Below are 284,907 nucleotides of genomic sequence, written 5' to 3' on the forward strand. Positions count from 1 at the left end.
ACATAAATGTTTATGGGGAAAGCAGTTACACTGAGTCAAGTGGTTAAATACTTAGGGAAAAAAGGTACTAATTCTTATAATAGGTATCAAACAAATTATATATGGATTAGGAGCTTATCATCATTTTAACATATCAAGAAATAAGAAATCACTAGAAACCAGTGATGATATAATTGAATATATCTCCGGTAAGGCATAAATATATGGCATGGAAGAAATGACAATTTCCAGGCAGGAATACAAACTCAAGCAAGTTTCTGACAGAATTGGGCAAAATGTCTTGGGATCCTAGAAAAAAAAAAGTACACTAACTTTTTTTTTTTTTTGGTCTTTTTGCTATTTCTTGGGCCGCTCCCTCGGCATATGGAGGTTCCCAGGCTAGGGGTCCAATCGGAGCTATAGCCACCGGCCTACGCCAGAGCCATAGCAACGCGGGATCCGAGCCGCGTCTGCAACCTACACCACAGCTCACGGCAACTCCGGATCATTAACCCACTGAGCAAGGGCAGGGACCGAACCTACAACCTCATGGTTCCCAGTCGGATTCGTTACCCACTGCACCACGACGGGAACTCCTACACTGACTCTTTGATTTGGTAATTCCAGTCTCTAAAACGTCTAAGGAAATAATTGTTAACAAAAACAAATGTTTATTTACAAACATGTTCATTGCTTTTTTTTTACAAAAAATAATAGCTAAAAACTGGATAATGCTTGATATTATCTTAAGTAAAAAAAAAAGCATTAGGATAGAGTTCCCTGGAGTCTCAGTGGGTTAAGGATCTGTCTTTTATTACTGCTGTGGCTTGGGTTTGATCCCTGGCCTGGGAATTTCCATATGCCTTGAGTGTGGGGGGAAAAAGAAGGCATTAGGAAGTTATATTTACATTTTAAGTTCAGCTATATAGAAAAATAATTTAGGAAAAAAAGTATGCCAAAATGTTAACCAATATTTGTAACTGTTAAAAGAGAAAGCCATATTAATAAAGTCAAAAACTGATATGTAATTTCAAGAAGGTAAGCCTGAGGCTGACAGTGGCTTGAAAAATACTGAATATAGGATTTCCTGTTGTGGCTCAGTGGTTAACAAACCTGACTAGTATCCATGAGTACAGGGTTTCGATCCTGGCCTCGCTCAGTGGGTTAAGCATCTGGCATTGCCATGAGCTGTGGTGTAGGTTGCATATGCGGCTCAGATCCCAAGGTGCTGTGGCTGTGGTGTAGGCTGGCAGCTGCAGCTCTGATTTGACCTCTAGTCTATAAACTTCCATAGGCTGTGGGTGTGGCCTTAAAAAGACAAAAACAAACAGGAAAAAAAAAATTGAATGTGGAATATATGGCAACATGCTTTTGAAATTACTCCTTATCAAAGTTTAATCTTGGTCTCCCTAATAGTCATGACATCTAGCCTTTGGCTGAATGCTGGTGGTTGCTTTACTCATGTATTTCAACATACTTAACTAAAAGGTTCTAACAATATCCAGGGCTAAAATAATTATTTTAATTACAAGACTTCTCAGATTTGGCATACAACTGACTATGCTAATCACCAAGTAATGTCCAAAATAAAGAGTGGAGGAGTTCCCTGGTGGCCTAGCGGTTAAGGATCCAGTCACTGCTGTGGTGTGGGTTTGATTCCTATTCCGGAAACTTCTGGATGCTGCAAATGTGGCCACCGTGGCCCCCCCCCCCCTCGCCCCCCGGCCAAAAAAAAACCCAAAAAACCCCCAAAGCAAACAAACCCAACCAAAGAGAAAATAAAGAGTGGATCCTAACATATAGTTATAAGTAGCCACAAGTTGCTTGTGGTACACTTTAACACTGAAACAGAGCCAAACTGGGCATTTTACCATTGAAATAGATTACCAGGTAAAATACTTTAATCAAGTCTAGCATATTTGGACTTTTAAGATAAAATGGGAATAACAATTTTGGTCTTGATCATAAATGAAACCTCCAAGTATATGTTGTTTTTGGACTATACAGTCGCTCCTGGCTTGTGAAATAAGAACCCTGGAGAAAGTGAACTTATTTTATTTGTATATGAATTCTTAGTACTTAGCACATACAGATACATATTAAATGAATGAGAAGAAAATCTGTAATTTTCAGCATTATGTAAACTTCTGAAAAGTAAAGAAGAATTGACCTGCAAAGGAATTTAATCAAAATATGTAAATGAGAATGATTATCATTAATATGAAGGAATTCAAACTTTTACAGTTAATGAAAATATTTATTCAAACCTAACTATAGTATAGTATCAAGCTGAGTTAAATAAACATTAACTGTGTGATATTTAGTTCCTTAGGAAGAGACCACTTGCCACATCATAAAAATTTATTACAACATATATTTCTGCTGTAAGGTTCAGCAATTAAGATGTGATGTCTACATTGAGAAATGTTGTTAGAGTAGGATGAATTTAGTTTTTTAAAGGCCTAGTAGAAAAAAATGGTTGAGGAAAATGACTGAAATACACTGAAGTATAGGAAAGACCCTTAATATATTGATATTCAACAAAACAGCACTTAAGAGAACATACTTTAATATCTAGGCACAACTGGTCAAGTATGAATTATAATTTCTATTCTTAAAGGTTTAAACCATTTCTTCAACTTGACTGATTTGTGTGAGTCTAATACAGAGAAGGCACCTCTTTCATTCTCAAGGACTTTTTGAGAGTAACTATAATATATAAGGGGCACAGAGACAACACACTATATCTGAGTACAGATATATTTAACATAGCCCACTTTAGGAGAAGCTAAATAAAAACAGAAAATTATGATTTCTCTTTTTACATCTTATGATGGACATGGCTTTCTAAAAGGACAACAGAAGATAATCCTCCTCACAAGCTTAACATAGAACACAAGAATTAAATTAAATGTGCATTGGTCACTACTATTATAAAACATTCTATTAATTAGTGCAATTCTTTAAATCCCCAGTATTTAGGGGAAAAGTATATACATACCAAGAAGTCTCAACTACCACATAACCAAACTTTTTATGGCTCAACAGTCTAAATGCTTTAAGTTCTGTAAAAGATCTTAAAAGTTATAGACAAAAGAATGGAACACTCAAATGGTTTACAAAATTCTCTCTTTAAAACAGAGACCAGAAGAAACAGTTAAAGTGTAAAAGTTTTGGAATATAATCTTCACTGCAATTATAAGAAAGGGTGGTTAAGTATTCACTCTAGAAAAAAACCCAAATTGTTAACTTCTGGTTACTTTATTACCATTTGAGTTCTGGATACTTTATTACTTTTGTACTAATTAGTTGTTATGTCTTTAAATGTCTTGTTGGACAGTTACTAAAGGCAATTTATAAGGAAAAGCATAATTTTCCCACACAAAGTGAGAAACTATTCCAGAAGAATAAGCATCAGAATTAGAGATCCTTAAGTAAAAAAACACAGTGTAAGAACATTAGATTGATTTAACCTCTATTTCAACAAATTTACACAGTATTTACAATATGCAATTGTCAAAGCTATACAGTTTTGCAGACTGGGTTTACTTACATTTCTGCAAATTTTTTTTCCAAAATAAAAATATACCAGGTAATCTATTTACAAACTAGGAAGCTGCTTCAGAAACAGCACAATTTAGAAATAAAGTGAAATTTTAGTACAATGAAACAAAGTGCAGGTCATGCTTTCAGATTCTATCAATATCTCATTCCCTACACTCATAATAGTTTAAGGAATAGAAGTTATAAATAGCTACTGTTCTCATATTTCAGAATATTTACTCATCATAATGCAATGACAACAAAAATTTGTCCACATCCATTCCAGCTGGAAATGAACTGGGTAGCTTCTTTTTCTGTCAAAACAAAAACAAAAATCAAAAGAAAAAAAGAGAAAAAAGAAAAATAAACCTAAGTTAACATATTGAACTCAAACAAGGTCAAAAAGCTCACTTTCTTATTAAGTCATGTATAACCGTACATTGGTTACTTTCATATATACTAAAATTTTTATCAAAACTTTTTTAGTTCATTAGAATCTTAGTTATACAGAGAAGTAGAGACAACTTTTTATAAATCCAAGGTTAATAAAATACACTTCAATGGTACTTCATCATTATTTTGGAGCATAAGACATTATAAAATTTAGAGTGTATGAATGCTGAATGACACAAGTCAGAACATGCTTTTTATAAGGTAGTCACTACTGCTGAACCATAAACCCTAGACAGCTTTACTAAGATTTTAAGAGTAACAGTTACTTTTCAAGTTCCAAACATTTAATATATACTAGGCACTTTACAAACATGACATTTAGCTCTCATGGCCATTGGTAAGATGTGTGGTAACCTCATATGAAATGATGCAGCTGAGATTCAGGTTATGGACTTAAAAATGGTCACAGAACCAATAAAGAGGAGATGCAGGGTTCAACCCAAGCTTCTATGGCAGCAAAGGCAAGATTCTTTCCCTGATACCATACTTCCTCCAATGACATGTTTTTTTTTTTTTTGGTCAAGTCTGCAGCATGTGGAAATTCCAGGCCAGGAAATCGAACCTGCGCCACGGCTATAACCAGAGCCACAGCAGTGGCAATGCTGGATCTTTAACCTGCTGAGCCACAAGGGAACTCCCTCTCTATGACATTTTAAACCTTTCATTCAACCCACTTACTAAGTGGCTAAACAAACTTATGGAAATGGCTTTAATTTGTCAATGATAATCCTATATTTCCTTCCTATAGATAACTATAGTTAAAGAAAAGACAGGTAAATTTAGTTTTTACACTGCTCCAACACATTAACATGTATTAAGAGTCTATGCAAGAGATGGCAGGACATATGAAAAAAACGCCAAGATGGAAGAGTTGCAAAGTAGTTTTCACGTAATAATTCCACATACAACAGTGGCTTCCCAATTTCTCATGTGTTATATATGTCACTCTCCCTGCTAAAACTTGGGTTCCTACCATGACAGAAACAAATCTCCTTTTCCCAAGGAAGATTTTTATAAATAAATGCCTTAGCAGTTTTGAAAATGCTATGTTTCACCTGGACAACTTCTGAGTAATACACTGGTTGAGAGACACTGCTACAGAGTGTATTTTATCAAAACTCAAAGCTGTCTTGACCATAATGTTCAGTTAGGTAGCAATGGCAAACAATGATGAGATCTCTACTCTGAGCACTGAAGGAAGGGAAAGGTGTGGTTCTGAAATTAAGACTTTCAAACTTGCCTTAATTTTCTTCTTTTTCATTGGTATCGAAGAATTTGCAAGACTTCTATTAGAAGTACGGAGTTTCGCTCGCGCTCATCTAATTCCTCAATTTTCCGCTTCTTTGTGGTGCTCCTTGAAGATGCCCTAAACTGCTGTGTGTTGTCTTTTAGAGGAGTCGTCGAAGTAGTCCTGGAGATGGCTGCTCTGGACAGAATCATTAATGTATGTGCAGCCATGCTTACACTGTTCTCACTCCCCGTTTCACTGGCAGGGCTGCAGGCGGGCACGTCTGGGGTGACAGGAGGGACCATTACTTTGGGTGTGCTACTGTCTTCACCAAAACGCCGACTACAAGGGACTTTGATACCATCCGTAGGTTCTTCCTTATGTTTCTCCCCTGCACCGGAGCCAGGTGTCCGGGGTACAGGTAAATCAGTACCGTCGGTGAGTCTATTTCCTGGGCTATGCCACTGAATATCTTGTAACATTTCTGTGCTATGCTTGGTGAGTGGGTTAATCAAAGAACTGGCAGACCTGGTTTGTTCTTGTTTTAAATCCTTCACAGGTACACCTATTGAAGTGACGTTTTTATTGTTTGAGGGTGTGCCTTGTTTTCTGCTTAGCTCTTGCAGTGAAACTACTGTTTTCTCATTCCGTACACCCCCGTTTTGCTGCCCATTAGACAATTTTGAAGTCTCTGGATTTTTCTGCCTTTCCATATCACTGCATAACTCATTCTCCTTATTAGCTGTTGCTTTATGCAAAGATTCAAGTACAATTTCTGTTGGTGAAATTTTCTTTTCTGACTGCGTTTCTTTTATGGTGGTATGTCGGCTAATGGCAGTTTCTGATTTAGATAAAATCTTAGGCACTGGAGGTTTTTCTCTCTCTCTTTTGAGAGCATTATTGGAAGGGGGTTTTAAGGTGGAGGACACAATCGGTGAGTCAAGATTAGAAAATGAAATGTCATCCTTTTCTTTGTTTTGGGACACCATCTTATGGTTTGTCCCCTGATTATTTTCCACAGTAGAAGTAGTGGTATCAAAACAGAGCACACGTCTGTGGCTTTCAAATGGTTTGCTTGTTGGAACTATACTTTCTACTGAGAAGGGAACTGTGATTTCTTCCAATTTTTTTCCAAGATCTGTGGCCATATTCGTGTCAGAAACTTCAGTTCTATAAGAAAACAAATTTTTTTAGTAACAGAAAGAAATTCTTAATGTTTTTTTACTTGAGCATTCAAATAATGAAATAAACTACTTTCATGCTCACCTTTGTGCGTGACATGCAACTAAATGACTTGATGAATCCACCGAATTATTTACCTGTTTTCCTGGAATTATAAATAAGCTAATTAGAAAAGAAAAAGATTCCTGAAAGTATATTTCTCTAAAAGAAAATGCAACAGACCACAATATCAGACATCATGAGACAAAATTTAAGCCATAGTTAGTGTACAGATGAAATACTTTCACACACTGGGTTTAAAAAGCAGTTTTGTAATATATACAAGATGGTCATACATCCATTTTACTAAGGAAATACAAACATGGAGCGAATGACTTGCTTCAACTGCAGACAAATATGAATCCAGTCTTTGGATCTACAGATTATAATGATCAATGCAGCAATTAAGGCTACTACTTAGATCCAAAAAGTTACTTAAGAAAGCAATATGGGAATTCCCACAGTGGCTCTCAGCAGGTTAAGAACCCGACAGCGTATGTGAGGATGTGGGTTCAATCCCTGGCCTCACTCAGTGGGTTACAGATTTGGTGTTGCCACAAGCTGTGGTGCAGGTCGCATATGCTGCTTGAATCCAGTGTTGCTGTGGCTCGCAGCTGCAGCTCGAATCTGACCCCTAGTCCAGGAATTTTCATATAATGCAGGTGTCACCATAAAAAGCAAAAAAAGAAAAAAGAAAGCAATACATTATGTCTATTTAAAAATCCTGCCCATTTATCTGTTTTTTTGTTGTTGCTGGTTTTTTTTTTTTTTTGCTTTTCAGAGCCACAGGTGTGGAATATGGAAGTTCTCAGGCTAGGGGTGGAATCGGAGCTACAGCTGCCAGCCTACACCGCGGCTATAGCAACGCAGGATCTGAGCTGCATCTGTGACCTTGGCCACAACTCACAGCAATGCCAGATCCTTTAATTCACTGAGCAAGGCCTGGGATTGAACTCACATCCTCATGGATCCTAGTTGGGTCTGTTACCCCAGAGCCACGATGGGAACTCCCCATTTAACTGTTATAGGTGCAAATCTATGTCACTCAGAGCCCGTGGCCTGGAGTTTTAATAGCTGTTTTTTCATTTTTATGGAGTTATGTGTTTATGTGGAAAGGCAGCAAGATAAGAAGCTAGAAAGGAAAGCAAAAATGAGATCACAAAGGACCTTGTGTATTATGCAAATGGTTTTATAAAGAATCCTTTTTTTTAAATAAGGAAAATGCGTGAATAAATTTTTTTTTTTTAGAAAGTCACTAAGCAATGTAGAAGATGAACTAGACAAGAAAACTGGACAAAGGAACTCTAGTGAGATAATATATAAATATTCCAGATGAGAGATGATGAAGGTCTTAAGAGACAGTATGGGCATGTGCATAAATATGAAGAGTAAATCAGGAATAAATGGTAATATTAACAAGAGGGGAAAAGTAGACCAAGGAGGTTTTTGAGGAAGAAGAGGTGACATTTAGATATAAAGAGTATGAAAATCTTGGAGTTCGCGTTGTGGCTCAGTGGTTAATGAATCCGACTAGTAACCATGACATTGCAGGTTCTATCCCTGGTCTTGCTCAGTGGGTTGAGGATCCAGCGTTGCTGTGAGCTATGGTGTAGGTCGCAGACATGGCGTGGATCCTGTGTTGCTATGGCTGTGGTGTAGGCCAGCAGCTGTAGCTCTGATTAGACCTCTAGCCTGGGAACCTCCATATGCCGTGGAAGCGGCCCTAGAAAAGACAAAAGGACAAAAAAAAAAAAAAGAGTATGAAAATCGTAAGTTATATAATATTAGGAGAGAAGCTTGGTTAGTGGTGGCTTGAGAAGCCACCAATAGTGTCAACTGTTAAGAGGGCAGTAAAGTAAGCTAAGGATGGAAAGCGTTCAAAGCATATGACAGTATTAGGAGGCCACCATGACTTTTAAGAGGTTCAGTGGACACATAAGGAAGGACAATAATATGAATGAAGGAGCAACAGAAGATAAGAGGGACTAGGGATAGAGGGCTGGCAGGTGGGACAAACCTAAAGGAATGGTAGGAATAGTCTCTGTGTCTGTAGTTGGACAGGTAGAAGGAAGGAGCCAAAAAAGAAAACTTGAGGAGTTCCTGTTGTGGCTCAACGGTTAATGAACCCGAGCAGTATCCATGAGGACTGGGTTAGATCCCTGGCCTCGATCAGTGGGTTAAGGATCCCTCGTTGCTTTGGCTGTGGTGTAGGCCAGCAGCTACAGCTCTGATTTGACCCCTAGCCTGGGAACCTCCATACGCTGCGGGTTTGGCCCTAAAAAGAAAAAAAAAAAAGAAAAGTTGAAGATACACAGGAGACAGAATCTAGAGCACAGGTAGGCTGTATTAACCTTGGAAAGACTGAGATAACTATTCCTCTAAGAAATAAGAGAAAAGGGAAGGATGGTTTTAGTTAGATGAACAGGTACATACTAAATGGGAGTGATGTAAGAAAAGAGGGTTTACTACTGATAAGCTGGGAGACAAAACCATTAGCCTAGAATGAGGAAGGTGGTGACTGGTGAGATCTGAGAAGAGCTGTGAAAATTTGAAATAACATGAAAGAGGAATGGTTCTCCCAAAGGAGATAGACAATTTTTTTTTTCATTTTTAGGGCCGCACCCACAGCATATGGAGGTTCCCAGGCTAGGGGTCCAATTGGAGCTGTAGCCACCAGCCTACACCACAGTCACAGCAATGACGGATCCTTAACCCACTGAGTGAGGCCAGGGATCGATCCTGCAACCTCATGGTTCCTGGTTGGGTTTGCTGATTGCTGAGTGCAGTGGGAACTCTGAGATAAGTAGATAATTTAAATGACTGCTATGTGGCAGTGAGGGTAAGAAAACTTTGTGTTATGAAATGGTACTAATTCTAAAGTAATGCTAAGAAGCCCAGGTGTAAAGGCAGAGAACTGGTTGGTTGGACAAATACAGGCAGGGCTGGAGAGTATTAAGTGGCTATGGGAGAAGAATGTGAATATGAATATTGAGAAAAGTGGCTGATGTGGTGGACTGTGGGGTCAAGGCTGGATTGGCAAGGAAGTGAATCTAGAAAGGAAGAGAAAGTGCAGGTGCAGATAAGTAATATGAGCTCACACTGGCTGAAGACAGATTCAAGAGATACATGGAAATGAGCGAGTATTTTGAGGGACGTTATTGGCCTTTAAAAATTGTATAGGTCTAGTAACAAGTAGTGAAAAACTGGAGGTGAAGCTATGGGAGAGATTGCCTGAAGTAAAGATAAAGACTTAGAATTGAAAGAGGTCAAAAATTCTGAGGGTTAAGGGTGTTGTTAGGTTAACAACATGGGAATTTTGCCCCCATGGAGATGGAAAAGTCTGAGGTAGAGAAGTTTGAGAACTTGGTTCAACGATCATCAAGGCCCTGAATGAAAAATTTTGTACTGCTTTGTATAAGTTACCTTTTGTTGAACTAAAATCTTTAATTTTTTTTTTCTTATTGGTTTTTTCAGGGCTGCACCCACAGCACATGGAGGTTCCCAGGCTAGGGGTCAAATCGGAGCTGTAACTGCCGGCCTCCACCACAGCCACAGCAGCACCAAATCCGAGCCACGTCTGGGACCTACACCACAGCTCACAGCACCGCCAGATCCTTAACCCACTGAGTGAGGCCAGGGACCGAATCCGAATCCGTGTCCTAATGGATGCTAGTTGGGTTTGTTAACTGCTGAACCACAACGGGAACCCCATAAAATCTTAATTTTGGAGTAGTTAGCATTATCAAATTTTCCCCTTTATCAATTAGCTTTCCTCCTAAAAGCAATCCTTTAAAGACTTTCCTTGTAGTGCAGAGGGCTAAGAATCCAGCTTTGTCACCACAATAGCTCAGGTAGCTACTGTGGCATAGGTTCTATCCCTGGCTCTGGAATTTCCATATGCTGTAGGTATGGCCACACACACACACACACACACCAGTCCTTTTATCTCATGTTATTAGGATATTCTCTTACATTTTCTTTTATTGTTTCATTATTTTGCTTTTCACCTTTTCCCCTCTGTAATACATACACTAACCAATAAAATTTCATTTATTAAACAGTCCACCCTGTCCCTTCTGGTTTGTGATGTTGCCTTTCCTCCTACAAATACATGGCCTCTTTCTAAATTCTAATTTGATCCATTTATATTTTTTAAAAAAACTACTGCAAAAAACTTTAAGCAAAGCTTGGACAATCACACTTGTGGTATTACTGCAAACAAATGAGTACACAGACATAAAGCTGACATGAATGTACTTGGAAATGTACCTGTACAAGGCTTGTTTCTTAGTCCCTGAGTCTTCTGAGATTTTGGAGGGATGGGGAACTGCGGGATACTTCTGTTGCATACAGGTGCTGCCAAAGGCATATGAAGGACCTAGAAGAGAAGAAGCCATTAGTTATACTATATTTGAAAAGTGGCAAGGAGACATTTCCGGATCCTAGATGTTACCTGCCGAGGAGGAGCTGAAAATGTATTTCCATTCTGTCCAACCACAGATACAGGGATCATTCCCACTATTCCTTGAAGTACAGGTTGGACTGGAGAAGCAATTATAATGGCAGACCCTAAAAAAAAAAAAAATATATATATATATATATATTCTCAATAATAATTTCTCGTAAATACAAGATACCAAAATAATTATTAATTTATAATAAATTCTGTAAAATTAGTCTTTTTTATACAATCTACTCTCCTTTAAAAAAATTAACTTAGGGACAATAGCAAGGCTAACAAACTAAGAAAAAGTCAATCTGAATACTAAAGTAGTCTTACGGCATTGTTAAGGTACATATCATGATTAAGGAGTTCCCGTTGTGGCTCTTCAGAAATGAATCTGACTAGCATCCATGAGGATTCAGGGTTGATTGCTGGCCTTGCCTAGTGGGTTAAAGATCTAGTGTTGCCATGAGCTATGGTGTAGGTTGCAGACACGGCTTGGATCCTGTGTTGCTGTGGCTGTGGTGTAGGCCAGTGGCTACAGCTAATTTGACCCCTAGCCTGGGAATCTCCATGTGCTTCAGGTACAGCTCTAAAAAGACAAAAAAAAAAAAAAAAAAAACATGATTAAGCATAAGACCTTACAGCCAGGGGATCATATTACAGTTGTACCTTGATTCCTCTAGAAAGAACAGTGAAGTGAAATTGATTAAAAAATTGGTAGTACAAGTTTTGAGTCTGAATCTTTTACCAGAAAATTAGGGTCTTAACTGAATACTGACAGTCCAAGACCTGCTCAATGGTATTTGTCAAGCAGGGCCCAGATAAATGAGCAACCAGTCAAAACTATGAAGGAAAAAACAGTGTTTAAATGGAGAAGTCAATAACATAGTCTATGGCTATCATAATTTAACCCTGCCCTATAAATGAATCTTTTCTTCATAAATTCATTAACTGCTCCTGTCTTTCATAAACACATACCTCAGTCTCTCAAATACTTACCTACACTTGTGCTGCTTAAGAGTCCCTTCCTTTTACTCCAAATACTACCTTATTTCTCTAAGCTTTAGCTCAAGTCCCACATTTTCTGCCAATTCTGACTCTTCCTTTATTTTTAATTCAATGAATTTTATTACACTTATAGTTGTACGACCATCATAACTTATGACTCTTCCTTTAATTGATGATATTTAATTTGATTTTACTGTATGCCTAAATTAAAAAAAAAAGAGAGGGGGGAAAGGAGCTTGGGAATCAAATATATGAGGAAGTGTAGATGAATGTACCATAAACTCTATCTTTGAGGGACATATAAGAACAGCTACTATGACAGGCATGTCAATCACTACCTACCTATAAAACAGTATGTAATAAACGCCACTAGTGCTCCTATAAAGAAAGAATTCTAAAGACAGGGATCAATTCTCAAAGGTGAAGACAGTGAGAAATTCAAATTGTGTCGTAAAATACTCTCTGAATAGGTAATAAATTCCTTGAGAAGTAAGCTATTTAAAAGCTATTTAAGAAAATTTAATAGTTATTCAGTAAAATGAAAAAATAGCTATTTAAGAAAATCCTGGGAGTTCCCTGGTAGACTAGTAGTTAGGACTTAGTGCTTTCACCACTGTGGCTCAGGTTCAATCCCTGGTCTGGTAACTGTGATCCCACACCAAGCAACTGCACACTGTGGCCAAAAACACAAACACATGGAGTTTCCATTGTGGCTCAGCAGAAAGGATTCTGACTAGTATCTATGAGGATGCAGGTTTGATTCCTGGCCTTGATCACTGGGTTAAGGATCTGGCGTTGCCGTTAGCTGTGGTATAGGTCGAAGAGGCAGCTTGGATCTGGTGTTGCTGTGGCTATGGTGTAGGCCAGCAGCTATAGCTCCTATTCAACCCCCAGCCTGGGAACCTCCATATGCTGCGGGTGTGGGCCTAAAAAGATGAAAAAAAGAAAAGAAAAAAAAAACACCCACATAACACAACTCCCACAACACTGGTTTTAGTAGTTAGATGGTTATTTGATGAATCGGTCTCCCCCCACCCCCCACTTTTTTGTAGCTTAGTCATGGATTGAAAACTACAGAAAGAAAAAAAAAATGTCTGAACTTTTTCTTAGACTGTTTATCCATGATTTATTATCTTCAAGCCAGGAACTGCACACACAAGAGAAATTAGATCCCATTCCAGAGAAACAATCTTCAATATGTTCTTAAAATTACCTTGTGAAAAGCTGGGTGATACAGCCTGGTTGACAGCAAATACACTATTTGACCTTGGTGGTGTCTGTAACTGAGGTGGAGGAGGTTGAGCAGTGACAGGTGCAGAAGTTCCAGGCAATACCACAACATTTGACTGGCTGACAGTTGTTCCTAAGGCTGTTGGATCAGTTACACAGGTAGCTATCAGAATGTTATTTGAATTGCCAAAAGTTGTGCTTGTAGCTGGCATCAACTGTATGAATCCTCCATCCTTGGAAACACAGGGTGTAACACTGGCTGAAAGAGCAATACTGTCTTCATTCTGAGTTTTGTTTACTGTAGAGTCTTCAGGTTTGAGTGCTAAAAGGCTCTGTTCCACTGAGGCCGAATCCCCAATTCCTTCAGCAGATGAGACAGCACCTGTGGTTTCTTCTGAGGACAGGCATTTAACTAATTCTGCATTTCTGGAAGGTGATTTTGCAGGAGAAGATAAGATTATAGTTGGCAAGTTTTCTCCACTGATACTGGAAACAGCACTGTTAAGTTCATTATCTGAGGAAACAAATGGATCATCACTGATGATGATTTTGAGAGAGACAATATTTGATGCATCTATCTCTGCTGAGTTGTCGCTAGCAGATTTATCAGTAGTATTTTGGGACTCAGGGTGAGAATCTCTCATTGAAGAACACACAGATTCTGAAGGAAGAGAATGTCTATCTTCTACAGGATTATCTTCTGGAGCTATCAATGTAACGTCCTCACAGTTACTTTCACCTAAAGAGATAAAATACTATCTCCATCTTCTTTTACAGAAGATGAAGGCTTCTGTGAATCCAAAGCAACTTTCTCAGACTTGGAAGGCTGAGTTTCATGTTCTGTATGATTTAACTCAACAGATGATGGATCATTAGATGGTAGTTTAACTGAAGATACTGAATCTCCAAGTTGAATTTCTTTTGTTCAGATACAGTTAAACCTGAACTTTCAACAGACACAGGCAATATTTTACTTGGAAGTGAAGAATTATCCTGGCAATCTGAAAGCTGCTGTGATGCAACTGCTAACACATTATTAACTTCAGTTTTACTCGGGTGAATTTCTCGAGAATCTGGTGACTTGGAGGCATGGAAAGTAGTTGTAAGTCTTCTTGTATCATCAGACCTTTCACAAAATTGACTTTTTTTAGATGGCTTTCCAGTTAATGGAATATTTTGGGGTAAAAGTTGAGAAGTTTTCCCAGAAAGAACCAAATTTTCATTGTTAGTTTCACCACCAAGGGAAACAAATGAAGTCATCGGTGTATCAGACTGATCAGGCTGTAATCGAGATTCATTCTGCACATTTGGAGGCAAAGAATTCTTTTCAACTTCCAGAGTCATTTCAGTTTCAGTGGACATCTGACTGGTATATAATTCAGCACAATGCTGATTACATTCAGCATTGGAATTTATTCTTTGGTTAAAATCATTCAAATTAGGCACAGACTCAAAGGTCATATCAAGGTTACATTTCTGTTCAGTAGGTACAACTATTTTAACGGCCTTTTTCTGGATGCTAGAGTCTATCTGGGAAAAATGTTCCTGGTCTTCCTGTCTAAGCTCATCATGATTGCTGCCATTCTTCAAAGTATTTGATGTGTCTTCATTTTGATAGGATGTACAAAAGGGGGGCTGCCCAGACTGATCATCTGCAAAATATTATAATGGTAGAGAGATATGGTGAGTATGTGACAGCTTCTGAGGTAGTTTTTTTACTGCAAAACCTATTTTCTTTCTTTCTTTTTTTTGTTTACAACCACAGCATATGGAAGTTCCCCAGGATACAGGTCAAATTGGAGCTGCAGCTGTAGGCCTACACCACAGCCACAGCAACATCAATCTGAACCACATCTATGGGATGCAGCAGCTCTGATTCTACCCCTAGCTTGGGAACTTCCACGTGCCATGGGTGCAGCCATAAAAAAGAAAAAAAAAAAAGAAAGAAAAGAAAAGAAAGGAAAATAATACTGGGAAAACTGTAGAAAAATGTATATCAACTAGCATATAATTCTCTTAATGTGACACTGGTGAAATATGGGATATAGAGCACATGTGAAATTCTTATTGTGGAGAAATTAGTGAAAATTATATCCAGGCCACATAAATTCAGAGGTAGTCCTTTTCCACAAAGTAGGAAGACTTTCTGAGAAAATGAGATTTCAAATCTCACTTTGTGCAGGGTGGAGCTTATCTGAAGCACAAACTTCTACATAAAACATATATGAGAAAGACACATCTTACTACAATTCAGCCTAGGAAGAAATGGAGGATTGGGCTCGGATACAGGCAAAAGATTCAAAGTGGGAATGTAGTCTAAGATATTCCAAAACTAGCTTTCTGAAGACGTGACATGAAGCTTGGAAGCCATTATGTGAAACAAGCCACTGAAGGAGTTGGAAGGGGTAATGGCATTTAAGAATCAATAAGCAGAAAAGATTATTTTGACATTATTTTGTGGCATACAGAAAATAGATACAGGTGGTACTAAATATGCATAAAGTTTAGCAAGTTTGAGATGCTAGGACTATTTTTGACTTGAGAGATGCTATGTGGGTATTTGATTATAATTCAATGACTTTACATTTTTATAGTGTACTCTTGTACTTGTTATATTTCACAAAAATGAAATTTTAAAAAACTTGGCAAATATTTAAAAGATCTAAGATGACCATATACTGCCTTCCAACATTCACTGCCTTCTCTCATTCACGAGTCATTATTGTGGGACAATTATGTACCATACCAGTACTCCATGAGAAGCAGAAATGTTATGAACTGACTTAGTAGACCCATAGAAATAAGAGCTAAAATCTTATAAAATCCATAATTCAAGGCTATAATCAGAGTATATAATTTCCTCTAAATTAGTGAGATATAGATACTGAGCAGTCAGCTAAACTTGGCTTTTTTTTTTTGTCTTTCTAGGGCCGAACCTGTGGCATAAGGAGGTTCCCAGGCTAGGGGTAGAAGTGGAGCTGCAGCTGCTGGCCTATACCACAGCCAAAGCAGCACAGGATATGAGCAACATCTGAGACCTACACCACAGCTCACAGCAGCACCAGATCCTTAACCCACTTAGTGGGGTCAAGGATTGAACTTTCGTCCTTATGGGAAGCTAGTCAGATTTGTTTCTGCTGAGCCACGATGGGAACTCCTAAACTTGCTTAATTACTAGGCCGGATGATTAATACCACAAACCAACCCTACATATTCATATCGAGGAATTGAATATGTGCCTCAAAAATTATATTAAATGTTACAGACCTCAATTGAATTGGTCAACACTATTAACACCAAATTGTGCATGTCAAGAGTCTATTGCATCATGAAAGAATGAGTATAAAGATTCACTTTTTAATCAAAGTACCGAAGGTGTAGGAGTAATTTTTTTTTTTTTATGAAGAGAGAAAATTTAGAAAATCTAAAGTGACCTATGGAGTAGTTCGAACAACTTTTTTTTTTTTTGTCTTTTTGCTATTTCTTGGGCCGCTCCTGCGGCATATGGAGGTCCCCAGGCTAGGGGTTGAATCGGAGCTGTAGCCACCGGCCTACGCCAGAGCTACAGCAACGTGGGACCCGAGCCGCATCTGCAACCTACACCACAGCTCACGGCAACGCCAGATCCTTAACCCACTGAGCAAGGCCAGGGACCGAACCTGCAACCTCATGGTTCCTAGTCGGATTCGTTAACCACTGCACCACGACGGAAACTCCTGAACAACTTTTAAATTAAACAATATTTTATGCCTTTAAGATTTTGAGGTTAATGTCAGGATTTAGATCGATATTAACAAAATCAAATTCTTACCAGATCCTTCTGTTTCAAAAGAACCTTTAACTGCTAGATTAGTTTCACCTGCTAAGATGATATTGGGATTGGTTTCCACATGCTGACTTGAAATGCTTTGTGATATATTTTTATTATTCTTTGTTCTACCTGTTAAAAATAGAACAGGGAAGCAATTACTTAAATGACCAAAGTAAATTAAGCATCAATAATACAGCTGACAGTGGTCAAGCAAATATTTGGTTTTAATTATAGTCCTTTGCAGATTTTTAACATGCTGTCTTGTATATCATTGACAAGTGTGTTATCCACTAGACCAGGAGTTCTTAAACCTTTAGCCTATATCAGAATCATCTGGAGGGGCCAAGAATTTGCAATTTTAATATATTCTCAGATAATGCTGATTTGCTGGTTTGGAAACTATACTTTGAGAACCACTGCACTAGGCCATAAGACTGAGGGCAATGTCCAAATATATATATTTTTTTAATCATCAAACAGTGTTTAGTAAAACATATGCATAGTAATAGACCTCAACACAGTTTTTTCGACTGTCAACCGACAGTGTTCCTCTCCTCCGCCAGAAAAACTGTTCTCTATTTTTATGGCTAAAGTTTCTTTAAGAAAAAAATTGAAACAAAGACAACCAAAAACTCTTTCACGTCTATCAAACGTTTGCTTTAATGAAAATAGGAATTTTTTTCAGGTGCTCTGGGAAATGTTGTTTCACTCTGTTTAAATCACCAAAGAAATAACAGAAACATTTTTCTCTGAACTGCCTTGAAAGAAATGGTCTCCTTACCATAGTCAAATAGATCAAAGAGTGCTTGAAATGCTGGATCTGATTCTGTCTGTTCCAATATATCCTGTATAACTTCTTCAGACATGTGGATTTCATTCTGAAAAAAAAAAAAAAATTAGAAAGTGATCCTGATTGAATTACTAGGGTTTAATATAAGCAAATAATTAAAGAACATGTGATTTCTTTTTCGTCTTTTTGGCTGCACCTGAGGCACCTGCAAGTTCCAGAGCCTGGATCAAACCTGAGCCATAGCAGTGACAACACTGAGTCCTTAACTGCTAGGCTACCAGGGAACCCCTCTGATTTTTTTTTCTCTTTTGTCTTTTTAGGGCCACACCCTCGGCATATGAGGTCCCCAGGGTAGGGGTCTAATTGGAGCTACAGGTGCTGGCCTACGCCAGAGCCATAGCAACACCAGATCTGAGCCGCATCTGCAACCTATACCACAGCTCATGACAACGCCAGATCCTTAACCCACTGAGCAAGGACAGGGATCCAACTGGCAACCTCATGGTTCCTAGTCGGATTAATTTCTGCTGCGCCATGACGGGAACTCCTGATTTTTTTTTTTCTACCTTATGTAGTATTCCCTTCTAAGAAAACTTCTAACCCTATGTTCATTTAAAACAAATTAGAACAAGGAGACTAGAAAACAGAAAGTGAATGCTTCCTAATTCCACTTATTAGAATTAATCATTTTGGTGGATTATTTCCAAATGTTAAAATGAACATAGGAACTATACCTGTATATAAATACAAAATAAAACCATGCAATAATGTTTTTCATTACTTGACATACAGCATTAAGTTTAAGGTGTACAGCACAATAACTTGAGGTATACGTATTATGAAATGATTACCAAAATAAGTTTAGTTAATATCCATCATCTCACAGATTTTTAAAAAATGAGAAAAAGGAAACTTTTTTTTCCTATGAGACCTCTTAGATGTACTCTCTTAACTTTCAAATACAGTTGACCCTTGACCAACACAAGTTTGAACTTTGCAGGTTCACTTACATGCAGAATTTTTTCAATAAAGACATACTTTAGTACTATAAGATCTGAGGTTGGTTGAATCTGCACTTGTGGAACTGGGTATGGAGGGCTGACTCTAAAGTTACAAGTGGATCTTTGACTTCAAATGGGGTCAGCACCCCTAACTGAATTATTCAAATGTCATTATTAAAATGTATACCATAGAGTGGTATTAACTATATTCATGTCATACTTTGCATCCCTTGTTTACCTTATAACTGGAAGTCTGTACCTTTTGACCACCTTCGTCCAACTTCTCCACCTTTGATCTCTTTTTCTATGAGTTTGATTTTATAATATTCTTTAAACCTGATTTCTTTACATTAGTTTGTCTTACACAGCTTTCTAGGTCTTCTAATATAAATGTCTCACTCCTCTCATCTGTCTGTTTTGGTCTGTTCATTGTTTTTTAAAAAAATTCTGGTCACATCCACGGCATATGGAAGTTCCCAGGTGGGGATCAAATCTGAGCTGCAGTTGTGACCTACATCATAGCTGTGGTAATGCTGAATCCTTAACCCACTGCGCCAGGCCGGGGATTGAACTCGTGCTGCCACAGAGACAACATAGGATCCTTAACCCGCTGCACCACAGCAGGAATTCCTGGTCTCTTCATTATAAATACTTTCTTTAGGCCTAGTGGTGGTTTAGTGCCTGGTGGACATGGCATTGTCCCTGCTGGGGCTCAGGTTCGATCCCTAGCCTGGGAACATCTGCATGTCACAAGTGTGGCCAAAAAAATTGATAAATTAAAAAAATACTGTCTTTAAAAATAAAGTAAAATAAATTCCTTATACTTTTTTTTTCCCCCCTTTTTATGGCCACACCTGAGGTATATAGAAGTTCCCAGGCTAGGGGGTGAATCAGAGCTGCAGCTTGAGGCCTATGCCACAGCAACACTGGATATAAGTTGCTTCTTCCACCTATGCTGCAGCTTGTGGCAACTCTGAATCCTTAACTTATTGAGCACGGCCAGGGATCAAACCTGCATCCTCAGAGAGACAGTGTCGGGTTCTTAACCTGCTAAGCCACAACAGGTACTCCCCTATACTTTTTTTTTATAGATATAAAACTAAATGTTTAACCTACTATCCTTTTTAAAGCAAAGGAATCCTTTTGTTTATATAACTATGCCACATTTAGCCAACTCCCATTTTGTTCACTTGCTTTTTTCCTAATTTTCGGTCATGGTAAATAATATAGTGAAAAATCTTCATCCAGGCATCTGTTCATTCCTCGGGATAAATTCTTATCAGTGGAATTACTAGGTCAAACAATATATACAGTCAAAATTTTGGGAAGAAGGCTTCCTGAAAAGTTGTTCTGTGGCACATAACAATGTACATGGTCTTATCAGTCCTGGGCAATATCGATTTTTAAGCATTATATTCTAATACATAAAAGTAGGCTGTTGTCTTAATTTGTATTTCTTTATTACTGAATTAATAAATTTCCATGGATATGAACATCTAAGCTTTTCTGGAGGTCAGTATGATTTAAATGGGATGACAAGCTTTTCAAATGTGTTATAGTGAATCTCAAAGGAAAAGTGATAGAATAATTTTGGCTAGAACATTGGATTTTAAAGAAGTTTCAGTACATTCTGGCTAGGGGTATTCATTTATTCTACTTTTAATAGTTGAATATTTAAAAATTCTCAATTTCAGTTATCTGTAAATACTTCTGCAATGCTATTTGGGGAAGCATACATTTGGATCCCAAGGGATAGGAAATTCATGTGTTGCAAGAGTAAAGTGGAAGAGGTCCTACTGTGGCTCAGTGGTAACGAACCCGACTAGTCTCTATGAAGGTTTGATCCCTGGCCTTGCTCAATGGGTCAAACATGCGGTGTTGCTGTGAGCTGTTGTAGTCCAGCAGCTACAGCTCTGATTCAGTCCCTAGCCTGGAAACTTCCATATGCTGCGGGTGTGGCTCTTAAAAAAAAAAAGACAGAAAGAAAGAAAGAAAAAAAAGGAGGTAAAACGGAAGTCTTATGAAGTGAGAAAAACTTGGATTTTTAAAGAAAACCTTGAAGTTAAAGAACCAGTTAACTTTGACTATGAAGATGTACAGAGAACATCATTAATTCTTAAAGAAATGTGATTTAGGAGAAGGCCATGAATTTGCACAAATATTTCTATATCCATGAAGCTGAAAATTTACAGTAATACAAATAATATCGAGTCAACAAATGTTAAACGATGAGGTAGCGCATAACCTCTATAAAGGTTATTATTGAAGAAACATGTTTTTCTAGTAAATTTCTCATTTCATGCTGAACTTTAAAGATTAGAATTGAGGAGTTCCTGTTGTGGCACAGTGGAAACGAATACAACTAGGAACCACGAGGTTGCGGGTTTGATCCCTGGCCTCGTTCAGTGGGTTAAGGATCCAGCATTGCTGTGAGCTGTGGTGTAGGTTGCAGATGCAGCTCAGATCTGGCATTGTGGCTCAGCAACAACAGCTCTGAATGGATCCCTAGCCAGGGAACCTCCATATGCTATGGGTACAGCCCTAAAAAGACAAAAAAAAAAAAATTAGAATTGAAAGAATCCTGAAATACCTCTTCCAAAGTTACTTGGTGGTCTGCCTTTTAACTGTCTATAATAATGCTTTTAATAAGCAGATATTTTGAATTTTAAGGAAGCCTTTTAAAAACTGTTACAGTTAATGATTTGTATAGCTCAAGAAATCTTGTCTACCCCCAAGATTACAAAGACTTGTAAATTTTTTTTTTTTTGGTCTTTTTGTCTTTTAGGGCCATATCCTTGGCATAAGGAGGGTCCCAGGCTGGAGGTCCAATTGGAACTGTAGCTGCCAGCCTACACCACAGCCACAGCAACGCCAGGTCCAAGCTGCTACTGTGACTTATACCACAGCTCACAGCAACGCTGGATCCTTAACCCAATGAGCAAGGTATCATAGATGCTAGCTGGGTTTGCTAACCCCTGAGCCATGACGGGAACTCCAGATTGTAAATATTTTTAAAATTCCCATTTTAGCTATTTGTACAACTGACTGTTTACTTCTCAGTGAAGCTGACGTATTTATTACTATTCCACTGGGTATTATGCCTTGCTGTTCTTTTGAAGTTATTGAAATCTGAATTTAACTTTTCCCAAATATACAATACCATGAACAAACATGAACAAAGGGTAGTGTCTTCACTTTCTTAGAATCTCTCAGTGTCTAACAGAGTTCCCTGTTTATGTTAAGCACCTGCTGTATTTGTGGAGAAAATATAAGGAGTTGAAGCTTATAAAAATTTAGAACATGGGATATGTCGAACATTAAAATAGGAAAAGCTTTTTAAAGAAGACTGCTAAATAACTTACAGGCTTTCAAAAACTTGTCATATTTTGTAAAATAAACTGAACACTATGGGAAAATGTATCAAATGTTTTTTTTTTGTTTGTTTTTAAAAAAGTACTCTGAAAGAATAAAAAGAAAAAAAAAAACAAAAAACCTCAGTGGTCATACACAGAATTCATCATCTGAAAGAAAACTGCTACCATGAATCAATTACAACAAATTCACTTTGTGGACATGGCAACAAAAATAATTACATCGTTTGAGTCCAAGTAAAAGGACATGCAAAAGCCACAATCTCAGCTGCCCTTCAAAAAGGATACTTGGGTGTTCCCGTCATGGCACAGTGGTTAACAAATCTGACTAGGAACCATGAGGTTGCGGGTTTGATCCCTGCCCTTGCTCAGTGGGTTAAAGATCCGGCATTGCCATGAGCTGTGGTGTAGATTGCAGACATGGCTCGGATCCTGTGTTGCTGTGGCTCTGGTGTAGGCTGGCAGCTACAGCTCTGATTAGACCCCTAGCCTGGGAACCTCCATATGCCACGGGAGCGGCCCGAGAAATGGCAAAAAGACCAAAAAAAACAAAAACAAAAAAAAGGCCAAAAAAGGATACTTGTATATGGGCAAACCCTAAAGCCTCTATCTTCCTCTCTGAGCAGTAAATCTCACAATTATTCATTTAGTTAGTAACCTTTGTTTTTTGTTTTTTTTTCTCGTCTTTTTGTCTTTTTTTTTGTTGTTGTTGTTGTTGTTGCTATTTCTTGGGCCGCTCCTGCGGCATATGGAGGTTCCCAGGCTAGGGAGTGAATTGGAGCTGTAGCCACCGGCCTACGCCAGAGCCACAGCAATGCAGGATCCGAGCCGCGTCTGCAACCTACACCACAGCTCACGGCGACGCCGCATCATTAACCCACTGAGCAAGGGCAGGGACCGAACCCGCAACCTCATGGTTCCTAGTCGGATTCGTTAACCACTGCACCACGACGGGAACTCCAGTAATCTTTGTTTTTAAAAGTGAATGTTCATTTTATTTTGTTAAATATTACTTGGATTCATCATATATCTTTAGCATTTCATTGGTTTTTCACACTTTTATACAGTTTGTAGCAGCACAGAAGAAATGTAATTTATTTTATATACACTGTACACTATTGTTGTTTAACTGAACAAGAAGATACCCACTAATGAATCTTTAATTATTAAACACTAAGAAACCCATGACTGATTGTTGAATGGATATAGGAAAAGTGTTTACTGTTATCTGGAAGAATTAGTTACTAGATGGGTTAGGGATGTCTTATTAATTTACCATTTAAATAATGCCATTTTAATATATGTAAATCAAACTATCATACCATATGCCTTAAACTTAATACAGTCGCGTATATCAATTATTTTCCAATTAAACTGGAAAAATAATGCAATTTTGACTGATAACTTGAAAATTCAAAAACTCGGAGTTTCTGTCTTGGCTCAGTGGTTAAGGAATCCAACTAGGAACCATGAGGTTTCGGGTTTGATCCCTGGCCTTGCTCAATGGGTTAAGGATCCGGCATTGCCGTGAGCTGTGGTGTAGGTTGCAGACGCGGCTCGGATCCCACATTGCTGTGGCTGTAGTGTAGGCTGGTGGCTACAGCTCCGACTTCGACCCCTAGCCTGGGAACCTCCATATGCCTCAGGAGTGGCCCAAGAAATAGCAGAAAGACCAAAAAAAAAAGGAAAAAAAAGAAAAATTCAGTAATGCATTTTCGGGAATAGATTACATTTGGATAATGAAGAAAATCTGTATCTTATATTATTTAAAATAATTTTATTTAAAAACTTTATTTTTTCTTTTTAGGGCTGCACCTGTACAATATGGACATTCCAGGATAGGGGTCAAATTGGAGCTACAGCTGCCAGCCTATGCCATAGCAACAGCAAGCAACATGAGATCCGAGCCATGTCTGCAACCTACACCACAGCTCAAGCCAATGCTGGTTCTTTAACCCACTGAGCAAGGCCAGGGATCTAACCTATGTCCTCATGGATACTAGTTGGGTTCATAACCTGCTGAGCCACAACAGGAACTCCCTAAAACCATTTATACATCAATCTGCTAGTAATGGTTTTGAAATGAAACCAGAATACCATCAGTTTTAACTGTATATATACATACATAACACACACACCCCCCCTTACCCACCTGAGTAAATATAATACCCCCCTTACCCACCTGAAGTCCTAGGAGTTCATCAATTGAAGTTTCTGGTTCAGTAGGGTTGCTATCTGTTTGCTTAGGTACTTGAGCAATACCACTGTCACTGTAATAACAGAAAAGAAAATTTTTAGCATAGTTCTCAATTAGGCAAAAACAATTAGGCATTTTAAGCACAAATAACTTACCTAGTCAAAAATTTATTAATGTTTTCTGCAAGCTTTTCTTGAAGAGATTTGTTGCTTAATATCTTTTCTCGTGCATTTTCAATAACCATTTGCTGGAAAAGAAAGTCAATATTAGCAAAAGGATAGGACAGAGTATTATTTATTTAAAAAGACTCAATGGAAGCTGGATAGTTTTAATAAATCTAGGCAGAAATTCAAACATAGTGGTTCCCTCCATATAAACACCTGACTACAACAAGTAAATCATTTATAAGTATTTTCATAGATCCGTCACTAACTCTTCCTTCACTCATTGCAGAAGACAGTTAGAAACTGTTTAGTTTTTTTGGGGGGCGGGGAGGGGGCACACCCGAGGCATATGGAAGTTCCCAGGCTATGGGTGAAATCAGAGCTGTAGCCGCTGGCCTATGCCACGGCCATAGCCATGCCAGATCCGAGTGTGTCTGTGACACACCACAGCTCACAGCAATGCCAGATCCTTAACCTACTAAGCAAGGCAAAGGACTGAACCCCTAGTCCTCATGGATACTAGTCAGGTTCTGCTGAACCACAACAGAAATCCCAAAGTCTTTAGTTTTTCATACAAGTTTTTTTTTTTAAAATAAAATTTGACTCGAGTAAAAATGTGTTATTTCACTGGATAATCTAGCAACAACGTATTTACAGTTTCCTAAACATATGGTTGTTTCTTCCCTTCTTTCCCTTCCTCCTTCCCTCTTTCTTTTTTGCTTTTTAGGGCTGCACCTGTGGCATGTGAGGTTCCCAGGCTAGGGGTCGAATCAGAGCTATAGCTGCTAGCCTATGCCACAGCCACAGCAATGTGGGATCTAAGCCATGTCTGCGATCTACACAACAGCTCACGGCAACACTGGATCCTTAACCCACTGAGGGAGGCCAGGGATAGAATGTGAATCCTCATGGATCCTAGTCAGGTTCCTTAACGCTGAGCCATGAAGGGAACTCCCATATTGCTGTTTCTTACTTGGTGCATTTGCATAGTCTATCAATTCTGAATGAAGCCTCTCCTACTGTTAAATTTCACTACCGTCTATCTCAAGGTAATTCTACTGTAGTCTTATACAAAATATACATATTTGGGTAAATATCAGTAGTTACAGATTCAAGAATATCTTAATTTGCAAAGTTTGGTAAGTCACTTACTTTCTCTACCGCAAATGCATTTGGATCCTGGAAATTCCGTATTGTTGAATGAGGTCCAGACAAAGTAATACTTTTCCTTTGAGATTCACTGAAACACATTTTAAAAGCTTGTCTTTTAAGTAGTATGAAAACAAATTCAATGATATTTACATATAAAGACAAATCTTAAGATCATGGTGGAACAGATGTTTTCTCTATTTGTGGTAGAAACAAAGGGCATTATTGTTGAAAAGCATTAAGAGACTTGAATTAAGTAATGAATTTGAGGTCTGGTTTATTACTTATTAGCTACACAGTCTGTAGCAAGGTACCCCTGACTCACTTTATAGGATGATAAAACCAACTGCATTATTGGGTTTATGAAATAATTCAATGAAAATAAAGTATATATAAAGACTTTATAAAAAAGGTCAAGATGCCTATCAATATTAGCTATTATTATAGTAGTTTTTATTATTTTATGTGGTTGAGTGACAAATTTTACCATGTAGGAGTCTGAGGTCAGCCTTGAATCAAAGACAACCAAAAGTAAAAATTCCAACAAAAATACCCAAGGCATGGGAATTGAGAAATCAGAAAAAACATTTTAAACTACTATCTCTCCCAGAAATATCCTTCAAACAGAGACAGAGGTTAAAGAAGACAGAAAGAACTTCTCTCAAAAAATATCCCTGAAAAGATTTTTACCAATCAATTCAGGACTTTAAATATGTGTTTGTAGGCCTTAAAACATGTTGATATTACTTATATTTGTTTAAAAAATGCTCATGTAAAAAAATGAGTTAACATCAATTTTAAGATATATTATTTTATATCACTACAGAGAAAAACATATATCCAATGAAACAGTGATTTCATTGATTATAGAAGACATCCTGATTTCAGGGAGGTTAGACTCTGAGAAAAAAAAAATGTTTTTTGAAATGGATATAACAGCAAATAGTCCAAAGAACTTAATCCAATCTTGTAATTATATTCACAATGTAAACATCCTGGTATAGTTTCTTTTAAGGCTGTTGAAAACCTGTCCTTTTAAAAAGCATTTACCTGGCAATTCTTCTAAAAGATGACTAAATTGCAGATACAGAGACTATTAAAAGCTCTAAGAGGAGTTCCCGTTGTGGTTCAGTGGTAATGAACCTGATTAGGGTCCACGAGGATTTGGGTAGGATTCGGGTTCGATCAGTGTTGGTTAAGGATTTAGCATTGCTGTGAGCTGTGGTTTCGGTCTCAGATGCAGCTTGGATCCCACACTGCTGTGGCTGTGGCGTAGGCTGGAAGCTGCATCTCCAATTTGACCCCTAGTCTGGGAACTTCCATATGCCACAAGTGCGGATCTAAAAAGACAAAAAAACAAAACACAACAAAAAAAAACAAAAAAAAATTTACCTTTTGCGTCTACCAGGAGACATTAAACTGGCATGAGTTTTCCTTTCCTGAGTACCAGGAATGATATTTAAAGCCTCTCCAGCTGTATTTCAAGAAAACAAGCAGTAAAGTCAAGGAAACTGAATAGTTTTCTAAACATGAATTAATGGAATAAGTAGCACTACAGAGTGATTATTATTTTATATTAAATTCAGTATACACTGAGAGCCAACTATATGCAAGGCATTATAGAAGATATTAAGATGAACAAAATATAGTTCTCATGACCTCATGGCTTAAGGATTTATGATAAAATACAAAGTACACTATATAGAATATTATCTCAAAAAAAAAAAAAATAACAACATGGCAGAACATTGCCATGAATTCTAAGAAGAGTTGTAAGAAGTATAAATTAAATGTACTGGGTAAGTGTTTTTTACCCAGAGGTGCTGAAGAGGTTGGAGAAAGATGGAAATGAGGGAGAACGTAATGACTGGCAGTATCTTTTACTTCCAAAGAAGAGAAAAAAAAAGACTAAGAACCAAGATAGGTGACCCCTCAACTCTAATCCCAACTCTGTTGTTAAATAGCCTTTTGTCCTTTAGTAGCATATGTTTGTAATAATTTCAAGTATCCAAGAAGCAAGAAATACCAATGATATTTGAGTTTCTCCCTAGCTGTAAGATTCAGCCAGAATATGTAAATTTTAAACATATAGAGATGAAGCTTAACTGGAGAAAACATTCTTCATTCCAGCAGGACAGACTAACATGAGCAAAGATAAGGTGGTACAGTATAACATGCATTCCATTTAAAATCAAATAACAAGGTCTTTTCTTAATGTAGAATTAGAAGAATGAGAAGAGAATTAGAAGAGTTCAAGGTTGGACTTCAGTTAGAACAGATATAAGAAGAATCCTATATTAAAATGTCTCATAGATTTAATGATATGCAAATATATATATATTTGGCCACACCTCCTACATGCAGAAGTCTCTGGGTCAGGGACTGAACCTGTGCCACAGCAGTGACCTGAAGCCACAGCAGTGACAATGCTAGATTGTTAACCAGCTGAGCTACCAGGAAACTCCAATAATATGCTTATTTAATGGCAAATTTATCTAAAGTCTGTTCTACTACTAGCCTCTTACTACTTTTTCCTATCATCTTATACCATGAATATAAAGACATTAGCATACCATCTCATTTATATAATTTGATTAAAAACAGAATTTAAGAGAGCAAAATTTAAACTTACTGGTCATAGTGTCTTGTGACTGTGAATGGTTGACCACTACAAAATTTGACCTCAAAGGAGTTGAAACTTGGCCAGCTGGCCGAGTAACTTGTGTGGCTGTTAAAGGAGAAGTAGTAAATTGTCCTGAAAGATACGGTAAAGTCAGCATCTCTGAACTGACAGGACCAGCTTGAGATGCAAGCCTTCTCTGCCGTTTGATTTCTGCAATTCCATTTCTTGTTCGGGCTGAAACACATGAGCATTTAAAAAATTAACTTGGAGTTCCCATTGTGGCTCAGCAGTAATGAACCCAACTAGTATCCATGAGAATGAGGGTTTGATCCCTGCCCCACAATATGGGTTAAGGATCCGGCGTTGCCCTGAGCTGCGTGTAGGTCACAGACTTGGCTCAGATCCCGCATTGCTATCGCTGTGGCTGGCAGCTGCAGCTCCAATTCAACCCCTAGCCTGGGAACTTCCATATGCCGCAGGTGCAGCCTTAAAGAAAAAAAAAAAAAATCAACTCAATTGTCAGAATAGTTTGGACATTTTAGGAAGTCTACTTCATATATGTCTTACTATATATTTAACATATTGGATCTACAGATTGAAAAATAGTGCTTAAAAATATCAACTAAGTTTATGAGGTAATTTCATAACAGAAAACTAAAATGAGGACATCTGACCTTTAGAAATCAAAGAATATATTTCTTCTGAAATAATTCAACTGATGGCACCTCCACAGATTAGGAAACAAAATTATGGAATGAAAATTCAAAAATGTGGATTCATGAAAGCCAATGAGAAAAATAGGGCGTATTTAAAATGCATATTTTCCAATAAATGAAAATACTGTATTCTAATATATTAACAGTACTTGGAAAGCAGTAGTTTAAACAAAATATATACTTAGCACACATGTATCATTGATTAAAATGTTCATCTGACAGAAAGTTTGAGTTTAAAGTAATTCTGAACATTATTTACAGTTTAAAGTTGAATACCAACCTCTCTGACTGGCAGCAAACCCTGGGGAACTTTGCATGCTCCTAATAAACAAAAGTAGTTAGACATTAAAACATTTCTGTTGCCAAGATACATTCTATTTAGTTACAGTCAGACCAGAAATAAATTATGACTTAGAAGGCAAGAAATCTCTGTAAGACAAAAAAGATAACCACTTTTCCTGGGTAACCAAATCTTAACCACTTAAGGAGAAAAATAGCAGTATGTAACATGGACATAATCTTAATAATCAAGTTTTGATCCAATGCAATAGACATTAGAGAGCCTTGACATCCCATTAAATATACTATTTGAGGAGTTCCTGTTGTGGCTCAGCGGAAAAGAATCTGACAAGCATCCATGAGAACGCAGGTTTGATAGGTTTGATCCCTAGCCTCGCTCAGTAGGTTAAGGATCTGGTGTTGCTGTGAGCTGTGATATAGGTCACAGACTTGGCTCCGATCCTACATTGCTGTGGTTGTGGCGTAGGCTGACAGAGACAGCTCAGATTTGACCTCTAGCCTGGGAACTTTCATTTGCCACAGGTTCGGCCCTTAAAAAAAAAAAAAAAAAGCCAAAAAACAAATACAAAAACCAATTTGACCTGAAGTTAGGATCTCAACATATTTCAGAAAGCTATATGTAAAATTTTACAGTTATCAATTATCTTTTATAACTATAGAGATGCTTTCCCAGAGAAATTTTGATTTTACATATGACTCTGTACATAAATACTTCAGAATTTAAGTTGATTGCAAAGGAGATCCTGTTTTATCAAATTAATGGCAATGAAATAATTTCATCCAACTTCTAAAGAAGGAACAAAGCAAACATATGAAATTCACAATACCTGATTCTCACTTTACTATGGCCTGAAGTTACCCATGTTATTTTGTAAACAGACACTGTGTCATTCATTGTTCTTGGAAATCTGTCAAGTGTCTCTATCAATAAGAGCCACAAAACTTAATGAACACATTCCAGTCTTGGAGAATACCTGGCTAAGAGCCTTTTAAAATGTAATGCCTTGTCATTAAAATACTCCAGTAACTTAAAAATATTCATAGCTATTAATTAAATTGTGAATGCCTTTGAATATTGTTTGCAAGGGAAGGGAGGATAAGGATCAGTAAAGGAGGAATAAGATGTGGTGCAAAGCATCCGGAGCCATTTTAGTAGTTTAAACTGAGGAAGGAAATACCCTGCTAAATTTAAGTAGGGTATTCACTTGCAGCTCTGGGAAAAAGGGTAAGAAACTACAGTTTTCATACTAAGGTATGTTATTAAAATTCATAACTATTCTAAAGAGGCTGAAATTGGAATTCCAAAGCCATTGCATAGGTGGAAGGTGGATATTATTAGTCCCTCATGAAAATTCTAAAAGTGGAAGATTCCACAAGTATTACTGTTCAAGCTTATTTTTTTACAAAGGCAGGACCATGGGGGCATGGATTCCACATTATCAATTTTCTGCATGTGTAATGAAGATGCAGCGGTAATAAGGGAGCTCACATGGGATAGGGATTAGGAGATTTATATTCATATGAGATTGGGACTAGATCTGAATTCAGCCAGATATCTGCCCCTAAATTGTTACGGGTGAGGTCCCACTGTGGCCCAATAGGACTGGCAGCATCTTGGTAGTACTGGGATGCAGGTTCCATTCCCAGCCCAACAGTGTTGCTGCAGCTGCAGTATAGGTTGGATCTAATCCCTGGCCTAGGAACTCCATGTCATGGAGGGTCAAAAAAAAAAAAAGAAAAAAAAAAGAAAGGGAGTTCCCACTGTGGTGCAACAGGATCGGTGGCATCTTGGAAGTGCTGGGACTCAGGTGTGATTTCTCACCTAGCACAGTAGGTAAAGGATCCAGTGTTGCCACAGTTGCAGCATAGGTAGCAGCTGTGGCTTGCTTCTGGTCCCTGGTCCCAGGAATTCCATATGCCACAGAGTGGCCAAAAAAGGAAAAAAAAAAATTGTTATGGGAACCTGAGAGTGCTATCAAACGTCTCTAAGTCTCACTTCTAAATATTTTATTAAAGATACAATTATTTCAAATTATTTCGATCAAAGACAAAAATTACTTCTGGAGTAATTGCAAAACTAGACCAGTGTTATATAAACACACAGTGTGGGTGATCAGATTTAAACATGGATTCTTACATGTATTTGCAGTGCAAAATTATTATGCACATTCTGTTAAGTTTATTATATAAGTTTTTTATTACCTGATCTGAGAAAGTGTATGGTCTAACTTCTTCCACAGAGATGACATAATTGCTGGGACATCATTTGATGTTTCTAAATCATAAGAGGAAAAGTTTCAAAATAAACCCAGTTGGAGAAAATTCATCATTTAATTTGGACACAGAAAATCAATAAGGAAAACTTTTTTCTCAGCTGTTGACATTATGTTGGGAACTGAGAAATAGGCCTATTTTGTAAAAGACCTGAAAAGCTATAATGAGGCAGCTTTCTTTGCTCAAGCCATTGAGAATCAGATGCACCAAGAGTGAAAATGGACACTTGTGAACTCTATGAAGCTTTTTTAGATCAATAATTTTATATTTTCTCTGAATTATAAAAGGAAGTATTTTAAATCTGTTCTATTTGACATCATGTGATGAATTAAAATAATTTGACTTATAATAATCATAAAAATTATAAACTCTTGTGAATGTGGAAATTAGTTTTCTTCATCCAATGTTTTTCATATCCAAATCACTATAATTACACAGGAAGGAAGCCCTTAAAAAAAAAAACTCACTGGAGCTCCAGTTATGGCTCCGGGGTTAAGAACTTGACATAGTGTCCTTGAGGACGTGGGTTTGATCCCTGGCCTCACTCAGTAGGTTAAGGATCTGGCATTGCTGTGAGCTGTGGTGTAGGCCAGCAGTTGCAGCTCTCATTTGACCCCTAGCCCGGGGAACTTTCATATGCCATAGGTGCAGCCAGTAAGGGGAAAAAAAAGTCTCACCACTTCACGTAGAATTATAGGTATATTTCCTGAGGACCTATCAGTCTTTTTCAGGATGTGCTCTTAAAGCCACAATGATAGGAAACTCATAAATTATTTAAAATCTTTACTTTATACTTGAAAGCTACCTAATATAAAAGTGGGATATAACCCTTGTATTGCAATAACGTACTATTTCTGATGCCATTCATACTCCATTCCTGTAAAATAGTTAAGACAGCTGGGAAAAGAAAACCTTGGCAAAAAGATCAAGTAACCTACTGAAGAGTTAGAAATGAAATTCAGCCCTGAGCTTCCAGACATATTACTTTTTACTGTTTCTAGTTTTTGTGATTTTGGAAAAGTTACCTGGCTTCTCTAATTCTCAATTTTCTGATACTTAGGAATGGATCTAGGAGTTCCTGTTGTGGCGCAGAGGAAAGGAATCCGACTAGTATCCACGAGGATGCGGGTTGGATCCCTGGCCTTGATCAGTGAGTTAAGGATCTGGCGCTGCCGTGAGCTGTGGTGTAGCTTGCAGACATGGCTCAGTCTGGTGTTGCTGCTGCATAGGCCAGCAGCTGCAGCTCTGATTCGATTCCTAGCCCAGGAACTTCCATATGCTGCAGGTGTAGCCCTAGAAAACAAAAACCAACCAACCAAACAAAAAAAGAATTGGTCTAAACAATCAACACTTCTGAGATAAAACATGAAAGCACTTAGCACAATGTTGTATATAGACAGTACTCAATAAATGTTAAGCTTATTTTTTAATGTTATCACATGCTAATTCTTTACTGCTGAGTCTTAACAGATTGTAAGCTATGGAAATAACCAATGTGAAAGAATAAATCTAGCTTTTCCCCTAAAGCATTAATTTAAGAAAGTGTTATTTTATAATTCTACATAAAACACAAAATATTTAATTAGATATTTACCAGTAAAATTTATCTCATCACCACAGTCAAGTTTTCTTATGGCTTTTAAGAGCTATTAATACCATTTACAAATTATTTCTAATTAAACAATTAGATAAATGTTAGGCAAATCTGACAAAAAAAAAAAAATCCCTGAGCCTGAATTCTTACCTTTTGCTTTCATAGCTACATATTCATTCAAAATTGTTGTCAAATTTTTTCCAAATAAAGACTGAAAAGAAAAAGATCAAGCATTACCGAAACCATATAATACAACCAATAATTTCCCATCATTAAACAGTTCATTATAAAAGTTAATAAATGATCTGGATTACAGAGCAGCTAATGAAGAAATGGTAAAGAGTAATTCAACAAAAATGAAAATAGTCACTCAAGTCAGGAGGTGCATCATATCTCCTAAGGGTAAATAACCCTGTCTCTTTGAGTAAGATACTGTCGCTATGTTTCTTTGGCTAAGATAGTACAACGGGAGAAAAAGTAGTTTTCAGCTTGGGGGGTAGGGATTTAGTTACAAAAATAAGGACCCACTCCTAAACTCCCCTTTCTATACTGAAAGGCTTGTGAACCTGCCAAAGATCAAAGCAAAAAAACTGAGTTTAAGAGATATCTTTCTCAAGGATTAGTACCTTTCTTTTCTTTGTTTGGCTGCCCTGGGGCATATGGAGTTCCTGGGCCAGGAATCAGGACCCAGCCTCAGCTGCAACCTTCTCTGCAGCTATAGCAGTGCTGGATCCTTTAATTCACTGTGCTGGCCAGGGATCGAACCTGTGTCCTAGTGCTGTGGAGATGCTGCAGATTCCATTGTACCACAGTGATAACTCTCTAAGTGCCTTTCTATTTTCACTTCTATCATCTCATAAAGTCATTTCCTTCTCTATTCCTATGAGTACTAAAGGGCAGGCTTTTATGAGCCCAAGTTTGAGGTCACATGATAGAATGGGAAGAGCAAGAACTTTTTAGAGCAGTTCTGATTTTAAGTTCAAAACTTACTATGTGACAAATTACCCAGATTTTCTAAGGCTTACTTTCACAGATAAAAGCAGACATATGAGGGAGTTCCTGCTGTGGTGCAGTGGTTAACAAATCTGACTAGGAACCATGAGTTTGCAGGTTCGGTCCCTGCCCTTGCTCAGTGGGTTAACGATCTGGCGTTGCCGTGAGCTGTGGTGTAGGTTGCAGACGCGGCTCGGATCCCGCGTTGCTGTGGCTCTGGCGTAGGCTGGTGGCTGCAACTCCGATTCAACCCCTAGCCTGGGAACCTCCATATGCCGTGGGAGCGGCCCCAAGAAATAGCAAAAAAAGACAAAAAAAAAGAAATGGCAAAAAGACCAAACGAAACCAAACCAAACCAAACAAAAAACCAACTTGTCAATCTTTTTGTCAAAGCAGTTGTATGACTTTGTATTTTCATCAGCAATGAATAAGAGTATTTGTTGCTCTGCATCCTTGCCACCAAGCATCTGACAATTTTAAAATTGTTTTTTATAGCAGTCATTCTTTTTTTTCCCGTCTTTTTGCCATTTCAGGAACTTCTACAATAGTCATTCTAAAATGTGTTGGGGTATTCATTTTCATTTTCCTAATGAAATGTTAAGTTTTTTTCCCACATTTATTACCATTCATGTATTTTTTTGTGGGTCTTCAAATCTTGCCATTCAAGAAAAATTTCAAATTTCCAAGAGTTTCTGGAGTTTCTGTTGTGGTTCAAGGGGTTGGGAACCCAACCAGTATCCATGAGGATAAGGGTTAAGGATCTGTGTTGCTATAGCTGGGCTGCAGCTCTGATTCCACCCCTAGCCTGGGAACTTTCCTAGTTGTAGATGTGGCCCTAAAAAAGAACCCCCCCCCAAAAAAAATTTTTTTTTAAATAATTTGAGATACAGATTTCCTTCATTATCTAAATGTAATTTATTCCTGAAAATATTTTTACATATTCTGGGCACAAATCCTTTATCAATATGTGAGCTGAAATATTTTTTCCTAGCCTAGGGCTTGTAAATTGTTTCAACAACATTTCTTGGAGTTCCTGTCATGGCTCAGTGGTTAACGAATCTGACTAGGAACCATGTGAAGTAACATTCCATAATGGAGGCTTAAGAAAGAAAGGAACAGAAAACCTATTTTAAAAAGCAATGGCTGAAAACTTCCTTAACTGGGCAAAGGAGAAGGTATCCAAATATAAGAAGCATAGAGTCCCAAACAAAATGGATGGAAAAAGAACTACACGACACATCATAATGAACTGTCAAAGTTAAACAGAGAATCTAAAAGCAGAAAGAGAAAACAACTAGTTATATGCAAGGGAACAGAAACTTCACATGGCATGATATATTCAAAGCTCTGAAAAAAACCAAAAAAACCACAAACAAAAACCAAGGATAGTCTACCTGGCAAGATTATCACTGAGAAATGACTGAGAGTTTCCCAGATAAAAAAAGCCAAAGGAGTTTATCACCACTAAGCTGGTCTTACAAGTAATGTTTAAAGGGACTTCTTTAAGTGGAACAGAAAAGATGATAATTAGAAACAAGAAAATTATGAAAGAAAAATCTCATTGTTAAAGACAAACACATAGCAAAGGTAATGGATCACCCACTCTAAAGCTATTATGAAGACTATATGGTATTTATAAGGGACTCGGTCCAGATCTAGAGATAGACACAGAGAGAAAGTGAAAAGATGGAAAAAGATATTCCATGCAAAAGGAATGAAAAGAAAGCCTGGGGAGCAATACTAATATCAGAGAAAACAGACTGAAAAAAAAGACTAGGACTGAGGGCAGGAATGAGGGCCGTGAAATGCTGGTGCACTGAGTGGTGAGTGGTTTTGCTAGGATGTTTTAGGAGAGGAGATAAAATGGGGGAGTAGAATAACTTGTGCACGCTTCCTCTCACGAAAATACTGATAATCACAACTAATCACTGAACAACCATCAAGAGTTGGTAACCTACCATAAAGATATTCTACATCTAAAAACAAAGATGCAGCCACAATAAAATGGTAGAAGAAGGCGCAATCATGATATAACCAAATCCCATACCTGCTGGATGGGTGACCCACAAACTGGAAAATAGTTCTATTGCACAAGTTCTCTCTTCTTCCCCAAAGGAGTGAGAATTCTGAGGCCCACATAAGGCTCCCTAACCTAGGGGCCTGGAATCTGGAGGAGGAGCCCCAAGAGCATTTGGCTTTGAAGGTCAGCATGGACTGAATGCAAGAGCTCCATAGGCCTGGGGGAAAACAGAGACTCCATTCCTGGAGGACACACACAAGGTTTTCATGTGCACTGGGACCCACAGCAAAGCAGTGACTCCGTAGGAGCCTGGGCAAGATCCACCTGCGTGTCTTCAAAGATCTCCTGAGAAAGTGGGGGGTCCACTGTGGATGACTGTGGGGGTATGGCCACTGGTGGCAGAGGCCCCAGGAGATACTCATTGGTGTGAGCTCTCTTGGAGGGTGCCATTTTGGTACCAAGACCTGGTGCTACTGAACAGGTGGCAGATTCCAGTGCTAGGACACCTCAGGCAAACAACCGAAAGGGTAGGAACACAGCCCAACCTATCAGTAGACAGGCTGCCTAAAGTCGTCTCAAGCCCACAGCTATTTCTAAACACACCTCTTGACACAGTCCTGCCCGTCAGAGAGACCCAGTTCTACCCACCAGTGTGCAGGCATCAGTCCCTCCTATCAGGAAGCCTGCATGAGTCCCTGGATCAACCTCGTCTACCAGGGGCAGACACCAGAAGCAAGAAGGATTACAATCCTGAAGCCTGTGGGGCAGAGATGACAAACACAAAGTTAGTCAAAATGAGATGGCAGAGAAATACCCAGATGAAGGAACAAGATAAAATCTCAGAAGAATAACTAGGTAAAATGGAGACAGGCAATCTGTCTGAGTAGTGAGAATAAAGATGATCTAAGATCTCAGCAAAAAATTGAGGCACAGAGTGAAAATGTAAAAGAAATGTTTAACAAAGAGCTGGAGGATTTAAAGAACAAATAGAGATAACAATACAATAACTGAAATGAAAAAATACCCTAGAAGGAATCAAGAGCAGGAAAAATGAGGCAGAAAAATGAATAAATGAGCTGGAAGACAGATTGGAGGAAATCACTGGTGCAGAAAATAAAGAAAAAAGAATGAAAGTCTAACAGACTATTGGAACAACAGTAAAAACACCAATATTTGCAACATAAGGGCCCCAGAGAACAGATAGGTCTGAGAAAATATTTGAAGAGATGAGAGTTGAAAACTTCCCTATCATAGGATACACTCAAGTCCACAAAGCACAGAGTATCTCATACAGGATAAACCCAAGGAGGAACATGCTGAGACACCTAGTAATCAAATGGACAAGAAGAAAATGTTAAAAGCAACAAAAGTAAGGCAACAAATAATATTACAAGGGAAAACCCAAAAGATTATCAACTCATTTTTTGGCAGAAACCCTATGGGCCAAGGAGAGTAGCATAATAGATTTAAAGAAAGGAAAGGGAAAAACCTACAACCACAAATACTCTACTCAGCAAGTCCCGCATTCAGACTCAATGGAGCAGACAAGCAAAAGCTAAGAGAATTCAGCACCACTAGGCCAGCTCTACAACAAATACTAAATGAACTTCACTAGGCAGAAAAGCAAAGGCTACAACTGGAAACAAGAAAATTATAAATGGGAAAGCTCACCGGTAAAGGGAAACATAAAGGAAAGGTCAGAAATCATCCACACATAAATATATCAAAACCAGCAATCATGAGGAGAGTACAAATGCAAGATATAGTAAATGCACTTGAAATTGAGACCAGCAACTTAAATCTTGTGTATATACATAGACGGCGTATCCAAACCTGAAGATAATGGCAAACCAAAAATTTACGATACTTATACACACGTAAAAAGAAAAAGCCACCTGAATACAACACTAATATAGTCATCAAATCACAAGAGAAAGAGGAAGGGAAGAAAAAAACAAATAGAGATAACAATACAATAACTGAAATGAAAAATACCCTAGAAGGAATCAAGAGCAGGAAAAATGAGGCAGAAAAATGAAAACAAATCCAGAAACAACAAAATGGCAATAAGATCATAAATATCAATAATCACCTAAATGTAAATGGATTACAGGCTCCAACCAAAAGACATAGATTGGCTGAATGTGTACAAAAACAAGACACACATATATGCTGTCTACAAGAGACCCACTTGAGATCTAGGGAAAACATAACTGCATGAAAGTGAGGGGATGGAAAAAGGTATCCCACCTCAATGGAAATCAAAAGAAGGCTACAGTAGAAATACTCATATCAGACAAAATAGACTTTAAAGACTATTACAAGGGACAAAGACAGACACTATGAGATGATAAAGGATCAATCCAAAAAGAAGGTACAATGATTGTAAACATACATGCACTGAACATAGGAGCATCTCAATATATAAGGCAAATTAAAAAAGCAATAAAAGGAAAATCAAGAGTAACACAACAATGGGGTCTTTAACAACCCACTTACATCAATGGACAGAATATCCAGAGAGAAAGTCAATAAGGAAGTGGAGGCCTTAAATGACATATTAGACCAGATGGACTTAATTGATAGAAAATTCCATCTGAAAGCAGCAGGATACACATTCTTCTGCATGGATCACATGCTGGGCCACAAAACAAGCCTTGGTAAATTTTAGAAAAATTGAAATCATATCAAGCATCTTTTCTGAATATAACGTTGAGATTATAAATCAACTACAAGGAAAAAACACATCATGTAGAGATTAAAAAAAATCTTACTAAACAGGAATTCTCACTGTGGCACAGCAGAAATGAACCTGACTAATACCCAGGAGGATGCAGGTTTGATCCTTGGTCTTGCTCAGTGGAGTAAGGATCTGTCATTGCTGTGAGCTGTGGTGCACATCACAGACGTAGCTTGGATCCTGTGTTGCTGTGGCTGTGGTGTAGGCTGGCAGCTGTGGCTCCGATTCAACCTCCAGCCTGGGAACTTCCATACTTTCATATGCTGCAAGTGTGGCCCTAAAAAGCAAAACAAACAAGCAACAACAAACAAACAACAAAAAACTTAATAAACAACCAATGGAATGGGTCACTGAAGAAATCAAACAGGAAATAAAATAATACCCGGAGACAAATGAAAATAAAACATGATGATCCAAAACCTATGGGACACAGCAAAAATAGTTCTATGTGGGCAGTTTATAGTAATAAAAGCATGCCTCAAGAAGTAAAAATCTCAAACAACCTAACTTTATACCTAAAACAACTAGAGATAGGAACAAACAAAACCCAAAGTAAGGAGAAGGAAGAATCGAAGATCAGAGAGAAATAACTGAAATAGAAATAAAAAACATTAGAAAAGCACGTGAAACTAAAATCTTGGTTTTTTTGTTTGTTTTTTGTCTTTTTAGGGCTACACATGCAGCATATGGAGGTTTCCAGGCTAGGGGTCAAGTCAGAGCTGTAGCTGCTGGCCAATGCCGCAGACACAGTAATGTAGGATCTGAGCCACGTCCACGACTTATACCATAGCTCTCGGCAATGCCAGATCCCTAACCCACTGAGTGAGGTCAGGGATCGAACCTGCATAATCATGGATACCAGTCAAGTTTGTCAACCACTGAGCCACAACGGGAACTCCTAAAATCTTATTCTTCTAAAAGATAAGCAAAATTGATAGTTAGAATCACTACAAAAAAACAGGAGAGGACCCAAATTAATAAAATTATAAACAAAAAAGGAGAAATTAAAACCAACACCACAAAAATATATAGGACTGTAAGAAACTACTATGAACAACTATATGCTAATAAAATAGACAATCTAGAAGAAAATGGACAAATTCTTCGAAAGGTACAACTTCCCAAGACTGAATCAGGAAGAAATAGAAAATATAAACCAGATCAATTACCAGTACTGAAACTGAATCAACATTTTATTTTTAAAATAATTTTTTATTTTTATTCTTTTTTTTTTTTGGTTTTTAGGGCTGCACCTGCAGCATATGGAGGTTCCCATGCTAGGGTCTAGCCACATCTGCGACCTACACCACAGCTCACAGCAACACCAGATCCTTAACCCACTGAGTAAGGCCAGGGATCAAACCCACAACCTCATGGTTCCTAGTCAGATTCATTTCTGTTGTGCCACAATGGGAACTTCTGAATCAATATTTTAAAAACTCTCATTAAGTCAAAGACCAGATGGCTTCACAGGGGAATGCCACCAAGCATTTAGTGAGGAGTGAACATCTATCCTTCTCAAACTCTTTCTTTTGTAGATGACATGATGTTATACACAGAAAATCTTAAGGATGCTACCAGAAAGCTACCAGAGCTCATCAATGAATTTGGTAAAGTTGCAGGATAAAAAATGAATACACAGAAATCTCTTGCATTTCTATACACTAACAATGAAATATCAAAAAGAGAAATTAAGGAAACAATCCCATTTTCCATCACATCAAAAAGAAAAAAAATCATCTAGGAATAAAACTACCTAAAGAGGCAAAAGACCTGTACTCTGAAAAACTGTTAAATTGTTGATGAAAGAAATCAGTGACACAAACAGATGGAAAGATGAATCATGTTCTTGGACTGGAAAAATCAATATTGTCAAAACGACTAGATTGGAGTTCCCACTGTGGCTTAGCAGAAAGGAATCTGACTAGCATCCATTAGGACGCAGGTTTGATTCCTGGCCTTGGTCAGTGGGTTAAGGATCTGGCATTGCCGTGAGCTGCAGTGTGGGTTGCAGATGCACCTTGGATCTGGCATTGCTGTGGCTGTGGTATAGGCCAGCATGTACATTTCTTATTTGACCTCTAGCCTGGGAACCTCCATATTTGGTGGGTGCTACCCTAAAAAGACAAAAATACTACCCTACTCAAGGCAAGATTCAATGCAATTCCCATCAAATTACCAACAGCATTTTTCACAGAACTGGTACAAAAAATTTCAAAATTTATATGAACACAAAATACCCTGTATAGCCAAAGCAATCCTGAGAAAGAAAAATGGAGCTGGAGGAACCAGGCTCCTGATGTCAGAGTATACTACAAAGCTACAATAATCAAAACAGCATGATACTGGCACAAAACATAATTACAGATCAATGGAAGAGTATTAAAGCCTAGAAATAAACCCACAACCTACAGTCAATTAACCTATGACAAAGGAGGCAAAAATATTAAATGGAGAAAAGACAGTATCTTCAGTAAGTGGTGCTGGGAAAATTGGACAGCTACATGTAAAAGAATGAAGTTAGAACACTCTTTAACACCATATATGCAAATAAACTAAAAATAGATTAAAGACATAAATATAAGGCCAGAAACTATAAAACTCTTAGAGGAAAACATTTTGACCTAACTCACAGGAATGTCTTTTTGGATTCACCTCCTACAGCAAGGAACATAAAAGCAAAATGAATGGGATCCAGTTAAATTTAAAAGTTTTTGCACAGTAAAGATAATCATAAACAAAATAAAAAGATGAGCCACAGAATGAAGAAAATATTTTCAAACGAAGCAATTGACAAGGGATTAATCTCCAAAATGTAAAAACAGTTCATGCAGCACAATAAAAAAAAATTCAATTAAAAAATGGGCAGAAGATCTAAATAGACATTTCTCCAAAGACAGATGGCAAAAAAAAAAAAAAAAACCACAGCAGCAGCAACAACAACAAAAAACCCCCAAAACACCTGAAAAGATATTCAACATCACTAATTATTAGAGAAATCCAAATCAAAACTACAATGACGTATCACCTCACATTAACCAGAATGGCCACCATCAAAAAGTCTACAGACAATAAATGGTGGAGAGAGTGTGGATAAAAGGGAACCCTTGTACACTGTTGGTGGAAATGTAAATTGGCACAACCACACGGAGAACAGTGTCTGTTACTCAAAGAACTAAAAACAGAACTACCATATGACCAAACAATTCCACTCCCGGACATTTATCTGGAGAAAACTGTAATTTGAAAAGACACATGTAGGAGTTCCCGTCGTGGTGCAGTGGTTAACGAATCCGACTAGGAACCATGAGGTGGCGGGTTCGATCCCTGCCCTTGCTCAGTGGGTTAAGGATCCGGCATTGCCGTGAGCTGTGGTGTAGGTTGCAGACGTGGCTCGGATCCCGCGTTGCTGTGGCTCTGGCATAGGCCGGTGGCTACAGCTCCGATTCAACCCCTAGCCTGGGAACCTCCATATGCCACGGGAGCGGCCCAAGAAATAGCAACAACAACAACAACAAAAGACAAAAGACAAAGAAAAGACACATGTACATCAATGTTCACTGCAGCACTATTTACAGTAGCCAAGACATAAAAGCAATCTAAAAGTCCATCAACAGAGTAATAGATAAAGAAGATGTGGTACATACATACAGTATTACTCAGCCATAAAAAAGAATGAAATAATGCCATTTGCAGCATCGTGTACTGTCCTAGAGATTACCATACCAAATGAAGGAGAAAGAAGAAAATTATATAATACTGTTTATACGTGGAACCCAAAATATGATATAAATGAACTAATTTACAACACAGAAAAAGACTCAACAGGCTTCAAAAACAAATTTATGCTTACCAAAAGGGAAAGGTGGAGGATAGGGATAAATAAGGAGTTTCAAATTAACATATACACATTACTATTTATAAAATCATCATCAAAGACCTACTCTATAGCACAGGAAACTCTACTCAATATTCTATAACAACCTATATGGGAAAAGAATCTGAAAAAGAACAGATACATACATGTATATGTATAACTGAATCACCTAGCTGTACACCTGAAATTAAAACGACTCCATAAAACCATACTCCAATATAAAATAAAAATTAAATTAGAAAAATAAAAGAATACATTTTAGAGTATGCAAATTATCTCAATAAAGCTGTTACAAAAACAAAATGAAGCAAAGAGTAACAAGTGACAAACAGGCAGTACATAATGATAAAGAGATTAATCATCCTTTACAAGGGTATCATTTAAAGAAAAAAAACAAAAAAACAAAAAAAACAGGAGTTCCAATCATGGCTCAGTGGTTAACAAATCCAACTAGGAACCATGAGGTTGCAGTTTCGATCCCTGGCCTCACTCAGTGGGTTAAGGATCTAGCATTGCTGTGAGCTGTGGTGTAGGTCGAAGACGTGGCTCGGATCTGGCGCTGCTGTGGCATAGGCCGGTGGCTCCAGCTCTGATTAGACCCCTAGCCTGGGAACCTCCATATGCTGTGGGTGTGGCCCCCGAAAAGACACCCCCCCCCTCCCCTGCCAGCTATTGCCAAGAAACAATTTCAGCACAAGCCAATCTCGTATTAGACTACAAGTTCACGTTAAGAATGTTAATAGGACTTCTTGGAGTTCCCCTCATGACTCAGTGGTTAACGAATCTGACTAGAAACCATGAATGCAGGTTCGATCCCTGGCTTCACTCAGAGGGTTAAGGATCCGGCGTTGCCATGAGCTGTGGTGTAGACTGCAGATACAGTTCGGATTCCACGCTGCTGTGGCTGTAGCATAAGCTGGCAGCTGTAGTTCCGATCTGACCCCTAGCCTGGGACCCTCCACACGCCACAGGCACGGTCCTATAAAGCAAAAAAAAAAAAAAAAGATTAAAAAATATTTCACAGACAGGGTAAATTACATCTGGTTTACAACTTATTTTATGATATTTTGAATTCTAGAAATCTGATATAAAGTTTATTGAGTATTTTTCTCTGAATATGCTCATTCTTTAAAACTTCTGTCATTAAATAAATGAAGAGCTTGAGAGTTCCAAATCATTTGCAGTGAGTGACGTTCCAAAATCTGTTAACTGTGGAGTTGTGTTATTTACTCAACTTTTTAAAAGCAGTTTAATGTTCACAAGAAAATAGAGAGGAAGGTATAGATTTTCCATAAACTCCTGCTCCAAAGGTGCCTGAGGCATTCAGAAGTTACTGGGCTAGGGACTCAATCTGTACCACAGCAGTGTTCCAAGCCACAGCAGTAACACCAAGTCCTTAACCGCTAAGCCTCAAGAGAACTCCTCAAAGTTGGATTTTTTAAAAAGAGGTATAAATATCGATTCATATTAGGTCCTGCTATTAAGAGTTGTGAATCTGTACCATTCTCATTAAATGTTATCATCAATTTGCTGATGTTGAGTGTGCTCTTGGTAGATATTGAGTAAATTAGGAGAATCACTTCCTAACTGGTATCAAAGTGAAAGCAAATCATTTCCCTTAGGCACAGGACTTTCCGCATCATATCATCAGCCACTTCCCCTTAAGTGAATGAATTAGATATCATTTGTTAATTCTTTTTTTTCCCCCTCATTTTTAAAAGTTTTTCTGTGAGTTCCCTGGTGGCCTGGTGGTTAAGGATTCAGTGTTGTCACTAATGTGGCTGGGTTTTAATCCCTGCTTAGGAACTTATGCATGGGAAAAGTATGGCAGGAAAAAAAAAAGAAAGAAAAAGTTTTACTGAGGTATAGTTGATTTACAATGCTGTGATAATATCTGCTATACAACAAAATGATTCAGTTATACATACACATATATCCACTCCTTTTCAGATTCTTTTCCCATACAGGTTATCACAGAATACTGACTACAGTTTCCCATGCTATATACACTGTAGGAAAACCCACAAGTTTAATTAACTACCTAATTAATTTTGGCTGTGCCTTGGCAGTGACAATGCTGGATCCTTAACTACTAAGCCACCAGGGAACACCAGTTTATTTCTTTTTATTTATCTTGTTTGTTTCTTGCATTTATTTTGAGGGGAGTTTTTCTCAAAAAAACTGTGTGAACAACAAAAAGGATATAAATGGTACCTTGCATATCAGACATATTCAATAAATGGCTATTTAAAAAAAAATTTAACAGAGAAACAAACTTGTTGAGATTTTGACTGTAATGAATCTATATATCACATCTGGAAGAACTGACATTCCATGAAAACAGTATACCTTTTTACTCAAGTCTTCAATTTCTTTCATGTTGATTTTAGGATACAGATTCTATGCATATTTTATTAAGATTTACTACCTAAGTATTTTATTTTGTTACTGTGTGTTGATGAAAAAATTACCTAAGTATTTTATTTTGTTTATTGTGTGTTGATGAAAATGTTTACCGTGTGTTTTAAAAAATTAATTACCAATGGTGTTGATTTTAGATAGAGAGAAATATGATGGATTTTTCTACATCTTGTATTTTGTGACCTTAGGTTTCCCTCCACAGATAATGTTGTTTGAGATAGTCAAAATGAATCTATAGACCCATGTTTAAAACAAAATGACAAATACCATTTGAAGTAATGTAGTTTTAGCATATATCCATTATAGACTAAGCAATGCGCTCTGGATACAGAGATACTTAAAAGAAGTGCAAACAAGATACAAAGTATCTGTTTTATATTTGTCTGAAGAAGGCAACTTCAACAACCTAATCTAAATCTAATTACTTTAGAAAGGCCTTCTATATACCATCATGCTGAGGGGTGGAGTTTCAATATATGAATTTTGGAGGGATACAAATATTTAGTCTGTAATAGGTAGTAAAAAAGTAAGTCTCAACACAAACAATAGTGAAACTAATCAGAAATGAGGGTATCATTTTGAAACTGATTCTCAAAGGCAAAGTTAATTCACTTCCCAGCTTTAACACAAATGTGTGAAGAGTTGGCCTTCATTGGGTCTTTTCGCTCAAGTATGAATGCAAACTATCAAATTTCTGCCCATTTTGATTTTGCTAGTGTGCTGATTTTGTTTATAGCATCTTATATTGGTCAATGATGAAATATTTCCTTAAGGAATAAATCACTCACCAGTAAGCAGGCTGGGATAAAACCTTCATCTGTACAGTGTTCTGCATATTCTTTTAAATTTGAACTTTCCAAAATAAAAGTCTGGCAGGTAGAAGTGAGGTTCTCCTGTTGTAAGTAACCTAAATGAAAAAATGTAATTCAGTAAATTCTGAACTTTTGATAAAACTGCTGTTGAAAATACTAAAGCAGTTTCATATCATAAATACAACTTCAAGTGAACACGATGAGATTCTGCAGCCTTGCCTGAAACATGATTTTGTGCTGCAGTACAAAGTAGAATTCGTAAAATAGAGAGCTGTTTGGTAAGAAAAACCCTAGCTAATATGCTATAAAGCCATAGTAATCAAAACAGTATGGTACTGGCATAAAAACAGACAAATAAATCAATGCAACAGAACTGAAAGCCTAGAAATAATCCCCAGTATATATGGTCAACTAAATCTGGCAAGGGAGCCGAGAGTACTGTGAGGAAAATAGCAAAATATTTCTTCAATAAATGGTGCTAGGAAAATCAGATAGTCACATGTAAAGGAGTGAAACTAGACCTTTATCTTACACCACTGACAAAAATTATCTTGATGGAGCTCCCACTATGACTCAGTGCATAACGAACCTGACTAGTATCCATGAGGATGTGAGTTCAATCCCTGGCCTCGTTCAGTGGGGTTAAGGATCTGGTGTTGCTGTGAGCTGTGGTTTAAGTTGCAGACACAGCTCAGATCCTGTGTTGTTGAGGCTATGGCACAGGCGGGCAGCTGCAGCTCTGGTTAGACCCCTAATCTGGGAACTTTCATATGCCACAAGAGCGGCCTTAAAAAGCAAAAACCAAACCAAACCAAACTTGAAATGGACTAAAGACTTAAACATAAGACCTAAAAGCATGAAACATCTAGAAGAAAATAAGAAAAAAGCTCCTTGACATGGGTCTTCATAATAATTTTTTTGGATTTGACACAATGCACAAGCAACAAAATAAAAAAGCAAGAATACATCAAATTAAAAAGCTTCTGCACAGCAAAAGAATCCACCAACAAAATGAAAAGAAAACTGATAAGGGGATAATAACCAAGATAGAGAACTCATACAATTCAATAGCAAAAACCCAAATAATCCAATTAAAAAGTGGGCAAAAAGACCCCAACTGTCATGTCGCCAAAGAAGATACACGAAAGGCCAACAGGCACATGAAACAAAGCTCAACATCACTAGCCACTATGAAATGCAATCAAAATCAGAATGAGGGAGTTCCCTGGTGGCCTAGAGGTTAAAGATTTGGCACTGTACTGCTGTGGCTTGTTGCTATGTTGTGTTCTGGGTTTGATCCCTGGTCCAGGAAATTCTGCCTGCTGCAGACAAGGCAATAAAACCCCCAAAACAAAATAAAACAATAATAAAATCACAATATCATTGTATGTCTAATAGAATGGCCATCATCCAAAAGAAGAGAGGTAACAAATGCCAGTGGGGACATGGAAAAAGGGAACCCCTGTGTACTGCTGGTGCAACTGAGGACTGGTACAATAACTACAGAAAACAGTATGCAGGATCCTCAAAAAAATAAAAATGCAACTACCACATGATCCAGGAATGTATCTAAAGGAAAAAAAATCATTAATGTGAAAAGATATCTGCACCCCCATGTTCACAGCAGCATTATTTGTAACAGCCAAGACATGGAAACAAAGTGTCCATTGATGAATCAGTGGATAAATAAGTTACGGCACACACACATGAATATTACTTAGACATAAAAAAGGAATGAAATTGTGGCCTTTGGGACAACATGGATAGAACCTGAAGGCATTATGTTAAATGAAATAACCCACGTAGAGAAAGAAATAGTGTATGATCTCACTTATATGTGGAATCTCAAAAACAAAAACCCCTGAAAACTCAACCAAACTCATAGAAAAAATAGACCAGATTCAAGGTTATCAGAGGGAGGGGACGGAAGGAAGGGAAATTAGATAAAGGTGGTCAAAGGTACAAATTTCCATAGTTCCAGTTGTGGCTCAGCAGTAACGAACTGAACTAGTACCCATGAGGACGCGGGTTTGATCCCTGGCCTTGCTCAGTGGGTTAAGGATCTGGCACTGCTGTGAGCTGCGGTGTAGGCCACAGATGTGGCTTGGATCTGGCGTTGCTGTGGCTGTGGCTGTGGTGTAGGCTGGAAGATTCTACCCCTAGCCTGGGAACTTTCATATGCCACAGGTGTGGTCCTAAAAAGCAAAACAAAACAAAGCAAAAAAACAAAACGTAGAAATACCCAGTTCCAAGATAAACAAAGTTAACCACTGGAAAATTCTGGGGCTAAGGGCACTGACCTTCCACACAACTGAAAATCTACATAAAACTATAGTTTCCTTCCCCAAATCTGCAGATTCAACCAACTATGGATTTTGTAGAACTATGGTATGTATACTTACTGAAAAAAAAACCCATGTATAAGTGGACCCACACAGTTCAAACCCATGTTGTTCAAGGGTCAACTATAAATACTAGGAATAGTAAATACATTCTAATATAGTAAATTATTATAGTTAACATGGATGTAAGATTATAAGAAACTTAAAAAAGAGCTAATCCCAAGAGTTGTATCACAAGGAAAAGAAATTTTTTTTGCTTTGTCTTTTTATTGTATCCATGTGAGATGATAGATGCTAACTGAATTTATTGCAGTAACCATTTCACAATATATATTAAACCATCATACTGCACAACCTAAACTTATACAGTGGTGTATATAATTACATCTTAATAAAATTGGGGGAAAAAAAGCATCCTGCAAACTCTAGTTAATGTAGTAAAAATAAGGTGTTTGATAAAGTGCAATTACTGCACAATAACGCTTATAGGAGAAACAAAGTTACAATAAACAGAAGAACCACTAAAAAATGGTAAATGCTCTACTCTGAAACCTCCATATTAACTAGGTGAGTAGATGGTATAAATTAACTTAGTAGATTTTCAAAAAAACTACTTTCTCCAACATTGCTACTTACTTGTACACTTCATTTATTTGCCTAGTAGTTTAAGGAAAAAATAGGGAGAAGACCTAAAGACATTCCTGGAAGTTCCCGTTGTGGCGAAGTGGTTAACGAATCCGACCAGGAACCATGAAGTTGCAGGTTCAATCCCTGGCCTTGCTCAGTGGGTTAAGGATCCGGCGTTGCCCTGAGCTGTGGTGTAGGTTGCAGACGCAACTTGGATCCTGCATTGCTGTGGCTCTGCTCCGATGGTGGCTACAGCTCCGATCAGACCCCTAGCCTGGGGACCTCCATATGACGCCAGAACGGCCCAAGAAATGGGAAAAAGACAAAAAAAAAAGGCATTCCTTTGGTTTTTAATTTTTGCCTTTTGAGAATCAAAGAATTAGTTATTTCAACAAGAATTTTAACATTCACATCTAACTGACATTTATAAAACAATACCATGTACTAGTGATTTGTACTTTTATAAATGTAAACACTTTGTCTTGACTAACGGCCTATCATTGTTTTTTCTTTTCTTTTTTTTTGTCTTTTTAGGGCCACACCCACGGCATATGGAGGTTCCCAGGCTAGGGGTCCAATTGGAGCAGTAGCCACCAGCTTATGCCAGAGCTACAGCCACAGTGGGATCCAAGGCATGTCTGCAACCTACACCACAGCTTACAGCAACGCCGGATCCTTAACCCACTGAGTGAGGCCAGGTATCGAACCTGCATCCTCATGTATACTAATCTGATTCGTTCCCACAGTGGGAACTCCCTGACTCCAAACATTTAAGGAAATCATTGTCCAATCACAGAATGTAAACTCAAAGAATATATACTTTATATAATTAATTCAGGAAATTAATTGCTAAAATAACAATAAAGAGCGATAATACACATGGAGAAGAGACCCTGATTATGAGTTGTCACGGCCATTATTATTTAAAATGTTCAGTTTTCAGAATGCAGAGAAAAAAGAAAGTATGGCTAATAAGCTAGGGAAAAAAATGCAGTCACTAGAAACTGTCATTGAGGAAGCCAAGGCATTAGACTTAAGACTTTAAAGTCAGCTATTTTAAATAAGGTCAGAGAACTGAAGAAAACCATGCCGAAACATCTAAACAAAATTATGAGAACGTCTCATCAAAAAGAAATAAAAAAGAATGAGAAAAAACCAAGTAGAAATTCTGGAGTTTCAAAAATGTAATAACTGAAGTACAAAATTTGCAAATAAACAGCAGATTTGAGGAAACAGGTCAAAGAAACAGTGCACTTGAATATAGCTCTAATGATATTATCCAGCCTGAGGAACAGAAATAACAACAAAATGATGAAAGTGAACTGAATCTCAGAGACCTGTGAAACATCATCAAATGTACCAATGTAAGCATATATTCTCAGAAACCTGTGAAACATCATCAAATGTACCAATGTAAGCATATATTCTGGGAACCCTGGAAGGAAGTGAGACACAGAAAAGGGTAGAAAGAACATCTGAAGAAATGTCTGAGAACATCTACAATTTTTGGAAACTAAAATTAATCTAGTTATTCAGGAAACTCAAAAAATTCCAAGTAGGATAAACTTAAAGAGAACCAGAGCTAGGCCCATCATAATCAAACTGTTAAAAGACAATGTAAGACTCCTGACAATGGAAAATGGCTCATCACAGACAACAGATGATCTGTAAGTTTTACAGGTGAGTTCTCATTAGAAGTCATGAAGGCCAGAGGCAGTGAGGTGACATACTGAAAGTGCTGATTAAAAAAAAGTTGACCAGAGTTCCCATCATGGCGCAGGGGAAACGAATCTGACTAGGAACTGTGAGGTTGCGTGTCTGATCCCTGGTCTCGCTCAGTGGGTTAAGGATCTGGTGTTGTCGTGAGCTGTGGTGTAGGCTGGCAGCTGCAGCTCCAATTCGACTCCTAGCCTGGGAACCTCCATATGCCACAAGTGTGGCCCCAAAAGGCAAAAATAAAATAATAAAAAATAATAAAACAAAACTTCCACCAAAAAAAAAAGTTAACCAAGAATTCTACATCTAGCAAAACTTCAAAATGAAGAAACCAAGATACTCCCAGAATAAAAAAACTGACATGTTGCTAATACATTTGCCTTATATGAAATATTAAAGGGAGTCCTTCAGGCTAAAATGAAAGCACACTAGACGTTAAGTCAAATCCACCCTAAGAAAATTACGGGTGCTGGTAAAGACTAAAACAGGTAAGACTAAAACAGAATAAATGATTTTTTTTGTTTTTAAATCTTTTTTTTCCCCTCTTCTCTGCTTTAAAATACAACTGCGTACAGTAATAACTATAAATCTGCATTGATGGGCATACAATGTATGAGGATATAATTTATATGATCTTATAAGCAAAAAGAGAAAGGGGATGGGATTGAGATGATGGAATAGAAGGACTGGAGCTCAACTTCTCTCCTAAAAACAACAAAATTTACAACCAAGTACCGAGCAATCTTCAACCAAAAGGACCAGTAACTTTCAAAAAGATATCCTACTCCAGAAGACAAAGAGGCGGCCACATCAAGAGACAGGAGGGGCAGATACCTCCTGGGTGGCAAACCCCAAAGACTGGAAAGTAACTGTATCACAGAGCTAACCTACAGCAGTGAGAGTTCTGAGCCCCACATCAAACCCCTACTTGTGGAGACCTGGCACTAGGAGAAAGAGCCCCTGGAGCATCTGGCATTGAAGGCTAGTGGGGCTTGTGCACAGGAGCTCCACGGGATTGGGGGAAACAGAAACCCTGATCTTAAAAGGCGCACACAGACTTCCACATGCACTGGGTCCCAGGGCAAAACAAAGTCTCCATAGGAATCTGGGTCAAACCTGACTGCAGTTCTTGGAGGACCTCCTGGGAAAACAGGGGTGAATATGGCTTGTTGTAGGGGAAGGACATTGGAAGCAAAGCTCTTGGGAATATTCAGCAGCCCATGCCTTTCTCTGGAGGTGGCCATTTTGGGAAAGTCTGGCTCTACCCATCAGCAATGAGAAGCCCCAGGGCAAACAACAATCCAGGTGGGAGCAAAGCCCTGCCCATCAGTAAACAGGCTGGCTAAAGACCCCTCGGGCACACAGTTGCCTCTAATCCCATCCAGAGACAAAGCCCCACCCACCAGAGGGACAGGAATCAGCTCCACCTACCAGTGCACAGGCATCAGTCCCTCCCATCAGGAAGCCTACAGCAAGCCCCCACACCAACTTCAGCCACAAGGGGGGCAGACACCAGAAGTAAGAGAGGCTACAATTCTATTGTCTGCAAAAAAGACACCACACCAAAAACCTATAAAAATGAAAAGACAGAGAACTATAACTCAGATGAGGGAGAAAGAAAAAAACCCCAGAAAAATAGCTAAGTGATCAGGAGATTCTCAGCCTCCAGGAAAAAGACGTTAGACTGTTTGTTAATGCTGAAGATGATGCAAGACATTGGAAAGAAACTGGAGGCAAAGATGGATAACTTACAGGAAACACTGAGCAAAGAGATACAAGATATAAAACTTAAGCAAGAAGAGATGCAAAATACAATAACAAACAAAAAATTCATTAGAAGCAGCCAACAGCAGAGTACAGGAAGCAGAAGAACAAATAAGCGAGGTGGAGGACAGATTAGTGGAAGTTATGGATGCAGAAAAGAAAAGAGAAAAAAGATTGAAAACAAATGAAGAGAGTCTCAGAGAACTCTGGGACAAGGTTAAGGTACCAAATTCTGTATTATAGGGATGCCAGAAGGAGAAAGAGAGAAAAGGAGACAGAAAAGATATTCAAAGAGGTAATAACCGAAAACTTCCCCAACATGGGAAAAGAACCCCTCACTCAAATCCAGGAAGTGCAATAAGTACCAATATAAAATAAACCCAAGGAGGAATACACCGAGACATATATTAATCAACCTGACCAAAATTAAAGACAAAGAGAAAATATTGAAAGCAGCTAGGGAAAAGAAACAAATAACATACAAGGGAACCCCAATAAGGTTATTGGCAGATTTTTCAGCAGAAACTTTGCAGGCCCAGAAGGGAATGGCATGATATACTTCACGTGATGAAAGGAAAAAACCTCCAACCAAGATTACTTTGCCCAGCGAGGCTCTCATTCAGATTTGAAGGAGAAATCCAAACCTACACAGGAGTTCCCATCGGGCCCAGTGGTTAACGAATCTGACTAGGAACCATGAGGTTGCAGGTTTGGTCCCTGCCTTTCTCAGTGGGTTAACGATCCGGCATTGCCACGAGCTGTGCTGTAGGTTGCAGACGCGGCTCGGATCCCATGTTGCTGTGGCTCTGGTGTAGGCTGGTGGCTACAGCTCCGACTGGACCCCTAGCCTGGGAACCTCCATATGCCGTGGGAGTGGCCCAAGAAATAGCTAAAAAGACAAAAAAAAAAAAACCTACACAGATAAGCAAAAGCTAAGAGAATTCAGCAACACTAAACCAGCTTTACAACAAATACTAAAGGAACTTCTCTAGGCAGAAAAGAAAAGGCCGCAACCAGAAAGAGAAATACCACAAATGACAAGGCTTGCCAGTAAAAGTATACATAAAGATACAAAATCATCTATGTGCAATTATGCCACCAAAATCAGAAATAGTGAGAAAAAGTGGGTACAAATGCAGGACACTGGAGATGAACTTGCAATTAAGAGAACAATAACTTAAAACAATCTCTTATATACATAGACTCATATCAAAACTTCAGAATGAATGCAAACCAAAAATCTACAATTAATACACAAATAAGAAAAATCAACTCCAATACAACACTAAACATAGTCATCAAACCACAAGAGGAGAGAACAAGAGAATAAGGGAAGAAAAAAGAGCAACAAAAACAAATCCAAAACAATTAATAAAATGGCAATAAGAACATACATATCAATAATTACCTTAAATGTTAATGGAATAAACACCCCAACCAAAAGACACAGATTGGCTGAATGGATACAAAAACAAGACCCATATATATGCTGTCTTCAAGAGACCCACTTCACTTCTAGGGACACATACAAATGGAAAGTGAGAGGATGGAAGAAAATATTCCATGCAAATGGGAATCAAAAGAAAGCTGGAGTAGCAATACTCATATCAGACAAAACAGACTTTAAAATGAAGAATATTTTAAGCTACAAGGAAGGTCACTACCTAATGATCAAAGGATCAATCTGAGAAGAAGATATAACAATTTTAAATATCTATGCACCCAACATAGGTTCACCACAACATACAAGGCAGCTGCTAACAAGCTTAAAAGGAGGAATCAACAATAACATAATCATAGTGGGAAACTTTAACACCCCACTTAGAGCAATGTAAAAATCATCCAGACAGAATATCAATAAGGAAACAAAGGCCCTGAATGAAGCATCAGACCAGATGGACTTAATAGATATTTATAGGACATTCCATCCAAAAGCAGCAGAATACACATTCTTCTCAAGTGCACATGGAACACTGTCTAAGATTGATCTCACCCTGGGCTACAAATCAAACCTCGGTAACTTTAAGAAAATTGAAATCATATCAAACATCTTTTCCGACCACAATGCTATACGACTAGAAATCAACAAGAAAAAAACTGCAGAAAGAGAAAGAAAATGGAGTTATAAAGGTACAGCATTTTTAACATACTAAGAAATTAAGTTGATATTAATCTAAACAGAATTGTTTCAACTATAATCACTAAGAAAATAACTCAAACATAAAAAAATAAAGGAAACAGTAATGAAATTAGAATGTTAAATTGGACCTATTCAACACAAAAAAGGCAATATAAAAGAAATAGAACAAAGAAAATATAATATAGAGACTACAAATAATTAAATGGCAGACAAAATCCATACCTTTTCAGTATTTACATTTAATGGTAATGGAATAAAGCACTTAATTAAAAGGCAGAGACTCACAGGATGACTAAAAATGACCCAACTACTTGCTCTTAACAACAGACACATTTTAAGTTAAACACAAGTTAGTTGAAAATAAAAGGATGTAAAAAGATGACAGCTGGAGAGGTTGTATTAATATTAGACAAGTGGACATTTAGACAAACATTGTTACTAGAGGCAAAGACAATGGCAAAAAAATAGCAATTATAAGCAGAAGGCACCCAACAAGAGTTCCACAAAACATGATGTAGAAATAGGAGTTCCCGTCCCACCACATCAGAAACAAATCCTACTAGAAACCATGAGGTTGTGGGTTTGATTCCCGGCCTCGCTCAGTGGGTTAAGGACCTGGTGTTGCCGTGAGCTGTGGTGTAGCTTATAGACGTGGCTGGCAGCTGCAGTTCTGATTAGACCCTAGGCTGCGAACTTCCATATGCCACATGCCATGGGAGTGGCCCTAAAAAGCAAAAAAAAAAGATGCAGAAATTAACAGTAGAGGCAGAAACGTGACAATTCAACAGTAAGAATTATAGTCTTCAATATCCCATTTTTAACAATAAACCAATAGAAGATCAACAAGGAAATATAAGACATGAAGACTATAAACCTACTAGACTTAACAGACAGTCATACAGTACACTCCACCTGACAAGAGCAGAATTTACATTTTTCTCAAGTGCGCATGAACATTCTTCAGGATAAACTATATATTAGGACATAAAACAAGTCTTAATAATGAAAAAAGAGACTGACACATACAGTATGCTGTCTGACAAACTAGAATGAAACGAGAAATCAGAAACAATAGGAAATGTAGAAAATTCAAAACTCTCCTAAATAATCAAAAGGTCAAAGAATTAATAAGTAGAAAATTTTAAGACAAATTAAAAATACAATATTCCAAAACTTATGTGATGCAGCTAAAGCAGTACATATTTGTCTATTTACAGGTATATTAAAAAGATTACAAATCAATAACCTATCCCTGTACTTTTAAGAAACCAGAAATTAAACACTGAGCAAACTAAACCTGAAGGAAATAATAAATATTAGAGTAGAAACAAATAAGAGAATTAAAAAACAGAAAAATCAATGAAACCAAAAGTTGGTTCTCTGAAAAGATCCAACAAAATTGATAAATATTCTGCGAGAGTGTTCAAGAAAAAAAATAGAAAGAAGACTCAAATTGCTAAAATCAGGAAATACAGGGACATTACCATCTACTTTCCAGAAATAACAGGAGTATAAAGGAATACTATGAAGAGTTATACGCTAACAATTTAGAAAGGCAATGTAAAATGGCTAATTCCTCGAAATACATAAACTTATTAATTAAACTGACTCAAGAAGAAATAGAAAATGTGAATAGATCGAAAACAAGAGATTGAATTGTAATAAAGAAACTTTCCACAAAGAGAAGCCTAGGAACAAGTGGCTTTCCTAACTGGTAAATCCTACTAAAAACTGAAAGAAGAATTAACGTCAATTTTTCACAAGCTCTTTTAACAAAAAATGTGGACTCCTCATTTCATTGTCTGAGGTTAATAACTTGATACTAAATCCAGACACATTCATAAGAAAACTAGACATCAATATCCCTTATGAAAATGTAGACACAATAATTCTCAACAAAATACTAGCAAACTAAATCCAGTGACATTTAAAAATGATTATACACCATGACCAGATGACTGTGCCAGAAATCTAAGGTTCATTCAATAAAACAAAAGTAAATCAATGTAATGTATTATATTAATAGAATAAAGGGCAAAAATCACATTACCATTTCAACAGATTCAGAAAAACATGTGACAAAATCTAATACACTTTTATGATAAAAGCATAAGAAATAGAGAGTAATTTCTTAAATCTGATAGAGGCACTTATGAAAATTCCACAGCAAATACCATATTCAATGGTAAAAAAAAACCCAAAAACCTCCCCACAAGATCAGGGACAAGACAAAGATGTCTGCTCTTACCACTTCTATTCAACATTGTACTAAAAGTTCTAGCCTGGGCAATTAGGAAAGAAACTGAAATAAAAAGCATCCAGATTGGAAAGGAAAGAGTCAAATATCTCTAACATGAAGATGAGACGATGTCCCATATAGAAAATTTTAAGGAATCCACGCACACTTACAAAAAACTACTAAAGCCAATAAATGACTTTAGTAAGGCTGCAAGGTACAAGTTGAACACACAGAAATCAACTGTATATCAATACGGGGCAACTGAGCAATCCAAAAATGAAATTAAGAAAGCAGTTATATTTACAATAGCATTAAAAAGAATATTTAGAAATAAGTTTGACAAAATAACTCTAAGATTATACTAAAAACTAGAAAACACTGAAAGATATTGAAGACTAAATGGAAGGATATCTTGGGTACATGGACCAGTAGAGTTAATACTTTTAAGGCAGCAATACTCCCAAAGCTGACCTACATAAACACAATCCTATCAAATCCCACTGTCTTTTTTTTGCAGAAATTAATAAACTGATCCCCAAATCTGTAAGGAAATACAAGGGACCCAGAATAGCCAAACAATCTTGAAAACCAAGAGTTCCTGTTGTGGCTCAGTGGGTTAAGGACCTTGCATTGCTGTGAACAGGTCATAGTCGCAACTTGGATCAGGTGTGGCTGTGGCTGTGGCAGGCAGTTTCAGCTCTGATTCGACCTCTAGCCTAGGAACTTCCATATACTGCAGGTGGGGCCCTAAAATGCAAAAATAAAATCTTGAAAATGAAAAAGCTGGAGGACTCATACCCATTTTAAAATATTACAAAGCTACAAGGTAATGTGTACTGGCATAAGAAAAGACATGTAGGTCAATGGAACAAAATTAACAATCTAGGCGTTTATGGTCCACTAATCTTTTAAAAAAGTGCCACATCAGTTTGACGGGGAAAAGAAGTCTTTTCCCAACTGGTGCTGGGACAACTGGATATCCACATACAAAAGAATGAAGCTGGACCCTTTCTTCATGTTAATAGAAAAGTAACTCAAATCAAAGACCTAACTATGAGACCAAAAATGGTAACTTTTAGGAAAAAACACAGGTGTAAATCTTTGATTTTTGACCTTTGATTAGGCAATGGTTTCACCGAAATGACATTGAAAGAACAAGCAACCAAAGGAAAAAATAGTTAAATTGAACTTAATTAAAATTAAAGCTTCTAAAGATACTATCAAGAAAGTGAAAAGGGGGGGTTCCCACTGTGGCACAATGGGATTGGTGGTGTTTTGGGAATGCTGGAATGCAGGTTCAATCCCTGGCCTGGCACAGTGGGTTAAGATCAGGCATTTGGAAGAAAATATTGGTGAATGATATATCTGATAAGGGACTAGAATTCAGAAGGAACTCTTACAACACGATAATAACAAGACAAATAACCTAAATTTAAAACATGGAAAAAAAACCTGAACAGACCTTTACCCAATGATAACAAACTGCTAATAGGCACATGAAAAGAGACTCAACATCACTGGTCATTAGGAAAATGAAAATCAAAACACAATAAGACACTAATTCATACCCACTAGGATACCTGCAATTAAAAGATAGACAATAGGATGACTGGCAAAAATGTGGAGAAACTGAAAACCTCATATATTGCTAGTGGGAACATAAAATGGTACAACCACTTTGGAAAACCATTTATCAAGTTCTCAAAAACAGTAAACACAGAATTACCATACAATCAAGCAATTTCACTCCTAGGAATATATCTAAAAGAACTGAAATCACACGGCCAAACAAAACTTGTACATGAACGTTCACAGCAGCATCTTTAATAACAGCCAAAAGGTGAAAATAATCTACATGTCCATGAATGAATGGACAAACAAAATGCAGTATAATCATAAAATGGAAAGTTATTCAGCCATAAGTACTATCTATACTTGTTAAAACATGGATGAATCTTGAAAAGATTAAATTTGAGAAGCCAGACAGAAGGACTACGTATTATATACTCACATTTATATGAAATGTCCAGACCATGTGAATCTATAGACAAAAAGTAGATTAGTGGTTGCCAGCAGATGGGAAAAGGAAGAAATTGGGAGTGATTGCAAATGGTTTCTTTCTGGGATGATGAAAATGTTCTGGAATTAAGATAATGGTGATGGAAGCACAACATGTACTAAAAACTACTGAATTTTAAACTTTGTAGTATATGAATTGTATCTCAATAAAAACTTATAATCCTAAATCCTTAATATGCTATATAAAGCTCTACTTGTTTTATATCCTAATAACCTGTTTAGTTTTATGTCTTGTCACTCCATCTCTCCTAGCCAAACTAGTCTTTCAATGCCACGAATTGCTATTATTTCAAGGCCACTATATATACTCTGTTGCCTTTGCTTGGGCAGCTTATCTTTTCTTAGGGTAGCTAATTGCCACTCATTCTTCAGGTCTAGTATAATTATCAATTCTTCAGAGAATTTTTTTTGAGTCCTCACACTATGTACCATATTCCTACTATCAGATACTATATTCCCTTTGCAGTATAATTACCTCAGTGTTAGTATAATAGTCAATAAATATTTAACTACTAAACAACTATTAATAAGACATTTTCCAACCTTATAAAGTTCTACCCTCTTCACCTGGAATGATATCTTTAACTAGCCAGGCCCTGTAAGTCAAAAAACTGAGAGGGCCTAGAAAATTATTATGTATGAAGGTTATAAAAAGAAAAGAGCAGAGTTCCAGTTGTGGCTCCGTGGTTAACGAACCCAACTCAGGTTCGATCCCTGGCCTCACTCAGTGGGTTAAGGATCCAGTGTTGCCGTGAGCTGTAGTGTAGGTTGTAGACATAGCTCATATCCCGTGTTGCTGTGGCTGTGGCGTAGGTCAGTGGCTATAGCTCCGATTTGACCCCTAACCTGGGAACCTCCATATATCATGAGTTTGGCCCTAAAAAGACAAAAGAGCAAAAAAAAGAAAAAGGGCAAGGAAATTATCATCCTGTTTTAGAGAATGCCTTAGCTGGGATTAGGGAACCAATTCACCAGTTTGTACTCATAGTTGATAAATCAGTTTTCCAACCTCTTGCTAAGGGAAAAACAAAAGCAGGATTAAAAACACAAAAACAAAAAAAAACCAAAAAAAAACCCACCACCACCACCACTAACAAAAAAAAAACGAAGACAGTGTCCTTGGAGTGTGAAAAAGAATTTAGAAACCAGAAGAAACCTTTTATTTCAGATTCTACTACTTCAACATCCCCATCATTGAAAATATGAAATCACTTCAGATGCAAAATTAGGTAGATCACAAATGGACTGCTATTTTCCTTCTTTTTCATAAATAAACAACTCAATATAAGCCCCTATACGATTATAGCCAGCTGAAAAGAAATCGTTTTTTATGATGATTAGCTTTCTGACAGTTCCATTGAAAGCCAGCTGCCACAAGGATTTCATGAATTTAGAATTTTAAATGTGTATAAACCACTAGCGGGAATCAGGGAAGTTGAAACGCTTTCTTTCTTTCTTCTTTTTTTTGTCTTTTTGCCTTTTCTGGGGCTGCTCCCGGGGCATATGGAGGTTCCCAGGCAAGGGGGTCTAATCAGAGCTGTAGCCACAGGCCTACTCCACGGCCACGGGATCGGAGCCGTGTCTGCGACCTACACCACAGCTCATGGCAACGCCGGATCCTTAACCCACTGAGCAAGGTCAGGGATCGAACCTGCAACCTCATGGTTCCTAGTCGGATTCATTAACCACTGAGCAACGACGGAAACGCCAAAGCTTTTTCTTTATATGCTTCAAGATTTAAATTGAAGACACAAACTAGTTTCTTTTCATAGCAGCAAGTTTTAAAAGTACAAATCACCCCAGATGTATTATTAATAACCACTGGGACTTCTAATAGGTGATGGTATGAAATCTAATTTCTTAAAGTAGACTGCTTTCCTCTAGACAAAGTATTCTGAGAAAGAATGACATGGCCCTAAGGGGGTGAAAAACTGGTACTGGGGAAGGAGGAGAATGTATACATAAAATATATAAATGGTAATATTTGCAACATTAAAGTTTCATGTACCGGAGGCAATTAGGAAAAAAGTCTAAAAATACTTCCTAAGGGTATAGAAAAAAAAAAGTTTGAGAAACAATGCGAGAAACAGTGATATACAGTTAAACTTTCTCAGAAAAATACGGTCATCTGTGCCAGCATACCCTGAGAAAGAATATCTAAGATTAGATAGTTTATAGCTTCTCCTAAGACATTATACTTTTGTATGGTATACACTTGAGAAAAGGCTTTGTTAAAAGGACAGACTGCTTCTATGAAAGGTGTTTAAAAGTTATGACACATCTTTAAGTAGCAATATCTGAGATATGTCTCCTTTGCTCTTTAACTTTGGGCTATCCAGAATTCACATCTTAGCTTAGACTTAATGTATTTGCTTTACTTTTTGTCCAAGTGGTTCCAAAATAATGTGGTAAAGCAACAGTTGCCTGCTTTCATGTTTATTTCTTACATATACAGTTAACCAACTATTTGCCTAAAAAAGCTTATTTATCCATTGCTGTGGCTCTGGTGTAGGCCGGCAGCTATAGCTGCGATTGGACCCCTAGCCTGGGAATCTCTATATGCCTCACCTGCGGTCCTAAAAAAGCTTATTTATCATCATTAAGTACCTGATTGCAAGCAATTCTCAATCAGAATAATAAGGGAAACTTCAGGCACAAATGATTCTAAATCCAAAATGTTACAATGAAAATACAGTATCTTTTTTTTTTGTCTTTTTGTTGTTGTTGTTGTTGTTGCTATTTCTTGGGCCGCTCCCGCGGCATATGAAGGTTCCCAGGCTAGGGGTTGAATCGGAGCTGTAGCCACCGGCCTACGCCAGAGCCACAGCAACGCAGGACCCAAGCCGCATCTGCAACCTACACCACAGCTCACGGCAACGCCAGATCGTTACCCCACTGAGCAAGGGCAGGGACTGAACCTGCAACCTCATGGTTCCTAGTCGGATTCGTTAACCACTGCGCCACGACGGGAACTCCTTTTCTTTTTCTTTTTTTTTTTTTGAAAATACAGTATCTTTTATTATAATAATAATACACAAATAGTTACTCTTAAATAAAAATTAGTTTTATCTCCTTTTTGTTCCTAAAAAAAACCCCTTTAGAATAAAATAACTATCTTTTGTGTAAACTTAATGAAGTGTTCAAATAGATAAGAAAGTATGTCTGAATTTCCTTTTTTCTTTATATAATACTGTCTTCAGCCTGCTTTTCAGTGGAGGTAGTAATGAGCAACAAAATAGACTGAAAGGGAAACATAATTGAAAAAGGAAAGACAAAATCCTGACTTTATCTAGGGTTTCTGAATTTCAGGAATTGGGATGCCTAGAGTCTGTCCTCTCTTCCTACCATTTATAGAGAGGAAAAGAGAGGTGCCTGATGAAGAAAGCAAGAGAGCAAATCCTGTTACCTGAAAATATTTCCTTCACATACTTTAATAATTTCCTAGAAATATCAGTAGTTTAATGATTCTTTAAAAATGTACATAATTCTCAGGAAGACTTGAATTTTCAGTGCCCTATATTACTAGATCCACAAATAACAAAGACAAAATCTCTCTATAAACAAGCTATGATCTACAAGGACACAGAAGATATACATGCAATTAATTGCAATACAAAGCAAAGGTGGAAGGACAACTGGACTTACTTCATAGGGGCTAGAAAAAGTATATTAGACTTGGAGAATATTATGCATGTTTCAAGGAAGAAATGAGTCTTGAAGGATAGCTGGGGAATCCCAGAAGAGCTAATGGAAGGCATATATAGAGCATGTTTGAAGAACATGCCTGGTTTCAATGAAGCAAGGGTGTGTGATGGAGAACAGTTGGAGATATAACTGAAAAGAGAGAATGGTTAAGGATCATAAAATACTATAAATGTCAGCAATGACATTATGAGTGATAGAATCTGAATAAATGACAGACATTATTCCGTAGACAAAAAGGAATGTCATGATCACAAGCTACACTTTCGTAAATACTTATTAAAGATTTATGTCTTAATGATATGTGAATAGAAGCAGTGGCTCTTCAACTTTCATGGGTATGCCTGTCCTGGCTGTTTCCTTCAAATCTACTCTTCCTCTTTCTCCTGCTCTGCACTGTAGGACTCTGCACTGTAGGACAGGAAACCTGTTCCCATGCAGGCAATTTCCTAGGCTCCATCCACATCAGCTAGTTTCTGGCTGGATTCAATCACTGGGAAGCACCAGTGGGAGACTAGAGGGCAGTCATAACGAGACGTGTTTCTCCCATTCCCTCTTTACCCTGGTAGAATCTTCTCTACTACTGCTGCTCCCTCATCAGACAGGTCTACTCTCCAGCTTTCACACAGTGAGACCAATCTCTGGGTTGTTTCATCTCTCTCTGTCCTCTGGATTATCACAGTGGCTTCCTGCTGTTGCTACCCTCTGAGTTGGCTCACGTAAGCTGCTTGTCTTAGCTTTTCTATCACCAGTGTAACCAATTCCCTCATTAAATCCCTCCATGTTAAATACTCAGATTAGTTTGTTTTTCCTACATGGATGCTGACTCACTCAGAACGGAACAAATCTATTTAGTAATTCTAAAGAAGATTCTGGACACTTTACCCATAAAAAAAATGCCCTACCTGCACATAATCTTTGTAGGTAGTTTGGGAGCTCCCACAATTATTCTTTTTTTTTGGCTGTGTCCGAAGCATGTGGAAATTCCCAGGCCAGAGACTGAATCCAAGCCACAGCATCAACCCAAGCCACTGCAGTGATAATGTTAGATCCTTAACCTGCTGCACCACAAGAGAATTTCAACAGAACAGAAGCCTGTTCATTAATCTCAGATACTGAACAGGACAAAAAAGTGAATAAGTTTCAGTTTGGGAAAATGAAGATGTTCCACAGGTGAATGTCGGTGATGGTTACAAAACAACGTGATTGTACTTAATGCCAAAGAACTGTAAAAATGGCTAAAATGATTAATTTTATTATGTTTTATTAAAAAACAAGTAAACACACAGTGCCCATAAAACATGGTAAAGGAATGATAGAAGTATTCTACAATGCCATGGGAGCAATGGGAGAAAGAACTAACTGTACCTGCTGGATGAAGTTTCAGAGATTACATTTGACCTGAAACTTGAATACAAACTTACTAGGATGACAGGAAGAAAAACACGGTGGGAAGAGGGAATAGACTACTTGAGTATTTGGAGAAACTGCAAATAGTTTGGTATGCCTGGATCATGGGGCAGATGTGGAGAAGTTGAGATCAAGGAGATGCTGCTACGATCAGTTCCACTGAGCACCTTGTGTGATACACTGATAAAATGAAACTGGTAGCCCAGAGGCAAAAAACACTTTGATGTATTTTGGCCTGTGCAATATTTAAAGAAATTCCAGTAAGTCAACAGTTGGTTATAGCTGAGTAGCAAAGGCTGTTTAAGTGGAAGTGGTGGGTGAGGTACAAAAGTCAGTGCAGTATGTGAGGAAATAGAGCAACCAAGTGGAGCTTATTGCTCTTTGAAAAAATTTGTCTTGTGAAAGGGTAACACAGAGCATGTGAGGTGGGGTCTAGGAAAGTGTTTGGTGTGGGTGGGTAAGGGTACAAAACCTAAGTATGTAAATTCTAAGGGCAATCCGGGGTTGACAGACGACGCAAACTATTGCATTTGGAATAGATAATCAATGAGATCCTGTTGTACAGCACTGGGAACTTTACCTAATCACTTGGGATGGAGCGTGATGGAGAATGATGTGAGAAAAAAATGTATATATGTGTGTGACTGGGTCACTTTGCTGTACAGTAGAAAATTGACAGAACACTGTAAACCAACTATAATGGAAAAAATAAAAATCATTTAAAAAAATTTAAAGTAAAACTCTAAGGGTAAAACTCTATTTCTAGAATTTGGCACAGTGCCCAAAACACACTAAGTACCCAAAGATTTGCTGAAAGAACATGAAGAAAAGAGGGCAATAATGAGAGGCGCTAAAGATGGGGAGGGAGTACTGACAGAATCATGAGCAAATAACTAAACTGTTAATATTTTAAGCCACTAAGTTTTGCGATCACAGATCTTTGTGCTGATATGATAATGCTAAAAGAAACAATAAGAAGGGTGAGCATGAGATTACTTTTTTCACATTACATATTCCTTCGCATAACCTGAAATTGTTGGTAAGTGCACAACCCTTTCAACTTTCAGAATAGAAGTGTAGTGCGGATGTTTTATGCAGACTTTTCTAACAGTAGGTAAGATGAATTCCACAACTACATGAGAAGCCATGACAACAGTCCAAAAGAGAAGTAAATGGGAGACATATTGTGAGGCCTATCTCACATATTCATGAAATGTGAATGACAACTAAGAATTTAGGGCTAAGAAACGATGACTGTGGTTTTTAATCCATTAAAAGAAGGAGGAAGTCTAGGAAAGCAGCTAGTTTGTGGAGAATAAATACTAACAAGTTTGGTATAAATTATTCCAGTTAGAAAATCATACAGCTTTCTTGGACTTCCCATGTGGCTCACAACATAACTACTCAGCGTTGCTTCTACAGAAAATCATACAGCTTTCTTTTTTTTTGTCTTTTTAGGGTCACATCCGTGGCATATGGAAATTTCTAGGTTAGGGGTTGAATGGGAGCTGTAGCTGCTGGCATATGCTGCAGCCACAGCAACACCAGATCTGAGCCACGTCTGGGGCCTATACCACAGCTCACTGCAATGCCGGATCCTTAACCCACTGAGCAAGGGCAGGGATGGAACCTGCGTCCTAATGGATACTAGTCAGATTTGTTTCTGCTGAGCCATGACAGGAACTCCCAAACTACTTTCTTAGGTTCAGTGATTCTTCCCCTCCAGGGAGCATAAGTGGCAATATCTGGACACTAATTTTGTTGCCACGAGTGGGTGGAGACGGGGACTGGGGTCCCACTGGCATCTAATGGATCGAAGCCAAGGATGCGGCTAAACATTCCACAATGTACAGGATAGCTCCCCATAATAAATAATTATTTGGCCTTAAATGTCAATAGTGCTAAGGGTGAAAAACCCTAAAGGCTATAGTTACTGAAACTCAACTGGATTACCAAACCCCCAAAACTCAAAAAATCCTTAAGCAAACAATTTGTATAGAGTGAAAAATAAAGTATGTCAATGTTATTATGAATTTGTGCAAGTCTACTTTGGATCTGTTTGCACATAATTACAAAAGAAATGGCTTTTTCTCTAAGATATAGAAGTTAACTGTTGATATTTGGTTCTGATAAACTGGGCAAAGTATTAATCAAACATTAACAAAATACTAGTATAAGTCACTATTTTCTCCAAAAACAGATTACCCTCTAATGCTTTCTGTAAAATGTACTTATCAGAAACCTGTGCACGAAAGGAGGGGAGGGGCAGGGCTGAGTTCTTTAAAAAGTAGTAAGAAATGGGATTTTGTGACAGTAAAGTAATGGCTGTAGATTCCATGGGAAGTTTCATTACAGATGTTTACCATTTACATACGATGCCTGTAAATCACTGGCTCGAGTTTTAAGCTTTATGTGGCTTTCATTCCTAGCAGTACAATCCTCTTTATTCTTTCAGAGGACAAATAACAAAACCCGTTTCCCATACAATGTACCCTGACAACTGGCCGTGGAACTAAACTGTTTTCAAAATGAGGAAAAACTAACTAGGACTAGAAATGTTCAAATGGAAGGCATTTCCCCTGTGAAAATTCTTGTTAATTAAAAGAACCCGAGCTGTTGCCGTCGGAAAGTATGCAATTAGCGTTTCAAACCTCTACACTGGACGACTTCTTGCGGAGGGACGGGATAAGGAAGAAAGATCACCCATTCGTCTCCAAATCGCAATTCTAAGGGCGAGTTACGAGGAGGGCGTCAGGAATGTCTTTCTACAAAGCTGGGGCGGGGGGGGCTGGGGGAAGTCCCTCTCTTTCCTACTTTGGTCCCAGCTCTGACAAAGCGCAGTGTGCCAAGGTGAAGCCATCGGTGCACCACGTAGCAGCTTCCCGGCAGGGTCCTAATTAAGTATAGGCCTGACTTTCCCTCCAATCCCGGCCTCAGGTGTTCCACTCCGAGCTTCCTGCAGCCTCTCCTCATCACGCAACCTCGAAGGAGAGGAGCGTCCACATACAAAGCCCGAACCGCCCGAGCCCCCGGCTGAAGAACCACCGCCAGCCTGAACTCGGAGACGGGGAGGCAAAGCCCCAGAGCTTCCCTCCCTGGGGAAACCTTTGGCCCCGAGGGTCCTTCCGTCCAGCTCAGCCCGGTCCGGTCTCCCTCTCTACCGCGTCAACGCTTACCCAATACCAGCCGGGCTACGTCCGAGGGCAGCAGCATGATCCAAGCCGCAGGAGTACCCGCAGTGAGAGACGAGACTCAGGTAAAAGCCAACAGCGACGGCTCCTGCGCCGCATCTCCCGGTCCCGGTGGCGGCACTGAACCCCGCTGCAATTTGTCCCGCCTCTTTTGCTCCACGCCAGCCAATCGCTTCCGCGGGAGAAAGAAAGGCGCCGAAATGAAACCCGCCTCCGTTCTCCCTGGCCTGACGTCATTTCCGTCCTCACGTTTGGCGGGTGGGGTCAAGGGGGCGAGGAGGCGGGGCGCGAGCGTTGGAGACCAAGCCGCAGGGAGAGCGTGACTGCAGGGTCGCATGCCATTGGCGGGCAGTGCGCAGGCGCGTTCCCTTCCGAGCCGGGTGTTTTGGGAGAGTTTGGTGTCCGGCGCGCGTGGGCGGACCGTACCTGAACGCCCCGCACCTCTACCGCTTCCGCCCGGGACGCACGCTGCGTGGCCACGCTGAGTTTGGTTGGAAGCGGGATCAGTGCGTGGACAGCTGGCTCGGGCTGCTGCGGGGAGTGGAGCAGGGGTTTGGTCTGCGGCTATGCCGCCTCCAGGGATTCCACTTGGTTGTCCTGTCCAGCGGTCTTGGTGCGTAAGCCGCGTAGTGGCGTCTGCGTTGGGGAATTAAGTTGCCTCCGGGCCGCTCTGTCCCAGCCCCCATATGCGCCCCTTTACTCCTCTCCCCACCTCATCTTGACCGGACTCTGGTACCCATCGCTTTCTCCAGCTCTCTTTTCGTGCCTCTGGTGGACTTAGCCTTGAACCTTCCTGTGCGTCCCCTGCCTCTGTGCCCAGAAATTAACTAGATGGCTTGACTAATCATCTTTTTCTCCCCTGTCATAATTAGTAGTTTAAGTCAACGAGTGATTCGTTGAGGCTTAAACTGAAGTTTCGTGGTTAAGAGCTTGGGCTCTGGAATCACACTCCCGGAGTTGGGATTCTGTCAGCTGGCTGTGTGATCTCGCTGTACCATCTATCTCGTCATCATCCTATCCTGTGTGACCACTCAAGAGTGTTTGCTGTTTTTTATCAGGTACAGAGAAGTAAAAAGACTGTTACAATTCGGAGTGATAATGTGATAGAAGAACATTGTGATGGAAGAGGAGTGAATGAAGTTCTGTGGAAACAGCCTGGGAGAATCAGTTTCAGTTTGCAGTGAGATTTCAGTGTTGAACTGCCCTGGAGGGAGGTGGGAGCCTTACAGACAGAAGGGTAAATGCGTATGAAGGCACAACATGTGGAAGGTTCCTGAAGCTCTAGAGAGAGCCTCACAGAGAACATTACCCAATATTCTGTGGTAACCTATGTAGGAAAGGAAATGGAAAGAGAATGGATGTGTGTACATGTATAACTGAATCACTTTGCAGTACAGCAGAAGTTACCGCAACATGTGAATCAACTATCCTTCCATAAAACTTTAAAAAATGGAAAAAAAGGAGAAGAGAGAGGTCCTGCATGTAATGAAGTAGACTTGGGCATTTTCAACGTGTTGAAGATATGCTCTTACTGGGATATGGTTTTACTGGGGGAAAATTGAGAAGCAAGGAGACAAGGATATTCGTTCAGGTGTGGGTGGAAAAAGAACCATTAAAAGAGACGCGAAACAGAAAAGAAGGGAATAATGATAATTGCTGGTATTTATTGAGCATTTGCTATGTCCCAGGCAGTGTGTTAAACATGTACATGAATCCTTAAAGTAACTTTGAAGTTCTAGTTCAATTCTAGTGTGGTTTTTCATTTTATCATTGAGAAAACTGAGGTTTAGAGAGATTAGCTAATTGGATTTCCTGTCATGGCACAGTGGAAATGAATCAGGCTAGGAACCATGGAGTTGTGGATTTGATCCCTGGCCTTGCTCAGTGGGTTAAGGATCCACCATTGCTGTGGGCTGTGGTGTAGGTTGCAGATGCAGCTTGGATCCTGCGTTGCTGTGGCTCTGGCCTAGGCTGGCAGCAATAGCTCCAATTAGACCCCTAGCCTGGGAACCTCCATATGCCGTGGATGTGGCCCTAAAAAGACCAAAAAAAAAAAAAAAAGAGAGAGAGAGATTAGCTAACTGCCCAAGTTACATAGTTTGTAAGTGCAAAACCAGGGTATGAACTAGTGCAGTCTGAATACAAAGCCCACACTCTTAGCATTAGAAAAAAATGGCATGGAGTTCTCTTGTGCTGCAGCGGGTTAAGGATCTGGCATTGTCACTGCAGTGGCTGTATTGCCACTGTGGCTCAGGTTTGATCTCTGGCCTGGGAACTTCCACATGCCACAGGCACGGCTCCCCAAAAAAAGATGGCATGCTAAGGGCAGAATTAGATCCAGAAAGATATGGTATAAGCATCATTGTCAAATTCTGCAAAGGGATCATTTTGGTTGGGATCTGAAAAGGAACAATGGATTTGCCAATTCAGAGGGTGTTACTTAGGAAATATGTGTTATACCACTTGCATCTTGGAAGTGGAGCCTAGATGTATTAATTGGATTAATGTATTAATTGAATTCAGTTTTACCTGATGATACTCTTACTCTAGCTAACTACTGTCTTGTTCCTTTAGTTGTCTTTCATTTCCTCCAACATTGCAGTTTTCCATTTTAGGACTCGCTGGCTGTGTTTCTCCTCTAAGATGTTGGTTCTCTCGCTCTTTCTGTGCCTGGCACCAGTTTATTCAGATCTTTTAACCCCCTCTAATATGTGTTCCTTAATAGGTTATAAAAAATGATCCTCTACATTGTTATTTTATTTCATTTGTCTTTTCAGGGCCTCATCTGTGGCATATGGAAGTTCCCAGACTAGGGGTTGAATCAGAGCTGCAGCTGCTGGCCTACACCACAGCCACAGCAATGGGGCATCCAAGTCGTGTCTGTGACCCACTCCACAGTTCATGGCAATGCTGAATTATTAACCCACTGAACAATGCCAGGGATCGAACCCACATCCTCATGGATACTGGTTGGGTTCATTACCACTAAGTCACAGTGGAAACTTCGCTATCCATTGATATTATATATTTGCTTCCTATGAGACATATATCACAATTTGGCATTAGGCATTGATTTATAAGTGCACTTTTTATTGTCACTCTCTCCCACCAGTTATAACTCCAGGAGGGTAGGGTTTGTGTCTATTTAGTTCATTATATGTCTAGCTACCTCTAACATAGTACTTGGAACACCGTAGTTTCCCAGTAAAAGTCGTTGTGTGTATCAGTTAATGAACATCTCTTGTTTATATAGATAATACTCAGCTCTTCTGTTTTCTTGAATGTAATCAATCTGAGATGTGAATGGGGGGAAAGTTCAGAGACTCCACAGCTTAAAGAAAAAAGTTTAGGGCTACCACTTCTTGGAATTGCAACATGTTTCAAAAACATGCATTATTTTCACATTACAATTAGCATATTTAGGAGTAAAAGTGCTTGCATTTATCATTCTTTGGCTATTGCTAAGATATTTTCATTGGTTAGAATCCTAACTTTATTTTCCTTTTCCCTCAAGACGGCATTAAACAAAGATTGAGCAAGAAGGGACAAGAGTCCTAGATAAAACTGTAAGGAATGGAAAAATAAAAATAACAGCCCTTGCCTTCAAGAGGTATATAATCAAATGAAAGAGGCTGTCAAGTAAATAACAGCCTGTATTCTACAGCACAGTAAAGGAGGTTAAAATAAGGATAAAGGCATCGGAATAACTTATGAACATAAATGGAGCAGAGGATTAGAGCTGTCTGCCAATAAAATAGGTAGTCTTATTAGTTTGTTCTGAGAGTGTTTAAAGAAAGGGCAATAGTCTGTAAGAGAAATTTCTTCCTTTGTAGGAAAGATTGGACATAGTCTCTTAGTTCCTCTCAATTTTAAGATTCCTGAGATTAAGCAGGAGCATAGAAACATACTTGATCTTGAAAGATTATGTAGAATTTATGTGTATGGATGGGAAAAGGAATTTGCCCACCCCTTTCCTCTTGAGATAATTATGTGATGTAGACATAATAGACATGAATATGTACATTTTTCTTTGTAAATACTCATAGTAACAAAAATAAAGCTTTTTTGTCAAAAGACTCAAATACTCCAGCAAAATGTTTTCCTTGAAAGTTTAGGTTATCAAACGAAGATTTGATTATATCAAAAAACTTACAACGAGGAGAGCTACTGCAGTGGCATTAAGGCAGAGTAAAATAGAGTTGACCTTTGCCATTTGTAAGGGGAATCAATATGGCTTATAAATTTCCTTCATTTCCTTTTGTAAGAGTTATATCATTTTGCTTCTATTTTTATGTATTAAATAAGAATCATAAGGCCAGTTGAGTTTTAAGTGATAGGCAGGTCTTACTGGTTTTTTTTTCTTTCTTTTTTTTTTTTTTTTGTCTTTTTAGGCTGCACACAAGGCATATGGAGATTCCCAGGCTAAGGATCAAATCAGAGCTGTAGCTGCTGGCCTACACCACAGCCACAGCAATGTAGGATCTGAGCTGAGTCTACGACCTACACCACAGCTCACGGCAACACCGGATCCTTAACCCACTGAATGAGGCCTGGGATCGAACCTGCGTTTTCATGGATGCTAGTCACATTTGCTTCTGTTAAGCTACAATGGGAACTCCCAAGGCTTACTAGTGCTGATAACCTACATATTAATTCCAAAGTATAAGCTGTATATTAAGCTTTTGGCTCAGCAAAATGACTAGTCACTACATGTAAGAAAGGGTGCTTTTAAATAGTTCATTCAGGCAATGTTAAATCCTTAAATCCTCTTTTCCTTATTTTTTGCCTGTCTGTCCTCTATTCATCCTTTATATTTCATTTTAAATGTGATGTTCTTTAGAAGAGGTCTCAGAACAATGAAGTAAATTAGAAATTTCTTATTTGTATGCTGCTACACAGTCAATGCACATTTGTGTGTTAAAGCTTTGTTTTGTTATATTCTAAGAAAATCTCATTTAAATCAGGGCATAGTAAGAAAAATCATTGTGTATTACAGTATGTCTTTTAATTATACAGTTAGGTCTAACTATATATTATTACCATAGCCTGAAATAATTTACTTTTTTTTTTATAGACAACAATGCATTTTCTGAACTTCTGAACCATGAGTCTAGCACTTAATGATCTCCTTATTTGCTGCCGTCAACTAGAACATGATAGAGCTACAGAACGAAGGGTACTAAATTACTTAAACTTAATCGTTCTTTGAAATAAGTGTGTGATTGGTAACCCATTATTTTGTTCTTTTTTCATTTTCAGAAGGCAGTTGAGAACTTTAGGCACCTGATTCAAGATCCTGAAACTGTTCAGCATTTAGATCAGCATTCAGATTCTAAACAGGGGAAGTATTTGAATTGGGATGCTGCTTTTAGGTATTCCATTTTAATTTGTTATTGTCCTTATTTTTTCTTTCATTTTTTAATTTTTATTATAATATGTTTTGTGTCTGTAGGTCTAATTTATCTTTGTTCCATGTATATTATTGTCCTTTGCACATGAAATTGATATTTAATATTTATCTGAAACAATGATATATATATATATTTTTTTTTTTGCTTTTTTTTTTAGGGTCGCAACTGTGGCATATGGAAGTTCCCAGGCTTGGGGTCCAGTCGGAGCTGCAGTTGCTGGTATACACCACAGCCACTGCAACGTAGGATCTAAGCCTCATCTGTGATCTATACCACAGCTCACAGCAACACTGGATCCTTAACCCATTGAGCAAGGCCAGGGATCAAACCTGAATTGTCACAGATACTAGTCAAGTTCATAATCTGCTGAGCTACAATGGAAGCTCCAAATTTTTTTTTTTTTGCTGTACCTGTGGCATGCAGACGTTCCTGTGCCATGGTCAGATTGGAGTTGTAGCTGTCGGCCTACACCACAGCCACAGCAACACTGGATCCAAGCCGCATCTGCAGTCTTTGCTGCAGCTTGTGGGAACACTGTTATCCTTAACCCACTGAGTGAGGCCAGGAATGGAGCCCACATCTTCATGGACACCATGTTGGGTTCTTAACCCACTGAGCCACAACAGGAACTCCTGAAACATAATTTTTAAAGGAATTTTATATAAAAAAGTTATAATTTGTGAATCATTTGTTTAATAAACTATCTTAGAACTCATTTAAGATTAGAGAGTGTTTCTTTTGTATCAGTTTATTCATAAGACTTAAAATTAGAGAAGTTGTAGTAAGTCTTTTATTTTTACTTTGACATCTTTAAATATTGCTCTTGGTAACTGCCCTATGTTAAGCTATAATAAAAAAGTAAAAAGGAATTTTATGATAATTCTTTATGAATGCAGTTAAAAGCACAAAACTCAGGCACTGGAAAGACACAACTCATTGCAGGTCTGAAATGGCAAACAATTGATACTTTTTACATTAAGATGTAATTTTCAACTATAGAATCCATTTATAACTAGAAGTAGGTCGTAAGACTTAGGAGAGATGCATAAAATATTCTAATATAGAATACTGAGAAACTTGAAAGAATATTTTCAATCAAGGGGAAATACGAGTATTTAACTTGTTTTGAGTGTTCAGAACAGATAATCTGTTTTATTTGTTAGCTCTTATTTGGTACTGGGTAGACTGTTGCATGTTGCGTATTTGTGAGCTCTTATTTGGTACTGGGTAGAAGTTGCATGCAACTTCTCCAGTTGCTTAGTTTATTTCAGATAGCACAAATACAGTTAGTATCTAAAGATGAATACTCTTTTGCATAAGTTGATCAAGTAGGCCAAATATATACCTGGCACCCTCAACTAATGAATATCTTCTAGATTCATTTAAAGGCTAGAACATTACCAGCTGCCTAGGAAAGAGGTAAGACCTTATATAGAATACCAGAAAGAGGTGAGAAAGAATTGAGAGCCAGTAATTGCATGGCAGGCTTTTAATGATAAAATGAGAAAGCAAGCACTAAAACAATAGAAAACCGTGGTGGTTACGGATTAAGAGCTTTGTAGACCAGACTCTAAATTGGTTTGAGAGGTTAGGGCTTAAAAGAGAAATGTAATTGCATTGCTTATCTGGTACATTCATTGAAGCAGTGTGGTTTAAAAGATGCTCTTTATGATGGCATGAAGCACTTTTTGTTATTATAATCATATAATTTTATAAATCATGATAATTTAAGCATATAATGAGTTTTGGAAATTCCATGTCATGTTCTTGAAGATTTTTACAGAAATATATTCAGAAAGAAACGGAATGTCTAAGAACAGCAAAACAAAATGTATCAGCCTCAACACAAGCCACCAGGCAGAAAAAGATGCAAGAAATCAGTAGCTTGGTCAAATACTTCATCAAATGCGCAAATAAAAGTAAGTGGTGTTTACTTGGTTTATTAGGTTATTGTTACATGAGATTGGCCTGAATATGGGAGATAAAACTTGAGTGCTAACTCTGATTTCTAGTAGAAATAATGATTTTTAATACTGTAGATTCAAATATTTGAGTAATGTATTCAAGCATGGAATTATAGAATCTCAGTGTTGAAAGGATTAAAAAATATTATTTCAGGTACACCTGTTCTTCTTAGATCCTACCTATATGTCCCTGGCACTCAGGCAGCCTTAATGATTAAAGGTACCTTTTGAGAGTTTCTTTTCTACCGTTGAGTAGTTTTTTTTTGTTTTTTTTTTAATGGCCCCACCTGCGACATGTGAAAGTTCCCTGTTTCAGGGATTAAATCTAAGCTGTAGCTGTGACCTGAGCCACATTTGTGGCAAGACTGGAGGCTTTAACCCACCGTCTTGGGCCAGGGATCGAACAGGCACCTCCCCAGTGACCTGAGCCACTGCAGTCATTTCCTTAACCCATTGTGTCATAGTGGGGACTCCTTTGAGTCGTTTTCTTTCTTTTCTTTCTTTCTTTTTTTTTTTTAAAGTTATTTCCCCAATAATTTTTTTTTTTGGGGGGGTCTTTTGCCTTTTCTTGAGCCATTCCCACGGCATATGGAGATTCCCAGGCTAGGGGTCGAATCTGAGCTGTAGCCACCGGCCTACACCAAGCCACAGCAACGTGGGATCCGAGCCCCGTCTACAACCTACACCATAGTTCACAGCAACGCCGGATCCTTAACTCACTGAGCAAGGCCAGGGAGCGAAGCCTCAACCTCATGGTTCCTAGTCGGATTCGTTAACCACTGAGCCACGAGCGGAACTCCACAATTTTTTTTTTCTACTGTATAGCATGGTGACCCAGTTACACATAAATGTAAACATTCTATTTTCTCACATTATCATGCTCCATCATAAGTGACTAGACGTAGTTCCCAGTGCTACACAGCAGGATCTCATTGCTAATCCATTCCAAATGCAATAGTTTGTATCTATTAACCCCAAGCTCCTCAACCACCCCACTCCTTCCCCCTCCTCCTCGGCAACCACAAGTCTATTCTCCAAGTCCATGATTTTCTTTTCTGTGGAAAGGTTCATTTGTGCCTTATATTAGATTCCAGATATGTGATATCATATGGTATTTGTCTTTCTCTTTCTGACTGACTGCAAAGTATGAGAGTTTCTAGTTCCATCCATGTTGCTGCAAATGGCATTGTCTTGTTCTTTTTTATGGCTGAATAGTATTCCATTGTGTATGTATACCACATCTTCCTAATCCAGTCATCTATCAGTGGATATTTGGGTTGCTTCCATGTCTTGGCTATTGTGAATAGAGCTGCAATGAACATGCAGGTGCATGTGTATTTTTTAAGGAAAATTTTGTCCAGATATATGCCCACGACTGGGATTGCTGGGTCATATGGTAGTTCTCTGGGTAGATTTCCGAGGTATCTCCATACCGATCTCCATAGTGGTTGTACCGACTTACATTCCCACCAATAGTGCAGGAGGGTTCCCTCTTCTCCACACCCCCTCTAGCATTTGTTATTGTGGACTTATTAATGCTGGCCATTCTGACTGGTGTGAGGTGGTATCTCATGGTAGTTTTGGTTTTTTTTTTGTCTTTTTGTCCCCTTTTAGGGGCGCACTCATGGCATATGGAGGTTCCCAGGCTACGGATACAATTGGAGCTACAGCTGCTGGCCTACAATTCATAGCTTACAACAAAAAATTTATATGCAATTTTAAGGTTGTTAATATTGAAGAATGATAAATCTCATCTGTGATTTATTGCAACAGTTAATTTTTAAATGTACCTTGTTACCTTCGAGAATGTGATCATTAATGCTGAATTTTCAGGACCTCTAATAAAGGAATAAAAGTAAAAATTACAGACTTAGATACTTATATGCTATAAGTGCTGTTATAGAACTTAAAAATAATTTTGCTTTTCAAAGTAAATGGTATTCTCCTTATGATCCTATTTCTAATAAATTCAGTTTTTTATTAAAAAATACATAGAAAATTTGGGTTATTTTAGGTCTAATGCCAGAAATTGTGAATTATTAAGTATGTAATGAATGATTGTTTTTGCTATAGAATTCTATGGGATTGACACACTTTTTGGGGAGGGACCAAATAGTGAATTTTTGTTGTTGTTGTTTTTTGGATAGTAAATATTTTTAACTTTGCAGGCTATGTAGTACCTGTCTCAACTACTCAACTTTGTCATTTTACCATGAAAGTGCCGTATGCAATATTTAAATAAATAAAGTTTTATTGGTCTATGCTCCAGTGAAACTTCACTTCCAAAAACAGGTGGTTGGCTGAATTTTGTTCCTGGCCATAGTTTCCTAATGCTTGTTCTATAAGAACGAGATTAGTTAATAGTAATTTCCCAAATGGAATTATTTATATAATTGCCATTCCTAGTGTCCTTAGCATATTTTTCTTAAGGTTTATATCTTTTTGTTTGTTTTATGTTTAAATAGGAGCACCTAGGCTAAAATGTCAAGAACTCTTGAATTATATCATGAATACAGTGAGAGATTCATCTAACAATCCCATTTATGGAGCTGATTATAGCAATATATTGCTGAAGGACATTCTTTCAGTGAGGAAATACTGGTGTGAAATATCTCAGCAACAGTGGCGAGGTATGTTTTGGATTTTGTTGTTTTTGACTTTTCCCTTGTGAAATGAAATTTTACCAAAAGAGCTGTCAGAGTCTATTTATAGCCGCCAAATGACCTCACAGTTTAACAGTACCTTAGTAAAATTAAATGATTATAGAATCTGATGCTTAGTTTTCATGTACTTTGTACCTCCTAAATTATTATAACTAATAATGTATTAGGTGCCAGCTATCAGAACTGAAATTACAGAATTGGAAGATACCATCTCTGTCCTCAGAGACTTGACAGCTCAATGACAGAAAAAAACAAGGAATCAAACATTAGAATGCCATGGATTTATTTGAGTGCATTGACCATGACCTAATTAGTGTTCTGCATAATGTTCTGCTGTTCCCGTATGAATAAAGGCCTTCTTGCCTCTTGGATTGGTTTCGTTTCTGGAGCCTTTGCTGTTGCTCTGAACAGAAAGGAGACTGGGTCCCAAACATGACCCTCAGTAAGCCTTGTGTCAGCCTTTGGAGAATAGGGTGGTGATATCTAGGATACATTGGCACATCTGTCACCAAAAATGGTCCTAGCTAGGGCTATTAGGCAAGAAAGGAAATAATAGGCAAACAGATTGGAAAGGAAGAAATACAAGTGTTCATATTTGCAGATGACATGATTGTCTGTAAAATACCAAGTGTAAAATCTACGTTTAATGACGTTGTTGCCAGAATTTGGCCTCTGTCTGCCGGTGCCGATTCAAAATGCAGAGACAGAGTTTTGGGTGAAGTAGAAAAAATGTAGCTTTATTGCTTTGCCAGGTAAAGGAGGGTCAGAGCAGGCTGAAGCCTTAAAGACTGCCCCCCTGCCTTGGGAAGGATTGCGGGAAGTTTTATAGTTAAAAGGAGAAAAACAGGTTTCTGGCTAAGAATCAGGGTTGAAGGTGAATATATGGTCTTCTTTCTTTGGGGAAATCTTAATCATCAAACCTGGAGTCAGGAGATCATGGTATGATCATGCTGGTGGTCTTCTGGTTTATTGCCTAGAATAGTAGTACTTGTGAAAAGGGCATATTGACCAGAGATTAGAATAAACTAGGAAAGTTCCTGAAGAACATCATGTGCTAATAATATTTAACCCTCAGGCAATGGTGCTTAGAATGCTTAATCTTTAGCTTTCAGGTGATTGTGTTTAGGGTGCAGTTAAGCCAGGAAGGAAGGACTCTAAGCTGTCCTTGACTCTTCCTCCCTTGTCTTTGCGTCCCTTCTTTTCCCTGATCTGCAACTGTCTGAGCCTGTCCCTAGGAACTCACGGAAGGTCATAGAAGCTGAATGAGGCCCATTTCCTAAGAACAAGAAATAGGGGATACAGAAAGGCTCTTGCACCCTGGAGCCGCACAGGGCTGTGTCTTGTTTCTGTGTCATTTGCGGTTTTATTTTAACTCCAGAAGCTCTTTTTTAGTATCATGTTATTTTGCCATCTGCTCTGGCCTTTTATTGTTGAATTGATTGAGGAAATTAATTCATCTGGAGGCATGCACTGAAGCTTTTTTTTTAAGAAGTTAGGACTCTACTCCTCTGAAACTTTTTTTTTTGTCTTTTGTCCTAATAGGGCTGCACCCACGGCCAGTGGAGGTTCCCAGGCTAGGGGTCTGATCGGAGCTGTAGCTGCAGGCCTACACCACAGCCACAGCAACACGGGATCCGAGCGGCCTCTTCGACCTACACCACAGCTCAAGGCAACGTTGGATCCTTAACCCACTGAGGAAAGCCAGGGATCAAACCAGCAACCTCATGGTTCCTAGTCGGATTTGTTTCCTCTACGCCTCGATGAGAACTCCCCTCTTCTGAAACTTTTGTTGAATGTCTTATATCAGTTTTTTTTTTAACCATTTAGGGGAATAAGTTGGACTCTCTGAATTCTGTGGGAATTGGAATTATTTCCCCCACTAACATTAAAAGCTCCGAAACTTGATATTTAATTAGAGACAGTTGCATTGTTGGCTTTCCCTATTTCCACACTTTGCCCTTGCCAAGTAATAAGAGGGAAATGATAACGATAACTATCCCTGTTTTCTGATCTCCAAATTGATGTATATTAAATCACATTTTTACTATTATTTAGCTATTACATGTAGTAAAAACCTTAGGAAGCACTTGTGTAATGTTTGGTAAACTAAAGTCAGATGTGATAGGAATCATTTGAAAAATCATTTTTCTTACCATTTAATGTTTGAGTTTTTTACATTGCCCTTATTCTTTTGTATTTAACATTACTGATTTTTAAGCTATTTTGGCAGAATTATGTGACATGTACACTTGAAAAGGAGGCTATCCGTAGGTGTTACTCTTAAGTCACTTTGCTAACAGAGGACTTCCTAATTATGTCTTTATGGGAAGCAAATCTTGCCTTAGCAACTTTACTTTTCATTGTTTTGGAGGTAATTCTAAATGCATTTATCTTTCTGCATGTCATATAAGCAGAGACACTGATAGCTTTTTTTCAGACTCTTTTTTTTTTTTGGCTTTTTGCCTTTTCTAGGGCCGCTCCCGCGGCATATGGAGGTTCCCAGGCTAGGGGTCTAATCGGAGCTACAGTTGCTGGCCTACACCACAGCCACAGCAATGCCATATCTGAGCTGCGTCTGCAACCTACACCACAGTTCACAGCAACACTGGATCCTTAACCCACTGAGCAAGGCCAGGGATCAAACCCGCAACCCCATGGTTCCTGGTCGGATTTGTTTCCCCTTCGCCACAACAGGAAATCCGAAACTTGCATTCTAATTTATACTTTTGGCATTCTAAGGTACAAGTATTCTCCCTTTTTTTTTTTTTTTTTTTTTTTGCTCTTTTTAAGGCTGCAAGTGCAGTATATGAAAGTTCACAGGCTAGGGGTCAGATTGGAGCTGCAGTGGCTGGACTACGCCACACCCATAGCCACACCAGATCCGAGCTGCATCTGTGACCTACACCACAGCTCACAGCAATGCCAGATCCTTAAGCCACCAAACGGGGCTAGGGATTGAACCCTCATCCTCATGGATACTAGTCAGGTTTGTTGCCACTGAGCCAGAATGGGAACTCCTGTTTGGTAACAAGTAAAGTCTCAGACCTGTTCACAGTTCTTGATACACTTTACATACATTAATCAAATAGCATTAGGGCAAAACAAAACTGTGGAAAATGTACCTTGGAGAGGGCTTTGCTGGCCTGAAGGAATATAGGATTAGGGATGTTAAATAGTTTACCCAAGGTCTGGCTCTTAAATTGATGTTACATAGTACTCTCCTGCCTATAGTTACTGTCTTGAAGGCAGCTTAATATTTAAAATTAAATGTTAGAGTTCCTGTTGTGGCTCAGTGGAAACAAACCTGACTAGTATCAATGAGATTGGGTTCAATCCCTGGCCCCACTCAGTGGGTTAAAGATGTGGTGTTGCCATCAGCTGTGGTGTAGGTCACAGACATGGATAGGATCCCGAATTGCTGTGGCTGTGGCATAGGCCAATGGCCGTAGCTCCAGTTTGAACCCTCGCCTGGGAACTTCCAGGTGTGGCCCTAAAATGAAAAAAAAAAAAAAAATTTAATGGAGTGCTTTTACTGTATTAAATATGAAGTAGTAAAATTTTAATGTTTTGTCTGTGGGATTATTGAAATTTTAGTTTGGATTTATTGAAACAATTTGAATTGGGACAATAAGTTAAATGTTTTGATAGTTTTCTTTTAAAACATGATTTTTTTTTTTTTAAAGAATTGTTCCTTATATACTTCACGCTGTATCTTAAACCTTCACAAGATATTAATAGACTTTTGGTGGCTAGAATAATTCAAGCTGTGACCAAAGGATGCTGTTCACAGACTGATGGATTGAATTCCGAATTTTTGGATTTTTTTACCAAGGCTATTCAAAATGCAAGGTAATCTAATCAGTTTTGTTTTGTAATGGGAATCCATTTAGATCTTTTTTCAAGATTGTGTTTTAGATTCAGTAACTGAAAATATTACCAATTTTAAAGAAGCATTGGCCAACAATATTAGAACTGGTGGATTTTCCCAGAAAGTGTTAGGTCCGACACTACCTGAATATCCCACATGCTGAACATGAAATGATGTTCCTGAGTAAGAAGATGTGGCTTGTTTTTTTAATAATGAGGAAAGCTATATTGCCTCTAGTTATTTTCATTTTCTCCATTTTTTGAAGATAGATGTAATGTACTAAAAATAAAATGAAATAGGAATATATTTTGGAAATTTAATAGCTTATATTTGTGACATTACCCAATTTACAATTTTAAACATTTTACAAATGGTAGGTATTACAAATTAATATTGTGTAATTTTTGACAATGTTTTAGCAGCAGGGAGAGTTAATAGGAGTGATCTTTTAGTGCCAAATAAGAGCCATTTTTTGTTGTTGCTATGTAGTGTTGCTATAATTTTTTTTTCTGAATAATTCTGAAACTAAGTCTACTTTTATTTGAAAATTTGACTTTTTTCTTTCAGTGTGCAACTTCATATAAATGTCTTCAGTTTGTGCCTTTTCTGCCCATTACATAAAGTTCCATCTGTTTATTTTCTCTTACAGACAAGAAAAGAGCTCTCCCGGTCTGAATCATATCTTAGCAGCATATGTTATCTTCCTCAAGACTTTGGCTGCTAACTTTCGAATTCGAGTGTGTGAATTAGGAGATAAAATTCTTCCTACCTTACTTTATATTTGGACTCAACATAGACTTAATGATTCCTTAAAAGAAGTAATTGTTGAATTATTTCAACTACAAGTTTATGTGCATCATCCAAAGGGAGCCAAAACTCAAGAAAAAGGTATAAGGAAAGTTTTTGCTATTTCAAATTTGCTTCTTCATGAAATACAGAGACTTAAGTTTTGAAATCTTTATGTTATAGGAGGTTATGATCTTCTTTTGGATTACTGTGCTTGGTAATAGTCATGAAGATATTTTTCACCTTTTTTTTTTTTTTTTAAAGAATTTGAAGCTTTGGTAGCCTTACCATTTGTTAGGTACAATGCTGGGTTTTATGAGGAAGACAAACAAATATGAGACACTGTTCCCTCTAGGAGCTGATTATGCAGCAATAACTCATTGCCAAGCAGTGTGACACAGTCTGTAAGAGTACAAGAATTTAGAGAAGTCAGGATCTTATTTATCTTGTTTATTGCTTTTATTAGAAACTAAAATAAGAGAAATATGGATTGAACCAGCCAGATTAGTCAGTTGCTATGGAAGATAAATACATCTTGCCTTAAACCTCACAGTCACTCCAGGCTGCCATTTGCTAGGAAACCAGAGATGAGTGACTTATCCTCCCTTCCTTCTTTTACATTTGTCTTTCACCAGGAAGGTGTTCCTCAGATGGTGTAGATCCAGTCAGTAGATAGGAACTTTACAGGGTGGAACTGGAATTAATGAGTTCCTTCACACTTAGGCCACATTTGAGACTTTGGCTTGTATTAGCCTTTGGACCAATTCATCATGGCTAGTATAATGACTTTATCATGGAATCATTCTTCAATGAGTAATAGCTAAAACGGAGGAAAATTGTTGTAGCCGCTTTTCATCCAAAGCAACTGTGTAGGCTTACAGACATAGAGAAGAGACTTGTGGTTGCCATAGGGAATGGGGGTGGGGGAGGGAAGGGATGGATTGGGAGTTTGGGGTTAACAAATGTGAACTGTTGTATGTAGAATGGACAGACCACAAGGTCCATCTGTATAGCATAGGAAACTACATTCAATATTCTGTGATAAACCACAATGGAAAAGAATATGAAAAAGAATGTATATATATGTGTAAAACTGAGTCACTTTGCTATATAGCAGAACTAATATAATATTGTAAATCAACTGTACTCAAATTAAAAAAAAAAAAAGCAGCTGTCTATGTTTATGTACTCTTCCAGTAGGTATAGTTAGATGTATTTGTAGTCCGTGAAACCACTGTAGGTCCAAGAATGGTGGCTTGTCTTACTTTTTCGTCTTTCATATAGCTCTCATCAGAATGAAAATCAGGCTTATTAGGAGATGGCGAGACATGTTTAAGGTTTTAGATAACTACATATTTAGGATGAATTAAAAACTGGCAGATGATGAGGCTGTTAGAAACACTAGTATAGTTTTAGGATACATTAATGGATTTTATGGTCCTTTGTTTGTGGGAAGCAATAGCCCCATTGTTCCCCATACTCATTAGGTCACAGTTGGGAGTGTTATGCTCACCAAATTTTGTAGAATCAACCTTTTAAGACAGACGTAAGTTTACTGGAGTGTGTCTAGGGAAAGATGACTGGGACAATGTGAAGTCTGGATAACAGTTATTTGTACATTAGTCGAAGAAACTGGTAATGTTTTCCTTTTGAACAAAGACATGCAGAGAAGTTGGTTCTCATATTAAAAGAGTGGACATATTAATTGTATTTGTCTTGGGGAAGAGAAGAAATTAGGGAAAGCTGGATTGAAATTTTGATTGAATTGATTAGAGAAAGTTAGATCAGAAGATGGAAGAATTTTATAAGAAATGCAGTTAACTGAGTGTGAAATGGACATCATTATGAAATAGAGCTTGTCAAGGATATTGCCGGAAGAGGCATTAGTACTAAGTAGGCTGGACCAGATATCTTCTAATGTTTGTACCTTAACAGCTGAATAGTTCTGTGAGAGTTGGTAGTACATGTGGATTGTGTACGTAAATTATATTTTAATTAATTTTTAAAATTACAGGTGCTTATGAGTCAGCAAAGTGGAAAAGTATCTTATACAACCTATATGATCTGCTAGTTAATGAAATAAGTCGTATAGGAAGCAGAGGGAAATATTCTTCTGGATCTCGTAATATTGCTGTCAAGGAGAACTTGATTGAATTGATGGCAGATATTTGTCACCAGGTATAGTAGGTCTTGTCACATTTTGTGATTTCCCATTAGTTTTCCTTTTACTGTGTCTGTAAAAAGCCTGTAAAATTACTCTGTACATGTAGCCGTTCCTTTCAAAACTCTGTAAATATTTAGACTTGCCGTTCTAACTTAAAGGATAACTACTTTACAAATATGAACTTAGTGACAATTGATGATAAACTTTTCCATTTTTTTTTTTTTTTGGTCTTTTTAGGGCCACACCCGGGGCATATGGAGGTTCCCAGGTTAGGGGTCTAATCAGAGCTGTAGCCACCAGCCTACACCACAGCTACAGCAACACCAGATCTGAGCTGTGTCTGAAGAGACTGTCTTTTCTCCATTGTATATTCTTGCCTCCTTTGAAGTACATTAATTGACTATAAGTGCCTGGATTTGTTTCTAGGCTCTTTTTCCTGTTCCATTGATCTGTATGTCTGTTTTTGTGCCAGGATCAACCTGTTTTGATTACTGTAGCTTTGTGGTATCATCTGAAGTCAGGGAGCATGATTCCTCCAGCTACATTCTTCTTTCTCAAGATTGTTTTGTCTATTTGGGGTTTTGTGTGTTTCCATACAAATCTTGAAAATTTTTCTTCCTGTTCTGTGAAAAATGCCATTGGTAATGATAGAGATTTGCCTTGAGTCTGTAGATTGCCTTGGGTGGTATGGTCATTTTAACAATATTGATTCTCCCAATCCAAGCACACAGTATATCTTTCCATCTCTTTGTCTCATCTTTGATTTTTTTCAACAGTTCTCAGAGTACAGGTCTTTTGCCTCCTTAGGTGGGTTTATTCTTAGGTATTTTATTCTTTTTGATTCAGTAGTAAGTGAGATTGCTTCCTTAATTTCTCTTTCTGATAGTTTGTTGTTAGTGTAGAGAATTGCAGCAGATTTCTGTATATTTTGTATCCTGCAACTTTATTGAATTCACGAGTTCTAGTTGTTTTCTGGTGGCATCTTTAGGATTTTCTGTGTATAGTATCATGTCATCTGCAAACAGTGATAGTTTTACTTCTTCCTTTCCAATTTGAATTCTTTTTATTTTCTTTTTCTTCTCCGATTGCTATGTCTAGGACTTCCAAAGCTGTATTGAATGAAAGTGGTGAGAGTGGGTATCCTTGTCTTGTTCCTGATCTAAGAGGAAATACTTTCAGCTTTTGACTGTTGAGTACGATGTTAGCTGTGGGTTTATTATACATAGTGTTTATTATGTTGAGATAGGTTCCCTCATGCCTAGTTCCTGAAGAGTTTTTATCATAAGTGGATGTTGGATTTTATCAGAAACTTTTTCTGTATCTAATGAGATGACCATATAGTTTTCTTCAGCTTAATTATGTGGTATATCACATTGATTGATTTGTGAACATTGAAAAACTTTACACCCCTGGGATAGATACCATTTGATCATGGCATATGAGTCTTTTCATTTATTGTTGGATTTGGTTTGCTCATTTATGGCCTGTAGTTTTCTTTTTTTTGTGATATCTTTGTCTGGTTTTGGTATTAGGGTGATGGTGGACTCATAGAATGAGTTTGGGAGTGTGTACCTTCCTGTGCAGTTTTTTTTTTTTTTTTTGGAGTAGTTTCAGAAGGATAGCTATTAACTGTTCTGTAAATGTTTGTAGAATTCAACTGTGAAGTCATCTGGTGCTGAACGTTTGTTCAGAGTTTTTAAACTACTGATTCATTTTCATTACTGATGATTGGTCTGTTCACATTTTCTATTTCTTCCTGGTTCAGTCTTGGGAGATTGTAGCTTCCTAAGAATTTGTTTATTTCTTCTAGGATGTCCATTTTATTGACATGTATTTGTTCATAGAGGTCTCTTACAATCCTTTGTATTTCTGTGGTGTCAGTTGCAACTTCTCTTTTTCATTTCTGATTTTATTGATTTGGACCCTCTTTTTTTCCTTGATGCGTCTGGCTAAAAGTTTATCAACTTTTTTTTTTTTTTAATAATTTTTTTTTATTTTCCCACTGTACAGCAAGGGGGTCAGGTTATCCTTACATGTATACATTACAATTATATTTTTCCCCCAGCCTTTCTTCTGTTGCAACATGAGTATCTAGACAAAGTTCTCAATGCTATTCAGCAGGATCTCCTTATAAATCTATTCTAAGTTGTGTCTGATAAGATTTATCAACTTTTTTAAAAAAGTCTTTTCAAAGAACCAGCTTTTAGCTTCATTGATCTTTTCTTTTTTAAAAATACTCTATTTCATTCATTTAAAAGTTATGGGATGCAGCAAAAAGTTCTAAGAGAGAAGTTTATAGTGATATAAGCTTGCCTAAGGAAATAAGAAAAATCTCAAATATCCTAACCTTATACCTCAAGGAACTAGAGAAAGAACAAACAAAACCCAAAGTTAGTAGAAGGAAAGAAATTATAAAGATCAGAGCAGAAATAAATAAAATAGAGGCTTTTTTATTGTTTTTTTTTTTTTTTAAGTAAAATTTCCCCCCCAGAGATTTTGTTAACATTCTAGGATATCTTTCCTTGTCAAATATTTTCTTAATGCTAAATTTATGATTTAATCCCTTTGAAATTAGAAGGTTTTTTTGCGTTACTTTAGATGTCTTGGTGCTTTTAGTAAATTTTCCCAAGTAATATCTTACTTGGTAATATCTGCTTTCTAGAGAACCATTATAGTCTGTAAAATGTTTGTTACCATATTACCATATTCATATATTTCTGTACTCTGTTACTCTTGTTTTATGTCATCCCTGTATATTCATATAAGGAATTTGAGGAGGAACAGTTTTTTCCCTAATGAACCATTAGAAAACTACAGCAGTATTTAAAAAGTAGGTTTAAAATAGGTTTTCACTGTGTTATTTTGCAGGTTTTTAACGAAGATACCAGATCTTTGGAGATTTCTCAGTCTTACACAACTACACAAAGAGAATTTAGTGATTACAATGCACCTTGCAAAAAGAGAAAAATAGAATTAGGCTGGGGAGTAATAAAAGATCATCTTCAGAAGTCACAGAATGATTTTGACGTTGTACCTTGGTAAAATGTTATTTTTTTTTCTTTCAGTATCATTTTAGTCGCATTAATTTTTCTCACAAGATGTCCATTAGAATCCTTTACCTCATTGGTCTGGCCAGAATTAGATCACGTGTCCACTTCCAAAGCTGTCACTTGACTGAGGGGAAGGTAATTGTCAGGACATGTTGAGATCAACTGCTGTGGCTCCTCTGCTGGGGCTAGATCAGGGCCACCTTTCCTAAGCATATTGCCAAAGCAAGGAAGAAGGGATGATGGCTGTCTGGTAGGCAACTGGTAGTATGTGCCTCATGGAATTCACTGATTTGTAGACCTCGACACAAAGAGATTTTAGCATGCACAGCATTTTCTAATAGAATTAGGTTAGGAAGAAATTAAAGATAGCATTCAGATATCCCAGAAAAATGTGGACATTATGCCATGATAAAAGACTCTTTTTTTTTAATTTGCTGTGTCTTTTGTCTCATAGCATTCACAACTATTTAAATAATTAAATGAATTGTGGAATTATGTGAAATCACAGAATGCTAGGTCTGGTAGGAATCCATGGAATTCATACAGTTCAGCCTTTTTGCTTTACCAAAAAGAAAACTGAAACTGAGAAAGGTTAAGCAGCTTTTTTAAGGGTGGAAATTTATAGATTACAGTCATACTTTTGTGAACAATGCTATTTGATTTTTACTATGTTAATGTAATATTTAAATAAAATTGTGTTGTGGGGGAAAATGTATTTGTTTAGATGTGTATTGCTCAATCTCATTTCTTTTCTATAGTTTGATGGTGCCTTATTTCAGATTGTTTCATTTGTCCCTTTAGTCAGGATTTCTTTTTTTTTTTTTTTTTTTTAGGGCTGCATGTGTGGCATATGGAACTTCCCAGGCTAGGGGTCGAATTGGAGCTACCGCTGCCAGCCTACACCATGGCCACGTCAATGCAGGGTCTGAGCTATATCTGCGACCTGCACCGCAGCTCATGGCAACGCTGGATCCCTGACCCACTGAGGAGGGCCAGGGATTGAACCTGCATCCTCATGTATACTAGTTGGGTTTGTTTCTGCTGTGCCACAGTGGGAACTCCTAGTCAGGAGTTGTTTATTGAATACCTACTGTGTTTTCAGCATTAGGGGTAAGAGAGATGAATAAGATAATGTTCCTATTCTCAAGTAGCAGTTCCTATTCTAGAGAACTTGCAGCAAATATTTATTGAGTTAACCGAATTTATGTCAAAGGAAAATAGTCTTTTGAGATTTTTGTCTTCCTGTTCCAGGGAGTATTATTCGCGGCCAAAGAGCAGGGATGGGTGCGATAACTAAGAAATAGAATGTTGGTAATTTAGTTATATAAAGTTTTTGTGTAAGCAAAATATGACAGTTACTCAGCTGGCCAAAATGTTGTCAATCTTCTTGAAGAAGTAAGGCCTAATAAATATTGAGCCAGCTTATTTTGAGAGTAGTATGGAAAATGATGATATTCTAATTAAGATATTATAAGGATACTATGTCTATATTTTCTTCTAGCTTCTTAATGGAGTTGAATAATTTTTTCAAATTATTTATACCTTTTTTAGGTTACAGATTGCAACTCAGTTAATATCAAAATATCCTGCAAGTTTACCTAACTGTGAGCTGTCACCATTGCTGATGATACTATACCAGCTTCTACCGCAACAGCGACGTGGGGAGCGCACACCTTACGTGTTACGATGCCTTATGGAAGTTGCATTGTGTCAGGGCAAGAAATCAAACTTAGAAAGCTCACATAAGTCAGATTTATTGAAAATTTGGATTAAAATTTGGTCTATAACCTTCCGAGGTATAAGTTCTGAACAAATACAAGCTGAAAACTTTGGGTTACTTGGAGCCATAATTCAAGGCAGTTTAGTTGAGGTTGACAGAGAATTCTGGAAGTTATTTACTGGGTCAGCCTGCAAACCTTCATGGTAAGTTGACTTAGATTGTATAATATTTTGCACTATATTTTTCTCATTTTTTTGTAATTTGTAACTTTAAAGTTATGCTACATCCTGTTTCAGATGCTTTTGTAGTTTGTCCAGGAAGTCTCAATAAATAATTTAATGTAAATTTATTTTCAAATGTGAGGAAATTACTAAGGTCAGTTATAAAGAGTTAGTGTTTAAATTTCTTTTATTTGTAATCAACAATTATTCGTGTGCTCAGTCTTCATAAAATATTTTTTAGTACTGCATACTGTTAAAAGATAGTTTTTAATCAAGAATTTTCTCAAATGTAATCAGACTTTTAACAATTTTTTGTGTATTCATGTAGTTGATAGAATTTATTATATGTCTACCATGTGCCAGGTACTGTCCTAAGCATTGGTAACACAGTGGTAAATAAAATAGACTAGGTCTCTGTCCCTCGAAGAGCTAATTCTTAAAAAAAATTTATTGAAATGTAGAGTTCCCGTTGTAGCTCAGCAGTTAACGAAACTGACTAGCATCCATGAAGACATGGGTTCAATCCCTGGCCTTGCCCAGTGGGTTAGGGATCCAGCGTTACCATGAGCTGTGGTGTAGGTTGCATATTCAGCTTGGATCCTGCATTGCTATGGCTGTGTTGTAGCCTGGCGGCTGCAGCTCTGATTTGACCCCTAGCCTGGGAACTTCTGTATGCTGTTGGTGGGCTCTAAAAAGACAAAAAAATATTTATTGAAATATAGTTGATTCACAATGTTGTGATACTTTCTGGTATACAACAGAGTTACTCAGTTTCGTATATATATATACACACACACACACACACACACCTACACTATATGTATCTCTATATATGTATATGTTGTTTTTCATATTTTCCATTAGGGTTTATTATAGGATGTTGAATACAGTTCCATGTGCTATACAGTAGGACCTTGTTGTTTGTCTGTTTTATGCATAGTAGTTTGTATCTGCTAATCCAAACTCCTCATTTAACCCTCTTCTACTCCTTTTGCCTTTGGTAACCATAAGTTAGTTTTCTGTGCAAAGAACTTATTTTAGTAATAATTGTCCCTTGTTTTGCTGTAGTCCTACAGTATGCTGTTTGACTTTGGCACTGAAGACCTGTGTAGTTCCAGAAACAGTTGAAACAGGAATGGAGAATATATGTGATGGAAACAGAAAATTTTCTTTAAAGGAATCAATAATGAAATGGCTTTTATTCTGTCAGTTAGAGGATGACTTTGAAGACAGAATAGAGCTGCCTCCAATTCTTCACAGGTAATTTGAGTTCACTAGCATGCTGCTGGTTTTTTGGTTTGTTTTGTAAGGTGTTCTCCATTTCTTATTTGATACTAGACAGCTCTGTTTTATAGTGATCAAGCAGAATTTCCAAGAACTAACCCCAGATAGTAAACAGTCCCTTTGCTTTTACAATGTTCTGTGTCTTTGTGCCGATCTTTGTCCAAGTTCTTTTACTTTCTTTTTCTCTCTCTGCCTAGTCATTGAGAGTAAGGGGATTTGCATGAAGAATTTGATTATTATTCTTTGAGCACTTAAATGTTTCTCTGTGGTCTTCTATAAATAGGTCCATCTGAACATACATCCAACTCAGGTGTATCCTATTCATAATGAGAGTATCTTTTATGAAATATTTTAAATTAAGGAGGGGAAGAAATAAGACAGACCAAATGGGATTTAAGCACTAGGATGGCGAGAAGCTTGTCACCTTAACCTTTCCACAGTCAGTGACTGGAGCTGAGTGGTTGGAGGACAAACCTCTGCGTCTTAGTACTTTGACTTTAATTTCAAAATTGTTTACCTCTTAATTGATTATGATCTTTAAAAATTGGATATGATCTTGCTTCTAGAATTGTCAAAATAATAGTTAACAAATGATTAAATTTATTATTAAATTATTTTTAGATGTTAAGAAATTCAGTACAGATGAAAACAGTTTTAATTTTGAATCCAAATTTTAGAGGCCAATATTTAAAGCTAAACATGGACATTTAAATTTAAAGAATGCTTTAAATGGCTTTTGGTCTTCTAAGTAAAGATTTTTATTTTCCTTTGTAGTAATTTTCCTCATCTTGCCCTGGAGAAAATTCTTGTGAGTCTCATTATGAAAAACTGTAAAGCTGCAATGAATTTTTTCCAAAGTGTGTCAGAATGGTATGTTATCTAATAGAGTTCTGTATTATTTTAAGATATAGCTTTAATTACAAAGATGATAATATAATTTTAGCAGTTCAGTAGGTACATCTTAAAAATTATGAACTAAATTGTCAGTTTAAAAAATCATAACTGTTAGCTAGGGAAATGCTTAGTTCAATGATTAAAATTTATATTCTCTTATTTATGGTTATAATAAAATATAAAGAACATAAAAATCATATGAAATGATGTGACTCATTTTTATATGTCAAGTAAAATCTGACTTTTAGCTTTAAAAAGTAATGATAATTGAGGATAAGGAAAATAAGAAGGAATCTAAAAAACCTCATTTTAGTTGATGGAGTCCAGAGGCTTGTTGCTGTGACTGAAAATGACTCACTGGCGTGAAAATGTCTAATCTCCCTCAAGAAGGCATAAGATGAAAAAAAATTACATTTTGGAGAAATCAAAGGTGAAAAATGGGAAATATTTTCAGATGTTATTACTGTTTATATCTGGTATTAATTAATTTTTTTAATACTTTGAATTTGCCTTTGAGACTGCAACTTATATTTTTTTGGTCCATCTGTTATTACAATTTGCTGCAAAATAATGAAATTTGATACAAGTAGTTTTCAAAATCTAAAAGAAATATTTAAAAGAATAATTCATTAATTATATAAGCAGTCTTTTTTTTTTGGCTTTTTAGGGCCACACCCATGGCATATGGAAGTTCCCAGGCTAGGGGTCGAATTGGAGCTGTAGCTGCTGGCCTACACCACAGCCACAGCAACGTGGGATCTGAGTTGCATCTGTGACCTACACTGGATCCTTAACCCACTGAACGAGGCCAGGGGTTGAACCCATGCCCTTATGGATACTAGTTAGGTTCGTTACCACTGAGCCACGATGGACACTCCTATAAGCAGTCTTTAATGTAGATACTAAGTTAATGATTTCATTTATAATCTGATTTCATTTGTAATAAACTGCTACTATATGAAAATCAAATATTCAGTAATTTGATTTTATAAATCAAAAATCTTACTTTTTGAAGTGAGCAACACCAAAAAGATACGGAAGAACCTTCATTGTTAGAAGTTGAAGAACTATTTCTTCAGACAACTTTTGACAAGATGGATTTTCTAACTGTTGTGCAAGAATGTACTATAGAAAAGCACCAATCCAGTGTAGGCTTTTCTTTCCACCAAAACCTTAAGGAATCATTGGATCGCTATCTTCTGGGATTGTCAGAACAGCTTCTAAATAACTACTTACCCGAGGTGAGATTTTCAAAAAGAATTAAAGTCTAAGTTTTATTCCAATTTGACAGACTGTTAGGAAGGAGAAATAGAGGCAGGAAAGGCATTAAGGATTGTGGGAAGCTTAATTTTTTTTTAAGGGCTGCACCCTCGATGTATAGAGGTTCCCAGGCTAGGGGTTGAATTGGAGCTATAGCAATGGGGGATCCAAGCTGCACCTTCAACCTAACCCACAGCTCACGGCAGTGCCAGATCCTTAACCCACTGAACAAGACCAGGAATTGAACCTGTGTCCTCATGGATGCTAGTCAGATTTTTTTCTGTTGAGCCATGATGGGAACTTCAGGAAGCTTAGTTTTAAAAGCAAAGTAGGAGTTCCTGCTGTGGTGCAATGGACTGGTGGTGTCTTGGGAGTGTTGGAATGCTGGTTTGATCCCCAGCCTGGCACAGCGGGTTAAAGAGCCATTGTTGCCACATCTGTGGCTTAGGTTGAGACTGTGGGCTCAGGTCTAATACTTGGCGCTGGGACTCCATATGCTGTGGAACGGCCAAAAAAAGAAAATTAAAAAAAAAAAGCAAGGTAATAACACATGGCTATACATGGAGAAAACGGCATGAAAAAAAAGAAAACTTAAGAATAATGATTTGACTATTTGCTTTGACCAAGAATTCTGGTAGACATTAAAGAAGTAGAATTCTTTGGGTAGATTAATTGGTAGTAATAATGGTCTTAAGCATAGTGATAATTTGTTGAAAAAGAACCTTAATACAGAGGAGGGAGATGTTACAATAACAGAAAGAGACATAATTTAAACTGATGTAATAGATTTTGGTTGCACTTGAAGAGGGAGAAGTCATTAATAAATGAACTAGCAGTCACCCATATTTTAGAGGTCATCTGGTAATGTCTCATATCATTTCCTTTGTTCTCTTAAAACCACAAATTCTCTTCATGTGTGCTATTCTCTTGCCAAAACTGTTTTGTCTTTCTACCCATTTCTATGTGTTCAGTTGATCCATATGTCAAAATCCTTGCTAATGTCTTTCTTAGATGATCTCAGCAATAATAATTTATCTTTTAATGTTCATAGTACTTAATATTTCTATTTTTAAATGACCCTTAGCATGTTCTTTTACCATATACACTAATACCTCTTTAACTATGCTATAAGCTTATTAAAGGGCATATATAATTTTTATTAATCTTTGTATTTTGTGCAATGCCTCATTACGTTGTAAATGATGGAATATTTGTTGAATAAAAAAAACCTACAAGCTACTCAAAGGAGTGGATTCAGTTGCCACAAATAATGATCCAAAGAACCAGAAAAAGGGAACTTCCCTGGTGGCTCAGTGGGTTAAGGATCTGGCTTTGTCACTGCTGTGGCTTGGGTTGCAGCTGTGGTGCAGGTTCGATCCCTGGCCCAGGAACTTCCTCGCGCTTCGGATGCAGCCAAAAACAAAACAAAAAAAACCAGAGAAGGGACAGTGTGCCTGTTTGATTTGTCTTGCCCTTAATTACTGACATTCTTCTGGATTATAGTTGTAACCACTTTCATTACAAAGTAATGTGATCTGTGTTTCCCCCTAAAATGCCTTTTCATACAGGGTAGGGACAGAAAAATCTGAAAATCTTGTTTTTCACTGTAACATTTAAACAGTTTTTTCATAGTTCTATAAGATGGGCTAAGCAGTATCTAGTTGGAGAAATACTTCATGCTAGTCTGTGACATCTAAGAAGTTGAATGAATCAAGGTTCTTTCCTGTTAGAATTCGAGAATGTCATTTAATGTCTGTTTATATGAATCTGATTTCTACTCATGTTCTAAGAGCTCTAGATGTTTATTTGCCTCACTTTTTTTTTGTTAATTTATTTCTTCAGATATGTAAGGGCTGGTATGTGTAGTACACTGGGCCATTTTAAAAAGAGATACATTACTTGGCCATTAGGAGATACTTCTGCTGTTTTTCCTGAGAATCCTCATTATTACAACTCTACATGGATCCCTTAGGTGTTTTTAGAGATGACCAGAATTATGCCAGTAGTAATTCGGTTAGCTGAACTTTTGTTTCGTAATATGCACATAAAATTTGCTCTTACAAAAGATGATCATACTCAAAATTATTTATTAATTATGTAAAAACTTTTTACTTGGGTTTTACTTTAAGACTTCAGATTCAGAAACGCTTGTCCGGTGTTCAAGTCTTTTGGTGGGTGTCCTTGGCTGCTATTGTTATGTGGGTGTAATAGCCGAAGAAGAAGCGTATACATCAGAATTATTCCAGAAAGCCAAGGTAGGAAAATTTATGTCAGTAGCATTTTAGATTAATTTAATTGAAATATATTTCTTGGAAAATTGGTGTTATTTGTTTGGAAAACAAAACTATATGTAGGTTAACTCCTTCTCTTTTGTTTATGCAGTCTGGGAAGAAATGATGCTATGTCTCCTTCCTTAAGATTTGAAGATTTTAATATCACATTAAAATTTAATCTTATTAACAAAAATACTGATTTTTATATGTACTTTTAAAAGTTTTTCCTGGATCGGTTATCCTAAAGAATTCTTAACTAAAAGTGTTAATCAGGCAGGCTGTAAGCATGAAACTCATTTTTACCTCTGGGTTCCGTACTGTCAGTTGTGTGACTTATAAGGATAACAGGGTATAAGATTTGTTGTTGTTTTTTGGCCTCACCTGCTGCATGTTGAAGTTCCCAGGCCAGGGATTGAACCCACACCACACAGTGGTGACACAAGCCACTGCAGTGATAACACCAGACCGTTAACCTGCTGCGCCATAAGAGAACTCCAAGGTTTGTTGTTTTTAAAAAGTTGTTCATAATTTTCATTTTTTAAATTTATTTTTTAAATTTATTTAAATTTAAATTTAATTAATTAGTTCATTAATTTATTTTTTGCTTTTTAGGGCCACACCTGTAGCATATGGAAGTTCCCAGGCCAGGAGTTGATTTGGAGCTGTAGCTGCCATCCTACGCCACAGCCACAGCAACTCAGGATCCAAGCCACGTCTGTGACCTACACCACAGCGCACGGCAATGCCAGATCCTTAACCTACCGAGGGAGGCTAGGGATTGAACCCACATCCTCATGGATGGGTTTATTAACCACTGAGCCATGAAGGGAGCTCATAATTTTCAATTATATAACCAAGTGTAACTTCTTAAAACACTTAGCTCTTATGTAAAACCAAGAAAAAGCTAAGCTATAACCACTACGCTATAATTTCAACTGAAATTTCTTTTTTTCTTTTTTTTTCTTAATAGTCTCTAATGCAGTGTGCAGGAGAAAGTATCACTTTGTTTAAAAGTAAGACAAATGAGGAATCTAGAATCATTTCATTGAGAAATATGATGCATCTGTGTACAAATTGCTTATATAAATGTGCTAAGGTAAGATGTTCTTTCTACTTGACAAACTAGCCTATCTGGGAGGTTGATAACTGGTTAGTGTTACTGTTTTTTATGTTTGGTCATAAGTTTATACACTGATATAAAATTAAATTGGTAAATTAAAATAGTATCCAGAGGAATAAAGCACCTGGTAATTTGAGTTTCTCATGAAACTAACCTCAGGAAGTTTTCTGAGATTATCTCACCCCTTTAATAGACAACTAATTGGTGACTCTTTTATTGCCAGCATATTTTCATTCATTTATAAAAACTTGATGACTGTAGGTGTGTGATGCGCTATACCAGGGCTAGTGAGCACTGCAAAGATAAACAATTCCAGCACAGTCATAACTTTGTTTTGCCCAGATAGTCTTACATAACATTTGGTAGAAAGAATGCTACTGTGTGTAATCTTTGTTTTGATTTGGAGCAGGCCTGAGGGATAGCTGAGCCAGGCCAGAGTATTAATAATAACTGGAAACACTTTTAAAATCTAATGTTAAATATAGGGCTATTTATGAATATTATCAGCATGTATTTTTGGTTTTATAATGTGTTTTTTTTTTGTATTCTGGTATAAGTGGTGAAGGAGAGAATGGAAGAATAAACTCCAAGCTATGGTTATTGCTTGCTTATGTTTAGGGGCAATAGCTGGTATTTTACTTTAAAGTTGTTTATGCCCAGTGAAAGATACGTGCTACAGTTATTATCACTTTAACATGAGTTAGTATTTCTGAAGCAATTTACATCTTGTTCCTAATAGTAAACTCTTCATCCATGCTTATTCTGATAGAGAATTTCCAGTGTAAAAGAAATTCTATGTTTCATTTATGATATAGAAATTATTATCTTTAAAGTATAATTGCTTGTTTTTGTTTCTTTGCTTGGTGTTTTGTTTGTCTAAATGCAGCGCAGTCCAAATAAGATTGCATCTGGCTTTTTCTTACGATTGTTAACATCAAAGTTAATGCATGACATTGCAGATGTTTGTAGAAGTTTAGTAAGTATGCTTCCTATTTTACTATCATATTTCATTGACTCTAAGATATTTTTTATAACTTTGAAATCTCTTAAATAGGGATATATCTCATAGTATATGGCAGCTTATGTTTTAAAATTGTGGAAATTAAATAGAGTTATTTGGTTTTCCAGGGGTGAAATGTATTTGATTGCTTTTTTTTTTTTTTTATTGTAACCATGGCATATGGAAGTTCCCAGGCTAGGGCTCAAACCCATACCTCAGCAGCAACCCATCCTTCCTGCAGTGAGCCAGAAGAGAGCTCCTATTTGATTGCTTCTTAATATCATTACCTAGGGTGGTGACTGAGTGATTGTGAATTAATCATCTGAACTTACCTTTTTCCGTATGATTTGTACCAAAATTGAAAATAATTTTCTATCCTTAAAAATGAAAACAAATCCTTGCCCTGTAGTTCTCTTGTGGCTCCATGACCTAAGGATCCGCTGTTGTCACTGCAGTGGCTCAGGTTGCTGCTGTGGCATGGTGTCCATCCCTGGTTCAAGGACTTCCAGATGTCGCAAGTGTGGCCAAAAAAGAAAAGAAAAAACAAAAACAAAAAACCTTGCCAGACAAGCAACATACTTTTATCATGATATTTAAGTTTTCTTCTTCCATACAAATGAGCTTATGTTACACATTTTTTTTTTTTTTGTCTAGAACAGTACCTGGTACACATAGTAAATATTCAAATATTTAATGAGTGAAAAAAATATTCTGTAACCTGATTGTTTTCACTTAACAAGGATAAATCTTGGTCATTTTTCCATGTCACTACATAGGGCTATACTTTACTTTTTTTGGCAATAACATGGTATTTCATTTTATTTGGGAATTTTATATATATATATATACATATATATGTATATATATATACATATATATATATATATTAACCCAACTGATCTTAAATTACATTTTATTTGTTTTGTTGTTTATATTTTGCTTTTTAGGGCTGCACTTTCGGCATATGGAATTTCCCAGGCTAGGGGTTGAATTGGAGCTGTGTCTGCCAGCCTACACCACAGCCACAGCAACAAGGGATCCGAGCTGCGTCTGCAACCTACACCACAGCCCACGGCAAGCCGGATCCTTAACCTACTGAGTAAGACAGGGATCAAACCCTTGTCCTTATGGATATTAGTTGGGCTTGTTACTGCTGAGCCACAATGAGAACTTCCTATTTTATTTTTTTAATTGAAGTTTATTTCAATAAAATAGTGTTAGTTTCTGGTGAAAAGTGATTCAATGTTTTATATATATATATATATATATATATATATATATATATATATAATTATGTATAATGTTCTTCATATTCTTTCCATTATGGTTTGTTACAGGATATTGAATGTAATTCTCTATGGCATACAATAGGTCACTTTTTTGAAATCTATTTTATATATAGTGTTTATATACATGTATATATATGTATCTATGTGTCTACTAATCCCAAACTCCTGATATATCCTTTCCCCACCCCCTTTCCCTTTTGGTAACCATAAGTTTATTGTCTATGTCTGTGAGTGTTTCTGTTCGATAGATATATTCATTTGTGTCTTTTTTTTTCTTTTTTGCTTTTTAGGGCCATACCTGCAGCATATAGAAGTTCCCGGGCTAGGAGTCAAATTAGAGCTGCAGCCTGCTGGCCTACACCACAGCCATAGCAACACAGAATCCAAGCTGCATTTACAACCTACACCATAGCTCATGGCAACTCCAGATCCTTAACCCACTAAGTGAGGAAAGGGATGGAACCTGCATCCACTGGATACTAGTCGGGTTCACAACCTGCTGAGCCACAATGGGAACTCCCTTTTGTGTCATATTTTAGATTCTGCATGTAAGTGATATTGTACGGTATTTGTCTTTTTCTGACTTACTTCACTTAGTATTTAACCTCTAGGTCCATCCATGTTGCTGCACATGGCATTGTTTCATTCTTTTTATGGCTGAGTAATATTCCATTGTTTATATGTATCCCACCTTTTTTATTGTAGATGTACATTTGGGTTCCATTCCCTGTCTTGGTATTGTAAATGGTGCTGCAAGTATTTTTTTCCAGTCCATAGATGGCCTTTTCATTTTGCTTATGGTTTCCTTTTCTGTGCAAAAGCTTATAAGTTTGATTAGGTCCCATTTATCTGTGTTTGCTTTTATTTCTATTGCCTTGGGATAGTGACCTAAGAAAACATTGGTACAATTTATGTCAGAGCTGTTTGTTTATTTTGTGCATGAAGCTATCCAGTTTTGCCAGTGCCACTTGCTGAAAAGACATTGTTTTCCCCATTATATATTCGTGCCTCCTTTGTTGATATTAATTGACCATAGGTATATGAATTTATTTCTGGGCTGTCTGTTCTGGTCCACTGATTTATGTGTCTGTTTTTGTGCCAATACCATGCCCTTCTTGATTACTGAAGCTTTGTAGTATTGTCTGAAGTCTGGGAGGTTATGCCTTTGGCATAATTCTGGGTCTTTTATGGTTTGATATAAGGATTATTTGTTCTAATTCTGTGAAAAATGAAAACTGTCATGGATAATTTGATAGGGGCCACATTAAATCTGTAGGTTACTTTGGATAGTATGGCCATTTTAACAATATTAATTCTTTCCAAGAGCATGGGATATCTTTCCATTTCTTTGAATCATTTTCAGTTTCCCTTATCCAGTATTTTATAGTTCTTAGAATATAGTTCTTTCACATCCTTGGTCAGGTTTATTCCTAAGTATTTTACTTTCTTTGATGCAATTTTAAAAGAGATTGCTTTTTTACTTTCCTTTTCTGTTATTTCATTGTTAGTGTAAAGAAATACACCAAATTTCTCTATGTTAATCTTGTATCCTGCTACCTTGTTGAATTCCTTTATCAGTTCTAGTAGTTTTTGTGTGGCGTCTTCGGGGTTTTCTGTATAGAATATCATGTCATCTGCATATAATGACATTAATTAAAATTTAAACTTTTTTATTATAGAGTTCCTGAGTAAATTTCTTACATTTTTGTCTGTTTTTATTTGTGCATATGAAGGATGTACAATATATTCTGGAAATGGACTTGTTTGTTCAAAAGGAATGTGAATTTTACCTTTGGATGGATATTGTTATTGTTCTCCAAAATAGTCATACCAATTTATAAATTTTACCTATACCCTTATCAGTTTTGGGTAGTATAAAACTTCTTCTTCCTCCTTTCCTCCCTCCCTTCCTTCCTTTCTTTACCCATGGCAAGTGGGAGTTCCTGGGCCAGGGATCAAACCTGTGTTGCACTTGCAGCCTACACCTCAGCTGCCACAACACCAGATCCTTAACCTGCTGCACCAGATGGCAACTTCCTAAAACTCAATATAAGAAATTACTTGTAAAGATCATGTATTATTCTGTTATATAGACATTACAGTTTGTATATCCATTTTCCTGTTGCTAGAAATTAATTTTTTATTTTTTTGCTTTTTAGGACTGCACCCGAAGCATATGGAAGTTCCCAGGCTGAGGGCCGAATTGGAGCTACAGCTGCCGGCTTACACCACAGCCACAGCAGGATCTGAGCTGTATCTGCAACCTACACTGCAGCTCACGGCAACACAGGATCGCTGAACCACTGAGGGAGGCCAGGGATGGAACCCATGTCCTCATGGATACTAGTCAGATTTGTTTCCACCATGCCAAAATGGGAAGTCCATGTTACTAGACATTTAGTAGAAATGATACCGCAAGATTCTTACATGAATTGTTTGAGTAGGTCACTTTTAATGGCAGTATGCTTTTGAAAGGATCCAAATTGAAAGGAATTTCTTTCTCTTATTTGAAGGCATTCATTATCAAAAAGCCATTTGACTGTGGAGAAGTAGAATCAATGGAAGATGATACTGATAAAAATCTGATGGAGATGAATGATCAGTCATCCATGAGTCTATTTAATGATAACCCTGCTAGTAGTGTTATTGATGCAAACGAATCTGGAGAGAGCCAAATTACTATGGGTAAGTATATTTGTACTGCATGGGATTTTTTTTTAACTTCTTTGTCTTTATTTGGCATTAATGCCTTATAGATACTAATTTTATATTCAAATTAGTTCCTTTTTGTATAGTTTATTAGGATTGTTCCCTTCTAATACACTTTGGAAGTCTCTGATTTTTTTTTTTTTTGATTTTTTTTTGGCTGCATCTATGACATGTGTAAGTTTCTGGATCAGGGATCAAACCCATACCACAGTTGCAGCCTTTGTCACAGCTGTGGCAACACCAGATCCTTAACCTTGCTGTGCCACAAGGAATCTTCCACACTTCTCTGATTTTTAATTGAGTGTGTTTGTTTTCTATTTTATTTTTAATGGGGAAATTTAAAATAATTACTAAACAACTAAAACCAGGGAGTTCCCATCGTGGCACAGTGGAAATGAATCTGATTCCCACGATGGGAACTATGCAGTCCCATAGTTGCAACCATGAGGTTGCGGGTTTGATCCCTGTCCTTGCTCAGTGGGCTAAGGATCCAGTGTTGCTGTGAGCTATGGTGTAGGTGGCAGACACGGCTCGGATCTGGTGGTGTTGTAGCTCTGGTGTAGGCCAGCAGTTGCAGCTCTGATTGGACCCCCCTAGCCTGGGAACCTCCATATGCCTCGGGTATGGCCCTAAAAGACAAAAAGACCAAAAAAAAATTTTTTTTTTCCTTTGAGGTACTTGTGGTATTGATAATCATACTTTTTAATGGCTCCATAATATCCCAGTTAACATACATACCATAATTTACTAGACTTTTTTTGTCAGAAATTTAGATTTCTTTCTAACAGTATTGCAGGGAATATTTGTATAGATTTTTTTTCAGACATTATTTCTTGATGATAGAATTCTAGGGTAAACATTTTTGAAGCATTTTGAATCTTCTAGTGTGCTAGAAGAAGCTTGAAGAATTTTGAAGCTTTCAGTTTCAGCATTTTGCTATTTATATATTTTCATCTCTTTTTGTTCAAGGGGAAGATATTTGTGTTAGTGTACAATATAAGTGATGTTGTGTACTTCTCTTAGACTTAATAAGTGCCTTTTATTTTTAGGTGCCATGAATCCTTTAGCTGAGGAACACCTCTCAAAGCAAGATCTACTTGTTTTAGACATGCTCAGGTTTTTGTGTATGTGTATAACCATCGCTCAGTCCAATACCATGTCATTTAGAGCAGCTGATATTCGGAGGAAATTGTTGATGTTAATTGATTCTGACAGGTTAGACCCTACCAAACCTCTTCACCTGCACATGGTGAGTTTGGGGAAATGAAGAAGTGATTCGTTTGCATCTAATGTTGCTAGCTAAAGGTAATGGACTGACATATAAGAATCCCATAGTTGGAAAACCTGAAATTGCTTTATTGAGAAATGAATCTGAGACTAGTTATAAAACACTTTTTATTTTAATGTGCAGTGGAAAATGTTTAAGTGGATACTTGGAGAGACTTTGGATAGATTTACTCTCTTTGAGTGTAATTATAATAAATTATTTTAAACAAGGCCAAGAGCCACAGACTCTGAATGTAAAAATAATATTCATGTAACCTTGTAGTTGAAGTCTGAATCTGGCCTTGACCTTGGTTTATATGCTTTTAGTTCTTTTATGTAATTTAAAGGTGACTGTAAAGTTAAATACCACAGGACTCCCATTTTTGCCTTCACAAGCTTTTGTAGTTAACATTTTATACTTGACTTACCATTCTCTCTGCATACTCTATACACTCATACACACGCATGCACACACACACCGTTTTTCTGAGCCATTTTTTAAATTATTCTTCGTTTAACCTGAAGTGTTCTTTATTTTATTTATTTATTTGGATGCCTCCGTGCATACAGAAGTTTTGGGCCAGGGATTGAACCTGCACCACAGCAGTGACACAGGCTGCTGCAGTGACAACACCAGATCCTTAACCTGTTGCACCACATTTTCTGGACCATTTTAAGATTAAGTTGTAGACATGGTACCCCTTTATTTCACTGTGTATGTCCTGAAAATAATGATAATCATTAGGAAATTAAAATTTTGTCATTGCAGTTCATTGCCAGGCTTGTTTAGTTTCTCTCATTCTGGAACAAATGGTTCCTTAGTCTTTGCTTATCTTTCATAGTTTTGAATAGTCTAGTCACTTGCTGTATAGAATCCCACTTTTTTTTTCTTTCTTTCTTTCTTTTTTCCATCTTTTGTCTTTTTAGGGCTGCACCTGTGGCATATGGAGGTTCCCAGGCCAGGGGTTGAATCAGCGCTGTAGCTGCTGGCCTATACCACAGCCACAGCAATGCAAGATCCAAGCCGTGTCTGTGACCTACACCATAGCTCATGGCAACACTGGATCCCTAACCCGCTGAGTGGTGCCACGGATCAAATGTGTGTCCTCATGAATACTAGTTGGGTTCGTTAACCACTGAGCCACGACGGGAACTCCATCATTATCGGATGTTATAGAGGATATATTTTTGGGAACTCCAGAATCTCACACTTAGAATTTGTCTCATATTTGCTTGTGATAATTATATTTAGACTTAAAAGTAATCTTGTTCCCTTCGTTCGTCAGTCTGTGCATCTACTGATAGATACCTACAATTCCAATCCAGTGTCATAGGATTTATTTGTTCTTTTCTCTGTCCATATTTGTAGCTCCCTTTTCCCACAGTAAGAAATGTGGCTTCCCACTTGACCTCAATGTATTTACTTGTTCACTCAATATTATCACATGTAACTTATCTCCTAACCCTTAGCCCCGGTGCTGGTGAACTTGAGAAGTGAGCTGTCCCCACCAGTATGCTATGTGGACATGTTACTGGTCCTAGCAAATGGGCAAACATGTCATGTGATTTCCCCAGCACTTCAAGAGATGCCAGGTGATGCCTTAATCAGAACCTCTTGGAAACGTGCAGGTTGAGGCCCTGGTGGAGTTCCTGGTCATGTTCTAGCTGTGGTGAACATGTTGGTCAACCCCCAGGCCTTGGTAAATATACTTAGTTGAGCCCTGTCTGATCCCCTGGTTTCTACCTTGATAACCATTCTAGTCAGGTCTCTAGCCCTGACCAGTGGGGAAGGCTATATGCTTTGAAGAAGTAAGAAACATTTTTCTCCATATGAATAATAGGAAAAATGTCTTCTGATTCCTTAGTACTGCTAGAAAATTATTTACTAGCTCTCCGAAATTGGCTTCCTGGTTTGGTTTGGTTTTGTTTTGTTTTTTAGGGCCACATCTGCAGCATATGGCGGTTCCCAGGCTAGGGGTCCAATCGGAGCTGTAGCTGCTGGCCTACACTACAGCGACAGCAACGTCAGATCCAAGCCACATCTGCGGCCTACACCACAGCTCATGGCAACGCTGTATCCTTAACCCACTGAGCGAGGCCAGGGATCAAACCTGCGTCCTCATGGATGCTAGTCAGATTCATTTCAGCTGAGCCACGATGGGAACTCCAGAAATTGGCGAGTAGCCCTTTATATCCATAGAGAACCTTACAAGATTGCCTTATAGGAAAATGAGTCAGGGCATTTGGATTCTTCTCTGCTTATAATTATCTCTGCTTTCCAAAATTCATTAATAGAGTGGTTTTTAACTGTTGACATTATCCCCAAGCATTGTTTTTGGAGGGTGGTGCCATAATACAGTTTTAGACTCTTGCTCAGGCTTTTGAGCCCAACACTGGTAACAACTATCACTTCTTGAATTCCTGCACCAAATGCTAGACCTTTATAGTCATTTCCTTTACATCTTACAGTAATCTGGCCAGGTAATGCTCTATCCTCCTTTTACAGGTAAGAGTACAAAAACTAGATGACAAGGCAAATTTTTTAACCACGCAAATAAAAGTTGTGGTGCTTGGATTTGAATCCAGCTCTGTCTGACTTCATATTCAATGTTTTTTTGTTGTTGGGTTTTTTTTTTTGGTCTTTAACTATATTGCCTCTTAAAAATTCACTGCTCTTTTGTGTTTGTGTCTACATATATGTATTTATATATGAATTTATGGTTGCTATATATACTTATTTAAATAAATGATATTTGGGAAAAAAATACTGATTTCCCCCCCCCCAACTATCTTAGTATCTAGTACTTTTAAAGGAGCTTCCTGGTGAAGAATATCCCCTGCCAATGGAGGATGTTGTTGAACTTCTAAAACCACTATCGTAAGACATTAAAATCATCTGTAATATTCATTCAAAATTTATAAACTAAACTGTTGTGTTCTGTTATACTGATAAAGTTAAACTTTTTCCACCACAGCAGTGTGTGTTCTTTATATCGTCGTGACCAAGATGTTTGTAAAACCATTTTAAACCATGTGCTTCACATAGTGCCGAACCTATGTCGGGAAAATGTGGATGCCGAGAGCACAAGGGATGCTCAGGGGCACTTTCTAACAGTGATTGGAGCATTTTGGTGGGTACAGAATATGTTGTAGAGTTCTTATTTTTCTTTGGCCACTCTGGATACACATGGGAACTTTGTATTTCTACATAAGTGATTTCTCCTAATCCTCAAATGTAACTATATACATCTTTTAATAATAGAGTAATATAATTTGTGTTTTTTTTTGGCTGCTCCTGTGACACGTGGAAGTTCCCAGGCCAGGGATCGAACCCGAGCCAAGCAGAGAGACCCCAAGCCACAATAGTGACAGTGCTGGATCCTTAACCCACTATGCCACCAGGGAACTCGAGAACTACATTGTTTTTTGCTTAAGTCTTGGCTTCCTAAAGTGAGTTTAGTGTATTTCCCTGCGAATTTTTTTTGTCTGTTCTGGGGCCACACCTGCGGCATGTGGAGGTTCCCAGGCTAGGGGTTTAATTGGAGCTGCAGTAGCTGGCCTATGCCAGAGCCACAGCAACATGGAATCCAAGCCTTGTCTGCGATCTATACCACACCTCCTGGCAACACCGGATCCTCAACCCACTGAGCAAGACCAAGGATCGAACCTCTAACCTCATGGTTCCTAGTTGGATTTGTTAACCACTGAGCCACGGTGGGAACTCCTCCTTGCAGAATTTTTAATCACTTAATAGTTTGATGTGTATGGTGAATAAAGCAATGTGCAGTGAATCTAAATGAGCTGAGTGCTTCATGTTCTTAAAGTGGACAGATTGGCCTTGTCATTATCTGATTATTTCATGCATATAGGTTGTAGTGTGAGATAAATACCAAGATACCTATAGGGGAGCACATCTGTGTACTTTAGAGCCCTCATACCATTTAATGGATAAGGACTTTTGGATCAGTATAGAATGTGCCTTTGAAATTTTTGGTATAACAACACAACGAAAGAATTTTTTTCCTTTTGGAGTTCCTGTTGTGGTGCAGCGGAAATGAATCTAACTAGTATCAGTGAGGATGCAGGTTCGATCCCTGGTCTCGTTCAGTGGGTTGAGGATCTGGCATTGCTGTGAGCAGGCATGGCTTGGATCCCGCGTTAATGTGACTGTGGCATAGTCTGGCAGCTGTATGATTTGACCCCTAAGCCTGGGAACTTCCATATGCCACGGGTACGGCCCTAAAAAAAAATCCCCAAAACAAAAATGCATCTTTTTTCCTTTTAAAGAAAGTTTGCCATAACATGAATTATGATAGCCCCCTAATGAGGCATAATCATATGACACAAATGATATGTATTAAAATGAAATCAGTTTCAAACTAATTTATTTTAGTTGATGAGAACACTGGCATTTGCCACCTAGTAAGAATTAAATTTAACATGAAAGAATCTTTGGAAGCAGCCTAGATTAACCTTAATGTCCACTGATTTCTTTTTTGACCATGCTTTTATTAAAATGATTATTTGATATTGAAACACTACTTTGTTTCAGGCACTTAACGAAGGAGGGGAAATGCACATTCTCTGTGAGATTGGCACTAGTAAAATGCCTTAAAACTTTGCTTGAGGTGAGTTATTCCACATAAATTGTTAGTAAGGTCTCCATTGAAATCTCTGAAGTAGTCTTTCATTCTGTTTATTAATGGGTGATTTTTCTCTTAGTATTTTGCATTTAACCTCAGTGGTTCTTTTTCCACAGGCCGATCCTTATTCAAGATGGGCTATTCTTAATGTAATGGAAAAAGACTTTCCTGTAAATGAAGTATTTCCACAATTCCTTGCTGATAATCATCACCAAGTTTGCATGTTGGCTGCAGGATTAATCAATAGGTAATGGGTCAAGTATTCATGAAGTGTACAGACAGCACTTCAGTGTGCAGATAGCACTTCAATGTCTAGCATGGTGATAGGTCCCTAGTTGTGATATTAAAAATAGTTAACATTTACTGAGCATATACTGTATGCTTGACATTTATGTTTTCTCTTAATTCTGACAACTGTATCACTATTAGTATCAGTATCACTGTATCAGTATTAGTGTAGACACTGTTATTTTCTCAAATTTTTAAATGACGGGAGTTCCTGTCATGGCTCAGTGAAAAGGAATCTGACTAGTATCCATGAGGACACAGGTTCAACGCCTGGCCCTACTCAGTGGGTTAAGGGTCCGGCATTGCTGTGAGCTGTGGTGTAGGTTGCAGACGTGGCTCAGATCCTGCACTGCTGTAGCCGTGGTGCAGGCCGGCAGCTATAGCTCTGATTCTATCCCTAGCATGGGAACCTCCATATGCCGCAGGTGCAGCCCTAAAATGACAAAAATAAATAAATAAATATAAATGAAAACTCTGTGGCTTAGATATAGTAACATGCTCAGTGCTAGACAGCTGGTAAGTAGTTGACTGCTACCACTTATGGGAGATAGGGAAAATTTGGATATTATTGAGATTGTTTTTTTTTGTCTTTTTTTTTTTGTTGTTGTTGTTGTTGTTGTTGTTGCTATTTCTTGGGCCGCTCCCACGGCATATGGAGGTTCCCAGGCTAGGGGTCGAATCGGAGCTGTAGCCACCGGCCTACGCCAGAGCCACAGCAACTCGGGATCTGAGCCATGTCTGCAACCTACACCACAGCTCACGGCAACGCCGGATCGTTAACCCACTGAGCAAGGGCAGGGACCGAACCCGCAACCTCATGGTTCCTAGTCGGATTCGTTAACCACTGCGCCACGACGGGAACTCCGGATATTATTGAGATTTTATGTGAGTTTGTAAAAGAAAAAATTGTACATTTTGCATTGTGTTAATTACAGTCATCTGTATTCAAGTGAACATACAATTAAGCATGGAGTGATTCTTTCACAGGGATCTTTTTTTTTTTCTGTCTTTTTGTTGTTGTTGTTGTTGTTGTTGTTATTGTTGTTGTTGCTATTTCTTGGGCCGCTCCCGCGGCATATGGAGGTTCCCAGGCTAGGGGTTGAATCGGAGCTGTAGCCACTGGCCTACGCCAGAGCCACAGCAACGCGGGATCCAAGCCGCGTCTGCAACCTACACCACAGCTCACGGCAACGCCGGATCGTTACCCCACTGAGCAAGGGCAGGGACCGAACCCGCAACCTCATGGTTCCTAGTCGGATTCGTTAACCACTGCGCCACGACGGGAACTCCTCACAGGGATCTTTTTTATGTTTGAGTACCTGAAGTAGCAAATACTAATTCTTTAACAACTGCATGTTTATCAGGTTATCAAATTGATTTTGAAACTGAATTGTAACCTACTTCTGCCTTTCCCACCTCACACTCCTGTAAATAAAGCACCTCTCTGCTTTATTTTTCTGTATAGCATTTGTTACCACCTGAAATATTGTATTTTAATACATTTACCTGGGATATGAGTTCCTAGAAAGCATTGGTTTTTGTCTTTCACTTTTTTTTGTTTCTTTTTTTGGCTGCCCAGCAGCCAGCAATCAGATCTGAGCCACAGTTCTGGCCATATCAGGTCCTTTATCCCACTGTACCCGTCAGGGATAGGACATGCGTCCTTGAGCTGCAGAGACATGGCTGATCCTGTTATGAACAGCAGGAACTCCATGGTTTTTGTCTCTTCTATTCATTGCTGTATATTTAGAACCTGGAATAATACTTGGAATGTACCAGGTGTTTAATAATGTGTAAATTCAATGAATATTTGAGAAGAAATTATACTTTAAAAACATCAAAGCTGAGGAGTTCCCCTTATGCGTCCGCAGGTTAAGAACCCGATATAGTGTCCATGAGGATGTGGGCTTGATCCCTGGCTTCACTCAATGGGTTAAAGATCTGGCATAGCCACAAGCTACGGCGTAGATTGCAGATTTGGCTCAGATCTGGTATTGCTGTGGCCATGGCGTAGGCTGTCAGCTTCAGCTCCGATTCAGCCTCTAGCCTGGGAACTTCCGTATGCTGTGGGTGTGGACCTAAAAGGAAAAAAAAAAATTGAAACTGAAAGTCAGTTAAGTAATTTTACTGTTCAATTGTAAGTGACCAGTGATTAAAGATCACTATAAAGAAATTGTTGAGCAGTCACATAAATATATGCATAAGATAATATATAATGTGTCCAGAATTTGGATATGCTGACAGCGATGTTTTCTTAAGTCAGAACCATGTCTGCCTCCTCAATTTAGGACTATTTTCAGTAAAAACGTAGAGTATCGTAAGGATTGCTAATGAATGTGTGCTTTACTTCAAGTCCTTGAAAAGATAGAAAATATATACTGAAGTGTAAGGTGTGGGGTCACCAGAGGATCAGAAGTTGAACGTAATAAAGCTGAGGGTGGCATTAAGATTCAAAATTCTGTGAATTCATGAATGCCATGAATATAGCATTTATTTATTTATTTATTGTTTTCATGTTAGGTATCTAATATTAGGCTATTTGAGATTAGAGAAACTGAAGGAATCAGAGGAACACCAAAAAGTTGATACTTTTATGAGTTTTGGTTACTAAAAAAGGATAAAGGAGGGAGTTCCCCTTGTGGCTCAGCAGTTACAAACCCAACTAGTATCCATGAGGATGTGGTTTCAATCCCTGGCCTCGCTCAGTGGGTTAATGATCTGGCTTGTGGTTAGCTGTCATGTAGATCACAGATGCAGCTTGGATCTGGTGTGGCTGTGGTTGTGGCATAGGCTGGCAGCTGCATCTCTGATTCGACCCCTGGCCTGGGAACTTCCATATGCAGCCCTAAAAGGGAAAAAAAAAAAAAAAGCATAATGGACAAAATGATTAAAGTGTTATCCTTAAATATGGGAGTACATTATGTAAAAAGCGCTGATAAACTCTTTTCTATTACATAAGAATTTTTATTAATGGAACTTCAAGACTTTAAAGCTATTTACTTTCAAGTTGATTAAATATTAGAGCAGATGACATAGGAGTCTGTAGCTTCTTCTAATTGGTATTTGACCAGAGGAATTTTTTCTTTTCTGGTTAGTTTGAGTTCAGTGATATTCAAGTTTGGGTAATAAGTTAAAAGATCTTTTGAGACCCTTTTCAGTTCTAGGAGAAAATGGAGTATATGGTAAAGACTGTAATATTATACAGTGGATCTGAACATATTTAAGTGGACTCACACTTCCTTGGTCTTTTGATATTATGTCTCACAGAGTGATTTATTTTTACTTAAGGTTAAAAATTATTTCACTTTTTGCTTTTTTTAAGATTATTTCAGCATATGAAACAAGGAGATTCTTCCACAATAATGAGAGCACTTCCTTTGAAACTTCAGCAAACAGCTTTTGAAAATGCGTACTTGAAAGCTCAGGAAAGAATAAGACAAGTGGTAATTATAGTAATGCATATTTGCTGTTATCGTATACTTTCTATAAATATGCCATGTATTACTTTGCCAAGATGGGTCTAAGACAGTTTATATCCAATAGTTCACAATATAAAGTTAGACTAGAACAACTGTATGAATTGATTGAAATTGCTTTATTTATAGGTCAGAATTGGTTGAATAATGACAGTTTATTTTGGCTCAACTTATATGGAGCACTTATTTAGGAAAAACAGGATTTACTGAGTTTTTATTGGAGTATAATTGGCTTTTCTGTTAAATCTTTTTTTTTTGGTAAGATCTGATTAAAAAACTAATTCATAGAACAGGTAACAACAGGAAGAAACAGATTGAGAGAAAAAATTTTTTAACTGGCAAGATCAAATTATCTTTATGCTTTTTAGTGAATCTTATTATTTTCATATTTTTCTGTAGAATAATATTTTTTCTTAAACTGGCAAAATTGATTTGTTAAGAGTATGTGAGGCAGTTACAAAAGTATGTCAGGAAGTTAATCAAATGAATATATATTTTGTAATAGCACAAAACTGAAAAAGAAAGTTGCAGGAATGAAAAGAAGATGGAGTTAGAAAAAGATTTCAATAGATTAGAAAAATGAGTGTAAATAATATAAAATTTAATGGAGATAACATGTTATGTATTTTATTTTATTTTTTGTCTTTTTTTTGTCTTTTTCCAGGGCCATAACCTCGGAATATGAAGGTTCCTAGGCTGGAGGTCTAATCGGAGCTGTTGCTGTTGGCCTACACCAGAGCTGCCACATGCCAGCCAGATCCAAGCCGCATCTGCGACCTACACCACAGCTCATGGCAATGCTGGATCCTTAACGTGCTGAGCAAAGCCAGGGATGGAACCCAAAACCTCGTGGTTCCTAGTCAGGTTCATTAACCATTGAGCCACGGAGGGAACTCCCTATTACATATTTTAAAATCAGCCTGTCATGTACAAAAAGGGAAAATATTGACCTGAGAGCAGTTCATGTGGAGAAAGATCTAAGTTTTACATCCTAAGAGCATAACATAAATTAGCATTGTAATAGTTCTCAAGAAAAGCAAATTCTGTCTTAGGTATCATTAATAGAAGCAGACTGTGATGAACAAGTTCATAAAAAGAACTTGGAGTTCCCATTGTGGCTCAGCAGTAGTGAACCCGACTAGTATCCATGAGGATGTAGGTTCCATCCCTGGCCTCATTCAGTGGGTTAAAGATCGAGGGTTGCCACAAGCTGTGGTGTAGATCGAAGATGTGGCTTGGATCCTGCATTGCTATGGCTGTGGTGTAGGCCTGCAGCTGCAGCTACTATTCGACTCCTAGCTGGGAACTTCCATATACTGCAGGTGTGCCCTGAAAAAAGAAAAGAGAAAAAATAATAATGAGAGAACTTGAATCTTCTGTTCATTTTACAGAGCAGCTAGCATGTTGGGTTTTGTTCTCAGTAAAAGTAGATTTTTAATTAGGGTGTTAGAGAGTCTAATCTCTCTTTTACAAGGAAAAGGTAAAGAAGTTGACTTAAGGAGAACCTCATAGCTGTTTTCAAACATGTCAGTGGTTGCCATTTAGTAAGGAAGTCTTACTCTTTCTTATACCAAAAATAGAAATAGGATCAGTGAGTGGCAGTTTTTTCTAAATGCGAAGAGAAACTTCTGTTAAGTATGAGTCAAAAATGTGCACGTCTGTTGAAATAGTTTAATGATTTATTATTAAAAGCATATATCATTCTATCTAATGATGTGATTTTATTGGTTTTTTGGGGGAAGTATATATAATTTTTTAAGAATAAAGAGCTATATATTTATTATATTATTTATAATGGTGATAATACTTGCTAGTTGAAGAGCACTTGGTCTTTCATTTTTCCTGCAGTTTTTTTCTTTCTCTCTTTGTACCTCTTTATGTTGCTTTATATTAGGCAATTCTTTCTATAAGATCTTATCAAAAGCAGTCTCTCCCACTGTAGACACTTTGGTATTCTCGAATAATCTCTGTCCTTTGCTCCATCACTATAGGATTTAAACTGCTCTTTAGCTACTTAGGTAATGTCATGGTATACTTTGGTTTTAGCCTGGGTGGTTTATTTTTAATACTTAATTATTTACACTGCATTATTGTTTTTAAAATTCTTCAGAAGTCCCAAGGAGGTGAGAACCGTGAACTTTTGGATGAGATTTGTAATAGAAAAGCTGTTTTACTGACAATGATAGCTGTGGTGTTATGCTGTAGCCCTGTCTGTGAAAAACAGGCTTTATTCGCCCTATGCAAATCTGTGAAAGAGAATGGATTAGAGCCTCACCTCATTAAAAAGGTAATTATGGATGAATTTTTTTATTATAATCTTCCTTGGGTAACCATTTAAATATAGTGGATTTACAGTGGTGTGTTGATTTCTGCTGTACAGTAATGTGATTCAGTTATGCATGTATATAGTCTTTTCCATTATGATTCATCATAAGACATGAATATAGTTCTGTGTGCTGCTGGACAGTAGGATCTTGTCGGTTATCCCCCTCATGTAGAATAGCTTACATCTGCTAACTTTGGTAACTTTGAAATAGTTTAAAAAGTTAAAGCTAGATAGACTTTTAATGTGGCACTTATTAAAGGCTTGGAGACAGTGTTATTTTTTAGATTTACAATATTAGAAAGCAGAAAACTTTTATATTCTTTTTTTTTTTTTTTTGCTTTTTAGGGCCACACTCGTGGCATATGGAGGATCCCAGGTTAGGTGTCTAATTGGAGCTATATCTGGTGGCCTGTACCATAGCCACAGCAACGTAGGATCCAAGCTGTGTCCGTGACCTACACCACAGCTTACGGCAGCACCAGATCCTTAACCCCCTGAGCGAGCCGAGGGATCTCGAACCGCAACCTCATGGTTCCTAGTCGGATCCTTTTCTGCTGCACCACGAGAGGAACTCCCAGAAAGCAGAAACTTTTAAAAACAGTGGATTTATTTCTCTGCAGTGTCACTTTTTACATTCAGTTTTAGTGTCTCACAAGGCAGTCGTTGAACTAACAAGGGTGAATGACCTGTCATTCATATGGGAAAAAAGGAAGAGTATGTTTTTACCTGGTGGATTCTGGAGCAGGATATTGGGATCTAGCAGGGTCAGAAGTCAAATTTTGGAGCTGTAGAGCTTTTAAGTTGCGTGATTAGGAAGGTTAGGGTCCAGCCTTGCAATTTCTTTCTTTTTTTTTTGGCCTTTCCTAGGGCTGCTCCCGTGGCATATGGAGGTTCCCAGGCTAGGGGTCTAATTGGAGCTGTAGCCGCCAGTGTACACCAGAGCCACAGCAACAGCAACACGGGATCCGAGCTGCGTCTGCGACCTACACCACAGCTCATGGCAACATCGGATCCTCAACCCACTGAGCAAGGCCAGGGATCGAACCTGCAACCTCATGGTTCCTAGTTGGATTCGTTAACCATTGCACCACAACGGGAACTCCCCAGCCTTGCAATTTCATTAGCACAGTACTGTAGAATGTTCATCCCTGCCCTGTTCTACCTGTTTTACCACCTTGGCATTCACAGTTTAGCAAGTCCCAAGCCTTATCATAAATTTCTATGTGATGAACCAGTGATAAGATCATGGTTTGAAATTCCATTCAGCATTCTCTTAGCATGGTTTTCAGGGGAGCTTTACAAAAGGCCAACCTGTAGGTAATCAGTCTAGATAAAGTTAATCTTTTACCTCTCAGTATTAAAGAAGAAGTTACTTTAAAATATTACACAGTTACACTACCTAATTATTATTATAAGTGGAACTCAGTGTTTGGGTTTTTCTCATTGGGGTTTAGGGCTAAGAAGAAGACTTATTTTACTTTATTATGAAATATATTCAGAAATTGAAAATTGCAACTTTTTTGTTTTTAATCATTTAACATTTATTGCAGGTTTGCAGTGTGCCAGGCACTGTGCTAATTATATTAAATACATTTTATTTAGTGTTGGAGTAAGTACTTTTATTATCTTCAACTCATAGATGAATAAATCAAGGTATAGAAAAGTTAAGTGAATGCTTAAAGTTATACTATAAATATTAGCAAGTATTTAAATAGTTTAGTATTTCATTATTTTCTTAAAACATTGATTTCTTTTTTGACTTGTACAGGTTTAGAGAAAGTTTCCGAAACTTTTGGATATAGACATTTAGAAGACTTTATGGCTTCTCATTTGGATTATCTGGTTTTGGAATGGCTACATCTTCAAGATGCTGAGTATAGCTTGTCTTCTTTTCCTTTTATTTTATTGAACTACACAAATATTGAGGATTTCTATAGGTAGGTTTCTATGTGGCACATATGAAATATGTTTAAAATTAAGTATTAATGATAATATTAGAGTCAAGACAGCTTTTTATTTTAATGGAAGTGTATTAAAGGTTATCATTGGACATAGGATCTGATCCCAGCTGTGCCAGTAACCAGCTGCATGGTTAGTCAAGCTACATAAACACCCCATGGGGCTTGGTTTCTTAATCTGCAAAGTAAGGGAGTTACACATGAGACCCTTAAGGTCTCTTTGAGTTTTAATATTTAATAGGCTTCCCTATGAAAAATCAAAGATAAGCTATTAGTGGCTGGTTATTTCTGCCTTATTTTTCTTTTCTGTTGCTTGACTGTGGGCCATTTAGTCATTATTTCTGTGGAATTTAAAGTTTAATATATATGTATTTATTTTGCCAACTCTTAACTCTGGAGAAGAAGATTTTGAATATGGAGATGTTTGAAACAACTAAAAACTGATGTTTAGGAGTTCTTCGGTGGCCCAGAAGGTTAAGGATCTGGTGTTGTCATTGCTGTGGTTCAGGATCAGTCCCTGGCGTGGGAACTTCCTCATGACCTGGGTGTGGCAAAAATAAAAAAAGAATAATGTTTCGCTATCAGGTTGATAGGAAGCCAATTTGCAATTGTTAGGTGGTCCTTGTTGTTCACTTTGACAATAATAATGTTTACATTCTTTGAGTTTATAAGTGACGTTCACATTTCACTTTGTAATAATTTTGCATAAATTGATTATTCAGAAGATACAAATATAAATTCAGTTTTCACTTGGTTTTGATCACAGAATTTGTATATAGGGGTGCTGTACTCTAAGATCTCTGTCTTTTAGTGTGACTATTTAGAATTCACTTCACTTCTCCATTTTAAAAATTAGAGTAAGAATAGTTAATGATCTAGCTAAAGTGATACTCTAATGCTTATTAAAGCATTTTATTTTAAGGACATATAGTATTTTATTTTGAAAAGTTCTATATAATATATATGTTCAATTTTTATATTTTTAGATCTTGCTATAAAGTTTTGATTCCACATCTGGTGATGAGGTGTCATTTTGATGAGGTGAAGTCCATTGCTAATCAGATTCAAGGGGATTGGAAAAGTCTTCTGGCAGACTGCTTCCCAAAGATTCTTGTAAACATTCTTCCATACTTTGCTTATGAAGATACAGGAGACCGTGGGATGGCACAGCAGAGGGAGACTGCTTCCAAAGTCTATGATATGCTTAAAGATGAAAACTTACTAGGAAAACAGGTACCACTTCAACGTTTACCAAAATTTTTTTTTCCCTGATTGATCTGGGTTGTAACTTTAGACTCTTTATTCATGATTTATTTAGTTAACTTTAATACTATGTGATAATCACTATCTAGTGTGGCCAATCCTTAATTTTTGTTATTGTTGTACAGTGTTCTCTCCTTTTGAGGGGCAAGTTAAATGTTCTTTTTTTTTTCATTTTTTTTTTTCAGGGTTGCCCTCACGGCATATGGACATTCCCAGGGGGTCAAATCAGAGCTACAGCTGATCAGCCTATGCCACAGCCACATGGGATCCAAGCTGCAATCTTCGACCTGCAGTAAAGCTCATGGCAATGCTGGATCCTTAACCCATTGAGCGAAGCCAGGGATCGAACCTGAAACCTCATGATTCCTAGTTGGATTCATTAACCAACTGAGCCACGGAAGGAACCCAGATCCTTAACCCCACTAAGCGAGGCCAGGGATCGAACCCGCAATGTTGTGGTTCCTAGTCGGATTCATTAACCACTGAGCCATGGAAGGAACTGCAAGTTAAATGTTCTTAATCAGAAATTTTAAAAAAACTCTGAAATAATTTCATCACTTTTCCTTTTAAAAATTTGGTTTAATTGTCAGTAATACATGAATGAAAGCTGGTTGTTAAATCCAAGCAATACTGAGGAAGGTGTAGAAAATCTTCACTCCCTCTTTAATCTTATCAAGCCCTTCACTTTTCAAGGAAAAGTACAATCCCAGGTTCCCATACCTGGATTTTTCCTTTTTCTATGACACTACCTTCTAACATATAATGTAATTTACTTATGAATTAAGTTCATTGGGTTTTTTTTTTTATCAATCTTCTCCACTGTAAGTACTATAAAGATAGGATTTTTTTTTCTTTCTACTTTTTTGCTGATTTATCCCACCTTCTTAGCGTATATTGAGTACTCATCATTTGATAAATGATTAAAAAGGATGTAATAACTTGTTTGTTATCTAAAATTATTTGAGGAGTTCCTGTTGTGGCACGGTGGAAAAGAATCTGACTAGTATCCATGAGGATGCAGGTTTGCTCCCTGGTCTTGATCAGTGGGTTGGGGATCCAGCGTTGCTGTGAGCTGTGGTGTAGATCGCAGACGTGGCCCAAATCCCACATTGCTGTGGCTGTGGCTGGCATAGGCCTGCAGATGTAGCTCCGATTGGACGCCTAGCCTAGTTGACTTCCATATGCCGACTGTGCAGCCCTAAAAAGCAAAAAAGTAATATAAAATGATTTGAGGCAACTTGTAGTAAAATACGTATGTAAACTTTTTAAGAGATTGGCTACTTCAAATTTTTTTTTTTTTTTTTTAATGTAAGCAAGGGATGACTACTAAGCTTGGTCAACATTAGTATTACAATTGGATAAACTTCAAGAGACTCAGGCTTTGGTTGCCCAGTTATCATATTGAACCAAGAAATGGAACAGCAAGTCTCTCAGTTGCTTAGGTGAACCGCTGTCTGTCAGAGCTGGTTCTAAGTCTGTAGCCTGGAGGCACATGGTGAACAGAGGGCTCCTTTTCCCAAATGCAGTTGGAACTGAATGTTGGCACACAGAGGGCATGGAATTTATGAGAGCCAGTCTCCCTCTAGCCCCTTTCACCCAATCTCTCAGCTTACACTTTTGAGCAGGCCTACTGTTACTATTCTTTTTTATGTTTTCAAACCAAACAATGGCAATTTTCACAGCCAGAATAAGTCTGGAAAGGAAGAGTGATTACCTTAATCCCTGACTGAAACACCAGTCTCAAAAATGGAGTGAGGTGGAGTTCCTGATGTGGCTCAGCAAGTTAAGGAACCAGTGTTGTCTCTCTGGGGATATAGATTCAATCCCTGGCCTTGCTAAGTGAGTTAAGAATCCAGTGTTGCTACAGGCTGAGGCTTAGCTTTCAGCTGCAGCTCCGATTTGACCCTTAGCCCAGGAACTTTGATATGCTATAGGTGCCGCATTGGGAAAAAAAAAAAAATGGAGAGAGGCAAAAATTAAAAATACTTTTTTAGATTTTTGGTTAGTGATATAAAATAATTTTTTATTAGTCTCAATTTTATTTAGCATTGAATTGTTACTATAAGTTAATTTTCTCTGTGTCTCTAATATGCAGGGTTTTTTTCTTTTTAGGGCCCTGCCCGTGGCATATGGAAGTTCCTAGGCTAGGGATCCAGTTGGAGCTACAGCTGCTGTCCTACACCACAGCCACAACAACATGAGATCCAAGCCATGTCTGTGACCTATACCACAGCTCACAGCAATGGCAGATCCTTAACCCACTGAGTAAGCCCAGGGATCAAACCTGCATCCTCATGGAATACTAGTTGGATTCGTTTCTGCTGTACCACAATGGAAACTCCTCTAATAGGCAGTTTTTTTTTAATCAATCGTGATTCTTTTTCTTTGGACAAGTCTTGGCACAACTGTTAGCAGTCTTTGAGTCTTTTAAAACCTGTCAATTGTCGAATGCCTAAATATTTACAATTATAAGATTGTTTAGCTATACTTAGACATCTGAATAGTTTATGTCTACCTTAGCTAAACATTACAGATCTGGCTTGTGAGAGAACCATATGAAATTAGTGAAGTCAATTGTCATCTATGTGCAAGGAAACTCACTAATTTTTCTTCTGATATTAATCAGACTTGGCCAGTTTTCCTTACTTATTCCAAATATACTTTGAAATGAGGCTGGATTTTCAAAAGGGCTGAAACCTTGGAGGTGATGACATGACAACTAATGTGTTAGCCCAGGGAAAGGCTAAGGGATCTTTACATTAGATTTCTTTCTTGTCACTTTTTTTTTTTTTAATGACCACACCCACAGTATATGGAGGTTCCCAGGCCAGGGGTTGAATCAGAGATACAGTTTTGGCCTACACCACAGCCCCAGCAACACCAGATCCAAGCTGTATCTACAGCTTATGCCGCAACTTTCAGCAACAACAGATCCTCTCCCACTAAGCCAGGCCAGGGGTCGAACCCACATACTCATGGATACTAGTCAGGTTCTTAACCCGTCGAGGCACAGTGGCAACTCCCCTTGTCACATTTCAAAATTTTGTTATTAGGAAGTATTTCCAAAAGTCTCTGTGGAAGAGGTAAAGGTAGTCAATCAGCCATTTTCCTTTTGGTTTAAATCTCTGTATTTCCTTATTTGGAGAGCTAGTAAATCCCCCGTTAAGACTTCATTCATTCGGCTGAGGTGTAATGTAGTACACTCATTCTTTATATTTAGAGAACTTAGGCCATTTGTGAGGCTGCCTGTAGTAGGGAGTAGATGGATGAAGAGTCTGGTCCTACTGTTGATGACAGGGCATGTGAACAGCAGCCAGCCTCCGAATTTGGGTATCAACCAAGTAGGGGAAATTCAGGGAAAAGTCATGCAAGAAATAGAGAGATGACTATTGGCCAGTGACTGGGAATGCTTCCTAGTAAAATTGCATTCTCAAATAAGAGTGAAATGCAGATCGATTAGCAGGAAAATTATTAGGTTGGGGAATTTCAACCTAGACCTGAATCCTAATTCATTAAAATAATTCTTTACAATTAAATGAACGAGTTGGATTAAGAGAGTCATGTTTGGTATGATTTCCCTATTTTCCTTTTCATCTGTGGGTCCACTGCATTGCAGAAAAAGGTAGAGTTAGCTGTCTGTCTTGTAGATCTTAGATCTTTAGTCACCTGTTTCCTTCTGTAGTCACTGAGTAATTTTGGATGTGAGGCAATGACATGAGCCTTTCGAGCTATCTTAAAGAGTACAGACATAAAAACTTAAATATATTTTAATTTTATATCCTTGCAGATTGATCAGTTATTCATTAATAATTTACCAGAGATTGTGGTGGAGTTATTGATGACATTACATGAACCAGCAACATCAGATGCCAGCCAAAGCACTGACCCCTGTGACTTTTCAGGGTATGGGTTTTTTTTAACTTAGGGAATTAGCTGCAATTTCAGAGGTTCCTTGTGGGATTTGTTGGTTGACACCTCCTTCACATGTCTATTTCAATTGCTATGTGTGTCTTCTTTTAAATTCTGTTCTTTGAAAATAATTAATTACCTTTGAAACAATTATCTGCTCTACTATAGCCTCTCCACAGTAATTGCTTGTTTAATTAACCACCCTGTTTGCAAATTCAATGATATTTCCTTCTCATTCTTTCTATAGTATTTGAACATCATGCCATCTCCTGTCTCTTGAAGTACTCTTCATGATACGTTATTCTTTGTTCTCTTCTCCTCATCTATGACTCCGCTTTCTATATCAACTTTTGTTTATCATGCTCCTTAGCTAGCGGAATCTTACTCTACTATAATTTCATTTGGATGTGAAACCCTCTTGGTTGTATATGAATGTTATTTTCCCAGCTTGATTGTAAGCTACTTGAAAACACCCTTAACTTTTTTTATATGCTCTAAAGTGCTAAACATATAAAATAGTAATAATTATCTATTAAATTACTTTTACACATGTAATTTCGTTTGATACAGTGTTTGATTGCTGTGTCTTAAGATGATATTATATTTGTTTGTTTGTTTTCTTTTTCTTTTTCCTGTGCCTGTGGCTAATGGAAGTTCCTGGGATAGGGATCAAATCTGAGCTAGAGCTCTTGACACACCCCACAGATGCGGCAATGTCCGATCCTTTACCCACTGTGCTGAGCCGGGGATCAAGCTGGTGCCTCCATAGAGATAAGCCAGATCATTAACCCACTGTGCCACAGTATGGAATCCAGATGATGTATTATGTTTATAGAACTAGCATAGAGCTTTAATTCATACTTGAAGTGAAGTGATATGAAGTCTCATTTGTGGAATTGCCATTAACTTTGTAAAGAATTTTTTTAAGCAAATTATTTGCAATTGACTGAGTCTTAGAAAGTTAAGTTATTTGGGAGTTCTCTTGTGCCTCAGTTGGGGTAAGGATCCAGTGTTGTCACTGCTGTGGCTCAGGACGCGGCTGTGGCACAGATTCTATCCTTGGCCTGGGAACAGGCCCACATGCTGAGGGTACAACCGAAAAAGAAAAAAAAAATTATTTAAGGTATTTAGATACTCTCATTGACATATATAGATTATGGTATTTCATTTGTAATTTCATTAAAGGTCTAGTTTTTCAGTAGGAAAAAAGTTTTTTAATTTGAGATTAAAATCTAAATTTTCTTTTTGAATTTTCACTGGTCTATCAAGAAAATGATTTTTTTTATTTTTGGTAATTTTATTCTGAAAATGATGACTGTATTTTTTTGTATAACTCTTAGGGATTTGGATCCTCCTCCTAATCCACCTCATTTTCCATCACATGTGATTAAAGCAACGTTTGCCTATATCAGCAATTGCCATAAAACCAAGCTTAAAAGCATTTTAGAAGTTCTTTCCAAAAGCCCTGTAAGTATACATTACTTATATAGTAACTGAGGAGAGAATTCCTTTTCAGCTAGAATATCTCTATAAGTACATCAGAAAGAGAAAAGAAGTAAACAAATGGAAAATTTATCTGAGTAAAGAAAAACACTCATTTACAAACACTCATTTACTCATTTATATCTTGATATTTTTACTTGTCAATATTAATTGAAATATGTCACATGTGAGGGCCAAGTTTCATGAGTTAGTCATGTTGGTTTAGGGAATATATCTATATTTTATATATATATATGTATGTTTTTTCTTTAAGGATATGTAATTATAATTTACTATCTGAAAACTAAATTGACAATAGTTTTTTAAATTTTAAGATAGTAATTTTCTTAATTTTTGCATTTAATATCAAACTCAAACCAAAATTCTGTAATTTAGAATTCTATATTTTGAATATAAAATGTATTTATTATGGCTGAGTATGTGTGTTAGACAGATTTTTACTAAATGTATCTTTATTTTCTAGGATTCCTATCAGAAAATTCTTCTAGCCATATGTGAGCAAGCAGCTGAGACAAATAATGTTTATAAAAAGCACAGAATCCTTAAGATATATCACCTTTTTGTTAGTTTATTACTGAAAGATATGAAGAGTGGCTTAGGAGGAGCCTGGGCCTTTGTTCTTCGAGATGTTATTTATACTTTGATTCACTATATCAACAAAAGGTAAATAATATATTTAGACTAATATATAAGTAGTTTTTCTACCCTCTTAATTGAAAATGTACATGCTTCTAAGAAGTAGAAGCCAGAGTATTTTTTTTCTAAATTTTGCTTTTGTAGTGTGTATTATTATATCTACCTATTATTTTTTTACAAAGTGCATTGCTACTTCCCCAATTCTAGGTATCTTAAGTACTAAAATAGGATCTTCAGTGTCTTAAATAAATATTCTAATTTTCAAGCCTACAGGTTAAGAGCTCAGTCTTACAACAATGCCCCCTTTAGCCCATCAGATGCCAGTTGAAAGCCCAGGTCATCACTTGGCTACAAATGGAGCTATCAGTGACCTTTTCCTTGGGTTTGATTATTTTGCCACAGTGGCTCACAGAACTCAAAAAATCTGTTTACTCATAGATTGCTGGTTTATTATAAAAAAAACAACAACAATCTGAGGATAGAAGAGATGCTTAGGGCAGATAGAAGAGATGCTTAGGGCATGGTAGTTGGGGTGGAACTTCTATGCCCTGTCCCTACATTTTACTGTCCCTACATGTGCCTACCAACCCAGAAACTCCCTAAAACCCCATCCTTCTGGGTGTTAATGAGGCCCTCATTAAATAGGCATGATTGACCATTAGCCATTGGTGATTGATTCAGTTTATATCCCTCTGTCCTCTCACAGAAGGTCAGAATGGTGAGACCAGAAATTCCAGCCCTCTAATCACAGTATTGGTTATCCTGTCAGGCAACCTCCAACTTCAGGTGCTTTACAAAATTAACATAATAAGACTCCTTTCTTGCTCTCTTCACAAGAACTTCCAAGAGTTTTTAGGAACTGTGTGCTAGAAATGAGGATAAAGACTGAGTATATATTTCTTTTTATAGATCACTGTATCACAATTACTGTAGACGTGGGGACGTATATTATTTTTAGCCTTTTTCTTTCCATTGATTTTAATGATGTTTCTATTTTTTTATTAGTGGTTTATATTGCCATCAAATAAATTTAAGTCCTTCAAGGCATATAAAGATATCTATTTCCTTTTTTTTTTCTCATATTTTCTTTTTTGGCTTTAAAAAGATATCCTACAATTTTTATTTATTTTATTTATTTCATTTTAATTTCTCCACAACATGTGGAGTTCCTGGGCCAGTGGTCAGATCCCAGCCATAGTTGCAATCTAAGTCTTGCAACCTAAGCTTCAGCTGCAGCAACTCTGGATCCTTAACCCACTGTGCTGGGCCAGGGATGGAACCTTCATCCTAGCAGTTCCAAGACACCATCAATCCTGCTGCACCACAGTGGGAAATCCATAATATTTATTTTAATTTGAATCATACACATGTATAGTCATTCAGCCATTCATTAATTAATTTTTTTTTAGATTTTATTATTGTGGTAAAAATATGTAGCATAAGGTTTGTCATTTTAACCATTTTTAAAGTATCCAATTCAGTGGGTTTGAAGATATCGTGGTTTTGATTTTACATTTCCCTGTTGATTAATGATGTTGGACATCTTTTCATGAGCTTTTTGACCTTTCGTATAAGGTCATGAAGATTTACCCTTAGAGTTTATTCTAAGTTTATTCTGAGTTTATTCTAAGTGTTTTATGGTTTAGCTCTTATATTTAGGTTCTTGCTTCATTTTAATTTTTATATATGGTGTGAGTTAGGGGTTCATTTTCATTTTGCATGTAGAAAAGTAGCATTCTGGCACTGTTTGTTGAAGAGACTATTCTTCCCCATTGAATGGACTTGTTACCCCTGCCAAAAATCAGTTAGCCATTTTTTGTATGGGTTTTTATTTTGGATTCTCAATTCTGTCCTTATGTTGGTATCATGCTGTGTTGATTACTATAGCTCTATGGTAACTTTTGAAATCAGGAAATGTGAGTCCTCCCAATTTTGTTCTTCTTTTTCAAGATTGTTTTGGCTATTTGGGGCCCCTTGCAATTCCATGTGAATTTGATGACCAGTTTTTCCTTTTATGCAAAAAAATACTATAAGGATTTAGACTGCATTTAGACTGAGAATGCATTGAATATGTGACTATTTAGTATTAACATTTCAACATTTTGTTTTTCCAATCCATGAACATAGGATGTCTTTCCATTCAGTTGAATTTATTTAATTTCTTTCACCCATGCATTATGGTTTTCAGTATACGGGCCTTTCACATCTGAGGTTAAATTTATTCCCAGGTATTTAATTCTTTGGGATGCTATTGTAAATGGAATAACCTTTTCAAATTCCTTTTTAGATTGTCACTGCCATTGTATAGAAACACAACTAATATTGTTCATTGATTTTGTGACTTGCAACTTTGTTAAATTTGTTTGTTACCAGTAGTAGATGTCCTGTGGATTCTTTGGGAGTTTCTATATGTATAGAATTATGTCATCTGTGAATACAGTTTTACTTCTTCCTTTCTTATTTGTATGCTCTTTATTTCTTTTTTTTTTTCTTTTTTTTTGGTTTAATTGCTCTGGCTGGAAGTTCAGCACAATGTTGAAATAACGGTAGTGAAAGTGGGCATCCTTGTCTTGTTCCTGATCTTAGTAGGAAAGTTTTTAGTCTTTCAACATTACGTTGTTAGCTTTGGGTTGTCTTAGATTACCTTTATTTTGTTGAGAAACATTAGAAAACATTAGGTAATCATTAGAAAACATTAGGTAGCAGATGTAATTTAAGAAAACATTAGAAAAAAACACTATTTTAATGTTTTTCTAAGTGTTTTTCGTGTGAAAAGTTGTTGGATTTTGTCAAATCCCTTTCCTGTGTCTGTTGAGATGGTCTTTCATTCTATTAATGTGATTAATTACATGGATTGACTTTTTTTTTTTTTCTTAAGGGCTGTACCCATGGTATATTGAGGTTCCTAGGCTAGGGTCTAATCAGAGCTACAGCTGTCGGCCTATGACACAGCCACAGCAACGCCAGATCCAAGCTGCATCTGTGACCTGCAGCACAGCTCACGGCAACTCTAGATCTTTAACCCACTGAGCTAGCCCAGGGATCAAACCTGCAACCTCATGGTTCCTGGTCCAGGATTTGTTTCTGCTGTGCCGTGATGGGAACTCCTGGATTGACTTTCTTATATTGATCCACTCTTGCATTTTTGGGATAAATCCTACTTGCTCATGATGTATATTCTTTTAATGTACTGTTAGATTCAGTTTGCTAGTATTTTGTTGAGTTTTGTGTATATATATTCATAGGAGTGTTAATTTTCCTAATTATAATTTTTAATTTTTAGTTTTCTTAATGTAAAAAAATTTTGATAACAGTTGATTTACAACATTCTGTCAATTTCTGCTCTATAGCAAAGTGACCCAGTTATTACATATATGTACATTCCTTTTTCCACATTATCCTCCATCATGTTCCATCACAAGTGATCAAATACAGTTCCTTGGGCTACACAGCAGAATCTCATTGCTTATCCATTCCAGATGCAGTAGTTTGCCTCTACTAACGTCAAATACTGTGATGTCATTATCTGATTTGGTATTAGAGAATTGCAGACCTCATAAAATGAGTTAGGAAGTGTTCCCTCTTGGTTTTTTGGATGAATTTCAGATATTAATTCTTAAGTGTTTGGTAGTGTTTTTCACGTCTTATCTTCTTTTTTAATGCATGTATTTACTGCTACGTATTTTACTCTCCGCACTCCTGTTAGCTTTGGTATGCTGTGTCTTCATTTGTCTCTAAGCTTTTTAGCATGTCTAAGACAGTTTTTTGACAGAATTGTAGTTCCAATATCGGACCTTCCTTGGAAACTGTTTCCAGTCAATATATTTTATTTCTTTGAATGGTATATACTTTCCTGTTCTTTGAATGCCTTATTTTTTTTGGTTGTTGAAAGTGGACATTTTACTATTATAAGATATTACCTGTGGAAATCAGATTTTCTCCTTCCCCATGGTTGACTTTTCTTTTTTTCTTTTTTTTTTTTTTGATTGTTGAAGGCTGTAGTAGTACATTTGTTTTATGAAATTACTCACCTGTTTTTGCGGAAAGTGTATTCCTTGCCATTGTAGTCACTGTAGTTCCTTAGCTTGTGATTAGTTAGTGTTTTGACCAGGATTCCCTTGAATACCAAGGGCCAGAGAGAGAGAAAGAGAGAAAACCTTTTCTGGTCTTTGCAGAATGGCTCTGTGTTAGGATCCTCCTTCAACACTTAAGAGGCTTGCACTGAGCCTAGGGATCAGCTCAAAGTACAAGATTACAATCTGCTCAGGTAGTTTTGATTGAGCAGCCTACCCCAATTTTCTCAATTCCCTGAAAATATGGGTGATTTTGAGTATTCTAATTTCCCAAGGAAACTCTCTGCCTAGCTTTTCATCCTAGGTGTTAGGCAGTCTGTTGTATATCTCACCAATAGTCTTTTATCCCAGGCAGCCTTGGGTGGTTGGTCAGCCTTACAGTGCTTTCCAGCAGTGCCCTCAGCTTTTCCAGCCTAGGGGAATCCAAGTTAGGGAAAACAGAGCCAAGCACCTTACATTAGTCCTTCAGGTAGCTCTCCAGTTTCAAACAGACATGCAGCATCATTTGTGAATAAAGTCTGCTCTGCTCCCTCCAGAACTGACCAGCATTCCACACTAGAAATGGGGACTGAGGTTTCATGACTGCTGCCAGGCTGGGGAGGAGGTGGGGCAAGGGCAAGTAAAGTTACCACACAGCTTTCTTAGTTTTTAAGTTTCTTTTTTCTTGATTCAGCAGTTGCTTTATTGCTGTAAACCTCTTACTCTTTTACAGAGTTCTAGCAAAGTTCTGACAGCTTGCTTGTTTTTCAGTATTTCTGTCGGGGGAGTGTGAAGCAGCTGCCTACTCTGTCGTTTTGCTGATGTCATTGCTCTTTTTGTCTTTTAAACTATTAAGGAATTAGATACGAAAGTAATTTTTATGTCAAGCCACATCAGAATTAGAGCTGTTGAATAAAAATGACTTCTGAGTGAGTTTATATCAAAGTAGTGTCCTAGCACTTACTGTTCTTTTTCCCCTGTATTAGACCTTCTCGTTTCATGGATGTTTCCTTGCGTAGCTTCTCCCTTTGTTGTGACCTGTTGAGCCGGGTTTGCCACACAGCAGTGACTTACTCTAAGGATGCTTTAGAAAGTCATCTTCATGTTATTGTTGGTACCCTTATACCCCTTGTGGATGGTCAGATGGAGGTTCAGAAACAGGTAATTTCCAAAATCATCTTCAAAATAATATTTGAGATACATTGATAAAGCATTCTTAGAAGGGGCTGAATATTTTGTGTTTACTTGGAAAATATTCTTTGAAAAATGATAGGAAAAACATTCCCAATGAATTAATCCTTGACGTCATGTGATTATAGAGCACCTCGTAATTTTGATCTAATCACCTGATTTTTTTTTGGAGGTTTCCAGGCTAGGGGTCCAATCAGAGCTACAGCTCCCGGCCTATGCCACAGCCATAGCAACATCAGTTCTGAGCTGCATCTGCAGCCTACACCACAGCTCACGGCAATGCCAGATCCTTAACCCATTGAGCAAGGCTAGCAACCTCATGGTTCCTAGTAGGATTTGTTTCCACCGTGCCACAGCAGAAACTCCTCTAATGACCTTATTTCTGTCCCTTACTTAACACTGAAATACAGAGCTAGGTAAAACCAAGGATGGAGTTCACAATGCCGTGATGGTGCATGAGATATTACTTATATAAAATGATTCAGTAATATTGACAGTTTTATACCTCAGTGCCCATTCTGGAGTGACATCTTATGTATTTGCCGAATTATTTGAAAGCACAGAAACGGTAGTAGCTGGGTGCCTTAGAAGTGATTATAACATTTTATCTGAACTAGGTTAGTAGAGTTTTTTATCATTTATTACAGTGGGTTTGCTTGTTTATTTTAAAATATAATTAATCCATTTCTCCTCTTTTGATTTTTTTTCTTTTTTTAATTATGTTCAGGTATTGGACTTGCTGAAATACTTAGTGATTGATAGCAAGGATAATGAAAACCTCTATGTCATGATTAAACTCTTAGATCCTTTTCCTGACAATGCTGTCTTTAAGGATTTGCGTATCACTCAGCAGAAAATCAAATACAGTAAAGGACCCTTTTCACTCTTGGAGGTAATAATTATTTCATCATTTTATTATTTTGTGTTAGGATAGTAGTACTTTTTGGAAACCTGTAATGCTCTGAAAGTAAAAACCAGTTCTTTAAAAAAAATTATGATTAAAAAAGCAACACGAAATCTACTCTCTTAACAAATAAAAAACTGAATCTTAATAAAAAACGTCTTATACTGCAGTAAAAGTTTCTTGATAAAAATGATTTTAAATATTAAATATGGTATAAAATATGCTTGATTTTCATACACATGGTTCATTGATATCTCAAAAGTACCATTTGATCCCTGAGGAACAATTTAATGTTTGAATTAGGGATGATATGTAACTTTTTGAAGAGTTTTTCAAGTTTTAATCTTGTTTTAGCCTTTTATAAACTTCAAAATTATATTCAAGTATATTTTTCCTTATAAATCTTATGATTTTAAAGTTGTACTCTATATTTGACTATTTATCAATGTGAAAATAGAGTTAAATGTATTAAGATATAAAACTGGAGTTGCAGTACTATATAAATAGAAGTTTAAGCTTTCCCCTCAATTAGAGGGGAACTCTCTAATTGAACTCTCATTAGATTATCATAAGAGAGTCTGTTAGAATTTAAATGATTAAAGCATTGTAGGATTTTAAGTGAAAGAAATAATTTCTTTTATTTTTTTTGGTCTCTCCCATGGCATGTGGAAGTTCCTGGGCCAGGGACTGAACCCACACCACAGCAGTGGCCTGAGCCACTTGCAGTGAGAGTGCTGGATCCTTAACCCGTTTCACCACAAGAGAACTTTATAAGTGATTTATTTCTGATTTATTTGGTAGTAATAATGATATAAATCAGTGTCTATAAAAGGCACTATTTTTTTATTATTGTTTTACAGACTCAACCAATACATGTCAAAAGCATGTTACATTTTTAGCTATATTTTTTCTTTTAGGAAATTAACCATTTTCTCTCAGTAAGTGTTTATGATGCACTTCCATTGACAAGACTTGAAGGATTGAAGGATCTCCGAAGACAGCTATCACAACATAAAGATCAGATGATGGGTCTTATGAGAGCATCTCAGGGTACTAATTTTAATGACTTGGGTTATTTGCATCCTTTTCTCTTTGAGGAGTTCCCATCATAGTTCAGCAGAAACAAATCCGACTAGGAACCATGAGGTTTCAGGTTCGATCCCTGGCCTTGCTCAGTGGGTTAAGGATCTGGCGTTGCCGTGAGCTGTGGTGTAGGTCGCAGACATGGCTCGGATCTGGCATTGCTGTGGCTGTGGGATAGGCCGGTGGCTACAGTTCCGATTCAACCCCTAGCCTGGGAACCTCCATATGCTGTGGGTGTGGCCCTAAAAGGACAAAAAGACAAAAAACAGACAAAAAAAACATTTCTCTGAAAGAATCTTTTACCTGTTCTTGTTCTTGGTTTAACTGCCACAGACTTAGTTTGGACCCTCATCATTTCTCATTTAACCATGGAAGAATTCCTAAGTGATTTCCTCACCTTGAACTACTCCCATTTTTATCCATCCTTTGTATCTCTTCCAGATTAATTTCTCTAAGTCCAAATGTAATCATGTTATTCTGCTGCTTAAAAAGTTTTGCTTGAGATACAACTTCCTTCTGCATAAAAGAAAAAAAATTCATTAGAGCCAAGCATACAAAGTAATCAATCTCTGCCTACTACTCCAACTTACTTAAATGAAAGATACATGTTTTGTGTTAAGCATCTTTGCCATATGTGTATTTTTTGTGTATGTCTTTGAGCGTTTTATACACACACACACATATTTGTATTTGTATATGGTTTTCTAGCTTTTTTTTTTTTTACTTAAGAAAGCATCCACTTTTATATTGATTTGACTTTGGTTGTTATAGTACAGAACTTGGTGGAAACTTTTTTTACTCTTTTTTTTTTTGCTTTTTAGGGCTGCACTCGTGGCTTATGTAGGTTCCAAGGCTAGGGGCTGAATCGGAGCTACAGCCGCCAGACTACACCACAGTCACAGCAATGCAGGATCCTTAATCCACTGAGCAAGGCCAGGGATTCAACCTGCAACCTCATGGTTCCTAGTCAGATTGGTTTCCGCTGTGCCACAACGGGAACTCCTCTACTTGGGTTTTAATTTTCATCTTCTTGTGCCCATTGACTTCATGTTTCTATTGTATTATTTTTATCCTCAGTACTTTGATTTTTTAATTTTTTTTACCATACCCACAGCATGTGGAAGTACACAGGCCAGGTATCAAACCTGTGCTGAAGCAGCGACAGCTTCAAATTCTTAACCTGATGAGCTACCAGGGAACTCTGCCTCAGTAATTTTTTTTTCTTTGTTTTTCGCCATGCCCAAGGCATGTGGAAGTTCCCAGGACAGAGATTGAATCTGTGCCACAGCAGCGACCCAAGCTGCTGCTGTGACAATGCCAGATCCTTAACCCACTACACCAGAAGAGAACTCTTATCCTCAGTTAATTTTGTTTTGATGATTTGAACTCCAAGTTTCTAGTGCATTTGTTCTGCCATATGTACATACATACATTCATGTATAAAATGGGAACCCTTCTTTCTGTTTTTTGTTCTTATGCATTTGGATATTTTATTAGTTCAGACCAATATAGCCAATAGATGTTTATAGCTGTTTACATTAAAATGAATTAGAATTCAATAAAATGTAAAGTTCAGTTTCTTTGTTGTACTGTCACATGTCAAGCTCTCAGTAGCAATGTGTGGCTCCTGGCTGTCATTGGTCAGCACAGACTATAGAACATTTTCATCATTCCAGAAAGTTATGTTGGACAGTGCTGTTCTATTCTGAGTGCTAGAGGCTAAAAACCCATGCATGCTCCCATGGTTCCTTCTGGCTTAATGTTGAATGATTTTTGTTTCTAACTGTGATTTTGCTAAGGGATTGATTTCTCCACATAACTTGTTAAGACATTTTTCTCTCTCTGTCTGCTAAATACTGCTATTCACTTTTACATAATTCTGTTTCAGAAGGAAGTTCTGATACATCTGTTCATATTTTTGAAATACTCAATAATTTAAAATCTTTTTTAAACTTTATAAATGTTTTCTAGTCAAATAATTTAATATATGAGAATTTTATAAAGAAAAGTGATGTCTCCACTATAGTTTATACTAATTTTTTCAAAACTGCTTCTTAGATAACCCTCAAGATGGCATAGTGGTGAAGCTGGTTGTCAGCTTGTTGCAGTTATCCAAGATGGCAGTAAACCACACTGGTGAAAGAGAAGTTTTAGGTAAACTATTTGGGGGTTTTTTTGTTTCAGTGATCATCTATATAACATTTTAAAAATTGGTAAAAGTTTGTCATTTGGGATATTGGGGAAATCTGATCTGCTAGTTATATTTCTGTTTAGCGCAAGTCTCCCTAAGCAACCCTCTGTTCATGCTTTCCTTCCTTAGATGTTCATATCAGTAAAAAGTTAGTGATTAACACAGGTATATAACTATTAATTTGAAAATACTGTGTAAATATTTAGAAAAACCTATTTTTAGCAGTAAATTGCAAATAAATTGACTTCTGATACTCTTTATAAATATGACTGGTACTTAATATCCTTTTCATATAACAGAAGTAAGAATGAGGACTTGGAGGGCTAGATTAAACTCAGGTACTAACACCACATGCAGGTCCTTTTTTACCACCATTTGGGGAGTAACCTAATGTAAGATAAATAACAAGCATCATGCTTAGTGTAGGTATTTAGATTTGGTGCTTACAGAATGGAAAAATCACAAAACTAAAGTCAGCTTGAAGTTGTCATGACAGAATTGCTTCACATAAGAAAAATGGTAGACAGGGAACTATATCCAGTCTCCTGAGTTAGACTATGGTGGAAAAGAATATGAAAAAGAATGTGTATATAAGTATAACTGAGTCACTTTGCTGTAAAGCAGAAATTGGAACAACATTGTAAATAATCAGCTACACTTTAATTTAAAAAAAAAGAAAAATGGTAGGAATAAGAGACTCTTCAGATTCTACCTTCAACAGAACCTTCCTTAACTTCTGAGTGCAAGTCTAGTGTCTAGGGCACTTCCTTTTCTTATATTTTTTTTTTTTGTGTGTGAAATATATCTTATATATAGAAAAGTCATAAGTATGTAACTTGAAGAATTTTTACAGACAGAACATACCTCTTCATCTGGCACCCGGGCCAAGAAACAGAACCTTATCAGTAACCTCAGAATTTCTTTTGACCTGGAAATTTACCCTTTGTCCATAGTAGCACTGCTTTCAGGGGACAGACCTGATTGGACACAGGAGGCCTGTGTAACATAAAATTTTAGTGATTTTGGAGTTCCCTTCATGGCTCAGCAGTTAACAAAGCCAACTAGGATCCATGAGGATATGGGTTCGATCCCTGGCCTCACTCAGTGGTTTAAGGATCTGGCGTTGCCCGGAGCTGTGGTGTAGGTCACAGATGAGGCTCAGCTCCCACGTTGCTGTGGCTGTGGCGTAGGCTGGTGGCTGCAGCTCTGATTTGACCCCTAGCCTGGGAACTTACATATGCCATGGGTGCAGCCCTAAAAACAAAAAAATAGCAAAAACAAGCAAAAAATGCAAATTAGAAAACAAGAAGTAAAAGTATCTCTTTTTGCAGATTACATGATTCTGTGTATTTAGAAAATCTACAGGAAAGTTACTATAAGAGAACTAATCAGCAAAGTGCAGGATATAAGATCAACACACAGAATTCAGTTGTGTTTCTATACATTAGCAATGAAAAATCTTAAAAGAAAATTCCATTCCATTTATAATACCATTTATAATAGCATCTAAGAGTTATAAATACCTGGTATAATTTTAGTTAAGGAGGTGAAAGAATTGTACACATCTGTTTTTTAGAAGTAAGTTACCAGGAGTTCCCATTGTGGCTCAGCAGTAATGAACCTGATTAGTATCCATGAGGATGTGGGTTCGATCCCTAGCCTCTCTCAGTGGGTTAAGGATCTGGTGTTGCTATAAACTGTGGTGTAGGTAACAGACGAGGCTCAGATCCCACATTGCTGTGGCTGTGGTGTAGGCCAGCAGCTGCAGCTCTGATTCAGCCCCTAACCTGGGAACTTCCATATGCTGCAAGTGCATCCCTAAAAAGCAAAAAGCAAAAAAAAGAAAAAAAAGTCACTAATTACAGCCCGCACTCAAGGGGAGAAGAATTAGGCCCCACCTTTTGAAAGGCAAACTATCAAATAATTTTTTAATAACATAATGAATTCCATCATGATTGGGAAGGAACATGAGGGAACCTTCTGGCATGCTGAAAACATCTGTCTTCATCTGAGTAGTGGTAATACAGGTGTAAAAAAAATGTGCTTGTGTGTGTTGTGTGTTTAAGATTTGTGGACTTTATGTTAATATGTCAAAAAATTTGATATTCACATATAGTGGCTCTCTTTAGACTTTACTTAGCATCTGCGTTCTACTTGTTAATCTGTATCCTGTATTTGATTTATTTGATTTTTGAATTATCTGTTTATGTATAGATGGTAACTAAAGGAAATGATACTGTATTTTGTAGCTTCTTTACTCAAAATCTTTGAGAAGACACTTAAATTTTAAAGGATGACAAAACTTTTGAAATTAGAAAATTTCTATGTATGAAATTTTTTATGTTGACCTCTTAGCTATAACTCTACTGAAAAGGAATCTCTATATGTAGAGGCTGTTGGAAAGTGCCTGGGAGAAGTGGGTCCTATAGATTTCTCCACAATCGCTATACAACATAGTAAGGATATGTCTTACACCAAAGCTCTTGAGTTATTTGAAGATAAAGAACATCATTGGACCCTCATGATGCTGACCTACCTGAATAGTACACTGGTAGAAGATTGGTGAGTATTTAATGATACCTTATATCTGATACTTAATCTGACATTCAAGGAGATTGATACTTCATATAAATTAACATTTCCAATAATTAAAGCGTCCTTTAAGTCATCATACTCAAAAATTTAATGAAAATCATTATATTTTTATTAAAACCCTATTATGTGCTAGATACTTGATAAATATACCAACAAAGTCCATGTTAAATTTTAGGCAAATAAATGATACGAAAACTACCAGGTGGTTCAACACAAAACATTAACATGGGGGAAAGTAAATGTGCGTATTTGGGGCATGTGTCAAAATCAAAGGTGCCACTCTCCTCACAGCTAGTCATTTTGATCCTTTTATTTGTTTTTTTGTTTTGTTTAGTCTTCTCTAGGGCTGTTTCCTGCGGCACATGGAAGTTCCCAGGCTAGGGGACTATAGCTGGTAGCCACCAGCCTACGCCACAGCCACAGCAATGCAGGATCCGAGCCACATCTGCGACCCACACCACAGCTCATGGCAACGCTGGATCCTTAACCCACTGAGCAAGGCCAGGGATCGAACCCACAACCTCATGGTTCCTAGTTGGATTCATTAGCCACTGCTCCATGACGGGAACTCCTTGATCCTTTTAAAAATAGGTCATAGAGCAGAATTTTTTTTTTTAACTTCCAAGGTCTTAAGCTTTCTTTGGCCCATTAATGCTCTATGCAAAACAAAATTGCAACAGACATATAATTCTAGCTTGCTGATGATGAGATTACTTTTGCAGTAGACCCATACAGTTCAAACCCTTGTTCCAGGGTCAGCTGTATTTATTTTTGAGATATTTGAGCACCTTATCAGCACCATTTTTAGAGGCTGGGTTCAAAGGATTTTTGCCCACATTTGGGCACTTTTCTAAGATAAACAGATGTTTTGCATCTGTTTCCCTATAATATTCCCCCTTCTCATGGGGAATAAATGATTGAAAATAAAGTCTACCTGCTATGTTTTCATTTTTTATTTTAATGAAAATGTTTCTCTCTTTTGTTGCAGTAAAAAGGCTGGGTTCTTTCCCAACGTTTTATTATAATTTTCAAACATACAGCAAAGTCGAAAGAATATGTATATCTGGCATGCAGAAGTTCCCAGGTCAGGGATTGAACCCATGCCACAGCAGTGACCAGAGCCACAGTGGTGACAACATTGGGTCCTTAACCCACAGAGCCACTAGGGAACTCCTATCTGGAATAGTTTCTGAACAGATTTGCCAGAGAAAATTTCCAGGCATTAAGTGTTTCATTTGTTACACAGTAATTTTTAGTTTGTTTTTCTGGAAAAATGCATAGAAATATTATTGTGACTTAAACTTTAGAACCACAGGGAATAGGTACAATTTGTTTTTCCTATTGTTTTTTTTTTGTAAGAGGAAAAAAAATCATTACATGTTTAAGGGGCCTCAGGTATATACAAAGGGGATGTTGAGCAAGGACTTCCTCAGAGAAGCCTCCCATGATTACAGGAAGTCCTACTTTTTGCTGAGTGACCAGCTAGAAGATGATTAGTAGTAAAACAGTCCAGACAGGGAATAGCTAGAATGGAAATAAGCTTCATGTGTTTGAGGATCAGAAAGAGCCTGGTGTGGAAAAAGATGGTATGAAAGTAAATTAGTAGGATAGGACTGATTCTGATTAAGAAATTTGGATGTTATTTGAAATATATAAGGAAGCCATGGGGGTTTAAGAAGAGTAGTGTCATGATGCAGCTTACATTTTTATATATGGCAAGTGGATTGTGATAGAGCAAAAATGAAAACTGGAGGCCTAATTTTGAAACTATTGGAGTTATCCAGAGAAGTGTTGATGACTTAGAGATGGGATGGAACCATGGTTTTTGTTTTTGTTTTTGCTTTTTAAGGCTACACCTGAAGCATATGGAAGCTCCTAGGCTAGGGGTCAAATTAGAGCTGTAGCTGCCGGCCTGCACCACAGCCACAGCAATGCCAGATCCGAGCCTTGTCTGCAACCTACACCACAGCTCACGGCAACACTGGATCCTTAACCCACTGAGCGAGGCCAGGGATCAAACCTGCATCCTCATGGATACTAGTCAGATTTGTTTCTGCTAAGCCACAGGGGAACTCCCAGGAACCAGGGTGTTTTTAACATAGAGGCCGCAGGAGCTACTGATGAATTGGATATTGAAGAGTGAGGGAAAGAAAGAGGAATGAAGGATAAATCCAAGCTTAGGGTTTATGCTTGTTTCTAAAAATGAAAAACCTAAAAGGAATTAAGCCTTGACTTGATAGCTCATCAGTATTTATAGCATTAGTATTATCTATGACATTTTTTGTCAGCTGTCATTTTTCACTACTCTTATATTGCAGCCTTCCTTTTCCTAATTTTTTGCAAAAGAAAAGGACTTTCAATTTTTTGTTAGAGGTTTTAGATGGCCTTACCTGATGATTCTCAACCAGCTTCTCATCAGAATAAATACATATATACTGTTTGCTTAAAGTTGTTCTAGATAATAATTCTATCATTTATAGGGCAATTCTATTCTGTCTTACCCCAAATTATTTGTACTTCTTAGAGAAAATGTTAATTAAAATACTTTTGTCTTGGGTAAATTAGTATTCTGTCATTCTCATGACTCATTAGTCAGTGTTATTTCCATGTATTTTTTATGAGTCTTTTTAATTTATAATAGTCATAATATAAACTTTATTGTATTGAATGAAGAGAATTGCTGTTACAGTGATTAATAATTCAAGGTTACTAAAACAGTATTAAAAATCCTTTGATAATTTTTACTCTGATGTTACAGAATTTTATAGATAAAAAATTTTCTAATAAATGTAAACGTTTGGTAACAAATTTAAAATTTAGATTTTTTTTCCATTGGGAGTTGCTTATTCATCAAGAATAATATTTGATATACTTTATGGCATTTGAATTGTATGTGTTTTTCAGTGTCAAAGTGCGATCAGCAGCTGTTACCTGTTTGAAAAGCATTTTAGCCACAAAAACTGGACATAGTTTCTGGGAGATTTTTAAGACGACGGCTGATCCCATGCTGACCTATCTTCTTCCTTTTAGAACATCAAGGAAAAAGGTCTCTCACATAAGAAGTGTTTATTGAATACCCACTGTATCTAGAACAGGTCTTTTTGCTGTGGAATATGAATATCAAATTGTTTAATTATACTAGTACTTAATATTTCTTGGAAATAATTCTGGCTGTGCTTTTTGAATCCAACGGATTTCTGTTTTTAATTACGGCAGTGTGGAGAGGCCGAGATCAGCAACCTAAAGAAAGGATAGTTGACTTGAGGAATAGGAGGAGTTCTTAATGATACACTTTTTTCCCATGAGTAGAAAACCCACACTTTGATCCCGTGAAAGCCATTGATCCTGGGTGTAGTTTATAGGTACTGTGGTCAACAAGCAAGTGTTTATTTCCATAGCATGTTGAAGTATCACAACCTCCTAGTGAGATTTAAGATGACCTATAGATTTCTCCCTTTTCCATGTTTATATCATAACAGGTTTCCACTGAAAGTACTCTATAGAGGATATCTAAGACCTCTTGCTTCTCCTTTATTCTAAGTATTTTTCTTTAATGTTTTCCTTTCATAAAGCAACTGAGATATATGCTGTTGAGTTTTCACCAATTTAAATTCAGGGCTTATACCCGTCATTGAAATAGTACTTTTAATGTATCCTAAATATAATTTTGGTCTTAGTGAAGTTATCAGTAATATAAACTATTAATAAAATGAAAAATATAACCTGTGAAACAGTGTAGGTTTTTTTATTTTTGGGGTTTGTTTTTTTTTTCCATACTCGTGGCATATGGGTTCCCTGGCCAGGGACTGAATTCGGGCCATGACTGAGACCTACACCACAACTGCGGCAATGCTGGATCTGTGGGCAGGGTTCTAAACCAAGCCTCTGCAGTGACCTGAGCCACTTCAGTCATATTTTTAACCCACTGTGCCACAGCAGGAACTCCACATTATAGTTTTAACATTTTAAAATTTCGTATCTTCTTGAAATCAATTCTGTATGGTAGATTTGGACTGGTTTTATACTTGGGACAGATGAGGCAGAGTTTGTGATTTATGTAATATGCCACTTGTGAGCTGAGAACAGAAGTAGAACTCACGTTTCCTGCTCTTTAGATCAGTAGTTTTTTTTTTTTTTTTTACCATACAACTGCCTCTCATGTAAATATAAATGTATTTAATTTTAAAAGGTAACTGATACCTCTAGATTTAATTTTAACTATATTTAGTTTTATTTGGAAACATTGTTTATGCTTCAATATTTATTTTGCATAGGAAAGATAAAATGTATTCTGATTCCCTTATTTACATTTTCTGATCACTTTTTTCTAGTTTTTAGAAGTCCCCAGACTCAACAAAGAAAGCCCTTTAGAAGGCTTGGATGATATTAGCCTGTGGATTCCTCAAAGTGAAAATCATGACATTTGGATAAAGGCACTGACTTGTGCTCTTTTGGATAGTGGAGGCATAAACAGTGAAGTTCTTCAGTTATTAAAGCCAATATGTGAAGTAAGAAGATTAACTAGTCTGACTTATTCCATTTCTACCTTTGTTTTTTTTCAACTGACCTTTCCCTTAATTTTCTCTACTTGTCCCATTCCATTTGGCTTTTGTGTACATGTTCATGGCCTTTATATCTAAAAAGAATACTCTGTACTACACATACCTTCATGCAGTATCCCTGTACTCCGCTATTGTGAATCCATCCAACAGGGCGTCTTTATTTGGCCACAACTTTATGCAATAGGTTTTAGCTGTGGGGGAGTTACTTATTAGATGAGTACTAAGTGAGAGCCTTGAGTAATTTGTTACTGTTGATTGTAAATTATTTATGTTAACCCAAGGTCTGCTCTAACTTATTTATATAAATAATGTTTACAAACGCACATCCTCATGGATACTGGTTGTGTTTGTTGCTGCTGAGCCATAACAGGAACTCCTTATCTGTCTCTTTTTAAAAAGTTTAATATAATAGTAACAGGGGGTGAAATTTTTAAGTAAAGCAGTTTTCACTCAAAACTATTGACTGGATGTGTTTGCTTTTTCTAGGTGAAAACTGATTTTTGTCAGACTGTACTTCCATACTTGATTCATGATATTTTACTCCAAGATACCAATGAATCATGGAGAAGTCTGCTTTCAACACACATTCAGGGATTTTTCACTAACTGTTTCAGACACTCCTCACAAACAAGCCGATCCACAACCCCTGCAAATATGGATTCAGGTATTCTGTTAAATTTCTTGAATTTATACCGTTAACATCTCAGTTGTATGGAAGGACATATTGCTTGAATCCCATCAAGGCAGTTTGTAGACTTAATTCCATGAGGTCTATTTTGTCGTCTATAGAGTGGAGATGAAAGTTGTAGCCAGTTTTCAGTGAGCTAATGTATGTAAAGCATCTAGTGTAATACTTGCCGCATGCTCCCCTTCAGTACATACTGACTGTTCCATTGTTATTAATGGGACAATTAATTGAGCATTTGGTGTGTGTCAAGCACTGTGCTTGGCACTGGCAATAAAGATGTGAACTAGACATAACCCTACATTTTAGCAACGGGGACAGCGCACAAATAAAGGCAACCATATAGTATAGGTACTGTGTTGGAGATAGGACAGAATTTTATATTAAAGCTCTGACCAGCTCATTTTTTTTAACAACTTTGTTTTTTAAATTGCAAAATCATTATTTATTGTGGAAAATATAGAAAAATAGCATATATTTTAAAAATTAAATTTACCCATAATTCTGTGATCTAGGATAACTACAGTTAACATTTGGTATGTATATTTCAGTTTTTTAAAACAAAAATTGGATTATGCTTTATTTACTTTTGTAACTTATGTACCTTTCATGCTGTGTAAGCAATATTTCTCATCCTAAGAGCGTATAGCAAGAGAGATGTCACCAGAAATTGGGCACGTATAATACATATACACACAGATGAGAGACCATTGTGGGTCAGCTGTTCAAATCTAAATTTGAAAAAAGAAAAAAAGAATTAACAGTAATATTAACTTACTGCCTTTAATACTTATTTTAATGTATTTTATATACAAGCATAAAATTCACTTATTGTATTTCAAGACCAATGCAGTTATAAGAAAAGTATGGATCCTTAACCCATTGAGTGAGGCCAGGGATTGAACCTGCTTCCTCATGGATACTAGTTGGTTTGTAACCTGCTGAGCCACAGTGGGAACTCCCTATTTACAACCTTTGAAAGGTAAAATCAGTTTTATTTTATGTCCACTTAGAGTGCCAGTATTTTTAGTGCTTAAATGAAAATTTGAACTTCACGTATAAAATCTATTCTTTAAAAGGAAAATAAATATAGATTTCTGTCAAATTAAATGTTTTTTTTCCTCATGTCTGTAAGTCTCACTGCCTTCACTTGAATATCCCAAGGACGTCTCAAATTCAACTGTCTGAAGGCAAAATTATCATCTTCACTTCCTTCCCCCAACCTATTTCTCTTATTAATGTGTACCTCTTCATTAAATGGCCTGCAGTTGTTTAAGCCAGAAACCTTTCACACGTGTCTCATCTTATCACCAAATCCTGCCAATTCTGTGTTATAAATAACATCAGTCCATCTATTTCTCTCTGTCTGCAGTACCTGCTTTCCAGCTCTGTGTTTCCCAGCACAATGAAATCTTTCAGTACATTCTCCAAGATCTTTTTTGTTTCAGACATTGTTATCACCATTGCCTGGAACACTCTCCTTTCTTCTTCTCCAGACGGCCCCTTTGCTCTTCTTTCAGATAGCATTTTTTTCTGTGAAACTCTTCTTGTTCAGAGTGGGTGCCTTTCGCTATGGTTTTCTAAGCTTTCCTCATCATAGCACCTCTTACACTGTGTTAAGAGTCTCTCAGGCTAGTCAGTGAGTTCTGTGTACTCAGAAATTATCTAATTCTTGGCTGTATAGTGAGTGCCTGTTACGTTAAAAATCCTAGATAAATAGTAATTGAATCAATACATTAAACCTCTATGGAAATAAAATATAAATTATAATTAAATTCTTACTTTTATTAAGAAAAGCAGTGACCTGAGTTACAGCAGTTGGCAGTGCCAAATCCTTCACTGCGAGGCTACCATGGAACTCCACAATAGTTTCTTTTAAAAGAAAAAGGAACACCATTAAATTCCATTTAACAGTTCATATTTATTAAGAACCAGTTCTGTGCTAGAACCTTGAAACAAAGTGCTTAAGCCAGTCTGCCTGGGACTGAGAGGAGATATCTTTGTTTGTCAGAATCAGAGCATGTTTTCCGCTGCCATTTGGATAAAAAATCACAAAGAACAATGCTTGCTGTTGTGGACTACATGAGGAGACAAAAGAGGTAATACGAATGTTGGTTCTTGAGTTTGGAAATTTAGAAGTGTAACCTGACATGCTGGCTGAATTTTCACATGATCATTTGAAGTAATGCTACTTCAAGGTGCTATATTTAATATGTGTGAGCTTATATCTCCTTGTAATGACCCATATTCAGGATGGTACTTTGGTGAAATCAACGTCAGGAACTCTGAATTATTTTCTTTTCCTTTCGCTTAATTGACTATATTGATTTACAGTGTGTGTTATTTTCAGGTGTACAGCGGTGTGATTCAGTTATATATATATATATATATATATATATGTTTTTTCAGATTATTTTCCATTATAAGTTATTACAAGATATTGAATATTGTAGGAACTCTGAATTCTAGTCTCAACTATGCTAGTAATAGTGTTATCTTTGCTAAATCATTCAGCCTTTTGGGGCTTTAGTTTATTTCATTTACAAAGTAACAGGAAAGGAGTAAGTGATGTTCCACGTTCCTTTTAGTTGCATTATTCCTCCTTTAACTTTTTTCTTTACTTTTGTCTCAGAAATATGTATCTTTTTTATGAAACATAAGTTTTCTTACTGTGTACCATGGTCCTCAAAAATCTGTGGTTCTATATAATAATACTATGATATGGTAGTGTTTATTTTCTTGATTCTGAGAATCGCTTTATAATATAGTAGTTTTGTTCCTATTATTTTTCTTTTTTCTTTTTTTTTGCTGCATCTGTGGCATATGAAAATTCCTGGGCCAGGGATGGAAGCCATACCACAGCAGCAACCGGAGCTGCTGCAGTGACAACACTGGATCCTTAACCTGCTGCGCTACAAGAGAACTCCTCGCTTACAGTTTTTAACAGTGATGGCAGGAATTGCTTGAAACGATGGTTGACTGATCTGTACTGCTTCAGAATTGGTCAGAACTTTGAAGAAATAGTGTAGTAGGCCTGTAACCTGAGTAGGTAGGCATTGAGGTCTCATTAATTTGTGCATTGGGAGTGGTAGTGGCTGATAAAGAATACAAGGGAATGGTGGGAGAAAAATGAAAAACTGTTTAACCTACATGCATTTACATCTGAAAAATTAACTCCTGTATTCCCATCAACCCTTTCTACCCCACTCTTAGAAATTTCTAAGTGTTCAGGCCTTTCCGTATCTTTGTTTCTGGTTAGAAAGTTACTTACTCACCATCTTGTTTTGTACTGAACCCTCTTGTGAGAAAGTCCATTAGAAGCTTTAACTATAGCTGGAAGCATCCCTTTTCTCAGTGTTGTGAGCAATTTCACCTCTGAATCATTCATTTGGTATTTATCATTGAGTTAAAATGGTACTGACACTGGTTGGCCTTGGAGAGATAAAATTTCTCAATATTAAGTTTTAGTTCTGAGTAAGACCGAAGAAGATTCTTTGAGAGAATATGAAAGAAACAATATTTTTGGAGTTCCCATTGTGGTGCAGTGGAAACAAGTCCGACTAGGAACCGTGAGGTTGCAGGTTCGATCCCTGGCCTAACTCAGTGGGTTGGGGATCCAGCATTGCCGTGAGCCATGGTGTCGGTCGCAGACGTGGCTCGGATCCCGTGTTGCTGTGGCTGTGGTCAAGGCCGGCACCTGTAGCTTCGAATAGACCCCTAGCCTGGGAACCTCCATGTGCCGAGGGTGCGGCCCTAAAAAAAAAAAAAAAGAAACAATGTTTTCATTAAATTGGCCACTTAAAAAGATTGGTGTGTGTTATCAGTTATTCTGTGTAGCCTATTCTTAGCCTGAGGTCTATGGATCCCTCAGTAGAGGGCAAGTATGAACCCCAAGTCTGTATGGGATTATGGTCCATAGCTTCTATCAGATTTTCTAAGGGGTGTGTGTGATCTACAAAGAATGACAGTTAGAGCTCTTCAGCCATGTTATCTCAGGTGTTTATAGCTTTAGATTGGGGATATGTGGTTTTGGTTATTTGAATGTAATTTTAACTAATACATGATACCATTGTATTCTATATCAACATACTTTTCTTTTGATATTGAAGTTAAAGAAGTGCTCGTGACTAGATTTAAAATATCTCTTTAGATCTTCTTCAGGCACAGTTTTTGACGATGCTTTCTGGCTGGAGTTGAATTATCTAGAGGTTGCCAAGGTGGCCCAGTCTTGTGCTGCTCACTTTACAGCATTGCTGTATGCAGAAATCTATGCAGATAAGAAGAACATGGATGATCAGGAAAAAAGGTAATGGCATTTGGAAGTTTTGATTTGTTAAATTGGTGTTGACCTTGTTTCATTAAAGGTATATATTAAAGACTTGTTTCACTCTTACTCTTCCATTTAAACAGTATTTTAGATAGAAGTTTACTACCTTTTAAAGAGAAATGATAATAAATTTGTTATTGATTAGAAATAAGTAATTCTACTCTGAAGTAGAGATGTTTATTGCTTAAGAATTATAAAAATTATACAGATAGCAAGCTCTTTAGAGGACAGAGATCATACTCATTTTTCTCTGTATCTCCCACAGTAACTAGCATTGGCAACTTAGTATCAGTGGTCAAGACTACTTTTCAAATGGTTTCAGTTAAATTGTTTCTTACTATTCCCTCAGTTTATTCAAGATCCATTTTACTTATTTACCAGAAGTAATGTAACTGATTGTTTTCTGTGACTACATCATTTTTATTACTTTGTTATCTCCCTGAAAGGTACTACTTTAATTTGCTTTTCCTTTGACTTAGAACTCTCATGAGAGTCTAACAAATATGATTTGAGGTAATTATGAAAAGTAGAAAACTCCAGAAAATAGCCAAGAAAGCTAAAGAGTAAAAAATGTAGTTTGTTGTCCCAGCTGCCCTCCTTAAATCTTCATTCATTTAAAATAGCTTAATGTTTATTTTTGTGGTTAGCCTCATTTTCACACTACACAATCACTCATATTACAAAATTGAAATAGCAAAAGTGTATCATTTGTATGCTATTTATTATTTCTACTTCAGATTGTCATTAAGCTGGAGCCCAAGCAGCATGGTTTTTGGACTGTGGAAAACCGGGAACCAAAATTCACATCCTAGTTCAAATATAATTAACTTAGTAGACTTGGATTGATTTCCTAACTCTCTGATTTGTTTTAATTTCTACTTTTTAATTGAGAACAATTAAAAATCTACAATATGTAGATATGTGTCCAGTACGTAATTGATATGTTCATGAATCCTTAGTCTTTGTATGAAGACAAGTATGTTGTCCTTTAAGTATGAGATAAGTAAGAAATTGATTTTTACCTACTCTTGGTCTTAAAAATTTGGCAAAAGGCTCGCATACTTAATAATAGTAATTATAATATGAATGTGCCTTAATATCTTGGTTCCATAGAATAATACTTTTTATGAATCAGGAGTGAATAACTGAGCTCTTACTTGAGTACAAAAAAAAAAAAGCACTTTTAATTTGACGGTAGGTGGTTATATAGAATGTGGCAGATTTTTGCATAATTGCTTGTTTAATAAGCTGTAGTGTCTCAATTTTATTCTGGCTAACTGAGGGAAAAAGTGCTTGACAAACTGGGCTTGCTATTTGCTTTGACAGTCCAGTTTTGATTTTTTTTTTTTTCAGGTGCCTCAGGGGAGGGCAAACAGATATGAGGTATATAGAGAGGGGAGGGAATGCTTATTTTCCTCAGTGACTCAGGTGAACTGAGACTTTTATAAATGTGAAGTGATCAGGAAAAGTATAAAAGCAAAATACTGATCAACAGTTTACAGGCACTGTTAAGTCAAAAAACCAAATTGCTCTCTTAGGTTCCTATTCAAATTATTTGATAGCAAAATGGCATATGGTGGGTATTCAGGAAAACATAGAAAGTTTTATTTTGTGAACTTGATCCTGAGAAAGCTTGAGCTCTCAAATCAATATCTGTAAATTTTTTTTTTTTTTTTGGCTTCACCGGCATGTGGAAGTTCTAGGGCCAGGTATCAAACCCGGGCCACAGCAATGACCCAAACTGCAGCAGTGACAGTGCCAGATCTTTAACCTGCTGTGCCATCAAGGATCTCCAGTATCCATAATTTTTTTTTTTTTTTTTTTAGAAAGAAGCTAGAACTCCTTCAGACAGGATTTAGACAAGAGATGTTAGTTCACAACCTTAGTCCTTTTAGATTTCCTAATACCTAAGGCAATGCCTGACAGAAATCCTGGCAACTCTGTTTTTTGCCTGGATGAATTATAGCTTTAGACTCAAAGTCATATCTTCTAATATTATCATTCCTACTTTCCAAATTCCTCCTCTAAAGAGTAACTTTTTTTTTTTGCATGACTTGCCAATAAGGAAAGTATATGTAAAATATATAAAGGCTATAAAGCAAAGTAGAATGTTGTCAATCAGTGGCCTCTGTGCTCCTCTGAGAGTTAAATGTTCTCTTGTGTTTTGTGGTGGTCATTTGTTTGGATGTTATCATGTGAGTAGGAACCTGTAAATATAGTTTAGTTTCCTTATCTTTGAGCTTCATAAGAAATTATATGTATACATTTCTACAATTTGTTCACTCAGATTTATCTATGTTTTGTGTTGCTGTAGTTGATTAATTTGTCATTGCTACATGGTGTACCAGTGGGAGCACATGCCACAATTCATTTACCTGTTCCCCAGTTAATGATATATATCTAGGTTAGAATTGCTGGGTTGCAGGGTATGCAGTTTTTGAATGTTATCAGATAGTGCTGCATTGTTTTTTAAAGTCATTATACCAACGCAGAAACATAGTTGGTAAAGAAATGGATCAGTAGGAAGCCTTATATTTGAAGAAGGGAGTCTAACTAGCACTATTTCTAGTTTGAGTAAAGAAAGTAAAGAAACTGATGGAGTTCCCATTGGGGACAGAGAAGCGAATCCGACTAGTACCCATGAGGACCCAGGTTCGATCCCTGGCATTGGTCAGTGGATCAGGGATCCGGTGTTGCCATGACCTGAGGTATAGGTCTCAGATGTGGCTCAGATCCTGTGTTGCTGTGGCTATGGTGTAGGCCAGAAGCTGCAGCTCCATTCCCTCTAGCCTGGGAATGTCCATATGCCACGAGTGCAGCCCTATAAAGCAAAAAAAAAAAGTAAAGAAACTGAAATGTCTGTAAGTAAATAGTAGAGGCACAATTCCTTCTGATAGTATTTATTTTATACATTGGATTATTTTTGTCATAAACACTGTGTAGCTGGCATGATTTTAGAATTGAAATTACTTATTATGGCACTGAGTATCATATATATAAATGCATGTGTAAAGCTAATGCCTTGGAGTAGACAAAGCTGAGTTCTAATTCTGACTATCACTTATTAATTTTATTTAACTTATTGTAGGATCCTACTATCTGAGGTAATGAAATTACCAAGAAGTGATCCACTTCCTTCTCAACACTTAGTATTATCAAGACCTCTTAATTTTGCCTAAGTATCAGGTGTTAAGTGGTGTCCCAAACGTGGTCTTTATTTGTGTGCCTGTGATTGTTAATGAGGTTAAATTTCAGGCAGAACCCCTGGCAGGACATTTAGGAATTGGACTCGGGGGCATCTGGTTTATTTTTAAACAGGCCTGTCTCTATAAATAAGTATATTTTGGCATAAGCCTTCCCACAGGTGAGACTGTCATTAAGATGTAATTCTCACTCAAAGGATTAATACAAATTCCTTTTCTATTCTAGACCTAAATGGTGTTGTTTTCAAGTATGAATGGTTCTTTATTTTATTTGTGAACTTTGTTAGTTTTTTCTGTCAAAGTCTATAGCATATGTATTAACAAGCTTCAAAGTAGTACATTCCCACTAAAAGAGGTGCTCTTGTGACAAACAGAAGCCTTACATTTGAAGAAGGAAGCCAAAGTACAACTATTTCCAGTTTGAGTGAAAAAAGTAAAGAAGAAACTGGTATAAGTTTACAGGTAAATATTATAGACCCTATTATAAGTAATATTTGTTCTATACTTGGAATTATTATTTTGTTACACAGACTATATAGACTTGATTTGTCGTTCAGTTTTCAAAATAAAGTTACTTTTTGGACTGAGTGTCACATACATAAATTCATGGTTGGGGCTTAGGCTTTGGAATAGACAAACCTGAGTTCTAATCCTGAGTCAACCACATAGTTGTATAGTCTTGCATAACTGAGTTCCTTTATCTGAAAGCTGGCAGTAAAATCACCTATATCTCATAGGGTGAATTATTTATTTATTTATTTAGTCCCTTTTTTTTTTTTTTTTTTTAGCACTTCACCTGTGGCATGTGGAGGTTCCCAGGCTAGAGGTTCCTAGGCCGCTGGCCTACACCACAGCCACAGCAACGAGGGATGTGAGCTGCATCTGCAACCTACACCACAGCTCATGGCAATGCCAGATCCTTAATCCACTGAGCGAGGCCAGGGCTTGAACCTGCAACGTCAGGATTCCTAGTCAGATTCATTTCTCTGCACCACAACAGGAACTCCTCATGGGGTGAATTTATACCAAGTATTTTTTGCTACAGTACTCTGTCCATTTTCTTTTTGGTACTTAACTTTTTTTTTTTTTTTTTGGCCATGCCAGCAGCCTGTGGAAAGGCCTGGGCCAGGGATCAAACCCATACCACAGCTGTAACCAGAGCCATAGCAGTGTCAAACCTGCTGAGCCATGAGGAAACCCCACACTTAAAATTTATAATTGTATATTTATTTGTTTATCATATGTCACATCTCAGGGCAGATTGCTTCTTCTATTAATTTTTTAATGTTTACTCTTAAATTGACTCATTCCTAACTGAATTTTTTGGTCAGCTCATTCCTATAAAATGACAGTTTCATTTTCTTCCCTTGCTTAACCTCTGATCTTCTCTTCTCTGGTTTGCTTCAATGTGCCTCTTACTTCGACAAAAGAGAAGCCATAGATAGGAGGTCCCACTATGTCCCACGACGTAGAAATCTCCCTGCACCTGCTCCCATTGTAATCTTTCCTCTTGTTCAAGCAGAGAAAGTTTCTAATTCTCTCCTTCTTTCTGTGTTTTGGTTTTCATCACTCTTTCTCAGAACCTTTATTTTTCATTGTGCTGTGCTCCCTCTGTGTATTTCCAAACTTTTCCTATTAAAATCATCCCCCTTCAAATGGACACAAAATCATTTCCCTCTTCTCTACGTTCTCTTTAAGGTGACACCCCCGTTTTTTTTCCTCTGTTCCCATCATAGCCAAACCTTGTGAAAGATTGTCTATATTTGTTGCCTCCATTTCCCTTCCTTCTTCTCTCTCCACTGAAGTAGCACTTGCTAGTGTTGTCCATAAACTTCATGTTCCTAAGTCTAGTGGTCACCTTTCATTCAACTTCTTAGTGTTTCATCAACATTTAACACAGTCAACCATGCCTTGCTTGAAATATGTTCTGTCTGCCTTTTTGATCCCATTCTCCTGATTTTTCTCTTCCCTTTCTTGCTTCTTTATAGTCTTATCCTCTTTTGCTAAGTTTTTGGAGTATTTCCTGTGCACCAGTCATTATGTTAGGCTTTGGGACAGAATGTTTCAATACTGAGGTCTTGATTGCATGTTTATGAATAGAAAGAGTTTGATTAGAATAATGGAATTATGCCAGTATCACTTTGTGTTTAGAAAATATTGGAGGAGTTCCCATTGTGGCTCAACAGGAAACAAATCTGACTAGCATCCATGAGGATGCAGGTTCAATCCCTGGCCTTGCTCAGTGGGTTAAAGATCTGGCGTTGCCATAAACTGTGGTATAGGTCATAGACGTGGCTCAGATCCTGAGTTGCTGTGGTTGTGGCATAGACCGGCAACCGTTGCTCCGATTTGACCCCTAGCCTGGGAACTTCCATATGCCACAGGTGTGGCCCTAAAAACCAAAAAAAAAAGAAAGAAAAGAAAACATTTTCTGGAGCTAGCACCATTAAGATAGTTAAATTGTTTGATCAGTTTTCTCTGCAATGCAGTTTCAAATATTATTTCTGTTTTCCATTTTAATTTTATTTCACTGAGATTATTTTAAACAGAATCAATTCTTTCCTGAGTAAATTTTATAATGAAGTTTTAAGTCATCAAGCCACTTCTTTATCCATATCACCTTTTACCAATTATAACATAATGCAAAAAAAAAAACCAAAAAACATAATGCTGTTTTGAATTTCCTGTCAAAGAAAAACTTATGGTTTTTATTTTTACCAAATTGTGTTTTCAAGAGTTAGGCTTTTCAGAACTTCATTTTCCCATGTCCAGTTTTAGCTGTTGACAAGCTTGTTTACTTGTGTTTTTACAATTATTTTTGCATATGTTAAAAGCCTGGTAGGTTAGGATTTATTTCTTAAATTGTGAGCAGTCCACAGTCATTGTGTTGTCTGGCATCAGTTTGTTGTGCTGCTGATCCATCCTTTTAGTATGTATTTCAATATCATTATATTTTACTTTTATAACAATATTCAGAGTTGAGAGTTACATGTTGGTAACGATAGAGTTTCAAATTTGCTAAATTCCTAAGCTCATGTTTTTCCCCTCCAATTTTTGTTGTTTCCACATTTTTAGGATCTGCTTTTAGAAATCTACAGAAGTATAGGAGAGCCAGATAGTCTTTATGGCTGTGGTGGAGGGAAAATGTTACAGCCCCTTACTAGGTAAATTGCTTTTTTCTAGATAATGCTATAGTAATTTTGCTATGAAGTTACATGCATGTAGGACTCTATAAAGCTTTTAAAAATATTTTCTTATAGACTACGAACATATGAGCATGAAGCAATGTGGGGGAAAGCCCTGGTAACGTATGATCTTGAGACAGCAATCTCTTCATCAACTCGCCAGGCAGGAATTATTCAGGTACTTTTGTTCTGCTTTGGTAAAACACTGTAGTGATCAGAGTATTTCAGTATGTCAGTGGAATATTTATACAACCAAATAGATTCTAGCGATAAGCTTTGAATGTTATTTGTTTTTCAGACACTGGGATAAAAACTCAGAGGGATACACAGGGTAAATTGGAAAGGTCACTGACCTGAATGATATTTTTGTAGATTTGTTGGTCATAATATCATTAGCTAACGATAGAAGACATTTCTTGACTATGTACAATGTGCCCGCTAGTGAATTTAGTCCTTTGTATGGAAAATCTCATGTAAGCTATTTCTCCTAGCTGACACTAGAATTTGTTCCAGAAGTTATCATTTCTGTTACTGGCTAATATTCCTTAGCCATTCTTTTATCAAATATCAGAGCCTTTGAACTCCATCATTGTGTTTTGGGGAGAACACAGAAATAGTATTTGGGGACTTTAAGTGATATTGTGAACTACTAAAATTTTAAAGTTATTTTTTATGTTTGATTGCTATTTTTTGTTTCTCTGATTTTTTGTTATTTTTGATTACTGACTTTTTTTTTTTAACCCTTGCTCAGGCCTTGCAGAATTTAGGGCTCTGCCATATTCTTTCTGTCTATTTAAAAGGATTAGACCATGAAAATAAAGAGCAGTGTGCTGAACTCCAGGAACTTCATTATCAAGTGGCCTGGCGGAATATGCAGTGGGACAGCTGTGTTTCTGTCAAGTAAGAATTCAGACATCTTTTATTGCTATTTCTATAGTTACAAATAATAAACTGTTTTTGTCTTGCTCTGTGAATGTGTTGGGAGTTGTGTTTTTATGTTTTGTAGATGCTGTTAGCTACAGGTACGCCTAAATGTTTAAATAAGATAGTAATAGGGACTTCCCTTTGCGGCTCAGCAGGTTAAGAACCTGACTAGTATCCATGAGGATATTGGTTTGATCCCTGGCCTTGCTCATTGGATTAAGGATCCAGTGTTGCCGTAAGCAAGCTGTGACATAGGGTTGCAGTGGCAGCAGGGCTTAGATCCAGCAGCACTGCTGTAGCTGTGGTTGTAGGCCAGCAGCTGCAGTGTATGTAAGCTTGAATTTCACTCTTTTTTTCTATTGGGGCACCTTCACCTCCATCTCAAGATATTTTTGAAAATAGAAATATGAAAATTATTTTCTCATAAGGATCTTCTTACTTATTGTTTATAAAACCTAAGAAAAATAGTCATTTCCCTTCTCACTCCCTGCCACAAGCATTTTAGTTTGTCAGATGTACTTTTATTGGCTAGATGGTACACAAAAGACTGTTTCTCTTTATTTGTGAAATATTTTCTTTTATATAAAAATACTGCTATATCACTAACATGGGGAGATAATGTTTATAACCTGCATGTAAGATTACCACGTGTTGTGAATGAAAACCTCAACACCTAAGCTGATAAAAGGTTGTGTATTTATATAAAAAGTCACTTGATGGTTTAAATCAAAAATTAAATCATATTAATTGTATGTTTAATTGCTTTTGTAGAAAAAAGTTTTTGTTAATTAGAATGTCTTTCAGATTTAAAACTGTTAGATGCTTTTACTTTAGAGATATGCTCTCATCTTTTAAAAATATTTTGCTCTGTGAACTGACTCCTACTTGCCTCTGTAAATTTTCATGAGCTCTTTTCCCCTTGTGTACTCTATTTCAGCCACATAGGCCTGCATGCTTTTCCATTAGGCCAAGCTGTTCATACTTAAAAGCCTTAAACGTATCTTCCTTTTTTCCCTGTTACCATGACGGTAGTAGCTACTTGTTACTCAGAGTGTAGTTTAGTAATGTTGCCAAAACTCAGCCTATCTACGGGTGCCAAATAGAAACACAGGAGGTAGAGTTTGGGCAAAGGAGAAAAACAAAATAGCTTTATTGCCTTAAAGACTGCGCCCTCTTTGGGAGAGAATAGGAAGTGGTTTTATTTTATTTTATTTGTCTTTTGGGGGCCGCACCCATGGCCTATGGGAGTTCCCAGGCCAGGGGTCCATTCAGAGCTGTAGCTGCCGGCCTACGCCTCAGCCATAGCAGTGCGGGATTCGGGCCGTGTCTGTGACTTACACCACAGCTCACAGCAACGTCAGATACTTAACCCATTGATTGAGGCCAGTGATCGAACCCATATCCTCATGGATCCTAGTCGGGTTTGTTAAGCACTGAGCCACAACGGGAACTCCCAGCAAGTGGTTTTATATTTGGCCATAGAAAATAGGGCCACAGGTAAGGATCAGTGTAGATGCAAGCTTTCATTTTTCTTCAGAGTTGGTATTTAGTGGCTCCAGGATGGGCTCTGATGGTCCTCCTTCTCTGGTTTTCATTTGTTAGGGGTTTTAGATCTTTGTAAGAGCTCAGATATTGTTATGTGCATCCCTTGAAGAGGTAGCAGGACCCTACCCCCAAGGCTGCACTATTGTCTCTTGACTGCTCCTCCTTGGTCTCTGCATCCTATATCTTTCCTGATGATCACCTGTTTGAACCTGCCCTTGGAATTCAGTGAAAGTCTTGGAGGCTGAAGCTTATTCCCTAAAAACAAGAAATGGGGGACACAGAAAGTCTTGTGCCCAGGAGCCCCATAAGGCCCTGCTCAGTTTCAATAATGTGACATATTCAGAGGACCTTTTCTGACCATTCATTCTAAAGTAGCCACCCAGTCATTCTGTTTTGTTATCCTCTTTTACTTTTCTTCATATCCTTTGTCACTGCCTGATATTTTTCTTATTTATTGTCCATCTTCTTCAAGCCAGAGCATAAATTCCATGAGAATAGGGACCTGATCTGACTTGTCCAATAATGGATCCCTTGCATCTAGAATCGGGTGTCTAGTACCTTTTAATTTAAAATTTTACCTTTTGATATATGAATCTGTGTATCTTAGGATTCTCTGTTTTTAAATATACTTTTTCTTCCTTGTTTTAACTGTCTCACAGCAAAGGAATGGAAGGAACCAGTTACCATGAATCATTGTACAATGCCCTGCAGTCTCTAAGAGATAGAGAATTCTCCACCTTTTATGAAAGTCTCAAATATGCCAGGTATTATAAGAGTTATTGTCCTTTAACATTTAATGTCGTGGCTTCTTTTCTGAAAACTTGACGAATAATTTCAACACAACAGTTCACATTGGCGAAGGGATAAGGACCTGGTGGCTGTGGTCAGGATGTTTCCTTGCCGTTTCCTTTTCTCTCTTTAAAACAATTACCTATGTAATCCATAGTTTATACTAATCAGTGTTGGAACTCAAAACAGTGCAAAAATGGGAGGAAGTAATTCAACAATGAGCAATTTCAAGGCTTTTACAGGTCTGAGAAATGAGGTGCTCAGATGAATTTTACGTTTTACAAACATGTTTTCATAAGAATTATGAGTGTGCCTCTCTTAATTGTTTTCTGTAACTTGAAAAAGTATTCTTCATGTTTTAAATGTTTATATGTGAGAATTTTTAATGCATAATTGTAAAATATGTATATGTTCATGTATACACACATATGCTTATATATATATAGTACCAATATTATCTTTTAATTTTTTGTTTTAGATGTGAGAACATGCTAATATGTTAAGTACTTACATAAACTGTTACATTAATTTTTTCTTATGTAATACCTTTTTCTTTGCTTATGTGGTTCAAATATATTCTTTCCTTTAAAAAAAAATCTTCCTTTTGGGAACTTTCATCAGTTATTTACACTGAACCCTCCAGAAAGTCTTGTTTCCCACTCCTTGGCTTTCTTCCTGGGCCATTCTCCTGAGACTTTTAATCTTGTCTCCCCTAGTAGTTTTATGGCATTTACCTCTCTTAACATTAGTGTTCTTTTTATAAACTGGTCACTAATGTCAATTCTTAAAGGCTTGTTATGAGGCGCAAATGAGACAATGCCAAGAAAGAACCTAACTATAGCAGGCTAAACAAATGTAACGCTTTGTTGTTGTTGCTTAACAGTAGTTGTGACCCAATAATTGTGTATTTTATTACAGAAATAATAAGCTACCATTTAAGTGCTTATGTGGTAGCCACTTTGTTAAGCCTTTCCCGAATGTATTCTCTAATCTTCAACATAATTTTAGAAGTGCAGTAACTTAGGTTCAGAGGAATACAGTAATGTGCTCAAAGTTATACAGTCATTACTGGTAAAACTGGGATTTAGATATAGGTCTGTATGAGTGTGAGTTTTACTTGGTTTGCACTGCTTTATGCTGGTGCTTGTGAATATTGGTATTATTAGGTCGACAGCAAGGCCTATAATGAGAACTCTTTAGTAATAAATTTGAACTTTTATGTTCCTGGACACCTCTTCTTAGTTCTCATGTGTCTTGTCTTTTCTGCCACTAGGGTTAAAGAAGTGGAAGAGTTGTGCAAGGGCAGCCTTGAGTCTGTGTATTCCCTCTACCCCACACTTAGCAGACTGCAGGCCATCGGAGAGCTTGAGAACATTGGGGAGCTTTTCTCAAGGTAGGTGGTTCAAATGACTCTATATCCCAAAGTGCAGCCTTTCTGTTACCAGCAGTGATTTTATTTATTTATTTATTTGCTTTTTAGGGCTGCACCCCCACCATATGGAAGTTCCCAGGCTAGGGGTCGAATCGGAGCTGTAGCTGCTGGCCACAGCCACAGCCACAGCAGTGAGGATCTGAGCCCTGTCTGTGACGTACACTGCAGCTCACGGCAATGCCAGATTCATAACCTACTGAGCGAGGCCAGGGATCGAACCCGCATCCTCATGGATATAGTCAGATTCATTTCTGCTGTGCTGCGACAGGAACTCCCAAGAGTGATTTTAAAATAAAAACTATATAGAGACCATCCACAGGTTTCTTTCATTTTATCAAGATAGTCTAGTCAGGAGTTTCCATTGTGGCACAGTGGAAACTGAATCTGACTGGTAACCATGAGGTTGCAGGTTTGATCCCTGGCCTCGCTCAGTGGGTTAAGGATCTGGCATTGCTGTGAGCTGTGGTGTAGGTTGCTGACGCAGCTCAGATCTGGCATTGCTGTGGCTGTGGTTGTAGGCCAGCAGCTGTAGCTCCGATTGGATCCCTAGCCTGGGAACCTCCATGTGCCGGGGGTGCAGCCCTCAAAAGACAAAAGACAAAAAAAAAGAAAAATAGTTTGGTCAATTATCTTGTTAAAGTAAGCATTTTCAAAAATACTCATTGTAAAAATTCAGGTTTTTTTAAAATTTAGCTTTACCGGGAGTTCCCGTTGTGGCGCAGTGGTTAACGAATCCGACTAGGAACCATGAGGTTACGGGTTCGGTCCCTGCCCTTGCTCAGTGGGTTAACGATCCGGCGTTGCCGTGAGCTGTGGTGTGGGTTGCAGATGCGGCTCGGATCCCGTGTTGCTGTGGCTCTGGTGTAGGCCAGTGTCTACAGCTCCGATTCGACCCCTAGCCTGGGAACCTCCATGTGCCGCAGGAGCGGCCCAAGAAGTAGCTAAAGAGACAAAAAAAAAAAAAAATTTAGCTTTACCGTAGTTATCTCTTGATAGCATTTCCTCTGTTCTAGAAAAAATTGTTTCCTCTTATTTTTGCCATAGCACATTATACTCCATCTGTTTGAGCGCTGCACTGCATTTGTGTCAGTCTGTGTATACTCTGCCATGCTATCCTAGAAGTGCCCTAGTAGGTAATGAATGAGTTTACTTCATTCCCTTGCTGACTGTCCTCTTCTACTACAGAGAGCAGTGAAGCCAGACTGTGAAGTGTAGGTGTTCTGAGTAACAGGCCTGATGAATATGTTCTCATTTCAGAAGAATATATATTTAGAAATGCTGCTTTTTTGTGAGGTTAAAGAATATTTTTAAGAAAATCTTGGAAGTATAATTTATAAAAATATTGAATCACTATGCTCTATACCTGAAACTAACATAATATTGTAAATCAATAATACTTCAATTTTAAAAAAGAAAGAAAATCATTAACAATATTCGTCACCTATGTGGGTTCGCTGTTGACTGACAGTTAAAGGTCTGCGCATATTGTAGATTTCTTATTTTGGATTATTTAGAAGATCCAGTCACGTTACTGCAAAAATCCCTTTATGTTTGTTGTATCTTAAGTTTCAAAACCTGCATAATAGTAATTTTTTTTTTCATTTCTCTTGCTTACATGAACTCTGTGATTTGGCTTTCAGATCAGTAACAGATAGGCAACCCTCTGAAGTATACAGTAAGTGGTGGAAACACTCCCAGCTTCTCAAAGACAGTGATTTTAGTTTTCAAGAGCCTATAATGGCTCTACGCACAGTCATTTTGGAGATCTTGATGGAAAAGGAAATGGAAAACTCCCAAAGAGAGTGTCTCAAGGACATCCTCACCAAGCACCTTGTAGAACTCTCCCTACTAGCCCGAACTTTCCAGAACACTCAGGTAATCAGATTTAAAACTACGTCAGCTCACCTATTGGCCTTTCCTTTTTATTTCCCAGAAAATAGAAAGTGTAAGTAAGGAAGGAATGTCATTGAGAAACAAAGATTGCTATCAAAATATTATATAGCATCATTGTTTAAGATTTCCCAGATTGTAATTAAACCTGAGTTTGAGTCTTGAACAAGGTATTGCTTCTTTAACCCTCAATTTCCTGGTTAAAAATGAGAAGCTACTAACCCTACTGTATTTATAACAACTCTGATTTTAAGTACTGTGTGTATGCATATACTATATATATATGTCTGTATACAATGAGAAAAAGAAGCAGACATGAGGACTGGGAAGGCAGTGAGAAATTAAGTGCATTAAGACAGTCCTGACAGATAGTCAAGTCCTATCTTGAATGGTAGTGAGTGGTAGTGACTGCTTTTATTAGTAGTAATGGTAGTGGTATAATGATAGTGTATTTATTCTCATTTGTCATTTTCATTTCAGCTCCCTGAAAGGGCAATATTTCAAATTAAGCAGTATAATTCAGCTAATTGTGGAGTCTCTGAGTGGCAGCTGGAGGAAGCACAAGTATTCTGGGCAAAAAAGGAGCAGAGTCTTGCCCTGAGTATTCTCAAGCAGATGATCAAGAAGTTGGATGCCAGTTGTACAGAGGTTCACTTTTTTTATTGACTGAATTAGCATTGTACTATTTTATAAGAATTACTATGCATTAAAATATTTAAATGTGTTGAAATAACTACCAATTTTATTAAGCTTTGAAATTACTAATCCATGAATAAGATGTAAAAAGAAGTCTTAAAAATTAATATTTGTAAAAGAAGTTTATAAAAGTATTCATTTTTCCTGTTTACAAAATTTCTATTAGTCCATCTTGTGTTAGATTAATTTATCCCAATGTTAAGTCTTATTTTTTTTTTTAACTTTATATGGTGTTCAAGAAGGGTATGTGGAAACAAAGATGAAATAGTTACTATAAATCTGAAATGACATTAAAAAAAATGGAAGTTAATGCATGAGAGAACAAAGCAAGTTGAAATAATTAGTTTGTCAATCCAATTACCTTGAAAATATCATGTCTAATATTTTATCTAATATCATCTATATTAGTTATTGTAAACTTGTGTCTTCAGCTCTATCTCCAGCATACGATGGGACAAAGTAGCAGCATTTGTAGGAATCATGAAATTTTTAAAGGTTCGGCCACAGTGGTGTCCTTCTGATAAACCCCTACTTAGTGACTATCAACTTATTGTACTTTTATATAATGGGAACTTGCATGACATCCTCCTTTATTAGAGCATCATTGTACCAAAGCCCTGGGAGCTCATTTGACATGATGTTTAAATACTGCTTAACAGCATGGGCCCTGGAATTACCTCTCCTCTTTGTACCTCAGTTTTTATTTTCTAATTAAGGATAATAAAAGTGCTTATTTCTTTTTTTTTTTTTGTCTTTTTGTCTTTTGTTGTTGTTGTTGCTATTTCTTGGGCTGCTCCCGCGGCATATGGAGGTTCCCAGGCTAGGGGTCGGACTGGAGCTGTAGCCACCAGCCTACACCAGAGCTACAGCAACTTGGGATCCGAGCCGCGTCTGCAACCTACACCACAGCTCACGGCAACGCTGGATCGTTAACCCACTGAGCAAGGGCAGGGACCGAACCCGCAACCTCATGGTTCCTAGTCGGATTCGTTAACCACTGCGCCACGACGGGAACTCCCCAAAAGTGCTTATTTCTAATGGCTTATTTCTAAAGCCATTTAGAAGATGCCTGGCATCTAAAAGAACTCAAAAATGTGAACTGCTCCAATAATGGTAGTATTAATAAGTGGTAGAGGATGATTATTTTATAAACCTACATATTTGGAATTATTAGGATAGTTGTAAGGTAAAAGCAAATGAGGAAAAAACATTTTTAATGTGCTTTTTTATTCAGTATACAAAAGATCTTTTCGTATAGTCATGATAATGAATTATATTTTAAGATTTTTGCTTTTATATGCAGAATGATCCCAGGCTAAAACTTATATACATAGAATGTCTACGAGTTTGTGGCACCTGGTTAGCAGAAACTTGTTTAGAAAATCCTGCAGTCATCATGCAGACCTATCTAGAAAAGGTAAGATTTTTGAGCAACCATTAAGAGAGTTGTTTAGAATTAATACATTTGATCTTTTTATTGGGACCAAGTATATTTCAAATGATTTCACTTTTCTATATATTATTGTAGTCCTGTATACTCTTTAAGGCAGCATGAAACAATATATTTCATTATATATATATATATTAAGGAGCATATTTTGAAAGTAAGCCCAAATATGTCTTCTCTCTACACCCACCACCAGCGACTCTTTTTTTTTTTTTTGGTCTTTTCCACCGGCCTACGCCAGAGCCACAGCAACGCAGGATCCGAGCCACGTCTGCAACCTACACCACAGCTCACAGCAACGCTGGATCGTTAACCCACTGAGCAAGGGCAGGGACCGAACCCACAACTTCATGGTTCCTAGTCGGATTCGTCAACCACTGCGCCACAACAGGAACTCCTAACAAGTTATTTTTGATAATTTCTCCACATATTTATCTGTAAAAATAGCTGACTAAGGAGTATTCAAGTCAGGCTTTATTATTCACTTTTAGCCCAACCCTCCAAGTAGGATGGACTCCAGTCCTCTCCCTACTTTTGACCTTCCTGTTTCTCTGTCTTTAACAAGTTTTAACAATAGCTAGTTTAACAAATTTTAAAAAGAGCTAATTCACCAAATAAATGAACATTAAAAGCATAATGTGTGGAGTTCCCGTCTTGGCGCAGTGGAAACGAATCTGACTGGTATCCAAGAGGATGATCCCTGGCCTCGCTCAGTGGGTTAAGGATCCTGAGTTGCTGTGAACTGTGGTATAGGTTGCAGACGAGGCTTGAATCTGGCGTTGCTGTGTCTGTGGCGTAGGCCAGCAACTACAGCTCCAATTTGATGCCTAGCCTGGGAACCCCCATATGCCATGTGTGGAACCTTAAAAAAAAGACCAATAAGTCAATAAATAAAGCATAACATTTTTAAAAAAAACTTTGTAGAACTTTTTGTTTTTGCATAGTTCTTTACAAATATTAGCTGTTGTGGTTATTTTTGCACTGTCAAGGTTCTTTTTGAAAAATCAAGAAAAGAGTTCCCAATGTGCTCAGCTGGTTAAGAGTCCAGTGTTATCTATATGAGGAGGCAGGTTTGATCCCTGGCCTTGCTCAGTGGATTAGGGATCCATTGTTGCTGCAAGCCATGGGGTAGGTCACAGATGCAGCTAAGATCTGGTGTGGCTGTGGCATAGGCCAGCAGCTGCAGCTCTGTTTTGACCCCTAGCCTGAGACCTTCCTTATGCCAGAGGTGTGGCCATAAAAAGAAGGGGGAAAAAGCTAAATTCATATAATTTAGGTTATATATATAAGCTAAACTTTAGTATGGATATTTCTTTAATCTGAGTAATTCTTCGGATGCATTTAATATCTGTAAATGTAATATAAATTGCTTGTGTTTTGTGAAGGCAGTGGAACTTGCTGGAAATTATGACGGAGAAAGCAATGATGAGCTCAGAAATGGAAAAATGAAGGCATTTCTCTCTTTAGCACGGTTCTCAGATACTCAGTACCAAAGAATTGAAAACTACATGAAATCATCAGAATTTGAAAACAAGCAGGCTCTTCTGAAAAGAGCCAAAGAGGAAGTGGGCCTTCTTAGGGAACATAAAATTCAAACCAACAGGTAATGAGGGATCTGCAAGTGACAAGATACACAGAAATATAGCAACTCTGTATACACGCAGAGATACAGAACCAGATAGGAATTCATGCTGTGGTTCTAAGCTGATTGTAGTATATTGATAATTAGCTTTTTGTTTTGCTCTTTTAGTTTTTTTCTATCTACATAGTTGAAAAAGAGATAGGGTTGAAATTAAATGGGGAAGAAGAAGTACCTATTTTGATGTAATTTAATCCTTTATTTAAACCTGCCTTTGGTCTATATATTTAGTGCAGGTAGAGAATAAAGCTAATGAAGTACGGTGGGTAGAGTCTGCTTTGTCCTTGGTTGCTTAGGATACTTTTGAAGTGTACAGACTTAAAGACAAAAGTTTAAGATTTTACCTTTATAATTCTTAGAATTTTGCTTTTTCTCCTGGGATGGACACTTGATTTTTCATTTTTGTTTTATATTTCGTATAAAATCTGATGGCTCTTGTGTTTTACTTTAATCATCCAATGTAAGATACACAATAAAGGTTCAGCGAGAGCTGGAGCTGGATGAAGGTGCTCTCCGTGCATTAAAAAGGATCGTAAACGTTTCTTATGTAAAGCAGTTGAAAATTACATCAATTGCTTATTAAGTGGAGAAGGGCATGATATGTGGATATTCCGTCTTTGTTCCCTCTGGCTTGAAAATTCTGGAGTTTCTGAAGTCAATGGCATGATGAAGGCAAGTTTTCTTTTTCAACCCAATATTCTACTCTGTGCTTTAAAAGTTTAGACATAAGCCCCTCAATGTCATGTATTTTGTATAATTTGTATCCTTGACACATGGTTCAGAGCTCTACACAAGGTGTTTGATCAGCTCTAATGATAAGGATTTATGGGGAGTTTCCTGTTGTGGCTCCGTAGTTATGAACCCAATTAGTATCCATGAGGATGTGGGTTTAATCCCTGGGCTTGCTCAGTGGATTAAGGATCTGGCATGCCACAAGGTAAGGTGTAGATCGCAGATGTGGCTTGGATCTTGCGTTGCTGTGGCTGTGGTATAGGCCAGCAGCTGCAGCTCCGATTGGACCCCTAGCCTGGGAACTTTCTTTTCCTCTGTCTTTGCAATTATCATAGGAAAGTACCCCAAATGGGAGATTGGGAAAGCAATTGAAAACGATGTGATTATTCTTTTCTGTTTTGTTTGTTTGTTTTTACAGTAAATTACTTAAAAAAGATTTTAAGAAAGCATTAAAGTAGCAGCATTTTGTAAATTTTTATTTAAAAATCTTAGATTTTATTGATGACACCTAATATTAAAGATATGTTGACAAGATATATATAGGCAATCAGTTTGAAACTTCAAAAGTAAAATGGTCTTCCGGCTGAGAAAAATGATAAGATTCATCATAGACACAACCAGTCTAGTGTACATTAGATCTTATTACTTTTAGCATGTAGGAAAAAATAGTTATTCCGTCTTACTCATGCTGACCTCTCAGTAGTTCAGATCACAGTCGTCCTCAGATCCTCATTTGTCCCCCTTGGATTCACTGGAATATAAGCAGTGCCAAGTATTGCAGTTCTGAATACACTTTAATTTAGATTCAAATATTATGACTTAGCAATGAATCAATCTAGAATAACCACCAGAAAGACTTTAAAGTAAATGATGAGGAAAAAAAATGTGGTTAGTGAAGTTTTACTAACACCCTCTAGATGACTGCACCAGTAGAGGAGCTTTATCTTAGAGTAATTTATTTACTTAGATGTGATACTGTTTGAAATGCATTGCTTTTTAATTTTGTATTTTTTTTTTTAATGGCAGAGAGATGGAATGAAGATCCCATCATATAAGTTTTTGCCCCTCATGTACCAGTTGGCTGCTAGAATGGGGACCAAGATGATGGGAGGCCTAGGATTTCATGACGTCCTCAATAGTGTAAGTAAACGTGACCTTCACGGCGCAGCTGCTGTCCTTTTTTGTTATTATATGCTACTGCTCCACTTTAGGACGTGGCATCCAGGATGGTTTCCATCAGCCTATTTATTATGTTAAATAAGGGCGAGAATAAAGATTTCCTTGTGTCTCCTCATACTCCACATTAGTTAGTTTCTCCCTTTCTAATTCTTCGTGTCCCTTTGTCTCTTGTCTGTCTCACACACACACATACCACTCACTGCAGTATCTAGGACAGTAACACCTATCTTAATGTTCAGCCACATTTGAAAGTTTATGGATTTTCTTTTTTTGTTTGTTTGTTTCCATAGAACTAACAGTTCTTAATTTTATTACAGCTCATCTCTAGAATTTCAGTGGATCACCCTCATCATACTTTGTTTATAATATTGGCCTTAGCAAATGCAAACAAAGATGAATTTTTGACCAAACCAGAGGCAGCAAGAAGTAGTAGAATAACTAAAAATGCACCTAAAGAAAGCTCTCAGCTTGATGAGGTATTTAGATTGAACATGTATACCTTTTTGAATTGTGATATTTATTTTTTCCCAAAATATCCTTTCTTAAGTCTCAGGGATTCTAAAAGTATGCTGTTGACAAACATTGAGTTTGCAAATCCTTTGTTACTAAAATGGCACCTAAAATTGGTTTAAAAATCTTGAGTATTTCTCAAAGCATAGGAGATATCAATAGTATTTTGCCCTTTTTCCTCACATCAGTGAGCTAAGAAAATACTGATTTTACAAGGCATCCAAGGCATTTACTCTTGAGGCTATTATAACTTTGATGTGCTGCATTCATAATAAGGTGACTGTTTTGTTTGTATCTGAGGGATTATAATCTTTCCATCGTCTAGATATGTGTATAAATTCTGTTTTTCCTTTTTTTATTATAACTCTGAAACGTTTGAGTTATATTTGCTTATGTACTATATTTTGTTTGTTTTTATTAATAGGATCGAACTGAGGCTGCAAACAAAGTAATATGTACTCTCAGAAACAGGAGACGTCAGATGGTCAGAAGTGTTGAAGCACTCTGTGATGCTTACATTATATTAGCAAACTTAGATGCCACTCAGTGGAGGACTCAGAGAAGTATGCGATTTGAAAGAAGGAGCATTGCTTTCTTGCGGTGTTATTCTCTGTAGGGATATATTAATTACAGAGCCTAATGATGTAAATCTGTTCACCTCACACACACTAATTATAGATATGACAGAATTGATGATTACAACTCACAGATGATCCAACTCACAGATAAACCTTTTTTTTAATCTAATAGCTTCAACGCCCTCCAGTCAGTTTTTCACTTAATATCTTTTGTTAGAACTGGTAACAGGTGACTGCATGCTAGGGCTTAAAAATGGAAAGGCCTTACCTTTTTCTCCATCACTCTGCTTCCTGGTCTCTTTAAATAATTATAAGCAGCTGTAGTATTTGGCTATATATTTCTCTCCCCATATTTTATTTTTAAATTTTATTTATTTTATTTTTATTTTTTGCTTTTTAGGGCTACACCCACAGCATATGGAGGTTCCCAGGCTAGGGGTTAAATCAGAGCTGTAGCTGCTGGCCTACATCACACCAACGCAAGATCCATGCTGTGTCTGTGACCTACAACCACAGCTCATGGCAACGCCAGATCCTTAACCCATTGAGTGACTCCAGGGATCAAACCCATATCCTCATGGATACTAGTCGGGTTTGTTACCACTGAACCAAAACGGACACCCCTGTATCTTCACATTTAAATCTTATTATTTTAAAGTAAGAATGAGACTTCTCATTGTGTTCCTCTTAGCAAACAAAGAATATTGTCATGTCCTTTAGTGAAATTTAATAGTAATATGACAGGAGTACATAATCTATGTGCTATTCACACTGTTACATAATTATCTTACGTTGCTTAACTTAGCCCCTCAGGTGGAATCTGGTCTAACTATCAGTGCCAGGACCTGCAAATTCATTTGTAAGTCGTGTTAACCACTGCTATCCTCTGACCCTGAGTGACATTGTGTCCTGAGCCCTAGGTCTTCATTTCTAAATCAGGGCCTGAAACACAGATTAGCCGTAGGTTGGGGTTTAGGGTATCTGCTGAGTTCTGCTTTACCTTCAGTGTTGTTCCTCAGTTTGCAGTTGTCACTGAAACCTCTTTATTTTAAATACAGAAGGCATAAGGATTCCAGCAGACCAGCCTATTACTAAACTTAAAAATTTAGAAGATGTTGTTGTCCCTACTATGGAAATTAAGGTAATTAACCATTAACTATTTCGATTTTTAATTAAAGTCAGTTCCTCTTTAGTAGGTTACACCATTTGCAATAGCCTTTTGTAGGGTCAAAAATTGCTTAAATATTGGCAGTTTCATTTGTTTCAACCTATACTTTTTTTCTTTATTAGATTCCCTTTATCCAAGCCTTAAAATACTTAAAATGTTTAAAGATCTCTCAGTTTTCTTTTGCCTTCCTTTTTTTGTTTGTTTTTTGTTTTTGATTTTTTTTTATGGCCTCACTTGTGGCATATGGCAATTCCCAGGCCAGGGGTTGAATCAGAGCTGCAGCCACTGGCCTTACACCAAAGCCATAGCAATACCAGATCCGACCCTTGTCTGCGACCTACACCTTAGCTCATGGCAGTGCTGGATCCTTAACCCACTGAGTGAGGCCAGGGATCAAACCCGTGTCCTCATGGGTACTAGTCGGGTTTGTTACCACTGAGCCATGAGGGAACTCCCTCTTTTGCTTTAATTTTTATAGCTTTTATCTTTCTTACAAAAAAGCTATAAACTGTTGTTTTCATTGGATAGAAGAAAGTTCTGTTTGCTTATGCCAAGATTAATTTTAACTGAACAAGAAAGTCCCTAGTTGTTTTATATTGATTTTTAAAATTCTGTATGTGTTAGGATGTATTGAGTGATATATTACAATAGTAAATAACACAACAGGTATCACAATATTAAATTGACTGTAATATACATGATATTTTTAGCTGTGTCTCAGTGATCTTTTATTGCTAGAAGTACCATGTGAGCAGGGATATCTGTAATAATAAAGGCTATAGCTCATAAAATGATCATTTTAATTATGTTGTAAAATGTCTCCTTTGAGTTTGCAAATTAGTGCTTAATCTTTGTAGTTATGTAATTTGAAATGTAGCTGTCTTGTGGATTAACCATATACCAGCTATACCAGCAAAGTTATTTAGCTGAATATTTCCTGAAAATGCCAGAATTAGCAGTTACAATCTAGAGAACTCCTCTCCACACTTTTCTAAAATTTACTTTATTACATTTTTCTAAAGCTTACTATTTCTCAGATGACTTACCATATATAGGTCTATGGCAAGACCTAAACCCAGGTTTTTCAGTAGTTTTTAGCAATATAATTCTAACTTTGTATGACCTTTTTAAAGTGATATTTAGGGAGATAAATTGTGTTATCTGTGTCACTTTTTAAAAGCCTTTCCAATGTCAAATCTTCTTCCTTTCATTTATAAATTTATCACTTCAAGTCTTAATCAACAGCACATTGTCATTCGTTCCTCTGTTTAATACCACAGTTGTCACTTATAATTCATTTTTCTTTAAATTCAAATTGTGTATCTGACCTATTGTCATATTTGTACATTTTATTAGGTGGACCCCCACAGGAGAATATGGAAACATGGTGACTATACAGTATTTAAACCAGAATTTCGTTTAGCAGGAGGTTTAAATTTACCAAAAATAATAGATTGTGTCGGCTCTGATGGCAAGGAAAGGCGACAGCTTGTCAAGGTGAAACTTCTTTTTGTAGTGTGGTTCCTAGTTGGTTAATGAAAGAAGTCATAGAAAACTATAATTGATATTTTCTTCTTGCTTTGGGCTTTTATTTTTATTCTGAATAATTACAGGTGAGGAAAACAAAGAAATGTATTATGTTCTAGAAGCAGAATGCTTTTCCTCATTTTTTTGTGTCTCTGCAAGACTAAACTTATTATAATAGTTGGTTGAAAGAATCTTTTTTTTGTTTTTTGCCTCACCCATGGCATATGGAAGTTCCTGGGGTCAGGGATCAAGTCCAAGCCACAGCTACAGCCTACACCACAGCTGTGGCAACACCAGATCCTTAACCTGCTGTGCCACAGTGGGAACCCCATAAAGAATACTTTTAGCATGTACAGGCATGATGACGTTAACAATCAGCCTGCTTGTTATGGGAAAAAACCATGTTTTGGTGGTTGCTTCTTTTCTTGAATAGTTGGAGTGAAGGACCAAGTCTGGCCCTGTGCTGAGTGCTGTGCCCGTCCCTTCCTCCCTCTGCTCTCCGGCTCTTTGGGTTTCGCTGCAAAGTAGTACAGACAAAGGTGCTGCTCTGCCTGATGTTTGCAGTGGGCCCTCAGGTGGAGGAGTTCCAGTGGGTTTAATTACAAAAGCAGCTGGCAGGGGGACCTTCTTTCTTCTAAATCGGTCTGCCTACCCAGTGGTATAGCTTATTCTAAATGAAAGAATCATCTTAGGTCTTAATTACTTGAGAGACTATTATGAGGAGCATGGATGCTCAGATTGATTTCTCAGTGCCTTTTGGCTGTCCTCAGATGACTATATCATCTGACAATGAAGAAATGAACTGTGCTTAGTTATTCATATTGTGATTATTCTGAAGGGCCGTGATGACCTGAGACAAGATGCAGTCATGCAGCAGGTTTTCCAGATGTGTAATACGTTACTGCAGAGAAACACTGAAACCAGGAAGAGGAAACTGACTATCTGCACATATAAGGTAACTAGTTTGTACTTCTGCTGCTTCATCAAGAACATATAAAAGATGCCATTATTCAGCCAGGGGTCAGCAAATGTTTTCTGTGAAGGACCAGATAGTAAATATTTTAGATTTTTGTGAGCCGCATAAGGTCTCTCTTGCATATTCTTTCTTTCTTTCTTTCTTCTTTATTTTTTTGTCTTTTTGCTATTTCTTTGGGCCGCTCCCGCGGCATATGGAGGTTCCCAGGCCAGGGGTCGAATCGGAGCTGTAGCCACAGGCCTACGCCAGAGCCACAGCAACGCGGGATCCGAGCCGCGTCTGCAACCTACACCACAGCTTACGGCAACGCCGGATCCTTAACCCACTGAGCAGGGGCAGGGACTGAACCCGTAACCTCATGGTTCCTAGTCGGATTCGTTAACCACTGCGCCACAACGGGAACTCCTATTTTTTTCTTTATATCCCTTAAACCATCCTTAGCTCACAGGCTGTACAAAAATAGTCTGGGACTGGGTTTGGTCCAAAGACCGTATATTGCCAACCTCTGATTTAGACAATATTTTTCTTTTAAAAAGTACACATTAATGTTCAATGCAGCAATTTTTTGTTTCAAGAAATCTTATTTCTTGCAATCAGCTGAAAAGTATTTTCCCCTTATGTTTGACCATTTGGCCTATTTCTGGTATAGAAGTACTCTTAAGAAGGAAAGTGGTAGTAAAAAGACAATACTGATTTAGTGAAGAATATAGTACATAATATAGGGTTTTAAAAATTTTTAGGATGTTAAAAACCCAATATAGTGTCCGCGAGGATGTGGGCTCAATTCCTGGCCTCACTCAGTGGGTTAAGGATCCAGCGCTGTAGCAGGCTTTGGCATAGGTCACAGCTGTGGCTCAAACCTGTCATTGCTGTGGCTGTGGTGTAGGCTGGCAGCTGCAGCTCTAATTCGACCCCTAGCCTAGGAACTTCCAGATGGCCAGGTGCAGCTGTTAAAAGATAAAAATAAAAAATTTTTTTTAATTTGTTTTAATACATTTGCTTTCTTCAAAAATCCAATAATAGAAAAACATATAAAAGGGGAAACCTTCTCTCACCCTTTTTCCTATCAACCTCATGGCCCCTCTTCACCCTTATAAGTACCATTTTCATTTGTTTCCAGTGTTATACAAATGGAATATATGAATATATTTCCTTCTTACCCTCCTTTCTTAGAGAAAGGGCTACATATACGCTTTGATATATAAATATAAAAGTTTATTCTTTATGTATATACCTGTTTAACTCAACAGTATGTTATAAAATTGTTCTCTTTTTTTAACAGCTGCTTTGTGTGTTAGTACATGGTTATCATACAAGTCTTTATTGTATAAAATGGGCATTTGGGGTTGCTTGTAGTCCTTTGCAGTAGCAAACAATGCTATGCTGCAGTGAATGACTTTGAACATGTAGTATTTCATACATGTGCAGGTGAGTCTTTGGGTAGACTTCCTAAAGCTGGATTGATGAGTAAATGTGTCTGTAATTTCATAGATATTGTCAGATTACCTGTGAATAGAGGAATGTCCCATTTGCATTTCCCCCAGCATTTTGCCTGAGAAGACACTTCTCAAGTCACATTATTCTATTAATCAATCATCTTTGGCCCTTAATTGAGTGCTCATCTAGCATGTTTATCTTTTTTAAAGTAATAGTAAACCTTCATTTTGAAGGGCCTGTTTTCCATAGGTATTTTCTTTTTGGTTTTATTCCTGTATCTCATATTTTCCCTTTATTCTTCTCTTAGTGTTGTAACAAGGTTTATTTATTTATTCATTGTTTCTATTTCTATGAAGATAGAGACAGATTAAGAAAATGTGTGGATAATTCACTGCATAGCAGAGAAGCAGTCTTTTAGAGACACTTAGGATAGTCCCATTATCTGTTTCTTAAACCTTCAAAATAGGATATACCAACCAGTGTTTATTTTCTCTAGCAAGTTAACCCTACTTAGCCTCCAGATATGCCAACCAGCAACCAAGACTAATTTAAAAATGTAATTAAAAAAAAATCCCTTTCACAAGAATATATATAACTGCCTAGGATTAATGTTAATAAGAAATATGTAAAGCTGTATGAAAAAAATTACAAAAATATAGCAAGAAAGAATAAAGGAAAACTAGGATAAGGAGAGGTGGTATGTCTTAAATGGAAGACACTAAGAAATGTCAGCCCTTTTCACATTAATGCATAAACATTGAAATTCTAATAAAAACATTTATAACATGGAATATTTAAAAGTTTATCTTGAAAAATATGTTGTGAGAATGACTAGTCTCTGTTATAAGCAGAAGGTGAAAGTGGGCTCTGATCATTTGACCGCAAATGGTAAATAAGACTCTGATAATGAAGATTATATGGTTCATGCTATAAAAATATATTAATAAGACAAAGTAGGTAGCCTTGAAACACATATTTATATATGCATTTATAAGAAATCAGTTTTGACTTTTAAAAAGTTCCTCAGTGAGCCTAAAAAATGCTAAATCTGAATACAGATCATATGCAGTATGATTAATACTTGCTTTTTAGTATTTTTAAGTTGCTCCCAATGAACATTTTTTTTTTTAAATTATAAAAGTATTTGTTAAACTAGGAGTTCCCTCGTAGCTCAGTGGTTTAAGGATCTGGTGTTGTCACTGCTGTGGTTCTGGTTACAGCTGTGGTGCAGATTCAGTCCCTGGCCTGGGAACTTATGCATGCCACAGGTGTAGCCAAAAAAAAATGTGTTAAATTAAAAAGTTAGGAAAGCAGGGAAAAAGAAATAAGATCTACCCTCCAAAATTCTGATTGAGTCAGGCTATTGTAATTGAAAACAACTTTTTTTTTTTTTTTTGTCTTTATAGGGTCATACCCATGGCATATGAATGTTCTCAGGCTAGGGTTAAAAGTTGGAGCTGTAGCTGTTGGCCTACGCCACAGCCACAACAACTCCAGATCTGAGGCGCATCTGCTTACGTGTCACCACAGCTCACGGCAACCCCAGATCCTTAACTCACTGAGTGAGGCGAGGGATCAAACCTGGTCCTTGTGGTTGCTAGTCATATTCATTTCTGCTGAGCCATGATGGGAACTCCAAAAACAACTTTTTTGAACTTCTAAACTGTCTACAGAATCAGAAATGTAAAACTCACTTGTTGATTGAATAGGGTTAAGGGATAGGAAAGCATCAAGAAAAGCACACGCTTTTCTTAGCCTTCAAATTTGTAAGCACTTTGTCCCATGAAACTTAATAGGATATTAACTAATATAATTGATGCTTTCTATTAGCAGTTTAAAAAAAATGAGTTCTCATTGAATGCTAAGAGCAAAAATTAAAGATCTGTGAAGCCTATTCTGCAGAGGAGTTTCTTTGATGTGGTTCAGATCAGAGCTACTCAAATTTAGCATCATAATCACTGGGAGGGTTTATTAAAACACTGGTTGGTGAGCCCCATTCTCAGGATTCTAATTCTAGGGTGGAGCCTGAGAATATGCATTTCTAGCCAGATACCAAGTGATGCAGGTGCAGCTGTGGTTCAGAAATCACACTTTGGGGCCATCAATCTAGTTTACTTTGATCTAGCTTAATTGTAGGATCAGGTTGATGAGGTATTAACTGTCTCCTATGTGGAAGATACTTTAATGATTGCTGAGAAGTTTTTAGAGGACAGATATTGAAGAACATGAATGAAGGGAAATTTTGATGCTCTAAGTGCCAGTCTTTTTTTTTTTCTTTCTTTTTATGGTCACACCTGAGGCATATGAAGGATCCCACGCTAGGAACTGAATCGGAGCTGCAGCTGCCAGCCTACACCGTAGCCACAGCCACACAGGATCCGAGCTGCGTCTGTGACCTATGCCACAGCTTGTGACAATGCTGGATCCTTAACCCACTGAGTGAGGTCAGGGATTGAACCTACATCCTCACAGAGACAGCATTGTATCCTCAACCCACTGAGCCACAACAGGAACTCCCCTTATGATTTTTTAACACATAATTTTTATGAAGAATCATTTTACCAATTAAATAATAGTTATTTAATATTATTCATCTGATTATTTAAAAAATGAACTCTAGGAGTTTCTGTCATGGCTCAATTGTTAACAAACCCAACTAGTATCAGTGAGGATGCTGGTTTGAAATCTGGCCTCGCTCAGTGGGTTAAGGATCTGGTGTTGGTGTGGCTGTGGTGTAGGCCGGCAGCTTCAGCTCCTATTTGACCCCTAGCCTGGGAATTTCCAGGTGCCATGGGTGTGGCCCTAAAAAGCCAAAAAAAAAAAAAAAGAGAAAAAATTCTAAATGTGAGAGTTTAGGTTTGACTTTATTGTTTAGAATTATAGTACCGGGTCAATAGATCTATGTTATTTTGAGATTACTCCAAGAGTGTGAAAGTTATGTCTTCACTATGTTGCTAGTTGTTTTTGATTTCAGTTAAAGTTCCTGGAAGTACCTTACTGTATGTGCAGAAGCAGTTTGCCTGGTTTAGGTCTTCTGTGGAGTCATTCCCAATCTGGCATTCAGGACTCCTATGATCATTGTGTCAACAAGAAGGGTCCCTGAATGCCTGGAATTAGCCCTTCGTACCCAAATCTCAGGTGTCAATAAGCAACCTCAAAAGCAGAGACTTGTATATGGAGGCAAAGTGGGTTATCCTTCACCAGAGAGAATCACCTGGAGGTGAAGGCAGACAGTTCTTACTCTATATGCTGGTACTGAGACATAGCCCCCGACAAACGCAGTTTGTGTGACTGGAATAATTTATCTACCAAAACTACATTTCTAGACAGTATACTGAACAACTAGCCTAAAGTCTTGAATGTGAGAGGATTCATTTTTTAAAATCAAAATGTCTTATAAACAATATTTAAATGCTGAAGGAAGTGTTGTCCTTCGCTCTTCATCATGCCTTATGCCAATAAATAATTTTTCATCTTTGTGATATTTTTTTCTTGTTTTTTTTTTTGTCTTTTTGTCTTTTCTAGGGCCGCTCCTCTAGCATATGGAGGTTCCCAGGCTAGGGGTCAAATTGGAGCTGTAGCCGCCGGCCTACGCCAGAGCCTCAGCAACATGAGATCTGAGCCGCATCTGCAAACTATACCACAGCTCACGGCAACACCGGATCCTTAACCCACTGAGCAAGGCCAGGGATCGAACCCGCAACCTCATGGTTCTTAGTCGGATTTGTTAACCACTCTGCCATGATGGGAACTCCCTGTGATATATATTTTGAGCATCCTTCTCAGTCAGGATTCTGAGAGGCCATAATGCCCTAAGTCATTCATTATACCTAAAGTATTAACATCATTTCTGTGTATCTCAGATGGTACTGGCTGTGTGCCTTGAGGTAATAGAGGATTTGTGACATCCAGACAAAGTACTCAGATACCCAGATAAAATAGGCTGTTCCAAGAAATCTTATTACCTGAGAAAACACTGCCATTTGCCTTTTGATACTTGAATTCTGCTCTTTTTATGTCAACCAGTATCACAGTTGGACTCTGAAATGAGTTATAAAAAAGCCGACCCAGCCCTTTCTAGATCAGTCTCTTTAACAAAAGACAAGGGTTTGATTTTTTCCCCCCATAACTAGATATTGATACAGAGTAATCAGTGACAAAGGGATCTTCGTTGGACTATATTAGGAGGCCAGAATGTTAATGTGATCCAGCATCAGCGTCACAGTTATCTCAAAGACAGGGCTGCGTTTCCTGGGAGGAAGGCATTTAGAGGTATTTCGGCAGGAAGGGAAATCAATTGGAAAGGCTCTGAATCTGAGATCCGTTCGTTCATTTGTTCAGTAATTGCTTATTTATATGCTGAGTGTTGTGTTAGATGCCAGTTAACCTGGTTCTTTTGTTCTCTGGACATTTTCCCTGCTTATAATGAACCCCCTTTTTTCTTTAGTCTATTACAACAGAAGTCTTTTGTCAGATCATATACAGTCTTTTGGAAGGGCCAGTTCCTGATAAGATTAGTCACATGTGTAGAAGTCCAAGAGATATCTTAAATTCAGCATGTTAAAGTAGAACTCTCCCAAAACAAAAAACACAAACCAAAACCAACCTGCTCTTTCCCATCTCAACAAATGGCACAACCTTCACCCACTTGCCCAGACCAAACCCTAGAGGCCTTATTTTCTTTTTACTTTTATTACTATGGAAAATTTCACACATAACACAAAAGTACGTAGAATAATATAAGGAACCCCCCTACATCTTCACCTAGATTTAACAACACTCAACTCGCGGACAATTGTGTTTCATTTCTACTTCCACCCACTTCCAGTATTACTTTGGAGCAAAATGTGGTTATCTTATCAATTCATCTAAAACAGTTCAGTGTTCAACAGTCCTATAAGATAATGTCTTAAAAAAAAACCCATATAACCAGTAATTTAGCAGTAATTCCTAAATATCACCAAATATTGGGTTCATTTTAAACTCCCCTTGCTCTCAAATCCCATATGCATTCCATTAGCAGGACCTTAGTGGTTTACTTTTAGTCAAGTCCCTCTTTACCACCTCTGCCATTCCTACCCTTCTCCAAACTAAGGTCACTTTTCTTCTAGAGTATCCAACTAACTGCTTTCCTCTGTCCTTGGCACCCCAAAACTAGTTCTACTCACAGCACTTAAAATGATCCTTTTAAAAGTCTAAGATAGAATGTCTCTTAACCTTTTCAAAACCCCAAACAAATTCACTTTATCCCTGAATGAAAGGGTTTTGCCTCTGCTGTTGTCTTTCCAACTTTATCTCCCACTTTTTCCATCCTTCTCTCTTACTTTCTCCTTGTCAAGTCATCTCCACCTGACTCACCTGGTCATTTTGCTGTACCTTATACCCAAAGTCTGACTCACCTCAGGGCTTTTCACTTTGCTTCTCCCCTCAGATCTTTGCATGAATCATTCCCTTATTTTAGGTTTTTCTCCAGTGTCACCCCCTCAGAGAAGCCTTCTCTGACCACTTCTCTATTACTCTTTAAAATGTTTGTTTTATTCTGTTATACTTGTTATCTGGCATCGTTAAATGTTTACTGGTGTATATGTTCCCACATCAGAATGAAGAATTAAGCTTTATGAGGGCATGGTCTTCATCTGCCCTGCTGCCACTCTATTCTCAGTGCCCTGGAACCATGTCTAACACATAATAGACTCTCTGCAAATAGTTTTTAAATTAATAAAAGACCTCCTTCATGTTAAGACTCAACATAAAACAGTTCAATATATTTGAGTGCATTAAAATTTAAAATGGGGAGTTCCCATTGTGGCACAGCAGAAATGAATCCAACTGGTAACCACGAGGTTGTGGGTTCCATCCCTGGCCTCGCTCAGTGGGTTAAGGATCCTGCATTGCTATGGCTGTGGTGTAGGCCGGCAGCTGTAGCTGTGATTTGACCCCTCACCTGGGAACTTGTATATGCCACAGGTGTGGCCCTAGAAAGAAAGAAAAAAATTTTTTTAACGTATAGAATTAAAGGTACTATAAATACACATGGCTGAGAAAATGAATTTAATAATACTAATAACAACAAAGGATTCTTATGATATTGATAACAAGGGATTTGTATATAGAATATATAAATAGCTCTTAAAACCAGTAATGAAAAGATAAGCCATTAAGAAAAAGGGTAAAGAATACAAACAGTTCACAAGAAGAAAATGTTTGAATAGTCGATAAGCCTATCCAATTATGCTCAACTTTATTGGGAATCTGCAAAATACAAATGAAAATCACAGTGAGATATTATTACATATCTCTTGGATTGACAAAATGTAGAAATCGGGCAATGTTGTGTATTGGAAAGGTTATGGAATCAACTCTGCCATTGGGTATATATAAATTGATACAACTACTTTGGATAGTATTTGGCAATATCTGGCTACCAAGTGTAAGATGCATATTCCGAATGAACCAGTTCTTCAATTCCCAGGTACAAATGTAATGCTAGGGAAATGGAAATATATTCATTAGTAAACTAATTCATTGCAACAGTGTTTCAGGGAAATCTGGGAACATTGTAAATGTTAATCGATATTCAGATTGTATAAATTGGATAATTGTGTATTTCACAGTATGCAGTTGCGTAAATATATAATTGTTCAAGTGAATGACGGGGTTAAATATACTAACACAGTTAAATGTTGAGTGAGAAAAAAGCAAATTGCAGAAGTATACATATTATATAAATACCCTTTATTTAAAGCTTTCGACTACTTCTGGATGTATAGCTTTGAAAGAAAGTATGCCCCCAAATACATGAACATGCTAGTAAGCAAATTAGCCGTCATTGTGATGGCAGGGAGGGGCACGGCGGGTCCAAAGAGAATGTCACCTCTTTCTCAGCAAATGTGAGAAAAATCTTATATTTGATAAAGCTGTTTAGTAAGTAAAAGGGTATTGTTTATAGTATTTTCTATACTGTATGTGTATTTATGATATTTCATAATTTTTAATCATCCCAGTAAAATTGCTCATGTTATGTTTAGGACCACATTTCCTCCTGGTGAAGCTAGCAAGACCATAAAGCAAGAATACATAGACTTTCAGTTATTAAAGTATACTAAAATTGAGACTTCATTTGATTTTTTCCAAAATGAAATTCTTTGAATTTGTTTAATATTAAAAGTATAAGGAAAGCAACGTTAATTCCTCTGCTCAGCGGAACAAATGAAGTATGGCTCAGTCACAGATGATGAATGTACTTAACAGGACTGACCTCAGCGAATCATGGAAATGGAGAGATGAACAGTCTAGTTTTTTGAGCTCAAGTTTATTTTTGGTTTCTTTCTTCCGATGGACAGAAAAATAGTAATAAAACTTGAAAAAATGCTTCACACTGACTGTAACTGTTGAATGATCCCCACATGCTCCTATAATGCCCTTCCATCATTAAACGCTATTCAATCTATAATTGCAGGTGGTTCCCCTTTCTCAGAGAAGTGGTGTTCTTGAATGGTGCACAGGAACTGTCCCTATTGGTGAATATCTTGTTAACAATGACACTGGTGCTCATAAAAGATACAGGCCAAAGGATTCAGTCCTGTTCAATGCCAAAAGAAAATGATGGTGAGTAACACTCAAAATATATGTTATTGCAAGATTACTTAATATCTTATTAAAGCTGACAGTTACTAATTGTTAATGATAGGAAGTGTAAGAAAGTAAGCTCACAAGAATGAAAGTGTGTGCGACTGAACAAGGAAGATTGTTTAACTATGTAAATTGTCTACACTTCTCCAATGAAAAATTTAACATTATTCAATTATGCTAACTTACTCCTAATTTGGAGTAAGCCGGTTCTTAACAAAACATACAAAACAATAACTAAAACAAAACAAAACAAAAAAATAGATGAAATGGAGAACCTTCTAAGACAGTTGTCACATGATACTGGCCATCTGGTCTGATATTCATTTACCCAATCGGTGATATTTACTGAATGTCTCCTTTCCACTAGGTACTGTGCTAAGATTAAGACTTCACAAATAATATGACTAATCGTCATACCTATTCCATTTTGAAATGAGAAGTTCTGAGAATTTAGCTTGCCCCAGGTCAATGAGCTAATAAAGGGTGCAAAAAGGATTTAAACTTTTTCTGTCCAGCTCTAAAATCCATTTATGTTTTCTTTTGTTGTGCTTTCTATTTTTTCATCTTTTAAAGTTTCATTGATGTATAGTTGATTTATAGTGTTGTGATAGTTTCTGTTGTACAACAAAGTGATTCTGTTATATACACACATACATTCTTTTTCAGATTCTTTTCCCATATGGATTATCCCAGAATATTGGGTAGAATTCCCTGTGCTAGATAGAAGGTCTCATTGGCCAATCATTCCATGTACCAGTGTGCATAGGCCAGTCCCAAAAGCCCAGTCCATCCCCCCACCTGTCCACTTTGGTAACTACAAGATTCTTTTCAAAATCTGTGAGAGTCTGTTCTATGCTTTTTAAAATGTCTGATAAAGTACTCTAGGGATTATGATGGCAGGCTGTAAGGGGCACAATGCAGGCACAGAGGAGAAAGTGGTTCGTTCTACCTGAGGTAGGGAGGAGTGGAGAGAGATCCAAGAAAGGCTTCATACAGAGATGGTATAAAGAGAGTTTTATAAATGAACTGGTCTTTCAAGCAGAAGAAACATATAAGCAAAAGGGAAGGAGGCACGAATAAGCAGGTAAAGATAGCATAGTCTTCATTTTTGAGGAGTAGATGAGATTGGAACAATAGTCGTTAGTCAGAAAATAGAGGATTTCTCCATGAAATGCCCAGAAATTAGCACTTTAACCTGTAGGCAGTAGAGAACCTTTGAGAAGGATAATATCAGATTGGCATTTTAGAAAGCTCACTCTGACAACATGTATTTTAGAGGGAGATATTTTGAGAAAGTTGACTAGAGGCATGAGACAAGGTCCGAGCTAAGAGTAACAACAGTAGGAATGGAAAAGACATAGTTCATGTAAGAAATGTTAAAGAGGCAAAAACTGATGTGATTTGGTTGCTGATGAACCAGAGTACAGTGGTGCCTTGTTCTGTTGGGATGATGGAGTAGATGGAAAGGCCTATTCCCATGTTGATGAAAGAAGTGGCTGAGGTTTGCTGACGATGAAATGATGAATTAGTTTGAATTTGGAAGTGATCCGAGTCACAGTGTTGAGTGGAAAGTTGGAGAAGCACATCAGGCTGGAGCTTATGAAGATACCTAGGCCAAAGATACAGATTTGGAAGTCATTAGTCCATAGGTGAGAACTGAGCCCAAGAATTTGCTTCAGGAAGTTACTCTATAGTAAGGAAGTGCTGCAGGAGAGAGCTGAAGGGCAGCTGCTTTGCCAGCCCATCCATCCATGATTGTTCTCTTCTAGTCTTCCTTTTTCTCCTGTTTCCTGTTGCAGCCCTAATGCTTTGATACACCTAAGACTGTCTGGAGCTACCTTTGGCATTGTTATGTTTACTTCCACATAGATTACAGAATCATTCACGTTAGAATTGAATTAAAACAAATAACAGTCACTGTTGGTGTGCCTCCTTCCCCTAAATTAACATGAAAACCCTGAAGGGATTATATCCTGACCAGACTGTTAGCTTCTTGTGGATAGAGATAATATCTTGTTCATCTTTTTATTGCCTTTAGATCTTTCATACTATTTTCCTATTGAAACTCCCAGTAGACGTTAGCTAAATTAGTTGAACACAATATTGAGAAAATAATTTAATGTTTTATCTATTAAAGGAGGCGCAAAATAAATCTTTTGAAGAGAAATATGAAATCTTCATGAATATTTGCCAAAATTTTCAACCAGTTTTTCGTTACTTTCTGCATGGAAAATTCTGGATCCAGCTGTTTGGTTTGAGAAGACGACTGGCTTATACTCGGAGTGTGCTACGTCTTCTATTGGTAATCTTACACTGAAAAATAATAAAAACTTGTGATATCCCATTTATTTCTTTTAATTATTATTTTTCTTTTGCATACAGCTTCTGCAATATCATCAATTAAACACACAGTGATCGGTTTCGTTTGATAGAATTTTAGTTTTGGAATAGAAATAAGGATATATTTTTAAATATTCAGTGTATATAATATTTGACTTTTTTAATTTCTGGGAGATTGGAATAGTTAACGCAGTTAACAAAATCTTACAATCTAAGAACTAACAGTAGTATCAGTGATCTTTCATCTGTTGTTTTTTTTAATTAAAGACCTCTCTTTTCATCACTATTCACCAGGAAGGCAGGACCTAAATGTTTTGGAAAACTTTTAGGAAATAGTGAAACTTTTTTTTTTTTTAAACACTGAAAATCACTATCTGACGCAACTAATTTAATTTATAAGCAGAACGTAGGCTCAGTTAATGATAGAGCTGGCCGGGCACCCCAGGCGTCTTAAACTCGTATCCACAGTTTTTTCTGCTTCACCACATGGCATCTTTTTGTTAGGTTAAAAGCATTTAAAAAAATGTTATCCCGGAGTTTCCATTGTGGCTTAGTGGTTAACGAATCCGACTAGGAACCATGAGGTTGCGGGTTCGATTCCTGCCCTTGCTCAGCGGGTTAAGGATCCGGTGTTGCCGTGAGCTGTGGTATAGTTTGCAGATGCGGCTCAGATCTCATGTTGCTGAGGGCTCTGGTGTAGGCCGGCGGCTACAGCTCCGATTAGACCCCTAGCCTGAGAATCTCCATATGCCGCAGGTGCAGCCCTAGAAAAAAACAAAACAAAACCAAAAAAAAAAATGTTATCCGTCTTAAAATAGAAAATGTAGTTTTTCCTGTATATAAACCTGATAAAATGAATTAGTGAGTAATTTGTGTTATATACAATTCATCAAGCAGAATAAAGTTTCACTGAAAATGAAGTTTACCCTTTGGCATCACCATTTAAAAGTATATGCAATAAATATTTGAGTGCATATAGTGCAGTGCTTTGTCCCTGGTAAATAATAGGCCTCAGTTTTAACCATACTCATTTTTGAAGTACTAATATTTTAATATATGTGCTTATTAGTAAAGAGAAAACTTTTTTTAGGCAAATCATCTAAGATTCATAAAACACAGTATAAAATTTAAGTAGCTGACTTAAACTCAAAATGGCCAGTTATGTACTTGATTTTCTTTAAGCAGGCAAAAAAGCCTAAGGTACTTAAAATTATATGGAGTCAGTGTATTAGTTGAAAATTATGGCTAACTGTGTTGTATAAATGGATAGTATCAGTGATTTCAAGTTGTCTTTTCTTTTTTCTAGTTGGTTACATCCTTGGACTTGGTGATAGACATGTACAGAATATCTTGATAAATGAGCAGTCAGCAGAACTTGTACATATAGATTTAGGTAAGTAACAAAAGATGTGTTTCTTTATTCAGTAAATATTTGGTCATCAAGAAACATTATTTAGGAGTTCCCATCATGGCTCAGAGGAAACAAATCGGACTATATCCATGAGGATACCGGTTTGATCCTGGCCTCCGTCAGTAGGTTAAGGATCTAGTATTGCTCTAGAGCTGTGGCGTAGGTCGAAGATGCAACCCGGACGCCACGTTGCTGTGGCTGTGGCATAGGCTGGCAACTTACAGCTCTTAATTTGGCCCCCTAGCCTGGAACCTCCATTTGCCACAAGTGTAGCCCTGAAAAGAAAAAAGAAAAATGTTATTTGCCTACCAGGATATTGCAAGTATGAGAGAGAGAGGTATATTTAAACAATTAATAGTGTTTTTAAAAAGCATGAACACCGTGATGCTGGATAATGAGTGAATGGGGTTGTCCTTTTTAAGTCAGGTCTCAAAGAAGGGCATGATAATCTAGATGGAAGATAGAGCAGATATGAAAGGAGGAGGACTCATGAAGATGTAGCATGTTGTAGGAATGTGAGACATTAAATGTGGCTGGAGTCAAGTTTGCGTATAGTTTAGTAGCCTGAGGTATAGATTGGTATAGGTAGACTATCAAAGCCAGGCTGAGGAGTTTCAAGTTTAATCTCTTAAAACAACAGAAGGGAAGATGTATTTAATCAGGAAATGATTATACTTGATGACTGGAAAGATAATTTGGGGAGGAGTATTGGCAATAGGAAGACAAGTTAGGAGATATAATACTTGAGACAAGAGTTGCTGAAAGAGATGAGTTGGACTAGCATTGTATGGACTGGGGGATTGAATTTGGGGGACATTCCTGTAGTAACTTGAACCAGTGATACTAGATGTGGCAACAATGGGAGAGGGGACTCCAGGATAACTGAAGTTGCTAGTTAAGGAAACCAGCAGGTTTGTAGAGAATAATAAGAGACGAGTTTTGTTTTATACATTGTTTTGAAGTGTTAGTGGGATTTCCAGTGAGAATAGGTAGTTAAATATATAGAAAAAGCAAAGATGTTGAACATGGTGAGAGATGTAGAACTTTCAGCAAATAGATTCTAGTTGAAGTCATTGACTAGAGGAGGTTCTGATCTTACTCATCATACATGGTGAAGAGCACTAAGGATGGAATTGTAGGGAATGCCAGCATTAAAAAGGCTGAGTTGAGGGGGGGAAATGAGGAATAACCAACAAGTCTTAAAACTAGGAGGCTGGGATATCTTGGAAAATAAGGAAGGATACATTTTCATGAAGGAAGAAGTGCTGTGCTCAAGGGCAGCTGATGCAGAAAGGTCAGATAAGGTGAATGCTGAAAATAGGCCTTTGGATTTAACAACTAATGAATCTTAGTAAACTTTGAATGGAATGAGAAAAATGAGATTGTGAAAAGGCAAGGATTGAATGGAAGTTAAGAGTGTATAGGCTAGGGAGTTCCCTGGAGGCTAGCAGGTTAAGAATCTGGTGGTGTCACTGCTGTGGCACGGGTTTGATCCCTGGCCTGAGAACTTGTGCATGCTGCGAGTATGGTCAAAAAAAAAAAAAAAAGAATGTATAGGCTAATACTAATACAGATCAACAGAACAGAGTAGAGCGCCTAGAAATAAATGCACACCTCTATGGTCAATTAATCTTCAACAAAGGAAGTAAGAATATAAAATGGAAAAAGTCTCTTCAGCAAGTGGTGCAGGGAAAACTGTACAGCTACATGTTAAGTCAGTGCAACTAGAACACATCCTCACACCATGCACAAAATTCAAAATGGCTTAAAGACTTAAACATAGTACATGACACTCTAAAACTCCTAGAGGAGATCATAAACAAAACATTCTCTGCCATAAATTGTACCAATATTTTCTTAGGTTAGTCTCCCAAGGCAATAGAAATAAAAGCAAAAATAAACAAATGGGACCTAATCAAACTGACAAGCTTTTGCACAGCAAAGGAAACCAAAAAAAAAAAAGAAAGGCAGAAAATAGTTGAAACACTGCAGCTGGCAAGGCCTTAATTTCCAAAGTAGGCAAACAGCTCATACAACAAAAATACAAACAACCCAATCAAAAAAATGAGCAAAAGGCCCAAGTAGACATTTCTCTAGAGAAGAACTACAGATGGCCAGTAGGACAAGAAAAGATGCTCACTTCACTAATTATTAGAGAAATGCAAATCAGGACTATAATGAGGTACAACCTCACACCAGTCAGAATGACCATCATTAGTAAGTCCACAAATAACAAATGCTGGCGAGCATATGAAGAAAAGGGAACCCTCCTACACTGTTAATGGAAATGTAAGTTGGTACAGCCACTGTGGAAAACAGCATGGAAATTCCCCAGAAAACTAAAAATGGAGTTGACATATGACCCATCAATCCTACTCCTGGGCATATATCAAGACCAAACTATAATTCAAAAAGACACATGCATCTCTGTGTTTATAGCAGCACTATTTGCAGTAGCTAAGACATGGAATGTCCATTGAGAGGTAGTATAAAATAAATATAATATAAATAATGGAATACTACTCAGCCATAGAAAAGAATGAAATAATGCCATTTTTAGCAACATGGATGGACTTAAAGATTATCATACTAAGTGATAAAGAAAAAGAAAGACAAATACCATATGATATCACTTATACATGGAATTTAAAATATGACACAAATGAACCTATCTATGAACAGAAACAGATTCACAGACATGGAAAACAGACTGTGGTTACCAAGGGGAGGAGCTTGGGGGAAGGATAGACTGGGGCATGTTGGAGTTAGCATGTTTAAGCTGTTACGTATAAAATGGATAAACAAGGTCCTATTCTATGGCACAGGGAACTGTATTCAATGTTCTGTGATTAACTATAATGGAAAATAGTTGGTTTTTTTTTTTTTTTTTTTTTTTTTGCCTTTTAGGGCCACACCTGCTGCATATGGAGGTTCCCAGGCTAGGGGTCTAATCAGAGCTACAGCTGCTGTCCTACACCAGAGCCACAGCAACCCCAGATCTGAGCCGAGTCTATGACCTACACCACAGCTCATGGCAATGCTGGGTCCTTAACCCACTGAGCGAGGCCAGGGATCGAACCTGCAACCTCATGGTTCCTAGTTGGATTCATTTCCTCTGTGCCATGACAGGAACTCTGGAAAAGAATTTTTTAGACTGTACTCATGGCATGAAGTTCCCAGGCAGGGGTCAAACCTGCATCAACAGTGACCTGAGCCAAAGCAGTTACAGTGCCAGATCCTTAACCTGCTGAGTCACCAGGGAACTCCTGGAAAAGGATTTTTTTTTTCTGCCTTTTTTTTTAGGGCTGCACCCACAGCACATGGAAGTTCCCAGGCTAGGGGTCAAATTGGAGCTACAGCTGCTGGCCTGCACCACAGCCACAACAACACCAGATCTGAGCTGCATTTGTGACCTAAACCACAGCTCACAGCAATGCTGGATCCTTTAACCCACTGAGCAGGGCCAGGGATCAAATCTGCACCTTCATGTACACCAGTCATGTTCATTTCCACTGAACCACAATGGGAACTCCAAAGATAGGATATTTTTTAAAAGAATGTGTGTGTATGTGTATATTCAGTTATATATATATATAAAATATGAATCATTTTGTTGTATGGCAGAAATTAACACAACATTGTAAATCAACTCTACTTGAAAAAAAAGGATATATAGGCTAAGAATGTGGAATTGTTCTAGAAGAAAGTTTAGAAAAAAGGGAAGAATGGCAGAGAAATGTGGTACAGAAATGAGAGATACACCCTTTTTCGGTTTTGAGATATTTTTGTTCTTGTTTGTTTTCATAAGTTGGGAGATATTTTTAACAGGAGACAAAGATAGTTGAAGTAGCAAGTGCAGTCATAAAGTATGTGGGGAGTAGAGTTGGCTTTACAGTAGAATCGTGTTAGCTTTTCCTCCAGGAGAAGAAAGGGTGGTTACTAATAGGAAAGTCTTAGTCAGAGGGGGAAGAATTTGAGGGAAATTGTATTTGGTATTCTGTTTTCTCTGAGAAATAGCATGTTTACTTGCTAAGAATTGGATGGGGGCTTCTGGGGTGCTGGTTAAATGGGTTTGTTCACTTTGTAAAATCACAGTTAGCCATACGCTTGGATGAATTTGATGATTTGTACACTTTTCTGTATGTATTGCTTTGGTCATCTGCTGCTGTGTAAGAAACCATCCCAAATTTAGTACCTTAAAACTACTCTTACTATCTCTCATCATCTGTGGGTTGACTGGACTCCACTGGAAAGTTCTCACTTAGGGTCCTTCACTCAGTTGTAGTCAGCAGCTGGGGCTGCATTCACCTTAGGATTCAGCTGGGCCAGTGTCCAAGGCGGCTGCTTCACTTACACACCTGATGCTTCAGAGTTCCTCCCTGTATAGCAAAGTAGCCTGAACTTCTTACAGAGCATCTCAGGGCTCCATGAGTGAGAAAGTGCAAGTGCAACTGGCATGGTGTCACTTTCGCTGTATTCCGTTAGTCATAGCAGTGTCATAGGATCCCAGTTCTCCCCTCTCTTTCTGGGACTCCAGTAACAATATGTTAGACCATCTCTCTGTATCATTTATACTCTTTATCTCCTTGTCCATATTTTTCAAACTTTTTTATTCTAACTCACCTATGGTGTCAGCAGAAACCATGTGGGGAGCCTAGACTTCCAGTCTCATCCAGCTATGGCAAGGAGAATCCCCTTCCTTTGGATGTCAGAGGAGGCCAAGCGGGGAACCTGATCTTCTACCAGCACTTAATACTAACAAGGTGGTACTCCCAAGCCAGCAAAAACAAATATAAATAAGATCCAGAGTCTCATAATGTTATATAACCCCAAAGGCCCAGATTTCAGTTGAAAATCATTTGTCAGGAAAATCTCAATTTGAATGAAAAACAATAGACATCAACCCTGAGATGACAAGATGGTAGAGTTAGTTACCTGACAAAGATTTTAAAGCAGTCATCATAAAAATACTTCAAGGAACAGTTACAAACATGCTTGAAAGAAGTGAAGGTGTAGGAAGCCTCAGCACAGAAACAGTCTCAGCATAGAAATAGGAGCTATGAGAGTCAGGTAAAACATTTAGAATAGTAAAATAAAGTAATTAAAGTTTAAAAGCTCAGTGTTTAGGCTCAACAAGCAGAACGATGGTACAGAAGAAAGAATCGGTGTGTGTGAAGAAAAACAGTAGAAATTACCCAATCTGAATAACAGGAAAACAAATGAGAAAACTTCCAGCAGCTAGGGCTGGGCAGAGTTCTTAGACTTGACACCAAAAGCACAGTCCAGAAGAACTCTCAAAATTCAACAGTAAAAACAAAACACAAATAGTTATTAAATGGGCCAAAGGCATGGATATTCATCAAAGATAGCAAATTAAGTGCACAATAAGATGTTCACCTGTACTACAGATTATAGATTTCTTCATTAATAGCCCCAAATAGGAAACAATCCATATATTCCTTAAATGGGTAAATGCTTAAACAAACCTCCATACTATGGAATACAACTCAACCCTAAAAAGGAGCAAAGTATTGCTATAACACAACAATTTAGATGATTCTCCAGAGAATTAGGTTGAGTGAAACAAGCTAATCCCAAAAGGTTACATACTATTTGACTCCATTTATATAATATACTTAAATTACAAAATTACAAAAATGGAAAACAGATTAGTGACTGCTGGAAGAACATGGCATAAGTAAAGTCAGGCCATGAGGGAAGTAGGTGTGGCTGTATAAGAGCAGCATGAGGTGATGGAAGTACTGTCTCTTCATTTTATCTATGTCAGCATCCTGTTGTGATATTGTACTATAGTTTTGCAAGATGTCACTGAGAGAAAATGGATACAAGGTATCTCTATATATCTATATACATGTGTTTTTTCTGTATTTTAAATTCTACTCTTCACTACCTTATCTTTTAAAATCACCCTTTAATATAGCTTTCTCTAATTACATCAATACATAGCTTTTTTAAACTTGTTTCTTTAAATTTGAGGTGGATTTCCTGGAGAATGGTGGAGATGAAGAAGGCAGGCAGAGGAAAAAAAGAATAAACAACTGTGTTCTAGTTCTAAATTGAATATAGGTGACACATTATTGGATGCCTCTGCAAAATTCACATGGCAGCTGGGAAGAAAGTAAATGAGTTATGGAACTTCCTAACTTCACTGTATTTTTCACTTTAGGAGTTGCTTTTGAACAGGGTAAAATTCTTCCTACTCCTGAAACCGTTCCGTTTAGACTCACCCGGGACATTGTGGATGGGATGGGCATTACCGGTGTTGAAGGGGTCTTCAGAAGGTAAGCCAGATAGGCTAAGGTAGGCTGGTGGTTTTGGTGTTGAAATTATTTAGATTACTGATGTCTATAGATTATAAAATTCATTGCTAGAATTACATCCCAGTGCTTTGCCAGTACTAGGGAAAAAGCAGTAATAGTTTCCCTTCCCTCAGCCCACCTGGGACCTCACGCAGTGTAACACGCACACTGTCCTCCTTTACCACCTCTGGAAGCAGCCCATCTTTACCTTTCACGCCTCTGTCCTCACCGAGCTAACTCCTTATTGACTGATCAGAACTCCTGTTGGGTGCTCATTCTTGGGCATATACAGTATCCTAAAGGAGCTTAGGATCTGGTACCAATTCCTGCTAGAACTTGGCAGTTTCCTGTAGTCTTTCTGGCCTAGGTTTACATACTCAACATACTCAATTGTTATTGTTGTTTTTTTTTTTCCTCTATATACTCAACTCCTAATAGTGCAGGTGCTAGTCAAATTAAACTATAATTACCACAGTAGTCAATGACTGAAATGTTTCATAGTAGTATTGTGTTATTCTTATAAATGCTGTGCTTATATTCCCATATATATTTGTATTCATTTCAGAAACATCTACTGAAAACCACTCTGCCAAGTACTATGCTCTTTGAGATTATTAATTTAGAAATTATTAACAGGAGAGTTTCAGTGTACTAAAGCTGAACATATAGGAGATAAAGACATGTTGAAAATATTGATGTACAGGGAGTTCCCGTCATGGTGCAGTGGTTAATGAATCCGACTAGGAACCATGAGGTTGTGGGTTTGGTCCCTGGCCTTGCTCAGTGGGTTAAGGATCCGGCGTTGCCGTGAGCTGTGGTGTGGGTCGCAGGTGTGGCTCGGATCCCACGTTGCTGTGGCCCTGGCCTAGGCCGGTGGCTGCAGCTCCGATTCTGCCCCTAGCCTGGGAACCTCCATATGCTGCAGGAGCGGCCCTAGAAAAGGCAAAAAAAAAAAGAAAGAAAAAAAAATTGATGTACAGTAAATTCATATTTATAATGTGTTTGTTTGTAGATGCTGTGAAAAAACCATGGAGGTTATGAGAAACTCTCAGGAAACCCTGTTAACCATTGTAGAGGTAAAGTCTACTATAAGGAAGTCTTCATTTCTCTACCTGATGGACTGTGTATCTTACTAGGAAGGCACCAATTTGAGGGCCAGTGCTTTGTTTTAATTCAGTGGAAGATGCTGAGCGGCAGGAGAGAGAAAGGTGCACACATCTGTAAACAGTGGCTCAGAAATGCCTTCAACCCCCTTCTGGGAACGATATGGCACCATAAGTAACCTCTAGACATTAATAGGTACATCAGCACTTTGACGTCTTTGATACCTTTTATGGTATTATTTTCAGAATGGTTTCCTTAGAGTTTTATGAGAAATCAGTAAGTTGTATCTCCCTTTTCCTGGCCCTGGTTCAGAACCATAGAGACAGACAGATGGTGAACGTGGTGTCAGCATTGACATGGAGGGACAGGACTGAGGAGCGAGAGCCAAACTCCCTTGGTGCTGCGGCCATGTCCATGCCTCTCTGCTGTCTTAACTTGGGACAGTCCACAAAGGGGGTTTGGGTCTATAGGGCAGACGTACTCCATCAGGACCCCTGCCTGATGTTGATCAGGGCAGAAATGAAAGCCAGTCCAGCAAATTCCCATGCTTATGACATTAGTGCTGCCCCAGTGAGGGTTGGGTTCTGAGGTATAAAGGGGTCTGTGAGGCAAGAGATCAGGAGAGTGTCCTCCACAGGGAAGCATGGAAGTAGAGCTGAGACCTTATTTTCTTTCAGCTTTTTGTTCTTTTAACTGGCGGTACTGGACCCAGCTGCACTTTATTATTACTTGTATTGCTTTTAAAAAATACTGATGTTGGAGTTCCCATCATGGCGCAGTGGAAATGAATCTGACTGGGGCTCATGAGGTTGCAGGTTCAATCCCTGGCCTCACTCAGTGGGTTAAGGATCTGGTGTTGCTGTGAGCTGTGGTGTAGGTCGCAGATGAGGCTTGGATCTGGCATGGCTGTGGAGTAGGTTGGCAGCTACAGCTCCAATTATACCTCTAGCCTGGGAACCTTCATATGCCACAGGTGCAGCCCTAAAAAAAAATAAAAAACTGATGTTGCCCAAATTTGAACCAAACTTGCAGGGATGGGGCAATAACATGTATTTTTTAAAAGCTCTCCTACAGTGCAGCCAGGCTTGAGAATCACCGTCTTAATTCACTGGCGTTAGCCATGAAGCCTGTGACCAACAAGGGTGGGACTGTACCCCACGGAGGGTGAGACTAATAGTTCGTAGGGTGATCCTGTGTCTGCTGCCTTTATGAACCAAACTCCTCTTTAGAGATTTCCTTTGGATTGCTGGTGACAATATGAACTTTTGTCACAAAGAGAATTAAAATGGGTCTCAATAGTATATTGGTAAAATTAACTCCAAGGTTGGAAACTCTGTCCCTTTTCTTTTTCCCATGTTATGTTCACACGTTATTACATTTTGCCATTTGTTCTGCAGCAATAATAAATGATAACATGCATCCCTCAATAACAGGGAAATCCAAGTCCAAAATCAGATTATCTTTTTTGCCTTTAAGACAAAAAAAATCCAAACTTTTCAAATTAATTTAAGATCCAAAGAAGTTTACTGTAGCTGTACCCTGAGTTAACACTTGGTGGGAGAGGGTAGTTCCTTCAAAGCTTCAGAAGTTTTATTAGCTGGATGCCAAATTGCCTGTGAGCCTCATTCTTTTTTCTTTCTTTCTTTTTTATGGCCGCATCTGCACCATATGGAAGTCATGGGGGTCAAATCAGAGCTGCTGCTGCCAGCCTGCACCACAAACACAGCAATGCAAGATCTGAGCTGCATCTGTGACCTACACTGCAGCTCGCAGCAACGCCAGATCTTTATAACCCACTGAGGGAATCCAGCGATTGAACCTGTATCCTCATGGATACTAGTTGGGTTCATAACCTAATAAGCCACAACAGGAACTCATGAGCCTCATTCTTTAAAGAGTAGTAGGAGACAGGAGTTCCCTAGTAGCTCAGTGGGTTCAGGATTGGCATTGTCACTGCTGTGCTCAGGTTACAGCTGTGGCATGGGTTCAATCCCTGGCCTGGGAAATTTCTGCATGCTTCAGGTGCAGCCAAACAAAGATTGAGTGGTAAGAAATAGGAGATAAAGTTAGAGAGGTAATATCAGATTATTTAGGGTTTTCTGCATTAGTGTGAGGACTTTGGATTTTATTGCATAAGACGGAAACTGTTGGGGAGTTTCACATCTGAGAAGTGATTTGCATCTCCATCCACAATAACTGTGTCTCTTAGAATTTATAAGCTTTGTGTATTTTGCACTGATCTGCCTAATATTCCCTCTGTAGATGTGTCTTAAGTTTTCTGAATTAATTTGGTGTCGTTGTCCTAGTCTTCAACAGCTGTTCCAACTGACCTTACAGTGGACTTTGTGTCCAGCTTGTCAAGAGCATGCCAGATCTCAGTCCTCTGGAATGCCACTTCAATCTCCTCTCTCACTTTTGCTCTGTTAGATTTCATTGAGCCACAGTCACTGTTTCTGATCTAATAACAATTAAAACTTGTCCTCACTTCCTCACCTCTTTAAGACACTGACTTGGGTGCATTTCCCTTTCCCTCTTAGTACCTTGGTCTCTACTGGCCTTCAAGACTTCATTTTCTTCTTCATGACAGACCATCCCATCCTCCAAGGTGTTATCCATTCTCCTAAGGAAATCTCTCCCTTTAACTCAGTGCTTCTGAGCTAAGGACAGTTTTGTCCTCAAGAGGACAGGTGGCAATGTCTGGAGACATTTTTGGTTGTCATACTTGGGGTTGGGGTGGATGGGAGGGTGCTGTTGACATCTGGGGGGCAGAGGCAGGAGATGCTGCTAAACATTCTCTGCAGACACAAGCCCTCTCCGTCACACCAAGATGGAGAAGCCCTGCTCTAACGTAATCAGTCTGCTTTCCTTTAGGCGCTTCAGTGCTGATAAGACTAATGTATATTTTTTGAATTCTCCAGTTCCTCCTTGATTCCAGAATTTGCAAATATGATTCCTAATGTAAGCCCTTGAGTTTGAAATAATTTAACTGTGTTGTTTCTCTATTTCCACCCAAGAAAGAGCCTTAGAAATATGATTGAGATAGGAGTTCCCTAGTGACACAGTGGGTTAAGGATCTGGCATTGGCACTGCTCTGGCTCGGGTTGAAACTGTGGAATGGGTTCCATCCCTGGCCTGGCAACTTCCACATGCCACTAGTGTGGCTAAAAAATAATAACAATAATAATAATCAACAGGCTAAGAACCCAGCTAGCATCCATGAAGATGAGGGTTCAAGCCCTGGCCTTGCCCAGTAGGTTAAGGGTCCGGCCTTGCCATGAGCCATGGTGTAGGTTGCAGATGAGGCTTGGATCCCATGTTGCTGGGCTGTGGCGTAGGCTGGCAAATGCAGGTCTGATCGACCCCTAGCCTGAGAACTTCCATATGCTGCAGATGTGGCTGTAAAAAGAAAGAAGAGGGATCAGAATGTCAGGGTTATTCCTGATAAAACTGTTGGAGACCATGGCTTGGGAGTAAGGTCCAAATGGACTCTCCACTGCTGTCCAGCTCCTTCAACCAAATCTGTCCCTTGGTACAGCCCACAGGAGGGAGAAGTGGGGCCTGAGAAGCATGTGTTCTTTCCCAGGACCACACTGATCTAGAAAGAGGGCAAAGGAAAGAGTTACTAGTGCTTATCACCTTTTAATTGATGAGTTTCACCCAGTCAGGAACCATGGGTCAAGGGATGTCCCAGCCCCCAGTGTGGAGGAAGAAAGAATTCAGAGGGAAGAAGCCCAGAGCATCATACTAATGTAATTTCCTCCACAAGGAAACATGCGATAACGTTTGCCCCTCCCTCCCAGTCAGTTACCATGACTGGCGTCTGTTATTTTTATAATACTGGTTCTACCATTTCTAAATATATCATCAAATGCTCAGTGTTCTTCTAGTAAGTATGTTCTTTCTATCTAGGTCCTCCTGTATGATCCTCTCTTTGACTGGACCATGAATCCTTTGAAAGCTTTGTATTTACAGCAGAGACCAGAGGATGAAAGTGAGCTCCACTCCACTCCCAGAGCAGATGACCAGGAATGCAAACGGAACCTCAGGTGTGCAGTATTCTGGGAAGGACCTAGTGTCAGTACTTCAGCTCCTATTCCCAAGGCCCTCTAAACTGTTCCACATCCTTAAAACCTTTCTGTTTTTGTCATTAGTGATACGGACCAGAGTTTCAACAAAGTAGCTGAACGTGTCTTGATGAGACTGCAAGAGAAACTAAAAGGAGTGGAGGAAGGAACAGTGCTCAGTGTTGGTGGACAGGTGAATTTCCTGATACAGCAGGCCATGGACCCCAAAAATCTCAGCAAACTTTTCTCGGGATGGAAAGCTTGGGTGTGATATTCAGCATGTGATTGCCATGAAATCAACCTTTAGAAATTATATTTTGGCTTTCATTTTTAACCCACTGACGTACTTTGAACAGGTGTTAATACTCAAGTGAATCAGTTTTTTGTTTTTTTTTTTTTTTTTAATGTTTAATACTTGCTTCAGGTACCTAAAGATGCTTTGGTAGTCTCAAGGAACAGTTCTCTCACTTTAGAAATACAGTCATGCTCTACTTGTAGGCTAAATGTTTGGCCTCAAGTACATGCTTGTACTGTTTAGAGTAGCATCACTAACTTAGGCTTTAACTGAAAATGGAAGCAGCAGGTGCAGGAGCAACACCAAGAGATTTTTTCCTTAGTGTGAGTTAGAACAAATAAATATACTGCTGGTTTTTGAGGGAGCTTTTAATTAAATTGTTTCCAAGACATTATATATGAATGATGAATTATTTGATACTAATATATAAAAGGAAGAAAAGAACTTTGAAATTGTAGTCCTCTATATACCATGGTAAATGTGTTTGGATGTTCAGTAGTGAAATTACTCGTTGTGACTGAATAATGAAGGTGTTACACATTTCACAGATACAATTAGTATGGTTACCGTTTTTTAGAAATGTATATTGGACCCTCACTTTCTATTTTCTCTACCATTTAAGCCTTCTGTGTTTCCAGTACTTAATCTTTTTGTGATGCCTTTACATCCGTCTTCTAGTTTATGAATTCTCTTGTCTCTGTATAATCTCCTTTTTAAACTGTTTATTGGGTTTCTCCTTTCAAAAGTTGTTTTTCATTTCTAGATATGTATCATTCTTCAGATCTGCCTATTTGTTTCATTATGCCTAGCTGTTTTTTGTAATTGCTTAACTTTTCAATTCCTTTTGTCACTCATCTTTTTTTTTTTTTTTAGTCTTTTGCTTATTTTATTACTTAGTATAATGTTTTTGAGGTTGATCCAGGTTGTAATTTGTGTGATTTTTTAAAACTGCCAAATAGTAATCCGTTGTATATAACTATACCACATTTTATATATCCATTCATCATTTGGCTCTTCAGTTTTTGGCTTCATGAATTTTTATGAACATTTGTGGCAAGTCTTTGTGTGGATATGTTTCTGTTTTTGTTGGATTGATTCTTAGAGTTATTCCCGAGTTACAACTTTTTTTTGTTTAGCAGGCTTAATCATTTTGAACATCCTACTTAAACATCCCTCTTTTATAGTCTAATAGTCCTGTTAATTTCTTGTGTTTGGTGGCCTATTTATCCATATATTTTGTGATTTTTAAAAGTGAGCTTATTTTCAGCAGGGCATTCTCTGTGGGAATCTTGAGTGACCTGGGTTAAGAATAATTCCTTCCAGAAAAGTTTTGTGTCTGGCTATGTCATATTTCCAGGGCTGTCACTGATAGAGAGCCCCTGTTATTTTAACTTTTTGGTTTCAGGGCTTTCTAACCTGAGGAGTAATGTAAATTTACTGAGAGAAGACCCCAGGCCAAGACAGACACTCCTCCTTACCTCCCTATTTTAGTGGGCAGGATATTTTATTAACTCCTTTTCACTGAGATGTAAGCCTCCATGTGTCCACCTTTATGGTGGGCATGGGGGAGATGAGTTTAATTCCTACCCTAAGTTGCCTTAGGGATGTTATAGCTGAACCCATAGGTTAGCAAGTTCTGGCAGGACAGCTGGAATATCAGCTCACACACTGATATCTGGTTTTTAGTTTCGTTCAGAAACTTAAAATTTTTTGGCTATTGGAGTTCCCATCATGGTGCAGCGGAAACGAATCCAATTAGGAACCGTGAGGTTGTGGTTTCGATCCCTGGCCTCGCTCAATGGGTTAAGGATCCTGAGTTGCCATGAGCTGTCGTGTAGGTCACAGATGCGGCTCAGATCCCGTGGTGCTGTGGCTGTGGTGTAGGCCAGCGGCAACAGCTCCAATTAGACCCCTAGCCGGGGAACCTCCATATGCCTCAAGTGCAGCCCTAGAAAAAGACAAAAAAAAAAAAACCTTGAAATCTTTATGCTGGAAATAAATTATCAACTATATGATGCATTAAATAAGTGAATTTATAGCTAGTTCTTGCTAGTTGATGTATCCAGAGAGCTCTGAATGTCATTAATCTACTCTTCATCGTTGAATATATGCTGTGAGACTCCTGTCCTACACAAATATTCATATTAATGGCTTTGAAAAATTTAACAAACTTACTAACCTAGGAGGAATAGCTAATTCACATGTGTTAGAAGTAAGATTCTAAAGATTATGACAAGCTAGAATGCTGTCTGGAAAATGAGTAAGATAAAAATTTACTGGGAGCAAATGAGGACTGGTTAGGTTTTTAAAATATTTATCATAGACTATTTGTTGTGTGCTTAGTACTTGATGTACATTATATGCAGCATCTTTTGCAAGATTAGTGATGTTACACAATTTATAGCTGGGGAAAGTAAAATCTGGGGAGTTAAAGTAACTTGTCCAAGGCCAGAATGTAGTAAATTGAAGGTACAAGTTTAATGTGGACAGTCTCTAACTTGAAAACCTTTTCTTTGTAAAGAATCTAGGTTTCACCAGTCAGTTGCTCATAAGGTCAGTGGAAACCAGGGAGAGAAGCTGCTAGAAAAGTAAATTGTAGACTGTTGAACAGTTGTGCAGTTGCATTCAGATTATGGGAGATAATATCCCTTCCACTCTTCTCTGTGCTAATCATAACCACCCCACAGTATCTCCCTAATCAGTAGGTAACTAATCCCTGGCCATTATAGTATATATCTAAAATATATGCACTTAGAACCGCTAAAAGTTTAAATGTGCTCTAAAGCAAATAAAAACAAGAGGAAAAGCTTTGGACTTCTTAAAGATAAAAGTAAGCTCGTCTTTAAATAGGTAGAAGGCTGGTATAATGGCTTAAAATATAGAAATATGTGCCATTTCAAGTATTTTAATTGCACCTTAATTCTACATTTCATGTATAATTATTTTAGTACTATTGAATGTATTTCTTTATTACACTGTTACCAGAATCCTGTTACACTGTTACCTAAATAAATCCTTAAGAAAATGTATGCTAAGACTCATTCATTTTATTCAGTATTTGAGTGTTGTGTGTGTGCAGCACAGTGCTGGTTCCTTAGGAGACAAGAGTGAGTGAGGAGGGCACAGCCACCCTGTGGAACTCATAGCCTGGGCTGGACCTACAGCAGCTTACAGTGCAGCGTAAACTGGGATGCCTGCTGCACAGGCCAGACCAGTATGCTGCATCTCATTCTAAATAGTCTGGTAGTTTTTCTTAATTTTGATTACACCATGAAAAAAAACCAAATGAATGTTCTTTTGGGGGCCTAGAGAGTGACCTAGCTGTGATCTAGTGGTCTAGATTTCTAGAGTCTAAAAGACTATGGCCAGAATATGACAAATACCAAGATCCTGATGTTTGCATTCCACATACTTAACACTTTTTAAAAATTAATATAAATTCAGTCTAATTCACAGAGTATCCAGTTCACACTGCACTATAAGCTGCTGTCTAGCCCAGGATACAAGGTACCTGCCTTGCTTCCTTTGTCTAGCTGCTGAAAAAATGAATTTTGCATAAACACAGTATAAAGTTTTCCCAGAGATTAGAGTCAGAATTTGGTAAGGTGAAAATGTAATCTAGTTCACTGAAAAATCCCTTTACCTTGCCCATAAAGTACAGCATGCATGTTTTTTCTAATGTACAGCAGTATATATAAATGTATGACACTGACAGACAGTGACAGGTAGTGTTGAAGGTTAAGATCAGTACATATTTCCAGGCCAGAAGAGAAATGGTCATGATTTGGTTGTAGCTTTTGCCATGCTTTAAGTGTGTGTTCATAGCTGGTCTACTATTAATGTGTGATTCGCTATTTCTTAAATTGGTGGTAAAATGTATGATTTGCTATTTTTTTTAATTTTACATAATGTAAATTTACCATCTTAACTTTTTTTTTTTTTTGTCATTTTAGGGTTGCACCCACAGCTTATGGAGTTTCCCAGGCTAGGGGTCTAATCAGAGCTGTAGCTGCTGGCCTACACCACAGCCACAGAACACCAGATCCGAGCTGCATCTGCAACCTATACTACAGCTCACGGCAACACCAGATCCTTAACCCACTGAGCAAAGCTAGGGATCAAACCCGCATCCTCATGGATGCTAGTCAGATTCCTTTCTGCTGAGCCATGATGGGATCTCCCATATTAATCTTTTTTAAATATACATTTGAATAGTGATATAAATACACTCATATTGTCGTGCAGCCAATCTCCAGCACTGTTCACCTTGCACGACTGAAATTATGTACCCATCCCACAACTCCCCATTCTCCTTCCACCCAGGCCTTGACAACCACCATCCTACTTTCTGTCTCTGAAATTGATTGCTTTAGCCACCTCCTGTACAAGAGGAATCATATAGTATTTGTCTTTTCATGACTGGCTTATTTCAACAGCATAATGTCCTTATGGTTCATCCATGCTGTAGCATGTGTCAGAATTTCCTTCCTTTTAAAAGACTGAATAATATTCCATGGTATGTAGAGACCACATTTCTGTTTATCGAAGTATCTGTTTATAATCACTTGGGTTGCTTTCCCCTTTTGGCCATTATGAATAATGCTGCTATTGAACATGGGTGTACAAATCTCTCTTCAGGATGCTGTTTTTAATTCTTTGGAGTATGTCCCCAGAAGCAGAATTACTGGATCATAGGGTAATTCTATTTTGAATTTTGTTTTTTCTTTTTAGGGCCGCACCTACGACTTGCCAAGCTAGAGGTCGAATTGGGGCTGCAGCTGCTGGCCTATTCCATAGCCACAAAAACTCGAGATGCAAGCCGTATCTGCAACCTACACTACAGCTCAAGGCAATGCTGGATCCTTAACCCACTGAGTGAGGCCAGGGATCAATCCTGCATCCTCATGGATACTAGTCAGATTCAGCATTGCTGAGCCACGATGGGAACTCCTTTGTTTTTAAATTGATTCATTTTCATTACTGGTAATTGATCTGCTAATATTTTCCACTGTTTCCTGATTCAGTCGTGGGAGATTGTAGTTTCTAGGAATTTGTCCATTTCCTCTAGGTTGTCCATATTATTGGCATATAATTAGTCGTAGTAATTTCTTATGAACCTTTGTATTTCTATGGTGTCAGCTGCAACTTCTCTTTCATTTCTGATTTTATTTATTTTGGCCTTTTCTTTCTGACTAAAGAGTTATCAGTCTTTTCAAAGAATCTCCTCTTAGTTTCATTAATTTTTTTGGTATTTTTTTAGTCTCTATTTCATTTATTTCTTCTTTGATCTTTATGATTTCTTTCATTCTACTAACTTTGAGTTTTGTTTGTTCTTTTTCTGGTTCTTTAGATAAAAAGCTAGATTTTTTTTATTTGAGATAATCCTTATTTCCTGAGGTAGGATTGTATTGCTGTAAACATCCCTCTTATATCTGCTTTTGCTGCATCCTATAGGTTTAGGATCATTGTGTTTCCATTTTCATTCATCTCTAGGTATTTTTTTAGATTTCTCTTTTATTTATTTAATGACTCATTGGTTGTTAGGTAGCATATTGTTTGGTCTCAATGTGTTTGTATTTTTTGCAGTTTTTTTCCTCATAGTTGAAATATAATACCATGTGGTCAGAAAAGATGTTTGATATGATTTCAGTCTTCTTAAATTTATTGAGACTGTTTTATAGCCTACCATGTGATCTGTCCTGGAGAGTGTTCCACATGCACTTGAAAAGAATATGTATTCAGCTAATTTTGGATGGAATATACTGTGTATGTCTATTAAATCCATCTTATCTAATATGTCATTTAAAGCCAGTCTTTCCCTATTGATTTTCTGTTGGATGATCCATCCATTGATGTAAATAGGGTGTTCAAATACCCTACTATTATTATATTACTCTCAATCTCTCCATTTATGTCTGTTTACCTTATGTATTTAAATATTCCTAAGATGGGTTCATCTATATTTACAATGACTTAATTTTCTTTTTTTTTTTTTTGGCTGCGCCTGCAACATGTGGAAGTTCTTGGGACAGGGACTGAACCTGCACCATAGCAGTGACCCGAGCCATTGCAGTGACAATACCAGATCTTTAATCCATTGTACCACAAGGGAACTCCATTTTCTCTGTGAATATTTTAATATGTAATATCCTTCTGTCTCTTGTTACAGTACTTGTTTTAAAATCTATTTTGTTTGATATAAGTATTGCTATCCCAGCTTTAATTTCCATTTGCATGGAATACGTTTTTTTCATCTTATCACTTTCAGTCTATGTGTGTCTTTAGACCTGAATTGAGCCACTTGTAGGTAGCATATATCTGAGTCTTGTTTTCACTCAGCCACTCTGTCCTTTGATTGGAGCATTTTGAGCATTTACATTTAATTAGACATAGAGCAAAGGAAAGATGGTCTCTTAAATAAGTGATGCTGGGAAATCTGTACAGGTACATGTGAAAGAATGAAATTAAAACAATCTCTAACACCATTGTGAAAGAATGAAATTAAAACAATCTCTAACACCATACACAAAAATAACCTTGAAATGGATTACGGATCTACACACAAGGCCAGATACTATAAAATTCCTAGAGGAAAACCTAAGCAGAATGTTCTTTGACCTAAATCACAGCAAAATCCTTTTTGACCCACATCCTACAAGTAATGAAACTAAAAACAAAATTAAACAAATGGGATCTAATTAAATTTAAAAACTTTTGCACAGCACAGGTAACCATGAACAAAACAAAAAGACAACCCAAAGAATGGGATAAAATCTTTGCAAATGCAGCAACCAACACAGGATTAATCTCCAAAATATACAAACATCTCATGCAGCTTTATGTCAAAAAACAAAACACACATAAAGTTCAATCAAAAAATGAGCAGAAGATCTAAATAGACATTTCTCCAAAGACAGATGGCTAAAAAACACATTAAAAGATGCTCAACATCACTATTAAAGAAATGCAAATCAAAATTACAAATCAAAACACCTCACGTCAGTCAGAATGGCCATCATTAAAAAGTCTATAGACATTAAATGCTGCAGAGGGTATGGAGAACAGTGAATCCTCCTACACTCTTGTAGGGAATGTAAACTGGTGCAACCATCAGGGAAAACAGCACGGAGTTTCCTCCAAAAACTAAACACAGAACTACCAAATGATCCAGCAATCCCATTCCTGGGCATATATCTAGTGAAAACCATAATTCAAAAAGATACATGCACCCCAATGTTGATAGCAGCACTATTCATAATTAGCTAAGGCATGGAAACAACCTGAATGTCCATTGACAGAGGAATGGATAAAGAAGACGGGGTACTTATATACAATGGAATATTACTTAGCCATAAAAAACAATGAAATAATTCCATTTGCAGCAACATGAATGGACCTAGAGATTATCACACTACATGAAGTTATGTCAGACAAATAATCATATATTACTTATATGTGGAATCTAATAAAAATGATGCAGAAGAGGTCATTTATAAAACAAAAACAAACTCACAGATTTCAAAGCCAAACTTATGTTTACCATAGAGGAAATGATGAGGGGAAGGGAAAAATGAGCACTCCAGTTTTCGTAAAAGTAGTTTATAATAGCCAAGACATGGAAGCCACCTAAATGTCCATTGACAGATGAATGGATGAAGAAAATGTGGTATTTATATATATATAGTGGAATACTACTCAGCCATAAAAAGAATAAAATAATGCCATTTGTAGTAACATGGATGCAACAACAGATTATCATACTAAGTGAAATAAATCAGAAAAAGACAAATACCATATGACATCACAAATATATGGAATCTAAAATATGACACAAGTTTTTTTTTTCTTTTTTTAGGGCTCCACCCATGGCATATGGAGGTTCCCAGGCTAGGGGTCTAACTGGAGCTACAGCTGCTGACCTACGCCACAACCACAGCAACGCCAGATCTGAGCCGCACCTGCAACCTACACCACAGCTCATGGCAACATCGGTCCTTAGCCCACTGAGCGAGGCCAGGAATCAAACCCGCAACCTCATGGTTCCTAGTCGGATTTGTTTCTGCTGCGCCACGACAGGAACTCCAACAAATGAACTTATCAATGAAACACCAACAAGCTCACAACAGGAAAAAAAGTTATACTTACCTAAGGGGAAAGCAGTGGTGGAGGGATAAATTAGGAGTTTGAGATTAACACATACACACTATATAAAATAAACAACAAGGTCCTACTGTTGTAGCACAGGGAACTATATTCAATACCCTGTAATAAGCCACAATGGAAAAGTGTATATATATATAACTGAATCATTTTTCTGTACACCAGAAGCTAACACAACATTGTTAAATCAACTATACTTCAAAAACACAAAAAAATAGCATCAAAACCATGAAATTGTTGGTATTCTTTAAGTGAAATGCAAAATACCTGTACACTAAAGTTTACAAACATTATGGAGAAACTGAAGTCCTAAATATACAGATACACTGTGTTCATGGTTGGAGGGACTCAATATTAAGCTATAAGTTCTCCCCAAACTGATAAATAGAACAAATGCAATTCAATAACAATCCCAGCAGGCTTTTTTCTCTATATATTTTTTCCTTTTAGAACTTGACAATCTGCTTGTAAAATCTGTACGGAAATTTAAAGGGGTTAGAGTAAACCAGAACAAGTTTGAAAAGGAAAAACAAGTTTGGATAACTTGCACTAAAGCCACAGTATCAAATGCAAGATGGTACTGCCATAAAGATAAGACACACAGATCAATGAAGCAGGGTAAGTAAGCCAGAAATAAACCCACATACATGATTTTCAGCAAAGGCAATTTAATAGGGAAAGGATGGTCTTTCCAAAAAAAATGGTTCATATCCATACACACAAAAACACTTCTCAAACCTTTCCTTCTACTATATGTATTAATTAACATGAAATGGATGATAAACCTAAATGTGACAGCTAAAAAATTATAAAATTTGAAAAATCATTTGTGACCTTAGTTTAAGGGAAAATTTCCTACACGTTTTAAAACCATGGGAGTTCCCATCATGGCCAGTGGTTAATGAACCCAACATGAGGATGTGGGTTCAATCCCTAGCCCCACTCAGTGGGTTAAGGATCCGGCATTGCCATGAGCTGGATGTAGGTGCTCAGATCCTGAGCTGCTGTGGCTGTGGTGTAGGCCAGCAGCTACATCTCTGACTCAACCCCTAGCCTGGGAACCTCCATATATGCCTCGGGTGTGACCCTCAAAAGACAAAAAAAAAAAAAAAAAAAACCACTAAAAGCATGAACCGTAAAAGAAAAAGTAAAAACTTGGACTATTAAAAATAATTTTTCTCCCAAGAGACATCATGAAAGAAAATAAAAACACCATCCATAGATTGGCAAAACGGTATCTGATAAAAGGGTTTGTTTTTAGAACAAATAAAAATATCTTTTAACACAATAATGAAATTAACAACTTAATTTAGAATTGGCAAGGAGTTCCTATTGTGGCACACAGGAATCCAACTAGGAACCATGATGTAATGGGTTCGATCCCTGGCCTCACTCAGTGTGTTAAGGATCCTTGCCGTGAGCTGTGGTGTAGGTCACAAATGCAGCTCGGGTCCCGTGTTTCTGTGGCTGTGGCGTAGGCCAGCAGGTACAGCTTGGATTCGACCTCTAGCCTGGGAACCTCCACATCCCACAAGTGCAGCCTAAAAAAAAAAAAAAAAAGAATTGGCAAAAGAGTTGAACAGATACTTCACTGAAGAAGATACCCAAATGGCAGATAAGTATATTAAAGATCTACTCATTATCAAGTCATTTAAGAAATGCAAACTAAAACACAAAAAGATGCTATTCACTACACATCCCTTAGAAGAATTAAAATTCAAACATCTGACAACACCAAATGATAAAAACCAAGTGGAGCTACTGAAGTTTACTGCTGGTGGAAATGCAAAATGGCACAGCTACTTTAGGAAAACAGATTCTTATAAAATAGTTAAACGTTTGTTTAAATGACCATACTTCACAAGGCAATCTACAGATTCAGTGCAATGTCTATCAAATTACCAATGGCATTTTTCACAAAACAGAAAGAAAATTTTTCAAAATTTGTATGGAAACACTAAAGACCCCAAATAGCCAAAACAATCTTGAGAAAGAATGGAGCTGGAGGAATCACACTCCCTGAATTCAGATGATACCACAAAGCTACAGTAATCAAAACAGTTTGGTACTGATACAAAAACAGACACACAGATCAATGGAACAGCAAAGAGAGCCTAGAAATAAACCCATGCACTTCATAGCTAGTTAATCTATGTCAAAGGAGGCAAGAATATACAGTGGAGAAAAGACAGTCTCTTCACTAAGTGGTGCTGGGAAAACTAGATAGCTGCATGCAAAAGAATGAAATTAGAACATTTTCTAACACCATATACAAAAATAAACTCAAAATGGATTAAAGACCTAAATTTAAGATTGGATAATATAAAACTAGGAGAAAACGTAAGAAGAACACTCTGACATAAATTATAGCAATATTTTTTGTACCCATCTCCTACAGTAATGAAAATAAAAAGCAAAAATAAATGGGACCTAATAAAACATAAAAGCTTTTGCACAACAAAGGAAAACATAAATAAAAATACAACTTACAAAATGGGAGAAAATATTTGCAAATGATGCAACCAACAAGGAATTAATTTCCAAAATATACAAGTATCTTATACAGCTTGATACAAAAAAAAAAAAAAAAATTCCACTCCAAAAAATGGGCAGGAGTTCCCATTGTGGCTCAGTGGTAATGAATCCGACTGATAACCATGAGGATGCAGGTTTGATCCCTAGCCTCATTCAGTGGGTTAAGGATCCAGCATTGCCGTGAGCTGTGATATAGGTCGCAAATGCAGCTTGGATCTGGTGTCGCTGTGGCAAAGGCTGACAGCTGCAGATCCAATTAGACCCCCACCCTGGGCACTTCCATATGCCATGCATGTAACCCTAAAAAGACAAAAAAAAGGGGGGGGGCAGAATATCTAAATAGACATTTCTCCAAAGAAGACATACAGACGGCCAAAGGCACATAAGATGTTTAACTTCGCTAATGATTACAGAAATGCAAATCAAAATGGCACATCACTTCACACTAGTCAGAGTGGTCATCATCAAAAGGTTAGCAGATAATAAAAGCTGGAGAGGGTGTGGAGAAAAGGAAAATCCTACACTGTTGACATGAAATGTCATTTGGTACAACCACTGTCAAATACAGTAAGGAAGTTCCTTAAATGATTAAAAACAGAATTACCATACAATCCAACAATCCCACTCCTGGGCATGTATCTGGAAAAGACAAGAACTCCTAATTGAAAAAGATACATACACCCCAGTGTTCTCAGCAGCACTGTTTATAAGAGCCAAGACATGGAAACAACCTAATCGTCCACCAACAGACAGGTGGATAAAGAAGATGTATATCAATACACACATACACACACACACACACACACACACGGTGGAATATAAACCATAAAAAGAAATGAAATAATGGCATTTACGGCAACATGGATGGACACAGAGAGTATCCTATTAAGTGAAATAAGTCAGAGAGAGATAAATACATGATATCACTCATATACAGAATCTTTATAAAAAATGATACAAATAAACTTATTTACAAAGCAGAAACAGACTCACAGACAGAAAACAAACTTATGGTTACCAAAGGGGAAGGGGGGGGCAAAGAATAAATTAGGAATTTGGGGTACAGGTACACACTACTATATATAAAACAGATAAAACAACAAGGACCTACTGCATAGCACAGGGATCTATATTCAATATCCTATAATGGAAAAGAATCTGAAAAAGATTCTGAATCACTTTGCTATACACCTGAAACATTGTAAATCAACTATACATCAATAAAAAAAAATAATGAAACAGTTAAACATATAGTTTGCCCCAGGAATTCCTTGCCCAGGTATTTCCCAAGAGAAATGAAAATATACATCCCCATAAAGACCTATACATTGATATTCATAGCAGCTCTATTCACAATCCCAAACTGGAAGCAACCAAATGGTTGCATGGATAAATTGTGTAATGTTCCATGTAACTGAATACTTGTCATTAAAAAAGGAATTAACTACTGAAATAAGCAACAAGAATGAGTATCAAAAGCATAATGCTAAAGAAGCAAGACCAAAAAAAAAAAAAGCTACATATATGGTTATCATTCCATTTATGTGACATTCTAGAAGGAGCAGAATTGTAGTGATTGTAAGATCAATCATTTCCAGGGGCATGAGGTGGGACAGGTGGACTGACTGCAAAGATGCACGATTTGGGAGTGATGCAAATGCAGTTATCTTGATTGTGGTGAAAATTACATACATAATATACATTTGTCAAAATTCAAACTGAGTACTCCCAACAGGTAAATGTGTATGTAAATTATATGAACCTAAATTTTTCCTTAAATACACATTACGTCTTCTGACTGCTGAATTTTTGCACTTGGGGGTATAAGCCTTGGTCTGTTAGGATTGTAAATAGGTTTTTAAAGATACCAATGTGATCAGTGTGTTGATGGGAATGACTTGGAGGGTATGGTAAATCTATTTCTTGACTTGACAATCATCTTCAGTTTTTTATTTTTCCCACTGTGGAAGCTGAAAGACAGATTTTGGCCTCTCTGGCTTCTTTAGCTAATGGTGCCCCTGTGACCCAGTTTTGTTCACGGATGCCTAAGGTGACTAGCACTGGGGCTTCTGGTAAGGCTTTTGCTGTCTAAAAAAATGAATACTCACTATATACACTGCCCTTTTCCTTTTTTTTAATGGAAAAAGAACTCTGCCTGACAGAAATGCACAAATAAAGAAGAAAAACAATCACATTGAGGGAGTTCTTGCACCTAAGTATATCTTCAAGTGTGACTGTTAAGAATATTTCAGTTTCTCAGAATACCAGGAATAATTTCTGTATTTTTCCATGACTACTGTATTCAGTCTGATGTTCCATTTCTGTTTAATCCTTCTTACTTAATTGGGCTAGATGCTGTGCGAAGAACATACAAGACATTCCAGTCAGAGTAAACTATCTCTTGACTATAATTGATGGAATCCCGGCTTGAAGAGTAATACCTCAGAAAAGAAGTACTTTATAATTATATTCCGTAAGTGGAATCAGGCGTTAGTCTAGTAAAAGTTGGTCCTTCGTAAATATTTTGCAATGAAGTATCTTCTGGTGTTTCTGTTTCTTCTTCCACTGTATCTTCAGAGTCATCTATTTTCCCCTGTGCTTGCTCAAACCTGAAACCTAGAGAGAAATGAGAAATATTTAGAAAGATGCTAAATGTGGTGAGATACAGACTCATTCAATATGCTATTGACACCACGTAAAGTCCATTCCAATTTTTTTTTTTTTTTTTGCTATTTCTTGGGCTGCTCCCGCGGCATATGGAGGTTCCCAGGCTAGGGGTCCAATCGGAGCTGTAGCCACCAGCCTACACCAGAGCCACAGCAACGCGGGATCCGAGCCGCGTCTGCAACCTACACCACAGCTCACAGCAACGCCGGATCGTTAACCCACTGAGCAAGGGCAGGGACCGAACCCGCCACCTCATGGTTCCTAGTCGGATTCGTTAACCACTGTGCCACGTCGGGAACTCCCCATTCCAATTTTTTACACCACTCTTAGACCAGGTATCTTTATATCCTATTTAACTGAAACCATAAATGTCTCAAATTTCTGAAGTCATCCTACTTTTCACTATCATATATTGCTGCCCATCTTTTAAAAAGGCTCTGCAGCATCTGGATTTGAGGTTTGATCTACTACTAGCTAGGTTTGTAATATGAGGCAAATTACTTAACCTCTGTCACAGTGTCTTCATCTTTAAAATGGGAAAAATTAATTATAATAGCACTTAATCTCGGCATATTTTTGTGAGAACTAGGTGTAAAGGTACATGTAAAAAATGTAGCATTTAGTTCGGTATTAAGTATTAGCATTTAGTATTCCATAATTAACTATTAGCTAACAGTTCTTTATTCACAAATGAAGAGAAGCCTTTTTTGTACCTCAAGCTAAAGCTTCCAAATTCTACATTTGACTTCTTCATGATTCTTGAAGAAGTGGCACTGATTGTCTCCTCTTTTCCATGCCAGCATCTTCACTCTATCACCCTATCACCTTCCACTGACTTCAGCTATGACGCAGATCTCTACTGCTTAACATAACTTTCATTTGCTCTTGTGCTTCTTCCAGTTACCATGCTGTATCTTTCCTTCTTTTAACAACAATCTCTTTTAGCTCAGTAATTTATATTCTCTGCTTCCGTTTTGTACTTGTCATTCCTTTATATTCTTTTATCTAACACTGACACCCTACTATGTGCTACCCACTGGGGATTCAGGAGCAAACAAAACAGACAACTCTGTGTCCTCAAGAGAAAATAATTGCCGAATCTGTTCTCCAAAAGGCCATCAACTCTGTTAAATCCTTGAAGTGGAAACAACAGCGTGTGTTTGAGGACCAGGCAAGAGGCCAGTGATGCTGGGTTGTCATAAGTAAGGGAAGAGTAGGACCTGACAAGGTGGGAAGATAACCAGAGCCAGAGTGCCAAGATAAAATCAGGATTTTAGTCCATGTGCAGTGGAAAACCATGAAAGGCAAAAGAGGTCATCAGTGTTAAGAGAGAATGTCAGTGTCCTGACTCTGTGATCTGGAGCAAGTAACTTGGCATCTTTTTGCTCATCTGTAAAATGCAGATAATAGAACCTGTCTCCTTGGGTTTTTCTGAGGATCAAATGAGCAATTTCATAAAGCACTTTAAGACAGCACCTCCACATAGTAATTGCCAGTGGAGTTCTGTTCTAATTTTGCTGCTTTACATTTATAGATCACGATCTGTTGTGTGAGGAATAGCGTGGAGGAGTATAGGTTTGGAGACTACTGCAGAAGCCTGCAGAGGGATGATGGCAACTTGCACTGTGGTGGTGGCGTGAGCTGGAAGTAAGTGGGTAGGTTAAAGCTATTGATAGCTAACATTTAGAGAGTACGTACTACGTGCCAGGCACTATTCTAAGTTCTTTACACGTATTATCTTTCATTACAGTTTATGAGCTAGGTACTACTGTTATTCTCATTTTACAGACGAGAAAACTGAGCGAGTTGCCCAACATCATATAGCCGGTAAACAGGAGAGCTCAAAATCAAAACCAGCCATTCTGAATCAACACTCCACAATTGTAAGGTCTCTGTTTTACTCCCAATCACAGATGAGAATAGGATAAAACATACTCTCAGCTTATACAAAAACCATAATCAGGCTTTGGCTATGTTAGAATTATTGATACGTTGGCATATGACCATATGCTTCTTCAACATGCTATCACTCTCAGCATTGTGGTATCATGGACCACTGGTGGGACAGTAGTGACATAAAACCTAAAAATTTCTCTAACATCTTGAGGCATTTATTTTGCCAAGTGAAGTTTGCTCATTAAAAAAATTACTATTGAGGAGTTCCTGTTGTGGTGCAGCAGAAAGGAATCCAACTAGTATCCATCAGGATGTGGGTTTGATCCCTGGTCTCGCTCAGTGGCTGGGGATCTGGTGTTGCCATGAACTGTGTTATAGGTTGCAGACATGGCTCAGATCCTGTGTTGCTGTGGCTATGGCCGGCAGCTGTAGCTCTAATTTGACCCCTAGCCTGGGAACTTCCATGTGCTATGGGTGTAGCTATAAAAAGCAAAAAAAAAAAACAACAAAAAACTATTGAAACCATGATATGCAACTTTTTAAAAAGAAGATTCATCTTTTAAAAAACTATTTTATCCAACTCTATATAAAACAGAAAAATTTCTACTCCCGAATAACAATTTTATATATAAAGGTAAAAATGACTTGTAAATGAATTTACGTCTATATAATGTGCAGAGAATTTAAGGATTTGTTAGGTGCTTAGAAATGTGTCCATGTATGGAATGTATTGATTTTGTTTACAAGAATTCCCCATTATTGCTAAAAATCACTTACTTTTGAAGTTGGCTGAAGAGTTGCTTGTAGCAATTTCCTTCCAGTTGGCAATGTACCTAAGCACATTATATAGGCATTCATTAAACTAAATTGATTTATTAGTAAGTAGTGGCTTGATTCATTATTACAGACTCTAAAATTCCACTTTCTCTATGAAATCTTAGATTAACAGTGATAAATTCACTAGTCAAAATGTTTAATTTCTTGACTTTCCCACCTCCAAGTTGCACCTAAAGCAACCTCTCGGACAAGGAATTGGAGGAGGTATGAAAATGATACCCACCATCTACCATATTGGTGCCTTCTGGCCTCCAGCAATGTCTCCTCATTTTTATTCTGTTCCATTCCAGTCCTCTGAGTCACAACTAAAATGTTAGTTAACTTCTAAATTAAAAGTAGGAACTTCTAAATTAAAAGAGAGAAAACCCTAAGAGGGAAAAAGTCAGGGGAAAACTATAACAACAAAACATTCTCCTTGCTCTGGATTGCTGGATCCACTGTCTTTGACATGTCAATGAAAATTGAAATTACTTGGTTTATGGCCTTCTTAGAGCAATAGTGTTGTCTTTACTGTGTCCAGTAAACATAAGAGATCACATTCAAACAGGGTACATGCAGCTGCGACCTCAGTTCCCTAAGCTGAGACTGAAGTAGGGAGACAAGTGTAGCTCAAGAAGAAGCGGTTAGAGAAGGACAAGTATGAGCAGCTATGGAGATGAGGGACCGCTCCAAGGAGCAGGTTTTGTGTTACATATTCCATCTCATTTTAGGCTCTGTAGCCCCCTTTCACAAGCCTCCTTTCTTACAGCTGCACATAAGAAATCTGTAAAGATTTGATCACAGCAGGTGCTAAAAAGAAGCTGGCTGAGAAAGGAGGAGGATTGGAATTATCATGTAATTCAGAAAACACTGTGATTTTCATTTGAATTATTTTTACTTTTGTTAATTTTGCCTTCCTGAATTTTTTTCAGAATAGGGAGGTATATGTTATGCAACATTGTTTAATTGTAATTAAAGTACTGTGTCTGAAATCAGCTCTGTCTTGTTACTGCTACCTCTTGTTGCTTCAAAAACTTTATTCTAAGGCCTCAGTGGGATACTGCTTGGTCACTGTTAAATGAAAAGATGGAGAATAAGAAGAGGTGGTATAAACCCCTTCCAGGATCTCTTACTTGACAGTTCAATCTGGCTTGACCTTAAATTTAGGCACACTTTGTGCTTTCAATGGTTGCTTAGGAGCACTATGAAGAGTGGCATGTCAACCATCCTGCTTGCTTAGATTTATATACTGAAAAGAACCAAGATAAAAGACCTTTGATCAATTGTATGCTAAGCCCTGATGGTCTGGGGCACAAACATATGCCATACTTATGTTTGATCACTGACCCTACTTTATCTGAGATCAAGGCATGAATTTATTCAGTTGTTTAAAAAGGACTTCTCATAAGGAACATATCAGCAATAACCAATGAGAAAGCTAAGCCTTGCAAATATAAGCAACAGTCTTATAGCATTACTATGGTGCTTATGTCATAGAGCTGTTCTTTCTAAAAACTTTTTGGAATTTTTTTAGGGAATAGCAGAATAAAGTGTTTGTAGAATCTACTGCGAGTCCCTCATTAGTACACAGTTAACGTCTTAATGGCCTGGGAAAAGTCCCTAGCCAGAGAGGCCACATAACTCCCTATCTTTGAAATCAAAGGAGCAGCTTCAAAAGTAGAAACAACCCATTGAGAGCTCTCACCAACGGGTTCATGGAATATCAGAAATTTTTTTAAGATATCCCAGGTGCTGATGACTTAATGGATTATGGCAAAACTCAACTGCAATTTGAAAAATATGAAGATCCATCAAGAAGAACATCCAATGGATATAGACTATGCCCCTAAAAATCCAGCAGAATGAAGGCCAGCAGCAGGCAGAGCAGTCACTGTTTGGCATTGTGAGTGCCTCATAACAGCAATGCATAGGTTGCTACATGTCCTAAGCACCTACAGCAATGTATCTCTGGATACCACAGAATTTGCAAATTGTCCTTGAGTCCAAGAGTGAAGTTGGCTCTATCCATTCTTCAAAACTATAATGATATTGTATTCAGTTAATATTGTTGCCCTGTGTACATGAAGATGCACATGGCTTCTTCCCAAGAGAGCATCCATCTGTCCTAAGAAGGGGCTAGCAGAAGTCTTTGGGAAAACATTGGTTTGTATCATTTAGTATCAGTGTTCAAGATATTTTCTGTCATATTAACGGTCCAACTATCAAAAGCCATCTAGATTTTGAAGGATACTCTCCAAGGAATTAGTGGCTACCAATTCTTCTAAAGTGAAAAATGTCAGACTTTGAATTTTTCATCAAATATAGTATCATCAATCCAGTTACAAATATCTAGACAGCTACAAAGATCTAAGAGGGAAGGAAACTGTGGACACCATAAATATGCTGGAAAGAAGGTGGTTATACCTAATGTCTGCTCCCAGCTAGAGGAAGGTCTTTGCAAATATTCATCTTGCCTGAAATAATCAATAGCTTGTGGTCAGTAATACTACTGAAATATTCCCAAATAATCATGCTGGATTCCATTTAAAATTTTTGCTGTCTAGTACTTAATTTAAAAAAAAAAAAAAAAAAACTTGCTTTCTAAGAATTCCAAATGGGTGCCAAATAATGCCCAATTCAGAGAATGAACTGACGGATGTACATAATCTGCAAACAAGAAATCTGCTTTTTTATCTTTTTCTTTTTCCTTTTTATGGACACATCTGTGGTATATGGAAGTTTCCAGGTTAGGGAATGAATTGGAGCTGCAGCTGCCAGCATATAACACAGCCACAGCAACGCCAGATCCTAACCCACTGAGGGCCAGGGATCGAACCCACATCCTGATGGACATTATGTTGGGTTCTTAACCCACTGAGCCACAAGAGGAACTCTTGAATTTTTAAATCTGGAAATTTTGAGTCAGTCTCACCATATCCAAGTTAGATGTATTTATCCTACTCTGTATATTGCATATGATACCAAGAAACCACTTCAAGTCTTCCTGGTTTATTCTGGTTTTACCCTTTTTCCACAAAGAGAAGCCATTAGGAATCTTCATCTACTAGAGAAGGGTAACAGTGGGGAAAGCCGAATGTAGACTGAGGTGCCTGTTTATTTCTTCCCTTTGAACTCAGCTGTTTTATTCTTTTGTATTTCAGTAGTGAAAGAATATAGGATACTGAGTGGAGATTTTTTGTAATCTTTTACTGAAGCTTGCTGGCCCTTTGCTTGAGTTAGCCAACTGTATAAGGGAAAGGCAGTGCAGGATTTCAAAAGCTCACCTGAGAGAACCCTCTACCCTGCCCTCATAAGGTCATTCAAAATGGACCTCCCTCCCTTTCTCTCTTTTTCCTACCGTCTTAGGAAAGGGAAAAGTATGACATGACAGCTCCTTTCTTTGGATGTCATTTCTGGCATCATCGTAACCATCTGTATTTATTCAGAGGCCACAAATGTGCTGTCTATAAGGAATCCCAGTATTACGGTCTGGACAAGATACTGGGGTTATTGAATCATAAAGTTTTACTATTTGTGTATTACAAAATATTTTAGAGCATCTACCAATGGATAATTAGTTCTTTATTTCTTCCTAGCCTTTTTATTTTCTAATATATCCTTCCCATCATCTTTTTTTTCTACTTTCATTTTCCTTTTTTCTTAGTCATTCTTTTCCATCTTTTATCTTCCCTTTTCACATTGTTCTCTTCTCTGCTTCCTCCAGCCTCTTTTTCCTGGCCCATTGGTCAATGGCAGTCAACCTAATTTTTCCTATTTCATGTTCTTATCTCCCTCTTCTGAATTTCTTCCTTTTTCTTATGTTTATTTACACCATCTTGGTTTTATTTTTTCTGCCTCTTCATCCATGAATTATTCACTTTCATTACTGTAGCTGAGTAAATACTGAATGTTTTTAAATATTTACTGAGATATAATTCACCATAAAATTATCCCATTTAAAGTGTACAATTTGAAGTTCCCGTCTTGGCTCAGCGGAAACAAATCTGACTAGTATCTGTGAGGAAGCAGGTTTGAACTCTGGCCTCACTCAGTGGGTTAAGGATCTGGTGTTGCCCTTAGCCACCACTTCCCAGTCCCCACAAATCTCTCAGCCCTAGGCAACCACTAATCAAATTCTGTCTCTATAGATTTGCCTATTCTGGACATTCCATATACATAAAACCATACAATATGTGGTGCTTTCTGACTGACATCTTTTGCTTAGCAGGTTCATCAACATTGTAGCATGATCAGCATTTCTTTTTATTGCCAAATAATATTCCATTGCATGTATGTTTCACATTTTATTCATCAGTTAATGAATAGAATGTTTCTACTTTTTGGTTATTATGAATAATAATGTTATGAACATTCATGTACAAGTTTTTACATGGACATGTGTCTTCATTTCTCTTGTGTATATACTGTGGAGTACAAGTGCTAGATTATATGGCAACTCTATGTTTAACCATTTGAGGAACTGTCAAGATTGTTTTCAAAAACAGCTACACTACTACACATTCCCAGTAAGGACTCGGATTTCTATCATTGCTAACACCGCTTACTGAATGTCTTTTTTTTTTGGTCTTTTTTTGTTGTTGTTATTGTTGTTATTGTTGCTATTTCTTGGGCCGCTCCCACGGCATATGGAGGTTCCCAGGCTAGGGTTGAATCGGAGCTGTAGCCACCGGCCTACGCCAGAGCCACAGCAACTCGGATCCAAGCCGCGTCTGCAACCTACACCACAGCTCACGGCAACGCCAAGCCGGATCGTTAACCCACTGAGCAAGGGCAGGGACCGAACCCGCAACCTCATGGTTCCTAGTCGGATTCGTTAACCACTGCGCCACGACGGGAACTCCTGAATGTCTTTTTAATTATAGCTATCTTTGTGGGTATGAAGGAGGATCTTATTGTGGTTTGATTTGCATCTTCCCAATGGCTATGTAAATATTTTTCAATTGCTATCACACACAAAAAAATCCTAAAAATATTTTTCAAGGACCAAAGCAAGTCACTGAAAATTTATAACTTTATAATGTCCCACACAGGAAAATTAGGGAATACAGATTGAGGAAATTCTTTTATTATTGATTTCATGTTCTTAGCCTTGTTTCTACATCCCAAAGTGAGAGGTAAAGCAGACTTAGACTAGGGCATAAGAATAAAGTTCACCTAAATCTAGTTTTCTTTTTACTTTTAGATCAACCTTTTTTTTTTAAAATCTTTTGTCCTCCTTATCTCTTATATTCTTTCTAGACTGATAATAAATACTTAAGGGTTCTTTTTTTTGAGATTATGTTTTTGACCTCAAGATTCAACATGGGAGTGGGAAATAATAGAAAGAAAAATATCTGATGCCTTCTCTTGTTCCTCAAGGACAGCAACGTGTACTTACTCATCAAAGTTGAGTGTGTTTGTCCAGTTCAGCACTTCATCCACTTCCCATTCCATCACAGAATCTATTCCACCATCTTCAATAGCTCTTATTAGCCCTTTCGTTGCTGTGTGAATTAAACCCAGAGTTTCATGATTTGTTGACCTAGCCTCCAGGCTTCCGGCGTAGTACCTACACACAGGAAAGCAAGGGAGATGTAAAACCTTGAAAGAGATGACTGCTAGTAGATGCAGTTAATATATATTAATTGCTGTGAAACTATTTACACAGTAAACCAAGTTTTCATCCTATTTAATTCGAAGACATCCAAACCAAGTTCTATGTGATGGGATCTTCTGAAGGAAAAAAAACAAAACAAAACAAAAACAAAGGCAATTTAATCAACCACACTGACCAGAGAGGCCTCATTTCAAAATCACTTCTCGGTACGTTGCAATGTTGTGACACAAAGAAAAACTAACCATTAAATCACTGAATCATAGAATTACAGAGTCAAAGGCTCTTGGATACCAAATAACTACTTCACTTGTTTCATGGGTAAGGAAATAAATTCTGGAAGAGTAACTTTTACAAAGTCATGTGGCTAATGGCAGGCAGGATAGGAGGAGGGAGGAGGCAAAAGGAGATAGAGTAGTAAAAGGTAAACGAAAGAGTGGTGTTATTAACGTCCTTTTTATGTCAGGTACTTTTTATATATTATCTTTAATTCGCTTTAAAAAAGATAGCTTTTTGTTTGATTTTTGTTTTTTAGGGCTGCACCTGTGGCATATGGAAGTTCCCAGGCTAGGGGTCAAATTGAGCTGCAGCGGCCTTCCTATGCCACAGCCAATGCAACATCGGGATCTGAGCCATGCCTGCAAGCTACACCACAGCTTGCAGCAATGCTGGATCCTTTAACCCACTAAACAAGGCCAGGGATCAAACCTGCAACTTCACCGATACTAGCTGGGTTCATTTCCACTGAGCCACAATGGGAACTCCAATAGCTTTTTAATTTTTTGTGATAGATATTTTTAAAAATAAATTTATTGAAGCACAGTCGATGTACAATGTTGTGTTAATTGCTGATATACAACAAAGTGATTCAGTTATACATATACACATATCCATTCCCATATAGAAAATGACTGAGTAGATTTCCCTGTGCTATACAGCAGGTCCCCACTGACCATTCCATATACCATAGTATGCAAATGCCATCCCAAGCTCCCAATCCTTTCCTCCCCAACCCTTCTGCTTGGATATGCATAGGTTTGTTTTCAAAGTCTGTGAGTTTGTTTCTGTTTTGTAAATAAGTTCATTTGTATCATTTCCTTAGATTCCACACATAAGTGATATATGATATTTGTCTTTGTATGACTTACTTCACTTAGGGTAATAATCTCTAGTTCCATCCATGCTGCTGCAGATGGCATTATTTCATTCCATTTTTATAGCTGAGTAGTATTCCATTGTATATATGTGCCATATCTTCTTTGTCCATTATTCTTATCCCCCCCTTTTTTTTGATGAGGAAATTTAGACTTGAGAACAAATTGTTTAAGATCATATTAGTAGTAAATATGCATATTTCAGAGCCAGTATTCAAATCTGACTCCAAGTCTGACTTCTTTGGCAGTACTGTTCTATATTATATTAGTCTGAATGTACAAATGAATGCATCCACTGAATATGAACTAAGCAAGAGAATTTAATGGTCCTTACTAAGAATATTAAAATACAGTGCTTTTTTTGTTTTCCATTTTAAGATCTACATTGTTTTTGCTTTTAAAGATTAACCTATTCTGAAATTGTATTCATTTATTAATCTGACACTCATTTTTTAGGAAGTGGCTTAGAGGTGAAGTAAAGCTATGACTGGTATCATACTACCTGGCTTTGAATCTTGCTTCTGTGATTTACTAACTATATAATCTTTGTCAAATAACTTAGCCATTCTGGGCCTCAATGTCCTCTTCCTTAAAATGATAATCATGGAGTTCCCATTGTGGTGCAGCGGAAATGAATCTGACCAGGAATCATGAGGTTGCAGGTTCGATCCCTGGCCTTGCTCAGTGGGTTAAGGACCCAGCGTTGCCGTGAGCTGTGGTGTAGGTTGCAGACGCAGCTTGGACCTGGCATTGCTGTGGCTGTGGCTGTGGCTATGGCAGGCGGATAAGCAAAAGCTGAGAGAATTCGCAACACTAAATCAGCTTTACAACAAATACTAAAGGAACTTCTCTAGGCAGAAAAGAAAAGGGCACAACCAGAAACAAAAATACCACAAATGACAAGGCTTACCAGTAAAGACATATATACAGTAAAGATACGAAATCATCCACACACAATTATGCCACCAAAATCAGAAATCATGAGAAGAGGAGGGTACAAATGTAGGACATTGGAGATGCACTTGCAATTAAAAGACCAACAACTTAAAACAATCTCATATATATTTAGACTCCTATGTCAAAATTTCAGGGCAACTGCAAACCAAAAATCTACAATTGACACACAAACAAATAAGAAAAATCAACTCAAATACAACACTCAAGATAGTCATCAAACCATAAAAGGAGAGAACAGGAGAAGAAGGGAAGAAAAAAGAGCAATAAAAACAAATCCAAAACAATTAATAAAATGGCAATAAGAACACACATATCAATAATTACCTGAAATGTTAATGGACTAAACGCCCCAACCAAAAGACACAGACTGGCTGAATGGATACAAAAACAATGCCCATATATATGCTGTCTTCAAGAGACCCACTTCACTTCTAGGGACACAATACAAATTGAAAGTGAGAAAACATTCCATGCAAATGGGACTCAAAAGAAAGCTGGAGTAGCAATACTCATATCAGACAAAATACACCTTAAAATAAAGAATATTATAAGAGACAAAGAAGGACATTACATAATGATCAAGTGATCAATCCAAGAAGAAGTTATAACAATTGTAAATATATATGCATGCAGCATAGGACCACCTCAATATATGAGGCAACTGCTAACAACCATAAAAGGAGAAATTGACAACAACACAATAATCATAGGGGACTTTAATCCCCACTTACAGCAATGTAAAGATCATCCAGACAGAAAATCAACAAGGAAACACAGGCCCTAAATGAAGCATTAGACCAGATTTATATTTATAGGACATTTCATCCAAAAAGCAGCAGAATACACATTTTTCTCAAGTGCACACAGAACATTCTCTAGGATTGATCAAAATTTGGGCCATAAATCAAGCCTCAGTAAGTTTAAGAAAACTGAAATCATATCAAGCATCTTTTCCAACCACAATGCTATACGACTAGAAATCAACAACAAGAAAACTGCAAAAAACACAAATGTATGGAGACTAAACAACATGCTACTAAACAATCAATGGATCACTGAAGAAATCAAAGAGGAAATTAAAAAATACTTAGAAGCAAAATACAACAAAGGTATCACACTCCAAAACCTATGGGATGCAGCAAAAGCTGTTCTAAGCAGGAAATTTACAGCAATACAAGCCTATCTCAGGAAATTAGAAAAAGCTCAAATAAACAACCTAACTTTACATCTAAAGCAGCTAGAGCGAGAACAGACAAGACCTAAGTAAAGTTAGCAGAAGGAAAGAAATCATAAAGATCAGATGAAAAGAAACAGAAATGAAGAAAACCCTAGAAAAGATCAATGAAACTAAAAAAGCTGGTTCTTTGAAAAGATCAATCAAATTGATAAACCCTTAGCCAGACTTATCAAGCAAAAAAGAGCGAGGCTCAAAGCAATAAAATTAGAAATGAAAAAGAAGTTACAATGGACATCACAGAAATACGAAAGATAAGAGACTACTACATGCAACTATATGCCAATAAAAAAGAAAACTTAGAAGAAATGGACAAATTCTTAGAAAGGTACAATCTTGCAAGACTAAACTAAGATGAAATAGAAAAGATGAATGGACCAATCACAAGTACTGAAATTGAAACTGTGATTTAAAAACTTCCTACAAACACAAGTCCAGGACCAGATGGCTTCACAATATTTAGAGAAGAACTAACATCTATCCTTCTGAAACTATTCCAAAAAATTGCAGAGGAAGGAACACTCCCAAACTCATTCTATGAGACCACCATCACTCTGATACCAAAACCAGACAAAGATACCTCAAAAAAAGAAAATTACAGGCCAATTTCACTGATGAACATCGATGCAAAAATCCTCAACAAAATACTAGCAAACCGAATCCAACAATACAGTAAAAGGACTGTGTGTACATCATGATCAAGTGGGATTTTTCCAGAGATGCAAGAATTCTTCAAAATCCACAAATTAGTGTGATACACCACATTAACAAACTGAAGAATAAAACCATATGATCCTCTCAATAGATGCAGAAAAAGCCTTTGACAAAATCCAACACCCGATTTCTGATCAAAACCATTCAGAAAGTACACATAGAGGGAACCTACCTCAACATATAATAAGACATTGAATACTGTTCCCTATCATGCAGTAAATACTTGTACTTATGTATTTAATGTATAGTAGTTTGTATCTGTTAATCTCATATTCCTAAATTGTTCCTCCATACATTTCCCTTTTGGTAACCATAAATTTGTTTTCTATGTCTGTGAGTCCATTTCAATTTTGTATATAGATTCATTTGTATTCATTTGTATTATTTTTTAGATTCCACGTTAGTGATATCATGCAATATTGATCTTTTCTCTGACTCACTTCATTTAGTATGATATTAGGCATTCATCCATGTTGCTGCAAATAGCACTATTTCATTCTTTTTTATGGCTAATATTCTGAAGGTATATATATATATATAGATATATATCACATCTCCTTAAACCAATCATCTGTTGATGGGCACGTGGGTTGTTTCCACGTCTTGGCTATTGTAAAAGTGTTGATGTGAACACTGGGGTGCATGTATCTTTTTTAATTATCACCTTCATCTCTGCTGGATACATGCCCAGGAGTGGGGTTGCTGGATCATATAGTAGTTCTATGTTTAGCTTTTTAAGCAATCTCCATACTTTTCCATAGTGGCTGCATTAATTTACATTCTAATCAACAGTGAAGGAAGGTCCCTTTTCTCCACACCCTCTCTAGTATTTATTATTTGTAGACTTTTTGCTGATGATCATTCTGACTGGTGTGAGGTGATACCTCATTGCAGTTTTGATTTGCATTTCTTTAATTAGTGATGTTGAACATATTTTCATGTGCCTGTGGGCCATTTGTATGTCTTCTTTGGAGAAATGACTGTTTAGGTTTTCTGCCTATTTTTTGATTGGGTTTTTTTGTTATTGAGTTGTATGAGCCATGGTGTTAACTCATATGCAGACCTATGATCTTTTTCAAATTAATTTTATATATGACGTGAGACAAAGGTCAAGATTCATTTCTCTGCATTTGAGTATCCAATTTGTTGAAAAAGACACAATTTTCCAATTAAACTGCTTTGATATCTGCATTGAAATTCAATTAACAATATATGTGTGGGTCTATTTCTCAACTCCTTATTTTGTTCCTTTGATTTGTATGTCTATCTTAATGCCAATACCACAATGTCTTGATTACAGTCGCTTTTTAATAAGTTTTAAAATCAGGTAATGTAAGTTTCCAGGTTTTTCCAAAATTATTTTGACTATTCTAGTTCCCTTGCACTTACATATAAATTTTCAAATCAACTTGTCAATTTCCAGAAAAATACACACTGGCAGTTTTTTGGGTGTTTCCTACGGGTCAAATCAGAGCTGCAGCTGCCCGCCTATACCGCAGCCACAGCAACATGGGGTCTGAGCAGCATCTGCAACCTACACCACAGCTCATGGCAATGCCAGATCCTTAACCCACTGAGCAAGGCCCAGGATCAAACCTGCGTTCTCATGGATGCTAGTCAGATTCATTTCTGCCGAACCACAATGGGAACTCCTTTTTTTTCATGTTGGAAGTTTTGAATATGATTACATTGACTATATACATCAATTTGGAGACAAACGACATCTTAAAAATATTGAGTCTTCTGGTCCATAAATATCTTTTATTTTATTTTATTTTATTTTTTGTCTTTTTAGGGCCACACCCATGGCATATGAAGTTCCCCAGGCTACGGGTCCAACTGGAGCTACAGCTGCCAGCCTACACCACAGCCACAGCAAAGTAGGATCCCAGCCACATCTGTGACCTACACCACAGCTCAAGGCAACACCAGATACTTAACCCACTGAGCGAGGCCAAGGATCGAACCTGCTTCCTCATGGATGCTAGTAGGGTTCGTTAACCACTGAGCCATGATGGTAACTCCCCATAAGTATGTTATAGCTCTTCATTTATTTAGGGCTTAAGTTTTATCAGCAATGTTTATTAATTTTTAGTGTACACATCATGTAGATTTTTCTTTCAGTTTATGCCTCGGTATTTCATATTTTCTGATGCTATGTAAAATGTTGTATTTTTAATCTTAATTTTCAATTTTTTGCAGCTAGAATATTGCAATACAATTGGTTTCTGTATTTTACAACCTTAATAAACTCACCTACTAGTTCCAGTAGCTTTTAATAGATTCCTTAGAATTGTGTACCTAGATGATTATGCCAACTGTGAATAAAGACAGTTTCAGTGTTTCCTTTCTAACCTCAGTATCTTCCCCACCACCACCACCTCACCACCTTTATTCCACTGTCTAGGGCCTCCAGGGCAATGCTGTAAAGAAATGGTGAGTGCAAATATCTTTGCCTTGTTCTTGATCTTACAAATCATTTAGCCATGCACCATTAAGTATCATGTTGACTGCAGGCTTTTCATTAAGTTGAGGAGGTCCTCATCTATTCCTAGAGTTTTTTGACTACAAACAGTAGTTGTACTTTTTTGCATCATTTTGCATTGTGTTTTTGCATCATTTGAGATGATCATATCCAGTTTTCTTTTTAAGGTTGCCAATATGGTGAACTGCACTGTTTGGTTTCCAAATATTAAGCCAATCCTGTATTCTTGGGATTAAACTCTATTTGTTTATGATGTTACTCATTATCATTTTGTTATCATGAATCTATGTTCATGAGATACTGGTTATTTTCTTGCAGTATGTTTTTTTTTTCTTATAAGCCTTGTGTGTTTTTATATCTGATAATACAAATCTCACAGGAAATGCTGTAAATTTCCCAGTAAGTAATTCCTTAGCTGTGTCCTCAAATTTTAATGTTTACTTTCATTTTTATTAAATCAAAATATTTTCAAGTTCCTCTTATGACTTCTTTGACTCATGGATTATCTAGGGGTGTGCTATTTAATATCCAAGTATCTGGATGTTTTCCAGAAGTTTTTTGTTATTTTATTGTCTTAAATTTCTTTCTAATTCCATCATGATCAGAGAACTCCCTCCGTATGATTTTAATTCATTTAAATTTATAGGAATTTGTTTTATGGCCTAGAATGTGGTGAATCTTGGTGTTTCATGCACACTTGAAAAGAATGTTTTCTGTTGTTGGATGCAGTCTATAAATGCCAATTATGTCAAGTTGTTGATAATGTTGCTCAAGTCTTCTATATCTTTATTAATTCACTGTTCATTTTAGTAATTTGTCAATTACTTAAAAAAAGCATTTTGAAATCTCTGATTGCAATTTCGGATTTGTCTATTTCTCCTTTCAGTGTTATTAATTTTTGTTTCATGTTTCATTTTGTTTTGTTTCTTAGGGCCACACCTGCAGCATATATAAGTTCCCAAGTTAGGGGCTCTATCAGAGCTGCAGCTGTCAGCCTATGCCACAGCCATAGCAATGCAGGATCCAAGCTGCGTATACAACCTATACCACAGCTCTATTTAACCTACTGAGTGAGGCCAGGGATCAAACCTGCATCCTCATGGTTGGCAATCAGGTTTGTTACCACTGAGCCAAAAGGGGAACTCCCATTTCATGTATTTTGAAGCCACAAGGGGAACTCCCGGCTCATGTACTTTGAAGCTCTGTTATTAAGTAAACAAGCATTTATGATTATGTCCTCTTGATAATTTATCTGTTTGATATTAATATAATCACTCCAGCTTTCTTTTGATTACTATTAAGCATAGTTCTCTTCCATGATTTTGCTTTTAACCTATTTATATTATTAGTTCTTATACATAACATATACTTGGGTCTTGCTTTCTTAAACAATCTGTCAGTCTCTGCCTTTATTTGGGATGCTTAGACCATTTTTATTTAATATGATTATTGATATGGTTGGCTTTAATCTACATCATGCTATTCAGTTTTAATTGTCCTGTCTATTCTTTGTTTCCTTTCCTCTTTTTTCAGCCTTCTCTTGGATGGATTGTTTGTTATGATTCCATTTTATCTCCAATATTAGCTTATTAGGTTTACATATTTTTGTTGTTGTTGATTTTATGGTTGCTTTACGGTCTGTCAACTAAAAATTAGCACTTGTTATTTGTCTCTATAAAGATTAAATCACAAGCTGCTAAGATTGCTGACCTTCAATACATTATGAAAGGAGTTCAGGATGGAGATCAGGAGAATCAGCACTCTATGCTCTGGGCAAAACTGGCAGAACAGGTCTTCAGACAGATATTTTCAGAAGATTTTATGAACTCAATTCTTACATATCCTCATATCTAAAAAAAAAAGCACTAAAATCCTTTATAGTGACATCTGCTTCTCATGACTAGCAGTAACCTTCTACAAAAATGTGAGCTTAATTGCATGTACCCCCCCTCACCAAAATCACATATATACTGACCTTCCCCTCTACTTCTCTGGAGCGATTCTCAGAGTTATCTGAAATGCTGTCTCCTGGGATACAGTCCTCATTTTGCTCCAAATAAAACTCAACTGACAACTCTCAGTTGTGCATTTTTTTTCAGTTGACAGGTTTGTACTATACATATTTAACTATCATGGTCCATAATGCAATATTATGCCACTTGATGCGTAGTGTAAGGACCTTCCAGAGTAGGTCCATTTCATCTCTCCCAAAACTTTTGTGGCATTGTCATCATATATTTACTTCTGTACTGTTATAAATTTATAAATACCATAATATATCATCATTGTTTCTTCTTTATATAGTAAATTACCTTAAAATGTTTTTGAACTTTATTCTGTAATTGAATGTATATGTTGATATATATATATATATATATATATATATTTATTATTTTTTTTGTCTTTTTGCCATTTCTTGGGCAGCTCCCACAGCATATGGAGGTTCCCAGGCTAGGGGTCTAATCGGAGCTGTAGCCACCGGCCTAAGCCAGAGCCATAGCAACGCGGGATCCAAGCCGCGTCTGCAACCTACACCACAGCTCAAGGCACCGTTGGATCCTTAACCCACTGAGCACGGCCAGGGATCAAACCTGTAACCTCATGGTTCCTAGTCGGATTCGTTAACCACTGAGCCACGACAGGAACTCCTGTATGTTGATATATTATTATTCTTGGACCTACTGACTTATAATGTCAGAAGAAATAAGCCATTATATTTTGATGAAGATTTTCGATATAAAAAGAATATAATTGCGGAATCAAGAACTTAAGTATAACTTGATTGGCAATATCAATATTAACTCATTACTTTGTAATATAAAAATTTAGTATCTATTATTTTAAAAATTGTGGTAAAAACAACATAAAATTCATCATCTTTATTTTTAAGTGTATAGTTTGGCAGTTAATTTTTAAAGAGATTTAAATAGTAAAAAGAAAAGTGTTTGATTTTTTTTACAGTTACCGTTTTTAGTATTTTTTATAACTTGCATGAATCTAGATTTTTACCTAGAACTACTTTTCTTCTGCCTAACATTATACTGCCAGTATGTTCATGGTGATAAAACTCAGCTTTTATCTGTCTCAAGTTTTCTCCGATTTTAATTTTTAAAAGATATTTTTGGTGAGTCTCTTGATATTATTGTTTTCATCTCACACATCTATTTTCCAGCTTCTTTGCACACCTGGTAATTGATTACTATATGGCAGACATTGTGAATTTTATATGATTTTTGAGTGCTGGAGGTTTTGGTATTCCTTTAAATAGTTGGGGGCTCTGTTTTTATATACAGTCAAGTAAACTTGGAAGCAATGTGATTCTTTTGTAACTTGCTTTTAATATTTGTTAGATAGGTCCAGAATGACTTTTAGTATAATTCATACACGTCAGTTTCTTTAGGGGAGAAAGAAACATTGAGAATGGTATGGAATGGGTCTAGAGGGTCATATTAAAGTTATCTCATATATAAGAAGAGCTGCTTATTTTCATATCTGATGTTCCAATACACTATGATTTTCTTGAAGCCAAAGAGAACCTGTCTTTTTCCATTGTATCCCAGAGATTAACAGTGTCTAGCACATAATAGGCATTTATTAAATATTTTCTATGTATTTTTAAAAATATAACTCTAATCTTTCATCTTATTTTTAAAATACCATGTAGTTATTTTAGTAGTGATAGAAATTTTTTTTAAATTCCTGTATACTTCTTTAGGAAAAGTAAGTACTTTATCAACTTACATTTGCTTCATCCATTCTATTTTTCTAATTTTTCTTTTCTTTTCCATATCTTGCCTTCTCTTGAGTTTAGAGAAATGGAATTCACATTCTTTTTTGTCTCCCACCATTACATTTTCAGTAGACATCCAAAACTATTGAGAAATGAAAAATGACTTAACTATTGAATCACTGATTTTGAGCTTATCTGACCACAGAAAGAACTTCTGTGTGTTCAGTAGGAAATATGCTAACATAGAAATAGAGGAGAGGATAGACCCTTTTAAGAAACTTCTAGTTAAGTGAATAGCACATTGAGCCTTAAGAGGCATATGCCATAGAAAAACTGACAAAATATTAGTGTACTGAGGTACTATTTAATAAGTATTTGTTACATGAGTAAGTGAACAGACATATTCTAAGAGTTTCTCATAAGAACAGACTTGATGAGTAAGTGTTGTTGACTTTTGAAGACTAACCCTCAAGGAATAGAGGTACCTTTCAAGAATACAGAAATCTCACTAATGTCCCAAGACTTTGTGGTTTTCCCTGTCTGACACTTTTTACTAACTGGTTGCCTATTTTCCTATTTCCAGTTCTTTCCTCCTCCTTTATCACATACACATTAAATAACAAAGAAGAGAGTTTGCTGTCCCCCAAAACACTCTGAATTTGCCCGTATTAAAGCATGTATTTACTGCACTTTACTGAAATATCCTATTTACTTAGCTATCTCCTTAATTAAGAGGCAAACTATTTGATAAGAGGGACTTACTTATTTATCATAGTCTTCCAAGAATCTAGTATAATGCCTGACACCTGGCTGGTATGCAATGAAGTTTGCTGAACAAATGAATGAATGAATGAATGAATGAATTGGATCATTTTCAGTTTTCAAACTTAGCATATTCAATATACCACATTCTATAATCTGTATAGCAGAGGCTGGGGATTGGAATGAAGGTACTTGAGGCCATACAAACATCTAGAGCTATAAAGCCAGATGACTTTAACTTTTTTTGGGGAGGGGGGCACACCTGTGGCATGCAGGAGTTTCTGGGCCAGGGATTAAACCCACATCACAGCAGTGATAACACCAAATCCTTAACCACTAGGCCACCAGTAAACTCCCAGATGGTGTTAACTATTTAAATGTTAGCTTTCAAATATCCTTAGAGAGAAATTATTTCCACAAAAAAGATTAAACATAGGTGTCTATAGAAAAGTCCCCAAATCACAACTACACATTAGGAACTATGTATATTTAAAATCATTCTGGGAATTCCCATCGTGGTGAGGTGGAAATGAATCCGACTAGGAACTGTGATGTTGAGGGTTTGATCCCTGGCCTCGCTCAGTGGGTCAAGGATCTGGCATTGCCATGAGCTATGGTGTAGGTGGCAGATGCGGCTCGGATCCTGCGTTGCTGTGGCTGTGGCATAGGCCGGCAGCTGTAGCTCCAATTAGACTCCTAGCCTGGGAACTTCCACATGCCATAGGTAAGGCTCTAAAAAGCAAAAAATAAAAATAAAAATAAATCATTCTGGGAGGCCAAAAATTTTTTTAAATCATTCTCTTCATTCAAAGAGTACATGTTAAATTTTCCAATGCCATGAAATAAATCCAAGTGATTTCCCACTAGTATCTTCTGTGGGATACAAGCTTTATAAGATAAAAAGACATACTATTCTTAAGAACCCCCACCTCTTATCCAAGGATTAACATAGAGCCAACAACATCTTCAGATGTGCTTTGTTACAGAGATGCCAGAGAGTATGTAAGGATGGCCTAGATTCACAGCAGATTACTAAAAGTAGAAGTAAATATTTTAAAAAAATTGCTGTATCTTGAAGTATATTAGTAAACCCAGAGTACTTAAACAAATTTTATCTGTTAAATTAGCAGGATTTACTATTTTAAAAATAATCTAAAAATTACTTTTTGTGTGTGTGTGTGTGCTTTTTAGGGCAGCACTCATGGCATGTAGAGGTTCCCAGGCTAGGGTTCAAATCAGAGCTACAGCTGCTGGTCTACACCACAGCCACAGCAGTGCAGGATCCAAGCTGCGTGTGCAACCTACACCACAGCTCATGGCAATGCTGGATCATTAACCCACTGAGCAAGTCCCAGGATCGAACCCACAACCTCATGGTTCCTAGTTGGAATTGTTTCTGCTGCACCACAATGGGAATGCCAAAAAATTAATTTTCCAAAAGAAAATTTCTAAGTTTTTAAGCATATAATATTCAAAATGATTAATATTTATCTTTTCTTACTCTATCAGAAACAGGCCTCCAGCCATTGTTCTCTATACGACGATACCAGCCACTACAATCCTCTTCCTGAAGATTATCACTTTTAATATGAGATGTATGTTTTGCTGGAAGTTTTGTGTAATCTCTAGGACTATTAGCACACAGATCTTCAATATGTCTGTGGGTGAAAATTTTATAGTATATTTCAGGTGGAAATTTAACCTGTAGATGGAAAAGGTCAAAGGACTATTGTAATTTAATTACAAAAATGGTTTTATGTTTTTCAAAATTACATCTTTTAAATTTCATATAAATGTGCTTTAAAATTACTAAAGAATTTATGCATACTTACACCACCTAATCTGAATCGTACATTAATGCCAGCAGCAGCATCTAGAAGTTCTGCCTATAAAGAAAATATGTATTACCCTTCAACATTATATCACAACTTCTCACTTTATTATGTTAAAATAGTTGCTAAATATTATTTGTGAAATAGATGAAGGGAATAAATCTCAAATAGGTTATTTTTTTTTGCTTTTTAGGGCCATAAGTTCCCAGGCTAGGGGTCGAATCAGAGCTCTATGCCTGCCAGCCTACGTCAGAGCCACAGCAACTCAGGATCCAAGCTGCATCTTCGACCTACATGACAGCAACACCAGATCTTCAACCCGCTGAGTGGGGCCAGGGATCAAACCTGCATCCTCATGGATACTCGTTGGATTTGTTTCTACTGTGCCACAACAGGAACTCCATTGTTTTATTTATTTTTAATTTAAGTATAGTTGCTTAAAGATGCTGTGTTAGTTTTGGGTATACAGAAAAGTGATTCAGTTACATATATATTTCTATATATAATTTTTCATTATATATGAATAATTTTATATACAATTTTGAAGATTCTTTTCCCTTATAAATTATTGTAAGATATTGAGTAAAGTTCCCTGTGCTACACAGTAGGTTCTTGTTCCTTGTTAATTATCTATTTTATATTTACTAGTGTGTATATTTTAATCCCAAACTCCTAATTTATAATCCCTCCTCCTTTCTCATTTGGTAACCATAAGTTTTTTTTTCTCTGTGAGTCTATTTCTGTCTTGTAAATAACTTCACCTGTGTCACTTTTCAAGATTTCACGTGTAAGTGGTATCATATGATATTTGTCTTTCTCTGTGTTACTTTACTTAGTATAAGCTTTGTGTTCATCCATGTTGCTGCAAATGACACTAGTTCATTCTTTTTTATGGCCAAGTAATATTTCATTGTTTGTGTGTTGGACATTTAGATTGTTTCCATGTCTTGGTTATTGTTAATAGTGCTGTGATGAGCATTGTCTTTTATCTTTTCAAATTAGAATTTTTGTCTTTTCCTGATACATGTCCAGGAGTGGGATTGCAGGATCACATGGTAGCTCTGTTTTTTGTTTTTAATTTTTTTTTTGTCTTTTTGTATTTTCTTGGGCTGCACCTACAGCATATGAAGGTTCCCAGGCTAGGGATCTAAACGGAGCTGTAGCCACTGGCCTACGCCAGAGCCAGCCACAGCAACGCGGGATCTGAACCGCATTTGTGACCTACACCACAGCTCACAGCAACTCCGGATCTTTAACCCACTGAGTGAGGCCAGGGATCAAACCCACAACCTCATGGTTCTTAGTCGGATTCGTTAACCACTGAGCCAAAATGGGAACTCCTGTTTTTGTTTTTACAGAAACCTCCATACTGCTCTCTGTAGTGGCTGCACGAATTTACATTCCCACCAACAGTGTAGGAGGGTTCCTTTTTCTCCACACCCCCATCAGCATTTATTATTTGTAGACTTTTTGCTTATGACCAGTCTGACTGGTGTGAGGTGATACCTTCCTGTAGTTTTGATTTGCACTTCTCAAATACTTAGTGATGCTGAGCATTTTTCATGTGCCCAATGGCCACCAAATAGTTAACATTTAATTAGAAAAATGTCAGGATTTATTTTTTTATAGACACAATAAGTAAACTGTTTACATAATAACTGGGAAAATTATACCAGACTATGTTGCCTTTCTATGTAATGTAAAAGTATAAAAGCCAAGTGATTTGTTTATTCATAAAACAGAAGTTTTTAAAAAGTCCTAAAATATGTAATTTTCATATTAAATATTATCTTTCAGATAAATTCAAAGGAAAAAACATGACTGGTCAATCTGCGGTTAACATCAGATGACCTTTCCAAATTAGCTTTTATTAAATCAAAAATGTATTTAAAAATTTTGTGCAGTTCCCATCATGGCTCAGCAGTAACAAATCCAACCAGCATCCATGAGGACTCAGGTTTGATCCCTGGCCTCACTCAGTGGGTTAAGGATCCGGCGTTGACTTGTAGTGTAGGTCACAGATGCAGCTTGGATCCCACGTTGCTGTGGCTGTGGTGTAGGCTGGCAGTTACAGCTCCAATTAAACCCCTAGCCTGGGAACTTCCATATGCTGTGGGTATGGACCCAAAAGGACAAAAAAAAAAAAAAAAAAACCTGTAAAAATTGTATATAATTGGTCTTCTATATTTTATTGCCCTACACCAAATCGAAAGCTGAGAAAAAAAGTTTTGGTCCCAAACCTGTGTCCTGATTAAATTAGGTGAGAAAATAAATGTTATCCTAAATTGCTCAGCCTGAAAGACATGAGTTTGGCATCCATTTTCTCCGGATTAAAATTACATACATACACACACACACACACACACACATATTCCCTGACTTATAGTATTTTTATGGTTTGACATCACTATGACGCAAAAGTAATATGCACTCAGTAGAAACCATACTATTAATTTTGCCTTTTGGTCTTTTCCTGGGCTAGTGATATGCTGTATGATAATCAGTCCTGTGATTCTGGTCAACACCAGTGAGCTGTGGCTCTGTCAGTCACACAATCACAAGGGTAAGCAACCAATACACTCAGAACCATTCTGTACTCATACAACCATTTGTTTTTACTTTTAGTATTCAATAAATCGCATGAAATATTCTATACTTCATTATAAAATAGGCTTTGTGTTAGATGATTTTGCCCCACTGAAGGCTAAAGCAGGGGTTTTGAACACATTTAAAATAGGCTAGGTTAGGCTAAGCTATGTTTGGTAGTTTAGGTATATTAAATGCATTTTTTTTTTGGCCATGCCCATGGCATGTGAAAGTTCCCATGCCAGGGTTCAAACCCGTACCACAGCTGTAGCCAGAGCCACAGTAGTGACAATGCTGGATTCCCTAACCCACTGAGCCACGAGGGAACTCCTAAATGCAATTTTGACTTATGATATTTTCAATACAATGGGTTTATTAGTACATAACTCCACTGCAAGATAGGAAGATCTGTACATGCATACACACACACACACACACAGTGTCATAGTTCAAGTATGAAAAAAATGTGTTTTATAGCAGAATCTCAATCTGCATATTCACAAAATTCATTATATATGTGACTATATATATATATATATACACACACTTTTTTCTTCTGCTAAAATAAGCAGATCTTAAATGTATAGCTCCATGAATTTTTCCCTTCTTTTAGTCAGAGAACCTGATCACATCAATCTAATCAAACACTGAGCTGGGTCAAGTTTAGATTGTAGTTTTAGTAATCTCTATCTGGTGTATCCACTTTTAATTTTTTCCTGTTTATCAGATGGATTTTGGAAGGTTTCTATCTCTCTTCAACCATGAAAGACTGTGGGAGATTCATTTACGCTCTTTGGAAGACTTCAGCTTAATTCTCTCTTTTTTTTTTTTTTTTTGTCCTTTTTAGGGCTGCACCCAAGGCTTATGGAGGTTCCCAGGCTAGGGGTCTCATTGGAGCTGCATCTGCGACCTACACCATAGCTCATGGCAATGCTGGATCCTTAACCCCCTGAGCGAGGCCAGGGATCGAACACGCAACCTCATGGTTCCTAGTTGGATGTGTTAACCACTGAGCCACGACGGGAACTCCAGCTTAATTCTTTATCCTTCTACCACCTGCAGATTCAATTGAGGGTTGGGGGTAGGTTGTGTATTTGAGGAATGACTTTGTCTCCTAAGTTTATGGGAGATTATATTTATTTAAATAATGTTATTTAAAGTAGACTGAGATTAGTTGTAAATGTCCACTTAAAACTCTTAAGAAAACCAAAAAAAAGTAAACAATGAAATATAATTTATATGCTAAGAGAGGAGGGAAAATATAATACAAAATGCTCAATTAAAATCTGAAGAAGGCACAGAGTTTCCATCGTGGCTCAGCAAGTTAAGGAGCCAACGTTGTCTCTGTGAGGATGCAGGTTCAATCCCTGGCCTCACTCAGTAGGTTAAGGATCTAGCATTGCCTCAAGCTGTGGTATAGGTCATAGACGTGGTTCAAATTCAGTGTTGTCATGACTGTGGTGTAGGCCCCAGGTGTAACTCCAATTCAAACCCTAGCCTGGGAACTTCCATATGTCACAGGTGTGGTTGAAAAAGAAAAAAAAAAACTGAATAAGGCAGAAAAAGGGTGTAAGACAAAAAAAGAAACAAAAGAACAAGTGCAACAAATAGCAAACTGTAATGAATATGGTAGATATCAATCAAAAATATATTCATAATTACTTTAAATGTCAATGGAATAAATATACCAATTAAAAAGCAGAGACCCTTAGAGTGGATACAAAAAATTAGACCCAACCATATGTTGTCTACAAAAAAAAACAAAAAAAACCCCACTTTAAATATGAAGATACAGAAATGTTAAAAGAAAGGGGATGGAAAAAGATAAAGCATATTAACTAAAACTAAACAATGAAAGATAATAAGCAATATTAATTTCATGCAAAGCCAAATTCAGAGCAAGGGAAATTATCAGAGATGAAGAGGGGCATTACATGATGATAAAGTGGTCAATCTTCTATGAAGACGTAATAATCCCTAATGTGTATGCACCTAACAATGAAAGCATAGAAATATGTAAAGAAAAAACTTACAGAACTGAGAAGAGAACTAGAGGAATCCACTATTATTGCTGGAGAATTTAACATCACTCTATTGATTATGATGGAAAAATCATTTGGGTAATATATATCTGATAAAAGGCTAATTTTCAAAATATACAAAGAACCATTAAAACTAAACAAGATGAAAACTTAATTTAAGAAATGGGCAAAAGATATGAAGAGCTACCTCACCAAAGAAGACACAGCTAATTAGCAAATAAAAAGATAATCAACATTATATGTCATAAGGAAATTATAGAGTAATACAGTGAGGTATTTCTACATACTATGAGAATAGCTAATACCTAAAACACTGATGAGACTTGGGGTTACCAAGGTGGAAGGGGAGGGAGTGGGATGGACTGGAAGTCTGGGGTTAACAGATGCAAACCACTGCATTTGGTGTGGAAAAGCAATGAGATCCTGCTGTATATAGCACAGGGAACTAGATCTAGTGACTTGTGATGGAACATGATGGAGGATAATGCGAGAAAAAGAAAAAAATATATATATGAGACTGGACACTTTGCTGTACAGTAGAAATTGACAGAAGACTGTAATCCAACTATAATGGAAAAAATAAAAATCATTAAAAAAATAAATAAGGAGTTCCCATCGTGGTGCAGTGGAAACAAATCCAACTAGGAACCGTGAGGTTGCGGGTTTGTTACCTGGCCTCGCTCAATGGGTTAAGGATCCAGCATTGCCATGAACTGTGGTGTAGGTTGTGGACACAGCTCAGATCTGGCACTGCTGTGGCTGTGGTGTAAGCCAGGAGCTGTAGCTCTAACTAGATCCCAGCCTGGGAACCTCCATATGCCGTGGGTGTGGCCCTCAAAAGACAGTAAGTAAGTAAATAAAGAAATAAATAAAACACTGATGATACCAAGTACTAATGAGGATGCAGAGCAACAGAAACTCTCAAGAGAGAAAAAAAGTACAACAGCCAGAATATATAAGTCAATTTCATTCGGTTTTTACCAGTCAAATACACTTGTTGCAATATCTTGAATAAGCATAAAAGAATGGTAACAGAGAGAAGGAAATGTAACAATAAAAATAATAAGCCCAGGAGTGCCCACTGCGGTGCAGCAGAAATGAATCTGACTAGTAACCATGAAGTTGCGGGTTCGATTCCTGGGCTCACTCAGTTGGTTAAGGATTCAGCGCTGCGTGGGCTGTGGTGCAGGTCACAGACCTGGCTCAGATCCTGTGTTGCTGTGGCTGGCAGCTGTAGCTCTAATTCAACCCCTAGCCTGGGAACCTCCATATGCCACAAGTGTGGCCCTAAAAAGCAAAAAAAAAAAAAAAAAAAAAAGCCCAAAATCAAGGCAAGAAAATATTTTTTAAAAGATCATAGAAAATTTGAGACTTTATATAGAAAGTAAAAGAATAAGTCCTAGAGAGTGATCAAGATGGTGGAGTGGTAGGACGTGAAGCATACCTCCTCCCATAAATAACCAAAAAGACACCTACATGTAGAATGATTCTCACAGAATATCTGCTGAATATTGGCAGAAGACCTCAGACTTCTGAAAGGGCAAGAAAATCTCCATGAAAATGGGTAGGACAGATTTAAAAACAAAAGAAAGAAAGAGAAAGGAATTGGGATGCAACATATGACCCTAATTTCTCTTTCTGATCTTTCGTTGTTAGTATATTTAAATGCAGTAGAGTTCTGTGCACCAATTTTGTATCTTGCAACTTTACTAAATTCATTGATGAGCTCTAACCATTTTCTGGTAGCGTCTTTAGAATTTTCTATAGTGTCATGTCATCTGCAAACAGTGACAGTTTCACTTCTTCCTTTCCAATTTGGATTCCATTTATTTATTTATTTTTTCTCTGATTGCTGTGGCTAAGACCTCCAAAGCTATGTTGAACTGTAGTAGTGAGAGTGGACATCTTTGTCTTACTCCTGATCGTAGCAGGAATTCTTTCAGCTTTTCTCCATTGAGAATGTTAGCTGTGAGTCTGTCATATAGGGTATTTATTATGTTGAGGTAGGTCCCCTCTATGTCCACTTTCTGAAGCATTTTTATCAGAAATGGGTGTTGGATTTTGTCAAAGGCTTTTTCTGCATCTATTGAGAGGATCATGTGGTTTTTATTCTTCAGTTTGTTAATATGGTGTATCACACTGATTGATTTGCAGATATTGAAAAATCCTTGCACCCCTGGGATAAATCCCACTAGATCATATTGTACCATCGTTTTAATGTTATGTCTTGTGGTTTGATGACTATCTTTAATGTTGTGTTTGGATTGCTTTTTTCTTTTTCTTTTTTTTTTTTGCTTTTTAGGGCCACACCCACAGCATATGGAGGTTCCCAGGCTAGGGGTCAAATCAGAGCTAAAGCGGCCGGCCCACGCCAACAGCCACAGCAACACCAGATCCAAGCCGAGTCTGCGACCTACACCACAGCTCATGGCAACGCTGGATCCTTTACCCACTGAGCAAGACCAGGGCAGATTGCTTTTTCTATTTGTGTGTGTATCCACTGTAGATTTTTGGTTTGCAGTTATCATGAAGTTTTGATATAGAAGTCTATATATGTACAAGATTAAGTTGTTGGTCTCTTAATTGAAAATACATCTCCAGCATCCTGCATTTGTACCCTCTCTTCTTCTTACAATTTCTTGTTTCGGTAGCATATTTATGTGTGGATGATTTCCTACCTTTACTCTATGTGTGCTTTTACTGGTGAGCCTTGTCATTTGTAGTATTTTTGTTTCTAGTGGTGGCCTTTTCTTTTCCACCTATCGAAGTTCCTTTAGTATTCGTTGTAAAGCTAGTTTAGTGGTTCTGAATTCTCTTAGCTTTTGCTTGTCTGTAAAGCTTTTGATTTCTCCTTAAAATCTGATGAGAGTTTTGCTGAGTAATCTTGGCTGAAGGGTTTTTTTTTTCCTTTCATCCCTTTAAGTATATCATGCCACTCCCTACCAGTGTATAGAACTTCTGCTGAAAAATCAGCCTGATAACCTTATCAGGGTTCCCTTGATTCCCTCATCAGGGTTGTTTCTTTTCCCTAGCTTGCTTTCAATATTTTCTCTTTGTCTTTAATTTTGGTCAGTTTAATTAATGTGTGTCTCTCAGGGTGTTCCTCCTGGAGTTTATTTTATATGGTATTCATTGTGCTTCTTGGATTTGAGTGAATGATTCCTTTCTCATATTAGGGAAGTTTATGACTATTATCTCTTCAAATATTTTCTCTGGTCCTTTCTCTCTCCTCTTTCTGGCACCCCTGTAAGACAGATATTGGTGCATTTAAAGTTACCCCATATTTCTCTTAGACTGCCTTCATTTCTTTTAAATCTTTCTTCTTTTTTCTGTTCTGTTTCAGTGATTTCTACCAGCCTGTCTTCCACCTCACTTATTTTTCTTCTTCCTTCTGTATTCTGCTGTTGCTTCCTTCTAGTGAATTTTTTATTTCAGTTACTGAATTTTGCACCTCTGCTTGCTTAATCTCTAAGTCTTCTATTTCTTTGTTCAATGTTTCTTGTAATTTATCAAACTTCACCTCTAGTTTATTTCCCAGATCTTGAATCATCTTTAGTATCACTAAAGTCTTTTTCATGGAGGTTGGTAATCTCCAGATCACTTAGCTGTTTTTCTGGGTTTTTTCTTATCCTTTTATCTGAGTCATAACTCTCTGCCTTTTCATTTTGTATACATTTTTTTGGTGTGGGCTCCCTTTTTCAAATAATAGGGTTGTAGCTTCCCTCGCTTCTGATGTCTGTGCTCCTTGTTGCTGAAGGACGATTCAGAAGCTTGCCACAGAGACTTCCTGATGGGAGAGACTGGTGGAGCTGATTCTTATCCCAATGTGGGTGGATCTTTGTCTCTGGCTATGATTAGAGGTGGCTGTGTGCCTGGGGGGTTCTTTAGGCAGCCTGTTTGCTGATGGGTAGGGCTGTGTTTCCACCTAGTTTGTTGTTTGGCCTGGGGCTTCTCAGCCTTGATGGGTGGGACCAGATTTTTCCAAAATGGCCACCTCTAGAGGAGTTCAGGCTGATGGTTATTCCCAAGACCTTTGCCTCCAATGTTGTTCCCCCACAATGAGTCATAGCTACCACTGTTTTCCCAGGAGATCTTCCAAGAACTACAGGCAGGTCTGACCCAGATTCCTATGGAGTCTCTGCTTTTCCCTGGGACCCAGTGTACACAAAAGCCTGTGTATGCCTTTCAAGAGTGGTGTTTCTGTTTCCCCCAGTCCTGTGGCGCTCCTGTGCACAAGCCCCGCTGGCCCTCAAGGCCAAACGCTCCAGGGGCTTCTCCTCCCAATGCCACATCCTCAGTCATGGGAACCCAACGTGGTGCTTGGAAGTCCCACTTCCATGGGTAAGCCTCTATGATATAGTTACTTTCCAGTCTGTGGACCATCCACCCAGTGGGTATCAGGTTGCTTATATCACATAATCACCCTTCCTACCATCTTGACATGGCCTCCTCTTTGTCTTTTGGAATAGGATAACTTTTTGATAGTTTTCAGTCTATTTTGTTGAAAGTTGTTCAGCAGTTGGTTGTAATTTTGCTGTTTTCATGAGAGAAGATGAGCTACAGTCCTTCTACTCACCATTAATCTGAATTTGTAATTTTAAAACTTTCTAAAAACAAAAGTCCAAGACCAGATGGCTTCACAGACAAATTCTACCAAACATATGAAGAACTTAACCTGATTAATTTCAAACTCTTCCAGAATATTGAAGGGTAGGGCACACTCCCAAAGCTACTCCATGAAGCCACCATCACCCAGATACCAAAACCAGACACCACCAAAAAAGAAAACTGTAGAGCAATATCTTTGATGACTACAGATGCAAAAATTCTCAACCAATTATTAGCAACCAACATATAACACAAATTATATAAGACAACGAAGTGTGGGATCCATCCTAAGTTCACATGGATGGTTCTACATATGTGAATCAATCAATTTAATACACCAATTATACAAAAGAATAGTCAAAAACTACTTGATTATCTCAACAGATGTAGAGAAAGCATGTCACAAAGTACAACATCCATTCATGATCAAAACTCTTACCAAAGTGGGTATAGAGGGAACATTCCTTAATATAATAAAAGCCATTTACGACAAACCCACAGCAAATATAATACTCAATGGAGAAAAGCTGAAAGCCTTCCCACTAAAATCTGGAACGAGACAAGAATGCCCTCTCTCACCATCGTTATTCAACATAGTTTTGGAAGTCCTAGCCACAGCAATCAGACAAACAAAAGAAATAAAAGGCATCCAAATAGGAAGAGAAGAGGTAAAACTGTCACTGTATGCAGATGACATGATACTATACATAGAAAACCCTAAGGATTCAACCCCAAAACTACTTGAACTGATCAACAAATTCAGCAAAGTAGAAGGATATAAGATTAACATTCAGAAATCAGTCACATTTCTGTATACTAACAATGAAATATTAGAAAAGGAATACAAAAATACAGTACCTTTTAAAATTGCACCCCAAAAAATCAAATACCTGGGAATACACCTGACCAAGGAGGTTAAAGATTTATATGCTGAGAACTATAAAACATTAATCAAGGAAATTAAAGAGGATTCAAGGAAATGGAAAGATATTCCACACTCCTGGGTTGGAAAAATTATTCTTGTAAAAATGGCCATACTACCCAAACCAATCTACAGTTTCAATGCAATCCCTATCAAATTGCCCATGACATTCTTCACAGAACTAGAACAAACAATCCAAAAATTTACATGGAACCGCAAAAGACCCAGAATTGCCAAAGCAATTCTGAGGAACAAAACCCAAGCAGGAGGCATAACTCTCCCAGACTTCAGGCAATATCACAAAGCCACAGTCATCAAGACAGTGTATGGGCAGAAAAAAAAAAAGGAGTTCCTGTCATGGAGCAGTGGTTAAAGAATCCAACTAGGAACCATGAGGTTGCAGGTTTGATCCCTGGCCTTGTCCAGCGGGTTAAGGATCTGGCATTGCCGTGAGCTGTGGTGTAGGTCACAGATGCAGCTCGGATCCCGAGATCTGGTGTAGGCCGGCGTCTACAGCTTCAATTGGACCACCAGCCTGGGAACCTCCATATGCCATGGGTGTGGCCCTAGAAAAGCAAAAAAGACCAAAAAAAAAAGATAGTGTGGTACTGGTACCAAAACAGACATACAGACCAATGGAACAGAATAGAGAATCCAGAAATAAACCCAGACATCTATGGTCAACTAATCTTTAACAATGGAGGCAAGAATATAAAATGGGAAAAAGACAGTGTTTTCAGCAAGTACTGCTGGGAAACCTGGACAGCTACATGCAAAACAATGAAACTAGAACACACCCTCACACCATGCACCAAGGGCTGAAAGACTTAAATATAAGATAAGACACCATCAAATTCCTGGAAGAGAACATAGGGAAACATCAACCTGACATCAACCTTATAAATATTTTCTCAGGTCAGTCTCCCAAAGCAACAGAAATAAAAGCAAAATAAACCAATGGGACCTAATCAAACTGAAAAGAAAACAAAAAGACAACTTACAGAATGGAAGAAAATAGTTTCAAATGATGCAACAAACAAGGGTTTAATCTCCAGGATATACAAGAAACTTACAAAACTCAACAGCAAAAAAGCTAACAACCCAATGGAAAAATGGGAAAAAGACCTGAATAGACATTTTTCCAAGGAAGATGTACACATGGCCAACAAGCACATGACACAATGCTCAACATCCCTGATTATTAGAGACATACAAATCAAAACTACCACAAGATACCACCTCACACCAGTCAGAATGGCCAGCATTAATAAGTCCACAAATAACAAATGCTGGAGGGGGTGTGGAGAAAAGGGAACCCTCCTGCACTGCTGGTGGGAATATAGCTGGTACAACCACTATGGAGAACAGTACGGAGGTTCCTTAGAAATCTATACATAGAACTACCATATGACCCAGCAATCCCAGTCTTGGGCATATATCTGGACAAAACTTTGCTTGAAAAAGACACATGCACCCGCATGTTCATTGCAGCTCTATTCACAATAGCCAAGACATGGAAGCAACCCAAATGTCCATCGACAGATGATTGGATTAGGAGATGTTGTATATATACATAATGGAACACTACTCGGCCATAAGAAAGAATGACATAATGCCATTTGCAGCAACATGGATGGAACTAGAGACTCCCATACTGAGTGAAGTTAAGTCAAAAGAGAACAACAAATACCATATGATATCACTTATATCTGGAATCTAATATATGGCACAAATGAATCTTTCCACAGAAAAAGAAAATCATGGACTTGGAGAATAGAGCTGTGGTTGCCGAGGGGGAGGGGGAGGGGGAGGGAGTGGGATGGATTGGGAGCTTGGGGTTAATAGATGCAAACTATTGCCTTTGGAATGGATTAGCAATGAGATCCTGCTGTTAGCACTGGGAACTATGTCTAGTCACTTATGATGGAGCCTGATAATGTGAGAAAATAGAATGTATACATGTATGTGTAACTGGGTCACCATGCTGTACAGTAGAAAAAAAAATTGTACTGGGGAAATAACAATAAAAAAAAAAAAACACCTAAAAAAAATAATAATGCCTTTTTAAAATTATACCCTCTAAACCAGCTATAATGAAAAAAAGTAAAAATCATTACATAAAAATAATAAATAAATACATAAATAAGTAAGTAAAATTACACCCTCAAAATACTTAGGAATAAACCTGACCAAGGATGTGAAAGACTTACACATAAAAGTTCTTATATTGAGAACTATAAACCATTAATAAAGGAAATTAAAGACAATTTAAAAAAAATGGAATCCCATGTCATTTGCAGGAACATGGACACAACTACAGATGATCATATTAAGTGAAGTTAAGTCGGAAAGAGAAAGACAAATACCATATGATATCACTTATATGTGGAATCTATAAAATATGACACATACATATGAAACTGAGACAGACTTGTGGTTGACAAGGTGAAGGGACCTGAGTGAGGGATGGATTGGGAGGTTGGGGTTAGCAGATGTAAGCTACTATACATGAAAGAGATAAACAACAAGGTCCTACTGTATAACACAGGGTACTACAATCAATATCCTATGATAAACTGTAATGGAAAAGAATATTTAAAAAATAATGTGTATATATCTATGTATAACTGAATCACTTTGATGTGCATCAGAAATCAATACAACACTGAAAATCAACTCTACTTCAATAAAAAGAGTATTATAAGTCCTAAAATATCAGTAATTATATATGTGAATGGAGTATGTGCTCCAACAAAAGACAAAAAGGATCATACTAGATAAAAAGTATTAACTAACAATACACTGCCCACAAAATACAGCTAAAATACAGAGTCAGAATATTGAAAGGAAAATAATGGGAGGGATATATACTATACAAACAATAATGAAAAACAGTGCTGTGGCTACATTAGTATTAGATTTTGGACCTTAAAGCAAAGAGTATTACTAGAGATAAAGGGAGACACTTCGTAGTAATAAAAGGTTCAATTCACAAGAAAGATAAACTGATCTTTTCCCAGGCTAGGAGTCGAATTGGAGCTGTAGCTGCCGGCCTACACCAGAGCCACAGCAACTCGGGATCCGAGCCGTGTCTGCAACCTACACCACAGCTCATGGCAATGCTCGATCCTTAACCCACTGAGCAAGGCCAGGGATCGAACCCACAACCTCATGGTTCCTAGTTGAATTCATTAACCACTGAGCCATGATGGGAACTCCCTAAACTGATCTTAAATTGGTTTTATGTACCTAAACTACCAGAAAAATAGACAAGGCTTTGATCATAGTGGGAGCTTTTAATACACTTCTCTCTCAATAACTGATAGTTCAACTAAACAAAAATAATCAGTAAGGATATAAATGATCTGATCAACACACTTAACAAATTTGACCTAGCTGACATCTATACACTATGTTCAACAACTGCAGAATACATATTCTTCTCAAGTACAGATAAAAATTTATCAAAATAGACACTTAACAGAGGATTGAAAATCAGCTCAACTGAGATTGTTTATAACAAAGATAATAATAATTGCCAGATTTTTGCAAGTTTTTTTGTTTTGTTTTTGTCTTTTTAGGGTCACACTCATGGCATATGGAAGTTCCCAGGCTAGGGGTCAAACCAAAGCTGCAGCTGTCAGCCTACAAAACAGCAACGCAGGATCTGAACCTCATTTGCGACCTCTACCACAGTTCATGGCAACGCTGGATCCCTAACCCACTGATTGAGGCCAGGGATTGAACCCACATCCTCATGGATACTAGTCGGGTTTGTTACCCCTGAACCACAATGGGAATTCCCAGATGTTTGCAACTTTAAAAATACAATTCTAAATTACCAGAAGAAATCAAAGTAGAAATTTTAAAATATTCTGAACTGAATTTGATGATGAAAATATAAAATATCAAAATATGTATGCTACAGCTAAAACTATGTACAGATAAAAATTTATATCCAAACAGACTAAAAATCAGTAAATATAGCATCCATTTTAAAAAGCTGGAAAACCATAGCAAATACAATTCAAAGAAAATACAGAGAAGGAAATAATAAACAGCAGAAAATGGTGAAGTAGAAACAAAATGAACAATAGAATGAAATGACAAAGCTCAAAGTTAGTTCTTTGGAAAGATTAATAAGGGGGGGAAACTGCAGTAAGAATGGCTAAGAAAGAGAATACACAAAAAGCCAGTATCAGGAATGAAATAAAGAGAAACTATTATTGATTCTAAGATTGTAAGATTAGAAAGATCATAAGAGGATAAGAACTTTATGCAAATAAATTTGAAAATTTAGACGAAAAAATCCAACTTCTCAAAACTAGCACAGAACAAACACAAAACATGAATAGATCTATAAATAGAAATTGAATTGGTAATTTTAAGTCTCCCCACAAAGAAAACTTGGCACAGATGGCTAGACTGGTAGATCCTTTCCAACATTTAAGGGAGAAATAACAATCGTTTTTTAAAAAATCAAGAAAGTAAATGGAGAAGAAACATTTCCCAACTTTTTTACAATGCCAGCCAAATTTGATACCAAAATCACAGGGATGGTACAAGAAAGTAAATTATAGAACATATTCTACATGAAAGTAGGTGCAAACATTTAATCGAAATATCAGCAAATTAAGTTCAGTAATAATTTAAAATAATTTGTCTCTACATTATGACCAAAATGTGTGTATTCAGGAGTTCCTGTTGTGGCTCAGCGGGTTAAGGATCCAACATTGTCTCTGTGAGAATGAGGGTTCAATCCGTAGTCTCCCTCAGTGTGTTAAGGATCTGGTGTTGCTGCAAGCTGTGGTGCAGGTCACAGATGCAGCTTGGATCTGGTGTTGCTGTAGCTGTGGCACTAGCCTGCCAGTTAAGCTCCAATCTGATACCTAGCCTGGGAATTTCCATACGCTGCAAATGTGGCTGTTTTTAAAAAAAAAAAAAAAGTGTGTATTCAGGAATGCAGGAATGCCAAATGAGTCTAACCTTCAAAGAGAAGAATATATCAATTAAAGCAGAAAAATGTCTCATAAAATTTAACACCCATTCTTGGGATAAAAAATCAAAACAAAACTCTTTAGCCCAACAAGAATAGAAGGAAACCTTAATCAGATAAAAGATTTTTTAAAATTAAAAAACCCCAGGAGTTACCACTGTGTTGCAGTGGAAATGAATCTATCATCCATGAGGATTCCGGTTTGATCCCTGGCCTCGCTCAGTGGGTGGGGGGATCCAGTGTTGTTGTGAGCCGTGGTGCAGGTCACAGACATGATTGTGACTCGGATCCGGAGTTGCTGTGTCTGTGGCTGTGGCCAGCAGACGTAGCTCCAATTTGACCCCTAACCTAGGAACTTTCATATGCTGTGGGCACAGCACTTAAAAAAAAAGCAAAAAAATCCCTATACCACACCTTATACCTAATGGTGAAAGTGGGGGCGGGGGGGGGGGGAGCACAGAGTAAGCTTACTCTGAGTAAGAGTCCTCAAGTTTTCTCTCATGAGTAGATCTCAATAGAGGTGCCTGAGGACCTCTGCTGAAGGTCTCAGATAAAGAGACCTAGGAGTAAAGGCACTGGGTCTAGGAATGTAAATATGCCTAAGAACATGACCAGCAAGGGGCCTGAGTCCTTGACTGCAACTCCCTTCAGAGATTGTGTACAAAGTCTAATGTGAGGTGGAGACAGCTTTTCCCTGTGAGTCCTGTCAGGTAATTGGCTTGTAATTGCCTGTGGTCTGCCCTGAAAAATCACATACAGATTTTTAAGTAGGGGCACAACTCCTCAAAAAGATGCTCAACTTCATTAGTAACAGGGAAATGCAAATTTAAAAACTGACAATATTAAGCACTGGTGAGGAGGCAGAGCACCAAGAATTCCCAAAGATTATTGATTGTGAATATAAATTAGTACAATAACTTTGGAAAACAGTTTGGCATATCCTTTCATCCAGGAATTCCATTTCTAGGTGGAGTAGAAACCAAAAGAAATTTGTGGACATGTTGCCAGGAGACATGAATAAGAATAAGAACAGTCCAGAAAGTAGCCTTCATAACAGCCTCAAACTGGAAAAAAATCCAAATGCCAATCTACTATAGAATTAATAAACAGAAACATATTCATAAAATGAATAAAATTTAGGAACACAAACAATGGTGAACGAACAAAGCTAGACACCAAAGTATACTACAGTATTCTATTTATATGCAGTTGTATTTATTTTTTGTTTTTCAGGGCCACACTCCCAACACATGGAAGTTCCCAGGCTAGGGGCTGAATCTGAGCCTACATCACAGCTCACGGCAACGCTGGATCCCCAACCCACTGGATGAAGCCAGGGATCGAACCAGCATCCTCATGCATCTAGTCGGATTTGTTTCCACTGTGCCACTATTGGAACTCCTATATGTAGTTTTAAAACAGAAAACTAAAGTATAGTGGTAGGATTCAAAGAGTGGTTACTCTTTGGAAGAAGGGAGTTGGAAGAGCACTTAAAAGTAGTGGTTTGTGGAGTTCCCGTTGTGGCGCAGTGGTTAACAAATCCGACTAGGAATCATGAGGTTGCAGGTTCGGTCCCTGCCCTTGCTCAGTGGGTTAACGATCCGGCGTTGCCGTGAGCTGTGGTGTAGTTTGCAGACGCGGCTTGGATCCCGAGTTGCTGTGGCTCTGGCATAGGCTGGTGGCTACAGCTCCGATTCAACCCCTAGCCTGGGAACCTCCGTATGCCGCAGGAGCGGCCCAAGAAATAGCAACAACAACAAAAAAAAAAGACAAAAGACAAAAAAAAGTAGTGGTTTGTGTTGGTGGGAATGTAAACTGGTACAGCCACTATGGAGAACAGTTTGGAGATACCTTAGAAATCTATACATAGAACTTCGATATGACCCCGCAATACCACTCTTGGTTATCTATCCGGACAAAACTCTACTTAAAAGAGACACATGCACCCGCATGTTCACTGCAGCACTATTCACAATAGCCAAGACATGGAAACAACCCAAATGTCCATCGACAGATGATTGGATTTGGAAGATGTGGTATATATACACAATGGAATACTACTCAGCCATAAAAAAGAATGACATAATGCCATTTGCAGCAACATGGATGGAACTAGAGAATCTCATACTGAGTGAAATGAGCCAGAAAGACAAAGACAAATACCATATGATATCACTTATAACTGGAATCTAATATCCAGCACAAATGAACATCTCCTCAGAAAAGAAAATCATGGACTTGGAAAATAGACTTGTGGCTGACTGATGGAAGAGGGAGGAAGTAGGAGCTTGGGGTTATCAGACACAACTTAGGATAGATTTACAAGGAGATCCTGCTGAGTAGCATTGAGAACTATGTCTAGATACTCATGTTGCAACAGAACAAAGGGTGGGGAAAAAAAATGTATACATGTAAGGATAACTTGATCCCCTTCCTGTACAGTGGGAAAATAAAAAAATAAAAATAAATAAAAAATAAAAAAAATAAAATAAGTAAAAAGTAGTGGTTTGAAATATGAAAATGTTGACCTGGGTGATGGTTACACAGGGGCAAAGTTTGTCCGTGATGATTCATAAATTGTTATAAATTTATATTTTATGAACTTTCTACATGTATGTAATACTTTAAAAGTTTTTTAAAAAGCAATACAAACACACTGAATTTATAAAGTAGCCATACATTTTTAAGGGGGAGAAGAAGCTGTATCAATAAATAGTGTCCTTACCTCTTTCGGATTAATGTACCTCACTATCTGGCGTGGCTCCCCCTGTCGTCTTATATTAATCAGACTTTTAAAGTGCTGGAATACAGTGATGTTCTAAAGGTTCAAACACATAAGATTTTATGGTTAAAACTAGGTTTTCTACCTCTACTTAGCTTTTTGCCTAATTAGGGCAAAATGAGTAAAAAACCATAAAATAGATTTTACATATGTAAACTACGCTTTAGAAATATTATCCACTCAGGGTTTTCCTTGACAAGCCAGGTAATATTGGTATTATTCACACAAAGAATTTTACCCTTAAATTTGTAACTGTATCACTTCCAACTAAATGAAATATCAAAAACTTTGGTTGGGTGACTTTTATACACTCCAGAGTAATCTAGGAGAAAGACAAAATACAGCCTAGTGGTTAAGAACATTAAGTATGGCATAATATTGTTTGGGTTTAATTGTTAGTACTCACTAGCTGTGTAATCCTTAACAAATTCCTTAACTTCTATTCTCAGACTCTCATCTAAAATGATAGAACTGGGAGTTCCCATCGTGGCTCAGAGGTTAACAAATCTGACTAGGAACCATGAGGTTGTGGGTTCGATCCCTGGCCTCGCTTGGTGGGTTAAGGATCCATTGTTGTCGTGACCTGTGGTATAGGTTGCAGATGCGGCTCAGATCTAAACTGCTATGGCTCTGGCTTAGGCCAGCGGCAACAGCTCCCATTAGACCCCTAGCCTGGGAACCTCCATGTGCAGTGGGTGTGGCCCTAAAAGGACAAAAGACAAAAAAAAGAAAAAAAAAGAAATTCCGCTGATTTACATACCCTGTCCACTTAAAAAAAATTTTTTTATGGAGTATGGTTGATTTACAATGTTATGTTAGTAAATCCTATCTATTTCTCATGTTAGTGCAAATTTAGTCAAATAACTGCCAAGAAATTCTATCTTGGAAAGCTATTTCTTTGGTAACCCTCTCCTCACATCTTATTCCCCCCAAAATGCTTAATCACTCTCAGTTTAAAACTACTCAGTTTGGTTATGCTAAATCAAATCAAATAAATTCAAGCTAAAGTACTCCGTAATACCAATGTGACAATTTGAAGTGCCATTGCAACTGCCTGTGGAAAATGGTGCAGCCCACATCAACACACACAGTATTATTTCTGAAAGGAAGAAATAATTTAAAGTAAAACCCCAGAATGAGTATCAAGAAAAATTTATGACAGTTAAAAATCTGAATAGTATCTTCTAATGTGTAGATTATTGTATCAAACTCAACTTTAGTGAATTAAAGCAACAACCACTTCCTGTGGGTTGACAGTGAACTTCTGTTCTTGCTCAGACTCAAGTATTTGGCTGTAGTCAGCTCCCAGATCAGCTGGAGCTGGATTTAATATGGCTTCACACACATATCTGGATGTTCCGTTTTGTTTCATTTTTTATTTTAGCTTCATGCAGCAGCTTGAGGTGGTATCTCAGTTCCTAGATCAGGGATGAATCTGGGCCACAGTGGTGAAAGCAACAGATCCTAATCAGGAGACCATCAGGGAACTCCTCATGTGAGTCTTCAGCTTGGATGTTGGAACATTTGAAATGCCTGGCACCTCTCTCTCCACACAGACTTTCAGTTTGAGTTTCTTCACAGCATGTAGGTTTCAAAGTACAGAGGCAGGGGTAGAAAGCTGAAATTGTAAGGTTTCTCAAGGCTTATCTTAAGAAGTCTTGGAAATCACACAGGATCACTTAGTTTGAAATCTATTGGTCAAACTCAGAAGGCCTCAGAATGTCAAGTGCAAAGTGAGATACATAGGAAGTTCCGTATATAGTATACAGCCTCACTCAGGGGTAGCCTTGAAGAGAAATATGTCCAGAGCACAGAACTTTAAGCAGTATACCTAGTTGTATATTGTGCCTGAAAGAAAAGATGACCAGAGGTATATATCTATAGATGGGCAGTAATGAATGGTTTGGCTGGAAGGTCAGGGATTTGAAAAGAACATGGTTAAAAAATTGGTGACAAAAAAGTCTGGGGAAAAGGTCAGACCTCTCCAAGTGTGCAGCAAATGTGAAGATATTTGTGTTCCATGTCAATTCTCACTAAAGAGTAATTCAACAGAGAATATTAATTAATAATCAAGTGGGCAAGATGATTCATTCTTTGGAGTTAGTCTCTTTCCAAGCCACTGCTCCCCTGTCCAATAGGCTCATGAACTAAGTGGCCACAGCAGCACGAATGGAGGTCATTCATGGGCTCAGCAATATGGATTTTTACTCACTCTATCTGGCTACTGCTACTTTTCCAAAGCAGAGACCAACACTGAGCTCCTGACATGGCATCATTCCTTGAGGGAATTAGCTGGCTTCCTTGTGGCACATTAATTAGTTGGAACACTTCCATTATAGAAGGAGCAACACTTGACTCACATTGGAATTGATGCTTTACCCTTCCTGGTACACAATATTTCTATACAAGCCACCATCTGTGCACCCTCACTTGTCATTATATTCCACACAGCATTGCTTCTGATCAGAGACCTTGCTTGAGAGCAAAAATGCAGCACATCAACGGGCCTATGCTCATGAAATTCACTTACCTTACCTTGTTCCCCATTGCCCTAAAGCACCTGGCCTGACAGAATAGCGCACTGGCACTTTGGAGACTTTGGGTGTAGTGCCCAGTCTATTTTGGTTTTGTTTTTTCTTTTTTGGCCTCCCTGCAGTATATAGCGTTCCAGGCTAGGGATCAGATCCAAGCCACATCTGTGGCAATGCCAGATCCTTTAACGCAATGTGCCAGGCCAGAGATTGAACCTGTGTCCTGGAGCTCCAGAGACACTGCTGATCCCATTGCACCACAGTGGGAACTCCCATCCAGCCTACTTTGATGATGTCTGTTCAGCAGTTAGTTGTAATTTTGGCATCTTCATGAGAGGATGTGAGTTCGAGTCCTACTCTACTGCCTTGTCTCCATTCCCTCATTGCTTTATAGTTTTCAGTGTACAGATATTTCACCTCACTGCTTAAATTTGCTTCTAAGTATTTTATGGTATTTGATGCTATTGTAAATATAATTTCTTTCTTTCTTTCTCTTTTCTTTTTTTAGGGCCGCACCTGCGGCATATGGAAATTCCCAGGCTAGGGGTCAAATCAGAGCTGCAGCTCCCAGCCACAGTAACACCAGATCTAATCCTCATCTGCTACCTACACCACAGCTTGCAGCAATGCTGGATCCCTAACCCACTGAGTGAGGCCAGGGATCAAATCAGCATCCTGATGGATACTAGCTGGGTTTTTAACCTGCTGAACCACAATGGGAACTCCTGAATTATTTTATTTTTTGCAGATATTTCATTGTTGGTATACAGAAATGTAACTGATTTTTAATGTTGATTTTTATCTTACAACTTTAATGAACGTATTAGTTCTAACAGTATTTTGATGGAAACCTTAGATTTTTCTATATATAAAATGATGTCAGCTGCAAATAGAGGAGCTTTATTTCTTCCTATCCAATCTGGATGCCTTTTATTAATTTTTCTTCCCTAACTGCTCTGGCTAGTCCTTCCACTACCATGTTGAATAGGAATGATGAGAGTGGGCACAATTATCTTGTTCTTCATCTTAAAAGAAAAGCTTTCAACTTTTCACCACTGATACAACGTTAGCTCTGGGTTTGCATAAATGGCTTTATAATGTTAAGATATGTTCCTTCTAATTCTGAATTGGTAAGAGTTCTTATCATGAAAAAATGTTGAACTTTTTTTCAAATGCTTTGTCTGCTTCTACTGAGATGATCCTGAGTTTATCTTTTTAACATAATGTATCAGATTTAATTATTTGAGTATTTTTAAATATCCTTGCATCCCAGGGATGAATCCTACTTGATTTTGGTGTATGAACATTTTAATACTTGGGGATTTGTTTTGCTAGTATTTTGTTGAGAATTTTTACATCCATCTTCTTCAGAGAGATTGGCCTGTAGTACTCTTTTCTTGTACTGTCTTTATATGGCTTAAGCATCAAGGTAATGTTAGCCTTGTAAAATGAGTTTTTGAGTGTTCTCTCTTAGTCTAGAAGGATTGGTATTAATTCTCTTTCAATGTTTATATAATTTTCCATTGAAACCCTCTGGTCCTGGGCTCTTCTTTATTAGTTTTTAAAATTACTGTTTCAGTCTCCTTGTTATTGAAGTCTGCTTAAAATTTCTATTTGTTTATGACTCAATCTTGGTATACTGTACATTTACAGAAATTTATAAATTTCTGCCGGGGTGTCCAATTCTGTCTTCTGATTGTTCACTGTAGTCCCTTAGGATCCTTTGTGTTTCTGGTAGTAGTTATAATATTTCCTCTTTCACTTACAATTCTCTGTATTTGAGGCCTTTCTTTTTATTAGTCTAGTTAAAGGTCTTTATATTCTCAAAAAACCAACTCGTAGTTTTCTTAATCTTTTACATTGTTTTCCTATTTTCTACATCATTTATTTCTGCTCTAATAGTTATTATTTCTTTCCTTTTACTAATTTTGGACTTTCTTCTTGAGGTTGTTAATTTGATTTTTTTGATGTATACATTCATAGCTATAAGCTTCCTTCTTAGAACTGCTTTTGCTATTTTCCATAAGATTTGGTATGTTGTGTTTCTATATTCATCTGTCCAAAAAGAATTTTTTTTTCACCACAGCTCATGGCAATGCCAGATCCTCAACCCACTGAGCAAGGTCAGGGATCGAACCACTATCCTCGTGGATATTAGTTTCATTTCCGCCAAGCCACAAAAGGAAAAATAACCCTCTTGATTTCTTCTTTGATCAGTTGGGTTTGGGGGAGCATACTGTTTAATTTCCATGTATCTGTTAATTTTCTAGCTTTCCCCCTGTTATTGATTTCTGGTTTCACACCATTATGGTCAGAAAAGATACTTGATATAATTTTTATCTTCTTGAAATTGTTGACTTATTTTATGGCCTAACATATGATCTACTCTAGAAAATCTTCCATGTGCACTGGCTGCTGTTGAACTGAATGTTTTGTTTGGTCTATAGTGTTGTATAAAATTTTTTCTTTTCTTTTTTTTTTTTTTTGTCTTTTTAGGGCTACACCCACAGCATATGGAGGTTCCCAGACTAAGAGTCAAATTGGAGCTATAGCTGCTGGCCTACACCACAGCCATAGCAATGTGAGATCCAAGCCGCGGCTGTGACCTACACCACAGCTCATGGCACCACTGGATCCTTAACCCACTGAGCAAGGCAGGGATCAAACCTGTGTCCTTGTGGATGCTAATCAGATTCCTTTCTGCTGAGCCATGACAGGAACTCCAAAACTTTTCTTTTTTTTTTTATAGTGATTTTTATTTTTTCCAGTATAGCTGGTTAACAGCGTTCTGTCAATTTTCTACTGTACAGCACGATGACCCAGTCATAATACATGTATACATTCTTTTTTCTCATATTATCATGCTCCATCATAAGTGACTAGACATAGTCCCCAGTGCTATACAGCAGGATCTCATTGCTTATCCATTCCAAAGGCAATAGTTTTCATGTATTAATCCCAAATTCCCTGCCCATCCCACTCCTCCCCCCACGCCCTTGGCAACCACAAATCTGTACTCCATGTCCATGATTTTCTTTTCTGTGGAAAGGTTCATTTGTGCTGTATATTAGATTCCAGATATAAATGATATCATATGCTATTTGTCTTTCTCTTTCTGACTTACTTCACTTAGTATGAGAGTCTCTAGTTCCGTCCATGTTGCTGCAAATAGCATTATTTTATTCTTTTATATGGTTGAGAAATATTCCATTGTGTATATGTACCACAATTTCTTAATCCATTCATGTCAATGGACATGTAGGTTGTTTCCATGTCTTGGCTATTGTGACTAGTGCTGCAATGAACATGTGGGTGCATGTGTCTTTTGTGAGAAAAGTTTTGTCTGGAGTTCCCGTCGTGGTGCAGTGGTTAACGAATCCAACTAGGAACCATGAGGTTGCGGGTTCGATCCCTGGCCTTGCTCAGTGGGTTAAGGATCCGGCGTTGTCTTGAGCTGTGGTGTAGGTTGCAGATGCAGCTCGGATCCCGTGTTGCTATGCCTCTGGCATAGGTCGGCGGCTACGGCTCCAATTGGACCCCTAGCCTGGGAACCTCCATATGCTGCAGGAAGTGGCCCTAGAAAAGGCAAAAAGACAAAAAAAAAATGAAAAGTTTTGTCTGGATATATGCACAAGAGTGGGATTGCTGGGTCATGTGGTAGTTCTATATATAGTTTTCTAAGATACCTCCATATTGTTTTCCATAGTGGTTGTACCAATTTACATTCCCACCAGCAGTGCAGAGGGGATCCCTTTTCTCCACACCCTCTCCAGTATTTATTCCATTAAATTGATAGGTCTTTTACCCAGACACCTATGGTCAATTAATCTTCAACAAAGGGGGCAAGAATGTAAAATGGGAAAAAGACAGTCTTTTCAGCAAATGGTGCTAGGAAAACTGGACAGCCATATGTAAATCAATGAAATTGGAACACACCCTCACACCATGCACAAAAATAAACTAAAAATGGCTTAAAGACTTAAATGTAATACAAGACACCATCAAACTCCTTGAAGAGAACATAGGCAAAACATTCTCTGATATCAACCTTAAAAATGTTTTCTCAGGTCTTTTTCCCATTTTATATTCTTGCCTCCTTTGTCGAAGATTAATTGACCTTAGGTGTCTGGGTTTATTTCTGGGTTCTTTATTCTGTTCCACTGGTCTATATGTCTGTTTTGGTACCAGTACCACACTGTCTTGATCACTATGGCTTTGTAATATTGCCTGAAGTCTGGGAGAGTTATGCCTCCTGCTTGGGTTTTATTCCTCAGGATTGCTTTGGCAATTCTGGGTCTTTTGTGGCTCCATATAAATTTTTGGATTGTTTGTTCTAGTTCTGTGAAGAATGTCATGGGCAATTTGATAGGGATTGCATTGAAACTGTAGATTGCTTTGGGTAGTATGGACATTTTTACAAGAATAATTTTTCCAACCCAGGAGTGTGGAACATCTTTCCATTTCCTTGAATCCTCTTTAATTTCCTTGATTAATGCTTTATAGTTCTCAGCATATGTATTTCAAAACTTTTGTTTCTTTACTGATTCTCTGTTTGGATGATCTATACATTGTTGAACAAGTTATTAAAGTCCCTGACTACTACTATAATGCTGTTTGTTTTAGTTCTGTAGTATTTGCTTTTGGTACGTAAATATTTATAGTGTTTATATCTTCTGGATGAACTGACCCATTTATCTTTATCTAATGGCTTTCTTTATCTCTTGTGACCATTTTTAGTTTAAAGTCTATTTTGTCTCCTATAAGGATAGCTACCCTTACTTTCTTATGGTCACTGTTTACTTGAAATCTCTTTGTCCATCCCATTTACTCCCAGTCTATGTGTGTCCTTGATGCTAGTTTCTTGTAGAGAGTATATCATTAGATATTTTTTTAATCAATTCATCCATTTTCCGATTTTTGATTGGGGAACTTAATGCTTAAACTAAACATTGATATGTCAATATTTTCTGCACTGATCTCTGTCTTATGGATTATTTCTTCCTCGCTTCATTGCCATTTTCTTCATTGCTCTCTGTTTTACAGATTATTTCTCCCTTGCTTCTTCTTTTGCTGTCTTCCTTTATGAGTTGATGACTGTCTGTAAGCATATACTTTGACTCCTTTATAATCCTCTTTTATGCATGTATTACAGGTTTTTTCCTTTGTGAGTACCATAAAACTTACATAAAATATCTTATAATGTTCTATTTTAGGCTTCTAAGATAAATTTGCTTGCATATAGAAACTTTATAGTTTTACTCCCTTTCTCACATATGAGGTTATTGGTGTTACATTTTACATGTTTTTAATATCATGTCTCCAAGAGCAAACTGTTTTAAATTATTTTTAATAACTACACATTTGCTTTTTAACTTTTAGACTAGAGTTGTAAGTAATTAGCATATTATCACTACAATATTAGAAAATCTGACTTTGACTATATATTTACATTTACTGGTAGGTTTTACACATTCCTATGTCACTACTTTGTTAAATAGTGTCCTTTCATTTCAGCTTGAAGACTTAAGCATTATTTGTAAGGTATGTCTAGTAGAGATAAAATTCCTCAGCTTTTGTTTCTTTGGGTTTTATCTCTTTTTCTAAAGGACAGCTTTGCCAGGCACAGTATTCTTGATTCACAGGTTTTTCTTTTATTTATTTATTTATTTATTTATACAACTGCACCTGCAGCATATGGAAGTTCCCAAGTTAGGGGTCGAATTGGAGCTGCAGCTGCAGGCCTATGCCACAGCCTCAGCGACACAGGATCCAAGCCACGTCTGTGACCTACACCACAGCTTGCAGCAACACCAGATCCTTAACCGCCTGAACAAGGCCAGGGATTGAACGCATACCTTCAGAGAGATAAGGTTGGATTCTGAACACGCTAAGTCACAAGAGGAACTACAGGTTGTTCTTTTAATATTTTGAATTTATCATCCCATTCTCTTTTGGTTTGCAAAGTTAGTGCTAAGATATCCACAAATGGCCATGTGGAAGCTCTCTTGTATGCTATGTGTTGGATTTTCTCTTGCTGCTTTCAAATGTCCCTTATTGTCTTTGACTTCTGACAATCTAATTATTCTACGTCTTAGTGTAGCCCTTTTGGGGTTCAATCTATTTAGGATCCTTTAAACCTCATGAAATTGGATGTCCACTTCTCTTTCTACATATGGGAGGTTCTTAGAAATTATTGCTCTAAACAAACTTTCAGTCCCTTTTTCTTTCTTTTCTTCTTGTAGGATTCCTATACTGTGTTTGTTATTTCTCTTGAAGGTATCCTATAAGTCCCATAGTCTTTCTTCACTGTTTTTCATTCTGTTTTTCTTTTTGCCCCCTTGAATACTTTCAAATGATATCTTTAAATTCACTGATTCTTCTGCTTGATCAGGTCTGTTAGAATTCTTCACTTCGGTTTCTGTATTATCCAGATCTAGGATTTTTGGTTTTTTGAAGAATAGTTTTTATTTCTTTATTGCTTTTCACTTTTGTTCATTCTGTTTTCCCAATTTCACAAAGTTGTCTACAAGTTCTTGTAGTCCGACGAATTTCTTTAAAAGGATTATTCTGAATTCTTGGTAGACAGTTCATAGAACTCCATTTATTTAGAGTCAGTTATTAGAGTTTTATTAGTTTCTTTTGGTGGTGCCATGTTTACTTTGGTATCTGTGCATTTGAGTAAGCAGCCTTTTTTTCCAGATTCTAGAGGTTCCCTTCAGCAGAAAAAAACCATCATCAGTCAGTTTGTTTTGGGGGTACTGGATAGGTCATCTGGTGGCATCAATGGGCAGGTGGGGCTTTGCTATTGGGGTGTCTATTTGGGCAAGGCCACTGCCCTTGCTCTGAGGTGGGGAGGGCACTGCTGGCTAGGTTATACGTTTCAGCAGACATGATGGCTTACTTGTTTTCAGATGGGACCACTAGCTGGGCTCGGCAATCACCTCTGGTCAGGCAAGGTGGACTGTGTTCCTTTTCAGGGAGGTGTCACTGGTTCGACTCTACAATTGAGCAGGGCTATAGGCTGGGCTCTGCAATCACCCCTGGTTGGATGAGGCCTTAGTATATGCTCCCTTACCAGATGGTGCTGCTGGCCAGACTTCATGTTTAGGCAAGGCCACAGGCAAGGCTTTGTAGCTGGATGCAGACAGGATCAGGTAATGTCATAGGCTTTGCCCCAAAGTTGGACAAGACTGTAGGCTGAGCTTTGTGATCAGGTAGATTTGTAAGTGTGCTCCACTGTTGGGAAAGGTCACCAACCAGGCTCTCTTGTTGGGCAGAATCTCCATCTATATCATGCAGCTGGTGGAGGGAGGGGAGTTGGCTGTCAGGAGACTGTACTCCTTCGCTAGGTGGGGTCTCTGTCCAAGGTGGACAGTGGAACTTGGGGATTTGAGTACTTATAAGATTTGTGAAGAAAATGATAAAGATATTTACATCCTCATCATGTATAATGAGGAGTCACGTGATGCTATGTTAGCATGAATGAACAAGAAACAAGGGCTTTTTTTTTTTTTTTTTTTTAAGGGCCACACATGCAGCATATGGAAGTTCCTGGGCTAGGCGTCAAATGGGAGCTGCAGCTGCTGGCCTACACCACAGCCACAACAACAAGGGATCCAAGATGCATCTGTGACCTATACCATGCCAAATGCTTAACCCACTGAGCAAGGCCCGGGATCAAACCCACATCCTCATGAATACTAGTCGGGTTCTTAACCTGCTGAGCCACAGTAGGAACTCCAAGAAACAAAGGTCTTTACAGCAACAAGGTAAGAAAAAGAGGGACTAAAAATAATGACTTATGATAATGAGAGGGGAGATAAGCAGGGTTTTGGAGGATAAATAAGATAAATGCTTAATGATGTTCAAGAAAATCAACAGATCCCTTCTAAAATTGGTAAGTGAAAGATAAGTTGATCCCTTCTAAAGCTGAAAAGTATAAGTAATTATATAAGCATATTATTTAGAAGCTTGGAACAAGTGACTCGAAGATCTAAAACAAAAAAACAGTTAAAAGTGGTTGCTCATAGAGTATGAAGATAGAAAAGAGAGACAAGGGTGAAGACTTACTTTTTAGTGTTTTCTACATTCATTATAGTTATTTTAAAGAAGTACATATATTATTTTGATAAAAAATTATAGAAAAATTACACATTTACTTTAATTATAGCACCACATAATATGCTAAAATTATATATCCTTATTTAGAAGTCATCCTCTATGCCACTTGAAGGAGAACATATCTAGAATCAAGATCAAATGTATTCTCTTTACACAGGGATTGGAACTATTTTAATTTGCCTTATATTTGAACCATGACTTTCACGATTAGTCCTTTTTCAGAGTTTCTAACTTCTTTTCAAATTCAGTTTTTCATTCATACCTTCTACTGAATGGGGTACCATTTTATCTCCATACACAACCCTCCTAAAGCCATTCAACATACTGATCCTAAGCTAAACTGATTACAAAATTTTCATATCCTTCAGATTCTGCTATTTTTTTTTTCTTTTCTTTCTGTTTCTACCATTGGTTTTTCTTAAATGTCAAGTGATTCTTGGTTCTTCATTAGTAGTGAAGACTGAAGGTCTGTGTCAGTTTTTCCAGGGAGCTGGTTTAGGTATCCTGTGCTTTTCAGTATGTCTCCTGCTTTCCCGCTCTTCACACTCATGAATGGGAAGATTGCCTTGGAGCTTTGTGAAATGGGTGGAATAAGTTAAACAACAGGCTTTCTTAGAAGGGGTATGGTTAGGCCAGTAATTTAAAAAGGCATCTCTCAAATACTAAAATTAACAGGGCTTTACTGTGGAGTGCCAAATCCATACTAGAACTAGCTTTCCCAGACAGTTCGTATCACTTTTTTTTTAAAGAGATAAGCCTTCAGGGTTTGTTTTTTATGACCAACAGTAAATATCCATCTACCAGCAGACTTTTGACTAATGGTAAATATCCAGTTACCAGAAGCTTTGAGTCTTGAAGTGACAGTTGAAACAACTGGCACAGTTGTTTCATGTACAAACCTTCAATTAACTCCATTATTTATAGACATTTCCCCTCCAGCCTCTTTAAATTGCTAAATTCCAACTGATATCCTTCTAGAGTTCCAATGACAAACCAGCTGTCTCACTAGAGCCCCTCTGAAGTATATCTAGGCAATTCTACATAGATATGTCCAACAGGATACTACCATTTATTTTTGGTTTTCAGAAATACGATAACATTTCTTATTTGCTCATGAACTTCCTTCTCTCTGTAATGGGTTAATTTTCTACATATTGTCACTTTGGTTATGTTCTAGACAGACAGAAAGTAATAATGTGTGCTCAATCTACCATCCTGTTAAAAAACACACACACTTTTGTTTATATACATGGCTTTTCTACTGAAGTTCCTTAAATGCAAGGATATACCATAAAGTGCATAGCACAGTATCAGAACCATAACAGGTATTCAAAGGTATGTAGCTAGTTGGATTTGAAGTTACAAATGACAGAAAAGCTTAAGCCTAGATGACAAGTATGCTATAGAAATCAACAACAATTTTGGAAATCAATAATTACACCCAGCATAGGTTTTATGGCTTTGATAGAGGCAACAGAAGTAGATAATGGAAGCTATTTTTGCAAGACTTAAGTGACATAAAGGCATTTTGCATGACAGAGCCACAACACTTTACAGAAAATTATCAGGCACAAAGTGTTGATTTTATCCTAGAGAAAAGAGTGGGGTCATTTCAGCTCTTGGCTCTCACCTAACCCAGTACATCAACTTGGAATATTCCTTATTGGATAAGGAGATGGTTCTACTAGAGCATGATGGGGAACTACTAGTTAATTCAGATATGTTTAGTCCTCAAGAGTAAATAAATAAATGAAAATATGTAATGAGTGAATGTATCTAACACATACTCAAAAATCTGATTCCAGAGTCAATAAATAAAGTTTTTAGAGGTGAAAGCCAAATGAGTCAATTAGTAACACTTTCATTGACAGTAGCCATTAACAAAGTGCCTGGCCCAGATGAGGAACTCAATAAATATTTGAGAAGCTAAGATAATTAATTAACGCTAACTCTCTTTTTTTGGGTATGCCCATGGCACATGGAAGTTCCCAGACCAAGCAGCAGTGACCTGAGCCATTGCAGTGATAACGCCATAACCCTGTGTGTCATAAGGGTACTCCAATGTCAATTTTTTGAAAACTGGAAAAATTTCTACATATAAGACAAAGGGTGGTATACAATTCTTTAATATACTAAAAACTACTGAATTATTTAAAGAGGGGAACCATATGATATATAACATATATCAAGAAAGTTATAAAAAATGAAATAAACTTACAATGAAACTTTTCCAGGCCTTCTGAATGACTCTGGCAGCTCCTTCTCTTTTTGCAGATTCTGATTCCTGTTTCCAAGCCATGTGAAATCCTAAAAGAAAATAAGCAAAGGAGTATGTACATATGTATATGTATGTATGTGTATATACATACATACATATACATACACACACGTATATATATATATATATTTTTTTTTTTTGGTCTTTTTGCCTTTTCTAGGACCACACCCGCAGCATATGGAGGTTCCCAGGCTAGGGGTCTAATCGAAGCTGTAACTGCTGGCCTACACCAGAGCCAAAGCAACGGAGGATCCGAGCCGAGTCTGTGACCTACACCACAGCTCACGGCAACACCAAATCCTTAACCCACTGAGCAAGGCCAGGGATTGAACCCGAAACCTCATGGTTCCTAGTCAGATTCATTAGCCACTGAGCCACGATGGGAACTCCAAAAGGAGTATATTTTAAGTTATATTCACCATTATGAAACTGCCACTAAAAATCAATTAGAAAGAAAGGAAATAATAAAAGTTATATTTGCTATCACAATAATTAATAAAAATTAAGACACCTATATTGATTGCCTAATATGTTCCAATTTGTTTTTTATTGAAGTATAATTTATAGTATATTAATTTCATTTTTAAAAATTATACTCCATCAAATGTTATTACAGAACAATGGCTAAATTTCCCTATGCTGTACAATATACCCATGCTGCTTATCTATTTTATACATAGTAGTCTCCATCTCTTAATCCCTTACCCCATCTTGTCCCTGCCTCCTTCCCACTCTCCACTGGCACAACTAGATTCTCTGTTTGCTGTGTTATATACTTTCGTCTTATTTTTTTAGATTCTACCTGTAAGTGATAATGTAGAGTATTTGTCTTTGATTTATTTCACTAAGCATAAAACTTATGTCCTGCTACAAATGGCAGAATTTCATTCCTTCTTACAGCTCACTAATTTTCCACTGTATATATACATCATATCTTGATCCATTCATCTGCTGATGAACACTTAGGTTGCTTCTGTTTCTTGGCAACTGTAAATACCACTGCTATGAACATTGGGGTGTATTTATCTTTTTGAATTAATGTTCTCATTTCTGAAATGAATTGAGGTTTCATTTTCTGAGGTAAACTGCTGGATCGTATAGTAATTCTATTTTTAGTTTTTTAAGGAAACTCCATATAGTTTTCCATAGTGGCTGTATCAAGTTATGTTTCCACCAACAATGTATGAGGGTTCCGGGTTCCCTTTTCTCCACAACCTCACAAACCTTTGTGATTTGTAGGCCTTTTTTTTTTTTTTTGCTGCACTCATGGCATGTGGAAATTCAGGCCAGGGGATCCCAAGCCACAGCAGTGACAATGCCAAATCCTTAACCTCTAGCTATGTGACTTCTAGACTTTTTGACGATAGTCCTTCTGACAGATGTGAGGTGGTATCTCACAGTTTTGATTTGCATTTCTCTAATGATTAGTGATGTTGAGCATTTTTTCATGTGCCTGTTAGCCATCTGTATGTCTTATTTGGAAAAATGTCTTATTCAGGTCTTCTATGTAAAAAATTGGATTGTTTATATGATATTGAACTGTATGAGCTGTTTGCATATTTTGGATATTACCCATTATTATTCATACTATTTGCAAATATTTTTCTTATTCTGTACGCTGTCTTTTCATTTTGTAATGGTTTCCTTTACTGTGTGAAAGATTTTAAGTAGGTCTCATTTGAGTATTTATTTTTTTGGTTTTTTTGCTTTAATTTCTTTTGCTGTAAGAAAGAAATTGCTACAATTTAGGTCTAAAAGAACTGCCCTCTTTTCTAGAAGTATTATGGTTTCAGGTTTTACATTTAGGTCTTTAAACCACTTTGAGCTTATTTTCATATATGGTGTGAGGTAATGTTCTAATCTGTTTTACATGTAGCCATCCAGTTTTCCCAGCACTTGTTGAAGCGACTGTCTTTTCTTTGTTATGTATTATTGACTCCTCTGTCATAGATTAATTGACTGTAGGTGTGTGGGTTTACTTCTGGGTTCTCTATTCTGTTCCACTGACCCATATGTCTGTTTCTGTGCTAATACCACACTGTTTTGATTACAGTATAGTATTATCTGGAAGCATTATGCCTCCAGCTTTTTTCTTCTCAGGACTGCTTTGGTAATCCAGGGTGTTTTGCGGTTCCATATTAATTTTAGGAATATTTATTCTAGTTCTGAAATGTCATGGGTATTTTGATAAGGATTGCATTAAATCTGTAGACTGCTTTGTGTAGTACGGCTATTTTAACAATATTAATTCTTCCACTCAATAACATTGTATACTTTTTTATTTCTTTTTTTTTGTCTTTTGTCTTTTTTTTGTTGTTGTTGTTGTTGCTATTTCTTGGGCCGCTCCCGCGGCATATGGAGGTTCCCAGGCTAGGGGTTGAATCGGAGCTGTAGCCACCGGCCTACGCCAGAGCCACAGCAACGCGGGATCCGAGCTGCGTCTGCAACCTACACCACAGCTCACGGCAACGCCGGATCGCTAACCCACTGAGCAAGGGCAGGGATTGAACCCTCAACCTCATGGTTCCTAGTCGGATTCGTTAACCACTGCGCCACGACGGGAACTCCCGTACTTTTTTATTTCTTTGAATCACCTTCAGTTTCCTTCACCAATGTTTTATGGTTTTCAAAGTATAGGTCTTTCTCTTCTTTGGTTAAATTTATTTCTACGTGTTTTTGGGTACAATTCTAAATGATTGGTTTTTCTTTCTTTTTTTTACTTTACCCACAGTATGTAGAAATTCCCGGGCCAGGGATAAAACCTCTGCCACAGCAGCAAACCAAGCCACTGCAGTGACAATGCCAGATCCTTAACCTGCTGCACAAGAGAATTCCCCCTTTCTCTATTTCATTATTAGTATATAAAAATGCAACAGATTCCTGTACATTTATCTTGTATCCTGCAGTCTAGATGAATTTATTTTTTATTCTAACAGTTTTTGGGTGACAACTTTAGGGTTCTCTATAGAGTATCATGTTATCTACAAATAGTGACAGTTTTACTTCTTCCCTTCCTTTCACCTGGATTCCTTTTATTCTTTTTTCTTGTCTGATTGTTGTGGTTAGGACTTCCAATAACATGTTGAATAAGAGTGGCAAGAGGGAGTATCCTTATCTTGTTCCTAATCTTAGACAAAATGCTTTCAGTTTTTCACCAATGAGTATGATATTGGCTATAAGTCTGTCTTATATGGACTTTACTATATTGACGTATGTTCCTTCAATACCCACTTTAAGTTTGGTTGTGTTCCCCCCACTTCAATTTTTGTGAATAATCTGATTAGAATTAGTTCCTCTATACATGTTTAGTAGATTTCCCTGTGAAGCTGTCTGATCCTGGACTTTTGTTTGCTAGAAGTTTTTTTTTTTTTTTCAAATGCAACTTCTGTTCTAGTAATCAGTCTGTTCAAATTGTCTGTTTCTTAACTCAGTTTTGACTGCCTATGTTTCTTGATTTTTTTAATTAAAAATGTTGACTTACAACATTATGCCAATTCCACTTTATAGCAGAGTGACTCAGTTATACATATATATCCTAGGAGACTGTATATAATTCACCGTGCTATACCTTAGGAACTTACTGTTTATCCATCCTTAATGTAATAGTTTGCATCTACAACCCCCAAACTCCCCATCCATCCTACTCCCTCCTCTCTCTCCTTTGACAACCACAAGTCTGTTCTCTACATCTATGATTGTTTGTTTTGTAGACAGATTCATTTGTGCCATATTTTAAATTCCACATATAAATAAAATCATATAGTATTTGTTTTTCTCTTTCTGGCTCTACCTAGTATGAGAATTTCTAGTTGCATCCATGAATGGCATTGTTTCATTCTTTTTAATGGCTGAGTAGTATTGTTTTATATATGTACCACATCTTAATTCATTCATCTGTCAATGGACATTTAGGTTTTTTTCCATGTCTTGGCTATTGTGAACAGGGCTGCAGTGAACATAAGGGTACATGTATCTTTTTGAATTACAGTTTTGCCCAGATATATGCCCAGGAGTGGGATTCCTGGATCATATGGTAGTTCTATTTTTAGTTTTTTGAAAAAGACCATGGGTAGTTTGATAGGGATCATATTAAATCTGTAGATTACTTTGGGGACTGTGGCGATTTTAACAATATTAATTCTTCCAATCCAGGAGCATGGGATAGCTTTCCATTTCTTTTTCTTTTCTTTTTTTCCATTTCTTTGAAACCTCTTTAATTTCCTTGACTAATGTTCTACAGTTCTCAGTGTTTAAGTCTTTCACCTCAATGTTCAGGTTTTTCCCTAGGTTAGATTTTTTTTTTTAAGGTATGTTTTCTTATAGTCATTTTCTAATATTTCATTGTTAGTATACAGAAATGCAACTGACTTCTAAATAGTAATCTTGGACCCTGCTACTTTGCTGAATTCCCTCATGAGATTGAGTATTTTTTGTGTGGAGTCCTTAGAGTTTTCTATAAATAGTATCATGCCATCTGCAAACAGTAACAATTTTCATCTTCTTCCAATTTGGAAACTTTTTATTTCTCTTTCTTTGTCTGACTGCTGTGGCTAGGACTTCTAAGACTATAGTGAATAAAAGTGGTGAGGGTGGGCATTCTTCTCTAGTTCCAGATTTCAGTGGGAAGGCTTACAGCTTTTCTCCCTTTAGTATTATGTTGGTTGTGGGTTTGTCATAAGTGGCTTTTATTATGTTAAGATATGTGACTTCTACACCCACTTTGATAAAATTTTTATCATGCATGTTTTTGAATTTTGTCAAATGCTTTTGCTACATCTATTGAAATGATCTGGTGGTTTTGTCTTTTGTTTATGGGGTGTATAACATTCATTGATTTGCATATGTTGAACAGTCCTTGTGAATTTAGGATGATTCCACTTGGTTATGGTATATAATCTTTTTTATGTGTTTTTGGATTTAGTTGGCTAACATTTTCTTGATAATTTTTTGCATCTGTATTCATCAAAGGTATTGGCCTATAATTTCCTTTTTCAGTAGTATCTTTTTCTGATTTCAGTATTAGGGTGATAGTGACTTCACAGAATGTCTTCGGGAGAATTCGCCTCCTCTTCAATCTTTTGGAAGAATTTAAGAATAATCATTATAAGGTCTTTGTATTTTCATCTGTGAAAGCATCTGGTCCTGGACTTTTGTTTGTATGGAATTTATCACATATTTTATTTCATTTCTAGTTATAGGTCTATTCAAATTATCTATTTCTTCTTGGTTCAGTTTTGGCAGGCTGTATGCTTCTATAAAGTTGTCCTTTTCATCTAGGTTGTCAAATTTGTTGGCATATATTATTCATAGTATTCGATTATGCTTTTGGGTTTTTTTGTATTTCTGCAGTATCATTTGAGATTTCTCCTTTTTCATCTCTTATTTGGGTCCTCTCTTTTCTTCTTAGTGACTCTGGCAGGAGGTGTGTCAATTTACCCTTTTGAAAAACCAGTTCTTGATTTTATTGATTTTTTCTATTGTTTTTATCTCTATTTTATTGATTTCCTCTCTGATCTTTATCATTTATTTCCTTCTCCTAACTTTGGGTTTTGTTTGCTCTTCTTCTAAATCTTTTAGGTGGTAGGTTAGGTTGGGTTTTTTTTGTTTGTTTGTTTGTTTTTGGCTTTGTAGGGCTGCGCTCACAGCATATGGAGGTTCCCAGGCTGGGGTCTATGGAGCCGTAGCTGCCGGCTTACACCACAGCCACAGCAACACCAGATCCCAGCCGAGTCTGCGACCCACACCACAGTTCACGGCAACGCCAGATCCTTAACCTACTGAGCGAGGCCAGCTATTGAACCTTCAACCTCATGGTTCCTAGTCAGATTTGTTTCCGTTGCACCACAATGGGAACTCCAAGGTGGTAGGTTAGGTTGTTGATTGAGGTTTTTCTTGTTTTTTTAAGGCCTGCATTGCTATGAACTTCTCGCCAAGAACTGCTTTTGCAGCATCCCATACAGATTTTGTATAGTTGTTTTTTCGCTGTCTTTTGTCTTATTTTTTAATTTCCCTTTTGATTTCCTTGTTGAACTTTTTCTTTCTTTTTTTTTTTTTTGATTTTTTTTTTGAACTTTTTCTATCCCCTCACTTTCAATCTATGTGTGTCCATTACCCTAAAGTGGGTCTCTTGTAGGCAGCATCCTCATGAATAATGCTGAGCCATGATGGGAACTCCCTTTTATGTCTGTTAATATTTGCTTTATATATTAAGGTTCTCCTATATTAGGTGCACAAATGTTAATAAGTGTAATATTTTCTGGTAACAATCCCTTTATCATTGTCTAATGTCCTTCTTTGCCTTTTGTTCTAAAGTCTATTATGTGTAATATGAGTATTGCTATCCCTGTTTTTATGTCATTTCTACTTGCATGAAATACCTTTTTCCACTGCCTAACTTTCAGTGTGTGTGAATCTTTAGTTCTGAAATGAGTCCCTTATAAGCAGTATATAGATGGTCTTGTTTTTAAAATCCAATCAGCCACCCTATGTCTTTTGATTGCAGCAATTAGTGCACAGATATTTAAGTAATTGATAGCTTTGAACCTATTGTCCTTTTACAACTTTTTTTCTAGTTATTCTTGTAGTTCTTTTCTGTTCTTTTCTTCTTCCTTTACTTTGTGTACCATTTGTTTCTTTTTCCTAATTTCAACTACTACTATACAAAACAGATTTTACTTATATGCTTGTGTTAGAGATGAGAGACTAATCTTCAAAGCCTAAGAGTAAACACTGATTGCTAGTACTGAACCCATGTATGTTTGTCTTTAAAGTTCATTACCTTTCCCTGTCCCGCTGCATAACTTCAAATAAGCTTTTCTTAATCAACATTCAACAACTGAATTGTATCCACAAAATTCCCCAGGTCCCTAACCTAGAATTAGACATGATTATAGACTTTTCCTTAAATGTACTGACTACTCAATAAATCATTAACTTAAGTTGGCAAAAAAGATAAAGACTATTAAAACACCAAATAAAGTCACTAAGTATTCAGAATTTTATTAATACTGTGAAGAAACTAATATGTCAGAACAATATTACAGTTTATAAGTCCTTTTAAAAGGTGCAGTACATGGAAAGGATTCTGGGAATATGTTAGAATAGGAAGCAGCATTAATCCATCTTCTATCTAGACAACAACTGCACTAGCAGATCTAATTTAACTATTTTGGAACTCTGGAGTCCACTAACGGCTTGAAATTTCCAGGGTAAGTCTTAGAATGTAAATTGTGGTTAATTTTGGTCAATTTTAGCTCTTAGCACAGTGGCAGCTAACCATCCTCCATTCCCAGCCCCCACCACAGGCACCTATGCATGTGTGTTCCTAAAGCAGCTTGCATGCAGCTCATGGAAACTAGGGTGGACAAAGAGGACCTTGTCCTCCAAATATCATGGATCTATGCTCTCACTTTCCACTGCTGTTTCTGATCAAAGAAGTGCAGACAAACAAGATGATAGCCATTGTTTTTGCACCTCCCCTCAGTGATGCACCCTTCTTTCCCTCTGGCTGAAGTGACTTCCAGGGGACTTTAAGGGCAAGTGCCCTTTTTACCCTCTCTATATTCTTCTCCTTTCCTCTTTTGGAAGCCAGAGAGTCAAGATTAAGACATCCAAAAACATCTACATATATGAAAAAAATCAGAAAGTGACCAGGCTTGCACAGAGAGACACAGGCTCAGAAATGAAATAAGTTTACAATTAAGGCAGATACTTCACATAGAAGCAGCCTACAACAATTAAAGAAGAAATCAACAACAAAAAGAAGCAAGCTGTAGGGAAGAAGGAAAATCTGATTTCCAGGGTTACCATATTACTAAACGTAAATGCCCAGATTTCAACAAAACATGACAAAGCATACAAAGAAACACAAAATTATCACCCATTCAAGAGGAAAAAAATAAAGCAACAGAAACTGACCCTGAAAAAGACCTGATGGCAGATCTATTGGACAAAGACTTTGAAAGAGTTGTCTTAAAGATGGTCAAAGAACTAAAAGATGTGGAGAAATTCAAGAAAATGATGCATCAGGAAATGGAACTATCAGTAAAGAGACAGAAAACCTAAAAAGATAAAATAGAAATTTGGAGGCTACAAAGCAAATTAATTGAAATGAAAATTTTATTAGAAGGATTCAAAGACAGATCTCAGTAGGGAAAACAAAGAATCAGAAAACTTGAATATAGGAGAAGAGAAATTGTCAAGTCTGAGGTACAGAAACCGAAAAGATTAAAGAAAAGTGAACACAGTGTAAGAAGCATGTAGGATCTCATAAGTAGACCAACATATACATTGTTGGAGTCCCACAAGGAGAAGAGAGAGAGAAAACAGGTGGAGAGAATACTGGAAAAAAAATGGCTGAAAACTTCCAAACACGATAAAAGACGTGAAAATAAATATCCAAGAAGCTCAGCAAAGTCCAAATAAGGTGAACTCAACGACATCCACATCAAAATATACTATTAAATAAACTTTAAAAGTCAAAGAGTGAATCTTCAAAGCATGAGAAGTGACTTAATACATAGAGAGTTTTTAATAAATTTATCAGTAGATTCCTCCTCAGAAACTTTGGAAGTCATAAGGCAGTGGGCTAATATACTTAAACCGCTCAAAGAAAAAATTGTCAGAGTTCCCGTGGTGGCGCAGTGGTTAACGAATCCCACTAGGAACCATGAGGTTGCGGGTTCAATCCCTGCCCTTGCTCAGTGGGTTAATGATCCGGCGTTGCCGTGAGCTGTGGTGTAGTTTGCAGACGCGGCTCGGATCCCACATTGCTGTGGCTCTGGCGTAGGCCGGTGGCTACAGCTCCGATTCAACCCCTAGCCTGGGAACCTCCATATGCCACGGGAGCGGCCCAAGAAATAGCAACAACAACAACAACAACAAAAAAAAAAAGACAAAAAGACAAAAAAAAATTGTCAATCAAGAATCCTATGTTCAGTAAACCGGTCCTTCAAGAGTTTATTCTCAGATAAACAAAAGCTCTGGGAGTCTGTTACCATTAGACTTGCCCAATAAATGATCAAAAGAGTACTGCCAGATAAAAAGACACTAGGCAGTAACTTGAAACTGTGTGAAAAAATAAAGAATTTAATAAAAGCAAATTCAGGAAAAACTATAAAATCTAGTATTAGTGCAACAATGGTTTATAACTATTTTTATTTTCATTTAAAAGTGTAATATATTTCTAAAAATTATTAGTATAAAGGCTAGTATTACTTTAACTTTGGTTTATAACTCCACATGCTATTTTCTGCATAATCTAAAAGATTAATTCTTTTAAAAGAACTATTATATTATGGTTTTGAGCATACATATATAAAGATACAATTTTCTGACATCAGTTGAAATCAGTAGACAGAGATGTAAAGAAGCAGAGTTTTTGTACATTATTTAAGTTAAGCTGGTATAAATCACATTGGAGTGTTACAACTTTAAGATGTTAAATGTAATCCCCATGTTAACCACAAAAGAAATAGCTATAGAATATAGTCAAAGGGAAATGAGAAGGGAATTGAAATTTTTCCCTATAAAAAAACAACTAAACACAAAAGAAGACAGTAATTCTGGAAAAGAGAGATAAAAAATTAAAAGGCATGTAGAAAAATAACAAAATGACAAAAGTAAGGCCCTATTTATCAGTAATTACTTTAAATATAAATGAATTATACTCTCCAATTGGTGGAATGGATAAACACACATTATTCAAATATATGCTATATACAATGAACTCAATTTAGATGCAAAGACACAAATAGATTGAAAATTAAAGGATGTTCCATGTAAACAGTAATCAAAAGAGAGCAAGGGTGGCTAAACTAATATAAGACAGAATAGACTATAAATCAAAAAAGGTTACAAAAGACAAAGAAGAACCATTGTATCTTAGCAAAAGTTGCAAAACATTAAGTAAACATATCAATTAAGCTCATAAAAGTCCAGTAAAATATACCAAAAAAAAAAACCCACAAAAAAACAAAAACCCTGACAGATTGAAGGGAGAAAGCAACACCTCCAAAATAATAGATTAAAGATTATAATACTACACTATATAATAATGGCTAGAATAACTATACAAATAATAAGTAAGGAAAAAGAGGACTTGAACAACAAATAAACCACTATGTCTAACAGACATATATAGCACAGTCTATCAAACATCAGTATTCACATTCTTCTCACATCACATGAGATATTTTTCATGACAGATTCTATTTGAGGCCATAAATAAATTCTCAATATATTAAAAATTATAGTTATCATACAAAGCATCTTCTCTGACCAGAGTAGAATGAAGTTAGAAATAAACCACAGAGCTAAAACTAGAAATTTTACAAATTTGTGAAAATTAATCAACATACTCTCCAATAACCAATGGATCAAAGAAGAAATCGCATGGAAACAAAAACATAACTGGAGATAAATGCAAATTAAAGCACAACATACCAAAACATCTGGAATGCAGCAAAAGCAGTGTTAAAGGAGAAATTTATACTTATACATGCTTACATTAAAGAATAAGAAAGATCTCAAATAAACAACCTTATAATTTAAGGAAGTAGTAAAAGAAAAACAAACTAAACCCAAAGCTTACAGAAGGAAGGAGATTAGACCAGAAATAAAAGAGAGAATAGAGAAACAATTGAGTAAATCAACAAAACCAAAACAAGTTCTATGAAAAGCTCTACAAAATTGGCTAGAGAACTAAGAAAAAAAAGAGAGATGACTCACATTACTAAAATAAAAAATGAAAGTGGGGACATTACTTCTGATTGCTTCACTTTAAATGTTTGAATTTTACCTAACATCTAAAGAAGAACCAATACCAATCCTTCTCAAGCTTTTCCAAAAAATTTTAAAAGGACGGTATGATTCCAAATTCATTCAATGAGGCCAGCATTACCCTGATACCAAAGCCAAACAAAGACTACAGGAAAAGAAAACTATAGACAAATATCCCTATGAACACTGACATAAAAATCTTCAACAAAATACTAGCAAACAGAAGTCAGCAGCACATTAAAAAGATTATACACGATGAATACGTTGAATCTATTCCTGGAATGCAAAGATGGTTCAACATACAAAAATCAATCTGCCAAGACCAGCTCAGCAGGATGGGGCTGAAGAACGGGTGCTGTGAAACTTAAGGAAAAAAGTTAACATAAAACAAGACACAGAGACACTTATCTTAAGTAAAGGTGGGAACCGGGGGACTCAAGGTCTCAGGGACCAAGAGCACTGCCTCAAGAAACCACACTGCTTTTACTGTGCTCTTTAGAAAGACATCAAGTGAGGAGGGGGCTGTGCGTGGAGGAAATAGGGTTTATTATTTTATAAGTTCTTTTATTATTTTAAAAGTCACTTAGCTGGTAGATGGTTAAGCTTTTACTCTGACCTTTAGGCACATAACAATCATTAGCATTTGAGGAAGCTTGGCATCAGCTATCTATGCATAGCATCTAGAGAATCACCATTGTGCTTCTGCAGAGAGCATGCCTATCTGCAGCAACCCAGAGTGCTTAGGTTTGCACCTCAGTTCTCTTTACTAATGCATATTCTGCTAACGACTGAGCAAAAACCACTTGGCCATGAGGTTCCTCTTTCTCTTATTCCTTAGAAGACACATCATGCTTGTGCAAACGGCGTGCCAATCTGCACACGTCCGGCTTGCCTGGACCAACGCATTATGTCCTCATTCAGCTGACCCTATGAATACCTTATGCCTTTAGGTCTTTGTTCTTAAGCTTAAGTCGTTTACCAGCACTGTGACTGTTTTTCAAGCAGGAAGATGGGATTAAGTAAAGCAGGACAACATGGAGTTTTTAGCAGAGGCTAAGAAAATATTGTAGAAACATGTCTCGTGACACAATCAATTCTCTAATCAATGCCAAGAGTCTACTATAAAGGTCATACATGACAAGCTTGCAGTTAACATCATACTCAATAGTTAAATTCTGAAAGCATTTCATTAAAGATAGGAACAACACAAGTATGTCCACAATCACTGCTTTTATCCAACATAATATTGGAAGTCCTAGCCATAGCATTTAGGCAGAAAAGAAAAAAAAAAGGTATCAAAATTGGAAAGGAAGAAGTAATACTGTCACTATTTACAGGTGACATATTATACATAGAAAACTCTAAAGACTCCATAAAAAAAACTGTAAGAACTAATAAATGAATTCAGTGAAGTTGCAGGATATGAAACATAGGAAAATAGGTTGCACTTCTGTATACTAATAATGAATGGGAGAAAATATTTGCAAATCATATATCTGATAAGAAGCTAGTAATTTATAAATAACTTTTAGCATAAATAATAGTTGGGAATGATATCTGATACTTAAAAGATTTGTTAATTCTGATGAAAGGGTAGTATTTTGAGATATACTCTTTCTGGCCAGCAGGTGGAGAAGGAACAAAGTACAGTTTGTTTATTTTAGATCACTTCAGGGAAAAAAAATGTTTTCTTTGTGAATAGTGTGATAATGAGGTTTAATAATTTTTAAAGACACTGTCACTACTTTTATCATTAAAAGAGATAAATACAGAGGATAGATTTTCTATCTGAGATTTATCATAACTAAAAATATAGCAGAATTTTAATTTTAAAATAGGAAGGAAAATAGAAAAATTCTACTGAATTTTGAAACTTGATGGTTTTTCTCTTTGTTTTTCTGTCCATGTCCTTTTTCACTGGTCAACATACAGGACACCATTATGTGGTTATTCACAAATAACCATAGAATCAGGGCAATAATTAAACAGAATTATAAAAATACATAGAGAAAAGGGAACCCTCCTACATTGTTGGTAGGAATATAAATTGGTAAACCACTGTTGGAAAACAGTATGGAGGTTCCTCAGAAAACTAAATATGAAACCACCATATGATCCAGCAATTCCACTCTTGGGTATATATCTGAACAAAATTATAATTCAAAAAGATATGTGCATCCCTTGTTTGTTGCAGCACTATTCACAATAACCAAGACATGTAAAAAAATCTAAATGTCCATTGACAGATGAATGGATTAAGATGTGGTACAAATACACAATGGAATACTATTAAACATAAAAAAGAATGAAATAATGCCATTTGCAGAAACATAGATCCAACTAGAAATTATACTAAGTGAAGTAAGCCAAAAAGAAAACCACAGAAGTTCCTGTCGTGGCTCAGCAGAATCTGACTGGCATCCATGAGGATACAGGTTCGATCACTTGCCTTGTTCAGTGGGTTAAGGATCCAACATTGCCGTGAGCTGTTGTGTAGGTCACAGACACGGCTCGAATCTGGTGTGGCTGTGGCTGTGGTGTAGGCTGGTGGCTACAGGTCTGATTCGACTCCTAGCCTGGGACCTTCCATATGCCTCGAGTGCAGCTCTAAAAAGACAAAGAAAAAAAAAAAAAAAAAGCACAAATACCATATATCACTTACATATGGAATCTATAATATGGCACAAATAAACCTATATACGAAAACAGAAACAGACTCACAGACATGGAGAACAGTTGCCAAGGAGGAAGGGAGGAGTGGGGTGGACTGGGAGTTTGGGGTTAGTAGATACAAACTGTTACATCTAGAATGGATGGACAATAGGGTCCTACTGTATAGCACAGGGAACTATATCAAATCTCCTGGAATAGGCCATGATGGAAAATAATATTTAAAAATATATATATACACATACATATGTCTTTGTGTTTCAAAGGGCGAAACCCACACATTAATTAAAACCTGCGCAACCAGGGACGCGAATAAGAACTGGCCATTTCAGCGATCTGAGCACCTGTGGTGTCCTAGATGCCACTGGGAGACCCAAGACACATAAAAGAGAGGTGAAGTAACTCTGGACTAAAACCTAGAGGAATTAAGCTCTCAAGCAGCACTGGGCCACCACACAATGTCATTAGTAAACTTTATCCCTGACAAATTCGATTTTAAAATGGGAAATGGGAGTCTCAAAGAGAAAAATGAGGAGCACCGGAAAGCCAGCCTCATAATAACACCTTGGCCAGATTTATAATGTATAAAACTTATATTTGCAAGTATCTACTTAATTGAGTATTAAAGGGTGAAAAATTGATCTTAAAATAGTCAAAATGGGCTCTTTTATTGCATATGCAGTTATTAGAGAAAGCTAGCTTGGAAAGAAACAGAAAAAAATCTTTCCAGAATTCCAACTCCAGTGGGATATCCCTTCTTTGCCCTGACTGACACTCAGACCACTTGAGGTAACTGAGGACCAGTTTGCCTGCCGATGGACCAGACCCAGTGGCCACAACTGAGACCCTTTGGTCCCTGGTCTCCTCCTGATGTGGACAACTGGCAGGAGTGCCCCGACTGGGTAAGGGCCAAGAGATTTTGTTGACCTTTTTCCCTTCCCTTCTTCTCTCAGGCTGGCCTCTTTTCCTCCCTTTGAAACCTTTGAAGACTCAAGATATTTCCATTTACTGTTTATTATTACTTGGATCTGGTTGGTTCTGTGTCTCTGTAGGTTTTCTGAAAGACTACAATCTTGAATTTAAGGGATTGTCTGATTAAGATGACCATGCCTATGTTATTTGTACTTTATGTTCTGTGTTGTCATTTGTGATGGCCATTCTGCCTTATGAAATAGGAAATTCTGCTTCTGTTCCACTGCAGAGCCCTCTTGGGTGAATTCTGACTGGAAAGAGGCTAAGATAGAAAAAAATATTTAAACACTGTATGGCCACAATATTCTTTAGACTCCAAAGAAAACTGGTTTGGGTGAGACTCTTTTGAAATTTCCAAAACTGGTTCTTTTCCATATACAGTTTAAAACAAGCAAACAAACAAAAGCAAGCTTTAGAAAATTCTTCTCAGAATTCTTTGAGGGAATAAATCTCCTTCTAGAACTTTCTTTTCTCGCCATGTGCCTTGAGACCTGGGCTCTCAGGAATGCTTATCTTATCTAGACCTCTCTAATTCCTGAGACTGAAGAAGAAAAAAAATGGGGAAAGAAGTCTTCAAAACATAGTTATAAACTAGTGAGCTTTATCTGTAATACTGACTTATAACTAAGCTTAGAAATTGAAGCTATGAGATCTCTGTGTTTGTATGTGCATCATATATGCCTTAACTTTGGGACGGTATTATCAAAAATTAAATGTAAATGAGTCCTACTTAATTAGCTTAGAGGAAATTAAGCACATACATAAATTCTCAAAATATGAAAGGAAACTAACTGGCCAGAATTGATTTTAATTAATTTCACATGAACCAGGAAATATTCAATATTAAACTAATATCTTTTATTAGAATTAAAGTTTGTTGATCTAATGAATATAGAAATGTCTTTAGAGTTACCAACATTAAGTATAAAACCTTATTGTACCTAGGTTTAACAGAAGTCAAATGAGACACTGAAACCATTTACTAAACAGAGAAACTAAAGGTATTTAGGACTATTAATCAATATGTTCAGTGCCACCCTGAGATGTTTTCTACCAGAAAAGCAAATGTTTTTAGAAATTATAAAAGACAGTCCATGATTGCTTTAGAAAAGTAGGATGTGTATTTTCAGTAAAAAAGGAATGAGGAACAGAATTGCATTTTATTAAGGGAAAAGAAAGTAAGTCGATCTTGCAGCTTGTTTTGGATGGAAAAATAAGGGACAGACTAATATGGATACAGAAAGTAATGGAACGATTGTGGGAAGTGGACAATGAGAAAATAATTTTGTGCATCGTCAGGATTAAGTTTAAAATAAATTTAACTGAGTAAATTAATTTTAAAAGTAAGCTGGTGCAGAGTCATGGCTCAGTGGTTAACAAATCCAAGCAGGAGCCATGAGGTTGTGGGTTTGATCCCCGGCATTGCCGTCAGCTGTGGTGTAGGTAGCAGACGCGGCTCGGATCCTGAGTTGCTGTGGCTCTGGTGTAGGCTGGCAGCTCCAGCTCTGATTAGACCCCTAGCCTGGGAGTCTCCATATACCGTGGGTGCAGCCCCAGAAAAGGCAAAAAGACAAAAAAAAAAAAAGTAAGCTAGTGCAAAACTTGAATTTGGCTTTTCTCTGCAAGAACAAAGTCTTCTTAAAATGCTACTTTTGACAACAGTTATATGAAGTTTTTTGCCTTTAGTGATCTGTATTTGCTTTTGAGATCTCTTGTAACTTTGGGAAGAGTATTATCCACAGTGGCCTATAATTCTTTCCATCCAAATGTTTTTAATGAACTTCCTATAAAATTCTAATTAAGTTTATGACTTTAGCTAAACTTTGGGATGGACCAGAGGCGGGGGGTAATTAAATTGACTAGGAAAATACACGGAGAGCATTATCAAATGAGTGATAAGCCTCCCAGATTACAGAGTATGATGCCTCAACAGTAACCAAATTTGTCAGTTACATTGTAATCAGATCTTAAGTGTGCCTTAAGTCTTTTATCATTATGAGTAGTTAATGGCTTTACTCTGATGCCTTTGCAAAAATGCTTCCTCTTCAGGAAGATCTATAGAAAGCACTTTTTGAAAAATACAAGTTCCTGATTTTCAGACCATAATGCTGAACTAGGTCCCTACACTGGACTGGTCTATAGAGAGGACTGCTGACAAAATCATGCTCACATGGAGCGAAAAACATGCCAGGACAAGAAGATGGCATCAGAAGTAGACAGGTGGCCCAAGATGCTGGACCTGATTGTATGATGATTTCTTGACCTCTTGAACGTTTGCATATGAATCAAATGTTTTTCATCAGGAGCACCATCCTAAACTAATTTACAAACCAATCTAATTGTTGGGTTTGTGGCCAATTACCTGTGTCTAGTACTCCTGGATTACCTTAATGGATTTCTCCTCTCCAAGCCTTTGATTGAATAACCCCCGAGGAAATCTATTTTATTACTGGGTGGAATTTTCTTTATTTTTTATTTTTTTTGTCTTTTTGCCTTTTCTAGGGCTGCTTCCCGCACCATATGGAGGTTCCCAGGCTAGGGGTCTAATCGGAGCTGGAGCCACTGGCCTACGCCAGAGCCATAGCAACGTGGGATCCAAGCCACATCTGTGACCTATACCACAGCTCAAGGCAATGCCAGATCCTTAACCCACTGAGCAAGGCCAGGTATCGAACCCGCAACCTCATGGTTCCTAGTCGGATTCGTTAATCACTGCACCATGACGGGAACTCCAAGAGTGGAATTTTCTTATATGGTCAATTAATATTACCTGCTCTGACCCTGACCAGAAATATGAATTTTCCTTTAGGGTCACTCAAACTCATAGAACAAGTATCAACAACTGCAACCTCCTGTTTATTAGAAGGGAACCTCCCACACTTGTGAGATGGATTTAGTGATTAACACCAGATTTTGGCCATTTAAGTTTAAAGGCTCCTGTGTTGAGGACAATTAAATAATACTAGGAATGATCAGCCTAGCCTAGTTAACCCTAACAAATCAGGCTGGGTGCCTTATGAACAGTGCCTACATGTTATTACCCTTAGAGATAGTGGCTGTTGTGGAACAGAATGGGTCAGCAACTGGAGACTCACTGGGTCGCACCTAATGGAATTCAGTGGATTTGTGGTATTAATTTATGGCCTTGGCTTCCACCAGGATGGATAGGAAGATGTATTCTAGGACTCCTGCAGACTCAAGGTCATATATATAACAACTTAAAAGATGACCCCAACCAATCTACCATTGGTACGATCCCAACGGGTCAAGAAATTTGTATTCCCCTAGTATGACAACTTAGCATTTGTCTATTTTTGTAGTCAATGGGATTGGAATCTGTAATCAGCCATATCAAAGCCTTAAGGAAATTCACTCAACAGATTTTTAAATGATAGTAACCAGGCTACTAGCCTACTGAATTCTGAAGTCCTATGCTGCTTTAAGCGACCTGCTCCCTAGTCTTGACAACAACATCTAAAACTGGTTTGATGCAGGAAGCTATTGGCTTAAGTATTTACTTGTAACTCTATTAGCTATATTGTTTATATTTGCCTATTTTACAAGATTATTGTTTCTCGTATTACCAAATAACGTGAAGCTGTTAATCAAATATATGGTTCTTTACCAGATCAATGATTGTAATAGTGTAACTCTAAAAGTGGGAATATACAATAAGAGGGAATATCTTCCTGGACCATAACAAACTAGTAAGACAGGTGGTCCAGAGACTTATGGCTACTGTAATAAGGCCTATTCCAGTAATAGCACATTGAGTAGCCTATCAACAAAATCTTTGCCAGCCCTGGGAATGAGTATTCCTAGCACTATGGAACAAAATGGTCATGAAATGCCTCCCAAAACTATGGTCAAATGGGAGAGCCCTGTGAACTGAAGACTGGCACTTGCCATCTGTCTCTACACAGATTGCTGTGGCTGCTGACTTTCAACACCCCATGAAAGAGCTCAGAGCAGAAATCAAGAGTGAGACACCATGTGCTAAAAACTGGCAGAACAGGTCTTCAGATAGATATTTTCAGGAAAATATTTTATGAGCACAGTTCTTGCATCTCCTCGTATTTAGAAAAGCACTAAAATCATTAACAGTGATATCTGCCTTGTCAATCAAGGAAAATACTATTTAAAAATGGAGTAGCTAATACATCCAAAGTAATGCTAGACAGCATTAGGATCGTGATTTCAGGCAAGTCCTGGCATTGCTGGGAACTTGAGCTTTCTGAGCTGTGTCAGACTTGGGATGCCACTAGCCATTCCTTTTTTTTTTTTTGTCTTTTTGCCATTTCTTGGGCCACTCCCATGGCACATGGAGGTTCCCAGGCTAGGGGTTGAATCAGAGCCGTAGCCGCTGGCCTACACCAGAGCCACAGCAACTCAGGATCTGAGCCGCGTCTGCAACCCACACCACAGCTCACGGCAATGCAGGATCCTTAACCCACTGAACAAGGCCGGGGATCAAACTCGCAACCTCATGGTTCCTAGTCGGATTCATTAACCACTGAGCCGTGACGGAAACTCCGCCACTAGCCATTCTTAAAGCAATGACTGCTGGCAGCTGGTAGCTGCAGCCTCATTGTTTCAAGATAACCTCTTGTAACTATTAAATTTTCTAGACAATGAAATTGCTTTAGAGCAGACATTAGCAGTGAAAAAGGAAATACATAATGACCAATAGCTCCTGTTGTGTATATGTCAATACCATACTGGAAGTTAAAAACCTACTTAGACTAAAGTAGACAACTGGCTACCCGGCTATAAGTCTCCCCAAAGTGACAGTTTCAGAATGGGTTTGGGGCTAATTTTCCTTAATTCCTCAGGGAATGAGACATTTTTGTCTACTAAAGTTCCAGACGTCACTCCTCCTACTTCAACTGGTCTTTTGCACCAGAATGGTCAAGGGATTGAGCTCTTAATCATACAAGATTCAGATCCAGGACTTGGAACCCTAGAATATTTCTAATTTGGTGTCTATTCCCCAAATTGAGGCAGGACTAAGCCCCATTTTAGCAGGAAGTAGCCAGAGCAGTCATCACCCCATTCCGTGGAAGACTTGGGGAAAGATAAAAGAGAAGCAGGATTTAAAACTAAGTCCCCCTAAAATCGAGCTCCTTTGCCAAGTTTTTGATTAACATCTCTATCCAAAATGATTATTGTCTTTCTTGCCCAACACCTGTTCTCCTCAAGATAGAAGTGTAGCAAAGAAAGGGGGGGGGGGATGTAATAGAGCAGGGCCCTGTGGGGCTACCGGACACAAAAGCCTTTCTGTGTCCCCCATTTCTTTTTCTTGGGAAACAGGCCTCATTTAGCCTCCATGACCTTCTCTGAGTTCCTAGGGACAGGTTTAAACAGTTGCTAATTGGGAATGGAGGGGATGCAAAGACAAGGGAGGAAAAGTCAAACAATAGTACAGCCTTGGGGCTGGATCCTGTTTCCCTCTCAAGAGATACAGATAACAACACAGGCATCTTATATACCTAAGAGAAAAGTTATATTTCTTACACTTCTTTTAGAAATGAACACTTTAAAACTGAACAGCTGAGAGTCTTTCCTCGTCCTTCTCCTTGGCTTAATTGCACCCTAAACACAATCACTCATAAGCTAAAGATTAGGCACTGCTAAGCACAATTGCCTGTGAGTTAAAGATTACTAGCACATGTTTTTCAGGACCTTCCCTAGTTTGTTCTAATCTCTGATCAATATGCCCTTTTCGCAAGTAGTGTTATTCTAGGCAATAACCCAGAAGACCACCACCAGGATCATGCCAAGATCTCCTGACTCTAGCTTTGATAACTAAGATTCCCCCAAAGAAGAAGCATGCATGTTTGCCCCAGTCCTGATTCCTATCCAAAAACCTATTTTTCTCCTTTTTACTATAAAACTCCCCTCAATTCTTCCCCATGTAGGGCACAGGCATTATTACGCTGCTGAGGCCCCCTCTGCCTGGCAAAGCAATAAAAGCTAATTTTTTCTCTTCTACCCAAAACTCTGTCTCTGCACTTTCGGTTCTGCCGACGAGGCAGAATTTTGGCAACAGTTCCAATTTTTTCAAAAGCTGGAAAACAGTATTAAAACTAGTAATTTGCTGAGAACAGAACTTTTATCCCCCATTTTGTGTTCCCTACTTTTACTGAATAAACAAATGTGTTTCCTTAGAAAAGATACTAGTGGTTTCCAAGAGAGAGAGGTGAGGGAGTGGGATGGATGGGTAGTTTGGGCTTAGTAGGTGCAAACATATATTTAGAATAGATGAGCAATGAGGTCCTATTGTACAGCACAGGGAGCTATATCCAATCACTTGGGATAGAACATGATGGTAAACAGTATTAGAAAAGGACAGTAAATACGTGTATGACTGGGTCACTTTGCTGTACAGCAAAAATTGGCACATTTAAAGTCAACTATACTTTAATAAAGAAAATAGAAAAAAAAAAGCCCAAACCAAATGTGTTTCATAATCTTTATCAGTTTTGTAATTTTGTTTTTCCTTTTTTTCTGTGGTCCTTTATACCTAGAGTGGAAGAGGGAAAACAACCACTAGCCTCCTCCTTAAACACTCTTTTGCCCTTTTCCAAATGAAAAGGAAAACCATTTCGCGGCTCGTGTAGGAGAAAAGTCCAGAAAAAAAGGTAAGGTAAGGTAAGGCGTATTTCCCCTTAACCTGAAAGTGGACGAGACAGTGTCTCTGCAGGGTCTCGGGGCACCGCGAGCGAGAAGAACAGGCAGGGAGCGCTCTCCCACCAGAGTGACGCGGGCTACCCGAGGGCGAGAGGGAACGCGGGGAGGGGCTCGCACCCGGGCAAGACCATCAACGACAGTTTGGGATCCAATGGGCGCCTCGGAGAAACGAAACGTCATTACGAGGGCTGCACAAGCTCGGACCTCAAGGCCAGGAGCCTTCAATACATCGAGCCAGGGGAGGCTCACACCAGAAGGTCAATGCGGAAAGACAGCGGCTAAGGGGGAGGTGACACTAGTCCCTTCACTTACCAATCGCAGCAGGCCTGGTCTCCACTTGCGCTTTCTGTAACGCCGCAGACGGAAATGACGTAACCTAGTTCCGCTTCCGCCGGCCAGGCCTGGCCCGGATAGTCCCGCCTTCTGGCCCCACCCCTCGGCTCTGAGGTTTCCTGCGCACTTACCTTTTGGAGTCCCGGAATTCATTTTCAAGTGGTTGAAGCTGGTAGATACTCCCCTGCGATTATCAGTGGCTTTGAGGCAAAGGGAAGGGAAACCAAAGGGACTTTTCTGTGAAGTTAAGCTTTATTTTATAAAGCCAGTTAGTTCGACCAAGAACTTTGAAGGTGTTGCAGAAGGAGTTGCTGCTATGGTACTGTGGGTTCAAGGCTCTCCCGTTGCTGCGTTGCCGCCTAGGTCGCAGCTCTTGTTCCGATTAAGTCTCTGGCAGGAGAACTTTATGCAGCAGGTGGGACTATTTAAAGACGAAGAAGAAGATGTTGGAGAGAAATGTGAAATCTTCGCTATTGAATTAATTTATTCGTCCGTAAATAAAAGAACCTTCTAGCTCCTGGGCAGGATCAAGAAATAAGTGACATGTCCAATGCTCCTTCTAAATTTAAGCTCTTTAGTTGGTAAAACCTAAACCAACTTTTAAGTGAAAATATATGGCCTCTTAAGTGAATTCCCAGGTAATTTTAAATATTTAAATATTGCAGATCTAAAGCAAGTTTGATTTGCTTAAATTATAAACTTGGCAGTGCTTTAGTTGGTCGCTTACTGCATTGTCAGATAATCTTTTTCAGAAACAACCTAATTATATACTATTTCCCTCCTATGCTAATTCATGTAATGCAATTATACAATTAGTTCGTAAGGAAATTTAACATCTAGGGGGAAAAAAAACCCTGAAGAAAACAGTCCCCGTATAATACAGACTTGTACAGAAGAAAGTCCCTGTAGGCTAATTCATTGACTTGCTGAGCTTCCAAAGTTCTTTATCATCATCACAAATCAGAATAGCAGGAGATGTGAGTTTTAGTTTCCCTTCATGTAGTTACTTGATGCATTAATACACAGTAGCTATGAATAAAAAACTGTAAAAATATAGTAATGGAAACATGTATAGGTGTAGTTTTTGTTTATATATTACTTTCAAAATAAGCCCTACATATTTTTAATCAAGTGCCAGTCTGCTTACTGTTTGAGCATGTATTATTTTATCTTTAACCTAATCCAGATGAATTCAATAATTCCTTATTAATAGGCTCAAACCTTTTTCTATTGCTCTAATATAGGTAAAAAATTTCAATTTTTAAAAAATATCATTAAAGTAGGGAGTTCCCATCATGGTGCAGCAGAAATGAATCTGACTAGGAGCCATGAGTTTGCGGGTTCCATCCCTGGCCTCAGTGGGTTAAGGATCTGGCATTGCCGTGAGCTGTGGTGTAGGTTGCAGATGAGGCTCAGATCTGGTGTTGCTGAAGCTGTGGCAAAGGCTGGCAGCTGTAGCTCCAATTAGACCCCTAGCCTGGGAACCTCCATATGCCACAAGTGTGGCCCTAAAAAAGCAAAAACAAACAACTTTAAAGTAGCTAACAGAGGATCATTAGGACTCAAAGTCACCAGGTTTTCTATTTATTTATGTATACGCACTTGCTTAAATCTAGAAACAGTTTACTAGGAAACTGAACTCAGAGGAACTTCTGGGTAGTTCTACAAAAATCTTTCCTTCTTTCTCTCTCTGTTCTCCATATCCTTTGTTATCCTCCCCCTCTTCTTGTTTTTTTTTTTTTTCTCTTCTTATTATTACACAGCATGCAGTATTACATTTATAAAGTTACTATCCTTGCTTTCTAGTTAGAAAGTGAAGATTTATAAGCCATGTAAAGACAAGATAAAGGGAAAAAATGAATTAGTATGAGAGAAGAGGAAATATTTCATGCAGAGACAAAGGAGTCACAGTTACAAGCCATTTCTTCCTTTGCTGCTTAGACACTGGAACAGACCTCAGCAATGGACAAGACTGTCCCACATGTGAGCACGAAATCTTTTATAAATACTTCATGTTGCAGAAAACCACAGTGCCACACATGAGTGGGTGTGGGTCAAAGCCAAGAGTCTTAAAGTAGCCTAAAGGAAGCCAGAGGGGCCTCTAGCCAGGCATTGGTGCTCACGTTAGGAGCGAACAGTGTGAAAAATTAATCAACAGAAACCTCAATTCAATAGACTTAGGAGACCAGAAGGGGGAGTCTCATACCCTGTCACCACAGGAAGAAGACTCATCTTTCCTGGCAAGGACTCAGCCAACCAAAAGCCATGGATCCTTTGTTTACTATAGCCTTCCTAATCTCCTATCTATAAAAGCGCTCTCCTCCCCTTGTTCTGCGGGGACTTGCATGTAGCTCGCCATAGTTGCAGACCTGAATTGCAATTCTCCACTGTTCCCCAATAAACCCGTCTTTGCTGAAGAAGTATCCGGTAGTCTGCATAAGGTCACCAGCAATTTGAAAAGGATGGGAGAAGGGAGTGGGCACTATTAGCTATTCTTTGCACAGAATCTTTCTTCCTCACTCCCGTGACTCTTGTTAAGGATTGCCTGTTGCTTTTTTTTTTTTTTTTTGCCATTTATTGGGCCACTCCCTTGGCATATGGAGGTTCCCAGGCTGGGGACCTGCAGCTGCCGGCCTACACCACAGCCACGGCAACATGGGATCCAAGCCGTGTCTGCAACCTACACCACAGCTCACGGCAATGCTGGATCCTTAACCCACTGAGCAAGGCCAGGAATCAAACCAGCAACCTCATGGTTCCTAGTCGGATTCATTAACCACTGAGCCACGATGGGAACTCCGCCTGTTGCTTTCTTTTTTCTTTTTAAAAATTAATTATCTTCTAGTTTTATTGAAACATAATTGACATACAGCATTGAATAAGTTTAAGTCGTACAACATAATTATTTAACTTACATACATCATGAAATGATTACCACAGTAAGTTTAGTCAACTGCCCTGTTGCTTTCTTAAATGGGGCTTATCAACTGACAATGCTAATAGCAATGAATGAGTGTACAAAAATCAAGATGAGGCCCCATATCAGGTCTGTGAGTTAAGAATTTCTCTTACACCTACCTTAGTATCCTGAATTATACAGGACTTTCCCTTTTCAGTAGGACAATTTAAATTTGTTAACAAAAGAATAATGTTAGCAGGGGGGTGCTGGTAAACCACTTAAAAACAAATAACAAAACACTGATTTGTAGCATTTGCCAATTTCTGTTACTAAAAATACCCTCACTGTGAGCAATTTTAAAGTTCCAATGTGATATTTCCAAGCGTGAAGTTGGCAGTTAAATTCACTGGAGCCAGTAGGAGCAGGCTCCAGACTGCCAGTGTTCTTGGTATTTTATTAGGAAAGTTGCTGTCATGGCGGTTGCCATCATAGCACCCCTGCTCTTGAGCACGTGCACTTCAAAGGCTATTTTTTGTTACACTTTCATGTCAGATGGGATAACTATGTAAATCTAACCTGGGTCTTACATGTAACATACACTCTAGAGTTTTCAGAGGTAACAGAAAACTTTCATTGTGGCAACCTGACAGGAATCTTGTTATAATATTCTCCCCAATTTACAAGGCTCCATGTTACCCAAAATTATTCCAAGTCAGGAAATCACTTGCTGAATCACCTCAATTTTAAATGATAGGAACATGGGCAGAAGACAAGCCATTTTAATTGGAGGACTAATTTAGCCCACCTAGGTGACAAGTCCCTTTTCCATAGCAGCAGTGCTGGTGGTACAAGTGACCTCAGTGGTGGCAGAGGGCTCGTGTTACTCTTTGAGGAGGTGGGGTGGGGTGTGAAGGGGAAACAGCTTTCGTATTTCTCTAGCTGTTTCATTGTCATCTGAAGCATGCTATTTCTTCTTGTCCACTAGTTTACATTAACTCAACTGAAAGGCTTGGGTATTTGTCCCAAAACTTCTAGGGTGAGGATGATCCTGCTACTTCATTCCCTGGAATCCAGCCTCCTGACTTAGGTGGTCCTCAGTTCCCAGACCCTCAGAGTTGTGATATTACAAAGAATATATCTGATCTTTGTCTCTGATTCCTGGTACAGAGTTTCAAAAACTCTTAGAATTCCCTGAGTGATAGAAGTCTTTTTCATGGTAATGAGGCATTCATGGTGGGGATCCTAGGTAGCTTCGGAATTGGACTAGTCATCAAAAAGACCAAGCACACGTAAGGGGGTTGGGATGTTAGCTGTCCAAACTCCTGGGCGGGGAAGGAGGCTGGAGATGGAGTTCAATCACATGTTCAGTGACTTAATCAGTCATGCCTGCATGACAATCCCCCCCTAAAACTCTGGACACCAAAGCTCAGTGTAGCTTCCTAATTAGTGAGCACATTCATGTAAAGGAGGGTGACATGCCCTGTGCCATGCGCCCCTCCCCACCCCCTTTCCAGGGAGAGGACATGGAAGTTTTGTGCTTCCTTCCAGGACTTGCCCTATGAGGATCTTTTAAAATGAAACTCTAATTGTAAGTACACCATTTTCCTGGGTTCTGTGAGTATTTCTAGAGAATTATTGAACCTGAGGGGGGTCAGGGGTACCCCTGAATTTGCACTCAGTTGGTCAGAAGTGTGGGTAGCCTAGAGATCGTACTTGTGCCTGGTATCTGTAAAAGAAGTCTTGTGACACTAAGCCCTAAACCTGTGGCATCTGATGCTAAATCTGAGTGGTTAGCATCAAATTGTATTGAAGTACACTCAGTTGAGAGTGAAAAAAACAGGCAGCACATGAAAATATTTCTTTTTTTCTAACTCCTTTTCTGTCCTCCCCTTGCTTCTAGCTGTCCTAACTCCATCTACAGAGGCCACTCCCTTCCCTCTCCCAGCCATTTCCAGAATTTCCTATTTCTTCCCATAGAATAAACAAACTCCATGCATTTCCTTTACTTTTGTCTAAGAAATGTTGCAGGGTTGATTATCAAAATAAAGTTTAGTGTGGCTCCCTCTTCCAAAGGCTCTACAGAGAGAATCTGAAAAGAGATAACTTTGATCTCAGTAACTGGGACGGTTCCACAAGAGGTTGGCGTGAGGTGGGTAGAGGCAGCAGTGGCTGGGGTAGGGTAAACTGTGGTTCTGAGCATAAGAGGGATTCTTACCTTCTGGTTAATTTTGTCCTCACCTATTTGAAGTCAAACATGCCTCACTATCACAAGGATGATTTCCTTTCCCTCCAAATAAGAAATTTATATTATATTTCTCCCTTATTATGCCAAGGGAGAAATTATCCTGCCTGCTATGGACTGAAAGTTCATCCCCACCCCACCCCTAAATCAATATGATGAAACTCATCCACCTTGTGATGGCATTTGGAGACGGGGCCTTTGAGAGGTGAGTAGGTCATGAGGGTGGAGTCCTCAGGATGGCACTGGTGCCCTTCTCAGAAGAGATAAGAGAGCTTGCTTCCTCTCTCTTTGCTTTCTGCCGCGTGAGGACACAGCGAAGAGGCATTAGTCTGCAAATTGGAAAGTGGGCTCTCATCAGACATTGGATCCACCAGCACTTTGATCTTAGACTTCCAGCCTCCAGAACTGTGAGAAATAAATATTTGCTGCCAAAGCCACCCAGCGTATATTTGTTATAATGGTAGTGTGAACTAAGACACTGCACTTAGCTGTATTTTTACCTGAAATAACAAAACATGTATCAAGCCTAAATATCTTCTCCTTTAATATTAATTTCTACTCACTGGGATTTAATGTTAGGGATAGAAGTTTTAATTCATTTATTCATGAAGACATAAGAGAATTAAAATTAGACCAACCCAGTTATCAAAATACCAGGGCTATAGGTGGTTCAATCCTCTTTCTTAAGAAACGAAATTTACCTTTTTCAGAATTTTACTTAGAAAATTTCCTTTATTTGAAAACGTATATAATAAGTCCCATGATATAAAATTCTAGACATAGTAGATTTTAAAATAGCATAATGGAAAATATAAATATCCATTTTATTTTCCTATGTATATCTTTTTGCACTTATTGTCTTTTCCTAGGTTTTCATCTTTCTTTCTTTCCAAGCCGAGTCATACTTATAGTAAAAATATTTTAAATATCATAGGCAGGTATAAGGCAAAAAGTAAAAATTCCCTTTTCTCCATCCCCTCCTCAGATATTGGTGAATCTCCTTCCAAACTTTCAACCACATGGATATATATGTATGTTTTTTTACATAAATGGTTTTACATTACACATGTTGTTCTGTAAGTTGCTTTTTCCACTGAACACGATGATGGAACTCTTTCATGATAGAACAGTTAGAGCTACTTCATTCTTTTTAATGGTTATACTGTACTCC

The 284,907-nt window shown here is 37.5% G+C and overlaps 3 protein-coding genes across 5 annotated transcripts; 1 reads left to right on the forward strand and 2 right to left on the reverse strand.

The window, feature by feature from the left end:
• Nucleotides 1-2,018: 2,018 nt before the first annotated feature.
• LOC125110949 (protein NPAT) lies at nucleotides 2,019-67,310 on the reverse strand. The gene is given in 21 exon segments (XM_047752640.1): nucleotides 2,019-3,836; nucleotides 5,216-5,277; nucleotides 5,280-6,373; nucleotides 6,470-6,530; nucleotides 10,694-10,802; nucleotides 10,878-10,993; nucleotides 13,093-13,851; nucleotides 13,854-14,030; nucleotides 14,033-14,761; nucleotides 16,921-17,049; nucleotides 17,702-17,798; nucleotides 24,265-24,352; nucleotides 24,435-24,526; nucleotides 25,596-25,683; nucleotides 26,985-27,066; nucleotides 28,225-28,449; nucleotides 29,212-29,252; nucleotides 31,434-31,506; nucleotides 33,250-33,310; nucleotides 45,939-46,057; nucleotides 67,158-67,310. Coding segments are annotated over 21 exon segments (4,317 nt in total). The 5' UTR covers nucleotides 67,195-67,310; the 3' UTR covers nucleotides 2,019-3,758.
• Nucleotides 67,311-67,553: 243 nt separating this feature from the next.
• On the forward strand, nucleotides 67,554-192,599 carry ATM (ATM serine/threonine kinase). Its single transcript, XM_047752106.1, is given in 68 exon segments — nucleotides 67,554-67,785; nucleotides 68,045-68,230; nucleotides 72,247-72,348; nucleotides 72,432-72,544; nucleotides 74,357-74,502; nucleotides 77,013-77,177; nucleotides 80,894-81,059; nucleotides 81,728-81,966; nucleotides 83,879-84,042; nucleotides 86,897-87,066; nucleotides 88,630-89,001; nucleotides 90,088-90,279; nucleotides 91,078-91,173; nucleotides 92,213-92,438; nucleotides 94,587-94,712; nucleotides 95,701-95,826; nucleotides 96,737-96,826; nucleotides 100,653-100,824; nucleotides 101,898-102,097; nucleotides 104,910-104,992; nucleotides 105,090-105,245; nucleotides 106,667-106,742; nucleotides 106,874-107,004; nucleotides 110,368-110,488; nucleotides 112,632-112,810; nucleotides 114,617-114,784; nucleotides 115,792-116,038; nucleotides 119,856-119,971; nucleotides 121,318-121,444; nucleotides 121,944-122,143; nucleotides 127,155-127,329; nucleotides 128,087-128,251; nucleotides 129,181-129,313; nucleotides 131,405-131,500; nucleotides 133,928-134,099; nucleotides 137,037-137,178; nucleotides 138,464-138,640; nucleotides 139,181-139,358; nucleotides 141,391-141,478; nucleotides 143,530-143,685; nucleotides 147,284-147,371; nucleotides 149,985-150,073; nucleotides 150,170-150,272; nucleotides 150,846-150,994; nucleotides 153,223-153,327; nucleotides 154,626-154,745; nucleotides 156,425-156,659; nucleotides 157,155-157,322; nucleotides 158,674-158,787; nucleotides 160,203-160,420; nucleotides 160,922-160,974; nucleotides 160,977-161,128; nucleotides 162,215-162,328; nucleotides 162,685-162,843; nucleotides 163,302-163,440; nucleotides 164,514-164,598; nucleotides 165,983-166,020; nucleotides 166,023-166,120; nucleotides 166,989-167,105; nucleotides 176,023-176,134; nucleotides 176,137-176,171; nucleotides 178,333-178,420; nucleotides 178,423-178,497; nucleotides 179,842-179,928; nucleotides 186,134-186,248; nucleotides 187,279-187,342; nucleotides 191,280-191,416; nucleotides 191,522-192,599. Coding segments are annotated over 66 exon segments (9,162 nt in total). The 5' UTR covers nucleotides 67,554-67,785; nucleotides 68,045-68,230; nucleotides 72,247-72,276; the 3' UTR covers nucleotides 191,706-192,599.
• Nucleotides 192,600-203,619: 11,020 nt separating this feature from the next.
• On the reverse strand, nucleotides 203,620-284,238 carry C11H11orf65 (chromosome 11 C11orf65 homolog). 3 transcript variants are annotated; one of them, XM_047753328.1, is made up of 9 exons: nucleotides 283,907-284,238; nucleotides 278,727-279,016; nucleotides 257,092-257,180; nucleotides 244,165-244,257; nucleotides 226,286-226,339; nucleotides 223,703-223,833; nucleotides 213,202-213,372; nucleotides 207,765-207,820; nucleotides 203,620-205,040 (listed from the first exon to the last, which is right to left on the reverse strand). In XM_047753328.1, the coding sequence occupies exons 2-9, from the start codon at nucleotides 278,746-278,748 to the stop codon at nucleotides 204,889-204,891; spliced, it is 768 nt and encodes a 255-aa protein (XP_047609284.1). In that variant the 5' UTR covers nucleotides 278,749-279,016; nucleotides 283,907-284,238; the 3' UTR covers nucleotides 203,620-204,888. The 3 variants fall into 3 exon arrangements, with proteins under 3 accessions (XP_047609284.1, XP_047609286.1, XP_047609285.1); XM_047753330.1 differs by lacking the exon at nucleotides 283,907-284,238 and adding an exon at nucleotides 225,955-226,155 and having other exon boundaries at nucleotides 278,727-279,877; XM_047753329.1 differs by lacking the exons at nucleotides 278,727-279,016; nucleotides 283,907-284,238 and adding an exon at nucleotides 278,575-278,625.
• Nucleotides 284,239-284,907: the final 669 nt, after the last annotated feature.

The sequence above is a fragment of the Phacochoerus africanus genome, chromosome 11 (genome assembly GCF_016906955.1).
Source record: "Phacochoerus africanus isolate WHEZ1 chromosome 11, ROS_Pafr_v1, whole genome shotgun sequence".
NCBI lineage: Eukaryota > Metazoa > Chordata > Mammalia > Artiodactyla > Suidae > Phacochoerus > Phacochoerus africanus.

Coding starts and splice junctions, on each gene's coding strand:
- C11H11orf65 (XM_047753330.1), bottom strand. CDS start 278,748: ATGAATTCCGGGACTCCAAAAG. Junction 226,156..226,285: donor TACGATTCAGATTAGGTGGT/GTAAGTATGCAT, acceptor TTCCATCTACAG/GTTAAATTTCCACCTGAAAT. Junction 207,821..213,201: donor AACACACTCAACTTTGATGA/GTAAGTACACGT, acceptor TAATGTGCTTAG/GTACATTGCCAACTGGAAGG.